General features: G+C 47.0%; 1 protein-coding gene across 1 annotated transcript; it reads right to left on the bottom strand.

Moving 5' to 3' along the window:
• Nucleotides 1–86,488: 86,488 nt before the first annotated feature.
• On the bottom strand, nucleotides 86,489–204,122 carry SLC31A1 (solute carrier family 31 member 1). Its single transcript, XM_069609814.1, has 5 exons — nucleotides 204,083–204,122; nucleotides 169,496–169,683; nucleotides 163,165–163,237; nucleotides 105,546–105,714; nucleotides 86,489–87,603 (listed from the first exon to the last, which is right to left on the bottom strand). Exons 2-5 carry the CDS (start codon nucleotides 169,634–169,636, stop codon nucleotides 87,402–87,404), a joined length of 585 nt encoding a protein of 194 aa, XP_069465915.1. The 5' UTR covers nucleotides 169,637–169,683; nucleotides 204,083–204,122; the 3' UTR covers nucleotides 86,489–87,401.
• Nucleotides 204,123–288,358: the final 84,236 nt, after the last annotated feature.

The following is a 288,358-nucleotide window of genomic DNA, read 5'->3' as shown; positions in this document are numbered from 1 at the left end:
TCCATTACTGCTCTGTGCTACTAAATTATGTGTGGGGGCCCTCCACAGGGCGTCCTAAAAAATGTGTTGTATGACTTCGCCCAGAGCGCACACCCATCAGACCCAGCCTCGGGGCAATTGTCTGGCACAGAACAGGCTCCACTCTACTGTGTAGAGCAGGTCAGCTTAGAACAATGACGGCCGCACAGCATGCCGCTCTAGTAGGGCCGAACACAGCAAACACCGGGTCAGAGCAGGCACGATTTGATGCAGCAGAGAAAGTTGCGCAGTTCATGCCGGGGTACGCCAAATCGACGGGCCCTTCGATGCCACCACCGAGACTGCAGGGTGCCGCACCAAACTGACAGTCGGTGCTGAAAAGTACAGCCGTTGGTGCAGAAGAACGTCCACCGGCATTAGACCATCCTCGAGGGCACAATGGATGAAATTACTCTGGTGTAGACCTGCCCCGGTCCAGGTCTGCTCCAGAGCTCAGCACAGCTCGGCCATCATGGTCGAGTGCCAACTAGCTCCTCCCTGAATGAGAATCATCAATGCAGATGATGCTTACCACTCACTTTAGTGAATCTATTGTGCATTATTTTGCTTTGCATTTTGGTTTAAAAACTTGGTTTTGCATGAATGAAATTTGGAAGTTTAATATTGTATTGTTTTGTTAAAATTCTACAACAAAGAGAAACATGTGGTGTGCATGTTACTTGTGAATTCAATGTATTTGTATTAGTAAATTGCTGCAATGAGTTACTCTGATTTTATGAATGTATGGCTTGTGTGATGAATCTGATGGTGTCATCACTCCTTTCCCAGCAGTGACCTCTCCCCATGAGACCAGGGGATGGCGGCTGCTACCTGATCCTGCCCCTGGGGGTGGCTATATGAGGGAGGATGACATGGGGGGAGGCTACCCTCGGGGGAATGACATCACCTGACGAGATATGGTATCCCCCTTTTTCTTTTGAGATGCCCCCTCCAGTCCCCATTCCTTAATGGCATATTGTCATACCTCCACCCTCACTCACCTAGGAAAAGTACTGAAAACACTTTCCCATGCTCTATATACAAGTCATCAAAACCTGACTTGCCTTTCAAGATTACTGAGAACACTTTCCCAGACTTTGCATGCAAGTCATCAAGAGCAGACTTCCCTTTTCCAAATTACAAAAATACTGTAACAAAGATAAGCCGACTAATGAAGATCAATGGAAGCCAGGAGCACACGCTGGGCTCTAGTTGTTACAGGAAAATGCCTGATGCAGAGAGATTTAAACGGTGAACCAACTGAGACGCTGGATGGAGAACTCCAGTCCTCTCAGTGTCGACTGAGGGAGCGTTGGGTTGGTGTGAGGTCAGTGGAGCCAACCAGCTCACCGTAAAGGCTGCGGAGAGCAGACTGCAGGGGATGGTACACTGCGAGGACGCCAGAAGAAGGAAAGCTTCAAAGCCTTTGCAGGTACCGAAAGGCAGTTTCCACACTGCCTGAGCCTGGAGGGTCTCAGAACAGACGGGCAGGAGCCGTGAGAGGCACAGAAGCTGTGAAAAGGAGAGAAGGAACAGAAAGCCAAGAGGCCGCAACAGGCTTGCCACGGAAGAACCTTTACACCTCACAAAGAGCTGGTGAGTCCACCCAAGGGGACACCAGGGCATATTGGCAACTGTGACAAAAGCAAATAACAGTAAACAAAGTAGATGCGAATGTCAGAGCAGCTGAATAGTTCTTAAAGAGACAGAATGGAATAAACAGATGAGACTGTCAGGTTTATAAGTGTGAAAGAAGGGGGGGGTCTGGGAATCCATCTACCAGCACGAACACAGCCCAATGACCTGTTCTTGTTTGTTCGTTTGTTTTAATCATTTATAATGCGCACCAGACCCGAAGGTAGCCGGGCGCAGCAGTACAGAAAATGCAAGGCTTAGGTTACAAAGGTACACAATGAAAATGCAGATACAAATACAATACATCGCCAGTATGTAGCAATAGCAAAATACACATAGGTACACGCAAAATGAATACAGGATGCAGTAAGGGTGGTGTATATATAAGGCACTCAGACGTTAACTCAGAGGCCAAATGGGCAATGTGAGAAGGTCCGTAGGATTCAAGATTAAAGGCCAGAATCGAGGTGTGTGATAAGTGGATGCCAAAGGGGTTAATCATTGGCAGACCTCAACAAATTAATGTAGTTACTTCTGAATTTCGGAAAGGGCTGCTCCTCCCGTAGAGGGTTTGACAGTGAGTTGCATAATTGGGCAGCTTGGACCTGGAAACTGCTGCCCCCCGCCTTGGTAAGTCTGAATCTTGGAATGATGAGGCTATTGGCATTTGAAGATCTGGCAGGGCGTGTGTGGCTTCTTTTAGTGAGTTTACTGCAGAGATAGCTTGGTGCGGCATTATTCAGGGCTTTGTGAACCAGGGATGCTACTTTTAAGTGGATTTTATTTTGGGTGGACAACCAATTATTTTGATGCCTAATCTTTGAGATATGTGATTTTTTAGAGACACCAAGGGCGGCTCGAAGGGCGTTATTTTGAAGTATTTGGATTCGGTGGGTGATGGATTTATTTGCTCCAATGTATAGGGCATTGCAATAGTCGAGCCTCGAAAGGATTAGTGCTCTCGCTAGGATAAGGCAGTTGTTGTCAGAGAGAAAGTGCTTGCCTGCTCTGATGAGCTTGCACGTGTAGGCGGTGGCCGAGGCCAATGACTTCACCTGTTTATCGAAAGAGAGGGTGGCATCCAGATAGAAGCTAAGTGTCTTCAAATCTTTAGATACCTTGATGATATTCCCATCAATTTCAAATGAGGAATAATCCAGGCTCAGTTTTTTCAGGTTAGAGTGTGTACCTAGGATGATCAACTCTGTTTTATCATCGTTCAGGGATAGACCGTGGGACGATGGACGATGATATACACCCTATTCACCAAGGCCAAATCCTCATTGTAATCCCCGAAAAGTGGGAGGAGAATCTGGGTATCATCTGCATAATTAGTATAGGTGATACCGAGATGGTCCAGATCGTCAAAGAGGGGCTTGGTAAATATGTTGGTTGAGTAAACCCTGGAAGAGACTCTACCAAGTCTTTAGCTCACTGTCCCTTTCACAGAGAAGAAATCTCCCTGCATATCAGTCTTTGTCCTGCCCAGGGGAAGTCCAGCACCGAAATACTAGGCAATTCTCCTCTGAACAAGAGTACCAACAGCAACCCCATACATGTGTTTCAGCCAAGGTTTATAAGTGTGCACAGTGCACAAATGAGAAAAGCCCTGGCAGAAGAGTTTAGCAGGCAGATTCAAGTCACAAGTGCATACATATGAGAAATCCCTGTCAGGAGAATATACCAGGCAAGATCAAGTTGGACAGTGTGTAAAGTACATCACATAAGGAAATCCTGATAAGGATACATCAGGACTAATCAAAAGGCTATGTTAAAATATATTAAATAGGAGAAAAAACCTGGCAGGAGAGTACACCAAGTATCTAACCGAGATACAGACTAACAGCCAAGTTGTTTTGTATACCAGCTGTATTGTTGAGTAAGAGAAACTTAAACTGATATTCTTAAAAGTATAAAACCGAATTGAGAGAAATCCAGGGGAAGAGAACCACCCTCCGGAACAAGGAACATTATCCTTCTGGAACATTTGTGTTGGAGTTACGCATTTGCTTTTTAAACATTTGTGCACTACTCAAGGCCAAAGGCATTTTCCCTTTTCACCTCAGAGTTGATTTTTAGAATGTCAGGGCCAGAATAGTACTTTTGGACACATAGGCCCTCATTACGACCTCGGCGGTAGCCATGCCGCTATTGGCGGCATGGCTGCCGCCGAAATCGCGTCCTGGTCCGGGTCCACGGAATGAGGAATTACCGGGCCATTCCGAGTTCGGAAGGCCCGGTAATTCCTCCTTCCAAGCACCCGGACCCGGTCCTTCCCAATTCCCATTTCAGCCCCTATAGGGCTGAATGGGAATGGGAGAGGGAGCAAACAACGGGCCATTACGAGTTGGCCCGTTGTTTGCTCCCTCTTCCCCTCGCGGGACCCGGTAAGCACGCCTAGTTTGACCAGGCGTTACTTACCGGGTCCCGCGAGGGGACCTCGTAATGAGGCGGTACGGGGTTAACGGCGCCGGCACCTTTTACGGCGCCGTTAACCCCATACCGCCAGGGTCATAATGAGGCCCATAATGTTTTGGCTTTGGACATCTTGACATTGGACACACCCTTAGTTTTGTTTTAGGTAGGGAAGCACCTCTAAGAACAGGGACAGAGAGGCATTCCCCAACCCCCTTTTTATTTTAATGAATGTGTTTGGCGAGAGCCATGAATTCCCTGTGTCCGCGTCTCATTCCTGGCTCCGCACATATGGTGGCATATGAGTGGGATCGGACTCAGTTGACACAATCTGGGGATCCCTCAAGTTTAGAAAGCTTAGCAACAGAGCTTCCGATCCCTCAGTAGCTACAGAACATTCTAATGGATTTGATTTGTTGTAGCAGGGGAGAGTTAATACAACCTGGAGACCGAGCATTGGTACCCACTGATCTGGTTTTGATACCACCCTCAGGCATTTACATCGGGCCTGCCTCTAGGTCGGGCCTGGCTTGGTGATATGGCCTAGACGTCTTAGCAGGTGACATAGGCCCGGACTATAGAGGTGACAAAGATCCCGATTCAGAACAGTGGTAAGGAGGCATATCAAGCAAAAGCAGGAGAGAACATAGCTCAGGGGATCCTTGAGAGAGCTTGGTTTCCCAAAACAGAGGAAGTTAATAAATCAGAAAAAATTATGAGGGGAGGCAAAGGCTTTGGAGAAGCAGATGAAGATTCCCAAATATCGGAGGCAGTACCACCTAAAGCCCTTGGGGAGGAAGCCAAGATTTTTCCAGACGTGGCTTTCGCCTAAAGGAATGACCCCTTGCTTGCAGAAGCTTTCCTTTGTGTTATCTGAAAAAGTCAGACAGAAAGGGGAGACCATTTTTTTTCTTCTAAAAACAGACTACTATATAGGGGTGATCTTAGTCCTGATGGTACTCCCATATCTCAGATAATGTTACCCAAAAGCCACAAAAGAATGGTATTAAAAATTGCTCACTCCCGATAGAAGGATTAAGACTCATATCTATCACAAAAATCTCAAGGGGTAGAGAGTTGATCCCGTTGACAACACTATAAGGATATTAACCAGTCTATTAACCAAAGAACCAGAGAAAAATATACTGATTCCTTCCCACCAACCTCAGAATCAGAGAGAAGATCTGCTAGAGTGTCATGGTGCATGCTCCCAAACCCCTGAAACTGGTGAGCCCATCCCTGACACTGGCATCCTTAAGGGCTTATCAAGCCCCAAATAGACTCTCCTGGAGCCAGGCTCATAGTAGGTGTTGACTTCATGGGACTATATTCTCAGCTTAGGGAGGCTGAGCCTTTCAGTGCAGGGTGTGGCTTGGGACTACTTTACCCGAAGAGGCAGGATACAGTTAAGAGGACTAATTGCCTGGAACTACTTGCAAGGCTATTTAAACCGCACCCTGCAAACAGAACACGCTTCGCGTTAGTCTGCACTCCTGCAGCGTAACGCTCACTGTGTCTGTTCAGCTCTTACACCTCTTCTGCCACGCCCGTCCAGAGTTTTCCGTCCATCGACGCCTGTGAAAAGAGAAGAGCAGGAGTTATTAAAGCGTTGAAGGCCTTACCTGCAGTCTAACATCCCGGCCTCGCCTTCCGCTTATTCATGGACCGCCGCATCTGCAGAAGAAGCAGAAAAGAAGATACCCACTCGGGTAGCTACACTCACCTGGGGTCGGCATCCTCTAGGAACTCCATTGAGCGGTTTTTCCATCATCCTGAATTGCGCCGCACCTCGACAGCATCCAGGAACTCCATTGAGCGGTTCTTCCATCTTCTTCCTGGAATTGCGCCGCACCTGCTGAACAGAAAATACTCAGCAGGTTAGTCACGCACAGCAAAGGAAAGCAATTCAAAAGAACATTCAGCGCGCCTCGCACAGCGCTATACTCACCTGCAGGAAACCTGTTCATCATTGTAAGGAGAGTCAGTCCATTATCCGAAAACCGCAAAACACTGCGCCTGAAAGAAAAGAACGAACATTAGTTAAACTTCAGCAAAAAAGACTTTCTGCAGCTATTCCAATAAGCTATTGGGAAAGAGACTTACCTGCTTACTCCGGTTCTTCCAAATCAGCAACCTCCATCGGATCAGTGAAGTAACTTGATCTTTGGAAAGACTGTACAAACTGCGCCCCTGCCAGAGTGTGCAGGACGGAGGGCTCACTTTTAAAAAACCCAAGGCAAAAGCCTCCTGAGGTGAGAACGAAGGGAAGACGCGGGCTAGCATCCTCATTTAAGCAGCACAATGCCAGTACAGACATCATCCTTCGGGCACGAGCTACGTCCCCGTGGAGACCAGGTGAGCGTGACAGTTTAGAACAGTTTCTCAGTGTCTTTAGATCTGAGCCAGGAAGAGTAAAAGGGGGTTTCCTCTATATCCATATGCCCCCAGGGAAGGTGGTCTATTAGATCCAGAAGCCAGAAAAGGAACAATCATAGACGAGGTGGAGAATATGCCCAGGTCTGATATCATTGAACCATCTCAGATTCCTTGGTCCCCTCCGATAGTACTTGCTGCCAAGCCAGATCAATCATGGAGGCTCGATGTTGATGTCAGAAAGGTAAACACTGTATCCCAATTTGACAGTTACCCTATGCCAAAGATAGACAATCTAATTGTTCAATTGGGGAACACTGTTTTCCTCTTTGGGATTGACCTGACGAAAGGCTACTGACTAGTACCCATTAATCCAGAGGACAAGGAGAAAAAAGCTTTCTCTCCCCATTGGGCTATTCCAGTTCAAAGTATTACCTTTTTCACTACACAGCGCCCCGGCCACCTTTCAAATGTTAATGGACCAAGTCCTCTTCCCCTACTCCTCTTTCTGCACGACGTATATCGATGATACAATCATTCATAGTATGACAAGGAAAGAACACCTACACCACCTATACCTAGTTAGCAGAGCCTTGAGGAAATCCAGGCTCAAAGCAAGCCCCAAAGAATGTCACTTGGCACAATCAGCAGTCAAGTGTCTTGGGTCTTTTGTGAGTAATGGCCTAGTTAAACCCCAAAACGGGAAAGGTGAAAGCTGTCCAGGAAACTCCAGTACTCAGAACCAAGAAACATCCAAAAGAGCTTTTGGGTCCAGTTGCGTATTATAGATGATTCATTCCCAGTTATTCTGCACGTCTTCCCTCACTGAAACTTAATGTAGAACCCCAAAAGATAAACTGGAGAGATGAAGCCCAACTGTGTTTTGATAAACTCAAGAATATTCTGTGCAGTGTACCCGTGTTAAAGGTGGCAGATTTTAACAAAGAGTTAATTCTACAGATAGAGCTTCACACATTGGGTTAGGGCTGTCCTTTCACAAGATTACTACAGCATTGAACACCCAATTCTTTACATCAGTAGGAAACTACACCGAGAAAATAATTATGCCATGAATGAGCTAGAGGCCCAAGCTATAAAGTGGGCAGTGTCATACCTTAAAAACAACCTCACCGGCAGGAAACTTAAATTGGTCACATATCACTCTTCATTAACATGGATGAGCCTCCACAAGGACACCAATACACAGGTCATGCACTGATTCTTTGACATACAGCCTTATTGTTTTATGGTAGAACACCAAAAAGGAAGAGAACGGGGAAATGTAGACTTCCTTTCCCATTCTCCAATAGGTACAGAGAGGCAGCAGCATTAGGGGAAGGGTATGTGATGAATCCGATGGTGTCATTACTCCTTTCCCAGCAGTTCTCTCCCCATGTGGCCAGGGCACGACTGTCACTACCTGACCCCAACCCTAGGGGTAGCTATATGAAGGAGGATCACATGGGGGAGGCAACCCTAGGGGGAGTGACATGACATCATCAGAGGAGACTTGCTATCCCCCTTTTTCTTTTGAGGATAACCCCTCCATTCCCCATGCCTTAATGGCATATTGTCATACCTACCCTCACTCATCTAAGAAAGGTACTGAAAACACTTTCCCATGCTCTATATACAAGTCATCAAAACCTGACTTGTCTTTCAAGACTCCTGAGAATGCTTTCCCAGACTCTGCATACAATCCATCAAGAACTGACTTCCCTTTTCCAAATTACAAAAATACTATAACAAACAAGATGAGCTGAGTAATGATGTTACAGGAAAATGCCTGATCCCGGGAGATTTAAACCGGTGAACCAGCTGAGAGACGCTGGTTGGAGCACTCCAGTCCTTTCAGTGTCGACTGAGGGAATGTTGGTCTGGTGCAAGGTCCGTGGAGCCAACCGGCTCAACGTGAATGCTGAGTACAGCTGATCACAGGGGATGATATGCTGTGAGGACGCCACAAGAGGGAAGGCTTCCGAGCCTTTGCAGGTACCAAAAAGCAGTTTCCACATCGCCTGAGCCCAGAGAGATGCAGAACAAACGATTGCGAACTATGAGAGGCTCAGAAGCTGCAAGGCGGACGCAGTGAGAGGCAACGGAATGCCAGGGAGCTACCACAGGCTTGCTGTGGGAGATCCTACACACGCCACCAAGAGCCAGTGAGTCCACCCAAGGGAAGCCTGGACACCAGGGCATATTAGCAATGCTGCCAAAAGCAAATAACAGTAAACAAGGTAAATGTGAAAGAAAGAGCAAGTGAATATGTCTTAAAGAGACAGAATGGAATAAACACAAGACTGTCAAATTTATAAGTGTGCGCAGTGCACATAGGAGGAAAGCCCTGGCAGTAGAGTATACCAGGCAGATTCAAGTCACAAGAGTTTACATATTAGAAAAAACCTGGCAGGAGAGTTTACCAGGCAGATACAAGTTGCAAGTGTGTTCATACAAGAAAACATACCATGCAAGGACAAGTTAGACAGTGCATAAAGTATATCACATTTTTACATCTTGGAGTGAAAGTATGTCCAACCGAAACCATCCGTTTACTGCTGTTTAAACGACACAGTTTAGAAACGCAATATATAGTGGGATAGCTACGTTTCCCATCAAACATAGCGCTTATATTGGAATACCAGGCGCACCAGTGCCGGCACACCAGTAACAAGCCAGTCTTCAGCAAAACTTGATGCCTGGACATCTGGCTGTCACTTCCCTGACCCAGGTACTGTTTCATTTTCGATGGTCAATAAGTATGTACTGGCAAAACTCAATGACACCAATACCATACCATTGGGCTCGGAGCCGTATCCTGCCCCATGTACTCGTCTGTTACTACTTTACAACCGGTGTCTGAGGCAAATTGCGTGCAGCAAGCGCCAAACACACCCCACCCGAACTCTTATCTCCCCCGGGACAGTTCTGAAGGTGCCCTCGGAATCGGTCAATCCCAAAACCCCAATTCAGGAGATGGTCAAACTAACTGTGAACCAACAGGCTCCTCCCGTCCTTTTGGTACAACCAACCTCAACCCTCACCAGTCGGATCAGGACAACAGTAGTGAGGCATATATGCCACTCACAGGCGTAACTCAGAAGGAAGTAGATAATACCGGCACCTTGTCAGAGAGCCCTGAAGAAATTAAAACGAGCCTCCTAAATACAAGATAATTGAACAAACATGCACGCAACATCCACATCTATTTAGAGACATCAACATAATGTGTCTCACTGAAACCTGAATTTTGGATTCTAGCGGCGCCAGGATTGAGATGGATGTCCCAGAAGGATACTCCATCTTCTGTGGAAATAGGGCATGGGGGAGGAGTGGCGTTTATCATCAAGAACAAGTATAATCACTCGAGAAGCCGAAGGCCCAATCTACTACAGGCCAGCCTACATCTGCAGATTGTGCAAGATGCTTTCAAAGCCAAAACCATGAAATCCAAGGATAAAATTAGGGAAACTAGTCCAATCCCAATTAACAGCAGGACCTCCGACTGACCATGTGAAGATCCTCGATCTGGACAAATTTATCTTTACACCAATCATGACCACAGACATGAGAGCCCTGCTGTCCACCATGCGACACTTCTTGCACTGAAAATATCCTTCCCCCTAGGATTATTCTGGAACATCAAGAGCTGTTCATTCGATTCTTTATTTGCATGGTTAATGCCTCTTTCAGAGATAATCGCATACCCGAATCAATTAAGGTCGTCTCAGTCACCCCATGTTAAAACCTGGTTTAGATCCAAAAGATCGAAGCAATCTTAGACTGAAAACTAACTGAAATTTCTTGTTAAAAGTTCTCGATAAGTGACGTTTTTTGGAGGCTAAGACCATCCTATACAAACAACAGTCAGGGTTCAGGCTAGTGCACAGCACCGAGATTGCTCTAATTAATTTGCAGACCCACATGCTGAAAATCATGGATCAGGGAAAGGCTGGGGTACTGGTCTTGCTCGACCTGTCCACAGCCTTCAACCTGCTGGATCATGACCAACTACTATGGTCACTCGAACATGCAGGAGCTGCTCCAAGGGGGTGGTCAAATTGATCCACTAATTCCTTTTCAATCGAAGATCTAAAATCCATTGGGGCAATGCTTTTCCCCCCGCTGGCCCCCATTACATTTGGAGTGCCACAGGGCACCAGCTTGTCGCCTGTGCCCTTTAATATATACCTTCGACCACTCTGCTCTCTGCTCAAAGATACCAGCATATTCTTTACAAATTAGGCCAATGATACTCAGCTGGCTCTAGAGGTGAGCAGCGATTACGCTCAAGATTCCATCAACCTCTCGGGTGCCTATGATATCATCTAGGTGTGGATGACTAGGAATCAAATGTGCCTAAATGGCATTAATATCAAACTACTCATGTTCAGATCCTGGCAGGCTTGTGCAAAGCTGAGTGTCGACTATAAAAGCTTTAGAAGAAAAGTAAGGTTGCATTACCTTACTAAAGGCTAGAGCTCTCAGTTGACCCTTGGCAGGGTTGCGAAATTTTATTCAAATATACAAAATATTGATTCAAAGATATGAAATAGTTGTAGTGAATTCTTCAACAAGAAATGTTTTATTCACATTTCTAGGTTTAATATCGCCAATTCGATTTTCATATAGTGAGGCAACTTCGAAAAACATAGGTTGTTTCATCAGTAAGCACATATGCCAATGCATTTCGGTCTAAGACCATCGTCAGGGCCATGCTTTAGTGAATATACCAATAACTAATCATTCATAGAACAATACAGTATTTCAACACAAAACATATATCAATGATTCAAGGATAATGCAAAAACAGATAAAGCACATACCCCCAGGTGGATCCGTGTGAGTGAACAAGGGAGAAAATAAATGGAAAGTCAGTCAATATTGTTAAACAACTAAGTGTTTCCAGTGTTTAACTATTCCCAACGTACGGCAGTCTGTACCTGCTTTAAATTGGTTGTCGTCTCGTATCGGTATTCTCAATAGTTGTCTCCAACATTCCTGTTGATTAACAGTAGGAGAGTCTGAGTACTTCTATCTATTCATTTACATATAACCAATATCTCTGCACTAAAGAGTATCTTACCTTTGTGCGCGGAGCTCGCACGCAGAACCGATCGCGTTGAAAGCGAAAGTGTAATGCGCGCGAACCCAGACGCTATCTAAGATCGCCATGGGAACGTGGGCAGGGCGACGCTGAGCAGCGCGACGCTGAGCAGCGCGAGCGCTGCTGCACGTACGCCTCGGGTCCCACCTCTCTGCAGAGCTGCAGAGGGGCGGGATTGTTGCCACAGCGATCCGTGTCATAGAGCGTTAAAGAAAAAGTGGATTTTACTGTGCGCAAATATCAGTGTTTATACGATCACTTCATTCTTTGATCCTGGATCCAGTACTAAAAAAGAAATAAGAAACAAGAATATTAATGTTTAAACCATATGCAAATGCTAATCCAAAAGGAACATCTTAATTAAGGAAAGAACGTATAGCCATATCCGGAATACATCTACTGTACGTTATTATAAAGTCCTTATGCTGTGTATGGAAGAAAATTTCTTTGCAAAAAATATGCGTCCACAATGTTCTGGTTCGCAGTGCTACAGTTGGGAGCTGCAGACATACACTTGTTATCTAAATTAGAGGAAACACATGTGATTAATACTTCTTCCCAGAATATCCGTCCCGAAGCAACATCTGGTTATGTTTATTACAGGAAACACATATAATTGATGTCTTCATTAATTCCTTTTGGGGTGAGAGAACTCAATCTATCAATCCAAAATGTCTCACGCTGATCCAGTCTTTTCTGTAAATCTTCATGTTCCTCTCTTCTTTCGACCCTCTCTAAGATCACGAATTTTATCTGTGCCAAATTGTGTTTTTTGTTCTGCCAATGTCTTGCCACCGGGCTTGCAGTATTGTTCCTAATACACGATCTGTGTTTGTTCCACCTTATTTTAGCAGTACGTTGCGTTTGTCCAACGTAATACAATCCGCATGGGCATTTGATCCCATATATGATTCCTGGAGTGTCACATGTTGCATAGCATTTTAATCTTATCTTCTCTCCAGTATAGGGATGATTGATGGTTTCTCCTTTCATGATATAACTGCAGTTGCTGCAGTTCAAACATGGGAAAGTACCTATTCGGTCTGTGTTCTTCTTCTTCTGTGGTGGTCTCGTGTGAACTAATCTGTCTTTGAGGTTGGAGCTTCTTTGGTAGGCAAACGTGGGAGTTTCTTTAAATAGATATTCAACCCTTTTATCGCATGTGACGGTGTTCCAATTTTTCTTTATAATTGCCTTAATGCGATTACTTTGGCGTGAATATTTGGAAACAAAGACTAGCGGAGGTGAAGTATCTTTCTTGGTTTCTCTTGGTTTGAGTAGATCTTCTCGATTCTGTGTAATTGTCCGTGCTTCTGCCGATGCAATTTCTTCCTGCGAGTAGCCTCGTGCAAGAAATTTGCTGCCCATTGCCTTAACTGCTACTTCGTATTCATTTTGGTTGCTGACAATTCTTTTAACTCTAAGCATTTGGCTATAGGGTAGATTTCTAATCAAACTTGGTTGGTGAAAGCTGAGCCGTTGTAACAGACTGTTCCTGTCTGTGCTCTTCCGATGGATTGTTGTCTGATATTCAGTTTGTGTGATGTTAATCTCCACATCTAGAAAGTGGATGGATTTCTGTGAGTATTCATATGTAAACTGTATCCGAGGGTCTATACTGTTGATATATCTGAAGAATTCTAAGAGGCGTGCTTCTGTGTTCCTCCAAATGCCAAAAATATTGTCGATATATCTGATCCAAATAATAAGATCTTGATTTCACAGATGATTTAGTAGGACATATTCTGTTTCGAATTTATGCATAAATGAGTTCGCATATGAAGGGGCCACGGTTGCCCCCATGGCCGTACCTGCGGCTTGTAGATAATATGAATTCTTGTATTGGAAGTATGAGTTATTACTGATGAATTCAAGAAGTCCCATGATAAATTCTTTTTGTGCAGCTAGATCTCCCTCTTTCAAAAGCATCCACTCCACTGCTTCTCTGCCGAGATCATGGGGAATTGAAGTATATAGGCTTTTCACATCCGCCGTGAAGCAGATGTTGTTGTCAAATGCAGTGCTACGTAAATACTGTAGGAAATGTGTAGAGTCTTTGATGTAAGTGCTCGTTTTCTGAATTAATGGCTGTAAAAAATAATCAATGTATTTGCCGAGTGGTTCAAGAATGCTGTTGATCCCCGCTACTATAGGTCTTCCTGGAGGTTTTTGCATATCTTTATGGATCTTTGGGAGAGTATAGAAGTGTGGAATCTTAGGATGTGTGTTCATCAAAAATTTCTTTGTGCTGTGATTAATCCATTCGAGTTCTTCAGCCCTTTCAAGGAATTTTTCCAAATTGCAACGGATTTCTTCTGTGGGATCTGATTCAAGTATGGCATAGGTGTTACTGTCACTGAGGTGCCTAAGGCACTCTTCTTCATAGTCACTTGTGTTCTGTAATACTAGGGCTCCTCCTTTATCTGCGGACCTTATTGTTATTTTATCATCTCCATACAGATCTTGATGAGTTTAAGTTCATGGGGTTTCATATTATGATTCCTTGATTGCTTAAATTTCACTTTCTCTAGGTCTCTTGTGACCTGTTTTTGAAAGATGTCCACGGAAGGGACAGATATTGGAGGTATAAAGTTACTCTTGCCTCTGAATTCTTTGAGATCTGAGTCCACTATATCTCTTGGATTGCTTTCTTCCAATTCACTGAAAAACACCTTCAAATTTCATTTTACGAACTAGTTTGTATAATTCGATTTTTGAATCAAACAGAGTGCTATCGTAAGTGGGAACAAAACTGAGTCCTTTTTGTAGCATTGTGATCTCACTTGAGGTCAAAGTTCTAGAGGATAGATTAATCACTATATTTTCCTCTGTTGCAATCTCGTGTTTGGTTTCCCTTTTTGTTTTTCTCTTGCCCCTTCGTGTTCTCTTCTTCCTTCTCCTAAAAAAGGCACTCTATCTCTGTTGGGTGTCTCTGTTGTACCTGATGTGTTTGAAGTTCCGGGGGTAGCTTCTTCCTGATTGGATGTTTCTCTTTCTGTGTCAGTACCAGAGCTGGAAGTTTCACTAGTGTGGTTCTGTTTTGGTTTTCTCAGCTGGGGACCATATTTCTCCATCCAAGTATAGACTTCGTCCTTTAAATAATCATAAGTGTCGCGTTTAAATTTTCGGATTTTCTTAGCCTCTAGTTCTGATTTGTATCCAGATAATTTTTTGTTAATATCTTCCAAAATAGAGTCTACCTCTTCTCGGTTCAGTGTCGCCACTAATTCTTTTTCAATTTCTTGAATTTCTTCTCCTAAGTTTTTCAGATCCTTAGCTAATTCTTGTATGGTTAGTAGAATGAGGTCTAAGGAACATTTATTTAATATAGCTTCCCATTTCTTTACAAAGGCTTTGCTTTCCTTGCATAAGGTTGGTCGTAGCTGTAGCCGTAGACCCCTAGGTATTCTATGTGCTTTAACTGTTTTTGCATTACCCTTGAATCATTGATATATGTTTTGTGTTGAAATACTGTATTGTTCTATGAATGATTAGTTGTTGGTATATTCACTAAAGCATGGCCCTGACGATGGTCTTAGACCGAAATGCATTGGCATATGTGCTTACTGATGAAACAACCTATGTTTTTCGAAGTTGCCTCACTATATGAAAATCGAATTGGCGATATTAAACCTAGAAATGTGAATAAAACATTTCTTGTTGAAGAATTCACTACAACTATTTCATATCTTTGAATCAATATTTTGTATATTTGAATAAAATTTCGCAACCCTGCCAAGGGTCAACTGAGAGCTCTAGCCTTTAGTAAGGTAATGCAACCTTACTTTTCTTCTAAACTGTTCATCGAGATCCGGATGCCATAGGATCTTTTTTCAGACTGGAAGCTCCAGGTTAAAACATCTATAAAAATCACGGAATAAGCAATATATTGTCATTATAGCAAAATACCCTGTGGTGCCCGCCGAAACTCTGTATGACTATAAAAGCTTTAACATATAAAGAGAAGTGTAATCCTGGTACTGGGCCAGGTTAAAACCCTAGATGATATGCTTGAATCCTCATTGAGCGCAGAGGCCCACGAGAATCAAATCAGCAGGAACTGCCAGTACCAACTCCGTCTGCTGAGTCACATCAGGCCTCTGGTCAATGAAAAGAACTTTGCCACCATCGCCCGAACAACCATTCTTTCGAGGCTTGACTATGGCAACACAGTGAGAGATCACGTCGCCTTCATATCTGACACATCGATGCCTTTTTGGAACGGCTCCAGCTTACCTGAAGTCACTTGTTTCTCCCTATGTACCAAGTAGGTCCCTGCACTCAGGAAATCTGCGTCAGATTAACTGCTTAAACCTCATACGCTCTAACGGCTTTGGGACATTTGTCCCGGTAAGATCTGCCAAGCTATGGAATGCTCTACCGACGGTTGTAAGATTGGAAAAAAATAACTTGACATTTTGCAGAGCCCTGAAGACTTCACTCTTTAAGTAACCATCGGTTGCAGCCCCTCCCTCCCTTCTTGTGCTCCGTTGTGCTGTTTTCCTGTATGTTGTCTTTGTCTAATTGTTGCGCCCTGATGCCTCTGGGCTGTGGCGCTTTATAAATAAATAAAAAATAAAATAAATAATCACTCTGAGAGGCAGACAATTGAATATGGCTCTGGTTAGCAAGAATTGATAATACAACATTTTAGGCCAGATTAAATATTACTGTATGGAGTTACACAATATGGCAATATTTCACTCGATTCCCTCTGGTCCTTTCAGTAGGACAGAAGCCGATTTCCTTCATGTAAAACTACGCCAGGTTCCTAAAATATTGCGCTACATTAATGCTTGTGGGGACGGTTTTAAACATGTCCTATCCAGGGGATCGGAACTGCACTGCTTTACGCGACCATTGCCTTGATTATAAACTACGTGAGATTTCTTTTAGGATTATTCCATATTCTCAGCTAGTGGATTACAGTTGCAGGAATAAATCATCATCAATAAACGTCAGCCCTCGTTCTTGGTGTGCTGCATAGTTGGATGCAGAGACTGGAAGACCAAGGATTTTCTTTACAAAGTGGTTTTCCATAGTCTGTAAAGATGTATATTTTATCTTGTTAACAGTTCTTTTTTGGGTATGAATGATCATGTTTTTGGAGGTCATTTTAAATTGTACATGTTACTGTGACATTTGTACAGAATTTATATCTTGCATCTGAGAATTCTATAAAATCGTTATTTGTTGGAATATTTTCATTGATGGTTAACACTTATTATAAATGGGTATAAAAAGGTACAAATGTATTTATATTTTATACTATGGTTACTTGTAGGCAGGAATATGTTAAAGCTATACGTTTAACAATATATTATGTTTAATTATAGGAGCTCCAGGGAGGTGCGCAATCATAGGTTATTTTAGGTTGGATGGACAGTTATTGGTGTGTACTGCCTAAAATTGCTAAATACACTACACTACAACACATCTGTGAGTCAAAGAAGTTCAATTTACATTCAAACACCTGTCAAAGGAAGACATTTTACTTGGCATACAGAAATGGCAAAATCCATCTGTGATGTCCGTCAGTTCAAATGTATTGTGGTTGTAAAACAACAACAAAACAAATCTAAATAACATTTATAAGAATAAAAACAAACAAATACAATAAATACATTAAGGTGGATATTTCATTGGCAAAAATATTTGTGATGTTTTTAGTACCATACTTTCTTATTGATGTTAACGCTTAACTGGACTTGATTAAAAATAACTAAGCCGTTCAACTTGATTCAAGGCTTCAAATTCTTTTTTGGAGGACTCCAACATATGTGTTAACACATGAAATATTGTTTTAGCATTTCCCTTCTTGAGGACAATGTATTTTTGGTACTGTAGACATTAAATGCCATGGTCTACATATTCTTTCTAATATCAATTTGGAGGGAGGGGGATAGCACAAATATACCATACCTGTAGATGGGCCCTTTGTTGTCTTCCTGTATCCTTTTTTTCTACTTGTGTGTGGTTTTCTTGTATGTTTTTTGGTGTGGAATGTGTATATTCAGGGTTAGTATTTGTGCTTCATCTGGGCCGGTTAGCTGTTGTGGTAATGGTGGCTGGGTGTAGTGGTTGTTTGAGTTTTGTGTTGTTGTTGGAAGGAGTTTGTTTTTCAGGTGTAGGATAGGCAACTAGTATTAAGACTGCACTTCATGGGATTCCGCCTCTTTAATGTTTGACGGCAGATGATGCAGGTGATTTTATTGCTATTTTCAGAGGTTCCTTGTGTGACATGCCAAAAAAGTTTGACCCCCATGTGCACATTTGTGCCACTGGTAAATACCTGATAATAGTTATAGGGGTTCATTTTGGGTTCTGTGATGCAGTTGCAGAAGTGGAGTTGGTTGGTTTTAATGGTTATGGTTGACATCTTGGGGGGTGGGGGGGTGAGATGCATAGTGGGTTGCACAAATGGCCTTGCTGGTCATTGTAGTGGTAGTGGTGATCGTGGTCTGAATGCTGTTACTTGTCATAACGGTAGGAATGACAACCTTTTTATGCTATGTTACATAACTAGGATTTATACATGCATCAAGTGCTCTACTGATCCAAGAGGGAGTGGGTTAGGTTAGAGGAGAGAGAGGGAAAATGCAAGATAGCTTTGCTGCTGTGTGGATGCATGCAGTTTGGAAGTACCCGTGTACTATGTGCCAGTCTGTTTCTAAGTGCTCTGTCTCGAGGGAAAGCTGAGGCCTCCGGTTGCGCCGGCCTACATCTACCATGATCCTACACCATTGACTATGCTAGCCCTTTTTTCCTGTCTTTGCAAACTACTTTACAACTAAAGTTGTCTCTCTCCAGCTTCCTTCTCACCATGTAAACATGCTCTCGTTCTTCCCATCCTGAAAAAACACTCCCTTGATCCTTCTGACCCCGCTAATGTATTCCCTCTCTTTCTCTCTTTTCCCTTTCCTCTCCAAGCTCTGAGCATGCTCCTTACTCTCAGGTGTCCTCCTACCTCAATCTTCATTCACTCTTTTCCCCACTTCAATCTGGTTTTTGTCCAACTCACATGACCAAGACTGCTCTTCTGCATGTCTCCATCTCCCCTCCATTCTGTCATTTTCGTCAATGTTGACTACATGGTTCTTCTCTCTACTCTCACTTCTCTGGGTAGGTCCTCAAATGGTTTCATTCGTATCTATTTCACCTTTCCTACTCTGTCACATGGGCTGGCAAGACCTCTGCCCCTCTACCTCTATGCTACAGAGTTCCACCATTGTCTGTCCAAGGGCCTCTTATTCTCGCTCTACACCCTTCCCCTATCTGCTCTCCTTACTTCTTACAATCGGTCATTTAATCTCTATGCATACAACACCCGAATCTTTTTTTCCTTCTTCTTTTCAGATTCTCCACACTCCACAGTCTCTAGCTGTCTGTCTGCTGTCCATCTTTGCATGTATTCCCACTTTCTCCACCTTAAACCATCTAAGACTGAGGCCCCTTCTTCCCTGATAACTCCATTCCTCCACCCCTTTCTTTTCCTCCCTCTTGCCCTTTTCCTCATCTTACCTTGTGTGTCACCTTCGACCCCTCTCTTTCTTTCTCCTTTCAAATTTACAGCATGGCTCGTTCCTCCCGCTATGACCCATTTAACATCCGCCGTGCATAGCCTTGCCTTCTCTTTCACACTACCAAACGTATCATTTCTTGGATTGGATCTCATATATAATATTGCCCTGCCCTTTTACTTGTTCTTCCTGCCTCACATCTGGCCCCCCTCCATTCTGTCTTTAACTCATCTATCCGTCTCCTTTTTTCTCTCCCTCCTCCTTCTGTTTCCTCTCTGTGCTATCCATGTTTCTCCTTCTCTTTGAATCTCGCCTTCTATTTCACTTACTTTCTATCATTTTCAGATGTACCCATGGTCTCACCCCCTCTACCTTTCCTCACTCATATCGCTTTATTCTTCCAGTCACCTGCTTTCTGTTCCCAAACCCCCCTGTGCCTCCCCTCCTTTCCGTTCCTTTGCCCCACTTACCCCAAGCACTGGAACTTTCTTCCTCTCCCTACCCGTTCTGTTTCCTCCCTACGTATTTTTCAAAACAACCTCAAATCTCATCTCTTATATGCTCTTTCTAATAACTGAGCTCCATCTCTTCTTTACTTCAGTTCATTGCCTGGAATGTACTGCTTCAATTGATTGTACTTTGTACCTTAAACTGTTGAGCGCTTTGATGAAAGTGTTCTATAAATGGAATTAAATCCAATTAATGGACTTAAACTGCACACTGCTGGCCGTTTGCATGGCATGTGCCAATGTGGATATGGACAGTTGTACATGCTTCATTATTTTGGGATTATAGTTTGACTAGCCTAAGTACCCGGCTTCTCCCGGGATGGCCATTCTCAGATTTCTTTTAATATTCCACCAAAAAAAAGATAAAGAAATATTGTTGTTTGCCACAAAGGTAAAACACATTCTCACATGAATATCATATTTGCATGCTTACTCTGATTATTTGCAGTGTTGTGAGCAGTGGTGGCCATTGTCGCTGCTAAACACACACTGCAAATAATCAGAGTAAGCATACACATATGATATTCCTCTGCGAATGTAATTCAGAGGTAAATTAAAATTTGGTGTTCAATTAATTAGTGAAATTAACATGTATCAAGTTTATTGCAAAAGAAATCAATGAAAAGAAAGATTCACTCACTTTGAAAACAAAATCGCACCAGTTCAGCACAGACAGTGCAATGATGAGCACTTTCTACAAATGACCTGTGGATGGCGCACGGAAAACCACAAAACTTAATAAAAAAAAAAAATCAAGTTAATTATCTCAGGAAAGGGATGACCTATCGAGCTAGAAATAGTTGCAATCATTCGGCAATGAAATAAAAAATATTCCATGCAAATTCCTGCCGCCAGATCTCACAGTTCATGAGGAGTTAAGTCCCGAAGATCAACGCCACATACAAGCACGACTTTTGGGGGATCTGTGCCATTTGCTGTTATTTTTATTTTTTGTTTTTTATTGTTAAACATCTTTTAACATGTTTCTTTTATATCAGATACAGAATCATAACATCATAAAAAGAACAATTATAACACATTAAAGTGTAAGATCACCCAATCACACATTACTTTTCTTTTGTAAAATTCATTGAAAAGGATGTACATATGCTAAAATAGCCACCACAACAACAACAAATGCAATTCATTACAATACAATTCAAAAGAACATATTCAAGCATCCTCTAAAATGGTCTAAATCACATTCCAAATTTCATAAACGAAAACATTAAAACAGTGCATAACTAAGAGAAGGCAGCGAGGATTAAGCAACTTTAACCAATCAATTACTTTTCTTTCATACAGTACAAATACGCAAATACTAAAATGACCATCAAAACAAAAAAAAGCAATTCAGTACAATTCCTAAAAACATCCTATAAAATTACCCAAATAAAATTCCTAATTTCATAACAAAAATGTATCATACCACTCTTACATTTCTCCCTAAAGAAACATTGGGGGCACAGTACATTTCTGAAAAACGTAGCGAGAATTAGGCCATTGCCACCACTTCCAACTGCTCCAATGCTAGCGACTTTAAAAATCCCATAATCGCAAGAACAGAAGAGGTTGTCCTACCCACCAGGCATTGGTCCCACACCAACTCATTCTCACCCAAGAGTAGTGAGTTACAAAATCTTTTCAGAAAACTCATACACTTCCCATGAAATGCCAGAAAGTCGCTGAATAGATGTTTCAAGTCTCTAATTGATCCACTTCACAGAAGAATCTACAATCAGCTTGGGCTAATGGCACAAGACCATACCTCGCCCAGACTGCTTTCATCAGAACCAAGTTCCATTTAAATCTTAAGGAAGACCTCCTTGCAAGTCTGTCAGGATAAATTACTAGATAGGGAGCTAAACTAAATCCCCCGGACTCTAATAGTCCCTGGCGAGATGCTTCAAGGAATTAAGCCGTGCAGTTCATCTATAGTATTTGCCCAATTGATTTGATAAAGGACAGCGTATTCATGGATTTCAACATCCATTACCAGCCGTGGCGCAGAGTGGCGCAGCGACCCTGCAGCAGCGCCAGTTACGCCCCCAACCCCTCCCCGTGCGCCATGTACAGCGAACAAATCCCATACATGGCGCACAGGCCAGTGGACCAGCATACAGGCCCCCCAACCACGAAAACACCTGTAAAACTCCTTGCGCACCCCTCCGAATACACGTACCCTGCTGCGCGAGAAGAATCACACGCGATTGGCCCTGTGCGAGCGGGGTATGTGTATTTCGGGGGTGTGTGGGAAGTTTCAAACGCGATTGGCCCTGTGCGAGCGGGGTACGTGTATTACTGGGGTTCGCGGGCAGTTTCACACGCGATTTCGCTGTCAGAGCGGGGTACGTGTATATCAGGGGTGCGCGGGAAGTTTCACAAGAGATTGGCCCTGTGCGAGCGGGGTACGTGTATTACTGGGGTTTGCGGGGAGTTTCACATGCGATTGGCCCTGTGCGAGCAGGGTAGATGTATTTCAGGGGTTCGCGGGGAGTTTCACATGCGATTGGCCCTGTGCGAGCGGGGTACATGTATTTCGGGGGTGCGTGGGAAGTTTCACACGCGATTGGCCCTGTGTGAGCGGGGTACGTGTATTACCGGGGTTCGCGAGGAGTTTCACACGCGATTGGCCCTGTGCGAGCGGGGTACGTGTATTTCGGGGGTTCGCAGGAAGTTCCACACGCGATTGGCCCTGTGCGAGCGGGGTACATGTATTTCAGGGGTGCGCGGGAAGTTTCACACGCAATTGGCCCTGTGCGAGCGGGGTACGCGTATTACTGGGGTTCACGGGCAGTTTCACATGCGATTTCGCTGTCAGAGCGGGGTACGTGTATCCAGTGGGGTGCGCAGGGAGTCCCACACGTGAATTGGCAGTGTGGGTCCTCCCAGGTGTGCCCTCTACCCCCTCCACGGCCCCTGCAGGCAGCCCACACCACAGGGGACTACCCAGCACCCCTGGTCATGTCCCGCAGGCAGCCCATCCACCATGGGCATGCCCCCCAGCCAGCCCACATGTCACCTTGCACTAGTGATCACAAACTCATGTCCCCCTGCACCCCTACCCACCCAGCATTGATGGGCACCTGCCAGCAGGCCCCGACTCATGTCCCCCAGCATCCCCACCCACCCAGCATTGACGGGCACCTGCCAGCAGGCCCCGACTCATGTCCCCTAGCACCCCCACCCACCCGGCAGTGAGCCTCAGGCCCCGACTCATGTCCCCCAGCACCCCCACCCACCCAGCATTGACAGGCACCTGCCAGCAGGCCCCAACCCATGTCCCCCAGCACCCCCACCCACCCAGCAGTGAGGGGCACCTGCCAGCAGGCCTCGACTCATGTCCCCCAGCACCCCCACCCACCCAGCATTGACGGGCACCTGCCAGCGGGCCCCGACTCATGTCCCCCCCCTACATGACATAAAGATGCACAATCATGGTCCACATCTCCACCAAAATACCACAGCACGCCACCCCAGTCTTGAGACGCAATGATTGCCAAATCCACCCCACACTGACATGCCTATCTCAAGACACAAACCAAAAGTCAACTATTATGTCCGTCTCACACACACACACACTGGTTGGCATTGATTGTGTAAACCCACATTTTCACATGCATGAACTCAATGAGCGAATTACACACATGGAAGTAAAATATCAAAATGTATTATGGACAAAAATAAAGCAATGAAATGAAAGCATAAAAAAATTGCAAACATGAAATGAAAAGCATGTCCAAAAGATGAGTACATGAAAAGAATAACCAATCCAAAGAAATCCAAAAGAAAAATAGTCCAAACTCTCCCTCCACCAAAGCAAATCCAAAGGAAACGTAAAAAGTAAAATCCATTAATTCATGGTGAAATCCAAAGAAAAAGTTCCAATAAATCCATTGTCCAACTATGTAAAATCAATTGTCAGGGGTCCATGAGCCCAACGAAAGAACAGAAACCTATGAAAAAAACTACCTAATAAAAAACTATATACAAATGTGTGGGGCAAAGTCCAAACCCCCCCAAAATAAAGGAAAACGAAAACAAAACCTAACACTAAAAACTATATACAATGGCGGCGGGCTAGTCCGATGGCTCACTTTCCGATTTCCCGGGCCAGGGCATCATCGAACTCCTGCTCAATGTCCTGGAGGCGGTCCTCTTCCATGGCCCCGACCGTTCACAGGGACGATGCCATGTTGACCTCCAACTCCCTGCGAATTGCCTCGAGGCACTCGGCCCGCCTCAGTGCCCTCCGCATGGAGTTCTCCGTCCTGACCATTGTGAGCCGTGCCTCTTCCGCCCGCCACCGCTCCGCATCTATGGCCTGGCCCAACCGCTGCCACATGGAAAACACTTCCAATCCTGGGTCTTCCTGCCCTCTGGCTGATGCCTGCCCCTCGGATGTTGAAGGCTCCGAGCCATCATGGCTCCCACCTTGTTGCTGCTGCTGCTGCTGTGCATGTGCATGTGCCTTGGCTCTTGCTGCCTGCAAGTCCTCCTCCGGCTGAGGTGCAGTTGTTGAGGTGGCCACCCCTGCTGGATGTCCGACTCCCGACTGTGGCAGGGATGTGTCCTCCACCAGCCTGGCCACAGGGTCAGAGGCAGCTCCACAGGGTACCCAGGTGATACATGGGTGGGAAGATGGCATGGAGGACGACTGGCGCATAGGGGGTTCAGGTGAGGAGGGGGTTGGAATAAGTTCCAGCATACAGAGGAATCCATCCCTGGTGACCCGTCCCAGTAGGTCAACGCGGTCAACGAGGCATCCGAGATGACGTGCAGTGTCTTCACGAAAACACTGCAGGTCACCTCGCATGCCCGGTTGACGCAAAGCCATCCCAGACAGGACAGGCTCAACCCGGTCCCAGATTGCCACGTCCGCAGGGAGAGGAAGGCCAGTTGTTGTGCGCTCATCCCCTCTCTGAAAACGGGTCTGGACGTAGGCATCCCTGCTGGTGCAGGATGATGCAGTCACAGGATCGGGGACAGGATTACACACAGGCACCTCCTGTGCTGCCTCCTGTCCCTGCCCCTGCACTGCACCACTAGCACCAGTGGAATCCCCACCTCCAGACCCCGTGTGTGTCCCTTCCACGGCCTCCTCCTCCACCACACCCCCCACCAACCTGGATGACTCCATGCCATCTTCCTCCGTTGGACCCGGTGGGGTCTCAGCTGCCCCTTCTGCTGCTGAGGAGTCCACCTCCGACCGCCACCTCGTGGACATACCCTCGGCAGCTGTGGCCTGGGACGCGGCACCAGACTCCTCACTCCCCGACGAGATGACAACCTGGGAGGGGAGCCGGGCCTTGGGTCTCCGGCTGGTGGTGCGATCCCTGCCGCTTTGCTCCACAGCACCCTCCCCGCCCTCTTCATCAGTGGACGCTGCAGACAGGGAGAGATAGAACACAGGCATCAGGGCACTGTACAATGACAGTTGCACATGAGTGGCAGTGTAAAACTACAGACATGGCGCACACTCCCCAACACACATGTCATTTCAACTCACACACATGAGCAAATCAACAGGAATCTTGCACCAGGCAGCACCGTCCATACACAAACAGCACGAGCAGCCGAAGGTGAGCCTGACGTCACATGAAACACAGGGAGTGCACAACACATGCACACGCGCCACAAGACTGACATGCATCTGTACATCTCCACCACTGCAATGATAATGTCACCATCCATGTCACATCTGGCAATCAGCCTCCTACATGTCAGTGTCACATGCATCCATGTTGCATCACAGTTGCACACTTGTCACATACACACACATGCACATGTACACAGTGCATATAAATGCAGCAGGAACCCCCATCCATGTGTGACACCACAACCATGCCACAGTACATACACATCATTTTCACATGTGAGCACCCACACATGCATTTGGACAGCATGCTTGCCAACACATACACCATCGATGTGTCACACATGAGAGGAATCATATGTGGCTAGTTCACATCCCTGTACATACGCATCCATACATGGCCCTACAAAGACATATGTTGAACCTGCACACTCCTGGCACACCACAACACGCACAGCGTCCAATCAGTAGGCATGTACACTTACCGCTCGACTTCAGACGGGTCTGCCTCTCAAGGACCTGGACGTAGAGCGATGGGCGTATGCATTCCAGGACCCTCATTTGGTGGTCGGACAGGTGGCCCCGGCACCCCTTGGCATCCGCTGCCTTCAAGAGGCGCCGGGCCTTGTCGAGGGTCCTGGACCTGAAGTCCTCCCAGCGCTTCCAGACATGTTTGATGTCGCGGACTGCCACCCCCTCCTCGTTGATAGCAGTCACGATGTCCATCCAGATCCTCGTTCGTCCTTCATTGTCGGCGCACAAACTTCCAAAGAGGGCATCATACTGCCCCAGGACTTGCTCCACCAGGACACCAACTTCCCTGGCACTGAAGCTGGTGGCCCTCTGCTTCTCTGGCTGGGGGTTTCCAGTGGTGCCAGATGGTGGTGTGCCCGACATGGCAACCCCAGAGGCAGGTGTGGGTGGGCAACTGGGTCCTGGGGCTGGGCTGTGGAGCGATGTTATCCCAGTCGGGAGTCTTCTGTTCGAGCAGGGGTGGTCACAGCAACTGCACCCCTGGCTGACGTGCAGGCAGAAAATAGCAGGGCACGTGGGCAGCAGGCAGCAGCAGATGGCAGGTGGGAGCGTGCTCGGGGCTCTGGGGGGCAGTAATTCGGCCTTCTGGGCAGGAGCATGGTCTTCGGTGTGTTGTTGCGTGGCCAGCTTGATACGAAGTGATTTGGCACGTGAAAAAATTGCACATCAGTGTCAAATCCGAGGAAAGGCCCTTAGCGTGTAAGCGCGTAAGTGACGTTACGCGCTTGCGTTCCCCACTATATGGTTGCATAGTGAATCAGCACGTGAGAAAACTGCACGTCACTGTGCTATTGGAGGAAAGGGCCTTAGCGCGTAAGTGACGTTGCACGTGTGGGCTGGCTTAAAAGGTACGAGTATCACGCTATTTTCTTATATGTGCTTTTTGTGGAGAGCGAGTGGGTGAATCTTGTACTTCTTGTCGGTTCCTTCACAACGTTTCCAGTTCAGACTCGGTTTCCTCAGACTGCGTTCTTTTCTTCTTTGGGCGGGGGTGTTGCCAATGCGCACACGCCAGTCTTTTTCACGTTCTTTTTCAAGGCAGACGGTGAGTCGCGCACGTATTTTCCAACTGTGGTTGCCCCGTGTGTCGCATACCCCTTCAGAGGTCATTGTAGGCTGCGTGTAACATGCGTACGCTTATTTTTGTGTTTCTGGGTGCCGCAGCGTAGTGTGGGTTCATTTTTCCACGCACGTGGTCTACCAGGGGTTGCGTGCACGTGTACTTTTGTTTTTGGGGTGCCTGTGCATTGCGTGACCCGTCATCATCCCCCAGGGGTCACAGGCAGCCTTGCTAGAGCACTAGGGTACGAATTCCATCTAGTACCCTACCCCTTTCACCCCAATTGCCCAGGACAATTGTTTACTGCAACTCCCATACGCACAACAACATCAGTGCCATGGTTGGGAGGCGACCAAGCAGTAAGGGAGGCAAAGGTGGCCGATCTCAAAGAGGTGGGTGTGGTGGGCGCGGTAGGGGACGTGGCCCGGATTTGCAGGGAGCCCCTAGAGCCCCGTGTGTGGAGGACCAATCGGGGCCACCTATGCCCCCTCTACTCCCAATGGTTGTGGGAAACGTAGCCGACACCATCCCAGCTCAGCCCTTGTTGGACGGGCCCATTTTGTCAACTGAACCCACCCAGGATGACTCCCAGGCTGACTTCCAGGTCACCAAGTCTAAGCCACGTGTGGCGGTGAAAGTTGCCGTTACCAGGCCACGTGGATCTGGGGCAGCAATGTCATCTGCTGCCCCAAGTAGCTAGGGTGGGGAGGCTGCAGGGGCAGCTGCAGCTCAATCCACCCCAGCTCTGAGCCTCCCAGCCGGGACAGTGTCGGTCCAGGTCCATCACACCGACGTTGGCCCTGCCACCATCACCCTGCAGCCCATGCCTGCACCAAGACCTTTGGGTCATTGTGCCTTTAAAGGCATCAAGTACCCAGTCCACCTCCGCTTCTGATCCTACTGTCCAGAGCGGCGTAAGCCACTCAGGATCCGCACCACCTTCCAAGAAGAAGAAGGGTGCTCTAGCACTACAGGCTGAGACCCCAGACACGGCTACACACTCCGGCAAGTCAAGGAAGCCTAGCTTTAATAACGCCGAACTTGATGCACTTGTGGCCTATGTGTCGGCACATAGCCACGAAATGTTGGTGACTGTAGGGTGCAAGACTACACCTGGTCAACGTAGGGCCCACTGGCAGACCATCGCGGACCACATTAGTGCCCTTGGATTTGTGAGGTGCACAGCTGATGATTGCTACAAGCGGTGGAATGACCTGAAACGCAGAGCAAAGAACAAGCTGGCTTCAAATCATGCCTCTACTCTGGTGACTGGCGGTGGGTCTCCACCAGAGACGACTAACTCCCTGAACATGAGTCTGTTGCTGGAACCTTCGTCACAGAGGAACAGATCCAAGGCGTGGGAGACCTACCAGATTACGAAGCATTGTCCGGTGAGTGCCCATGCGTGTGTGTAATCCATGTGTATGTTGCTTGGGTGACGTGTTCTGATTGAGTGCCAGGTGAGGGTGTGTAGTACTGAGTGGTATGGGTCACCCATGCGCTTCCTCCAAACCATTCACCGCCCTTGGATTTGGGTATGACAGTATCTCTTCTGACCACAGTAGCCAATTAGCACCACATTACTGCAGTTGCCCTTGAACTGTCATCTTGCACCAACATTGTTCAGAATGTTCAGTGTTCATTCAGCCTGATTGTTTCAATCCTCTCATTTTTGCAACGCATTTTTCAGCCCCAATGCCACATATGTGACATGCTTCTGTCATATATTACACCCCACAATGGGCGACATTTATTACCTTGTTATGGAAATGATTTGACCATTCAGGCTGATTGAGCAAGGGCCTGCTCACATTGATTTTTGGGGCCTGTTTGAATGTGGAACATGATTGTCGTTTCCTGTGATGTTGAAGTGACCAGCCATTGATGTATCCATCTGCCTGCCATCACTGTATAATTGTACACTGGATGTGTTGCAGTGTGTGGCACATGCGTATTTTGTCACACAATTTTGCTTTTTTCATCTCATCATGTCCATCTCACATGGCTGGGTGACAGTACTCATTCAGTAACATATGGCTGTACTTGTCAAATGTACCATGGCTATGCTACGTGCCATCTGTGTGCTGGCATGTGTCATGTATGTGGATTGCCCATGCCACTCACAGGCTAATGTGTGCTGCCAGTGCTATCCAGCATGCAGCACATGTGTTGCTTTTCCATCTTGGAGTCCTCAGTGTCTGCTTTTTGCCTCCCCTTCCAACTCATTGACAGTGCATGCATGCCAGGGTTATAGTCATGTTGGACATGTGTAATTCATGTACTGGATCTCTGGCTTGTCAGGCCTATGTGTGTGCCATGGTGCTCTCACCTGTTTCCATTTGTTGTCTTTCATGTTTTTGCATGTGATGACCACTTGATGCTGTTGAGGTGGAGGAGATGGTGCAGACCCAGGAGGAATCTCCGCCACGACCAGGCACCAGTGGAGGAAGCGGGGTGTTGGAAGGTGAAAACCCAATCCTCCTGCAGACCATACTGTCCAGGGGTGTCTCTGGGTGCACCTCCCAAGACCTCTATGATTCAGATGCTGAATCGGACGATGAGACTTATGTGCTGTCGCAGGTGAGTGTTTCTGGTAGGGATGCTGGTCTGTCCAACCCACCTGCACCGGGGGTAGAACCCTCTATGGGGATGTCAGTGTTGGTAGGTCCGCCTTTGGAGGTTACGGATGCAGGGTCACACTCCACAACATCTGATCCTGTTCCTGGGCCAGCAGATCAGAGGGGGAATGCAGTCCTGCAGCCTCAGGCAGTGCCAGCACAGCAAGGTGCAGAACGCCTTGCCCCAAACAGGTGTGGTGCTCACCAGGCAATACTGTATGGGAAAACTCCATGTACAGTATAGCAGCACAACAGGGAGCATCGGTTGAAATGATGGCTCAGGCAATGGATAGGGTGGCCACTTCCATTCTCCCCCCTGAAAGGCAGATGGAGCTTCAACAGCAGGCAACAGAGTCCATTTGCCAATCACACAGGGAGGACATGTTGGCGTCCAACAGAGACCGAGGGGCGGCACTGGAGACTCTGCGCAAAGCCATATCTGTAGAGTCCCAGGGCCACAGGGAAGACCTGAGGTTAGAACTCCATTTCCTCAGGCAGAATCTGGTTGAACTTGAGGCGTCCAGAAATTTTAGAGCAGAACAGCAGCTGGAGCAGCTCACACGTTTGCTCTCAGCTGAGCTCCAGGCAACACGTGAGGAGATCCTGGCATCACGCAAGGCCATGCATGCAGAAATGCAGGCAACCTGTGAGGTGCTGCATGGGGATCTCTGTACTATCATCCTCCAGAACCAGACCTTCCACACCCGCATCCTTGCTGCTATGGAGGACCATACCAGGGCTTTGCGTGGGCTGCCTTGCCTCCCATAGCACCGGCACCGCCTGATGTAGCAGCAGAGGGTGAAGAGAGCGACATCAGTTCTCCCACATTAGCGTAGCCGTGCAGGCCATGAGCCCATGGAGGTATTTTTTTTTTCGCAACATCCACGCAGGTGGGTGTTGGGGTGCACCCTGTCCTCGAACCTCCTGGGTGGCCTCTCCCCCACCCCCGCTTGTCCACACATGGCCATTTTTGATTTTTGTATTTTTTTTTACAGTGTGTTGCCTTGTGTGGCTTCCGTGGGGCATCCACTGTGTATTCCAGCTGGGCACATGCAGGCTTGTCCTGTCTTTGGGTTAGATGCTTGGGTTCCGACACACACACCCCTCCTGCTTCCCCTTTCCATGGGCTTGCAAAGGGTGTGACCAAGTGACAGTAACTTACACAGTGACATTGGGCTCCCATGAGCTGTGTGGACAGTCTGTAGTCAAAACTGTGTGTACATCCCTAGTTGGGATTGTTGTTGGATTGAACACTGCATGGTGTATTGAAATGTGCTTGTGCATCCATGTCTTTCTCCTTATTCACATGTACCTCCTTCATGTCTTTACAAGGCCGTCTCCTTTGCAGATGCAGTTCATGTTGTATGCAGTACAGTGACACATTTGCCGGACAGCAACACTCTGCAGTTGGAAGGGGTCGATGTGCTGGCTTAGTCAGGTTGTGAGACTTGCACTACTTTGATTTTGTACTGCCGTATTTTGACACTGTTTCATCCTGTGTTGCTGGTAAGTATTTGTTCATGTGTGCTGTTTCTTATTGATTACTGGGAGCATATTGTCTGTGGCCTGTTTACATTTGGAACAGTGCACTTTGTGACACTTGTGTCATGTGTTATGCATTCATTTTGTAGCTTTCACATTGCATGACATGCCATGGTGTGTTGGGTAGCTGAGATGGGGAGGGGTTGGGTGACATGGCACTATTTTCATGGTGTATTTTTCAAGGGGGTAGTAATTCATGCAGCATGAATGTGTGTTTTTTTCACACGGCATTGGTTGTATTTAAGTAGGTAGGGATGCACACAATGTAACACTGCCAGGTGAGCAATCTCAGGCTGGTATGGTTGTGACAGTTGACTGTCCCTTATGTCATCATCATTGATTGTCAGCTGGTATGTGCCAGGGCTGTGTGCACACTCCACAGGGGTAGTATTTTAGATGAAGTAATTAGCCACCGGCTGTTTACGGCCTGCCTCACCACGTGCCCTTTCACCTCCCATGCGCAGTGGCCGTTCATGTGGTTGGAGATGTGGGGGCACCACCATGTCCACCCGCATGCCCCGGCTGTCATGATGCCTACCCCCGGGGACCCAGACCAAGTCCGGCAACCCCGGAAGCAGGCATCAATTTACCCCAAGCAAGCCCAACAACCCCTGCTAGGGGCTATTTGGGTGCAGTCCTGGCACCTATGGCGCCAGGCTCATATGGAGAGTCAGTCCTAGCGCCATAGGCGCCAGGCTCATAGATCAAAACTTACCTGATGCAGACCATGCTGCAAACTTACCTGATGCAGACCATGCTGCAAGAGCTCCAAGCCAAAAGAGGCTTGGAAGGGACTGTTTTACCTAGGGACTATTTTTTACTCGGGTGGGGCTGGGGAGGAATACTTCCCTGGGACTACTTTGGGGGCTATTTAAACCACGCCCGAAGAGCAGCACACGCTTCGTGGTATTCTGCATCCAGCAGCGTAAAGCTCATCGTGCCTGTAAGTCTGCATCCAGTTTTCTGTCACGCCCGCCTTGAGTTTGGAGCTCCTAGAAAAAGGGAGAAAGAAGGAGAAAAGGTTAGAACAAGAGCAATACCTTTGATCCTTACCTGAATTCCCGATCCATCGCGCCTTCGAGCTGGAAGAAAGAAGTTATTTTATGCGTGTCGCCTCGCCTGCTGCAACACCGTGCTGAACTCACCGGCCTTCGCAGCATCTTCACATTACACTGCATCCTCCTGCATGTTCCCGCCGCACTCCGGCACCTAAGGAAAAGACAAGAACAGCAAGGTGAGCCAAGGGAATACACAGAGGAATACCTCCCCTTAGACTTACCTGATTTTACCACTGGGGGTACTATTCCACTTCACGGGTCGGCGCAGCTTCCACTGCATCCTAGCCGAACCCCCAGCCCCTAAGGGGAAACAAAAGGACAGCAAGGTGAAACAAAGGGACTAACAAGGGGAACCCTCCTCACCACAAAAGACTTACCTGATTTTACCACCAGAGGCATTATTCCGCCGAGACTTCATACTTTCTCTCAGCGCCTGAATAAGGGAGAAAGCAACAGGTTACATATGGACATTATTTTATCGAACTGTGTTGGTTAATACAAATCCTTACCAGAATCTTACCGGTTGCCATGAGGAACTCTTCAGTAGGGTCAAGCTGCAACCTGCAAGGAATCGGACAAGAGTGAAAGTCAGGCATTTGAACTCTTACAAACTACATACTTACGGCGTCTTGCCGGGAATATCGGAGTCAATATTGTTCTGGAACTCATCAATTCCTTCGAGCCAGTGAAGCAACTGGTTATCTATGCGCCCCTGCGCTCAATGCAGGATCGAGAGCTCATCTTTTCAAACCATCAGAAGAATATTCCAACGGGCCAAGCAAACGAAGCTAGGTGGGCCAGTCCAGTCCGTCATCTCGGCCCTACACGTCACATTGGTGGAGACCGCAGCTGTCCAGTCCAGATCGACGCCTCTGTGGGAGCCAGGTGAGCGTAACACCGGGGGTTTGCAACGTTGTGCAGGACACATGCTGCCACTATGATCCTGCACACTACTGGGGGCGCGTATAGCAGCTGCCCACCAGAGCGGTCAAGGGAGCTAAAGCGTGACTTGAGCACTCCGAATGTGCGCTCCACTATGCCCCGGGTTGCAATTTGGGCTGTGTTGTATCTTAGCTGAGGTGCTGTGGTGGGGTTCCGAATTAGCGTCATCATGTGGGTGCACAGAGGGTAGGCACTGTCCCCTGGGGAGGTGATGATGGGTATCATTAGTGGGGTTGTGACATTACTCAGTATCTGACATGCATGCATGTGCAGAGGCAATTATACTCACCAAGCAGCCATGTATCGCCATGCTGCCCAGCTTCTAGGTCCCGGTTTAGGGGTGACATTCTGAAAATGAAACTATCATGGGTGGAGCCTGGATAGTTGGCATATACTGAGGTGACGACTCCCTTGGCATCACATAATACCTGCACGTTGATGGAATGCCAGTGCTTGCGGTTTCTATAGATGTGCTCAGTTGCCCTGGGTGGACGTAGAGCCACATGGGTGCAATCAATGGCACCTAGCACTTTGGGGAAGTGTGCCACTACGTATAGGTCCTGGACGGCAGCCTGCCTTTCTGCAGGTGTTCTGGGAATGTATATGTGCCTGCGGACTGAGGGGCGTGCAGTCATGATGGCCAACACCTGGTGTAGGCAGCGTGACTGCTTGGCCTGTGAGACCCCCCCCCCACTATGGCACTTATCCGCTGAAAGAAGTGCAGTACATTGAGCACCTTTTCCAAGGGGCTCCGTGCTTGGGAGCACAGGGTGGGTGATGTGAGGTCATCCTCCCACTCACTCATCAGGTCGAGTATTATGTGTGGTGGAAACCTGTACCTCCCATACACCTGGTCATCAGGCGTCCCAAAAAGGCTGGTCCTGGGTGTAAAAATGCGGGGCCTGGCTATCCTCCTCCTCCTGCGGTGTCCCACGACCACTGCTGCGAGGAACAGTATATTCATCGTAGCGTCTGAGCTGGTTTGTTGTTTGCGTGCACTTTTATGCTGCGTGGGGCCGCGTACGCCTGCTTCCTGCTGGGGTCCGTGTTTCCGGATTAGCGCGTCTTTTTTGGCACACACGTTTCCCCTGTTCGATTCCATGAATACGTGCTGTAGGCATGCGTGTGGGCGTTCTGCGCATTTGCCTCCTGTACTTCCCCCGTAACGCCCACATTTTCACTCGTTGTTCCCCATTCCACGTGTTACGCCCCGTGTTCCGCCCACTTTTGTTGTGTGCGCCGCGCTATGTGCGCTTTCGCTGTGTGCCTAGCGCATGGCGTTTGATGACGTGTGCGCCCGCGTGCGCCACGCACGATTTTTGCGCACATCCCAGGATTTACACGCGCACGGACTTCCATGAATCGATGTGCGTGGCTTTCACACGCTTGCGCTGCGATTTTCGCACTTGCGCTGCGATTCAGACGCTTTCGCACGTTTGTGCTGCGATTTTCGGCGCACATTAATTCCATGAATCGGCCTGTAAGTCCCATATGGCTCTGGGTACTGGGATGAGGAAGAGGGGCTCCGAGGCGCAGAACTATGGTGTGCAATTTAATTGTTCTAATGACCCACACCTGAGTGGGACCTTTGAATATTTAAGGCCCCCTCAGGTGCAGGCCATTAGAAGGAAGCTGTGGGAGAAGCAGTGGAAGAAGCAGTTGAAAGAACAGCTGAAACAGGTTGAAAAGGACAGAGCTGCCGCGAGAGAGTGGGTTGCCGCCTCGTTGAGCTAGCAGAAGTCGGAGGCCCTGTGTGGCATTCACTGGAGTGCAGTAGGAGCAGAGAAAGCTCCCACTATAGGTGGCGCGAGCGAGGGAAATTCAACTAGAGGAGTCAGTCGCTGATGCAAGTCCGACAAAGGGAGAAGAGGGAGCAGGTCATTAGGAGGCATGTGAAAAGGCTGGTTAGTTTGCCTCGGTCAGGGAACCCGGGGGTGCTTCAAAATAGACCTCTGACTCCCGCTAAGAGTTTTGAATACCGAACTAATGACTGGAAGCCAACTAAGGATGATTCATGTGTTAAAAGAGACGGAATTGAGGAACAGTGTACCCACCATTGTCCAAGCCAAAAGGGGTTACTATTTAACTCAGGAGTAAGATAATATTGTAACCACCTTTGCCAAAGCCAAAAGTGATGGGAGAGCACAAACCTTGCTTGTAACCAATATCAAGGGGGAGAGGAATTTAATCTATGTTGCCCAGGGCAAATGAATCAAAGTGTGAAACATTGCCAGTGTGTTGTGAACTATTAAACAGTTGTTGGATTTGCACCTATCCACGTAAAGGATTGAAGTGTGTTAAAGCTTAAAGCAGCAACACCGCAGAGTACTTGTAGTAGTGGTAGGAGGTTTATCCTGGCAGGAGAGTACACAAGGAAAAGGACTGTTAGTGGTTAGTCCTGGCAGGTTAGTGGACCACGAAGAAGACCATTGAAGTACTGCTAAGTGCTATAAGGTTGTGCTGGCAAGAAAGTCGTAAGGACACTAAGATGTTGTAATGAACTGTGGAAAAAACTTCCTCAAAAAACATTAATGTTTAAAAAGAAGACATATACAAGTAGTTGTGTTTTGCAAGAAAGAAATTGTATTGACAACTCACTGGAAGGGCAAAGATAAAGTCTTTTGGTTTATCAAACAAGAACTGAGGAATCGTGACAAGCATTTTGAACAGCAATATCTTTTGTTGAACAATCAAATGGTTCATGCGCCAAGTGAAAGACTTGTGAAGTAACAAAAACTTTGTATTATATTTGGAACAGAACTTGGCTATTGAAAGGAACTGTTCTGACTTCAACTTTGGTTTAGAAAATCCTGAATTAATCTTGGGGAAGAGGACCCGACCCTGGTTACAAGGATACATGTTTACAGAATTTATGTTTGAACATTATTATGTTATTGAGTTTAACCAGCCACATGATACCTGTATGATTTGTTGTATGTAGAAGTGTGGGAGACAGCTATCTTTTTAGAGTGTTTTCCTATAGTCTTAGTTGGATAGCCAGGGAAATCCTTGTTAGGATAAGGAAAGTGAGGCATTTATCCCACCTTTATTATTTAATAAAATGGCTGCTTGTGGAAAAACAATCTACTTGTCCGCCTGATGTTTGTGTGTATCTTACTACAGTTGATGTTTACCTTATTACTGGAATCGCTCTACTCTTTATACTTACAGTACTTTTTTGAATTGAGCAACATATGGCCATGTTGCTTTTCCTGCCTGTTTTGATTTGCCAGGTTTTCCTGGTTTGGCCTGTATAGAAAAACCTGTTAATTATTTCCATTACTTACTTGAGCAGCAGTTGTGTTCATGTTTCCTGTGGAGTTTCCATGTCTGACTTTTCACTCTGGTGCTTTTGGCAGTTTTCTTTTCTGAAAAGCAGTCAAATATTTGATGTATTTTAATAACGTATGTGTCTATAGGTGACATCTATTTTAGTTATTTATAACAAGCATATACCAAAGGTTACCCGGCAGACATTGTCTGCATCTGGGAGCAGCTGGAAAGAAATAGTACGAAACACCCATTGTCCATAGGGTATGAACCAGATAAACAAATTATAGAAAAAGGTGAGATCAGCAGGGAATTCAACATGCGAAGCTGTAGTGGAAGATTATTCCAGAGAAGAGGGCCCAAGACAGAAAGGCGTCTATCGCCTCTGGTAGACTAATGTGCTTGCGGATATGTAGAAAATGTTGTCTGGTGGAAAGGAGAGAGAGATCTGTGAAATATGGTTGATTTTGGAGCACAGTTCCTCTGTTGCTAAGCCAAGGAAACACTTGAAAACCAAGCATAATATTTTAAATATTTTACAGATGATCTGTTGGAAGGCCATCACGTTGTTTTGTCAAAGTAAATTACACTGTGGTATACATTTCAACAAAATAACTTTAATTGGGCGGGTGGGCACATATGTATTTTTAGGGTAAGAGGTATAGATGGGTGGTTGACGGTGTGGGTGATGTGTTGGGGAACATGGGGAATGGAGGGTGACCTCCCATTAAAAATAAATAAATAAAATGGGTAAGTAATTCGAAGTAATTTTGTCGAAGTACATTACCACATTGTAATTTACTTCAGCAAACTGTTGAGAGATAGGCAACCAATGTAAACAATGCCAGGAAAGAGGAGAGAACTCGGGTAAATTTCAGACAAGTCAGATTGTCATATTTGAATTGTTTGCAGGCAGCTCAGCAGGTAACTTGGCAAACCAGCGTGCATAGCATTGGCATACTAGATTTGAGAATTCACTAATGCATAGTTAGCATGTGGCACGAATGGAGGAGTATGCCTTAGCATCTGGAAGCTTTAAAAGGAAGCTATGGTGACCTCAATAACTTGCAGTGTAAGTTTCATTTACGGTTCCCAAGTAAATCCTAGGGTAAATCTAGTAGGCGGGTCGAACATAACTGGCGGTAAAGGGCATTGCAAAGCATCTTTTAACAGATGGAGGGGGCTTAACAGCAGAGGCTCTAGCTTAGATGGGATAAGGAACAAGTTACCTATCAGTAACTATTGTTCTCCAGCATGGCTCTGGCATGGATTGACATGCTCATGAATATTCCCTGTTGTCAGGCTGGGAATCCTCGGTAAAAGAAAAAACAGTTTCACTTTCACGTACAAACTGGTTTAAAGGAGAAATACAATCACTGTTCTCTGGGTCATACTGCCCCATCCAATGACAGCCCTCTCCCTAAGCTCTTCCTCTGGCAGCCATCTTCAAATTTGGTAAGCACGTAAAGTGGCAGTATGACCAAGAAGAGCCGCAGAGGGAATGGCGGGAGGGTTGGCATGTGAATCCATGCCAGACCCATGCTGGATAACAATAGTTACAGGTAAGTAACTTGTTGCTTTTCCAGCATGGGGTCTGGCATGGATTCACATGCTCATGAATAACGAATACATAGCAGTACAACATTACACAAACACAGGAGGTGGCAAGGCTCAATAGAAGCAATCAACTTTTACCTCTGAAACAGACTCACCTCAAGCTAACAGGTTGCGTAGCACTGCTTGGCCAACTCTGGACTCCTCCCTGGAATCCCTGTCGATGCAGTAGAATCTCGTGAAGGTGTGCGTGGACCTCCATGTAGCTGCCCTGCAGATGTCCAGCAGGGGCACACCAGACAGGAACGCCATCGTCGCAGCAATCGCTCTGGTGTAGTGGGCTCTCGGACGGCCGGGCAGCGGTCGGATCACCAACCGATGACAGTGCGTGATGCAGCCGGAGAGCCACCTTGAGTTGGAAGCCTTAGTGGAGAAGGCCTTCCCATGGTTCACAGGACCAAAGTTCACAAACAGTTGAGAAGTCTTCTCAAAACTCTTTGTGCGGGTCACATAGAACTTCAGGGCACGCTCAAAGTCCAGCGAGTGCAAGGGCCTTTGAGCCAGTGACGAAGGCTTGGAGACAAAAAAAACAGGTAACACCAAAGACTTGTTAAGGTGGAATTCCGATGGAAACTTCGGCATGAAAGAGGGTGCGTCCGCAGCACCACCCTCAATTTGTGGAAAGTCAGGTATGGCTGTTTGCAAGATAGGGCCTGGATCTCACCTACCCTCCTGGCAGAGGTGATGGCCACAAGGAAAACAGTTTTCCACAAGAGGACCTAGAGAGGGGCCTGATGCATAGACTCGAAGGGCGACCCCCATGAGCCTCGCCAGCACCACTTTGAGTTCCTACACCGGGGCAGGGGCCTTAACCGGCGGGAAAGACTGAAACAGTCCTTTAAGAAACTTCTTGACAAGTCGGTGAGACCAAAGTGAAGATCCTCCTAGAGACCTGGTGTAGCGGGAGATAGCTGCCAGATGTTCCTTGATAGAGGCGTGCACCAGTCCAGCTTTGGCCAAGGATAGCAAGTATGGAAGAACCTGCAGGACCCTCAGAGGGGTAATCTTCTGAGACCAGCACCACATAGCGAAGCGCTTCCACTTGTGACCATAGCACTTCAAAGTCGACAACGCCCTGGCCTTAGCGAGGACCTCCCTACAGTCCACAGGCAACTCATATCCTCAAAACTCTAGGGCTGCAGGAGCCAAGCCCTCAGGCTCAGCGATCCTGGGTCATGGTGAAGGATTGCGCCTCCTTTTCTGGTGAGAAGATCCGGAACCACTGGCAGGTTGACCGGAGGTGACGCAAACAGGCTGAGAAAGTCTGGGTACCAATCTGCCTCGGCCACGCCCAGGCGAGAAGTATCATCTTGCATTGGCACTGTCTGAGTGGGTTGATGACTCGTAGCAGGAGAGGCAACACGTACAGAAACCGGCCTTCCCACAGGAAGAAGAACACATTACCCAAGGCTCCTCAGCTGGTGGAATCTGCTGGCAAACATCTGGCATTTGGAGTTCACCACCTTCGCAAACAGATCAATCTGGGGCCTGCCCCACTTGACAAAGATGCAGTCCACCTGGTCCTGCCGAAATTTCCACTAGTGGCAGGAGCGCAATTCCGTGCTCAGGGAGTCTGCAATGGTGTTCTTGACTCCCGCTAGGTGAAGAGGAATGAGGAACATCTCTTGTCTGACGGCCCAGAGCCACAAGTCCTGCGCTTCCTTGTAGAGCGCTGGGGTTCGAGTGACCCCTGTTTCCTGATGTAGAACATTGTGGTGGTGTGGTCTGTGAAGATCCTCACCATCTTGCCCTTCAGAGATGGAATGAATGACTTGAGGGCCCAGAACACTGCCTGTACCGTCAGGATGTTGATATGGTGATCCTTCTCCTCCAACAGCCACAGGCCTCTGGCGTGCAGATGCCCTGTGTGGGCTCCCCATCCTTTCAGGGAAGCATCTGTGGTGACCGTCTCCTGGTATGGGGGGGTTTTGAAACCCTGTGCCCCCAGTGATTTTGGAGCGGATGCCCCACCACCTTATCGCCTGACGGAACTCCTCATCAAGCAGGATCTTGTCTGCGAAGCTTCCAGACACCTGTATCCAGGGAGCATCTAGGAACTCCTGAAGAGGTTGCATCTTTAACCTGCATTACCGGATAAGGTAGATGCAAGATGACATCATGCCGAGCAACGACTTGATAGTTTGCACCCTGGCGGTCTTCATCGACAACAGCCACTGCAACTTCCCTTGAATGGCCACTACCCTCTCTTCCGAGGGTGACGCCAGGCAGGATACTGTATTGAGAACAGTGCATTGTGAGATGGGGTCAAGCAGGACTTTGGATAGTTGATGGAGAATCCCAGATCTGTCAGAAGTTGGTTGGTCACCTCCGTGAGTCTGACAGCCAACACCCACGAGCGGGCCCGGATGAGCCAGTCGTCGAGGTATGGGTATACTTGTTACCGCGTAGCTGCAGATGGGCCGCCACCGGTGACAGGCACTTCGTGAACTCTCTGGGGGCCCGACTTCAAGCCGAAAGGTATGGCCTTGAACTGGTAGTGCTGTCCCTGCACTACAAAGCGTAGAAACTTTCGGTGTTTCCTGTGAATGGGCCCAGCAACGTCAAGAAGTCTCCTTTTCCCAGTTGGCCGAGCATGTGTTGCAACGTAACCATTCTGAATTTTTAGGACTTGAGGTATTTGTTCAGACGTCGCAGGTCTAGAATGGGCCACCAGCCCCTGGTCTTCTTTCTGACCAAGAAGTATCTGGAATAGACTCGGAGCCCGCAATCGCTGGGGGACTAGCTCCATCGCCCCTTTTCACAGCATTGCCCGTAACTCTTCCAAGAGCTGGGGGATGTGTTGCTCCGGAGGGACCACGACCACAGGAAGGATCTGCAGACACCTGCGCTAAAACTAAAGGGTATGTCGGTGGTGATCTTTTCCCACTCGCTGACAATCCTCGTCAGCCGGCCTCCTACTGGGGTGCACGGGTGGGGGCCCGACATCCTGGCCAGTTCAGGCTTGCTTCGGCACTGGTGTCTTGCCTTGCGGGCCGACAGCAACGCTGTCCTTCTCCACCATAGGTCTGGGAGCAGCCTCTGTAGGCTTCATGCGTCGTGGATCTGGATGGCTGATGGTATGATGAGGAGAAACCTTTTGAAGACCTGCTCAACTTTCCTCAGGAGGAGCAAAAAGAAGAGCAATGCTGCTGGAGGGTGCCCAGGGAACGGCCATCTACGTATCCGCCTTGATGGTTTGTAGGGACTCGTCGACGACCTTCCCGAAAAGGTTATCTCTGTCGAAAGGCATGCCCAGTACCTCCTGGTGGAAATTCGTGGCCTTCATCCAGCCTTGGCCACAAAGGTAGATCCCGTCCCCCATCTGCCACTGATGGCGTGATCCAATGCTACCTCCCTTTCCCGGAAGAGAGCGATTGCCTCCATCTTCTTGTCAGGGAGGAACTCCAAAATCAGCCCCAGCTTGTACCACAGCTCCCTGTCGTACCCGTCTAGGATCGCCAGTGTGACGGACGCCTTGATGGTGGTGTCATGGCCACAGGTCCCAGAACACAAAAACCACACTATCTAGTGATGGGGGCAATGGGTCACTTGACTCACTTATGTCCCTCTGGGACCCAAAAACACAGTGGCCTTGTCTGGACTCAGTCCTGGCGCCTTTGGTGCCAGGCTTATATAGAGATGTGAGCAGGAACACTTTATTTCAGTGCAGGAGTGCTTTTACTTTATTTCAGTGCAGGAGTGCTTTTATTTTACAACAATTTTCCAGGAGCTGAAAGCCTTTATTCCAGAGAACATCCTCATGTGCTGACTCATAGGTTGTAGCTCCCTAGGACAAGTCTTCATGTGCTGACTCATCCGGTGTGGCAGGCAGGCTGAACCTGGTGGGCGTGGCTTTAGAAGCTCAGCTATATAAGCTGCTGCATCCTTAAGGCCGGTAGCTTCGCGTTACTGTGCACTCGCATGCAACGTGACGCTCACAGCCGTTTGGACCAGTTTACTTACCTTTGAAACCAGCTGTTCTCCTGCATACTCACCTCCAGAAAACCGGTGCTTCATCGCTTCATCTGCAGACTCATCTCCTGACATCCAGTGATCTTGATCCCGACGCCGTAGCACCGCACTCCGCATCCACGAACTCGGACCCTGTAAAGAAGAAGAAAGACAAGGTTAGAACATCTGTCCTAGGGCCGCGCCACATTTGAACCCTGTGCGCCCCTTGTTAACAATTTACCAGCTACTGTACCGCTGCAGCTTCGTTCCTCATTCCCTCTGGCTGCCGCCTCGAGCTCCGCAGCTTCCGCCGGGCCTGCAACATCACCTGCAAGGGAAGAAAGCAAAAGAGCAAACATCAAAAGTGGAACGGACAGCAATACAAGACAACAAACTTTACAATGCAACAAAAATAGATGAGGAAAGACCGAGGCAAACAGCAACACTTACCTGAAGTATTTTGGCTTAGTCGCAACAGGACTGGACTACCACGTGGAAGGGACCAGTGAAGGAACTCGGTCCAGATCATACAAGCGCCCCTGCCAGAAGCAGCAGGACGGAGTGCTCGCCAACACTAATCAACAGGTGAGCTTTCCAGGGACAGCACATCCCACGGGTACCACGGTTTGGGAGAAGGGGTCTGGAAGGGGATCAGATGCACAAGCTGGCATACTCACGCCCCCTATTCTCCATGCAGGAGCAGTCCCGAGCAGCATTACTTATTACCACCGTCACCACATAAGCGCAGAGGGCGAAGTTGGACCCGAGTGACCTCACCCCCGGGAGGGCTGCAACCGTGCCCCAACGCCTCTGCAGAGACCAGGTGAGCATAACAGGTGGACGCCGTGGTGCAAATCACCTTTCTTACCATGGTGTCCATCTTCTTCCCCTCACTGTCAGGAGGGACTGAAAACAACGAGGATGGATTAGCTGACCGTTTCATTGCAGCCGCTGAAACCACTGAATCCGGCGATGGTTGCAACCTCAGGCACTTGGGTGCGGATTATGGCACCTGGTACTATCCCGTTTGGCAGAGTCGTGCAAGGGTTCTTCAAGAGGGCCAGGCCCTCCTCCCACATGTCGTCCAGAAGGGGCACCGCCATGATTGTCTTCATCTTGGCCTTGCGCCTCTGGTACAATAAACCCTCCTTCCTGGTTTCTTTAGGGACAAGCTGGAATAGCTCGGAGGCACTGATGTTCATGGAATGGAAAAACACCACCTCATGCGGTGGGGGCGCCCTAGGCTGCTGCGATGATGTTGTTCATGGTCATGGCCGTATTCGCCCCTGTGTCTGGGACTGCTGGGGGAGAGGGGGCCCAACGTGAATGCGAAGGCTGAAATGGGGGCATCGGATGATGTTCCTCTTCTATGCTGGTGGCTGATCAGGGGACTGGGGGACCATTGGAATTGGGCCCTGTGGTATCTTCTTCTGTATCTCCGATACCAAGGTGTGCAGGGCCGACAGGATGTCCAGAGACATATCCCTTGGCTGAGCTGGCATGATCGGAACACTAGGCACGCGCCTTCACCGTCGTCCTCCTCTTCAACGTCCTCGTGGACTGTGTGTAAGGACGTCTAACCTGAGTCAGGTAAGTTCCCGCTTTTTTGATTTTGGAGGATCAGAAGTTAAAGGGAACTAAATCTAAACAAGGAAAAATATAGAGTAAGTCTGATTACACCCCTTTCCAATGCCCGAAGATTCGGGGTTCACAAATGTTTACAAACTAAACAAATACAGTTTGCTGTTGTACATCATAGAACCCAATACACAACGAAGAAACAAAAAATACGATTTATTATATATTGTATATGACTAAAAAAGAGGAGGCACAATGTGCCACAACAAACAGAGACAATCATGTTCCAACATGTTTTTTTAAAAAACCTTTTTACAAATAGGATACATTCCACATAATGAACCTAATCAAAAGGGTATGGGCAAAAATATACATTCGTGACCACTTTGTTTGCATTAATTATTTGTGCTCAGGCCGCCATTCCAAATAGAGCACAGCACTGCCAAAGGTCCCTCACTAGTGCTTTTTCTATGACAGTGTCAGCTCTGCAGGGTCACTGCAGCAGGAGCATGGCTGTCCACACTTGCTCCTCCACCCCAGCTGAGCAATGTATTATCAGGGGTTTCAGCCCCTCATCGGCAGCTTGCCGACCAAAGATGCCACCCTGCGGTGCCTACCCCCACTTCTGAGTCGGTACATGTCCCAAGCCCAGCACGGTCTGTGGGCCAAAGTGACCCTAGAATAGTACTTTACTTTAATACCAGAGTCAACCGACTGCAACCTCCTGCCAGGTGTCCAACAAACAAAAGTAGTGTGGCACAGCCATTGCCGTGTGCAGCTGGGGGGGCCTTGTGTGTACGAGAATGAGTCTGGGGGCCGCCACCACACTCCTTCCACCTGCCCACTCCTCACCTGAGCTTTGACCAGCAGCAAAGGCACGTGAAACAGGACCCACCTGGCCAGTTAGTCCAGAGTGTGCAAGGGTCCGGTTCCTGCACACAGCTGCCTCCCGCTCACACCTCTGCAGCTCCATCTTGCTGTACTGCTGCCAATGTCTTGCATACCCTCCCGTATAATGAAGATTGTCCAGGCTTAACAGCTCAGGCAGTCTTGATTCTATTAAAGACAAGGAGGCGAGCATTATGCTTTAACTTCTTTAATTACTGCTCCCACAGCAATTCAACAAAACACTTTTTTTATTTTTTTATTCTTGGTAACACTCTTTTACGCTTCCATGCTCTGGAAGCTTCTGTAAACATAAGGGTAACATAGTTTTAAAAAAATAGCATAAAAAATGATATCAAATCGTTTTGAACTACTAATGTCCACCATCCTCTATGCCTCTGTAGTCCTGCACCAGTCCCTTTGCCCAATGAGGGCTCACCCCTGTCCATAAGAAGGGCTCCGACTGCTCTCCAATCCTCTTTCTTTGGCTAGCGACCAATGTTCTTAACTCAAAAAACCACAGTCAACATAACTAACAACTATGGGAATGCAGTCTTTACTCCCGCCGAACTTTGGCGTAAGCTGTTGCAGTAGAACTCCCCCCCCCCCCGCCCAAGAACTCCAAAATGCGGGAACACTGAAGACTTATTCATGTCTGCTTCTGGTCTTCCCCTGCAATTAATGGAAGACGAGAACGTAAGGGTGGGTCTTTGCTCAACACAATACAACAGTACAGTTCATGCTTTGTCATGACCCACGAGGGTGGGATATAATGCTCGCCTCCTTGTCTTTAATAGAATCAAGACTGCCTGAGCTGTTAAGCCTGGACAATCTTCATTCGATGACATGACGGAGGCGAGCATTATGCTTGTTCAAAGTCATTAATAACTCTATTAGCAATCTGTGAGACAGGTTTAAAATAGAAAGTCTTAAAGGTACGTTCATTAGACCAATCAGCTGACTTCATAATGTCTTGCAAGGATACTCCCGACGCGAATGCGCTAGATGCCATTGCGCCTCTCGCGGGGTGCGCCCCAAACCGTGACAAGACTATTCCTGCCCACTGCATCACTTCTCTAACCCATCTCGCTATGGTGGCTGTTGCTACTGCGTGAAAGGGCTTCCTACGCGCAATGAGTAACTGCGTCACACCTCTGGGCCTCAACGCTGACGTAGCAGCTTCATAGTCCTTGATGCACTGCGCTACGCAAAGCTTAGTATTATCTGGGAAATAAGGATATGAAATAACTGCAGAGTCCGACTTCGTTCTATTCGCTATGGAGAAGGCCACGCCATCTGGGTAAAATATTTTTCTGTTTATTTCTAATGCCTTCACATCCGATACCCGTCTACATGCTATGAGACATAGGAGCATGTGTAACGCTCACCTGATTCCCGCAGAGGCGCCGGTCTTGACTGGGTGAATACCGTATCTTCAAAGGTGATGTGTAACACACGGTTGGCTCTTTGGGCTGGACCTCTGTGCACTGTATGTCTGACTCGAAGAGTAAGATGTCTGCAGATAGAAAATATGGGATTAATGAACTGGGGTTATTGGGTGCCTCTCTCCTCTTCCCTTTCTCTTCTCCTGTAGAACCCCAAAGGTTAACACCCTGACCTTAGGTAAGTGAACGCCGAGCTCTCTATCTGCCTCGGGGAAGGGTGCCGTAACCAGTTTCTTCACTGGATAAGGGTGCAGGCCTCTTGACCTCAGAGGACTGCTGTCCGTCGTTAACTGCACGAACGGTAAGTTCTGGGCACTTCAAATGTCTTAAAAGTCTTTTGTAATGATATCTCTTCTTTTGCAGGGTTCCGGCGATGGCGGATGGCGGGCTGATGAGAGTTGAGGATCGAACCCGCGTGAGGAATAGAAGCGCCTGGAAGCACGTAAGTAAGCGCTTGTAGCCTGCTTCACGATGCGCACTAACTGTCCCTTTTAACTTGCAGGTACAAGTTCGGAGCTTTAGAGAAGCTGAAGGGTGCTGGAATACCCACTGGATTCGGCGTGGGAAGGAGTAATGGCACGTGAGTAATAAAGTTGCCCAATGTCTTTAAACGCACCTTCTTTTGTCTTTCAGATGCGGGATGCAGCGCCGAAGGCCTCCGGAGCGTGCGAAGAGCTGGTAAGCTTTTGTCTTTCAGATGCCGGAATGCAGTGCGAAGACCTCCGGAGCATGCGAAGAGTAGGTAAGCCTTTGTCTTTCAGATGCCGGAATGCAGCGCGAGGCGTTGGTGACAGCTGATGGACCAGGTAAGAGATGCGCTGCCACTGAAGACCGTAGTGGTAACCTGTTCTTTCTTTGTCTTTACAGGTGCTGCTGAAGACTGGATTCCAGGATGGTAAGCCTTTGTTCCCTTAGGCCCAGGATCAGAAGCAGAAGACACGATGAGCGTTCTGCTGCAGAGAATGCAGAATAACGCAAAGCAAGATTCATCCAACGGGTGTGGTTTAAATAGCCTCCTGTAGTGCTTAAGCGTCTCCTTCCACAGCCACGCCTAGGTAAGAAAAGAGTTCCTGCTTTCCAGAAGAGTTCCAGTGTTCTGAACCTAGGGAGTGGCTCCTGCCCCACCCAACAGGAAAAGTAGTCCCAAACAGAAGAGGATCAGGGGTTCAACTGGCAGGTAAGAAAGCAGCATGGTCTGCTGCAGGTAAGTCCACCCAAGCATTATGAGCCCGGCGCTTCCAGCGCTGGGACTGGGCATCTTTATGAGCCTGGTGCCACTGGCGCCAGGACAGGGTCCAAAAGGTCCAAATTGGGATTGGCTGGCACTCGGAACCGGGGTTATGGGTCTGCTTCCAAGGGAGTCGGGCAAGTCCTGATCTTTTGGAAGCAGAGATCATGACAGCACCCCCCTCAAGGCCCCTCCCAAACTGGGCTTCTCCGGGGGTTTGGGCTTGTTAGGAAATGTTCGATGAAATCTTTTGATTAGACGAGGCGCGTGGACATATTCTGCAGGTTCCCAGGATCTTGGAGTGGATCCAACTCCGAGGTTCGAGGGTGACTACCGTATAAAAGAAAAAACGGGGTCTTCCCAGTTCCCGAGTGGACAGAGTTATTGTAGGCATATTCGGCTATCCAAAGGATATCTTTCCAAGTTTTTTCAGTTTGTTGTAGCATGCAGCGCAAATACTGTTCCAGAGTTTGATTGGTCCTCTCAGTTTGTCCGTCGGTTTGAGGGTGGTGGCTGGTCGAAAGTCTCACATCAATTTGAGCCGACCGACAGCAACTTCGCCAAAAATGAGAAATAAATTGACTACCTCGATCCGAAATTAGAACTGAAGGAAAACCGTGCAGTCGGACGATGTTTTCGAGAAATTCTCGGGCCAGAGTTGCTGCTGTTGGTAAGCCTTTGAGTGGAATGAAATGCGCCATCTTGGAGAATAGGTCCACGATTACTAGGATCGTATTGTATCCGGAGCATGGAGGTAGATCGGTGATGAAGTCCATAGAAAGCGTATGCCAAGGGCGAGGCGGGATGTCAATAGGGCGTAAGAGGCCGGCTGGTTTTTCCTTTTGACTCTTGTTTTGGGCGCATACTCCACAGGACATTATAAAGTCTCTGATATCTTTTTTCCAAGACGGCCACCAGAAGTAGCGCTTGATCTTTTCCGAGGTCTTGGTCATACCGGGATGTCCTTCCATTAAAGAATCGTGATAACAAGAGATTACCTTTTTCTGTAAATCTGTGCTGGGCAGGTGAAATATAATAGGTTGTCCTTCACCGTAAAGTACTTTCCCTGCAGATGCCAATTCTGTATGTCTGCTGGAGTTACCAGTAGCCTGGCTTTATCCTTAACTTCCTCTATGGATTGTGTGGCGATTACACCTAGAATTCTTTGTTCGGGAATGATAGGTACAGGTTTAGGATTGATCAAATGTTCTTCCACTCCCATCCGAGAAAGGGCATCAGCTTTACCGTTTTTTGTACCAGGTCGATAGGTAATTATGAAGTCAAACTCGGCAAAGAATAGTGCCCAACGGAGTTGCCTAGAGGATTGAGCTTTTGCGGTTTTCAAATATTGCAGGTTTCGGTGATCTGTAATCACAGTAACGGTGTGTCGGGCCCCCAGAAGATAATGCCGCCAAGCCTTAAAGGCAGACTTGATAGCTAGAAGTTCCTTATCAGTAATAGTGTAATTGATTTCTGGAGGCGAGAATTTGCGGGACCAAAATGCCACGGGATGCAACTGATTGGTTACTGGGTCCTTTTGTGATAGAACTGCCCCCATGGCAAGGCTCGAAGCATCAGTTTCAACGATGTAGGGGAGTTCTGGGCGAGGATGTTTTAAGATCGGTGCAGAGATAAATCTAGTCTTCAAATTCTGGAAAGCTTGTTCCGCCTCGGTAGACCATTCAAAACGTTTGTTTTTCTTTAACAAGGCGGTGATGGGCTGGACTATTCGAGAGAATTCGGGGATAAACCTGCGGTAAAAGTTAGCGAAGCCTAACATGCTTTGAACACCTTTTACGGAGGATGGCGATGGCCATTTGAGAATTGCATCGACCTTCTTTGAATCCATACGCACTCCGCTAGGTGATAATATGAATCCCAAGAATTCAACTTCAGTCACGTTGAAAACACATTTTTCCAACTTAGCGAAAAGTTTGTGTTGACGCAATCTCTCGAGGACCATTTTCACGTGTTTCCGATGTTCAGTTTCCGATGAAGAATAAACGAGGATGTCATCAATGTAAACAACAACACACACATCTATGAGCTCTCTGAGGACATCGTTCATAAAATATTGAAAGGCGGCCGGGGCATTGCAAAGTCCGAAGGGCATGACCGGATATTCAAATAGCCCATACTTGGTGCGGAAGGCCGTCTTCCATTCATCGCCCTCTTTTACTCGTACCAAGTGGTAGGCTCCTCTAAGATCCAGCTTTGTATATATGCATGCTTTTCTGACTTGGTCCAGGAGTTCAGGGATCAAAGGTAACGGATATCTATTCTTAACGGTGATCTGGTTCAGGGCGCGATAATCTATACAAGTTCTAAGGTCCCCTTCTTTTTTTGGAACGAAGAACAAAGCTGAGGAAGCAGGGGACTTGGAAGGACGAATAAACCCATTCGCTGGGTATTGATCCAGGTATTGTCGGAGGTGAAGATTCTCAGGCTCGGTGAGGGCATAAATTCTACTACAAGGAGGAGTAGATCCAGGTATCAGGTCTATCTGGCAGTCATAAGACCTATGAGGAGGTAGAGAGTTAGCCTGATCCTTCCGGAAAACATCTTGGAATTCTAGGTATTCAGGAGGTAACTGGGGAGCCTCCGAGGAAATTGCTGCCAGTGCAACACCAGGTCGAGGGTGACAAGTAGAGACACATTCTGGAAACTGAACCGTTCTTGCTCGCCAATCGATCTGAGGATTGTGCTTCTCTAACCAAGGAATTCCTAGAATAATCTGGAACTGAGGGGCCTTGATCACATCGAACACGATCTTCTCATGGTGTCCATCTTGACTTACTAGCGTCACTTCTTGGGTGGTATGCGTTACTGGTCCGGAGGCTATCTCCGTACCATCCACCGTAGTAATGACGTCCTTTACAGCCTTTGGACAAAGAGTCAGATTCATCCTCAAAACCATTTCATGATCCACCTAATTGCCGATGGCACCGCTGTCGACGTAAGCTTCAATCGCATGTAATCAATCCGGATGTTCAGGGCTAATGAGGACCATAGGTATCACGAAATGCGAGGTCACGGAACTGGTTTTAACGCTCGGCAAGAGGACCTCTATTCTTGTCGGGCGAGGTCGTTTCCCTGCTCAGAGTTTGTGACCCTGGTAACTGCAGCTCCTACTGCCTTCTTGGCTGGTTTCACCGGACAGTCTCGAAGAAAGTGCCCCGAGTTTCCGCAATAGAGGCATAATTGCAGCTGTTTTCTCCTTTCCCGCTCCTTTTGTGTTAGTGGTCCTTTCAGGCCCCCTATTTGCATGGGTTCCCCGGAGTCTACTCCTTTGGTAGGAGTTGGTGGTTTGGAAAATACTCGAGCATCAAACTTGGAACGATCGGCCTTCCTGTTCTGCAGTCTGTGGTCAATTTGAACGACTAAGTCAATATAGTCCGAACAGTCTTGCGGGGGATTCATTACTTGGGCTAACACATCTTTGAGCTCTCCACGTAGACCTCTATAAAACAGCGTAATCCTTTTGTCCTCAGGCATTCGAGTTTCCACTATCAGTCTGTTGAAAGACGCAATATAAGCCAAAAGGTCTTGATTACCCTGTCGCAATGAAAGGAGCTCATTGTCCAAGGCCTGCCCCTGTGAATGTCTTGCAAACAGTTTTTCCATACTGAGCTGAAAAGCTTAAAAATCATGGAGAACCGGATCATCTTGATTAACTAGAGGGATCGACCAGTCTGCCGCATTGCCACTAAGGTACGAAAGCACGAAAGCTACCTTAGCTTGATCAGTTGGAAAGGCTGCTGGCCGGCATAAGAAGTGCAACCGGCACTGATTAATAAATACTGCAAACCTCTTTGGGTCACCAGAAAATCGTTCGGGCGGAGCCAGAGGTACATTCCCAGGTAGGTTGATCTGCACTGGGTTCGTAGAGGATGTTGAAGGAAGATTTGCCCCTGATGCGGGCAACAGAGTTTGTCCGGCTTGTGACTGTAGCAATTGTCTAGCGAGATCGTCTGTTCGCTCCTTGGAAATAATCAGTTCCCTTCTTAGAGCATTCGTTTCCTGACGGGCTGCATGCACTTCTGCTCTTAGTTCCCCAAGTAACTGGGCTAGCTGGTCGGTATCCGAGGTTTCCATAGCGCCTGGGTGGGAGTTTTGTGATAGGCTTTGCGTTCTGTAACGCTCACCTGATTCCCGCAGAGGCGCCGGTCTTGACTGGGTGAATGCCGTATCTTCAAAAGTGATGTGTAACACACGGTTGGCTCTTTGGGCTGGACCTCTGTGCACTGTATGTCTGACTCGAAGAGTAAGATGTCTGCAGATAGAAAATATGGGATTAATGAACTGGGGTTATTGGGTGCCTCTCTCCTCTTCCCTTTCTCTTCTCCTGTAGAACCCCAAAGGTTAACACCCTCACCTTAGGTAAGTGAACGCCGAGCTCTCCATCTGCCTCGGGGCAGGGTGCCGTAACCAGTTTCTTCACTGGATAAGGGTGCAGGCCTCTTGACCTCAGAGGACTGCTGTCCGTCGTTAACTACACGAACGGTAAGTTCTGGGCACTTCAAATGTCTTAAGTCTTTTGTAATGATATCTCTTGTTTTGCAGGGTTCTGGCGATGGCGGATGGCGGGCTGATGAGAGTTGAGGATCGAACCCGCGTGAGGAATAGAAGGGCCTGGAAGCACGTAAGTAAGCGCTTGTAGCCTGCTTCAGGATGCGCACTAACTGTCCCTTTTATCTTGCAGGTACAAGTTCTGAGCTTTAGAGAAGCTGAAGGGTGCTGGAATACCCACTGGATTCGGCGTGGGAAGGAGTAATGGCACGTGAGTAATAAAGTTGCCCAATGTCTTTAAACGCACCTTCTTTTGTCTTTCAGATGCGGGATGCAGCGCCGAAGGCCTCCGGAGCATTGCGAAGAGCTGGTAAGCTTTTGTCTTTCAGATGCCGGAATGCAGTGCGAAGACCTCCGGAGCATGCGAAGAGTAGGTAAGCCTTTGTCTTTCAGATGCCGGAATGCAGCGCGAGGCGTTGGTGACAGCCGATGGACCAGGTAAGAGATGCGCTGCCACTGAAGACCGTAGTGCTAACCTGTTCTTTCTTTGTCTTTACAGGTGCTGCTGAAGACTGGATTCCAGGATGGTAAGCCTTTGTTCCCTTAGGCCCAGGATCAGAAGCAGAGGACACAATGAGCGTTCTGCTGCAGAGAATGCAGAATAACGCAAAGCAAGTTTCATCCATCGGGTGTGGTTTAAATAGCCTCCTGTAGTGCTTAGGTGTCTCCTTCCACAGCCACGCCTAGGTAAGAAAAGAGTTCCTGCTTTCCAGAAGAGTTCCAGTGTTCTGAACCTAGGGAGTGGCTCCTGCCCCACCCAACAGGAAAAGTAGTCCCAAACAGAAGAGGATCAGGGGTTCAACTGGCAGGTAAGTAAGAAGCATGGTCTGCTGCAGGTAAGTCCACCCAAGCATTATGAGCCCGGCGCTTCCAGCGCTGGGACTGGGCATCTTTATGAGCCTGGTGCCACTGGCGCCAGGACAGGGTCCAAAAGGTCCCAATTGGGACTGGCTGGCACTCGGAACCGGGGTTATGGGTCTGCTTCCAAGGGAGTCGGGCAAGTCCTGATCTTTTGGAAGCAGAGATCATGACAGCATGGCTAGCTTCCCAGACAGTTGAGAGCGAGAAAGGTCTTTATTATCTGGCCAGGACACGAACAACTGAAACACTGAGCGTACGTCCCATAGTACCGAGTATTTAGGTTCCAGTGGTTTCTTTAGCTTCACTCCTTTCAAGAGTCTAATCACTGCTGGGTGCTCCCCTATCGGGTGCCCCTTTACCTTGTCGTGACCTGCTGATATGGCTGATCTGTAAACTCCTAAAGTTCTGTTAGCGCAGCCTTCGCTAAACCTCAGTGCTAGAAAGTTCAACATGTGAACTAGAGGGGCTAAAACGGGATCCACACCGACAGTTGTGCAGTACGACGACCATCGATCCCAAGCGGAACCGTAGCTCCTAATGGTGGAAGGCGCCCATGAACTTCTAATACAGTCAGCAGCGAGCTGCGAAATGCCTGGCAACTCCCAGCGTCGCCCGAAACCCTGCACGCTAGCAAGGTCAGTGTACCCTCTGTTATGAGCGGGTGAGCGTGCCCGACTGGGCTCAGCAGGAGATCCGCTTCGTGGGGAATCACTCTTGGGAAATCCGTAGAAAGTTCCATCACTACTGGAAACCACGGTTGGGACTTCCACAATGGGACTACGAGAACCAGCTCTGCTCGGTCTCTCCTCGTCTGTGCTAACACTCGCATCAACATGATAAATGGCGGGAAGGCATATAGCACTCCTTCCGTCCACTTCTGGAGAAAGGCGTCTGTCCCTGCTGCTTCCGGGTCTATCCTCCAGCTGTAAAACTTGGGCAACTGTGCGTTGAGCCTGGAGGCGAACAGGTCCAGGTTCAATGGGCCCCATAGATGCTGGAGCTTGTTGAAAATGGAAGGGAGAAGCCTCCAATCGCTGGAGTCTACCAGATATCGAGAATTCCAGTCTGCTATCTCGTTCTGAGTGCCTGGTAAGTATTCTGCTGATACTGATATGTGCTGGCGCAGGCAATTATGCCAGAAATCCTTTGCTAACTCTGCTAACATTCTGGAAGATGTTCCCCCTAACTTGTTTATATAACAGACTGCCGAAATATTGTCCATCTTGAGAAGGACACAGCAGTTCACTCGGTCCTTGGTGAATGCTTTCACTGCAAAAGAACCCGCTAACAACTCTAGGCAATTTTAGTGGAGCTTGAGCTCTTCTTGGGACCACTTTCCTCCTGTTTGGAGACTTCCGCAGCGTGCCCCCCAGCCTGCTCTGCTGGCGTCTGATTCTACTACCAACTCTGGGGAGTCCCCGAAAAATCGCTCTGCCGTTCCAGGCTTCCATATTCTGTAACCACCAATGTAGCTCTGTCATGGCTTCCTGTTCTAGCGAAACTAGCTGGTGGTAATTCAGCCCTTCCCGGAGGTGTTTGATCTTCAACCGCTGAAGGGCCCTGTAGTGCAAAGGGCCCGGAAAGATTGCCTGAATGGAAGCTGCAAGTAGACCCACTATACGGGCTAGATTGCGAAGCAAAATAACTTTCCTCGCTATAATCCCTCTGAGCTCCTTCCGAATCGCTCGCACTTTATGAGCTGGTAATTCTAGGACTGCCTTCATGGTATCTATCACAAATCCTAAGAACTCTATCCTCTGCGCGGGGTGAAGATCGGACTTATCAGAATTGATGATGAAACCGAGAGATGTCACTAGCGTGGATACCCATTCTGCTTGGACCCGCAGTTATCTGCGCTCTGACCTAGAATCAATAGATCGTTTAGGTAGATGATAATCCTTATCCCTCGCTCGCGGATAGCTGCTGCTACTGGGCGCATGAGCTTGGTGAAGGCCCACGGAGCGGAGGCCAGACCGAAGGGTAGGCAAGTGAACCTCCACACCTCGGTGCCCCACAGGAAACGCAGATATCTCTGATACTGAACTGCTATCGGAACTGTGAGGTAGGCGTCCTTGTGATCCAGGCGGACTAGCCAATCCCCTTTCCTGAGAAGATCTCGAAGAAGATGGATACCCTCCATCTTGAAATGCCTGTAAACTACCCATTCGTTCAGGCTCTTCAAATTTATTACGGGCCTCACTTTCTCTCCCCCGCGCACTAGGAACATGTTGCTGATAAAGCCTGAATCCTGCAGTAGCTCTCTTTCTATTGTCCCTTTGGCGGCTAGGATCTGTAGCTCGCTGAAGAGCTGGGCCTTTTCGCTCTGCGATTTGAACATCGGAACAGGGGTACGCGCTTGGATGGGAGTACCTATGAACTCTAGATGCATACCAGATATTGTCTGTAGAACCCACGCATCGCTGGAGAGCTCGCGCCAAGCCTGCCCAAAGTCTGCCGTCCTGCCCCCTATTTTGTAGGGAATTGGCGTAGTACTCACCGATAGGAGCACCTGGCTGCCTGAAAGCTCCTCTCCCCCTTCTGTTCTTAGGGAAACGGCTCCTTGTTGGGAAAGAATTGTCCTGCTGCCGAGATTCCCAGTATTGGGATCTTTGATTCTGAGGTCTTCTGTTGGAGTAGGAGCGACCGGAAGCTCGACCTCTCTGGCGCCCCCGGTCCGGAAAAGACACGGCTGGGGAAGATCCTTCTGATGGAGCTCTGTGCCTTCTCTAGGGTAGAGTAGGTCCCCACAAACTGATTCATTTCTTTCGCGAATGCGTCCCCGAACAACATTCCCTTCGCTCCTTCGCCTGCCTCATACGAAGCGAGATCACTCCGCTTACTGTCAATTTTCAGTAGTACTCCGCGCCTTCTCTCTGAAGAGTGCGCAGTTTGCATTTCCTAGCAAGCAGACAGCACGTTGGGCCCGGTTTGCTAGAACCTGGGGGTCAACCGGTGATCCTGTGGCAATGGCTCTCTCGGCCAAGTCCATGATCTTCGCGAGGGGTCCAGCGAGATCTAGTACCTTATCCTGGCAACCTCGCCAAGCCCCATCTACTCCTTTCCTAACATCCTTGGTGGTTTTCGTCACAAAGGTGACCATTTTTGGATCTAAGTCCGGAGCGTCTGTGACCTTGCCTGGCAGCTCTGATCTGGGACATTCTGCTTGCATTTTTGACCTTACTTCTCGGTCGAGAGGCTTTCTCATGTGGCGAGTCATATACTGGGCGACTCTGGGTGAAGGCACCCAGTCTGTTGATCTAGGATGCCTGATCGCCTCTGGATCAAACATATCTCCCAATGGTTCCTCTTCCGGGAGTTGATCCTGTGCTCCAGGCTGACAAGGGGAGACCTCCTCGTCGCCGCTCTTGTCGTCTGGTGTATACCCGGCATCCTCCTTTTCCCCTAAATTGTACACCCCTGGGGCAGGGGGTCGAGAGCCTGGCACTGTTGCCCTTTTCAGAAATGCTTCTTTTAGTCTGCTGACCGGGTCAACTGGCTCTTGAGGTGTTAATTCAACCTCTTCTGGTCTGCTCGGGGGCGTCAGAGCGTCCGCTCTGCCGAGCCTTCTTACAGCCCTTCTGCTCAACCCCCGGATTGGGGTGTCTCCCTGAGGTCCCCTCGCCAGGGCTAAGCGCCCTCCTCTTCCTGGACTGGTCCTGTTCTGCTTTCTGTTTATTAAACAGAGCTTCCAAATGATCGAGTCTTTGGGTGAGGGGGAGGACGCCTTCGGATACTGCTTGGGATAATGAATCCCCTAGGGCCCTTTTGAAACTCAAGCCGAGGTTTTGGTCCTCCTCGATAGTCTCCTCTACCCACTCATCTGAAGTCCACTCAGGAGATGTGGATCTGGGTTCCTTGTACTGTGCCATACTGGAATGGGACCTCAGAGTACACTATATTTTCCTGTATAGTGTAAAGGAACACAATCTCCCTTTTTTTTTTTTTTTTTAAACCAAACCCAGCTGAATGTAGAACACTCCAAATAGCCCAGACGACTCTCCTAGAACCTATCGTTCTACCGTTAGAACTCTTAAGTGGAGCTCCGTATCGCACGTCGCTTTGTTCGCCCTCTCCTTCGTACTACGCAGTTTGAGCTGCGCGCGAAGGCTGATGGGCGTGCCCGCCCTCTCGCCGGGTCCTAAAGCCCGCGGGGGAAGGCCGCTCGACACATTCGCAAGAGTCGAGCTGAGGAGGCGGGGCCGGGGGCCTAGTGCGAGCGCGATCGCCCGCGGCTCTGGCCCCGGCTCCTCGAGAATGTGGAAACCGAAAACAACCGTCGGTGACACGAAAGAGAAAAGAGAAACGCAGGGTTTAATTATATCTTTGACACCAATAATGGCTAAACGCTAGCACTACTAATATTAAAGTCGGTCAGGAAAGCGTGCCGCGCCTTAAAATAAATCACAGTACGATCACACAATGAAGAGCAGCTCTCATGAGGTACTTATCTTATGGGGACAGCAACAAAGAAAGAGGATTGGAGAGCAGTCGGAGCCCTTCTTATGGACAGGGGTGAGCCCTCATTGGGCAAAGGGACTGGTGCAGGACTACAGAGGCACAGAGGCTTGTGGACATTAGTAGTTCAAAACGATTTGATATCATTTTTATGCTATTTTTTGAAAACTACGTTACCCCTATGTTTACAGAACCTTCCAGAGCATGGAAGCGTAAAACAGTGTTACCAAGTTTTTAAAAAAAAAAATGTGTTTTGTTGAATTGCTGTGGGAGCAGTAATTAAAGAACTTAAAGCATAATGCTCACCTCCGTCTTGTCATAGAATCGCTGTTGCTTCAAGGCAAGAGTCCTTATAAAAGCAGCCCACAGTCGACAATGTACGATGAAGCATTGTATGACCCTTCCCCCACACAGGCTTCCGCCAACGCAGCTCTCAGTTGTGGCGCACTCAGGGCTTGCTTATACACTCTCAGGTCTCAATCTGCATGGTTCCCCGCAGCTGGCTGTGCAGTGGGTCGCGCCTCATTCAACGGTGTCTGATCCAGGAATTATAGTTTGCGGCACCCATACGCACACACCTTCCTCTGCTCGCCTTTGCTGTTTGCTGGGTTAGTGTTGTGAAGGATATTAAAGATACGAGGATCAAGCCAAGATCTTCTTTGCTGTTGAGCAGTGTCCCCCGGGCTACGGGCTCACCCGCTCCCCCGCCATCTCCAAGGCAGTGCATTGTATTCACATGCAGCTCCGGCTCCTTGATTTGCCACACTGACACTCCCCACCAGCAACTGTACTGCTAGCAGTCCCAATGCCTGTGCCTCTCTCTCTCTCTGCTCACACCACATCAGCCTCTGCAGCTCTGATCCCTTGTGGGGTCATGCCGGGCATTCCAACAGGACTCGATGTGCTCACAGCGTGAACAACATGGCGGCCGCAGCTTTGCAACCTCGGTCGAGCTATGCAGAGGTCGTCACCTTTATCAGCTTCCCGGCCCTCAACTGCTGCCAAATTACACCAGGTGGCGCCGGCACCTTCCCCTGCACAGTGTAACGGCTGGAGTTATCAAGCAACTTTGCGCAGGATAATTTACAGGATTTGTTTAGCCTCAAAGAGCGCAGAGAATCGACATCCTCATCTGATACTGCACCGCAGAACCCACCCCCCCTTCCCCGAAGTGTCTCTTTAGTTGTGAATTCAGGAAATGTGTGTTGAATGGATGGGTATGTATCTATAGTGCAGATTAACAATAGTCATGTTACACTGATGGGGCTGTGCGTATTGCGACAGAATGCTTTGAGGTCCGATTTCTTTCATTTTTTATATCAAATGATGGGGATAAAGCAGTCCCTCTGAGTGAGATCTACCAATCAGATACCACTTCAGATACAATGCTCCATGCTGAAAAGTATAGCGCAAACATGTAACTCTGCGGAGCCTGTCCACTGACACCTCTCAACAGTTGTCTTGCAGTTTTGCATCATGGCAGTTACAAAATGACATGTGCATTCCTGCCAACAAACTGATGGAGCTGTTCACCACAGGCAGTCATTAAGCCACAGTCTTTAAATGTGTGCTCCAGTGCCTAGTGGCAGCTTAGACTCTAAATGTTCTGATACAGTGGCCTCTGGAAATGTACAATTATACTTGCAAAAAGCCACAAGTGTCATATTATTGTCGGCTTGGTTGCTAGTGACTTATTCACTAACTATGCCCTATGTGCATCAGTATCTTGGGCCCAGCCCACCAAAAGCTCGACACCTACTCCAGAAGGCAGGAACTCTCCCCATGGATTTAGCTGGGAACCACTGCTTCAAATATTAGCATTGACAGGACAATGGACAGGGTGGTAATTAACAGATATTCTTTAATGCAGTGCATAGAGGAGAGAGGGACAAGCTAGAGTACTCAGGCGAGAGGTGCCAGTCTACAGAAAGACCCCATCCATCTTGAATTATTTCAGGACTCCGATGCTTCCTCTGCCCCCTCACCACTGTCTGCAGACAAGGCACTCCAGATATGACATCACCAGACAAGGGACCAAAATCACAACCATGTTTGGACCCATTGCAGAAGGCTAGAAGGGGACGATCCGCTGTCACAGATTCTCTATTTAAGGGGGCTGTCGTGGAAATATTCAAGTTCAAATGAGGAAACTTGAGCATGGTAGGATACTGAAGAAAATAGAAGACTAGGCTGTATAGTCTGGCACTGGCCTGGTTTAGTTAGCAGAATCCATCTTAAAAATTATGCTCGTTTGCTTGCAAGATGGGCTTCAGTCTTGGCATGCAGAAGCTAGCATATTATCATTTGCTTGTTAGCCATTGCCTTAAGCTTTGTTTATGTAACCGAACCTGCTCACACTGCTTATTTTATAGTCCAGCACAGGCTGACTCCACTTCATACAAAGTCCTAACAAAGGCTGTAAATTCAATGATAGTGATCGTACATGGCTGCACTGATAATCGTAGTATCAGGAGGAACATGGAATTGGAGACATTATGAAGATAAATGGAGAACCAGAGAAACAGCCTTACATTCTTTAACATTAACAGAGTCCAATGTATTAGGAAACCTATACCAGCTAAGATGGGGGTATACAAGAGATTAGGACGTTTGCCTGAAGCTGTTGTGTTAAGTTTATGTTCCTGTGTCGCATTCTAATATGTTCCTATGAAGGTTTTAATTGGCCTATCCCTACCTAAATCTAAGTCCAGTGAGTTTTTCCTGGTTAGGGCGAGACTAGCCACTCTGGTGAATCATCTTTGGACTACTGAAGGATTTAATCTTCAACCTTGTTGGGTACAGTCTGCTCCAGTGCCCTATTAGGTAGAGGTGACAACCAAGACTTCCAAGAAAAGGGCAAACATTTTCTCTCATCCATCCCTGAGAAGCAATGATATGATATGGCATTTATAACGCGCCTATACACAAGTGTTTCAATTGGGGTGACCTGCTGGCTGGACAAGGTCTGCTGTACACAGAGATTCCTGTAGATGAGAGATCTTGCAAGTGCTCTCTTTAAAATGTCCTGCAGGGAAGTTTGTTCATTTGTTTATTGTTTTTGTATGGCGCACCAAACCTGAAAGTAACTGGGCGCAAGCAGTACAAAGAGGCTTTAGGCTTGACGATACATAGAATTACAGTCATAGTATTACCGGTATATAGATGGCGATACTTACAGTTCCCAAATTATGGTTCACAAGTTGCAGATGAACAATTAAAGAGATATACAGTTACATTACAATATATATAGAATTACATTACAGAGAGGAATATAAGGTGTATTTTCAGTTGCAAACTTATATGATGGCAGATACTGGCTTAGTATGTTGTTTAACACTAGGTTGTGGAGTGAGCGTCATTGGTTCTGATCCATTTCTGTATGTTACGTCTGAAACTGGGGTAAATTTGATCAGCTGGAGTGAGTAGGGGAGTGAGTTCCATGTTTGGGCTGCTATGACTGGGAAGATTCTGCCGCCAGATTTGGCTAGGTTGAAATGTGGTACGCTGAGGCAGCACAAGTTGGAAGAACTAGTCAGGCGATTGGTAGTTTTCTTGGCTATCCGGTCGGAAAGGTACAGTGGGGCAGCATTATTGAGGCATTTGTAGGTCAAGGAGGTCGTTTTAGCAGGATTCTGTCTTTAATTGACAGCCAGTGGTTTTGTATTCTAATCACAGATATGTGATCTTTATTTGGGATATTTAGTGCCGTAACATTTGGATTTTGTTTAAGATGTACTTGTTAGCCCCCAAGTAGAGAGCATTACAAAAGTCCAATCTTGAAAGTATGAGGGCATTTGCTAGGGTAATGCAGCTAGTTTGGGATAGATGAGGTGTGCAGGCCCTGATTAATTTGCATGTATATGCTGATGTGGATGCTAAGGAGTTAACTTGTTTGCTCATGGTTAAGGTGGAGTCAAGGTAGAATCCAAGCGTTTTTACTTCCTTTAAAACCTTGATAGAGTTGCCATCAATGTTGAAGGAGGAGTATTCGTTATTAAGTTTAAGGTTGGCCGAGGTACCTAGTATTAGAAGTACAGTCCTGTCGTCATTCAGGCAGAGGCCATGTGTGGCCATCCATGCCTGAATGAGGAGGTAGATTTTGGTCACAAGAGCCGTATCGGTGATGTAATTGTCCGAAAGGGATATGAGGATCTGAGTGTCATCTGCATAGTTAGTGTAGGTGACACCCAGATTGTCCAATTTGTCAAACAATGCCTTCGTAAGGATATTGTACATGGTGGGTGAAACACATGAACCTTGTGGAACGCCGCAAGTTATGGGGATAGGATCTGCTGAATCGGAGGGGGAAAAGACTCGCATAGTTCTATTGTTAAGGAATGATTGTACCCATGCTACTGCGTTCTTAGTGAAGTGAGCCGCTGAGGCAAGGTGTTTGCAAAGGACTTCGTGATCCGCCAAGTGAAAAGCGGCTGACAAGTCAAGGAGGAGCAGCATGGCAGTTTTTCCTTTGTGAGTGCCTCAATTTGTGTTTTTAAGTCAATCGGTGCAGTTTTGGTGGCATGTTGTGGCCTGAAACCTGATTGGCGGGTGCCGAGGAGGTGATTTTTTTCCAGATATTGTTGTATCTGAAGGTACGCTCCTCTGTCAAGTATCTTCAGGAGGAAAGGCACTGTCATCATGGGCCTGTAGTTGGTTGGAATGGTTGGATCTAAAGTTTGTTTTTTCAGCACAAGTAAGAGCCAGTATTCTTTCAGGTTGCTTGGGACGATATTAGTTGAAAAAGATGCATTGATGAGTTTGGTGATAAATGGTGACAAGTCTCTCGCTCCATCTTTAATTAATTGTGCTGGGCAGTTGTCGTCCTGGCATCTAGATGGCTTCAGGGAGGAGATCGTTTTCGCCACTTCAAGGATGGAGATTTTTGAGATTTTAAATTGGTCTGGTTTGTTGGTTAGTGTTTTAGGGGTCTGAGAGTGAGCATCATGTTTGGTAAGAGAGGATTTCTTATTCGCAATCTTTCCTTGAAGGAGTACAATTTTATTGGCTAAAGCATTCTGAATGTTGGAGCACCAGACTTTGTCTTTAGTTATATTGTCAGCTGGAGGGATGAGGGCCTCCATTTCTCGTAATATGGTGAAGAGCTCCTTTGTGTTAGAGCTGGCTTTAGCAATCCTGTCGTTGTAAAGGTCTTTCTTAGTGTTAAATATTTCTTTTTTGTGGTGGTCAGCAAATTTAGCAAGTTCATTTTACTTTCTGCTGTTGGGGTGTGACGCCATAGGGCTTCCAATTTTCTTTTTTTTTGTTGCTTAAATTCTTTTAAATGTGGGGTGAACCAAGCGTTTTGATGTTGAATATATTGGGGTCAGTAGATGATGCTAGAAGGCTGAATGAAGGCAGGATAAGTGGTAGGAGCCTGTCAATTGTGATATCTTTTTTGTTCATACTAGGTGGAAGAGGGGCTATAGTCATGTTTGTTCGTGTCTGTCTATTGCCGTAGTGAAGTTAAACAGGTGGTGGTGGTCTGTCCACGGTAGAGAAGTGGAGAAGTGGAATTAATGGAGCGGTTACAATTTAGGTCGGCAACCCAGTCGAGTGTTCTGCCTTTTTCAATGTGTTGGTTGGTTTACTTTTTGGGTAAATCCTTGTTCTAGGAGCATATTAGTGATAGTTTTGGTGTCATTGTATGTTTGGTCATGAAAACCAAGGTTGAAGTCCCCTAGGATAAGTACCCAAGAGGTTTGCTTTGTATTGTTGGAGAGGATACTTGAAATGTTATCCTCGAAAATCAGTCCTGGAGGCCTGTACACTAGGTAGATTGTTAGTGTCTTAGAGTTAGATATTGGTATTTTTGCTGTGAGCATGTCGCAGGAAGTATTTGGAGGTGATGGTATAAGTCTAATTGCTAGTTGTGTTTTAGCTATAATGGCGATACCTCCTCCTCTAGCTTTCGTTCTGTCTGCTCTGGGGATTTGGTAGTTTTCAGGGACCGCTAAGGCAAGGGCTGGGCCTGCTGCGTAATGTAACCATGACTCAGTGACTGCTAAGAAGTCGAAATTATTTAAGGTGATCAGGTCGGCTATGTCTGTAGCGTGTGCTACCAGAGATCTGGCATTTATTAAGGCCATGTTAAGGTTGACAGGGTTGATAATGGTGGCAGTTTTAGTGGATTTGCGAAGGCTAGATTTAGTTTGATCTAGTTTCTGCAATGTAGTTGAGGCTAGTTTATCAGGATAGTGGGGTAGTTTAGATTTGGAGCGGTTATTGTTTGGATAGTAGTCCTGTTTGGATAGGACACTTGCTCGTGGTTCGTGGAGGTGAGGTAGCCTGGTTTGAAGTTGTTTGTTCCTTTCTATGACTGGACATGGTCATTCGAAGGTGGCTTACTGCGAGGCAGTTAGTAAAGGTAGTCTGGTGGATAATTATTATAATGGTAACAGCTAAAAGAGGTTTGAGCAGAGTTTCTCATAATCATATTTGCATTAAGGTGCAAACAGCTATAGTCCAGTTTAGTTGGCAGGATTGTACTACGGCAGGAGGCACTGTAGGTTAGATTCGAGTTTTAACTGATGTACAGTGAGTATTTTATAAAGTAGTACAGTTGAAACAGTATTTCTAGGGATAATGCACAGTGAGTGGTATTGGACAGTATAGTTGAGGTACATTAAGCTGAAAGTTGCGTTTCAGTTCAGGGCACAATGAGCAGGAGGTTTAAAACATCTAGGCATTGTAGGTTGGTTTCAGTTTCTGATGGTCAAGTACAAAGGAGGTAGTGCACAGTGGTCTAGATGTAATTTTTAAGACTAATGCAGTACAAGATACTATAAGCAACAGTGTCTAGGCAGTTGAGGCACAGTAGGCTAGTTTTAGTATCTCAGAATGGAGCACAACAAGCATAGCGTATAAGGCAGCTAGGCGCTGTCGACACCATTGTTTCTAGAGTTAGTGCACAGTGAGTAGTACAATATGAAGCAATTAAAGCATAATAGTCTAGATACAGTTTATAGACACGATGTGGAGTTAATGGGTTAGGTATAGGTCACAAGATTGGCATATAAATCGTAGGGCGAGTGCAGTGGTTCAAAGATAGCTGACTATGTAGTGCGCCAGGCCAATTGTTGGCATGTATGCATGCAGTTTGCACATGTGAGAGTAAGTTAGTATAATTACAGTAGTGGTGAGTTCTGTAGACAAACCATTATTTACTGTTCTGGTTTTATGACTAGGTAGGCAGTACATTTATTTGAGCATCTTAATATGATTTGCTTGGTGATTCAGAACCTTAGGCAAAGCTTTCTCGACTCTGCATATTGTGATTGGCCTTGTTGTAAAGCACGTGATCGGGTAAGTAATCGTACAAAGTTAGGTTTCGTATTAAGGTGTGACAGTGGTTAACAATAAAGCAGATATAGGCATGAGTGAACACAGTGTTTACTTGTGGGGTGTTGAAGATGTATGGAGACAATCGTAGGGGGGCTGCATGTGCGCCGTAAGGTTGTAAAAGCCAGGCACTTACCTTAGTTTTAGGGTTTAGTGTGAACAGGTTGCATATCTCGGTGCAGGTGAAAGGGTTGTGTTCCGCTCCTCCGCAGTCCGCAGCGGACAGTAGCAGACAGGTCCTTATAACGAGGTCCTTTTAGTTAGACGTCCACAGTTGGCTCACGCCTTCCGGCAATGCTAGCTGTGTGTTCAAGGGAGCAGCAGCCAATCTGCAGGCAGTTTGGCAGCGCTGATGTGGATTATTTTTGCTTAACAGGATAGAAACATACGGGTGGCCATTTTGAAGTGGCGGCTCGGTACTTTCTTGGAAGTGCAGAACAAAGGACCCACCTTGCCCCTGGAGACGCTGTACGGGGTTCCCAATCAACCATAAGTCAAGCTCCACATTGGTCGGCTTTTGAGCTGGCTCAACCACTTTGAAGCTTTTGCAAGCCACAACAAGCACCTCAGGCTGCTTTTCACTCACTGCTTTTTGATCCACTGACTGAACCCATCCCATACTTGTGCTCCAGCCGTTATTGAGCCAACTTACTGAAGGACTGTCTTGTATAGTTGAACTTCTATGAAGAGACAAGCCAACAGACAGCAGACACCAACTTCACCCATCACTTGCCTGATATTTACCAGATTCAGGCTGATCATACCCACCGGACCAAATTGCACCCTTGGACCGTATCAAGCCGACTCTCTCTCAACAACCACAATCAATTAGGAATAACAGACTAAATTCACCTTGATGCCGACTTGACTCATTACAAAGCACCTAGAAGTCTGTTGCAAGGCTGTCAAGCCCCGAGAACAAGCATTACAGGTATCTGAAGTGCTTCTTTCCCTGTGGCCTGCCGTAAAGGTCCCTAGTGATTATTAGGAGTATGCCTCTACATTTTTAAAAGACATCTTTAGATGACTTTGCTGCTAAATGCACCCCATCTTCAGACCTAGAGGGCTCCCTTTCATTACAAAGTCTACATATTCTGTGTCTTCTCTTACAGGGGCGGGTAATTATTTTTTTAATGTGCCTGTAATTTTTGTTTAAAGCATACAACCTTTATAGAACCTTGTTTGGATATTCTTTTATTGGAATGCTTCTGTGCAAGCTCACATCTCTCCTGAAGTGTATAGCTTGCCCCTGGTCCACATTACCACAAGAGGTGAAGTAAATTCGTAGAGCTGTACTATTATCACCTTTTTGATTGGGATCACTGTTGGTTTAGCAGTAGTCATTTTGTCACAGTGTACATATACATTTTGTACATCCTTGGTTACTAAACGAGGAGGACATAATTAGGTACTGAAATAAGGAGTGAGTCTTTGCTGTTTGAGGATATCCGTGGGCATGCCAATTGGAGATATCTTTTTTTTAATGTTTGTGGTTTACACAAAGACCAAAATATAGTACAACTGACAGCACCAGACCATGATGAATAGGGCGCATTAAATCACTTTCTAGCCATCCCCCACGTCCCTCTTTACATATCTCATGGTGTACATCCATCCCCACCCCACCTTTACCTCCGCTCGCTTTCGAAAGAGGTTGACGAGCCTTATGTTTTGACTCATCTCTTTCCTCCCATCTCAAGAGGGTTTTCAGTCTGTAGACTAGTATAAATCATTCAGCAGCTGGCCCCAGTCCACTATCACCCCTTCCTCCAGCTCTGGATCCCGGGTTCTCTGTAAAATATCCAACTCCACCATCCCCCATCTGCGGACATCTTCTATCCAGTGGGTCATGGACAGGCTCTGAGGCCTCTTCCAGGCAATGGCAACCTGTCTCTTCGCCAATATCAACATAAACCTAGCCATGCAGTTTTTCATCTTGCGCGGTTTCCCTCCTGGGATAATATACCACAAACACATCTTCGGGCTACATTCCAGGCTAGACTACAGAAATCCATTAATGCTCGACATCACTGCCTGGCAATAACGTGGCACCACAGAGCATCCCCACAGCATGTGCCATATACCAATTGGCCCTATCCCACAGCGAGGGTAATCCTGACAAGTTTCAGTTCATAGTGTGTAGTTTAACCGGGGTCACATAAACCCTATGCAAAATTTTAAATTGGACAAGTTGGAACCTTGCATTCCTCGAAACCTTCTGTACTTGTTCCCAGATCTTGATCCATTCCCCCTCCAAGATCTAACTCCCCATATCCCTCTCCCTCTTACTCTTACTCTTGACCACCAGCTCCCTCACAGGGAATTGACTCTGCATTGCCTGGCAAATTTGAGAAATCTCGGCCCTACCGTTTTCCTGTGTAAGCAACACCTGCATCACCAAGCTTGTACTTGGCTCCTCTGGGATCTCTTGCCACATGGCAGCCAGTCATCTGGTCACCGTCCCATAAGTTAGAAACTGCTCCTTACAGACCCCATATCGAGTACTCCACTCCCCAAACGTCATCAGCTTCCCTTTTTCAAACAAGTCTCCCACCGACCGACACCCCCTACCCCTCAGGGCAGGGCGCTCCATCCTCCCCATTGCCGACCGAAGACTCAGAGTCCACACTCCATGGCAGCTCTCCATTGTATAATCCCATCACGTGCAGCTTCCCCAGAGGCTTCTTCCAGAGCGCCCTCACCACCTGAAAGACCTTGGTGGTTCCCCTCCCTCCCACTGTGCCCCACTACAAACCTATTCCCCCGCTGATGACCAGGAAAGGCCCCCACCAGCCCCGTCAACATTTGCCCGTTGCATCTGCCCACACAAGTATCACATGCCGTTTGTGCTGCCACGAAATATCGCTCAATCTGGCAGATTGAGCCCCCCCACGCTTGACGCAGATGTCGCAGTGTCGCAAGAGCGCCACCCTCCCCATCAATATTAGCAACTTTTTCCAAAATATAATTGAGTCCCCTATCCCCGACAGTGCCCTGCATGTATTGTACACGTATGTCTCTTCCATGTCATGGAAGAGCTGGATTCCCATGTACCAAAACGATCCCCTTTCCCATCTTATTCCCCAATCCGGAAGGGCAGCTAGTTTGTGACAGAGACCCCCCCCCCCTCTCCAACGGAAACAGTAGGGACTTATCTTTATTGATGCAAAAGTCTGGACAGCATCTGGAATTTGCCCAGTATCTCCAGAAGCATGGCATATTATAACACCTATGCCCCAAATACAGCCATAGGCCATCAACATATAGAGAGACAATATGTCTCACACACCCCACTCCACTTTGCACCCCCGTAAGCATCCCTACCTCACTCATCTCTTTGCAGAGAAACCTTGCCAACGGTTCCAGTGCCATGGAAAACAGGATTGGCGAAACCAGACACCCTTGTCACATCCCCCTACCCAGCGTCCACTGCTGCAACACCCACTCGTTCTTCACCCACGCCACCGGTCCAGTGTATAAAAGCTGTAGCCACCAGCAGATGTTAAACCCAACCTGAATGCTTCCAGTACCTTAAAAAGCTATTCCCATTCCAATTAGTCAAAGACCTTCATTGCATCAAAGGCTGCCCGTGCCATTTCCCCTTCAGTGTCTTTCACCAGATCATCACAGGTGGCATAGGTTCATTGTTGTATTCTGTCCCCCTTTAAATCCGCACTGGTCGGGTGCAACAGTATTGGGGCCAACCCTGACAATCTAGTGGCTAAGATTTTCCCAGGATCTTGGCATCAACATTTAGCAATGAAATGGGATGGTAAGATGCATTGTCCAAGGGGTCCTTCCGCTCTTTTAGTAAAAATTGTATGCCCACCTCCCGCGTTGAAGCAGGTAGCATACCTGTCTCGAAGGCCTCGTCATGTACTTTAAGGTGAGAAACCAGGAGGTGCGCATATAGCACAGCATAACACAGGGGGAATTAAGATCACGCAGGGCAACAGATCCGTGCTAAGAAACCGAATTCAGGTATAAAAAAATACCAATCAAATTAAATAAATGTACAGTAGAGCTCCACAGGGAAACCATCACTTCCAGGGGGATCTACTCTTCTGCATCGCTTGCGGCACACAGCCTATGTGTTGATTCCTCGATGCATCCCTCTAACCCCCCCTCCTTGAGGTCCCCGGCTAGGACCGGTAACTGAATAAAGTTCCGAAGTTCGGCCGCCTCTGCTGCAGTGTATGTCTCCTCACTTGTATACAAAACTTGATAAAAACTCCAGAACGCTTCATTAATCCCCTTCTGGGTGCGTGCCAAATCTCCAGATTCCCGCCTCATCTGCGTGACAACGTGCCAAGGTCATTCCCAGTGGATCACCCTGGCCAGCAGCCTCCTGCCTGGTTCCCTTCGCCCATGAATCTGCACATCCCGCCTACCCCCATACAATTTCGATAACTAGGCCAGCGCCTTCTGGTCAGAAGCTAGTACCTTCGCCAATCCTTTCCCTACCCGCCGTCCCTTCTGCCAGTTCCCCTTCCAGATGCAACACCTCCCCTTCTATCTTCCGCACAGCGTCCTTTAATGTCTGCAGCACCCCAGTAACCTTGGAAATGCAAACACCCCTAATCGTGGCCTTTAAAGCTTCCCACAGGTTCCAACCGCCTCCACCGACCCCTCATTAATCTCGAAGAACTGCACTATGTCATCACGTAGCGTTTCCTTGAACGCCACATCCTCCATGGCCGCAGCTTGTAGGCACCATAACCATACTGGTGTCCTCTGCCGCAGTCCCTGCACTCTCGACACCAAGGAGGAGTGATCCGAGAGGACACTCCACAAATATTCAGTGCCATCAAAGGAGTGAAAATCTTCAGCCCCCACAAAAAGATAGTCCAGATGGGAGTAAGAACTGTGTGCATCCGAAAAATAAGAATAACCCCTCTCTCACCATGTGACTCTGCATCAATTCACCAGATCCAAGTCCCCACTACCCTCTGCAGTGATGCCGCTGCCTGCTGCTTTAGTTGGCCGGTCTTCCCTGTACAGTCCAAATCTAAGTCATGAAGAGTTAAAGCCCTCCCCCATGTGAACAACCCTTCCATCACCCCCCACCAGATCAAGTACAGAGGGGAAGTAGGCTGAATCATCCACGTTGGGCGCATAGGAACTGACCACCGTCCTCCCAATCTCATCGGTCAAAACCTTGTCCCCGCGACCAAACAAATCAAGACCCCTCTAGCGTATGATGAGTAGGACATCTCCATCAAAGTCGTTTTAGTGAGTCCAAAACTTTACGCACCATATGTTTCCTGGAGCACAGCCAGTTGTATCCCATGCCGTTTCCGAAATCCCCCAACTTGCTGACAAATGTTTTTTACCCAAGCCTCGGACATGCCAGGTCCCAATTTTCAGATCATCTCCCCCATAGTAGCCCTGTTCTACTAGTCCTACCCTATTTCGCACCCATACTGCACCATACTTTTCACCGTGATCTGTACCGTCCACTCGATCATGAACCACCCCCCAACAAAACACTTTTATTGTAACTGCTTGTGCGCCTCCCTCTAGACTAACCCTGAACCCCTGTAAACAGTTTGTGACCTCCACAACTGCCCCCCCCCTTTTCCCCATTTCCCACACCTCCCTCCTCTGCCCCATCCCTTTCCCATTTGAAACAACCCCCAATACCCTGCTCCACATCCACACCCTCCCTCCCACTCTTTCATGCCCTTAGCCCCCACCCCCAACTATGTGACCCCACAGCCATTCCATCCACCTTACTCCCTTATTCACGGTCCGCAAAGACCGCTGCACCAGTTCCATCTCCTAGTGCATGCTCAGCCTGCCCCAAAACGTTCTCCATCCTCAGAACATGGCACTGCCTCTCCCTCCCCCCCCCCCCGTTGTCCTTGGCGTCGTGTTGGTGACTTTTGCCAGCCAAGCCAAAACCTCTTGCGGGGACGTGAAGAACCAGGATTTGCCCTCAGCAATAATATTCAATCTAGCTGGGTAAAACTTTTCAGTTCCCGAACGCATCGTCGTACTGCATCAAAAGTTGTACACGGTTGCTGCACCTCCAGGGTGAAGTCCAGGAAGATATGTATCTTTGCACTACCTACGAGACTCCTGCAGGATAGCATCACTCTCTGAAGTTGAGTATTTTTGCGAATATCACCTGTGGCAGGCCCCCTGGTGGAGGTGCCCTACCAGGCACCCTGTGTGATCGCTGCACAGTGAATAGCTTCAAGAGGTCCTTCACTTGCAGCTTCTCCGGGATAAATCGCTCTATGAACACCTCCACGCTGTGCCCTTCCTCTCTTTCTGGGATCCCGGCTACACGTATGTTGCAGAGCCGGGAGTGACCTTCCGCATCTTCTGCCCTCGACTCCAGAGTCCTTGTCGCTCCTATCAGGCCTGCCACCTGATTATTGAGGTGCAGCAAGTCATCTACTGCGCTGACTCTTTGCTCCACCTGTTATCCTCTCGCATACCTTTGCAGAGGTCTGTTTGCACCAAAGACATGTCCACTCCCACCTCATTGATACTCCCCTCCAGAGATGTCCTAGTCACTTGGGTAGCCTCCATCAGTGTGGTCCAAAGTGACTTCTCCAACTCCCTTTGGGTGCTCAGTCTCACCCATGCTGCACCCCCTCTGGTTTGAGTTATCTAGGTTTGGGATCTTTGTATTTCTCCATCTTCTGCTGACCCTTCACCATGTTCTCTCCAAGACTAGCCTCTGCCGCCACGTACCCCACGCTCCTTCCAGGTAAGCTATCCCAGAGGGTACCACTGCACTTTCCACCACTTAAATACCTTAGATAAGGAGCCAGTCCCAGTGCCAATAACTTTGGATCCTCAATCCAACTTCACCAGGCTGGAGCTCCGATCTAAAGTCTTCCATAATTGAAACTCCCACTTTCAGCAGATCTACAGAGGTTCCCAATGTATCCCCCTCTTGTGTTCAAGAACAGACCTGCAAGCAGAGCCAATGAAATGGGGATGAAGTCTTATCTCTTCATATCATTCAGCATTGGAAGCTCTTCCCTCCAAAGCTTGTACCTCAATAGGCTTGCTCTCTCCCAAGGCACAGCGTCGCGTTAGCACTGTGCGCCTCCAGTCATGCTGCACTGCAACTCCCCCAGCCTGGCCGCCGTCCACGTCTCCAAACGTTTCTCCCCGTCCGGCCACCTTGGTCTAACAAGCAGATTGGTAGAGGGACCCCTCTGCAATTGGAGAGATGTTGAGGCTAGCGCATGGGTCAGTATATCCGAGATATACTGAGGCTTGAGGCTAGCATATGGGTTAATATTCAAGAGATACTTGTGTGGGGTGGGAGGACAATAGCTGCATAGCTTTCTGTTGCTTCCAAGCTAGGTTTGCACTTTATAAATCTCATACATATTGTGGCTGCATGGTGAAAACGCCCACGTTACATGGATGGATATGCATATTGAGAATACCCACGAGTGTATTGGGAGAAAACGTGACAAAGTAATGGCATGCATGTGGGTACTTTCAGATGGGGCGGATTGAAGTTGAGGTTTAAGGATATCCAGGGGTATGCATATTCTTGCACATTCTGAATATGGTGAGCTCTGGTATGGTTGAAACTGAGAATATCTAGGAGTGTCTTCAAGGGACATTGATTGGGATTGTGGATAACCATATGGTGTAAAGGTATTGGTGTAGGACTGTGGGCGTGCTTCATGCAATGGGTATCTGAACTTACCTGCAGGATGGATTTCTTTGGGTACTATCGCCTATTCTGGGGTATCCTCCTACCCACCACTGTCTGTATGTTTACCTTGATATTTCTCATGACTGACGAATAAGATCTTTTTAAAAAAGCTCTGTGTTTTTACCCTGCTTTAGTCTCCAATGTAGCCCAAAGTGACTAGTAGTATCAAATGTCTGCTCTCCAACATGTTCATGAGCTTACAAAAACAAATGGCTTGGTTAAGAAAGCAGCTTTTGCTCTTCTCGGGGTGTACATACATTTCTCCAAACTGACCAAATGTGTTGGGACTCCCCTGCCTAGCCTTGCCAAAATACAAGGCACTGCACCAGAAATAAACCTTTTACATCATGACCTACTCTGGCATTCCCCAGACCCTTGCCTTGTCTCAAAAGCATTGTTGCCCTATTTTGCACGTGGCCAAAGGGGTGCCGTCAAAAGAAATCGTATCCACTAGATTTTAAATCTGTAGAACAACAATATATTATACAGCATAATATATGTCAGGTAACACATTGTTGGAAAGCAGTAAAAAACAAACACGGAAACACGTCCCCCTCTGTGGGGACGTTGTGTAATTATTCACATTGGCTTCGTCCAAAAGCTAAAATGTTGTGTTGTGGTTTTGAGACTGTATTAGATCCTCCAGATTTTTTTTCAGAATGGGTAGAAGATTAACTTTGTAGGAAGGCAGATACAAAGATATGGGCAAAACGCTCGTCAAAGCCTTTGTTTCAAGATTTGGTGTGCCACTGAGCATAAATAGTGATAGGGGTATACACATCACTTTACAGGACAAACTATTAAAGAACTGTGTACATCTTTATAGTTCACCCACAATCAGCAGGGGCAGTGGAAGGACAAAAAGGGTTACTGAAAAATAAACTGGCCAACATATGTACTGTAGCGATGGCCAGATGTGTTTCCATTAGTTAATGAGCATGTGTTATGTGTGGACAAACACACGAAAGACACTGCGGCAGCTTCAGAGGCCAATATATATGTGAGCGAGAAGGGCCCCCAGCAAGAGCAGCACAACCGTCCTCCTGCCTTCTCCACAAATCTCACTCTCCTCACTCTAGAACCCAGAACCTCTAGCAGTGTGTAACATCTAGGTTCTGCTGTAACCATGGGCTATGAGATGTACTGTTAAGCTGCATGCAAAGAAGTGATAACTTGGATATATTATTCAATGAATGTGTACAGTGGTTGGTATAATATGTTACACTTCCTAACAGCATGCAAAGGACCTTTGACAGGGAAACCAGTCTTCGCACACATGCAATACTCATGGGGAGTTCAATGCACCTTCCTTAATCACCACTCCTAGCATTAGCACATATGAAGATTTACCCAACTGATGACACAATGTTACATTATTGGCAGGCAAGGATACAATGTGTCAGATCTATCCATTCACAGGTTAAAGAAGCACTACCGAAGGGTCTTGAACAACAAGTATGGTACCCATTTCAATCTGGACAGGGGATCTATGTAAAAGTACATCAGTGAAAGACTGCCATTCAACTACGCTACCAGGTTCTACTGACTACAAACACTGCTGTAAAGTGCCAAGGACTAGCCACCTGGATAACTGTGTCCCTGAAAGAGGGCAGAAGACCCCAAGTATTTTCTACCTTTTACTGACAGCTAATGTTCGGTTTGCATTATTGTTCATTAAAAGACCAGGTGTGGGCCCTAAACATGAAAGTGAAAATTGTTTTAAACCCATGGTTCAAGGAGCAAGAACTCACCATAAAGGAAATTGCTCGACTGTCAATACAATAGACATGTAAACATCAACAGATGTAAAAGTTTGCCCGGGTGGAAGAAAGAGTTGTTTGTCAAGAGGATAACTGTGGGACTGCAATGTGGTATGGTGGAGTACAGTATTTGTTTTTTTCCCCTCAGTGTGCTTATGCACAAGCTCCGGTAGGATACTATGCCCTCACTAATTGGGTTTCCAATGAAGATTAATAAAAATGGTTTCTTAAATTATTGCTAATCTACATAAGTCTTCCCCATGTACAACACCTACCACTACCACCCTTTACACTGTTGTGGCATACACAGATGAAATCAAGTAACCGGATCACATGAGCAACTTGATGTTATATTGTGCGAACACTATTTTTTGCAAACCAAGGAAAAAGCACTAGAGGCCGATCCAATGGCACACAAACTGACTAATCTTTCCACTCTACTCTTTCAAGACATAGATATGGTAGCTGCCCCAGGTTACTGCAAAACTGAGGATGAAATAGGGCCCTAATATCAATCTTAATATGCAATGACATGTTTACTGAAAGGATATGTTCCAACAAGCTTGTAATTTCATGCATTGAAATGATCCCAGTTTCTGATGTGACTTGCAAAATGTTTCAATATTCCGTTGCCCATGCTCTGAGTGCAATTTATTTCCTGGGTCTCACTGCGCTAGCAACCCAAGAACTGTGGCAGGTCACACTGCTCAATGAATCTACAAAGGGATATAAATGACCATACCATGTGCTACCCTAGGGATGGTTACGTTGCCACTACTACCCATGTCAAGATTCCAGATAACCTAATTTTCCAAATGTTTAAAAGATGCCACTATTTATCCAGCTCAAAAAAAGCATTGTTTTTCACAATAGGGAGAAGGATTTTGAAGGGCATGTGTAGGATGGTGCCAACTTTGTTGTTGCAATGTGGATTGTATACAAAGACCAATTACATAATGGGAAATTAGGAGAATTAGAAAAGACAATCAGCCTTATTATTAGGACACAAATGACTCATTTTAAATTGAGTCTCGGCATACTACCTTTTATCTCTGATCGGAGTACAAGGACTGAAGACCTATTAAATGTTTATTAGGGGCAGAATGTCCTATAAAAGTCACATGCAATACATACAGTACATGAAGTAAGATGTAATTAGAATTCATGGTGTCAACACATTTAGGAAGCAGGACTTAAGAACTAGACACAGAGGAAGAATAAATAGCATGGCTCTATCTCAATTCTTCATGTGTGATCTCATTTAACCTGAGCAAGCAGAGAGCCATCTGTAATAAATTGTACAAACAGGACCAACACTCAGGTTGTACATATGATCTTTCATTCCTAGGTCATAGTAAATTCTCAATTTAAACAAGAAAGGAGCTTGGATTTTAGTCACAAGTGTTAAACCTATCTAATGTTTAAAAAATGATGCATATATAAAATCTCATATCAAAATATCTAAACGTCAAGCCTAAGTATGTTTGCCCCAAGTGACCGACATCTGAATATCACCTCTGCAGGTGAATAGATCAAATGGGAGATGGCAGGCTCAGAGGTGAAGGGCTTTCTGAATGATCAGCTGCTAACTAACCTATGATATCGAGTAACAAGCCTCACCAAATGTTCTCACAAATTACTTTGGAATATCGTCTATCTGATCATGGCGCTTCATTTAGAGTTTCGCTGGATGGCAGTCCACATGCTCACAATGCTCATTTCAAGCATACTGACCCGTTCATCTAGTGCTGGCCCCAACTTGGAAAATCTTGCCTGCCCCTGGGAAGGATGCCTACAGGAATCAGTTATTCACCATGATGTTTGGGAAGTAAAGGCTACTGAAGAAGCAAGCCGGTGTGTCATAAGGGCCCTAAGAACAACTCCTGGTATCTGGTTAGGAATAGGGAACCAATGGGAGTTCTGGGCAATGGCTCCTCCACAGATGCAATGCATGGATACATTTAGACCTGTTCAGATAGAAATGGTTGTTGAAAAGGTGTGCTGGGAAGGAGTAGGCAGTAGTTTCTCCCTAGATGGAAGGAGATTATTCAGTGCAAAATATTGAACAGGGGTAAATGGCACCATTAGACTCAAAATTCACTTAAAATTGAACACGAGAATGAACACTAGAACTTTGAGTCTTGCAGGAGGCAGATGTCGTGCGAGCTACTCTTAACAGAACCGATCCTGCTCAGCCTACTCAAAACTGTCATCCTTGTTATTGCACCTCATGTCACGACAGCTGTCAATCTGTCTTTTTCTAATTCTCACATCCCTGCTTCAGTGAAACACATGCTGATTATTCTTCTTCTAAGAATACCTACCTTGGATCCACCTGTTCTTTTCCATTTCTGGCCTATCTCCTACCCTATGAAACTTTTGTAAGCTTTGGTCATCCCTCTCCTCTATTCTTTCTCAGCAAATTCTAGTTTTCTTGACCATTTGCAGTCCGGCTTTCGCGCTGGCCAGGGGACAGAATCGGTCCTGGTGTCGGCAGTTGATGACCTGGCCCAGATTGGGGATCCCGGTGGTGCTGGCGCCCTGATCCTGCTGGACCTCACTGCTGCTTTTGACACTGTGGACCATGGCATCCTCGTGGAGAGGCTGACATTAGCTGGGGTTTCTGGCCCGGCTCTTCACTGATTTGAGTCCTTCCATCTTGGTCGTTCAGGCCCCCGCCCCTTTTTTCATATGTAAGCCCCTCACATCAGTCCTTTCTCCTCTTCTCTTCAATCTCTACATCCAGTCTCTTGTTAAGTTGATACACTCTTTTGGGTTCCAGTGTTTTTCAAAAGGTAGAATACTCAGATTCTGGTGCGGCTTGACCTCTCCCTTCTTACGACAGCTGAGAGGTGTCACAAATGTCTGTCTGCCGTCCATCTTTGGATGGGTAGAAACTGGCTTCGTCTCAATGAAGACAAAACGGAGGTCCTTATGGCTGGCTTCACCCCCAAGACCTAATGTTGGTCCTCGGCTTTCTGGCCGGCAGAACTTGACCCTTTGCCATCCCCATCCATAGTGGTTAAAATCTGGGTGTGAAGCTCTCTGCCTCATTGTCCAGGCAGGCTCAGGTCAGCGCTGTGTGCCAGTCTGTTCATTTTAAACTTTGTAATGTGCGTACATTTTTTGACCTACCTTCCTTATTCTCTTCGTCCCTTGGTATTATCCTCACTTGCATCTGGTTCTATGGATTATTGTAATTCTCTTTTTCTGGGCAAACCCGTTTTTCTGCTCCAGCAATTACAAATCTTTCAAAACTCTGCAGCCAGGCTGGCCACTGGAGCTGTCTGTTTTTCCTCTGCGTCTCTCATATTGCACACTCTGCACTGGCTTCCCGTGTCTAAACTGATATATAGTTTTGAGGCCCTCTGCCTTGTTCACAGGGCCTTCTATTAAACAGGAAGAGAATATCTGCAAGAGAAATTTACACCATATGTTACCTCTCGCTCCTTAAATTCTTCCACTGCCCTGTGGATTCAGGGTCCCTTGTGTAGACTTTGTCGTGCGGGAGGGTGTTCCTTTTCCGGGGTAGCAGCGCAATTATGGAATTACTCCCATTGTCACTACGGGCAATTGTGGACCACTTGTCTTTTCGACTTGCCTTGAAGAACTTTCTGTTCTCAGCCTGAGCTTTTTTTTAATACTCCAAGCCCTTCTTTTGGCTCCTGCATTGTTCTATGCCATGATGCCCCAGCTGGTGAATGTAGTGTTTTACAAATGCAGATAACATAAGAATTAAAACCACACCATTTATTGGCTAGCTGACAGACAAGTAAGCATCAACTCAGATATTCCAATTAATTGGACAACTCTATTACCCCAGAATTTACAACATTTGCTGGTCAGGAATCATGGGTGCCGCAGCCGCCTGGCACAGAATTCCTGCAGCCTGTATGTCAAAGAGTGGAGACTGACATGGCAATTAAGACTGCGAGCCACAAACAACCTTGCAAGAGACGCGTCCACCAGCACGTCAGTGGACGTGTCAGTGGTTGAAAAGACCGGCCGTTTTGAAGAGTGGCGCAAGACAAACCTTCAGAAAGTCCTGCATCTACTTCTGCCTCAGTCTTGCTTCTGTTCTATCCTTACCTTCCTCTACCTGCCTTAGGATCCCTCCTTGCTCCGATTGTCCTGTGGAGTTACTTTTTTTTGGCATTGCATGGCTGTTGATTTCCCTGCTGCTGATGCCTTCTTTTCTTTGGATATATGCTGACCGGCCTGGCATGTTTTCTACCTGAATTGGGACTACCCTGTACCTGCTGTTCTGAACTATGTTTTCCTGATGTCCTGCTACCAGTCTTTATGGACTTTGTTTGCTGCTCGCTGGATCCTATTCTTTGTGGGTTGTTGTTCTGCTCTTAGTTTCGTCCTGTTCAGGAGTCCTTTGCGTTGTCATCTTTTGTGTCCTTGTGCCGTCCTGGGGGGGTTATCACTGTTCTCCTGCCACTGAACTTCCTTTCTGCATTTGGTACATGGTCACATACCTAAGGTGAGATTGTCTTTATTCTCTGGTACATTTCAGTTGTCCTGGTTGTAAGGTGTCGGAAATGCGAGACAGATACACAGATATAGTTCTCACATTTTGCCATCTTATTAAATAAAAAGGGGTAAGGAAAACGCCTAGCTTTCACTAACCTAACAAGGAGATCCCTGCCTAACAAACTAAGGCTAAAGAAAAATGACCTAGTGTCTAAAAAGTATTTGACCCTCACACTTATATACACAACAAAATTAACAGGAATTGTTTGGCTGTTTTAAACTTCACAAAATGATATATAAATTCAAATTCAAAAGTTAAACACATTAATCCTTGTGATAGGGTTGGATTCCCTTCCCCTCGACCAATTCAGGTTTATCTAAAACAAAGTTCAGTTTCAGAAAGTTCATAGCAATAACAAAGTTCCATTCAATATATCCTTTCACTTGGCAAAGTGACTATCTTGCTTCTCAAAAACTTTGTTGCAATTCAAAGTAATTGTTAATATTTCCATAACCTCTTGCATGATAAACCACAATCTTTTTCTTGAAAAATAACATACAAGTGTTCTTTTCTCCACAGGTCCATCACTTGTTAAGTCCTCATAAAAACCACATTTGTGAGAATGGCTCATTCAAAGGAAACACTTTAGCCAGGATGGTTTCTGAAGCGCAGCAGTTCATCAATAAACAATGATGGAACCAACACTTCCTTTCCACAACCTTTTACCACAATCGCAGTATTTCGAATCACTTTTTCCTGGTCCACTCGCCTGCCAGGACTAACTACTATTGTTCCATTTCCTGGTTTACTTACCTGCCAGGATAAAACTCCAACTACTACAATTAGTACTCTGTGGCAAGGTCTGTTCCAAACGCTTCACACCAGATCCATCAATGAAGAGAGTTGAACCAACAACTGCTACTCCGGTTAGTCTTTTGACTTCTAACACACTTAGCTTACATCTTCCAAATGGATTTTTCACAAAAAGGACAATTCTCTTGTTGGTATTTTTGCCCTAGATATTGCAAGTTACAGTCCTCTCCCCCTTGATCCTTTCTACAAGGAAGACAGTCCTCCTGCAACCTTTGGTTTTTAGCATTGGCAACCTTTTGGCTGCTGGAAATGTGAGTTATGCTGCTTTCCCCTGGGACATCCTTTCATAGGAGAGTTGCACTCGGTTTTTCTGCATTTCTTTTTTCTTGGACTTTTGCAATGTGGATTACAATGTCCCTCTATTTGAAATCTTTCCTTAGGAGAGTTGTGTCCACTTTGCTTGATTATCACCTTCTTCTGGATTTTGCAATGCGGGTTACAATGTTCCCCTATTGGAGGAGTTGTGCCCAGTTTGCCTGCTTTCAATTGTTCGGTATTCAAAAAAGTTATTACCTGGCGGTCTCCTTTCGGAGGGCCCCGGGTCACCTGTTGCAGGCCAATTTACCGTATGCCTTGGCATCTCCTGACTCGTCAGTAGTACTGCTTTGCTCATCAGGACCTACCAGGCTTCTGACAGCTCATGTGGGCCGGCCGCCACATGCGCTGACCTTCTGTGGAGCTTCCGCAGCTCTGCATACCCTCCGGTGCACATCCGAAACCAGAGCGGCTCACGGCGTGTAGAGAGCTTCTCTCTCTTTCACAGTGTGACTTACTTCAATGCTGCTTCCCGCTGCGCATCCTCTTCATAGCCAAGGAGTCCCGAGCTCTGCCTCTTCTGCACAGCTCGTTGCCACCATTACAGAAACCTCATTTTATGCTTTGCACTGCTGCTTCTCTTTCCCTCACACCCGAGAGGACTTTAAATATTTAAAGGCCGTGCTCAGGTGTGGGTCATTAGAACTAGACTGCTCAAAACAGTTTACTAACTCTGGACCCCTCTTCCTCATCTCAGTAATTACAGCATTATGGGACTTGAAGTCCATAATATTCCTGTTGCGTCTTCCACTATTTAATTCAATCTGATTGGGTGATTGAGAGGATTTATGCTTAAGCGAGGGTTTTAAAGGAGTTGATGTTTTTTCTTGGGTCTTAGTTCTAGACATAAGGTAGAATCATAACTATGGGAGGTTGAAATCTTACTTCCCAACGCCCCCGGTCTTAATACTTGGCAATTTGGGTAATCATGAGAGAAAGGCCCTTACATTGACAACATGCGATTAGATTTAGGTAATAGGGAACTCTCATCCTCAAAGGAGGATGAATACTGTGTCTCTCCTAACGGAGTCACCACTTTCCCCCGCTAGCTGTCTCCTATGTGATCCTTCCTCATATTACCACCCTCAGGGTTCGGATCAGGTAGCAGCTGTATTCCCCTGGCCACATGGGAGGAGACTTTAGGCTGGGATTTCGTGTTGACGCCACAGTATTCATCACATAGTGCTCTGTGAACACCATCGGTAACAGTGTACCTGCCACAAATAGAATTGCAGGTCTAGTAAAACAGTGACCTGTGCTACAGACCACATATGACACTGAAAAACATGTTTCTACGATAAAGAGATCGTCACTAAATATTGAAGATAAATACCGTCAATAATGAATTTAAGTGGTGGAGATATTAGCAAAACTATGTTTAAGCAGGGTCAGAAAAAAAATGTTAGTCTTCATTCGACCCAGTGAGGGATGGAAGGGCAATGAAAATAAAGAAATGTAACTTCTATTATGGTTGATTGGTGTTTTCAAAGCATAAAAGGGGTGATTGTGAAAGCATCGTTTTATAAATAATCATTTTTAATATGTTTTGAGGGAAGCAGCAAGGCCTACAAGGAATTTCGATTAGAAGCAGCAGGGCCAATAAGGCACTGCAGAGAGATGGAGTAGAGTGATTTATAGCATACAACCAGATGGAGAGCGTGTGTGTAAACAAAGGTTTATACACATAACCAAATGAAGCAATGATGTGTAAGAAGATGGACAGTCCTATGCCCAGATTAGACAAAAATGTGTAGGGTCATGAGAACAGACACCTACCTGCCTGATGTAGTACTGTTCCTTGCTCGTTGGGACTACTTCAAAAGGTACTAAAGGCATAAAAGGAGACTGCTTCAATTACTCTGAGGCTCACTTTTACTGAGGGGGATACTCAGTCAGATCGTTTCCTTAAATTGCAATGAAAATAAATGGACTCTTACCTGTTGCAAAACCTAAAAAACAGAGTGGAGTTTGTTTGCTTTGACACCATTATGACTACTAGCGGGGTGGAACAAAATGTGTATGTTTTATTTCTGAAGGAGAACAGTGCAGCAAGACCCCAACACATTCAAGGACATTGGACATGTTCAACTTGAAAGCAAAGCATAGAGCCGGCGCTGGTTTTGGCCACTTTACAGGTAAAGTACTTCATGCACACTCACATTTGCAGTATTAATTGTCATAACTAGACAAAACACCTCAGATGAGTCCTACAAAGATGTTTGCAGCAATTATCACAACCTACGCTTTGTACTGGTTATATAGTCCTCCTGCCTGCCCTAGGACTGCCACTTCCCCGCCATGTGGTAACAGTTAATCTCATGAACGCTGTACCTGTTAGATTATTTCTGAAACATCACCTCACATTTTATGCTCCTGAGAAATTCTGTGTTCCAATGACAATATCTTGGTCTTAGCTGCATTTAACCTAAACTTCCACCTTTCTATGCTAGATTTGTAGCTTATCAAAATAAATCCTAATTTTGTAGACTCCCTAGGATCTCCGCTTCATGGCAACATATCACATCAACAACCAAGCATACATTGCTGCCAAGCACACGAGTTACTTCGGAACTGATCATTGTGGTTACTACTGGTCTCCTTTTAGTTAGAACAGTCTTCATGTATTTTCAACACGCTAGTTTCTAACGCAATTTGCTGCCAACAGGATATACTAAAGACTAAGTAGATCACATTCAGCGTGTTACTGATCTATTTGTTTGTGTAGCTCTTTGCCCCAGTCCATCCCATTTCCAGATATAATAGCACAGTGGACTGGTTTACTTGTAGGCATGCAAAATTAATAGTCACTCAATGGGGCATGATCGCCAGAAAGGCTAAGTCCTGCCCAAAGGCATAGCTTTGCCTGAACTCGTGCCAAACTGTTTACATAGATTAACATAAATATTGGGCACAGTGTCTTGCTAGAATTGAAGCTCTGCCAGAGGGCATCATTTACTTGTGTCAATGCTATTAAACCATTGCTTTACTTTTAGCCCTATATCTGTGGATTACTTTACTCGAAATGTTGTCCCTGTACTTTCTTCAAATTCTAGACATGTATTGTAACCTGGTGCAGGCATTCACATGCAGTCCTGTTTCAGTGCATTGCATTATGAGCAATGCTGCCCAATGAACAACATTTATAATCCACCTGTAAGGAACCCAAGGTGGCTACAGTAAAGACAGACAAGTGATCACAGTTCAGGAGTGTTTATTGAACAATGAATGCAGGGTGGAAAAACGCCTAACCAAAACCCAAAACTAAGACGGGAGCAAGCGTCAAATGACAAATAAGGCAGTCCTAGTGGCGTTGTTTCAAAATAAAAGGGCCTATACTAAAGAAAAACCTATTGCCAATTCCTTACAACTAATTATAGAAAGAGCATGGGATAGGGTTTCAATAAAGAAAAGGAGTGTTCCAAATAATAAGCCAGGATGCGATTGCCAGAGGTCTCCCTTCCTCACATTTTCAGCACGGGACAAGGTGGGACATTCGAGCACAGCACACTCTTGAGCTTTCTCAGCATGAGCCGACAGTTCAGTTCCAGCTATCAGGTTCTTCGATGGTAAAGTCTAATTTCACAATAAAGTCTCTTGCCTTCGAGGCCTGATGTATCCAACAAACAACCAAACAAAACCGTATTTTCCAAAGTTCACGTTGGGTGATGGCTTCACCCCTGGGGTCCCCCTCTTCCGGGCGCTGACCCCTCACGTATCGTATTCAACCAATCAATTGAACAGTTCCTTTCTCAATGAGCTTTGGGTGATGACTTTTCACCCCTGGATCTCCCTCGACCGGGCTCAGACCCACTTGACAAGGGCACAATTCACTTGCCCTGGTCTTCCAATACCTCTTACTTTCACGAGTCTTAATGTCTTTTTAAACAGTACCTCAGGCATAGTCTCCGATTGTTGGCTTCCCTCTTCCTGGTTAACTTTTTCCAACTTCTCCAAACAGTTCACGGTACTTCAGGAGTTTGGACTTCGCCCCTTTCTGTTAGCATCCCTCCGCTTGGTTCACTCTTGCCAAACTTTTACCAAACAGTTCACTATGGGACTTTAGACTTTGTTCCATCTCATTAGCATCCCTCTGCCGGGTTCACTCTTGCTAACTTCTGCAACACTCTGTTCCAAGTGCTCAATTCACCAAGCGGGATTTATTTCCCTTTCTTTCACAATAATCTGTCAAAGACTCAACGGTACAGAGGATTTTACAAGACCCTGGTATGACCACTTTGACCTCTTTTCACCTCTTCCTAAGAGATTCAGGTTCCAGTAGTTTCTACCATCGGGTAATCGCCCATAGTTTCCTGCCGGAGAACCAATGTGGTGCCGTCCTCCTCTGTTGCTGGTTTTCTCCTTTGTGCCTAAATAGTATCTTTTTACCTTTCAAAGTTCAATTTAGCCGTTGACTACTTTTCGTTCAACACAGTAGGGTTTCTTATAGATTCTCCCCTCAACTCACCGGCTGTGATGAATTGCTTGCCTTTCTTTATCCACGGAGTCAAGGTTAGTGCCACTGAGACAAGTGCCTTTCCCCAGCTTGGTTATCAGCAGAGGATGGTCTGGCATACCATAGACATCTGCTGCCACACATGCTGCTATAATTTGAGGTCTTGTGTCCATCTGCTGAGGTTTCACGGGCCTTGATCGAAAAAGGGCAAGGTTACTTCTCTCCTTGCCACCCTCTCTGTAATCACAGTCTTTCGCCTCCTCTTGAACTGCTGTGCCGAGTTAGCTCTCATATTGTGTGGTCTGCCTTGCTCGTTGTGTGCTTTCGTGCTCCACCTTTCATCCCTGTGGAGAAGGGAAAAGGCCAGAAGGTCAGTGTGATTCTGGTCAATTTGCTGACTTTGCCTGACCCCTGTATTGGGAGATGTTAGGTAAATGGCACTGGTGTTAGTCTGTTGTCTTCCGTGTTGTGCGAAAGTGTTTATGTCGGGAAGGGGGCAGGGGAGTTGGTGGGGGGCAGTGTTTTGGAATGGAATATCCTGTGTTAGGATGGGGAAAAGGTGTCAAAAGAAGGGGGAAACCGCGTCTCACCTGTCGGTGTCCCACTTCTACTCCCCTAGAACCCCTCATCCAGGTGATCCTCCCTCACTAGTCAACCCCCAGGAACTGGATCCAATAGCATGGGCGTGTCCTGGCCACCTAGATGACTGATCTCCGGGGACTAGCCAGGGAGACACCTTCAGGTTTCTCACACATCTCAAATACATACCTTTATATGCAGCGCGACCCCAATTTATATGCATACTTGTATATCTGTCCTTATGCTAAGCTTTGGTTATAATCTGAACTAAGTGTTTTGTTTCACTTATCTCAGGTACGTAGTTTACTTATGGCCATGTCCCAATGCATGTATTTATCTGTAACTCTATCCTAGTGCAATCCTTTGCTTAGTCCTTGTAACAGACACAGACCATACCTGCTTTTTTACTACTTGAACTGGGACACTTGCAACGCCATTTCTGTAAACTTTCACATGTTAACATCTTTCTCCATTGGTTAAAATTCGTCCCCAGGTCGATTCTTAGTAGCAAAGTCCAAGGAAGATACCAACTCTGTTTGGCCATTCAATTCATCCTTATACTACATAGGGGTTTTGGCATGTCTTAGTCACACAGGGAAGGCTACTTATTTTGGTCAGAAGGTAATTGTTAGCTAATATATGTGTGTTTGAAAACCTGACATGCATTAGGAAGAGGGCTAGCACCACCCCTACATGGTACCCTTTCTTCTCATGGTCTCCAGGTTTATCTTTGCATTCATGATGGATACCGTACCACTACGCAACAGAATTTTAAGTGGCCCCAATTTGAATGCCATTGTGGTGGATAACGGGTGAAACATAAAGGCCATTTTTACTTTACTGAATGTGCTGCACTGCCAGGCCAAGCTGTGCATGTCACCGTGAGACCCTAAGGTTGAGGAGGGGCTTTTAGATGGCAATCCACGCATAACATGGTCCCCTTCTATAACATAGCTCTCAACTATTTGTCTCGCAAAGGCGGGTGAAATCACCGGATTTTGTTTTTGACGGGTGAGACGCCCATTGGAATGAATGGGCGTGCATGAGGCTTGGTGGGTGAGTCAGCCCATTGCAAGGCGGGTGACACCCGCCAAAAGCGGGTGAGTTGAGAGCTATGCTATAATAGATGGGGGGCTATAGTTTGTGGGTGGATAACCTACTTTTCAAACTAAGAAAATCAGTGAAGTGGTTAGCACACTCCAGAAATACTTGTCCATAGATCAACCTCTCTGCAACACAACTCAGGGCAGTGTATTTTCAGTCACATTGTTCCTAATTGCATGCAGAGAAAAAAAGACTGCCTCAGCATTTAGTGACACTTACTGAGGTTAATGGCAAACAGAGCCATGAAAAGGGACATGACTCGCTCTATGAAAGCACTACATCAATTGAGAAAGAGTTTAAAGTAGCATATGTAATTGTATATATTCTCTCCATAGCTCGCCTTAAATTACAGGTTTAACGCATGTAGTGTAATCTGAGACAAGGTTACAGATTAGTTGTGTGGCTGACCTGCACTTGTAAGTAGTTCTGCTTCTAGTCCTGCCCAAATGCATGGCTTTATTTTCAATCCTTCCACTGTACATAGTTTAAAACGCAATCTGGTGCCACGCATTACTGTATTTGTAGTTACTTTTCATAGCTTAACATGTAGTCTGGCCAATCTGCATGGTTTAACTGTAGTCGCTAATCAGCACATGGTTTTATTTGTAGCCTTACTGAAGTCTCTCTGACGTTCACATTGTTAAGCATGTTTTCCGGACCAACATAGTATGTGCATGAGTCGTTTCCATTCACACACGCGCATCCAAACATTAGAACATTTAAAAGATTGGGGCATGGAATTAGAAAGGGGCAAGAAGGATTTGCATTCCCCATTGAAATGTATTAAATTAATGTATTGAGAGAATGAATTAAGAAGTGCAAAGAGCAAAAAGCATTAATGTCCATTATAGGCGTCACCCTCAGGAATGTCACTCTGTGAGGCGTGTAGCTTGGAGATTTGCCATAATTGCACAAAATAATTGGGTAAAGGCCCTAATGTGTAGGTGGACATTCACAGTAGAATTGCCATCTCCTAGGGGTTTCTGGTAATGTATAGGCGCTCCCCATAGAACTAGTAAGAGCAGGTCCTTTGCACCAGAGCTCTTCTGGCAAACACCACTCACTCTATGATAACATCGGCAGACTAGTGGTAGACAAAGAATTATGGGCAAGTCTCTGCAGCATACATTTATTACAAAGGTCAAGTCTTCACAAATCTCTGACCAGTACACTTCATCTTTAAATTGTACCATACATAAAAGCTGATAACTCATTTTTTAAAATAATGATAAAAAACAAATCTTAAATAAAAAGTAGATGAAATCTGAAACAAACAGAATAAAGAAATCGTAACCTGTGCACTGGAATTGGGCAACAGTACATGGGTGAATTGGAGCTCTTGGCCTCCGTAACATGAAACATTTTACTTTGGCAGAGAACCTAGATTTTTATTTTGCACCCTCCTTGAGTTCTGTCTGCCCTTCCCCAGGGATACCTCTAAATCATCCCATATTTGAAAGAAACCGCATTAGTCTGATACGTATTTAACACATTAAACCCAAACACATGGATCACTTCAATGGGATGAGTCCGAAGACTAGGACAGCAAACTGGTGGCTGCTAAAGCTGGGCTTACTTCAGTTAATGAGTACCCACTAATCGCGTAGCATATACAACGCAAATGCAGAGAATATGTGTACATAGTCATTTGGTCAGTGGCTGTAAGAACTATATAAAAAAGAAAAAAGTAAAAACTGATTTCACATGAATGTAAAACTTCGACTTCTCGGCCACTGACCTGTGGCATTTAATTTGTTTTCTCAAGGGTTCATTAGACTAAATTTGATCAGAGTAGAATTGCTAAGTTGAAAGTAATCATGGTTGGTGACTGCAGAAATCTCTTTGGCCCCTAGAAACTTCAGACCAAGGCTCCTGCTGGCAACACAGAAGCCGCATTAGTGATGACAAAGCAGTTAAAAAAAACAGACTGCAAAGGCGGGGAAAGAGCCTTCGTGTCTCATTGGTCACGGTCTAGGTGTTGATACAGAGGCACGTACAAGGCCAGGGTGGTGCCTGCAGTCCATCATCAATGACAATGTTCTGTGATGTCCACCACAACAGCCTTTTTCCAACTGAAGAAGAAGTAGCCAGTGCCGGCTCCAGCTGCGACAGCGATGCACAGATAGGCATTGTAGGTCATAAAGATAAGCATCAGGAAGTAACTGGTCACCACTTGGAGAATATGGAGCAGCGTCTGGGCCATGTGGGGGAGGCTCAGCATCTGTTGTCTGAGGAGAGAGGGATGCAAGTTAGATGGAAACACTCAAGGTCATTTACAATTTCCTCTCAATCGTAAAGGGGCAGATAGACTTCACAAATTGATTCAGGTGCAGCAATGATTTTCTTGTGATGGGTGTCACAGAGAAGAACAAGTTACTTCTTACCTTGTAACGTTGTTTCGATGGGATGTTCCTCCGACATATTCCTTATCTTAGATATCTCTTTCCAGCTTTGCTGGCCTCGGAAAAATGTTTCTCTCTAGAGGGCGCTGCGCGTCGACGTCCGCCGAGTCGATGTCCCTCGACAGCCGCCGTATCGACGTCGTCATCCTGCCTATAAAGGCCGCGCGCAGCGTCCGTTGCTCAGTTCCGTTTTGTAGCCCACAATAATTCTTTCTGGACTAGACTAATCACCCTGAAGGAGTGTAAGCTGCAACAACAAGGGAAGTAGTACTGCGGGGATGGATGGGAGGGTCGATAAGGAATACGTCGGAGGAACATCCCATCGAAAGAACGTTACAAGGTAAGAAGTAACTTGTTCTTCGAAGGGATTGTGTCCTCCGACGTATTCCTTATCTTAGATAGGCTCCCATAGCAGTATTCTGTTATTGGAGGTGGGAGTACTGACTTCATGCTTCCTCTTATTGATGAATAGAGTGCAATACTGCCCTTCCAAACCTAGTCTCTTGACTGGAGGAGGAATCCAAGTTGTAAAACCGTGTAAAGGTATGGACGGACGCCCATGTGGCAGCTGCACATATGTCTCTAACCGGCACTCCTCTTTTGAGGGCCGATGAAGCTGCGATATCTCTGGTCGAATGAGCCCTAAGATTTTGAGGGGGCTCTTTTCCTGCCAGTTTATAACATTCCAAAATGGCTAAAATGATCCATCTGGAAATGGTCAGCTTAGTTATTGGTAACTCCAGCTTGTGACCTGCGTAGCCTACAAACAGCTGGTCTGTTTGTCTTATCCTAGCCAGTCTACTGATGTAAAAACCTAAAGCCCTTCTTGGGTCCAGCCTGTGTAACCTCTCTTCCTCTTTCCCCTGATGAGGAGGAGGATAGAAAGATGGAAGGGTACTCTTCTGAGTGATATGAAATTCAGGACCCACCTTTGGGAGGAAATTAGGCTTCACTTGCAGAACAACTTTGTCTTTGTGAAAGATTGTATGAGGGGGTTTACAAGAAAGAGCTTGTAACTCGCTCACCCTTCTAGCAGATGTAAGTGCTATTAATAAAACAGTCTTAAGGGTAAGAAATCTTAACGAACAAGAGTGGAGTGGTTCGAAAGGTGTGCCCATCAGGAAAGTTAGGACTAAGTTTAAATCCCATAGGGGAACCTGGAATGGTCTTGGAGGATAAACGTTAGTTAACCCCTTTAGAAACTGTATTACCAAGGGTAACTTGAAATAGGATGGTTCTTCCGCAGTGCGCTTAAAGATGGATAGCGCTGCGAGATAGCCCTTGATGGTGCCAACTTGAAGGCCTGAATTCGCTAAATAGAGTAGGAAGGACAAAACCATTGGTGTACCACATGAAAAGGGGTCGATATTTTTTTCTCTACACCAGCTGCAAAATCTGTTCCAACGGCAGCGGTATAAAGATTTTGTTGCTGGCCTTCTTGCCGAAAGCAACACCTCCATAACATCATCAGGGAGGTCCCAATCCTTGTACCTCAGCCTTTCAGAAGCCAAGCGTGAAGGTTGAGGGTTTTGATGTCTGGATGGAGAACCTGACCTCCCTTCTGTGAGAGCAGATTCTCTCTGAGTGGAAGTCGAATTGGAGGGCAGATGGACAAGTCTAGAAGGTCCGGGTACCGCGTTCTCCTGGCCCAATCCGGGGCAATTAGGATCATGGTTTTCCGGAATCTTCTCAACCTCCTGATCATTTGTGGAATGACAGGGACCGGTGGAAACGCGTACAGAAGCGGAAACTCCCAGTCCACTATGAACGCGTCTCCCAGAGCTCCTCTCGGGGGAAATTCCCTTGAACAGAACAGATCGCACTTCCTGTTGACACTGGTGGCGAACAGATCCACCTGAGGGGTTCCCCAAAGGGCGAAGATCTCTTGAAGGACTTCCTGAGCTAGTTCCCACTCGTGGGAGACTGTGCTCTGCCTGCTCAGAGCGTCCGCTGTCAAGTTCTTCTCTCCGGCTAGGTGAACTGCCGATAGAGAGATTCCTTCTTGGATTGCCCAAAACCAGAGCTGCATCGCCTCTCTGCACAGAGGTAGTGATCCTACGCCTCCTCTTTTGTTGAGGTAATGCATGGCCACTGTGTTGTCCGTCATTATCAGGACATTCTTTCCTTGTACAGATGGCAGAAAAGCCTTCAGCGCGAGTCTGATGGCCCTTAGCTCTAACAGGTTGATATGTAGTCTGGACTCCGATGGAGACCAACGACCGCTGATGGTCAAGTCGTTAGCCTGGGCTCCCCACCCCGTGAGTGAGGCATCCGTGACTACTGTTATCTCCGGCCAGGGTTGCCAAAACTGTTCTCCTTTCAGAATGTTCTCCTGACAGGCCCACCACTGAAGGTCTCGAGCCACTCTGTGGGGAACCTGAAGAAGATCTGTCATTCTCCCTGAGAATTGTGACCACTGAGTTCTCAGTGTCCACTGGAGGGATCTCATTCTCAGGCGAGCCTCTGGCACTAGGAAAATGCAGGATGCCATGAGGCCTAGCAACCTCAAAAAGTCGAAGGCTGGGAAACGTTGGGCATTTTGAAACTTGGTAACCATCTGTAGAATATCTTGAGCCCTCACCTCTGGTGGCGAGGCTTTTCCCAGAGAAGTGTCCAGGATCGCTCCGATGAACTGGAGTCTCTGCGATGGTATCATTTGTGACTTCTTTAAATTGAGGGAGAAGCCCAGTCTGTGCAGGGAGTGGCAAACGTGAGTTAGCTGGATCTGAGCTTGTTCCGAAGATACATCCCTGATCAACCAATCGTCCAGGTAGGGGTAGACGTGAATCCCTTCCCTCTTTAGACTTGCAGCCACTACCGACATTAACTTGGTGAAGACCCTCGCGGCGGAGGTCAGCCCAAATGGCAGCACTCGAAATTGATAATGAGAGTTGCCAATTGCGAACCTCAGGTATTTCCTGTGTTTGAGATGGATTGGCACATGGAAATAAGCGTCCTGAAGGTCCAGAGATACCAACCAGTCCTGGAACTGAAGGGCCTGAAGGATCTGAGAAAGTTACCATCTTGAATTTGTCTTTCCTGAGGAATTTGTTCAATTCTAGTCCAGGATGGGTCTCAGTCCTCCGTCTTTCTTTGGAATGAGAAAGTAAGGGGAGTACCAGCCCCTGTTCCTCTCCGCTACAGGCACCGGTTCTATGGCACCTTTCTCTAGCAGGTCTAAAATTTCCTGCAAGAGGAGCGGATGTGGAGCTTTTTGAGAGCTGATCCCCGGTGGATGACTCTGAGGTATGCGTAGGAGAGGCAGGCAGTAACCTTGTGGAACTGTCTCCAATGCCCAAGCATCTGACGTGATAGCCTGCCATTCCGCCAGATGTTGAGTTAACCTGCCTCCTACAGGTGTCTTGTGAGGGAAGTCCTCAGAGTGGTTTTGGGGCGGCTGATGCAGATGCCGATGGTAAAGAGGCACCTGCTGTTGCTGCGGCTTTTGAATATCTACCCCGTCCACCTCGGGTAGTTCTTCTTTGTCCCCTTTGAGCCGGTCGTCCTCTACCTCTTCCGAATGCGGAGTAGAAGCGAAAGGACTTGCCTCTCGCAGAGGATCCTGTGGAACGAAAAGGTGTCTGACGGATTGCAGCGCCTAGGGATTTTGCTGCTGCCTTTGATGTTTGCAGTTTTTCTAAACTGTCATCCGCCTTTTTCCCCAAACAAAGAAGAGCCATCGAATGGCATGTTCAAGAGCCTGGCTTGCACATCTGGGGCAAAACCAGACTTTCTCAACCAAGCGAATCTCCTGGTTGTTGTACTTGCCGCCATTGCTCTGCTGATACTGTCAGCCGAATCAATGCCCGTCTGGAGGGATTCGCACATAGCGTCTTTACCGTCCTGTATGATATTTAGGAACGCCTCCCTTTCTTCTTCCTCCGGGATGCAGTCAGCCGCTGTAGAAGCACACTCCCAAAGTGTATGCTGAATCTAGCAAGGGTGCAAGTAGCATTAATAGATTTTAACGCCATGCTACATGCCGAAAAAACTTTCTTAGCCATAGCATCATATTTTTTGTCGTCCCTGTCCTGTGGGACGGTAGGGTAAGCAGTCTTGATGTCAGTAGAAGATGCTGCCTGTACCACCAGACTTTCTGGGGATGGGTGTTTGGACAAAAACTCCGGGTCTGCAGAAGATACCCTGTATTGTAGTTTTTTTATTTACTGCCGGGACGACATCTGGGGTTTCCCAGTTCGTCATGATTTTCCTTTGAAGAGCCTTATGAAAAGGTACTACAGGATCCTCCTGTGGACCTTTATCAAGAATATCCGTGAGGTCATCTTGTTGGAAAGCCTGTGAAGGGGTTGACCACCCCATAAATTCTGTGATCCTGGCCATTAAGGCTCTATAGGGGGTTTCAGCATGCTCCCCCGGGTCTGGCCTAGCGAACTCCACCTCAAGGGAAGTGTCTAAACCACTTGCCTCATGTAAGGAATCATGGAGTTCCTTTAATCTGCGTTCCTCTGAGGATAACTCCTCTTGAACTCGGGTTGCAGATCCCTGCAACTCAAATGTCTCTTCTTGGTCAGATAGTTTTCCCTCTTCCATAATTGAGGACATTGTTCTCAATTGGTCTGAACTCACAAAGGGTGTGAAACCCATCTCCAAGGCAGAGGGTGCCAAACTTGTAATCGGCCTCGAAAACGTCGATGTCGTCGACGCCGACGTAGAATGCTACGAACGTGGCGTTGAAAACAAAGGTGGAGGCCTTGAGGTCCTCGATAGAATTGGCATTCTACATGAGGATGTCGACAATCTCGACGACATCGTCATAGAAGACCTGGGGATAGCCACTGGGTGCGCCGCAACCGTGACTTTCCTTGGCGTCGACGCCGGTGTCGAAGATGGCGTCGAGTCGACAGACCCATGTGTCGAAGGTCCCTTCGACAACGGCGTCGAAGACACTGACCTCGGCGTTGACGGAACCTTCGTCGACGGCGAAGACACCGACCTCGGCATCGACGGAACCTTCGAAGAAGGATTCAAGGTCTTAACTTTACTCGAGAGTTCATGACGCGCTCGAGAAGCTTCCTTCGTCGGGTACTGCGACTGGCGGCGTTTTGGACCTTCGGGTCTTTCGACCAGAGCATCGCTCTCGGCAGTCTTCGAGGGGGTCGAGGCCGCTTTCTCGAAGACGCTCATCATATTTTTGTGGAATTCCTCCCATTCAGCCCGGGAACTATGTTTCGTGGGGAAAGGGATTCTCTTTGGTGAAACAGAGGAAGAGGAGGACGAAGAAGGGGATCTTCGACGTCTCCTCTTCGAGTGCTTCGATCTCGAGGAGTGATGGGATCCGCTTCGAGACCTGGAGTGCAAATGGTGACGAGGAGACTAATGTCTCGACTTCGTCGAGGAAGAAGAAGCTTTAGAAGTCCTACCTTTTTCCAGCTTCCCCCTACGCTCCTTCAGGGCCTTAGCTGTCATGGAAATACAGTCCTCACACTCCCAACAATGGTGTTCAGCTCCCAAACACCACAGACAAACTCTGTGAGGGTCAGTCAGCGACATCTTTTTCCCACAGTCTCTGCATTTTTTAAAGCCGGACCGAGGGGCCGTCGGTTCCGACGAGGAAGCCATCGAGTATGGATCGAATATCTCGAGGGAATTGGATTAATTCTCTACGAAACTGAGCAACGATATTCCGAGGCACTGAGTAAGCGTGGAAAAACGGAACTGAGCAACGGACGCTGCGCGCAGCCTTTATAGGCAGGATGACGTCGACGTCGATACGGCGGCTGTCGAGGGACATCGACTCGGCGGACGTTGACGCGCAGCGCCCTCTAGAGAGAAATTTTTTTCCGAGGCCAGCAAAGCTGGAAAGAGATATCTAAGATAAGGAATACGTCGGAGGACACAATCCCTTCCAAAGGAAGAACACCCAGATACCAGAATATGGCGCTCTGGTGGAGTTTTATTTACAAACACAAGCAGGTGACACCTATGGAAATTATAAAATGGAAAGCCCTATTGGAAAAAGTGTATTAAAAGACAAAGGATTCAGTCCACCCCACTCAACCATTCCCAGGGTCCCTCTACTGAAAGCCTCTAGACCCGGCACCCAAACATAAGGATCTCAGGTATGGGTTTTGAAAATACCTATGGGACCTAGGAGTTTGCATTTACAACAGAAGAAGGGAGATTTCCATAAATCTACAAAGGTGTTGTGATGGGGCAGGGAATACATTGTATCCGCCCCTAGTCCAAACGTTCAGGCCCTAATCTAGAAGGTAAGCCCAGAGTGCTCCCACACAAGATGCATTCAAACAAAGTATCTCGAGGAGTTATACTGTCCTAAGACCAAACTTTCATCTCAGTGGGACCCGGTCCTCGCAGACGCTGGTTGTTGCTTGGTCTGTGTATCTTGGCCATGTCCCCACGTAGGACAGTGGGATGGCTGCCATGGTTGTTAGAGCCCTCAACCTCATGGGTCTGCAGTGGGCAACTGCAGAGATTCCCCTCCTGCCCGAGGGGCCTCCTAAGCTTGGCTCTCCTGCTTGAACAATTCAGGTAGTTATCCCAACCCCTACATGGTACTTCCAAATAGGAAGTTCTATTGGGGCAGGCCTGAAGTCCTACTTGTTGGCACCCTACTTTGAACTCCCAACTATCATTCTGGTGTTGCTCTTCTGGACCCGGGGATTTAGTGCCTCACCTGCTCTCCCAACCTCAGGGGATGCAGCACCCCTGTCTGGCTCGCATCAGCACCCGTCAATCACTTCAGCAATGTTTGTACCCACCCTTTTGTGGCCCGTCTTCCACCTTAGCTTAGATTCTCCACGGAGTACTGGATTAGTGGTTTCCTAGTACCTGGCTCTCTCCCTGTGCAAATGTTCCTGATGCCCCACCTTTTCTTACTCCTGCCCTGGCACCTAATCCTCCACCTCCTCCTGCTCTCACTTTGGCTCTTCCACCTTCTCTCGCAGTCTCACCATACTGGAATGCCATCCTCTCTCCCCACAAAGCTAGAAGATTACAACTGCCATTTTCAAGTGTGAATAATATGGTGATTGGGGTAATAAAGCTATGATTGACTGTCCTGTTTGTTCCTGAGTTTCCCCATTTCTGATTGGCCATTGGGCCCATGCAACCACCTCCCCCCCCTTGTGGGTAGATCTATCCCCTCCTCATCTCCAGGTGAGGATAGATCTGGAGTGTTGAAGAGGGTCCAATGCGCACGTCTGCTAGGTTAGAATCAGACAGGAGGATTATGGTGGCATCCTGTGCCAAGCCCAAGCACCCGCTTCCAGTCTCTGAAATATGTTTTGCTGTTAAGACTGGGTTTACGTTCTATGCCAGGCTTTGACACTAGTGCACACAGCATGTGTGTGTCTGAGATTTGCAACTTGGCTACTGAGTCCCTGTTGGATACCTGCTCGAGGTACATAATTGTTTTCCTGAAGGATGCTTCATTTACAGTCTCCAGGCATCATGTCACGGAGAAGGTGGCTTCCCCTGGACTCCAGAGTTCTTGAGTATCCCTATTTTCTGCATTACCGCCTCACATTCTATCCAGTCACAATGCTTACGAAATAAAGGATTGTCAGAAGGAAGACCATGACTCTGAGAAATATGTTAAGTAATCTGGCCATTAACCTTTATATGGGATACATTACTCACTGTAATCGTATTTCTGGTGCTTGTATCTGCTTAGATTCACATGTTCTGCACAGTCCGACATCTAGTGGAAGTCGCAGAGTATTACAAGATTTGTTTTCAAAATTCGAAAAACGGACGTCGACAGGGCGTGTTTAGCAACAACATCCCTAGTGTGATATGTGAAGTATCGGGAGTACAGAAGATGTGATAAAGCAGAAACAGTGATAACCCAGAAAACATCTATGCGCTTTCTACTCCAGTAGGTTAGGAATGGTGGTCGCATGTGAATCTAAACAGATACAATCCCCAGAAATACGATTACAGTCAGTAATGTATCCCTTCTGGAGCTTGTAGATCTGTTTAGATCACATGCTCTGCATAGATTAGCGAGCAGTATCTGGAGAAAGAGGTGGGAAGTTAGAAGGTACAGCGTCAAAGACATGATTTAGGACTGCTTGTCCCACATTTGAATCTGCTTTAGAGTGTGTAAATGCAATAATGCTGTGTGAACATATGGACGGAGCTCCATGTAGCAGCTTTGTAGATGGCTTCCAGAGGGATGTTTGCAATGAAAGCCAAGGTAGCTCCTGTACCTCTGGTAGAGTGTGCTCTAGGTGTGAAAGGTAGAGCTCTTTTGGATAGGGAATAGCAGAGTTGTATGCATTTGACTATCTATCTGAGATGGCGCTTTTGATATGTGACCACCTTCTCGACCAGGCGCTATGGAAACAAAGAGTGGGTCTGTTTTCCTTAGGGGTTTTGTTTTGTTCACATAGTACAAGACCGCCCTCCGTACATCAAGTGTATGGAGGCTTCTTTCTACTGAGTTTGAAGGATTTTGAAAGAAGGTGGGAAGTTTTATGGATTGGTTTACATGGAACTTTGAAATGAACTTAGTTCATAGGACAACTTTGTTCTTGTGTATAATGAAAAAAGGGTCTTGTACATATAAAGCCTGTAGCTCACGGGCTAGTCTTATGGAGGTGACAGCTACCAGGAATGCAGTTTTATAGGTAAGATGCTTTAGTCTGGCATAGGAAAGGGTGGCCCTATGAGCTTGGAGAGCACAACATTGATATCCCAACCGGGGGGAGGGTTGGAAATTGGGGGGGTATAGCCTCTTTACCCCTTCCATGAATGCCTTAATGACAGGGACTTTCCACCAGGGCACCTTGTTCTGTGAAGTGCTGTAAGTTGATAGGGCCACCAGATGTACCTTTAGGGAATTAAATACTAGGCCGGAGTCTGATAAGTAAAGCATGTAGTGTAGACTGTAAGCTGGAGAACATTCTAAAGGGCTCAGTGATTGTGATGTGCACCATATCACAAATCTTTTCCACTTATTAAAGTAGCAGTGTCTGGTGTTGGGTTTTCGTGCCTTCTTGAAGATATCCATACATCTTTTGGAAGGTTCAAGTGACCAAACTATGACTACAGGAGCCAAAATTCTAAGTTCATTAATTGTGGGTGTGAGTGGAGGGATGCCCCTTTGTGTTGTGTCAACATGTTGTATGGGCACGGGAGCTTGATTGGGTCGCACATCGACAGCTTGTGCAGATGTGGAAACCAAGGCCGTCTCGCCCACAAAGGAGCAACCAGGATCAGAGTTAATTGTTCCTGGTGCAACTTGTGCACTATTTTGCTCAGGAGTATTGTCAGGGGTGTGGGGAGAGCGTAAGCAAATTTCCCTGACCAGTTCATCCACAAGGCGTTCCCCTTGGACCCTGGTTGGGGAAAACTGGACGCAAAGTCTGGGCATTGAGAGTTTAGGTTTGTGGCGAACAAGTCTATTGGGGGGTGACCCCATAGGGAGAATATTTTGACTAGGATTTCTGTCAAGTTACCACTCATGTTCTTCTGGTTGAGGGTATCTGCTTAGAGCGTCTGCCAGTGAATTGAGTTCCCCTGGAACATGTTGAAATATTAGGGACATGTTACGCTTGAGTGACCACTTCCATATTTTTTGGGATAGCTTGGACAGACTTTGAGAGTGTGTGCCTCCTTGCTTTTTCAGATCGAACATGGCCGTGGTGCTGTCTGTAAGGACCTGCACTGTTTGACCCTTGAGATGTTGCTGAAAGGCCTGAAAAGCTTTGAGGACTGCTAAGAGTTCTGGGAAGTTGATGTCTTTGGGCAGTAGCAGGAGTCCACAGGCCGTGGGCCATGTGGTGGAGGAAGTGGGCCCCCCATCCGGCGGGTGAGGCGTCTGTAGTTAGGATTGCTTGTGCTGGTGGAGCGCAAAAAGGTTTTCCTTTTAACAGGTTGTCCTTGGACCACCAGCAAAGAGCCTAAACCACGGTTCGCGAAACAACCACTAGATCGTCCCACTGTCTGCTTGCCTGAGACCACTGTTTCGCTAACCATTCCTGCATTGGACGCATGCGTAGGTGTGCGTGTGGAGCCAAGTGAATGCATGAAGCCATCATCCCGAGCAAGTGCATTGCTTTGTGTACAGTTATCTGGCGACCAACCTTGTAGTGAGGTATCTGCAAAAGCATGTTCTGTACTGTCTCGTTAGAGGGGAAAGCTAGCTCCTCTATTGTGTTTAGGATAGCCCCAAAAATAGTTTTATTTGGATGGGGACTAGACTCTGTTGCTTCTTGTCTATGGAGAAATCCAGATTGAAGAGAAGGTTCGTCTTCTGCGTGTTTAATTTGCAAACTTGAGAGTTTCCCCGGTAATTAGTCAGTCATCCAGATAAGGGTATACTAGGATGGACTTTCTGCGCAGGTGTGCTGCCACTACTCCAAGCACCTTTGTGAATACTCTTGGTGCCGAGGCGGTGCCGAATGGCAGTACTTTGAACTGGTAGTGTACTCCTGCCATCCTGAAACGCAGGTATTTTCTGTGCGCAGGGTGTATTGAAATATGAAAGTATGCATCTTTCATGTCCAATGTCGCCATGTAATCGCCCCGTTTCAGGAGTGGAATCACCTCCTGGAGTGTGGTCATGTAAAATTTCTGTGGTTTGACATATTTGTTCGCAGGGCGCAGATCTAGTACTCGGAGCATGGTAAGGTCTTTCTTTGGCACAAGGAAGTACGTTGAATAAATACCTTAGCTTAGCTCATTTGCCGGGACGATCTCTATGCTGTCCTTGTCGAGTAGCGCCTTTATTTCCTCCAGCAGTATTGTTTGTTCTTCTGCCGTCATCTTCTTCTGTCTCGGCAGGCGGTAGGGTGGTCTTTGTACCAGCTCAATACAATAGCCACCTGCCATGGTGGACAACACCCACTTGTCCAATGTTATCCCCTCCCATGCGTAGGTGAATTGAGTGATTCGGCCTCCTACTTGAGTGGCATGGGAGGGGATCTGAAACAGCGTGTTCTTGTTTGGGAGGGGCTGAGCCTCTCCTTGGTAAGGATCTAGCTTTACATCTGCCTCTTTGAAAGTTGAACGAGGAACCTTGGCCTTGTGACTGGCCCCAGGACGAAGACTGTCCACCCTGAGAATAGCCTGCGGAATGTTGCGCGCCCTGGCCCGACATCTCGTAGAGTTTGGAGAACCCAGTTGGGAATAAAGTCTGTTAGTTAACTGCCCAAGGGATTTAAGAGTACTCGTCCTTGGCACCCTTTAGGGCGTTCTCTACAGCCTTCCCAAATAATACATTTGTCTCTATTGGCATGTTAAAGAGGGTTGCTTGAGTCTCTAGCTTAAACCCCGACTGTCTAAGCCAGGCATGCAGCTAAATGAGCGTTACCTCCGCTATGATGCGTCCTGCGTTATCCGCTGCATCAAGGTTGTTCTTCAGGATCCAGTTCGAGATTTGTTTGCCCTCTGAGACAGTCTTAAGCAGGTGATCTTTTAGAGGTTCTGGGACAGTTTCTATTTGTTGTTCCAGCTCATCCCATTTGTGGCAGCCGTAACTAGCTAACAGTGTAGTATTGTTAGCAATCCTTGTTTGGTACGCTGCAGAGGAGGCAACCTTTCTCCCAAACGTATTCATCTTTTTGCTCTCCTTTTCTGGCGTGGCTTCTGCCGACACCAGTGAAGTGCCTGCCCTTTTTCTAGTGGTAGTGACCACTAGGGAATCTGCTCTAAACTGGCCCCTAATATACAAGGGGTCAGTGGGCACGGGTCTGAATAGCTTTTCTATCCAAGGGTTAACTGCCCTCGTAAGATTAGGCGTTTGTAGGGAAGGTTGGATAAGTCTCTGGACTGACTGCAGGAGAGGTGTAAACTGGGTGGCAGACTTCTTGTCCCCCAGGATATCTTCCACAAAGTTCTTGTCGACCTGCGTCTCCCGAGTGTCGATATTGAAATGTTGCACCGCCTATCATCATCATCGTCGTAAAACTGGTCTTGGCATAGAGGTCCCCCTGACACCCTGGGTCTGCTTGGTCATCATAATATGAGTCCTGAGAGGGGTCTTGGTATTGATAGGTGTCTTGGGCTGCTGAGGCCATAGTGCCTAAAGCAGAGGTGCTTGGTTGTGGCTCAAGACGAGACTTCTTGGCAAAGAGTGGCTCTGCTGATGCCCCTGGCTGTCAGGCATCTCCTTGAGCTGTCAGTTGGTCGGGGTGTCTATCCACAAAGTCCATGAAACGGGACATTCGGCCTAATGTTTGATTAAATTGTTCTGGAGTAAAATGGCATGAGGTTGGGAAGCCCAAAATGACAGGGGTCTGGGAGGGAGTGACATCCTTAACAGGCGAGGCTGGGAGGGAGTGGTATCTTTATGGCACATAGCCCCAGAGAGGGATTCTATGGGGGTAGAAAACTGTTTGGGTGTCCTTTGGGGTTAAGGGCGTCGAAACTCTGTTTATTCGGCGACCTAGCCTTAAGTAGTGGAGCACTGATGTGTTTAATTATTGCTTGTATTTTCATCGTTTTCCTAGGGGACGCTCAAATGCCTTTCGTCGCCTGTTCTTCAGCGTGTGAAAGGAGGGCCTTTTTATATGCAGTGTCCGAACCGACTTGTGCTTTTGGTCTTCAGGAACTGCCATGAGGCGAAAGCATGCGCAATGGCCCAGAGGACAGTGAGGAACCTGAGGCTTTATCCTCGGTCAGCGCATGGGCCTCCGCGCTCGACGGTGTCGCCAAAAGTCAGCTGTGAGTTATGTCCTTAGTGTGTTTGCATTTGTGTGAATCCTGGCCGCCGGGGGTCTTCTCAATCACATGACCGCCGGCCAACTTCTCAGAGTCGGGGGCCCACACTTGGGAAACCGATGGACCCCGTTTGCCCCCGGTGTCACTCATGACCCCGATACTGCCCTCACTGGAGTCTTCAGTCACGTCTATGGAGGCCTCTGCCTACATGGCGTGAGCGGCACAGCGTTTTGTCCGCCGAGCCTTTAGGGTTTTCGGCCAGAAAAGCGGACAGGATTTACAATGCTTTTTGGCGTGATCCCTCGGGATACAGTGATTGCACACTCTGTGCGTGTCCTTCCACGGGAATTTACGGTGGCAGGAGGGACAAAATTTAAATGGGGTTTTGTCCATTATATATTTTAAAGGGCAGAATGGTGAAAATAGAAGAAATGGGGATGATCGAATAAACATTCTCTAAAAGAGGTCAGTAGAACGAACCTCGACGTGTGAAAGACCATGGGTACACACTACACGTCGCACTAGGAATAGTATTACAAAACACGCCCTGTCGACGTCCGTTTGAGTTTCGAAAAACAAATCTTGTAATACTCTGCGACTTCCACTAGATGTCAGACTATGCAGAGCATGTGATCTAAGCAGATCCACAAGCTCCAGAAATACTTCATATAGTCTTAATACAATGTGTTGTCCATTAAACATTAATTTGAATGAAACTGCACTTATCTACATACAAGGTGAACTCTTGATACCCTCAAGCATGACTGCTATTGCCAGCTCATTACTAAAATCAGATTTAGAATGTTAACATTGGAGGTGCGGGGGAGCAGGGGTCTTTGTTGGTAATGGGGCTTCCAAGTGCAAGCCCACTGTGTAAGAAAATAGATTTTACACACTATCTTAGGAAAATCCAAGTCTGGAGTAGTATGCTAAAGGTCAGAAGTTCTTTATAGCACGCAGCTTCAGTGACAAAGAGACAAGTGCACAAAACTGATATTGCTCTGCCTCTGTCTCTCAATTTTTACTTCATCAACTGTTACTGAATTCTGATGCGTACATATCTTTAAACAAAACATCACCTAAAAAGCAATCATTTATTTTACAATGGAAAGCAAATCAAATCTATGCCTTCTTGTTATTTCCACTGCAAGGTAGATGATTCCTCTTCTAATAGGTTGGGTGGCTGAGCTGACGCATTTAGGGGAGAAAATAAAATTCACTTTATTGAGCAGCAGATTTACACAATGTGATTGCAGTGGCTGGAACGATGTAGCCCACCTAATTAACAATTTATTAGCATATGGGAAAGATGCACTAGCCGATGAGAAGGCCCAGTATGCAGGTGGAACCCGGCACTGAATGTCCACATTCCATGACTCTTTCCTGCACCTCTTCACCTGGCTGACCTGACCTGTTTGCTTCACTCAACCAGTATCCCGAGCTGCGTCCCCCCTCTTGCTCTACCCTCTCAACCCCCCACTGGAATCCTGCCCTAACCCACTGATTTCCCGCACCACACCCAATACCCCCTCCAAACAAGCAAGGACGGTTACTGGTTAAAACAGCTGATCACTTGCCTCTCTAACGTTTGCTGTGCTCCCTCCCTCCGCCTCTGGCACCAAAGGCTTTTAATATATATGAAATAGATAATGGTGCCGGAAACAAGAGAGCAACTGAAGAACTAGGCAAAAGGTATTCCATCAAATCATCATTTTCTTTTATTGTAAATTGTGATAAAAAATCATCTTAAACATCTTTAATTAATGCATTTTTATAAAAAAAACATCCTATATAGCAGACATTCATACATTCATTCAACTAATGCAACTCTAAAACTAGTACATTTTAAAAAAATGTGTGGAAATGTGAGACAAATGCAACAACAGTTCCATTATTTAGATAAAAGTTATACTTTCAAAAAGACAATTAATATTGTCAAAAGAGCATTCGATTACACAAGTACAATTTCTATATAAAGAGAATGTAAAAAACACTTCCAGTGCTTTTGAGAATTAATGGTTCACTCCAGACAAAAAATATCAACTATTAGTGCCCAGACTGTTAATACCAATACAAATACGTCGTCTTAATCACACAGGCTTCTTGGTAAATAGTTTCGACTTAGATGGTTATCTATGTCTTCATCAGGATAGGGATGAACCTAAACAACATTTCTGAAGACCATTAACGGAATGGTTGAATGGTCTTTGTTTAGCCCGCTTCTCGTCTATATTAGAGATGCTGGGTCAGACACAAGTTAGCGTCATTGAGTGACACACTCCAGGGATATCATGGACATGAATAATCCCTCAGTGTCAAATGGGTGAATCTCCTTGGCTTTGTTTAAATGGATTGCAGGCGCCGTCTATCTCTTCAGTCTGCTGGGACTCATTGCGGGCTACGGTCGTTTGTGCGAGATATAGATTTTGCTTCTTTTCCTATTTCAATGAAGTCGGCTATAAAAAGAGATAGACGGCGCCTGCAATCCATTTAAACAAAGCCAAGGAGATTCACCCATTTGACACTGAGGGATTATTCATGTCCATGATATCCCTGGAGTGTGTCACTCAATGATGCTAACTTGTGTCTGACCCAGCATCTCTAATATAGACGAGAAGCGGGCCAAGCAAAGACCATTAAACCATTCCGTTAATGGTCTTCAGAAATGTTGTTTAGGTTCATCCCTATCCTGATGAAGACATAGATAACCATCTAAGTCGAAACTATTTACCAAGAAGCCTGTGTGATTAAGACGATGTATTTGTATTGGCATTAACAGTCTGGGCACTAATAGTTGATATTTTTTGTCTGGAGTGAACCATTAATTCTCAAAAGCACTGGAAGTGTTTTTTTACATTCTCTTTATATAGAAATTGTACTTGTGTAATCGAATGCTCTTTTGACAATATTAATTGTCTTTTTGAAAGTATAACTTTTATCTAAATAATGGAACTGTTGTTGCATTTGTCTCACATTTCCGCGAAAAAATGTAAAATGTACTAGTTTTAGAGTTGCATTAGCTGAATGAATGTCTGCTATATAGGATGTATTTTATAAAAATGCATTAAAGATGTTTAAGATGATTTTTTATCACAATTTACAATAAAAGAAAATGATGATTTGATGTAATACCTTTTGCCTAGTTCTTCAGTTGCTCTCTTGTTTCCGGCACCATTATCTGTTTCATATGTATTGCCTTACCTCGAGGTGTCGGATTTCTGAGGTTCCCACCCCCGTTTGTTGGTTTACAAAAGGCTTTTAAACCAGTCCATGCTCAAAGTTAGTAAAATCGTACTTTGCATCTCTTGTCCTATGTCATTGAGCTTCTAAGAGCCCTTTGGTGTTATGGAAATGTAGTGATATTGGGGCCCTACACTCGTTCACTTCCAAATTAAATTGGAGAACGGGCAATGCTCATGGTATGGGTGAATGGCATCTACAATGATATCAGGGGTAAAGGTTTCAAGTTACTACATTCTAGCCACTCACAAAAAGTCACTTGCCCCCTCAATTCTTCACATGCGGAGAGCGCACCATGTCTTACTCGGCAAGAGTGAATTATCGCTTGCCAAGGGCTAGCGGCGCAAATGTTGAGGCCTGTTGATATGCAATGTTGATTTAGGGGTTTAGTGACATCCGCCAATGCTTTTCTAGTTTGTTAAATACCACAATCACATCTTTGACTAACCAGTGTGACAGTCAAGGGACTGATCCTGTTGGGGAGACCTGAGACCACTCGAGATCTAGAACAGGGGGGTACCTGGGCATAAACCATAGGCAGCCCTGTCCCAGAGGCAGGGAGGTTTAGGGCGAGTTGGGGTTTAACACCCTTCGTGTGCATACCTGTTAAACCGAGTACCACCCTCTCACAATACCTCCCACTAGTGTTTCTGGTGAATGATCTCTAGTTTCTTTTTTAGAACCAAAACCTCCTTGGTAGACCTGCGAGTGACCAGGAACACCCAGAGTGGAACCAAAGGGAAGGGGGAAAACAAAAATATTGCAACTAATACAAACTATGAACCTTCACCACAACCAAACAGCGTCCAGTACCTCAGAAAAGCAAAACGCTCACCACAACAACAGAAAAAACATCCGGACCCATAGCATGAAAAAGAAAAAGCAGGTAAACCATCAGAAAATGCCAACGAAATCAAGCTGGAAAAGGGAGAGATGACGAGGTTTAAATAAAAAGCTTTTCTCCTGTGCAACTCAGCCACTGCATAAATGACAGGCATAGATTGGCCTTAAGAGTCAGGTCAGCGTTGGAACCAATGGAGTGTGAAGGAGCAGGACCTGGAACAACACAGTATATAAGGGGGGTGAATGGCAGACAGGATGGCAATTTGGGAGAGGTCAGGAAGCGTGAAGGTGGACCGAGAGACTAGAGGGAGGATGGGCAGTGAAGCAGAGTGCTGAGGAGATGGTGCAAAGTACAGGTGACGTATTAGTAGTGAAAGAGTGTTTTACCAGTTTGGGAGAGTGAGCGAGAACATGAAGAGAAGGGGAGAAGAAGATAGGCAGAGAGCGGAAAGTAAGAAGACGGGAGGGAGTAGGAAGAGAGAGGGGATCACGGGAGAATGAAAAAGGGGAGAAGACCAGGGACACCAGCAAGCAGGAGCAACTAGGGAGCAAAGGAAAAGGGCATCTGTTTTGACACAAACCTTTAAGACCTAGGAAAGACCTTTGCAGGGGTGCGGTACCCCAAGGGAATCTCCAAGGGAGTATGACAGATAATGCTGCAGTCTTTAGGCCCTCACATTAGCCAGATTCTCAGATGGTAGGGGTTACTGAACGCTAGCAAAGCTAACCTGGGATTTAGGGATGGCCTGGGCTAGGGAGATGGAAGGCCATGGGAGACGAGAGAGGGACATCCAACAGTGTGCCCGCCACGTCTCCATTCCAGTGCGCTACACTGAATAATCTGCACATAATAATATTGAGCAATCTGAATATGTTAACATTAAATAACATGCACCTTTTTTTGTGCTTTAAAAATAAAAACACTTGAACTTTCGTGGAGGCTGTGAATTATTAGTTCCATCTGTGACACCAAGTAGTTTAAATCAAGGTCATTTTAACTACACCAAATGCTTGATCTTTTTAAAAACAAGACTTACCCAACTGTCTTATGTGTCTCCATCAGTGTGGTTCCATTAGGCCCAGGAACAGGCATAGAATTGTAGCGAATGCTGACCTGCGACTTTCTGAGCATACCCTCACGCGCAATCTTAAGGAACTCGTAGAAGATTGCTATTAAGAAGACGGCTACAAACGCACCAGCCATTTCTGAGAGAAAATAATTAAGAAAGGAAATTAGATTAAGTCCGTCTCGCCAGTCTGATGCCCCCTGCCTCCCAGCCAGTAGTGTTGCCTGCCTTTCTACTAAAGGCACATTATGGTAAGCAAACATGGCATGCACTTTGTTGTTTCAGATTGCTATTAAATCTGGGAGGAGTAATCGCTGATATAACGCTTCAAATTTTGGAGTTGCTGTAGCTTCCCTCCAGTGAATTGTGCTACTACTAGACTGATACATTACACGAGCAGCCACTCAACAAGCTCTTGAATATCCCAGTGGAGATTAGGTTTAGAAAATATACTGTCAACATCTTGTACATATTTTGTATTCTGTATATATGTTGTAAATACTTCTGAATGTTTTGTTGATATTTGTTGCATACTATGTCACTGTAACCTCAAGATATGCGCCCAGATTATTCTGGGCCAGGCGCGCAATACAAATACATAAAATACAAATACCAAAGAGGGAAAGTTACCAGACGTATTGTGCCAAGCCAAATGTCACCTTGTCCTATTATAAACTTTGGCTTAGAACTGCAGGGGTGTACAAGTCTTCTATTTCACAGTACTCAAACAAAAGTGAACATAAACAGTGACTGGCTTGCATTACCTGCTGGCAGACCACTTCTGCTAGTCATATTGCTCAGTGGTCTAATGCATTATTGCATCGATGTGTGTTACTTGAAAAATATATTGCTCGGCTCCAATCAGCTGGTCATCCTTTTGAGAGTGTTCAATTAAATACAATTATTTTGGTAATGGTTTTGTGTTTCAACACTTTGAGGTCTAAGTAATAAAGTGATGTACATACAATTAGTATTATTACTTTAAGGTTTCTCTACATGAACACATCCTTTCAGCAATACAGGGGGTGAACCAAAGCAAGACTTGTAAAGTGCAGCAAAATAGACACAGAATTAGAGCAGCCACTAAGGCATGAGCCAAGCACCATGACGACTGAAATAGAGCATGGAAGTTCGGTTATTGTTGTGTCTCACTAACTAGCATATGAAGAGTAACAGCAAGCAAAATCCCCTCCCCCCTGCACCTGTGCTACATCACTGACATTTGCTGTTCACAAAAATCCAAATACATTGTCAGTACTATCCTAGAAACTAGACTGCAACACTGAAGCAATTCACCACCACATCAGCAGCCATTTTGAAAGTAGAAAATAACCAAACATCAATACCTAGCAAAAATATTTCAATCAAAGCTATACAAATGGTCTGCAAGCCTCATGATCTCACAAGTAGCCTTCTCAAAACAAATCCACATTGCAGGCACGCAAGCAACAACTAGTGGCGTTAAATCGCCAAACCAACAACGCAGCTATGTCACTCAAAACTCTGCTTCTTCATATTTGTTTTTCTGCACAACTTTCAAAGCCCCTTAACCTCTTGTTTTGTCCAGCGTGTTCTTTCAAAGTCCTCTGATATTACTACTAAATTTGCCACCAGTTAGGAAGGACCTTTGCAAGCTTATCCCAATAGGAAATACTTTTTATATCTCAGACTTTCGCATCAAATGTACCGGCCCAAGAAGAATCACTAGCAAAAAACCCTGGTGATCCAGCAATATCATGACCTCAACCACTTAACAATCTAACATTGCCAAAGGGGCATATCCCAAAAACCTCATTATCTTCTCAAGTTTTCTGCACAAAAACCCATACTACACAATGGCATATTCGCCAATGCACACCAACTATACTGTGTGTCTATTTCAAAAACTGAATCAGATACTTAACAGAATTAGAGTAGTGAGGCATTACACATCACAGTGGATTTAATAGTTTTGGAAGTAATCTTAATTTTCTGAAACAAAAGAGGTAGAACCAGAGATGGGGTGTCATGACCTTGAATACATTTAAACACAATATCCAACTCACAATTGTAATCTCTTATTTCAAATGTCTGCTGCTGACATTCAAATCCATTCCCCTAAATTAAACCTTTCAATACCTGGAATACTTAACAAGGCACTTTTGGACTCCTACAATAGCCGTTTCCTACAGGACTTTAATCTAGATCAAGATAATCCTAACTATAATTTATACATTCCTGCCATCTTTATCCTTCAAACTAATCTCTCACAATTTTGTTCTTGCTGATTAGGGAGATTTTTAAAATATCTGGTGAGGTCTTAGAAAATACTTTAGTGTTAAGCAGGGGTTTCCACCAAGTTTCCTCTAACGCTCAAAGCGGTAGTGTGACAGAGGAGCCAGGCTTCACTCTTTGGAGGGGTGTGTGGGGATCATAAAATACAGCCATCAACCCATAAGCACACAATAAAGGAATGTCTGCATATTTAGATGGAAGTACTTTAAAACGAGGCAACTGAATTATAAAAGAGTTTGTGGGTTATGCAAGATCCATACCACATTTAAAACTCTTAGCAAACAACTTCCGTTTCAACCAATACGCAAACGATATATAAATGTAGTTCCAAATGTCATCCCCTTCGCAACTCCACACACTTAAAACCTATCTCTCTATCATCACCAACATGATGGCCACCCACTTCCTCAAGCTCAACCCTTCCAAAACAGAATATCTCCTCATATGTCCCCCCACCCCCAGGCACTAAGCCGATCACACCCCATGGATCAAAGAACTTGCCACAGACAACCTTCATATATCCCTCCCCACGACGGTCAAATGCCATGGTTTCAGCATCAACCCCCCACCTTGCCTTCACACACCACATAGCCGCTGTAACCAAAACATGCAAACTACAACTACACCTCTTATGCAAAATCAGACATATCCTTACTCCTGACGATTTCTGCACCGCAGTCCAAGCAGTCGTTCTCTCCAAGTAGGACTATGGCAATGCTCTCCTCACTGGACTTCCCAATAGCACCCTTGCCCCCATGTAAGTAATACAAAACGCAGCAGTCAGACTCAGCCTCCACCCAACCAAATGGGTGCCACAATGGGTCTCAATCCTTTTTGGGGATCAAAAGGCAAGAGGAGTACAACCCCCTGTTCCTTTCCGTCACAGGCACGTGCTCTATAACAACGTTCTCTAGCAGACTGGAGATCTCCTGCAAGAGGAAAACATCCTGAATTTTGCAGGAGTGGCTCTCCGGTGGATGATCCAGAGGCCTTCTTAAAAAGGGGAGGTAGTAACCCTGGGCCACTGTTTGCAAATCGCAAGCATCGGAAGTAATGTCCCGCCATTCTTCCAAATACTGACTGAGCCTGCCCCCCACGGCAGTCCTGTGGACTAAGGCCTCAGAATAATGTTGAGGCAGCTGAAGCAGTAGCTGAAGGTAAGGCAGCCGCTGCCTGGGCGGTTTTAGCACCTCTTCCTCCTCAACCAAGAGGAAATGTTCTTTGGCCTCTGACTGGCCTGGACTCTTGCGCTTCCAAATGAGGAATAGTAGCGAAAGGACCAACCCATCCATGCCTGTGTAGTAGTGTGAGAAGGTTGATGAAGCTGTCACATAACGGCCTGAGAGACTTTGCCGCTGCCTGTGAGGTCTGTAATTGTTCAAGACTTTCATCAGCCTTGTTGCCAAAAAGGTGTGTGCCATCAAAGGCCATGTTAGGAAGTCTGGACTGCACATCCGGTGCGAACCCAGACTTTCGTAACCACGCAAATCTGCACGTTACTGCGCTAGGTGCCAGGGCTCTGCTAACTATCAGCGGAGTCTAACCCTGATTGGAGCAATTTGCAGATTGCGTCCTTTCCATCTTTTATGATAATAAGGAAACCCTCCCTTTCTTCTCCCTCAGACATATGTTCAGCAGCCATTGCAATACACTACCAGAGTGTGTGGATGAATTTAGCCAGAGCGCAAGTGGTGTTGATAGACTTAAGGGACATACTACTGCAAAAAAAACTTTTCGCTAGGGTGTCAAATCGCTTGTCGTCCCTATCTGGAGGGAAGGTGGGCAGCCTGCACAACAAGACTCTCTGGGGTAGGATATCTTCAAAGTAAATCAGGGTCAATGCTGGATGGATTATAGTTTTTAGTCAAAGTTTAACTGACAGCTGGGTTGGTGTCAGGGGCCTCGCAGCTCGTCATCGCCCTTTTTCGGAATGCTGAATGAAATGGTAAAATAAGCTCTTTTTGTGGACCAGAGTCTAGTATGTCCGTTAGGTCATCCTGCTCATAGGCAGTAGCTGGTCTCTCCCAACCCAGGTATTCAGTGACCCTAAAATTTAATTGTCTGTTTGAGGCCTCAGTGTGCTCAGACGGGTCCGGTGTGGCAAAGTCAATCTCAGGGGGAAGTGTCCAGGACACTTGCACTATTTAAGCTCTCATACATTTTCAATCCTGGACTCAGCAGACCCTAGTGCCTTTAGACCATTAGGTGTTCTATAATCCAAGCCAAAAGGTGGATTATCTTGGTCTGAGAGTTCTGTTTTCTCAAAAATAGAGGAAAGAGTCTTGAAAAGGTCCTTCTTGGGCAAGCGCTTAAAGCTTTTCTCTACCTCCTTCGAAGGCGTTGATGGCTTTGACGCCGAAGGTAATGCACTCGACGGGCTCAACCCACGACTCAAAGGAGTCTTTGAAGGTAGAGGATCGAGCCTCTCTTCGTCTCGAGGCCTCTCGAGAGGTCGACAGCTTTTGGCCCAGGCTCAAGGGCATGCAAGCTTAAGCCTGTGTGGACTCCTTATGAGCCTTGGTAGACGCGACGGGGTCATGACCCATCACCAGCTCTTTCTAAGGGGCAGGAGCCGCCTTTTTGAAGATTTTCAACATCTGGAGACGGAACGTCTCCCATTCAGCTTTTGAGGCTGACCTACCTGGGCAGACTACCCTGCAGTTGGCAGAGGAGTCAGAGAATGGAGATCAATATTTCCTCTTTTTTTTACCTTTTCCTTGACGAAGAGGAGTGTCGAGAGCCGCTTTGAGGCTGAGAACATTTTTTTGTACGTTTTCTGGGTGGCGACTCACCCTTCGAACTTAGTTTGTCCGACGAACTGTGGGCGTTGTGGAAGGGGATTGTTGTCAGAACTCTTCCACTCAAGACTCTTGCTCACGTAGCGTGGACAAAGTTCTTCTGACCAATCTACCCCTCTGAGTGATAGAACACGCAGAGGAGTCAATTAGCAGGAAGAAAGGAACACCAGACAATGGCCGGAACAACTTCTTGAGTGTCACACCAATACGGTCTGCAGAATGTTGTCCAGGTGCTGAGGCCCAAGCGTTTACTGCAACAGGGAGCAAAACCATAAGAGGAACCCCAGTGAATGCTATGCCAGAACACTCAAAGAACAGAAGAACTGATGTAACACAATTCCAAGGACTCAACAAAAGGGTTTTGTATTTGTATACTGTCCCCCTGCGAACAGGAATGGAAAGATAAACTCAGATGAAATAAACAGTAAACAAGACCTACCAGTCCTCCACAGAATAAAAGAAATCCAAATACTGCCCGACTGTTGGTAGTAATCACAAAACCTATCCCGACAGCACGAGGATGCCTGGTGCTAGGGTGATCCAGTAACAAGTCCCAGAAGGGGATCACCAGACCAGACGGCACGAGGATGCCTATCAGGAAGCCACACACTATTGGCAGTCTCTAGTCACTGTGTGGTTAGTACTTGAAGGACTACCAACAGATCAGGCAGGCGGGCGGGGACTAAATCCAAGAACAAGACCAGAACACCATCCAATATCAATCTGGGCAGCAGATCCAGGTGAGCAATAAGCAGGCGAAGAACAAAGACAAAACGTAATCCAAAAGATGGTCCATGTGAAAATCCGGGCCAAACATGTTCCGAGCAGAAAGCAGCAAAAACACTAGACAAGGCAGTCCTTTAACAAGCAGAGTCGGCAGCGTGATATCAGGAGATCAAGGGGCAATCCAAAAACCGTCAGGAATACACAAAGGCAAGGTCGGCAACAGGAATCGAGGAAAGAACAGCAAGAACAAAACGAAACCAGGCTAAGGCAAGGAGCTTCCTTATTGGCCAGCGGCATCACATGATCGGGAAGCGATGCGTGAGCATAACGAGGAAGCCAATCTCCATGGCAACCTCCAACGCTCCAGCAGTCAGGAATGCCCCGTCACAAAGACCTGTGATCGGGAGTTCCCTACTGCGGAATTGATGCACCCCTTTGTGCTACGGTTATCATTTCTGGAATGAACAGGAGGTCCTCTGCTACCATCATTGGAGCGGCCCATTCTGTGAGCGGAGCGAGCGGAGCATTTCATAACAATTGTTGAGGGAACCAACCTGCAGCAAGTTTCCGCTTTCTCTCCTTGAGTGCCTTCCCTGTCATAGATATGATATGAGCTATGACAGGCACCGCAGTTTGCAGTTTTATGGTCGAAATCGAGGCACCATAGACAAATGCGGCAAGGGTCGGTGAACACCATCTTTGACCAGCACTCAACACATTTCTTAAACCCGGTCTTAGGGGTCGACATTTTCAGCAAAAACCATTGTGTACTCAACAGACAAACCACACTGTATCCGAAGTGAAACCTAGTGGAAAAACGGAACTGAAGCAACAGGCACGCTCCATGCTATATAAATTGTCGATGACATCAGCCTCGAGGTGATACGGAAGCCGTCGAGGGACATCGAGTTGACGCACAGCGCCCTCTACAGCAACAATATTTTTCCGAGGTAGCTGACGCTGGAAGGAGGCATCATAAAATGAGCAATCCGTGGGAGCACACAGGATTTCCTGCTTGCTGCTCTTTTCACCACTTAAGGAGCCCTCCAGCCTATTTTCCTTTGCAGATGGAAAGCAGGTGCAAGTGGATCTAGGTCACCTGGCCTAAGCACCACCCACCTTCTTAGCCCTGCCTCTTCCTTCCTGCTCTGAACTATTAGATCAAGGGCGTCTCTCACCCAGGCATCCTAAGTGAAAGGCAGACAAAGAAAAGGGCATTTCCTGTCTGGACCTGTTCGGACCAGGAGAACCCAGGGCCCGACCCCCTGTTCAGACAGCAGGTAAGCATGCACCAACATGCGTTCCTTCCTCTGTCCACACAGGCCATCCCCACCCCCTCTAGTCCCCCTGTAATGTTCTCTTGTGCCCCCCCCCCCCATTCTCGCACAGGTGTTGCCTGTTTTGCTTGATTCTACCCTGCTCCCCTCTAGTCCCCCTCAAGCCTACATCAGCAGGAGTCTGTCCTGATAAATTCTGCGTTTTCACCATCACCGTCTTGTGGCCAATGCTGGATTTGACTTTTATGGACTTCATTCATTCACGGTGCGTCACCCTTTCTCAACTCTCATTCTGGACTTCCTTTGCATCTTGTACTCATGGTGGCCCTGAATCATGCTGTTCCCATCTTCATCTTGTATCCTGGCTTGCAACATTATGTGTTACTACTGACTTCTGCAATTGTATTCACTCTCCCCTCTTGCTTCTCCACTCTTTTGACTGCTAATTCTCGGTTCTCTCCTCCTTTCCCTTCTCCCTTTTCCCATCTCCTCCCCTTACTTTCCTCTAGGCACTTACTCATCAGAATTGTCCCTGGACCTAGTATGATAGCAACCTCGTCTGTCTCCTCGCCCCTCCCCTTACTGTTTTTTTCCTCCCCACCCCCCCCTCCAGCACTATCTGAAATGTTGTCAGGCCTAGTATGATAGTCACTTGTTTTGTTCCTCCCCTACCTTTCTGCACCCCTCTCCCTCACCTTTTGTTTTTCTCCGACTCTACCAGAAACGTCGTCAATCCTAGTACGGTAGTCGCCTGTCTGTTTCCATTTCCTTCCCACTCTCCCCCTCCCTTCCTTATCTATGTCTTAGCTCTTGCACTATCTGAAATGTTGTCAGGAAGAGTACAATAGTTAATTTCACATCCTTAGTGTTCATGGCCCGTAAGAATGTCATTGTATTTTCCCTTGTTTTCTCCCTTGCCTTGAAGCGCTTTGAAACGCATTGTGTATAGGCGCTATATAAATAAACTATCCTATCATATATCAATCCATTCGAAATGTAGATAAAGGTGCCTAGTTCTTTGTAAGTCCAGCCTTGTTAGGAAATGTGGCCTAGTGCCCAAAGGTCACCAGTTCCACAATATGTACTGTATAGGAGATTTTCTATGGAATTTGCAAACAAGATATTCCAAAGCCAAAGGTTGCAGGGAAACGTTCCAGAATTTGAATAAAAGGGTAAGTAAAGTCTTTGCAAGTTTCTTTACCAAACACAATGGGAAGTCCAGGGTGGAATCATTGACCAGACCACCACTGATGTTAGTCAAAGGAGAGACAGGGTTAGGAGTGGACGCCATTATAAGCCTATGGTAGGGGGGGATTTGGGGGTAGAAATAGGTATGCAATCTCACCCCCTTACTCAGATTTCTTCAGTAAACACTTCAGGGGTTCCTGAATCTGCTGGGCCCACTTAATTCTAGGCTTTGTCCGGTCAAGGGAGGTCCAGGGGCTGCTGGTGCAGATGTCACTTTCTGCATTTGGAATGGGCGTGGCTAGTCAGCCACTCCGGATTCTGGCAAAACAGTTGTGGAGACTGGACAGCTGGACAATACAAGATGAATATCTCCACAGAGCAGGCATGCGCAGGAGACCTCTGGACTATGAAGGAGGCTGGTTGCATCAGTGGTCACCACAATCAAGCAGCAACAAGTGATGCTGATGGCGAGAACAAAGGAGCAGGTCCTAGGCTGCTTCTCTTCTGTAACGAAGGCGGACACTGCAGGGACATGGGTCTTGTTCCATACGTTGAAGATCTGCAGAGTTCCAAGGCTAAACATGAAATGGTGACTGGTGCAGCAAAGTAGCCAAGGAGAGAAATGGTCAGTCCACCAGGTGGACACTTACGAAAGCTTAAAAGGCACAGATCATCGAGCAGGGGTCGGGACAGGTTGTTCCCACCAGTCCAAGAATCGAAGCACTAGAGAGGGCGCTAGAGGGCCAACCAAGATGGTCGCATCCTAGTGAGACCCCGCACGGCCTGTTTTTAATCCTGCATCATCCTCCTTAAATCGGAACACTATCGCCCTGACCGAAAAAACATTCCTGCTGGCCGGACACTGCTCCACTGTCCCGTGAAGTTTGGGGCCAGAACTGAGAACCGACGACCCTAAACGCTATCCCCCAGGCCCGACGCCCAGGATAAGCGGGTAGGCCCATCGGAAGCTGGGACGTGAGGTGACGGCCCGGGCCTGAACAGAGATCGGGTAGGAGAGAGCCACCTACCCCCACCACATCCTCAAGAGGTGCAGCCGTGCCGAACACCCGCGGGCCGCGGACAGACGCTGGGGAGGGAGGCTCCCACCCGGGTCCCACCCTCCCCCCACATCAGCAACCCCTATATCGAGGCATCCGTGGCCCTGTATGGTGTGGACAACCGGAAGCCGTGGCTCGAGCAGTAGACCGCGAGAAGACTGAGCGGATGCCCTATCACCCACACGGAAGGAGCGTTGGGCAGAGTGTGGGTCCGCGCCGCCTCCCAGCTTCCCCCTCGTCTCGCGACCGGACCCGGCACAGTGCGCAGAGTCCCCTGCCCGCCGCACAAGACAGGGAGGCCAGGCTGGTGGCCGTGATCTGAGGGCGGCGCTGCACGGAGTTGGAGAGACAGGTGGCGACCAGAAACGTACGCCTAGCAGCAAACTACCTTCCTCAGGTATGGAGCCACTGGGGGGGGGGAGAACACCGATCCAGCTGCTGGCGGTCCCGCTCGGGCCCCCCTCCTGCGCGCTCAAACTGTGCGCCAGGTCTTCTTCCCCAGGCAAGACAGAATGGGGAAATAGCCACTACTACCCCGCAATACGGGAAGGAGTGCATTATACAAAAATACCACCGAGTGGATAACCCTTCTCATCGTCCACCCACTACTGGACTTCCAGGCCCCCCAGAGACCTACAAAATTAAAATTTAACACCAGAACTAGGTGCTACATCCGTGCTCATCATGCCCAAGGGAACACTTTGCTATCTCTAATGACCGCTGTATAGCACGCGCCACACCCCATTCCAGGAAGACAACCAGGCTTTGAAACCACACACAAGCGCCAAATTTAACACAGAATCGCCCCCAGCTGCGCAGGTCCGATGGGGAGGACAGACAAGTCGCAGAGAAAACTAACTTTCGAGTCTGGATCAGTGCCCAAAACCCCTAGACTACAGGAGGAACCAGAGACCCCTACTGCCAGCGGACACCAAATGGATGAGGGAACCGCCTCTACTGACATTAAGGGACTCCTATTGGACCTGAAAGCAGGCATAGGGAGTCTGATCAACAAGATGGATGGCCTTGCCTCCAAAGTAGATCTCCTTCAGCACCGAATGGACACTCACACTGAGCGTCTCAACGAGGTTGAACACCATGTGTCCAATCTGGACGACGGCGCAGTGACCCTCGGAGCAAGAGTCACCCAGCTTGAGTCCCAAATGAAGGCAACCACTGCCAGGTGTGAAGATTTAGAGGGTTGCTCCTGAAGAAATAATGTCAGAATCATCGGGGTGAGGGAACACCAACCTGGAGCGAAGATGCAAGGCTTTGTCGAAGCGCTATGCACCACCCTCTTCGGTCGGGAAGCCCTCTCCCACCTGTTTGTAGTAGAAAGAGCACACAGGATCCCATCCTCCAAACCCATCCCAGGTGCTCCCGCCAGGCCAATAATTGCAAAATTGCTCAATTACAATGACCATGATACTATCCTCCGACTAGCCAGGGAGAGAGGTGAAATCCATCACGACAGAGACAGAATACACTTTTATCCAGATTTCTCCCCGGCAGTCCAGTCCCAGAGGAGATCATTTACTTCCACCAGGCAAAGACTCAAAGACAACCAAATCACATACTCAATGCTTTTCCCAGCACGTCTCAGAATCCAACATTGGGGAAAAGTCAATTTGTTTCCAGACGCCGGAAGAGGCAAACAAATTCTTAGATCGAGCAGGATGTTCTGGCCTAAACATCAACCAGCCATGAGCACAAAGAGAAAGAAGCAACAGAAACCCAACATAACTGAACACAAGGTCATCGGCACCAACACTGACATACAAAACTCAGCAACTGTCCCAAAAACAACACTGGAGTTAAACACTCTGAGGCCGTGCAACTTGGGAAGCCCCTAGGGCCCCTTGCACAGCAAAGTTAATTCATTTGTTCATTATCAAAGGGTGGGAAAGCAGGGGACGGATTCACACCATTGCGGAAAGTCCCCCGACCAAAGGAGCAAACAAGCACAGCATTGCTAATGTTTTTGTTCCTGTTTATAAGGGAGGGATCAATGTGGGCTAGTTGGGAGTTGACCACACGAGGGAGGGATAATAGTTCTAAAAAGTCGCCGCCTACAGCCCGCCTGTCTTCCACCATGGCTCAATCTCAGGCCCCCACCGCATCACCCAGAGGACTAACAGCTCCCTAAAAACCAGATGGGCTCCACAGCTCCCCGCAGCCCACCGAATGGCCACACCCCAACAGCCATCACTCACCCACCAGAACTGTTTAAGGTAGCTACCTGGAATATCCGGGGGGGGGCGGGGCAACCAACCAGTGAAAACCAGAAGAGTCTTCCAATACCTCAAGAGGCACAAAATCGACATAGTCATGTTGCAGGAGACCCATCTCCTTCCCAAATCGGGACGCCACTGGGCTAGATCATGGGGCTGCCACAGGCACTTCTCGTCATATTCATCGTACGCGAGAGCGGTGGCCATCCTGATCGACAGAAAAACAGGCTTCAGCCTAATAGAATCCAAGAGAGACTGAGGGACGAACATTATTGGTGAGAGGGATCCTTGCAGGGAACAAGATAACCTTAGTAAATTCTTATGCCCCAAATACAGACGGCCCAAACAACTTCAATTGGATCATGTCACACATGGGATCAACCCAGGTACAGTCATCTGGGGAGCAGATTTCAATACAACGCTGGACCCTCAAATGGATAAGCCACACAACACAACTGCTCGCCCCTCCAAAGCCAATCTTCAGATCAAAGAAATCTGCCAAGCATGTGACTTGATTGATGCATGGAGACAAGCCAACCGGAAACCTGAGAGACTACACGTTCCACTCCGCTGTTCACAACACCAGCTCACGCATCGATTACCTTATGATATCAGCACAGAGCCCATTCCAGTGGGGACCCAGTCATATCCTCCCCAGAACCCTCTCCGACCACTAAATGGTAACACTTGAGTACACCCTACCTAACAGTAAGCCGGTCACGCTTCACTGGAGATTTAAACCAGGCTCACTGTCAGACCCAGTGTTTCCAACCGAACTGCAGCAAGAAATCATATCTTTCCTGGAGGTAAACCAAAATTCCGTCGAATCCGCAGGCATACTGTGGGAAATGTTGAAATGCTACGTACGAGGCGTCTGTATGACAAAAGAGAACGGCATTTTGAAATTGATTAGACGTGAACTAGCAAACAGCGAAGATCGACTAAAGGAGCTTGAACGCAAGCGCACCACGTCTGATGATCCACAATACCAAGCTGATTTAAAAGAAGAGTTGCTAAAATGTATTGAAACACCCCTGCGTGAACTTAAGTTCCTCGGCCGCAGACACCTAGTCCGGCAATATGGTGAGGGCCAAAAACAAGGGCCCTACTAGCATGTCTGATGGCGCTCGACAGAACACCCACTCAAGTAGAACAGATCTGCAAGTCACAAGGAACCCCGGTATACACTGAAGAAAATATCGTAAAGGTGTTTCACACATTCTACCAGAACCTATATAGGTTATATAGCTATCCATATATATGGAGCTATATAGCTCCAAGCACAGTCCACACCACGAGGCACTACAAAACTACTTAAACGACACAGAACTCTAATGGGTGATCAGTGAACTCAGGGAACCACTAAACATACCCATATCAGAGGAAGAGATCACCTCAGCCATTAAAAACCTCCCAAACACCAAAGCCCCAAGCCCAGATGGCCTTACAGGCGAATTTTACAAAGTCTTTGCAACCACCATCGCCCCGCTCCCATTACGTGTCTACGAAGAGGCCTTAGAATGCGGAACACTCCCATCGACGATACGCGAGGCTAATGTCATCCTATTGCACAAGACAGGTAAACCCCCAGACGACTGCGCCTCCTATAGACCAATCTCCCTGATCAACCTAGACAATAAAATACTGGCCAAAATTCTAACACGACTACTCCCCCCTCATGCCCGCATTGGTGTTGGGCGATCAGGCAGGGTTCATCCCGGGCCGTAGCACAACGTACGGCATCAGAAGGCTGTTCAGTGTCATATAGGCACTGGACCCATCACAACAAGCAATAGCGGTCCTACTCGACGCAGAAAAAGCATTCGACTCTGTCGAATGGCCTTTCATGTTTGCAGTTCTGAAACGGATGAGACTGGGGAATTTCTTTATTAAGCTAGTCTTGATGCTCTACAATGACCCTCGTTCCTTCATCACCCACGAAATCTACTAGCATAAAACTTGAACGTGGCACTAGACAAGACTGTCCCCTGTCAGCAGTTATCTTAGCCCTATTAATGGAAACCCTAGCCTCCAACTGCGTGCCCAACAACTTCACAGAGGCCTTACCTTTGGACCCCACAAATGAGTCGTCTCACTCTACGCTGACGATGTGGTCCTATTTGTACAAGATCCCAAAATCAATCTTAACCCAATAATGCGCGAAGTGATCAAATTCAGTAATGTCTCCGGCCTCAAGACCAACCACTCCAAATCAGTGATTTTCCCCCTAACACGACAGACCACTAAATTCGTAGATGACCATGGGTTCAAGTGGGAAGACTCCCAGGTCCGCTACCTGGGCATCCACATGTCCCTCAATCATAACAAAATTTATGACAACTACGGGTCGATGCTGAAATCACTCCAAGAGCGCATACAGAGATGGAAAACACTTCCACTAACACTCTGGGGTAGAGCCTCCTTGATTAAAATGACTATTCTCACCAAGCTTCTCTACCTATTTACAAATACACTGCTGCTTCTCCCACAGGCCTTCTTTAAAAAAGTTAAGAGCCTTATTCTAGAGCTGCTATGGGGGGGGGGGGAACCGGCAAGAGTAGCCTACACAACCTTAATATTACCAACATCCCACGGTGGCCTCGCACTCCCTGATATGGAGAGATACTTCTGGGCAGCCCAGGCACAATTCCTGAGCCACTGGTATACCACACACTTTATCCGTCCGCATGTACAGATAGAAAGAGCCCTAGCTTCACCTAACTTACTAAGGGCAGTTATCATCGGCCACATGCCAATACCCCAAAACACAATGAATACCGTCCCCTCCACCTATGCAATCTGGAAAAAACTAGCACGAAAATATAATGTACAAATCAGATTCTCCCCTCTGCTGCCAATCCGGTTCATCCCAGGTGTCCCCCTAACACCTGAAATGCGTTCCACCAGTGGCTCAATACAATTTATTTCCAATCCATTGGCAACCTATTCCCCGAAGGCACATTCATAACTCCCCAGACAGCCAGAGAAAGGGGAGGCGACTCGTTGCTCGACATATTCATGTACTTCAGGCTACGTTACACCCTGCAGTCACTATTCCCATCATTCCCCCAACAACCAGAGACATCCATGGATTGGGGATTTACACCGGCTACAGCCACTCGTAATCCGGTGGACATTCCAAAAACCAAGTGGCGGTATTGGAAATACAGTTTGCTGGTATTTTGGCGATAAATCTGCCAGAATACCAGCAAACTTGTAATGAGCCCCCACTGTGTCTACAACACCAATGTTGCAAAAAGAAAAGGTGATAAGGACACAAACTGTCCCACCCACATTTCACGGTAAGGTAATGTGTGCAGTTTGACAAAAAAAAGAATTCTGCTAAGGGAGAGAGTATCTCCAAATACTGGTGGTCATAGCAGGTTCACCCCATAACAATAAAAAGTCAGCAAAAGCAAGGGAAGTAAATATGAGGGCTTTGCTTTCTTCCACAAAGTCAGGTAAAGATGCAGGCAAAAATATAGGACGTTCCATTGAAGTCTATGGGAGGAAAGCAACAAAAAGAACAGCTTTCCTAATACTTGCCCTGACCCAGAGTAGGGACAGGAGGATCTAATCCTCCTCTGGATGGAGTCCTTTTCCAGTCAGTAAAACATTCTGCACAGATCATCAGCATTGCTATGTTGGGTTCCTGGCCTATGCTCAATGGTGAAGTCAAAGCCTTGAAGGCTTATCGAACAACTGAGCCGTTTTGGATTTGCTCTCTTCATCAGTCATTTTAATGTCATTTGGTAAAGTTAGTCCCAAAGACACAATGACAAAATACTTTTCCACAGTGGCCCACCATAACGCACTTTCCTAAAGCTGACGGCTGATAAAACTTTTTTTTTATTTGTTCATGGTTTATTACAAAATTAAAAAACCTTTTACAAAAACATCCATGTAATCCCAATACATTCATTAGTTGCTTTAAAAAAGTAAAAAGACAAATCATTTTCAGCCTTTAAAATGTAACCAATACAATTTCGTTAAAAACATTATTTCCCCTATCCCCCCATTATTTGCTAATGGCAGGCCAGTTTTGGGGACATTTCTTTCAGCGTTCCCTCACCCATCTATTTATTTTTTGAGAATAAATTCCACAAAGGACATAGTCGCTAAAACTAGGCTGGTCTTTTCGCCTAAGAGGAACCAGTCTCACCATTCCTTGGCTGAGAACGATTCTGCCCGTTTGGTGAAATTTCCCAGAAATCGAGTGCGAACTTTAGTCAGTGCCTTGCATCTAGTTACCAAGTGGAAGGTGGATTCTATTTCCTGCTGTATACCATAATATCTGCAGTGTGTGTCACTTCTCGCAATCCGTTTCCTTAATAGGAGCATCTCTCTAGACAGGAGGATGTTTAGGCGACACTGCATAAACAGATCCCTCACATGGGTAGATGGAAATTTTTGCAGGTATCCTGATACTTGGTTTATCCCTCTCGGTTCTTCCATCAGGGTCAAGGATAGCGTATACATGGATCTAGAATGCATCATTTGGATCCAGTCAAGGTCTTGCCTTTTTCTCTTGACCTTCAATGGGTTGGTTATTAGGGTATCTTGCATTATGTTATGCTCCTTTAGAAAGTTGTTACACTGTTCCTTCCATTTAGAGAACCATTTCCCTGACCTGTTCAACTCTTTGTTTTAGAATTTCAAAGGCTGGGATATTATCTGAAGTAAGGCATTTCCTATAGAGGGAGATAACTTTCCATGCCACCATTGAGGCCATCGATTGCAGTCCCAATTCAAACCTAATACAAGCCATTAGAAGGGAGCCTGGAAGATGGAGTACCTTTCTCCAGAATACTCCTTTTAGGCTTCCCCACTCTTTCCATGCCAAATTAAGGATGGCTTCAGCCCCATATGTAGGCATCTGGACAACTTTCGGCTTGTAAAACATCAATACGAGAAGCACTGATAATGCCTCAAATTTCTTATGCAAGACACTTGCCTGAATCGCATGTCTTCCAGCCTTTCCCTGCAGCATGTGCTCTCTCATCCAGATTTGTATTAATTATCGTCCCTAGATGTCATTGTGTCTACCTTTCCTAAAGGTTCTTGGTCTACTCTCCAAGTCGGTGCTCCCCTAATTTTTCTCCTAGCGGAGGCCATAATGAGGATTTTCAACTTATTAGCATTGACCTTAATGTTGTTTGCTTTTAGATAGGAAACAAAGCCATTTAGTCTATGCTGGAGTCCAATTCGCGTCGGGTCAATGAAGACTAGATCGTCCGGGTAGAGGGCCCAGGGTAGCTCTAATTCGCTGCATTTGGGAGGGAAGGCTCTGATCCCAAGTTACGACTCTTAGATCAGACAGAGAGAGGTTGAAGAGGATCAGTGCCAATGAGCAGCCTTGCTTCAGCCCTCTAAATGTAAGGACATTTTCTGAGAGCACCCCCTCCGATGAGAGCCTGACCTGGACTGAGGTGTCTGAATACAAGAGTCTGATGGCCTCTACCAAATCTGGAGGACAGTTCCACATTAAAGGTTTGTGCCAAAGTCGTTCCCTGTTAACACAGTCTAATGCTTGTTCGAGGTCCATAAAGGCTACATACCCATTCCTATTAGTTTCAATAGCCTTATGTTTTATTAAATTGAGGAACAGATTTAGTCAATGCTCCAGTTAAGATTTTGAGGAGGGAGTATTTTACTCCCTATTTTTAAACTTTGAGAGTAAATGTGATTTTAAGAGAGTAAAAATGACTTTTCTCTTTTGCAAGAGTCAAATGTACGTGACATCCATACAGTTTTTGCACACGTCGGCTGGAAATCATTACTATGCAGCAGCTTTCTGCATTGTGACAGAATACACCTTTCATTATTTCTGTAAAATCTTGCCATTTGATCTTAGTTTCTAGCTCCTTGAATCTAACCTCCTCCTTTTTCAATTTACCTATGGCATCAGCTTCAGAGGGATTGGCAGTAAATTGGAAAGCGCTCATCAGAATCACTTGTACCCTTGGTGGTTGCAACAAACACAGGACCATTACTACCCGTAGGCGCTGCCCCAGCAATAACTATACCACTTCTAGCAGGTAAAGTACTCTTAAGACCTCTGATGCTCCATCAATCTCTGCACTAGTTCACTTTTCATACCAGAAGTTGTAAGGCCCTTTTCTGAACACAATTGCTTTTAACTAATCAATTGTGTGCGCTAAATGGTTCTCACTAGTTCTAAAAGTGAAAGTAACTTTTACAGTCCTACACATTTTAAAGCTTAGAGTTCTCTATAGCAGGAACTATCTGATCACTCCAGGAAGTCTATACTGAGTGCCAAAAACCATATCACACAGCTGAGGACCAATTATTAGGATTGCCTCTGTGAATCCACTGAGCTTGTAAAATCAAAAGTGACCAAAATAGCTGTTGATCGAAAAGCGAAACAAACAAGGAACAGCTACAAACAGCTAGTTCACGGGAGCTAAAATAAAAACAGTAGTGGGGTTGAGTTTTCCTGAACCCCCCATTCTCACAATCGGGGGAAGCTTCCTACCAGGGGGTGGGCTGATCCAGCCACTAGCCCATGTGCTTTCCAGAGGGTGAATGACATGCGATCCCCCAGAGACGCAGCAATACTGTGCACCACACTGTAGGCTACGGGTCTGCAGAACTACATCTCCTGAGCGCCATGCTAACCACTAACAAAAAACCTGTGGCACGAGGGCTGAAGATTATTGGCTGCCTGACAAGGAATCTGATGAGAGAGAATACCCCTTACCAGTTGTTAAACCAAGTTTCAGTATGGACCGATTGTGAAGACAAGGTCTCTCCTGTACCTGTTATGAAGCAAGGGTCCCAACAGTACCTGTTGGGAAAGCATTGTGAAGTCACGATCCAGGAGGGCCCCTTTGTGGAACCAATTGTAAAAGCCACATCCAGCAGGGACCATGTGTGAAAGGGAGTTCCAAAAGTGACCCATTGTGAAACCAGTGTGAAGCCAAAGTGAGGGAAGAACCCATTTTGAAACCCAGGTCCATGCTGGGTCTACCGAGAATTGAAAAGGAAGCAACAGTGAAAAGGATGAAGTAAGCCTAGTGAGGGAGAAAGAGGGAAGTGTGAAAGCCCAAAAGCATGTGTGAAGACTCCCTGGAAGCCAAGAGGCCAGAGTGAGAAGGGGTCTGAATGTGGGTAATGGCTGAGGCCTTCTGAGAATACTTCTGGCTTTTGTTGTTTATAGTGAATGAAACACTTTCCTTTGGCCTAGCACTTAAAACTGTAGTATTAACCAACCCAGGTGGTACAGGACTCAATAAGATTATAAGCTGAATCTTTGGTTGGCCATCTCGTTTGAAGCCTTCTGTGGTAGTGTATTTCATTATAAGGGAGAAAAGGACTTATTTAGTTTAGGAACTAGGTGTTAGAAACCAGAAGAAAAGAACCCACATTTCTGTTGATCGTACACTGTTTTGTTTCAGACATAACCATTTAATTATAACACCTTCAGGTGTTTAGACAAGCCCGAAAGCTGTTGCCAAAACAAATAAGTTTTGTTATCCTGATGAATTACATCAAGTGTATCATTTACTTAGCCTCACTGCATTAGTTATTTTGTTCCTTTTCAAGGAGCACATGGCTGCCCATGCAGTAAAACGTCTACACTACTGTTCAGCCAATTGCAAAGTTTAAAGCGGATATCAGCCTGAAACATTAACAGGGGGAGTGGCCTTACCCTGGGAGAACATAGGACACTCAATAGTACCCAACATAGGACACTCAATAGTACCCAGGCCGTGGTAGGCATATGGTCTAGATGGGGCGGCACACCAAAGCACAGTTGTAGCCTCTAGTAGATGTTTCCCAGGGATCAAAATAGAGATTTGATGAGCAAAAGCTAAAAGCAGCTCCTGGGTATCAGGCATCCCCCAGAAAGCATCCCTACCCCTGGGGAGTGAGGAGCTTGTACGTAGCAAGTTGCAAATCTAATGCTCACATGAGATGTATGGTATTACATTTCATCCATTATATAAAATGCATTATGTTTAAAATATCTTCTACAAGTGTCCTAATGCTCTTTTATACACATTCCCAGACACCGAGTTAATATCACATACATATGGTGTGAGCTGGTTTGGGGAGTCAAAGGTAGCTCCTCTTGGTGTCAAGCTAACCAGCCTCTCTTAGTCCTTGAGCAGGAGATAAATATCTCCCAGCAATTTCAAAAACTATTACCGGGCATCAAAAAGAAATCATTATTCCAAAATGTCCAGAGTACTAACAGTTGTCATAAGGGGGCAAAAAACTGGGCAAGGGTAACCTGTGTCCTAGTTCGCTGGGGTGATGACAGTACGTTGTACCAGCTGCGTGGTGAGTGTATGTTGTAGACCCTTATACCACTCCTTATACCACTAAAGAATATTATTAAAGTAAAGAACCCCTCACGCTTCACATGTTGCCAATATAGTTATATAATGGGTCTCATTAAAAGTTAGCCGGTCCGGATACAACGGTGTCGGTAAAACCGTACCAGCACTGTTTTCTGGACCGGCTAACTACGAGTTCTCTGGCCGTGTGGTGGTATACCCGCCGGGTCTGACCTGGCAGGCATAACGCCACACAGCTACAGACGGACGTGGAAACACCGGCACCATTACGACATGGTGCTGGTGTTTCCACTTCCCACATTCCCGTGGAGTCCCATGGGGATTTACAGAATGCCGGCTCGGAATTGCCGGATCACCGGGGCTGTAATGCCCTAGTAATTCTGGCAAGTCTGGAGCCGGTAAATCCCCACGAGTCCGGCAGCAGCCTGCTGATTTTACCGGCACAGCTTCCGCCAGACTAGTAATGAGGCCCAATGTCTTTTTGTAAAGGTGGTCCATAAAATTAGTATCCCATAGTCTTGAGTTGGTTGGCTGGTTCAATTTATTTTCTGGTATTAACTAGTGTAAAAAACAGCCACTACGTGTTTACGACTGGATGTCTTTCTCAAGGTCAATAGGTTCTTATTTTTGAATTGTCAGAAATATCAGTTGAAGCCTTCTTTTAGGAATCCGCTCCGGTAAGCTAAATTCAGGAAATTCCATTTGTCCCTGTAACAGTCAAGAGGGTCAGTTATACCACGGAGGGGCCCGCGACCCAGAGACCCACTTGGTTAGGGAATAATCCAGGCGACGCACAGACTGGGAAAGGTAATATGGAACTCCAGGACGGACACAAAAGAGTCGGAACGTAACCTTTCTGCGAAGTAGCAGAGACGCCGACGTTCGACTCTGGCGGCAGTCTAAAAGACATGGAACCTATGGGTGGACACACGAGAGTCAGAACGCAGCACTCATGCGAATTAGAAGAGAAGCCGACGTTTGACTGACAGCCGACAGAGAAGTCAAGGAACCGCGAGCAGGGAGAGGCGGGGCTGCTGTGGCATGAGGAACCTGTGGGTACTCGGCAGTTGTAACCCACATGAGAACCGCGGCGCCGCGGATTATGAAAGTCAGCGTTGTGACAACATAATAGGGCAGGACAAAAACACGAGACTCCCAGAGACCCACAAAAACCCTTCCAGGAATAAACTAAGAACTTACCTGGTCAGAGATGACTGGGACAGGGAGCGGGTGGAGGTCGAGGTCGAAGACAGCTTGCAATGCCTCAAGGGAAAAAGGGGCGGGGCTTGGGAGAGTTTATATAGACTGGAGGAGGAAGTGAACACTGATTGGCCTGTTAAACTCCACCTATATAAAGACAACGCTGGAAGGCGAGAGTGTGTTCATGCTTGGTTTTGTTGCAGATCGAACCAGACAGGACATCAGGAGCTGCTGAAGGCTGGTGGGCGTATGAGGACTAGGAGGAGACGTCTTGCCAGAAGTCCTTACCACATTCCCTGCAAGGACCAGAGAAGAAGCCTAAGCACAGAGAAAGGACATTACAGCAAATTTTGATTAAAGCTTATTTTTCTTTTTATTCTTTTTGAAATAGTCTGAATAAAGACCCATTTTTAATTTCCATCAAGCCGCCTGGCTGTCTCATTGTCACAGTCTCCCTTGTTGGAAATAAAATAGAAGAATAGGTGTGTCCTGTATGGATTCACCTTGGATCTGGAGCAGATCCAAGGCAAATCCATACAAAACACCTATTCTTATATTTTATTTCTGGCTTGAATTTCCTGAATTTAAATTCAACTGATATTTCTGATAGTTCAAAAATAAGAACCTATTTGCCTTGAGAAAGACATGGAATCGAAACACGTGTTGGCTGTTTTTGCACTAGTTAATACCAGAAAATAAATTGACCCAGCAAACCAACTCAAGACTATGGGATACTAATTTTATGGACCGAAAAAAAACTGTGGGAACCACACAGTTAGCCAGTCGCTCACAAAATGTACTCCTTGTGGAGTTACTAATAGGTTAAAAAAAGGTGATTACAGTTGATATCCTCTCTGTGTGGTTCTAAAGAATAAGTGCTTAAATTGAAGGTGAAGTTTCAAACAAACGATCCTATGATTTATTTAGTTCATAAAAATAGCAATTTCATGTCCAACAGTGAGGGAAACCAGCTGTTGCCTCATCTAGGGTAGAGCTCTAAAGCCAATGCATTTCAGAGTCCAGGCAGCTTCATCAGGGCAGAACCCTACAGATTGTTAAACAGAGCAAATGCAGAAAATTACACAAATTGATAAGTATGTGGTAATACATGTTCGTAATAATGTCATTACGAATACATCGTATATAAAAGGAAAGATACATACCGAATGTAAAAAATGATGTAGAATATGAGACAAGAGACAGAAGAACAAGTTACTTCTTACCTTGTAACGTTCTTTCGACGGGATGTTCCTCCGACGTATTCCTCATCTTAGATATCTCCTTCCAGCTCTGCTGGCCTCGGAAAATTTTTTCTCTCTAGAGGGCGCTGCGCGTCGACGTCCTCCGAGTCGATGTCCCTCGACAGCCGCCGTATCGACGTCGACATCATCCTGCCTATAAAGGCCGCGCGCAGCGTCCGTTGCTCAGTTCCGTTTTGTAGCCCACAATAATACTTTCTGGACTAACTAATCACCCTGAAGGAGCGTAAGCTGCAACAACAAGGGAAGTAGAACTGCGGGGATGGATGGGAGGGTTGATGAGGAATACGTCAGAGGAACATCCCGTCGAAAGAACGTTACAAGGTAAGAAGTAACTTGTTCTTCGAAGGGATTGTGTCCTCCGACGTATTCCTCATCTTAGATAGGCTCCCATAGCAGTATTCTATTATCGGAGGAGGGAGTGCTGACTTCACGCCGTCTTCTATTGATGAATAGAATGCAGTACAGCCCTTCCAAACCTAGTCTCTTGACTGGAGGAGGAGTCCAAATTGTAAAAACGTGTAAAGGTATGGACAGACGACCATGTAGCGGCCGCACAGATGTCTTTAACCGGCACGCCTCTTTTGAGGGCCGATGAAGCTGCAATACCTCTGGTCGAATGAGCCCTAAGGTTTTGAGGGGGCTCTTTCCCTGCCAGTTTATAACATTCCAGAATGGCTAGAATGATCCATCTGGAAATGGTCTGCTTAGTTATTGGTAACCCCAGCTTGTGACCTGCATAACCTACAAACAGCTGGTCTGCCTGTCTTATCCTGGCTAGTCTACTGATGTAAAAACTTAAAGCCCTCCTAGGGTCTAGCCTGTGTAACCTCTCTTCCTCTTTCCCCGGGTGAGGAGGAGGATAGAAAGATGGTAGAGTAATCTTCTGAGTGATATGGAATTCAGAAACCACCTTTGGGAGGAAATTAGGCTTCACTTGCAGGACAACTTTGTCTTTGTGAAATATTGTGTGAGGAGGTTTACAAGAAAGAGCTTGTAATTCGCTCACCCTTCTAGCAGATGTAAGTGCTATTAATAAAACAGTTTTAAGAGTAAGGAATCTTAACGAACAAGAATGGAGAGGTTCGAAAGGTGTGCCCATCAGGAAAGTTAGTACTAAGTTTAAATCCCATAGGGGAACTTGGAATGGTCTTGGGGGATAAACATTGGTTAACCCCTTTAGAAACTGTATTACCAAGGGTAATTTGAAATAGGATGGTTCTTCCGCAGTACGCTTAAAGATGGATAGCGCTGCGAGATAGCCCTTAATGGTGCCAACTTGAAGGCCTGAATTTGCCAAATATAGTAGGAAGGACAAAACCATTGGTGTACCACATGAAAAAGGGTCGATATTCTGTTCTCTACACCAGCTGCAAAATCTGTTCCAACGGCAGCGGTATAAAGACTTTGTTGCTGGCCTCCTTGCCGAAAGCAACACCTCCATAACATCATCAGTGAGGTACCAATCCTTGTACCTCAGCCTTTCAGAAGCCAAGCGTGAAGGTTGAGGGTTTTGATGTCTGGATGGAGAACCTGACCTCCCTTCTGTGAGAGTAGGTTCTCTCTGAGTGGAAGTCGAATTGGAGGGCAGATGGACAAGTCTAGAAGGTCAGGGTACCACTTTCTCCTGGCCCAATCCGGGGCAATTAGGATCATGGTTCTCCGGAATCTTCTCAACCTCCTGATCATTTGAGGAATGACAGGGACCGGTGGGAACGCGTACAGAAGCGGAAACTCCCAGTCCACTATGAACGCGTCTCCCAGAGCTCCTCTCGGGGGAAATTCCCTTGAGCAGAACAGGTCGCATTTCCTGTTTAGGCTGGTGGCGAACAGATCTACCTGAGGGGTTACCCAAAGGGCGAAGATCTCTTGAAGGACTTCCTGAGCTAGCTCCCACTTGTGGGAGACTGTGTTCTGCCTGCTCAGAGCGTCCGCTGTCAAGTTCTTCTCTCTGGCAAGGTGAACTGCCGATAGAGAGATTCCTTCTTGGATTGCCCAAAACCAGAGCTGCATCGCCTCTCTGCACAGGGGTAGTGATCCTACGCCTCCTCTTTTGTTGAGGTAATGCATGGCCACCGTGTTGTCCGTCATTATCAGGACATTCTTCCCTTGTACAGCTGGCAGGAACGCCTTCAGCGCAAGTCTGATGGCTCTCAGCTCTAACAGGTTGATATGTAGTCTGGACTCCGATGGAGACCAACGACCGCTGATGGTCAAGTCGTTGGCGTGGGCTCCCCACCCCGTGAGTGAGGCATCCGTGACTACTGTTATCTCCGGCCAGGGTTGCCAAAACTGTTCTCCTTTCAGAATGTTCTCCTGACAGGCCCACCACTGAAGGTCTCGAGCCACCCTGCCGGGAACCTGAAGAAGATCTGTCATTCTCCCTGAGAATTGTGACCACTGAGTCCTCAGTGCCCACTGGAGGGATCTCATTCTCAGGCGAGCCTCTGGCACTAGGAAAATGCAGGATGCCATGAGGCCTAGCAACCTCAAAAAGTCGAAGGCTGGGAGACGTTGGGCATGTTGGAACTTGGTAACCATCTGTAGAATATCTTGAGCCCTCACCTCTGGTGGCGAGGCTTTTCCCAGGGAAGTGTCCAGGATCGCTCCTATGAACTGGAGTCTCTGGGATGGTATCATTTGTGACTTCTTTAAATTGAGGGAGAAGCCCAGTCTGTGAAGGGAGTGGCACACGTGATTTAGCTGGATCTGAGCTTGTTCCGAAGAAACAGCCCTGATCAACCAATCGTCCAGGTAGGGGTAGACGTGAATCCCTTCCCTCCTTAGACTTGCAGCCACTACCGACATTAACTTGGTGAAGACCCTCCGGGCGGAGGTCAGCCCAAATGGCAGCACTCGAAATTGATAGTGAGAGTTGCCAATTGCGAACCTCAGGTATTTCCTGTGTTTGAGATGGATAGGCACGTGGAAATAAGCGTCCTGAAGGTCCAGAGATACCAACCAGTCCTGGAACTGAAGGGCCTGGAGGATCTGAGAAAGAGTGACCATCTTGAATTTGTCTTTTCTGAGGAATGTGTTCAATTCTCGCAAGTCCAAGATGGGTCTCAGTCCTCCGTCTTTCTTTGGAATGAGAAAGTAAGGGGAGTACCAGCCCTTGTTCCTCTCCGCTACAGGTACCGGTTCTATGGCACCTTTCTCTAGCAGGTCCAAGATTTCCTGCAAGAGGAGCGGATCTGGAGCTTTCTGAGAGCTGATCCCCGGTGGATGACTCTGAGGTATACGTAGGAAAGGCAGGCAGTAACCTTGGGCAACTGTTTCCAATGCCCAAGCATCTGACGTGATAGCCTGCCATACTGCCAGATGTTGAGTCAACCTGCCTCCTACAGGTGTCCTGTGAGGGAAGTCCTCAGAGTGGTTTTGGGGTGGCTGATGCAGATGCCGATGGTAAAGAGGCACCTGCTATTGCTGCGGCTTTTGAATATCTACCCCGTCCACCTCGGGTAGATCTTCTTTGTCCCCTTTGAGCCGGTCGTCCTCTACCTCTTCCGAATGCGGAGTAGAAGCGAAAGGACTTGCCCCTCGCAGAGGTTCCTGTGGGACGAAAGGGAGTCTGACGGATTGCAGCTCCTAGGGATTTTGCTGCTGCTTTTGAAGTTTCTCTAAACTGTCATCCGCCTTTTTCCCGAACAAAGAAGAGCCATCGAATGGCATGTTCAAGAGCCTGGCTTGCACATCTGGGGCAAAACCAGACTCTCTCAACCAAGCGAATCTCCTGGTTGATGTACTTGCCGCCATTGCTCTGCTGATACTGTCAGCCGAATCAATGCCCGTCTGGAGGGATTCGCACATAGCGTCTTTACCGTCCTGTATAATATTCAGGAACGCATCCCTTTCTTCTCCCTCCGGGATGCAGTCAGCCGCTGTAGAAGCACACTCCCAAAGTGTATGGCTGAACCTAGCAAGGGTGCAAGTAGTATTAACAGATTTTAACGCCATGCTACATGCTGAAAAGACTTTCTTTGCCATAGCATCATATTTTTTATCGTCCCTGTCCTGTGGGACGGTAGGATAAGCCGTCTTGACATCGGTAGAGGATGCTGCCTGTACCACCAGACTTTCTGGGGATGGGTGTTTAGACAAAAACTCTGGGTCTGTAGAAGATACCCTGTACTTTGTAGACAGTTTTTTATTTACTGAAGGTACGACATCTGGGGTTTCCCAGTTTGTCATGATCTTCCTCTGAAGAGCTTTATGAAAAGGCACCACAGGATCCTCCTGTGGGCCTTTGTCAAGAATATCCGTGAGGTCATCTTGTTGGAAAGATTGTGAAGGTGCAGACCATCCCATGAACTCTGTGATCCTGGCCATTAAGGCTCTATAGGGGGTTTCAGCATGCTCCCCCGGGTCTGGCCTAGCAAACTCCACCTCAGGGGAAGTGTCTAACCCATTTGCCTCATGTAAGGAATCATGAAGATCCTTTAACCTGCGTTCTTCAGAGGAAAATTCCTCTCTAATTGGGGTTACAGGTCCCTGCAACTCAAATGTGTCTTCCTGTTCAGACAATTCACCCTCTTCCAAAATTGAGGACATAGTTCTCAATTGTTCTGAACTCATAAAGGGAGTAAATCCCATTTCCAAGGCAGAGGGTGCCGAACTTGTCATTATCGGCCTCGAAAACGTCGATGTCGTCGACGTCGAAGGCTTCGAACGTGGCGTCGAAAACAAATGCGGAGGCCTCGAAGACCTCGACAGAATTGGAATTCTACTCGACAATCTCGAAGCCATCGACGTCGAGGACCTGGGGATAGTCACTGGGTGTGTCGTAACCGTGACTTTTCTTGGCGTCGACGCCGGTGTCGAAGCTGGCGTCGAGTCGACAGACCAGTGTGTCGAAGGTCCCTTCGACAACAGGTCGAAGACACCGACCTCGGCGTCGACGGAACCCTCGTCGACGGAACCTTCGAGGAAGGTTTGGAGGTCATAGTCCTACTCGAGGGTTCGAGACGCGCTCGAGAGGTTTCCTTCGCCGGGTACTGCGACTCGCGGCGTTTTTGACCTTTGGTTCTTTCGACCAGAGCATCGCTCTCGGCAGTCTTCGAGGGGGTCAAGGCCGCTTTCTTGAAGACGCTCATCATATTTTTGCGGAATTCCTCCCGTTCAGCCCGGGAACTATGTTTCGTGGGGCAAGGGATTCTTTTTGGCGAAACAGAGGAAGAGGAAGACGGAGAAGGGGATCTTCGACGTCTCCTCTTCGAGTGCTTCGATCTCGAGTGATGGGACCCACTCCGAGACCTGGAGCGCGAATGGTGACGAGGAGACGAGTGTCTCGACTTTGTCGACGAAGAAGAAGCTTTAAAAGTCTTACCTTTCTCCAGCTTCCCCCTACGCTCCTTCAGGGCCTTAGCTGTCATGGACATACAGTCCTCGCATTCTGAACAATGGTGTTCAGCTCCCAAACACCACAGACAAACTCTGTGAGGGTCAGTCAACGACATCTTTTTCCCACAATCTCGGCATTTTTTGAAGCCGGATCGAGGAGTTGTCGGTTCCGACGAGGAAGCCATCGAGTACGGATCGAATGACTCGAGGTAAATAGGATTAATCTGAGCAACGGTATTCCGAGGCACTGAGTAAGCGCGGAAAAACGGAACTGAGCAACGGACGCTGCGCGCGGCCTTTATAGGCAAGATGACGTCGACGTCGATACGGCGGCTGTCGAGGGACATCGACTCGGAGGACGTCGACGCGCAGCGCCCTCTAGAGAGAAAAAATTTTCCGAGGCCAGCAGAGCTGGAAGGAGATATCTAAGATGAGGAATACGTCGGAGGACACAATCCCTTCGAAATAGAATCTTATGTCAGTATATAACAATACAAACGTATTTTACTGAAGACATGTGAAAGAAAATAAAGAATACCTAAATGGTTGAGCATCGATCAATTCCAATTCTTTTCTCAAATGAAAAAATGATGCGTGTTGAGGCACACGGTTCCACGAGCTGAAACCAAACCAAAGTAGGGGTGGAGTAAACATGTGTATAATGTATAAGAAGAGGGAGTTCCAAGTCACGGCGTGCAGGACAGCTACTTACCTGCTGCAGCCAGAGGTGTAACCAGTCAATGGAGATCGCGCCCGGGCGAGCGCCTCCAATGATTATATCTGGTAGTGATCGAGACTGCTAGGATGCCGCTGGGCGGCCCACCGGGGGGTGTGGCCTCGCCTGCGGTGCCTCACGTCCCGTTCCCTCCAAGGTTGGAGAGATCGGGATGCGTCAGCCTCGCAAATGCATGTAAATGAAAATAGAAATGCAAAATTGCTTTCAATAGGGTGAATAGGGGTACGATAAACCTCCCAGGACGGGAGCTTAATTGAATAGCACAGTGCAACATGCATGACAGCAGGACATGCCCACACTGTGAAGTGAACTACTCTCTCCATGGTAATGGAGAGATCACTTTCACATAACGGTGTGGATGAAAGTAGGTTGGTATAGCGGTAAATAATGCAAAAATAAAACTTGTTAGCCCAATGCCAAGTGCATGTCGGTGTGGCCAGAACCACACCGTGAAGTGCACTGGTCTCTCAATTGAGACAGGGAGATTAGTAGTATAAATCTGTGGCCAAAAGCGCATCCTTAAAAAAGGCTAACGAGGTAAATCTACAATAATAGGTACAAATGCTAAGAAAGTACCAATGGGTACTGTGTGGAACAAAGTGATGCTGTGTGCTCAAAGGAAAGCTAGTGATCCAAATGTTTGCCTGCATGTCAGCAAGTGCCAGTGGGAATTATGTGCAAATACTATAGTCGCAAGGTTGGGAAACCTATAATGACTGTAGGGCATAACTGTTAGTTCTACGACCCCAGCTAAACTGCGAATGGTGACAGTATCTGCAGAGAAGAGAACGGAAAAATGAACAAGATAACATTGTGGGTGACTAGATTAGAGAACATCCTGGTATTAAAATACAATCAATGTCCCCTATTACTGTGTCATTCATAAGTACACAAGAACTGTCCACTGTTAAAGAATTGTGAGATGTAACATACAAAATTAGGGGCGAGGGAACCAAGACGGTGTATCCAGAAGGTCTCTCTTCTATCCAGTTTAATGTTCATATTCTCATGGGGATTATATTTTTGAACAACTTCAACAATCTGAAACCTAATGTGTGACAAGTTGTGTCCTTTTCTCCTGCCAGTGCCTAGCCACTGCCGGGTTGGGGTTGCAGTTCCTAATGCACGACCTGTGCTCATTACACCTTATTTTGGCAGTGCGTTTGGATTTCCCAATGTAGTACAGGCCGCATGGGCATTTGATGTCATAGATGATAGGGTTGCTATTGCAAAACTTTTCAGCTTTATTTTTTCACCTGTGCGTGGATGATTTATGGTATTACTTTTGGTGATAAAACCACAATTAGAACAGTTAAGGCAGGGAAAGGTGCCAAGCTTTTTTGTCATTGGTTCTTTGATCGATGATTTGGTAGAGACAAGTTCATCCCTAAGATTTTTGCGCCTCTGGTATGCAAATACCAGTGGTGTCTTTAACAAGTGATGCACTCTTATGTCGCATGTGAGAATCTCCCAGTTCTTCTTAATAATGTTGTTAATACAATTGCTTTGTATTGAAAACTTAAGACACGTGTGCTAATGGAGGTGCGCTTTTACCTTCCTGGTTCTGAGTCAGCAAGGTATCCCGGTTTTTAGACCAAATCCTAGTGGTGGCAGCTTCTATATCTGTGTTTTTGTATCCTCGTGCCATGAATTTCTTACCCTTCTCTGAATGTTCTCTGATATGGTCTTCAGGGTAGCTCACTATTCGCTTGATGCGTAGCATTTGACTATAGGGTAGATTTTGTATTAGACTTGGTTGATGGAAGCTTAGGCGATGGGCGAGATTGTTCCCATCTGTGTCTTTGTGGTATAGGCAGGTGCTGTATCCATTGGTGGTTGTTCCGAGGTTGACGGATGTTTGGGTTAGAGGTCTCATGGGTAAACTGAATCCTCTGATCTATTTCGTTAAGGTAGATGAAAAAAATCCCTTAGTTCTGATTCTGTGCCAGACCAAATGCCAAAAATGTCATCGATGTACCTGATCCAGAGGTGGATGTGCCTGTTCCAAGTAGAGTATGGTAGTGCATGATCTGTTTCAAGCTTAAACATAAAACTATTTGTGTAAGTGGGGACCATGGTCGACCCCATGGATGTTCCCAGAAACCTGTAAATAAAAGTTATTTTTATATTGAAAATATGATTTTTCGGCAAAGCAAGGATGAATTATTTCTGTACTTTTATGTCCGACTCTCTCAGAAGCATCCACTCGATAGCTTCAACTCCGAGATCGTGCGATATAGACGTACAAAGACTTAACATCCACTCTAAACAGGATATTCTTGGGATCGTATGTGGTAGCTTTCAATAATTGTAGAAAGTGAGTGGTATCCCTTATGTATGTATGGGTTTGTTGTATAAGAGGCTGGAGCAACAGGTCCACATTTTCCTAAGGGCTGTAGTATGCTGTCCATGCCAGCTGCGATGGGTCTACCTGGTGGTTTAACAGGATCTTTGTTAATTTTGGGCAAAGTGCAAAAGTTTGGGATCATGGGGAGGGTATTCATGATAAATGTATGTGTATGATGATTGATCCACTCAAGATCTTCTGCTTTGGTAAGTAATTCTTCCAGAATCTGTTTTAAATTAACTGTGGGATCCCCATCAAGGGGGGAATAGGTGTTGGTGTCCCTTAATTGTCTCATGCATTCCTCATCGTAATCATCTGTGTTAAGGATGACTAAAGGCCCTCCTTTATCCGCAGGGTGGATTGTGATCTCTTTGTGCCAGACAGGTTCTTGATCAGTCATCTCATGAGGTTTAAGGTTGCGATGTTTAGGGCATTTGTAGCTGATCTGCTCCAAATCTTTCATGACTCGTCTGTGTAACATTTCAACATGAAGGTGCTCTTTGCTCTGAAAAACACATTTTATGGACCACCTTTCCAAAAAGATATTGTACAACTATATTCGCAAAGCATGAGTTGTGAGGGGTTCTTAACTTTAATCAGGTTGTCATAACGAGAGTCAAATATGAATATCTGACCTAACAGTCCCCTACCAAGCAAGCCAAGCAAACATTTCCAGCATACAAAGTTCTGAGCAAAAATCACTTTAGTTCAATAAAGCCTTCAGGATCACTTTTTCAGCATGCAGCATGCTACACACTACTTGCCAATGCCATTCTGGATTCCACATGATCCAGGAGCTTCAGGTATTTCTATGTAGCCTCACTACGGTGCTTTCCCTTTGGCCTTCGTCAATTGTTTTTGTCTCCTTGGCTCTTCAGGCCTTGTCACAATCTTCTCTGACTTCATGTTCACATTAGCAGACGTCTGGCTTTTTGAAGTGTCTGATTAGCCGCACCAGGCATGAGTGGATTATGATCAGTGAAAAAAGACTTTCAATGTTTCTTTCGTCACTCCTGCCAAGTGGTTGATTTGACACACCTAGGCACTTCATTGGTTGAGGAGTGAAGGAGCTAAAATAAGGTTTTATGAAGGGCTCATTTTCTTCCGCTTTTATTGCTGTTGTATTTATATACCAAGAATTCCCAGCGTGATGACGTCAAGTATTCAAAGGTGAATTTATGAATGGTACCAACACTGGAGAACTACAGTTACAGGCAAGTTATTCCATGTAAATCTCAATTAAAATCATGAATGATCATGGAATATGTCTTACAAGTGATTTGGCTGTTAATTGTGTCTTCTCTTCTTTTGTCCTACTGCCTTTTCTATGCCCAGTTACCATTGCTGCCTTTTACCACCCACACCATCTTATGGCAACTCTAGTGAAAAAACCCTCAGCGATGTAAATGGGACACCAACATTCCTAAACTGTATTCTGGCGGGAGGCGCCACACATTTTGCTTTTCCCCGACGTTTCTACCAGTCATTCTTATGGCCCAGCCTTTTCCTCCATAGTTATGGAATGTTCCTCAGACTGGGGACAGACCCAGTGCCTACTGGAGAGCATAACTCTCCAAAATAATGTGTAGCCTGTGTGCAATCGTGCAGGGAACTGTCAGGGGCAAACAGGCAAAGGGACAGGCTGTCAGGGGAAAACAAACAACAAACGGCAAAATACCCAACACTAAGCCTAGAAATGCTTTAATGGGCATAAAGCCTTATAGAAGACTACTTTGCCCTTTGTGCAGGGAAAATGCCCATTGAAACTACATTTCCCAGCATGCCTTAGGCATCCAGGAACCAAAGAGGCCGGGGGCTTGTGCTTGAGACTTCATCCGTAGAGGAAGTACATCAGGCAGCTCCCGCAAAATCACAAGCGAGGAGCAGCAGCCCCACCGGAGCAGCAGCCCGGCCCCTCGCTACACTCAGATAACTTCTGCAGCATCTCTGCATGCAAAGGGGACCCGGGTAAATGCGCAGGGGGCTACTCCCAGCCCCTGCGCTCTACTAGAAGCTAAGTTACCACACAGATCGTTTAACCCTTACTCACCTGCTACCAATACTTACCGTACTTGAAAGAGTACATTGCAGCGAATTATAGTTTGCATTGAAAACTAATGTGGTCGAGCATTTCCATCTCATGCAGCAGACATAAAAGCGAATGAGTCGTAAAACAAAACGTGCACAGTTTTAAAACCCAAAACGAAAGCCACGTGAGGCAACGCACGCATTGAGGACAGAATTGTTTTGCACGGGCCAAATGACAGAAAGCCACATGTGGCGTCCAAGTTGTAGGTCATAAGTACCGCTACCTGTTTATATTATTGGGAATAAGCCACGTACGGTGTGGGACACTAATGGTGCATTGTGTGATGAATGTTGTGTGCAGAGTGAATGACACGGATCCCATAGAGTTCAGCACACACTAATGCTGTTGCTCTTTCCACAGCATGAACCTGCTCCTGTAAGCAACTGATGTATCACACGGCTTGACAGACCATTCAAGGAGACAACAGGGACCACTCCTCAGGGACCATATTCCCTAAAAGCTAAGTGTGCATGCTTATGTAACCACAATAGTGGTATTGACTGGTTCTTTTGTACCAAACCCTGTCAACTGTTTACTGTGTGGGTGTGTGAAAATTATTGCATTGAGAGGGTATTGTGGCACTGTAGAAGGATGAGTGCAACACTCTGCAGAAGCTGAAGAAACGTGGGCAAGGATCTGAGCCTTTCCTAAAATCCCCCAGTCCTATCCATAACCTCTCCCTAAACCTCTACCCAGTTTTCCTAAAAAAAAAAACGAAGAAAAAAAAAAAAAAAAAGCATACCGGTCAAACCACAAGACCCTAACCCTCCTTCCCTGCACTGGTCACAGAAACCTGTGTAAGTTGTGTCTTGCAGGTCCCGAGACCATAGCTGGGGTGGTTGGTTTGTGCAACTCCAGGGCCTTGAAGACGAGAACCTCGACAGGGACAGCCCATCCATTGGCTTCACCTGCATTGGCATGCGTTTCCCCAACTGGAGTTACTGGACAGCTTTTTCGCCATCATTTAGCTATTATTTTTTTGTTCTCTGCTGCCACTTCCCAGTCTGGCTGTTCTTTCCTCTGTCAATGGGATATAGACTCTTTCTTCTTCCTTATCATTTGAGGGTTGCTCTATTTAGACAACTGACTTGTGCAGGCCTCAAATCTTCAGAGTAGGAGAATCCCTACACGTGCGTCTTGATCTGTTTTCCCTTGCAAATCTTTCAATAAGTAGTATTTCACAGATCTTAAAGGTCTGCTTTCTGCCACTAAGCATGGGAACCTGTTGCCTGCCGACACCTACCCATGTTGGCATTTACAAAAGGGTTAAGAGGGAGAGGGGGGTCTTCAGTTCTGCTTTTAGGGATTTTGCTGGCAGTGTTGCACTCTTGACCTTTATGTGCTTTGATAACTTCCTCATCCCTCCACTATTAGTTCTCTGCAGCCTGGTGAACATTTTTTGGATTCCTGCTGTGAGAAACCTGAAGGTATTCTCACATCTACTCCCGGGGGATCTTCTGTTCAGGTGGACAGGGAAAGGCCATTGCTCTTGAATCCTGACCCTGGGGTTGGACAAGCGAGGGAGGATCACCTGGGTAAAGGATTTGTGGGCAATGAGAGTGGGTTGCCCGATAGCGAGACATGATATTCCCCCCCCACTTCCTAATACAGACTCACCCTTCCTTCCCTCAGCCTTCATGAGCTTTGTCCACTCATGCCCCATCTCTCCTTGTAAATGGCCACCAAATACAGAGAAGAGGAAGAGTCCTCTAGGAACAATGCACACTTCTCATGACCAACACCACTCTAGTACTGATACAAAGAGCAGAGGTGTAAAAGCATGCAGTACTGAAGGTTAAGCATGCCCCATTAATTGGGCTCATTATAGCCAGGCAATTCAGGTCAACAACACACACCTGAGGCCCCTTAATAGGGCTCAGATGCATAAAGGAAGGAGAGGCAACTATGTGGATGGAGAATGAGAACCGCCAAGTTGGAGCGAGACTAGGCAGTCTGAAAACCGGCAACGATCCCGGAAGACCTGCAGAAGCTGAGGAGAACGGGTAGCGTGGCGGTCGCAGACCAGGAACCTTCAAAGTTGAGGGCGGGCAGATGGAGCTTCCCAACAGCTGGCCTGCTGCAGAAAGGAGCTGGGAGCAGATAGAATGTGGTCTGTGTTTGTCGCGAGGAACTGGGGAGCTGGCGTGTGCGAGGACATGCCAGGCGAGTGAGCAGACCCAACGCAGTCTGCTTCCAGACTACGGAAGAGGTGAGCGGGAGCAGTTTGGACAGCTGCTGGGGATACACAAAGAGCCGGTGAGCGTTAGAGGACACATGAAGACCTGAGCGTTCCCATGGGACCGCAGGCAAGTAACGTCCATATGTACAAGTGAATGTGAATTATATTGAATGCGGAACTGAATGGAAATTGCTATATGAGTGAAAGCACATATTTAATACCAAACTAAATGTAGACTTCTATTTGATTAAAAACAAGTGATATTGAATATCAAACAAACATTTGGAAGTTAAATCATATTGTGAACAGAACTACAGCAAGTGGCAAATTGAATAAATACTTCATTGTTCCAATTACAGATGTGAGGAAGATTTATGAACTTGTGGCAAAGCAAAGTAATGTGCAGAAAAGGGTTGCACTAGCCAAACGGAGAACCAAGTGCGTAAAATCCGAAGTCCAAGGTAGAAGAGCCTTGAGGGGGCCAAACAAACTTAAAAGGGGAGACTTATATTTGTGTGACCTGTAATGGGTGGACCGTGCGGACTGACAACTGTGCCTAGACCAAGGAGCTCTACTGTGAAGATCAGTCATCCTGAATCAAGCCAAGCAGAAGCATAGGGTTCATGGTTGTGTGACCTGTGATGGGTGGATTGTGTTGTTTGATAAGTGCGCCTAGATCAGCCACTAAAAACAGTGAACTAATTGATAAAGCAAGCCAGAAGGCAGATCAAGTGAACCGGTTTTCTTGCATTGAACAATGAACAGGTTAGAATAAGTAAAATAAGCAGTATTGGAATCTTGGGCAAGGGTACCCTGTGCATCGAAGGAACAGAGTAGCGTTGTCTTTGGGAAGGGAACCTGAGGATCTTCTTTTTGTTTGAACTGTACCATACTGAACTTGGGGAAGGGGACCTCAAGGCCTGGTTGAACATTAGTTAAACCAAAGCTATTGGAACTGTATTGAGCCTGAAACATAAAGCCCAAGAAGGACTAAAGCAGAGAGCAGCTGAGACTTTACTTTTGAACATTATCTTGGTTAAGACGAACCCCACACTTTGTTTATTTCTAGATGTGAGGGCAAGCATAGGTTTTGGACAGACAGAAATTTGATTTGGACTTACAAATGCAGACTTCCCTTAGTTTTCTTTAGGCAGGATAAATTCATAATTTAATTAGAGGGCAAGTTGGGCCTTTCACCATCCTGACCTTTTTACAGCAACAATCCACGATTAGTCTGTTGTATTACACATAACATTGGTATATTCATCTTCGTCAGTTACACCTTATTGTTCCATACAGGGGTCAGTTTACAGTACCATTGTATTATCTACATTTTGGCGATTAGTTCCAGACATTTTCTCTATGTGTGCTCTGTAATGGGCCTAGATGTCCTTGACCATGACGTTCTTGTTATAGTTTGTATGTATCTCTCCTCATTGTCATTTACATTAGTCATTTCAGTAAACCATTGCCTTAAAGTTGGAGCTTCTCTTGCCTTCCATTTTAGCAATATAAATTGTTTAGCTATTATACAGCTGAGATTGAAAAGTTTACGAGTTTTGGTATCAGTTTTGCCCATATCACCCAATAGGTATTTCAGTGGTAGGGGCGTTGAGGATATGCCAACCATTTCATGCAGTGTACATGCGATGTGGTGCCTATAATCTGCAATTGGGGGGGTGGGAGGGGAGCTTCAGAGCATGTGTATAGTGTCTGCTATGTCAGAGTTGCATTTCGGGCATAGCTGTATTTGTTGTGGTGGAACCTGGTGATATGTATGGGTGTGTAGTGGAGTCGGTTCAGGACTTTATATTGTATTAATCGTAGTCGTGCGTTGAGTGGGAGTTTTGGTCAAACTGCACATTTTCTCCCATTTGTATTCATCTGTTGGCGACCCAGTGTCTCCTTCCCATTTTTTCCTCAATATGTTGGACAGGGGCATTCCTTGTACCTTGGAGTATAGTTTTTGCAAGTAGTCTCCTCTTATTACCAGATAGTGTTAACACTTCCATATATTCGTTGGAGGCAGGCTCCACCGTATATGATGGCCAGTTTTGTTTCACCGCTGCTCTCATGCGCTAGTATTGTAATATTGTCACTGGGTTATTGCCTAGTTTGTTGTTGAATTCTTCCAGTGTAACAAATCTCCCCTCGGGAAAGAGGTCCCCTAGCTTCATTACTTTGTCTGGGTCCCACTTCTTTTGAATATCTGTGTCCATTGTGGGGGGGAAGTCAGGATTGTGCCATAAAGGGATGTGTTTGCTATATGTGTTGGTGATTTGTAATTTGGTCCTTATGCGCTTCCATGCATCTAGTGTGGTGCTCAATGGGTCGAAGGGGCAGGGGTCAGTGTCACACTCACTTATGCGGACGGTCCTTATGTCGACTGGAGTTGCCGACTGCCTCTCAAGGTCTGTATGAGAAAATGTGGTATCTGGGTTGTACCATAGGCCTGCATAATGGGCTTGAGCAGAAAGGAACTATAATTCAAAATCGGGGGCTGCAAGTCCCCCTCTGAAGTATGGCTCTGTAAGAGATTCCCCATTTCGCTCAAGCGGTCTTCCCTCCCCACATGAACCCCACAGTTTCCAGAGTGTGTTAAAGAACTGTCATCCAGGCCATATCGGTATAGTGTTGAAGTAATATAGGAGCTTAGGGACTACAACCATCTTCAAGATGGCTATTCGGCCCATCAATTTTTTTTTTTTAATTTTAACAACATAACCACAAAAAACAACCAAACAGTAAACTTCAGTCATAGGTAAAAATTGTAATATAGCATGTACACCACATTTCTTAGCTCCCTCCACCCTCCCGAACTTCCTCCATTACCACATCAACAATCGTATCTCCTAAGGGTGTTCTCCATCCTGTGCTCGTCGAGGAGTAATCTCCCCCGAAGCCGGTCCGAGCCGGCTCAAACATAGTGGAGACCAAGTGCCTCCGTGCCTCCAGGCCATCAATGTCTGTCCCGGGTCATCCCCCCTTTCCCAACAGCCTCGCTCCACACCACTGTCTCCGCTTTCGCCCATTTATGGAGGTCGCGCCACCATACCTCCACCCTTGGTCTATTGACCGCTTTCCAGCCCATGGCAATTCTGCATTTGGCTGTTACGTAGGCCAAATCCTTCAATTTACACACGTTTTAATTTGCGTGGCTAGGGAAATGCTCCCACCATGCATCCCCCATACTGAACCCACATCCAATTTCACCCCTCTGTCATCTAAGCTTTGGGCCAACTCACACCAAAATCTCCTTATTTCAGGGCATGCCCAAAACATATGCATCATTCCCGCATTCACCTCCCCACATTTTGGGCAGGTTTGAGTCCCAGCATTCTTAAATTCTGCAATCCTCTGGGGGGTCATATACGCCCTACGTGCAATATACAACTGGATTTGCTGCAATCTCGCATTCCTAGACACTTTATAATACCGGTGGACTCTAACCCACAACCTGTCATTCATAGGCTCCCCAGCCTCTTCTTCCCAGTCCCTTCTCAGCTGGAGCACTTCTTTACCTACCCTGGACATGAGGAGTTTGTAAATCCGGGAGACCTCATGGCCTCCATTCGATACGTCGTAAATTGTTTCAATGGTTGCATCGGGCTGACCTGCCAGTGCCGCCTGCGCTCATTTGTCTTTAACTATCCACACCAACCTGGAATAAGTGATATATTGTCCCTGGTGCAGCCCAGTGTCCTACACTAGCGTATCAAATGCCACTGCCTTCCCCTCCTGTCATGTCTCCCAGCGTCACGATGCCCACTGGTTCCCAATGTCTCCTGAGCATCTTACATAGTTGGGCGTCCACCCCATTCAGAGCAACCAGCGTTATCTGTGGGGAGCACGGTGCAGGGCACCCAATAGCCCTGCACGCTCGATGCTATATCTTACCAAACACCCAAGTCTAATATCCCTGTGCACCCTTTCTGCTGTGACCTTGGCAGCCAAATCCACTCTTTCAAATAGAACGGGATACACTCTGCCTTCAGTCGCCTAGATTCCGGTGTTGGGTCATCCGATAACCATTTAGCCACATACTGTAGTTGGCTCGCTAAAAAGTACATCTCAAAGTTCGGCAACTTAATGCCTCCCCTGTCATATGTGTTTTGCAGTTTCTATAGTGCTACCCTGTTTCTAGTATCACACCATATGAACCCCCTGCACAGGCTTTGGAGCTCGACATGCGCAACCTAGGCAACACCACCATCTTCAGCAATGCCTCTCTCCCCACCATGGTTAGGGGGAGCTTGGCCCAAAACTTCATACCGAGTTCATTATTAGCCACTGCCTTCTCTGTATTATGTTTATATTCCACCTCGGCCGTATGGTATACATCAATCCTCAAATATCTAAAGGTCACTGTCTCCCATTGTATTTGGAGTACCGGCAGTTCCCCCGTGGTATGTCACTGTACCTACCCAGAGGAAATCTACATGATTTCATGGGATTAACTGTTATTCCAGAAAATGAGGCATATCTGTCCATTACTTCTAAAATAAACTGTAGGTTCTATTCCGGGTGTCTTAGATACAACAGCATATCGTCCGCGTGCATGGATATCAAATGCAGTCCACCTTTAGTAGGAATACCTGCATCACTAAATTGTTGCCTCAGGTATATCGCCAGGGGCTCGCGTGCCAGGATGAACAACATCGGGGACCACGGGCATCCCTGTCTAGTGCCCCAACCGAGGAGCCATCGGTCAGAGATGACCACACCCGTCGGAACTCGGGCTAGTGGTGCGCTACACAACAGGTGCACCCACCTCAAATACATTGGCCCCACCCTGTATCTTCTCAGGGCCGCCATTAGCCAGGGCCACCTGACAGAGTTAAAGGCCTTTACTGCATCTAATATTATTGCCGCTTCTTGTGGGTCCTCTGCTGTATATTCAATGATGTGGTGGAGCCTCCTTAGCTTGTCCGACATATGCCTGTGCGGGACAAACCCGGTCTGATCGGGATGCACAAGTTTATTATTGAGCATTCTAAGCCTATTGGCCAGTACCGAGGTCAGTATTTTACTATCTTGATTAAACATGGATAGCGGTATGTACGACCCGCAATCCATACTCAGCTTATTTGGCTTGAGGAGCGGGATAATCGTTTCCCTTAGAGATTTTGGTAATGCCCCTTTCTCCAATGCCTCATTCAATATAGCCAGTAGAGGGGGTAGCAGTTCCGCCCTATATATCTTATAGAACTCACTGGGGAGTCCGTCTGCCGCAGAGGCCTTACTAGTGGGCAAGAGTTTAATCACCGCCTCCAACTTTTCTAAGGTGACCGGGGCCCGCAAGTTCTCCCTGTCTGATGCCTCCAGTTTGGGAAGGCCAATGTCTTCCAGTGTGTCTGCTTTATCCTTCTCCGTCTTGCCATCCGTGTCTGCGTAAAGCCGCTGATAAAACTCTGCGAAACCCTTGTTCACTCCCTCTTGGGTATTGTGTGTTTATCCATCCCCCCCCCATATTGCCCTTATTGGCTGCCTGGGCGTTTCACTTTTGTACAGCCATGCCAACAGCCTGCCCGGTTTGTCTCCCCCAGCATGCGGTCTCTCTATATGTTTTATAATTCAAATCACACAACCTCCCCCAGTGCTCATTACACTCCCGCTGCAGCCGCACAATAGCCTCGTATTCCTCCGGGGTACGCTCTCCCTTTCGTGTAAGCTCTTCTAATTTCTTCTCCGCTTCATGCAACCCCTTAGTGATCTCACCCAGTAGCCCTGTAGACTTAGATATTGCTGCTCGCTTCACCACAACCTTAAATACTTGCCACAATGTACCAGCCGACTCCACACTCCCAGTATTGTGTTCAAAGTATTCCACCATCTCCCTTTTCAGGTCTTCTCGAAACATTGTGTCTTTCAACGCCTCTGCTCTAAGCCTCCATGTCGGGATACGTGCTCTGGGTGGCGAATACTGCCATTCCACAATCAGTGGTGAGTGGTCGTATAGGATCCTAGCTTCATATTCTGAACGCACCATCTCTCCCGTTAGCCCCATCGTAGTAAACCTGTAATCCAGCCCTGTGTATCGATCATATGGGGAATATTGTCTGTCTTGTGGGTGGTGCATCCTCCATATGTCTATCAGGTTAAAGTCCCCCAACAGGGTTTGTAGCGCCTTGGCTGCTGGGGCAGGCTTCGATCCCTTCATATCTGATCTGTCTAAGGTGGGGTCTAACATGCAATTAAAGTCCCCCCCCATATAAAGGACCCTGCCATGTATGGACATATCTTGCTATATAATTGCTTGAAGTAACCTGCTGTGTCCTGGTTCGGGGCATACATATTGATGATGCTCAGCTCTCCGTTTTCCACAAGACCCTATTAGTATCGCTTTCCCATCCGCTTCTATTGTGGACTGTACTAACTTGAACGGGACGTGCAGAGCAATCAAAGTAATCACCCCCCTGGCGTACGCGGAGTATGACGCTCCAATAGTGGTGCCTCTCCATTTCCTACACACAATTTCCTGTTACTCCTTCGTTAAGTGGGTTTCCTGCAACAGAGCGATGTCAATTCTCTGGCGTTTCAGACATAGCATGACCTTATTCCTTTTCAAATAACTATTAAGTCCCATGACATTCCAGGTAACTATCGTCAGGTCCCCAACCTTATCCATATTCTGTCTCGCTCTTCCCTTCCCTAGTCATCCTCTCCTCGCGCAGTGGTGTGCAATTATAAGCTCGTACCTTGACCGTTAACGTCACAACAAACCCTCCAACTCCCTTCCCACCCCCCCAACCTTTCCCAAACCAAAACCCCCATCCAAGCTCCCCACCTCCCCCAAACCCACCACTCCCCAACTGATGCCCAGCTCCATCCCTGGATCTCAGGCTTTCCCACATCTGACCCTTTCCTGGTAACCCGTTCCAGAGCTCAGCAGGGGGATACCAATCCAACAGTATCATAACAGACCTAACCGTGGGGGTAAGAGTGTACCTACTTACGCTGGTAGTCTCTAACACCTTCCCTGCATTGAATACGCCTTGTTACCTTCGCTTCATATGTGACCGCCTTATCTCGTCTGTACTCTGCACCATTACTTGCCGTTCTATATTCTAGTCCCAAGGTCAAACGTCAAACACGTGTCAGAGTAATCTGGATCACTTATCTGCTTGGTCGTCCATCTGGTCATCTGCCGTCGCTGGACAGTTCTGAGTGTCCAACCACTCCATGGCCTCCTCTGGGAATTCGAAGAACAAAGCCCTGTTTCTGTGGAACACCTTCAGTTTCACAGGGTACATCAACATGTACCTGTATCCTGTGTCACTGAGCCTAATCTCGACAGTTCCAAATTGTAGCCGCCGTCTCTGGACCACAAAGGTGTAGTCAGGGTACGCCATGACGGACGCTGACACACTATCGTCCCACCCTACCGGAAATGCTCCAGGATCCTCGCTCCGTCTCTATAATTTAAGATCTTGGCGATGATCGGCCTCGGAGGGAGTGGAGGGGGGTCCCGTAGGTGGTTTACGAACTTGTGCTCTATGTGCTCTCTCCACGTCAGATCCCTGGGTGAGCACCCCATCTTTAATTTCTTGTAGTAGCATGGTCTCAATATAGTTGGTCGGACCTGACCCCTCCTCATCCTCTGGCAGTCCTATGATCCGCACGTTCTTTGTGTGCACACCCTTCCGCCTCTACAGCCCTGCTCTCCAAATTCCTCACTTGTTGTATTAAGGTCTTGACTTCCACAGCATTCTCTGTGCAGGTGACGTATTGGCTTTTACCTCGGTCTCCAGTTCGGTCATGCGCTCTGCCTGCGCTCTCACATCTTGACGCAGCAGGTTAACATCTATCTGCACTGCATCCATCTTAAGTTCCAGTGCGGTCTTTAGCTCTGCAACCGCAGCATCCAACTTATTCTCCCCAGACACCTTCAGGTTGGCAATAGCGTCCAGAATTTGCTGGTCCATGCGTGCTGGGGTGTTTCGCCCCGTGTGGCTTGCTCTTCAAGTTTAACCCCTGCCGTCACTAGAGGGGATTTAGTGAATTCTTCCATGGTCTGCTGCTTCCCCTTCTGTTTTAGTTGTTTATTGGCCATGTTTTGTTGGACGTGGCCTCCTCTGCCAACCTGCTGGGGCGTTGACTCAGATCTCAACCTCAGTACACTGCTACCCCAATGTGCCGGGTAGGTATGTGGACCTTCGCTGCAAGCCAATGGTCTGTGTGCTGCCGTGATGTGCAGATTGCCTTCCTGAGCCACTTGCAATTATCACTCCCTCGAGCAGTCTTTGTACACTGCACGCTCAATGTAGTTTCCGTGTGTATGTCCCTAGGAGGGCCCTACGTAGACCTCACCTCAGGCGTATGTCCGCTTGCTGTAGTTCATGGGGACAAGCTTCCAGTAATCCCTTGTCTGGCAGGGCGCCTATGGGGCTCCTGGTTGGGCCACAGAGGCCGCTGGTCGCTGCTTTTCTCAGTCAAATTTTCGTTTCACTCATATGTTCTCCATTCCCACTTCCACACTTATTGTTTTGTTTCCTACTTCAATAGCCCCCAAGCCTCCAGGGAGTTGCTCTTATCGTTTGTGTGGAAGCGTGTCCTTTCAGTGTTGCCCCAGCAGCCTGTGGTTGTTGTCCTCTGCGGGCGGGGAGGTGCCCTAGGCTTATGATGTAATTGCACTCAGCCGTGGTCGCCTGCCACTGCGTTGGTTCTCAGTAGCCGGGCCTTTTCCAGCACCCGGGATCCGGGTTACAATGTAACTCGTGCAAAGCGCTCAACTGTTGTCCCATATTCAATCCGGGACCTCCATCAGCTGGTCTGCTTCCCGTGTCGGGCAAGTGAGCCCTTACCCGGCCAGCAGGTTGCACGCGGGGCGGGCACCTTTCACTTCCATGCCATCTGCACTGTCTCCACAACGCCCCTTGAGCCCTCGCGAGGGGAGCTCCCAATTCTTGAAGCCCTTGCAGGCTGCTCCCTTCCGTCACTTGCCGAATCACAGCTAAGCCCCTTTTTCGTGCAGCGCAGGGTGCAACATTGTATCCATTTCTGTTTGGATACTCTCAATGATCCTCACAGCGTTGGATGCCTTGTGCCTGTAATAACTTGCAACGCGCACCCCGACAACAACACTTCGTTTTGGTTCTCGGTACTCTCATAATCCTTTGTTCATGCAGTCGGCCATTTTGTCTCGAGACTCGCCTCAGGGTTCCTGAGTGTCACTAGTCCTACAGAGCCCATCCACGTCTCTGCCTCCACCAGTTTGTGCCCACTGTATTCACATGCACCGTGGTGTGTTCACGAGGTCCTTCCCAGTCATGTGGTGCATATCAATGAAGGATCATTGCGGATCGTACGGAGTAGCAAGGAAGACTCGTCTCACTCCATGGCTCTCAAGCCACGCCCCCCAAAGGCTATTCGGCCCATCAATGATAGTGGGAACTTTTCCCATAGATTAAGTTTGTTCTCAAGTGTGTTGAGGTATTTGGTATAGTTTCTTTCGAAAAGGAGCCTATGCGTCCATGACATTGCGACTCCTAGGTACTTCACCGCCACATCTGCTCATTTTATCCCATAGTGGTGCGTTGGCCTAGAGGTTTTGTCGTTGCGTGGGAACAGTTCTGATTTCAATTTATTGATCTTATAATATGAGTGTGCGGCGAAGTTGCCAACTTCTGTAACTATTGGTTCTATGTTTGTTTCAGGGTGTTTTAGCTATGTTAACGTATCATCCGCATATAGTGATATTATCTGCGGGGATCCTCGTATGCGTATTCCCCTATGCCCATGGGATTCCTGTAGTCTGCTAGCAAACGGTTCTTTTGTTAATGCAAAGAGCAGGGGGAGAATGGACACCCCTGTCAGGTCCCTCTGGCTAATTTTATCTCCTTTTGAGTAGTTCCCGTTCGTTCGTATCTTGACTTTGGGGTCACTGTATAGTAATTTAACCAATTGAGGCCCGAGGACGCCAAATAGGAAGCTCCACGCTTTTTTGGCATCACATGGCAGCTGCCGGGACGAGTTGGCCCTACGGAGCAATGAAGATAAAACATGTGAACGAGACAGAGGACTTATACAATGTGCCAAGACACGGCTATCTACATTGTATAAAAATAGACAATGGACTAATCGCTATGTCTCGGGCAGCTGCGGATGATGGCAAGTGTGCTGCGCACCAAACGCGGGAGAAACAAACCTGCGTCATTGATCCGGAGAGGGTGAACTCGCACAGCTGATGATCGAGAGGTCTGCAGGCACAGACTGGTGTCCAGCAGCATCGAGAAGAGGAGAAAGGGAAGCAGGAGTCCGCAAATGCTGTCACACAGACATAGGGAAGGCAAGATGCTGGAGAAGCCGAACAGAAGGCTGCCAGGAAGCCCTGGCGACATGTCGAAGCCCTCAACAAGCTAAAGGGCTGCACGGAAGACCCTGGATGGGAACTCACGGTGGCTCTCCCAGAGGGCGCATGCTGTTGTTCCAAGATCCCTTCGCAACCATAACACTTGGGTGGCCTACGTACCTTCTCCTAGTTTCAAGAGTGAAATCAAGCCTGTTGATCACCAGGCAAGGGTCGAGGATCCCAAGGTACCAAAAAGAGAACTTGAGAGAGAGAGTTCCTCACAACAGTGGTAGGGATAAACCCTCCAAGAGAGAAATGAGGGTCGAGAACCCGAACCAAGAGTGTTTTATGAGTCATCTTTCACGTGGAGGTACTTGGCAGGCAAGTGAAACAAGGAGGCCCAATCAAATAATAAGAGAAACTCGGGTCTGGGACCCAAACCAAGAGAGTCATACGAGTCATCTTCCTCATGGCAGTAGTTGGCAGGAAAGTGAAGCAACTGGGCCCAATCAAAGAAGAAGAGAAGCCAGGGTTGCAGACCCTCCTAACACTCAGAGCTGGGTGCTGTAGGTGTGAAACATAATGAAGAGAAGGCCAGGGAGAGGGAGCCATTCCCCCTGGTTGTAAGAAACTGTTGAGTACCAGGAGAAGGGAATCATTCTCCTGGTAAAAGGGCTATTTTGAGACTGAACACCAGGTGAAGGGAGGTATTCCCCTGGCCCATGAAGTAAACACTGTTTGGAACTTTGTGACCTGGGGAAGGGAGTCATTCCCCTAGGCTGAGATTGGATGCCAGGAGAAGGGAGGCTTTCTCCTGGCCCATCCAGGAAACGTGTGGCACTTTCACTATAACCAAGGAGATGGGAGGCATTCTCGTAGGACCAGAACAGTGCTGGTGTATTCTTTAGTTTAGATTGTAAGGGACAGAAGTAAGGTTTTCTTGACACAGGACGGTGGCCAATTTCACTTTAACAGACATCCTGACAGACACTGTAGATCTTCAGTTGAGGCAGGGGAACTCCTTAGAAAAAGGGAAGTACAATATACTTACCCATGGTAATGTTCTTTCGACTGGATGTTCCGTCCACATATTCCTTCCTGCAGCTTCAGAGGGTGCTGTGCGTCGAGGCCTGTCGGCTCGAAGTCACTCTGAGGCCTCTGTCTCGATGTCATCGATGGTATAAAGCGCATGCAGCGACCATTGGCTTCAGTTCCGTTTTTACGTGTATAGGATAACCTACACCCAACTGTTACTCTTCCTGAAAGAGCAAAGATTGCAATCACATGGAAAATTCTACTGCAGGGCAGGTTGGGAGGGTCGATGAGGAATATGTTGGAGGAACATTCAGTCGAAAGAACATTACCATGGGAAAGTAACTTGTTGTTCGAATGGATTGTGTCCTCCCACGTACTCCTCATCTTATGTTAAAACTCCCAAAGCAGTGTATGTATTCCTTTAGGAGTTCCTTTATAGGTCTGTGTGCACAGAATGTTGCACTGCCTTTCCAAATAAACCTTCCCAGCTTGAGGAAGAGTCCATATTATAGTGTTGGTAAAAGTATGTACGGACGACCATGTGGCTGCCGCAAAAATATCTTTAATTGGACACCGCTCTGTAAGGCAGAGGAGATGGCCATGCCACTGCTCGAATGAACTCTAAGACCCTCCGGAGGATCCTTTCCAGCTGATCTGTAGCATTCAGATATTCCTAAAATGATCCATCTTGATTGTTTTGAGATTGCCATACCCAACTTGTGGCCTGTGTTGCCTACAGAACGTTGGTAATCCTGGCTTAGTTTAGACATCCTGGAGATGTAGAAACTAAGTGCATGCCTTGAATCACACCTGTGTAACCTCTCCTCTTCCTTTCGAGGATGAGGAGGAGGATAACATGAAGTTAGAATTAAATGAAATGCCGACACAATCTTAAGTAAGAAGGAAGGTTTAACCTTAAGAGCCACTCTGTCCTTATAGAAGATTGTGCAAGGAGGCTTGCAGGACAAGGTCTGAAGTTCACTCACGCTTCGGGCTGATGGCCACTAAAAGGATGGTCTTTAAAGTTACTAACGTTAAAGGACAGGAATTGATATGCTCGAAAGAAGCACACATTAGAAATTTCAACATCAAGTTCAGGTCCCAAATTGGGACTTGAAAAGGGAATGGAGGAAATGTATTTGTCAGTCCTTTTACGAATTGTAGAACTAGTGGTATAACTATATATCACAAAGAGCTTATAAATAGAGAGTGCTGCCACATACCCCTTAATTGTACCAACCTGGAGCCCTAGATTGGCCTAGTGTAATAAGAATGATTACACCATAGGTGTACTGCATGTAAAAGCATCCACATTCTTATCCCTGCACCAGCTGCAGAATTTGTTCCAACGGCAGCGGTACAAGGAGCATCAGAAAGTCCCAATCCTTGTATCTCAACCTCTCAGAAAACATGCAGGAAGGCTGAGAGAGTCTCTTATTTATTTTATTTTTTTCTTCTTTCTCTCCCTCCCTCCCTCCCTCTCCCTCTTCTTTTCCGTCTCCCTCTCCCCTTGAGGGGTACCCCAAAGGGTGAAGATCTCTTGAAGGACTTCCTGAGCTAGCTCACACTCGTATCAGACCGTGCTCTGCCTGCTCGGAGAGTCTGCTGCCATATTCTCCACTCCGGCTAGGTGAACCGCTGATAGGGAGATTCCTTCTCGAATTGCCAGGAGCTGCATTGCCTCTCTGCACGGTGGTAGTGACCCCACGCCTCTTCTCTTGTTGAGGTAGTACATGGCCACTGTGTTGTCCGTCATTATCAGGACATTTGTCTCCCGCACAGAGGGCAGAAAGTCCTTCAGCGCCAGTATGATTGACCTCAGCTTCAAAAGGTTGATATGTAGTTTGGACTCTGATGGAGACCAACGACCGTTGATTGTCAGATCGTTGGCATGAGCTCCTCACCCTGGGAGTGAGGCGTCTTACTACCGGTCTCTCCGGCCATGGCTGCCAAAAGGGTTCTCCCTTCAGAATGTTGTCCTCGCAGGTGCACCACAGGAGATCCGGTGCAAACCTGCTTGGAACCTAAAAGGAGATCTGACATCCTGCCTGAGAATTGAGACCACTGAGCCCCGAGAGCCCACTGGAGAGATCTCATTTTCAGGCACGCCTCTAGCACCAGAAAAATTCAGGATGCCATGAGGCCGAGCAACCTCACAAAGTTGAAGGCTGGGAGACGCTGGGCACTTTGGAATCTGATGACCATCTGCAGAATGTCTTCAGCCCTCACTTCTGGTGGCAATGCTTTTCCCAGGGATGCATCCAGGACAGATCCAATGAGGTGGAGCCTTTGAGATGGTATCACGTGGGATTTCGTGAAGTTGTGGGAGAAGCCCAGCCCGTGGAGAGTGTGACAGGTGTAGCCGAGATGTTGCACGGCCTGTTTTGTGGAACTGGCTCTGATCAGCCAAACGTCCAGGTGGGGGTAGACATGAATTTCCCCCTCTCCTGAGACTCGCTGCCACCACCAGCATCAACTTGTTGAAAACCCTCACGGTGGAGGTCAGCCCAAATGACAGAACTCAAAACGGATCATGAGAGCCGCCAACAGCAAACCTCAGGTACGGTCTGTGCTTGTAATGGATTGGCACATGAAAGTCAGCATCCTGAATGTCCAATGATACCATCCAGTCCTGAAGCTGGAGGGCCTGAAGGATCTGAGAAAGGGTAACCATCTTGAACCTGTCTTTCCTGAGGAATTTGTTTAATTCTCGCAAGTCCAAGATGGGTCTCAATCCTCTGTCCTTTTTGGAAATTAAGAAATACAGGGAGTAAAAATCCTTGTTCCTCTCCGCTACAGGTACTGGTTCTATAGCACCTTTCTCTAGGAGGGGTAAGATTTCCTGCATAAGGAGCGGGTCTGGAACTTTGAAAGAGCTATTCCCCGGTGGAGGACTCAGCGGCTTTTTTTTTTAGAAAGGGAAGGCAGTAATCATGGGCAACTGTTTCTAATTCTCATGCATTTGAAGTAATGCCTCACCATTCTTTCAGATACAGTGAGAGTCTACCTCCCACCGGGGTCTTGTGAGCTAAGGCCTCAGAGAGGTTTTGAAGTGGCGGAAGCAGTGGCTGATGGTAAAGTAGCCGCTGCCTGGGCGGTCTTAGTGCCTCTTCCCCTGTCCACCACAGGGAAATCTCTGTTTACGTCTTTGATTCGACAGTCCTTGCCCCCTTCCAACTGAGGAGTAAAAGCGAAAGGACCTACCCCTCCAAGGTGTCCCGGTGGGGTGGTTTTGTGGCTGTCTAATAGAAGCACCAAGGGATTTGGCTACTGCTTTGGAGGTCTGCAGTTTCTCCAGGGTCTCGTCAGCCTTGCTACCAAATAAATGTGTGCCGTCAAAAGGCATGTTAAGAAGTCTGGACTACACATCTGGAGCAAAACCGGACTTTCTTAACCAAGCAAATCTGCGAGTTACTGTGCTAGCCGCTATTGACCTGCTGATACGGTCAGCAGTGTCAAGACCTGTCTGGCGGGATTAACACATTGCGTTTTTCCCATCCTTGACTAGATTTAAAAATCCATCTCTTTCCTCCCCTTCGGTGATATGTTCAGCCGCCATTGCTATACATTCCCGAAGTGTAAAAGTGAAACTGGCGAATGCGCACGTAGCATTCACTGACTTTAGGGCCATACTCCCTGCAGAGAAAAACTTTCTTGGCCAAAGCCTTGTAACGCTTGTCATCTCTGTCTGGGGGAATAGTTGGGTATGCATTTTGTTTTGAGGTGGAAGTGGCAGCCTGCACTACCAAACGTTCAGGAGTTGGGTGTTTCGTCAGATAACCAGGGTCACTACTGGATGCCCTGTATTTAGATGTTGGTTTTTTATTTACTTCCGGAATTAACTCTGGCGTCTCCCAATTGCCATTTATCTGCCTTTGCAGTGCCACATGAAAGGGAAGAATAGGATCCTCCTGGGGTCCTTTATCAAGGATATCTGTAAGATCATCCTGCTCATATATTGGTGTGGGTCTTTTTCACCTTATGTATTCAACCACTCTGGACATTAAATGTCTGCAAGACCCCTCTGCATGGTCAGTAGGATCAGGTCGCCCAAATTCTAATTCTGGGGATGCATCTAGTCTACTTGCATTTTGCAGGGACTCCGGTAGCTTTTTGATCCTTGATTCGTCTGAGGTCAAGGGTTCGGGGACCCCAGGTGTTCAATATTGTAGGCCAAAGGGACGTGAATCATCAAAGGAATGCTCAACATCCTGATAAATAGAAGAAATGGATTTTAAAAAATCTTTTCTTGGTAGTGGAGTGTATGATTTTTCAATAATCCTCGATGGCGGCGCCGAGATTTCTGACCCTGTCGATGTTGGGGGTTTCGATACTTGTGGCATTGAGGACTTTTTAGGGCCTGACAATGAGTCTTTTGTCACCAATGGCGTTGATCACTTCTTCCTTGAAGGAGATTGGTCTCGACTCAAGGGATCCTTCGGCTCTCAAGGAGTTTTTCCTTGCCTCCCGGGGTTTTTCCCTCATCTTTTTTCTTGTCGAGTTTTTCGAACTGGGCATGGCTTTCACGAGTCTTCGAGGGGTTCAAGGCCGTATTCTTGAATACGTTCATCATTTTTACTCTGAAATTTTGCCACTCTGCCGGAGACGCCGATTTTGTCGGGCACTTCACCCGTTCTGGGGAGAAACTCGACGACGACAAAGACCTATGGTGTCTTTTCTTTGAACGCCACGATGACGAGTGGTGAAAGCCACTGAGTGATCTTTTTGTCTTCTTTTGAAGAGGAGAAATATTTCTCGACTCCTCTGAAGATCGTTTTTTTCAACAGTCGATAGGGATTTAGACCTACCTGCCGCTAATGTTCCTCTTCGCTCTTTCAGGGCTTTTACCGTTATCGATAGGCAGGCCTTCCAGTCAAAGGTAGCGCAAGAGGAACCCAGGCACCACAGACATACTGGTTGGGGATCCGTAAGGGACATCTTCACCCCACAGTCCTGGCACTTCTTAAACCCCGATCTCAGAGTTGATGAAGCCAATGAGGACGCCATGTGTAAGGATTTTATCGAATATTCTCATAGGGAACCGAAGCACACTGTATCCGAAGCAATAGCTTTCGCAGAAAAACTGAACTGAAGCCAAGCGCTTAATGCCATCGATGACATCGACATTGAGATGGAGGCCTCCAAGGGACATTGAGTTAACAGGCATCGACACAGGGCCCTCTGCTGGAAAAAATGTATGAAGCAGCTGAAGCTGGATATGGAAATATAAGATGAGGAATACGTGGGAGGACACAATACATTGAAAAGTATTTAGCCCCAAACCCGTCACCTTTTTGTCAGTCGTCCTTCTGAACCCTTACACCACTTAGCCAATTTAATTTAAATTTAAGTCAAATTTAACATTTTCTCATACATTTTCATGAACCCCGAATCCTCTCAAAACCTATTGGAAGAAGTGATTATCGCTCACTTGCTCATGCAATTCACATCTCCATCTCTTCACAAGTTCAATAGACGTCACTGCTCTTGCTGTATTAATAATGGATTTTAAACTCCCTCCTGCCAATAGAGTGGTATAAAGCAAAGGCGATCAAAGAAAATGCAGAGTCCTGGCACTTGTGTTTTTACAAATTAAGCACTGCCTGTGTCTTGTCAATGGTCTGAGTTCAGTTTCAGAAGCATATCACTTGTCACTCTGTCACTGACTATGAGATAATCTCCTTTGGTGGATAGAGTAAACAAAGTGTATTTACCTTTTCAAGATCCCAATCCACAGATGATGATCACAACAAATTACACAATGTCCGGAACACTGAGCATATAGGCTAGTTGTGATTACAAGAAACCCTTAAACTATCCGGATCTCAAACTAATCATTTTAGAAACTGAGACTTTTCTGCCCGTCATCAAAGGGAAAGAAAAATTAATATGAACACAATACCATGGTTGTGCTCTGTGTGAACAAGCAGGGAGCCACAAACTCACACCATGCCTTTTCTCTAGCCATTCGGTTATGGGAATGGTCTATTCACCCAAGCAAAACTCCTCTTGTATATCACTAGGCAGCAGAATTTATATCGCGCTCGTACACATGTGTTTCATAGACGCAGATTCCCTCAGTAGACTGCCAGAAACTTTCTTTGTCTTAAACCACTGCATGACGGGAAAGGGGTCTAATGCCCAGTGTGTACAGATTCCTACATGGTCCAAAAAACTGCAAGCTAGGAAAATCAAAGGTCAGAACCAACATTGGTTTAAAATCACTGGTCACTGGGAAAGAGGGTCGAAAAATACAGTGAGCCAAATGGGCAGTGGTCCAAAATGCTACATGCTGTAAAAAAGCCCAGACCTCCAAGAGGGAAAACAACATCGTGAAGCCCAGAAGATTCCTTTGTCTAAATGGTTGCGTGCAGGCAAAGAGACTTACACCTGAGAGCAAGTAGACCTTATTTACCTACCTTACTGCAATCTAGAAAAGAGTCTTACATCCCAAAATAACCAGAACTGTCTACTGGTGGAACCTGTTGCCTCCCGGGAAAGTCTTAAAACACAGACTGGACTGAAAACCTGTCTAAAGAATAGAAGCGCAGACTAAAGTCAAAGACAACCCTGGCACCCAAAGGATCATCCATCAGCAAAACTACATTTAGTTTAAACTTTCATTTGGATAATCAGTCTTTTGTCTTGTTGGGCCTCTCACATAGGTGAAGCTCCTCCCAGGAGCATTCTTCAGATTTCTTTCAAGCAGTCATGCAGCGCTATTATTATAACCACCCTGCTTTGTTGGGAAGGAGGGTGTGCCATGCGTGAATCTATGAAAGATGCCAATGCTGGAGAACAATAATTATAAGTAACTAACAATAATTATAAGCAACTAATTACATGTTCAACACCGAGCTATTTCAAAGATGTACATAGATGCCAAAGTAGTACAAACATGACCGATCGGGTGAGAGAGGCACAACAGATAGACAACACCAAATCTCTAGTGGAACATATGCTGCAGCACTGCTTGGCCCATTGCCGTTTCAGCACTTGCATCAGCATCCACACAGCAATGCAAGAGAAGGTAAGCAACGTTCTCTTGGTCGAAAGATGGTGATCTGTGGAGCAGAATCCCAGCATTAAACACTACAGAAGTGGATTTGGAACTAGTGCAATGTGCCAATTGTTCCTGGAGCGGCTTGTTGGCCTAATTGTGACAATCCACCTTGAGGTCTGCTGCTTAGAAAGGGGCTTCCAAAAGCTACAAACATGGAGTCAGATTTTCTGAACATTGCAGTTCTTTTGCTGTAATAATGAAAGTTTTTTCAACTATCTACTGTATGGAAAGCCTGGTCCACTGGAGAGGAAGGGTTTAAAAAAATAAAAAGTAGGTTTAAACCCGTTCGAATCAATTGAACTGCAACACAATGTTGAAGAGGAAGCACAGATATGTTCTCAAGACTACAACGTCTTCATGAAATATGGTCTGATTCCTTCGCTGAGAACACTTGGATACTTGCATGTTGAACTGAAGTCACAGTAATTTCGGTCCGATATATGGATAGGTTCAAGAGGATTTTTCATTAACCGAAGGAACACTGTTTGGAGCTTCCACATAAGTAATGTTATAGAAATTGGTGAAAACAGTTGCATCAGACTTTTTAATAATTGTTAAAATAGAGGTTGAGAATAAAAGGGTGCTCCTCTTCACATAATTGGCAATCACTGAGAACTGGGCTTTAATCAATGCCGGTTTAAGCCTTGACCTGGAGACTGCTAGGTTTCATAGCAATGGATGTGCCTCCACAGGCAGAGGCGCTAGACCTTTGGGGCAATACCAGACACAGAAAAGCTTCCATATCTTGGATAAATGCATCTTAAAAAAAGAGTATAGAAAAGGCTTTAGTATGCCAATATCTGCTGGTAAAGATTCAGCATTTCGAATTTGCAGCCAGTACAACACTGCTGTTCCCCCAGTGCCTATGTGCCTTGAGCTTATGGTCATCCAGTTGCCACTCAAGTGAGATCGGAGGATTCCTGCTTAGTGCATTGGCCAATGGGTTGTTCATCCATGGTAGAGGTTCTACCAGAATGTGAAATGTCGCATATGGCCCAAGCCCAGAGAAGATTAGCTTCTGATGAACGTTTCTGAGATCTTGTCCCACTATCCTTATTGACATAGAAAATGGATGTTATCCATCTGAACTTTTACTGTAGTTCCCCTCAACATGGTGGGGAGGGACTTGAGCGTTAGGCATATCACTCTTAGCTTTAGGGTACAAACATGAAGTAAACACTCCTGAGGTAATCGCTCTTTACTTGGTGCTCCCCTTTTTGCATGCCCCATCCAAAGGGAGAAGAGTCTGTTAGGGCAATAAAGATTGGACTGTGATCTTGGAGCGGAGTTGGGAGATGCCTTTTGATGATGTGTGTTGTTTCAACCACCAGCGAAGTCCCACACGAAAGCCGCCGTAAAAGTATTTAGTCTTCCTCAGCTTGAATCCATTGAGCATCAAGAAGTTCTTGCTGCAGTCTCTCGAGAGTCCTGCTATAAGGGCTCAAGCCTATGCAGGATGTCATCATTCCTAGCAGTGCCTTGTATATTCTCACTGTGCTTGTAGACATTTGAATGAACTTCCAGGTCATTGACAAAAGTGTGTTTCGGCTCTTTGGACCACCAAGCCAAAAGGATTGAATAGTCCTCAATTGCACTCAGAAAATGAGCCTACGTGGACAGTTGGAGGGCAATCTTGGCTCGGTTTACTTACAAGCCCAATGACTTAAGCAACTGAAGAGAGACCTGCATGAACTCCCCAAGTCAGCCAGCACTGCTTGCTCTTATCAGCCAATCAACCAAGTACAGATAGTCACAGATGCTCCATCTGCTAAGAAAACCCGCAACTTGAGCCAGGCATTTTGTGAAAGCTCACGAGGATGATCTGAGCTTAAATTAAAGGAATCATATAATGTTGTTGCTTGATAATAAAACTGACTAAATCATCAAAGGCTGAGATGAATTGAGATAAAGTATGCATTTTCCAGATCTAAAGCAGCCAGGAAAGTTTCCCCTCCTGAGGCATTGAATTACTCGCTGCAGTTTGGACATGAACTGCTTTATGATAATCTCTTTGAATGTCATAGATCCATAATGGTGATCTATTACAAATTTCTCTCCCCCACCAAGAAGTAAGACAAGTAGAACTCCCATCCCCCTCCTACCCCATTGATGAAGGGGGACCATAACTATCCCACGTTTACCTAGGAGTGTCTTTACTTCCTTCACGGAGTAGCATGAGGTCTTACATATGATCTTGCTGGTCGCATTGTAGGAAGTGCTTTTATCAACTCCAGTGTGTGCTTGTTGGTAATTAGCTGCAACACCCACTTACAGACTTTATTGCTCATCACCGATTTTGCTGCCCCTGACTGCAGTGTTGAAGTTGGGCGGGGTGTCAAACTTGCAGAAATAATTGGGGCATCGCCTGCCCTGAACCTTTCTGTTTTCCATCTCTGGATCTATTGGTAGTTAGCCCCTTTTCGGAACCTGTGTAGGAGGTTCAAAGCTTTATGAGCAGGCCTTCATCAGGACGTGTGATGGAATGGATGGTAGTCACAGGGTCTCCATCTATGAACAACAAATGGGAAGGGCTAAGTGGAGCAATGACCTCAGGTAAAACAATAATTCACAAAGCTCCCATAGGATGCTGCATTAAAAACAGGCGACTCCCTGGTAGAGGAGCCTAGATCTTACTTGTAAGTGTAAGTAAGATAATCCATCATGGGTATAGATATCTTTGGGGCATTCAATGAGTGAGAGAAAAATGGGTAAAATCTTCCCTCAAATGGTAACGATTCATAGTGGGTGTCTCCACCATTTTGAACCAAGAAGACACATCTTACCATTTGAGGTAAGATTTTACCCATTTTTCTCTCACTCATATATGACACCACGATCTGTATAGAACTCTTACAGATCTTTATATGTCGTTACAGGTAAACATTTGTTCCCTCTACGACGCATTGAATGCCCCAAAGATATCTATACCCATGATGGATTATCTTACTTACCCTTACACTGGATACATTTTTGGTAAGATCTAGGCTCCTCTACCAGGGAGTCACCTGTTTTTAATGAAGCATCCTATGGGAGCTTTGTGAATTATCATTTTACCTGAGGTCATTGCTCCACTTACCCCTTCCCATTTGTTTGACAGCCTCAGATACAGTGGTCTGATGCCTTAGTGCTTTCCTTGCAGAGAACTTTCTTTCTTGTGGCTGGATCCCAATTCACTAGCTTTTTTCTGTTGACGCGACAGCAGACTTGGGTTTTTCGATACAGGGTCGCGGCCAGTCATGATGTGGCCTCCTTTGCTTAATCACTAACAAGTCTGTCGTAAACTTAATCAGGGATGGAGTGCTTGTTGACAATTTACTTTTGGATGTGTTGGAAGAAGCCTGCACACGCTTGGGTGGTGTATTCATGGATGGTCGTTCAGTGTGTTGATCTGTGTTCGGGAACTTAAATTGGAAGAGTCTCATGGGGAACTAACCTTGAAAGATACTTAATCATTAATTTCTCTGACTCGGACATGACAGGAGAGGAGAGGAGTGAAGTTGTGAGGGGTGCAAAAACTTTTTTTTGCTGGACAAGGGCATTTACATGCAAGGAAAGGCAGCAGTGTATTCCCTCTAACGAACTTGAAATGTAGCCCCAAAACACTTGATAAAGAACTGCTCAACAACGTTATTTCTGACCTCAGAAGAAACAGGCGAGAACTCCTAGAACAGGACATGCTGTTTCAAACCTTTGTATGGCCTTCATGGGAGGGGATTTGTCTACCCACCTCAATGGTCAGGGAGTAGATGACCAAAAAATGAGTTGAAAAGGCTGAGTAATTTACTATGTTTTATTGCTATTGTCCTGGTTTATGGACGAATCAAAATGTGAAATCTGCTAAAGATTCAAAACATGAGAATGTAGGAAAGTTCCAATTCTGGAGAATTACTTGGAATAGCAGCTCAGGGTGCTTGGCTACTGCCAGGATACAGAATCCTAATGAAATATAGTTACAACATGAGTAAGAAAGGTTGGTTTAAATAATCAAGAGTCTTCGATAAATAGTAATTCCAATTTAAGACTCACCCATCAGCACCACAAGGATGAGCAAATAGCAGAAATGCGCTGTCAAAACCCACGTAACAAACATGCAGCAGCACTTTAAATCGCACAAACTTCATCTCTTTTTAAAAATCTACTTCTAGAAAAAAATCGGTTTCAGGAATTCACCAACCTCCTGGGGTGTTGATCACAACGCCAGAGAACAGCAGCTCCACATTCTTGTATCCGAAGTAGAAGGTCATGTGCTGCCAACAAGAATAACGTGCAAAGTCAGCAATGTTGTAAAATAAAGGTGGAGAACTGAGTTGGAAGAGAACCACTTGGTGATTCATTCCCTTACAGATTAGGCAATTGGTAAGATTAGAATGCCTGTATACAAATGGGCCATGCTATAAATATATCGGAGACACACAAGGCCTGATTCATGGAAGTGTTTTATAATGGTGCAATCCCATAGGAAAACGTTCCATGAATCAGGCCCACGGTGTCTACACTAGTGAGAACACATCAATAGTGCTCAAGTATGGAAGATCCACTTTTGACACCAAAAAAGACTGCATAACTTTCACCAAGGGTATTTTCACTATTGAACGAGCGCCCTGCACATGTACGTCTAATAGCCTCAGTCAGCGCGAGTTGTGAGAGATGGATAGCACTGTTGGGTTGCAGTGAAGCCATTTCCTCTACTCCTATTGGGTTGTGGCAGGAAGTTCAAGGTTTCCTCTGGCTTCCATTAAAAACCTGGCTTCTTTATAACTACCCCATACCATATTCTGTGTCTATACCCCAAGGATGTACTCTGATGGCTAGGCTAATGTGTTAGGAGAATTGGATGCACTCATCCAGCTTACACCCTCTACTCCAATAGTCTAAAAATATGAAATATTGGGTCGCTTTTGTTCTCTAAAATGATAAATGCTTATATGTTATACTTATTCTAAATTATTTGGGAAACCTGTGCATTCTAATATGAAACGGCTGTATTATAATAAGGTTCATTCCACTGAATCAAATGCTTTTGAGTTCAGAGCGGCTACTATTGCTGGCTCAATGTTATGCATCAATACGAACAATCTTCGCAGATTATTTGAGAAGAGCGCCCTGGGATGATGGAGGCCTGATCGAGCAATATAAGAAGAGGCATTTAAGGGAGTAAACTAACTCTTTTCCAAGATGTTAGCTACTATTTTATTATCAGCATTTATCAATGAAAGCGCATGATATGAGCATTAGGTCTGTTTTATTTGGCTTCAAGCGTAATGGGATTACTGCAGTGCTTTTGGTATGTGAGAGTTTACCCTATTGTAGTACTTTGGATTACATTTCTAACAGGTATGGAGCTAATAAATCAGAATATTACTTATAAAACGGTGCTAAGCCATCTGTACCTGGAGCCTTATTATTGGGTAGTGACTTGATCACCATTTTGATCTCATCAGTGTAAATTGGGATATTGAGAAGTTCTCCCATATCCGTATCTAGCCAACATAGCATCACCTGATCCAGAAAGGCTGCTATTCTATCATGTGTTCTATTTATTTAGGACTTGTAGACTTTAGCATACAATTTGGCAAAGATGTCATTAATGCCCTGATCATCTCTGATCAGTGTGTTAACATTGCCGTCTATTCCAAGTATGCCACAGTCTTCCATCTCCATGCAGATTGCCCATGCTAAGGTCCTGATCAAACGATCGCCATCACCATACTGTCTGGTCTGTTGGGGGAAGCTCAAAAATGTGACTTCCCTGGCTGCCAGCTCTGAAAAGTTATTCCTTGCTTCTTGCAGTTTCAGATGAATTCCATGGACTCGTCAGTTATGTATGCATTTTCTAATGATGTAATGTCCAACTCTATGCGTGTAAGCGATTTGCGGATAGATTCCGTATGTGTTGTTCTTTAGCTAGAAATATTACTCTTATATAACTTTGAAACTTTCCCAAGCTATACCAAAATCCTCCACCAAACTCCCATTTCTTTCAAAAAAATGTTTAGTCTACTGTGCAATCTCAGACCCAAAAATTAAATCTGAGAGTGAGTCACCCTTGGACCTTCAGGGGATTTGTTTATTCATCTTGGAGGGTATATTAGTGCATATGAGCACGGGGAGTGGTCTGGCAAATGCCCAAGTAGTATTTTACACTCCAATGTGTATTTAAGGATATTACCAGAGACCATGATATAATCCATCCTATGCATGTTCTTGTGAGTAGTATGTCAGTGTCCTCTGTGTAGTGTTTGGTCTGTCCAACTCAAAGTTCAGTGTGCAATTAAAGCTCCCTTCCCATATAATTTATATCGATCAAACTCATGTATGTATTCGGAGCATTCCTCAAAGAATTGTGGGGAGTCTGTATTTGGGGTATATATATATATATATAAAATACAGAAATACAGACTCCCCACAATTCTTTGAGGAATGCTCCGAATATATACACGAGTTTGATGGATATATATATATATATATATCTATATCTATATCTATATGGCCCTAGTTATGTGTGTGTGTGTGTGTGTGTGTGTGTGTGTGTGTGTGTGTGTATATATATATACACACACACACACACACACACACACATACACACACACACACAACTAGGGCCACCATAACCTGCCCACCCATAACCAGGGCCACCTGGCCGAGCACCTACCCCCTATAGTTAGAACTCCTACTGTGCATTGTTTCAGAAAACGACCGGACATCAGATCCTCACATAACAGCCACAACTAACCTGGACGACCAACCAGGAACACACTAAGTACAACCACCATCCTACCACCATAACCCACAGGGAGGTCAGCCCTGACCTAGAAAGGAGGCAAGATGGGCCGATGAACCGCAGCCGAGAATGGTGGTAGGTACCTTTAAGCAGCAACCAGAGAGTCACAACAGAGGCACCACCAAATCGACCGACTTACTAACCCATCTCCCCTTCCTGCTCCTCCAACATAACCAATGCCACTACACTAGACTATGGGCTAACCACACTACACAAACACACCAAGAATCAAACTAATGTTCACGCCGTACAACTTTACAGAGATACTGCAAGCACACCCGACAGTCCATAAATCCATCACTACACAATTACACACCAACACAATAGTCGTGCACCAACAGCTATCGGCAACTCTGGACTCTTATGGATACAACTACCTAGTGCACACAACCACAATCCACCCAACATCACACGGCACACCCAAGGCACAGAGTCTTACCCATACGGTTACATCACACAGGCCTCCTGAACCAGCTCCGACATGCAAAACACTAACAGACACCAGTTCCTCCTGGTTCTGAACCTATCCTTTCATCCTATTTCCACTAACACTCCCAGCCTCTGTTTCTTGCCGAGCCACATGAGCGCCTGGAGACTGCTCTTGGGTGGTAGCTGTGCGCAGTATAAATCAACATAACATATTCATAAGGACCATCTTGGGCCTCAATACTTCACAGCAAGCAAGAAGAATCTACCCTGTTGGCCTGATATTTTATAGTGTAGTTTGAATTGTAGGGTACAGCGCATCTACATCGCTACTCCTCTGGAGATGGTTGGGAAGGGAGCTCTGTATCTATGTATCCCCATCCGCAGCTATTGGTATTTGGCTGTCAGTTGCTACATGCGTTTCCTGAAGCATTAAGGTGCAGACATGATGTAGAGTTCCGTACTGTATTATCTGCTTGAATTTAGTGGCATTCCTCATGCGTCTGATATTCCAAGATAATACATTAAGACAAGGCATTACATTCTTTTTATCCATACATGTCTAATTAATGCGTCCCATTTGTTAGGTTGGAAGTATTTCAGCAAAGTGAGTGAGATCTCATAGTGCATCAAAATTTGTGACCCATGTTGTCACATTTGTGTACCGATTGAAGTCTGTAACAATAACAATAATTATACTCCCTTTTACCCCCCCCCCATCCTTTGCCAGAAACCCCAACATGGTGTTTCAATTAACATTATCATGGTGGTATACTGTAGGGGGGATACCATGAACACCCAAGCACCTTCATGCAACTCAACCATCATTGTAACATTTAGAAGTTACAATTCTGTCTAAAAAGGTAGCAAGCGATAGTAGGTCTCACCTGGATGTGACTTTTTGCAGCATGAAAAGGTTATTTCTGTGACGTGGAAAACAAAGTCTTCAGCAAATTTCAAGGCCATTTTTGCGGTTCCGTGCAAAATTGGGTTTTGCCATTATACACGATTTTTAATTTTGGTGGGCACAGCATCAAATACTGTAATCCGGTGTAGCATTTTCTTTGTTTCTTGGAAGCCTTTTCTAAATTCCTAAACCAGTGGGCTGAAATCTGGGAAAACTTTGATAGTAGACAGCCCATATTTTAGATCATCTTTGTGTCTGGCTACTTCAAGTAGAATGTCCCAATCTTTAAAATTAAAAATCTGTGACATTCCTCGTCTCGCTGGAGCACCTGGTGGACATCTTGAGTGAAGAGTTTGCTGGGAACGCTCTATTATGAAATATGTTCAACCAGAGGTTTATCTAGGAGACTTTTTCAACAAATTGTTCCATCTCCTCTATTGCAGTTAATTTCTGATAAACTAATAATCCTGATGTTGCGACAGGATCTTTATTCCAGGTCCTTGTTTTTGGATACTACCTTCTTCATGTATTTCTGAAGTTTCGAAACCTCTGTACGCAAGTTAACCAGCTTATCCTTGAATTCACTTATCCTATTCTCTGCTTCTATAATGCGGTCACACAACTTTGCAATTTGTGCTGGGGATAGGTCAACTTTCCCAGTGAGTGTCAATCTTGTGACTCATTGTGCCTATGCTATCTTTCAATGCCCCTAGGGTTTGGCTCAGCATCTGTTGATCTGAGGATTGAGAAGGTAAGTCTTTTGTGGAGGGTAGTGTGGATGGGGGCATATGCTTTCTCGCAGTGGAGTTGCTGGGTGTTTGTAGGGAGTATCAGTCCATTTTGCTTTGTTTTTTGTGGTTCCCCCATCTGGGTATCTAAAGGGAATATTGCTAGATTCCATATTGCTATGGATGTCGTATAGGAATTCCCCAATGGCACCGGTCATGTGCAGAGATCCATACTGCTGTTTCGCAACACAGGGCTGATCCTTCTAAACTTTCTTTAATGGTGGTAATCCTTTGGTTAGAGCTCACTGCTGCATAGCAATCTCCGGATACAATTATGTAAGTTACTCAGTGGTTATAAAGATTTTTAAAATGGCAACCGGCTCACCCACTAGCGAAGAGGACCAATCTTCCTGGGTTCCCGGTCCACACTATGCGTAGCAGCCTTGGGTGTCTGTCTCTCTGCTCTCCAATTACTGCTGCAGTTCCTTTAATAAGGGGTCTTATCAGAATGGGTACGAAGAGCAGTTCCACAGAACTGACCGCAAATTAACAGACCTACGGTGCACTATGTTGTAGAGCAGGAGTGTCAGTCTTTCCTGGCTTTATAAATAGCAATCAATGAGGTGCAAGCAAAAGGCATGTGACTGGCGACGGAGGTGTCCTTGATGCTGCAGGTCTTTTCAGATCTGTAAGCAGCCCGCTTCGCTACTGTCGCATGAGCGCAGCAATCCCCCCCCCCCATGTGGATGTGATCGCCTCTACACCACCAATATCCTATTAGACCACCAGCCCATGTTCTTAAAAGATTCCAGCACTCTACCCTCTCCACTGACAGGATCTGCCTACTGCTGTGCTTGTGTTTTATGTAACCTCTAGGATCTAGAATTTGCAAACATGGTGGTTGTTGCCGAGAGCTGCTTCACAGAGCAGCCACCTTGCTGAGCACATAACAGCACCACCCCTGCCAGTATTATTTCTAAGCATTCTGCTGAGAACGAATGACTGCAGCTGTAAATTTGCAACTGGTGTAACAGAAATGTATTAACCATGTGTGCCTTCAGCCATTTAATTTATATCAGTTGCTTGCACTGATTTCCTGTTAAAAACAAGCATTGACAAAGCTAATTTCCAGGCACTGCCATCACATGCACATGTAGTCACAAAATGTTCCAGCTGCTACCATCTTATGGCTGGGTAGTACCATTATGGCAATGCTTGTCAACTGTCTATCCCATGCCTACACAAATGCAAAATAGTTGGTTTTGTCAATGTTCGTTTCAATCATTTTATATCCTGCTCACAGTAAACCATTACTTTGCTCCTTCAACGTTTACTCAAATATGTTTGTGCTAGTTGATTTCACTCACACTGCCCATCATTCAGCCCATTCCTCTCTGAACCGGTCTTATTTGAGCAAACTCGCATTACTGATTTTTTTGAGCCTTCAAATTGCACCTAGCCACATTGTCCTTTTTACATGGTGCCCCTCTGAATGAAAATTGGTACTTCTTCATCCACTCCATCTCAATGTTTTGTTCTCCATCCTCGGGTGGAGCTGCTCATGTTTAGTATGAATGGCCACATGTCCTTAGTGACTCCTATGCGCTTTCTCAATGGGGCTACTCCTATAATCCCACATTAAACCGTGTTGACATGTACTCACCATCATGCCCATACTGCCATGGTCATGCCCAGCTGAGGCAGTTGTATGGTGCTGGTGTGGATCGTCTGTAGCAGCCATCATTAGGTCCATTCCGGTATCTGGGGTGGCGTGATCCATCGAATGCCCATGGTCATGAGCCATCTTTAAAACCAGAGCAGGGAGTGAAAAACAGACCGTACTTCGAATAGCTGCAAACACAGATAAAAATACAGCATCACCTTTCGCAACTAACCAATATATAACATAGCAATTGATCTTTTATTACAAATTATGAATGTAGAAATATGTGGTCCTGCAGAGTCGCACAGATTCAAATCGAAAAACACTGGACATGGCCTAACAATTCACCACTGAAGCATTGGGCGACCAAGCTAAACTTTCAATTTTGTTTACTTAAGTGTAGAATCAAAATGTGTATAATATTAACAGATGACTATGTCCCTCTATTTAGCATATCCGAGGCAGGTGAGACAGCTACAGGCTCTTGACTTTCCATTGTATAACGTATGACACCTTTCAAATGAATAAAGAAGACATGGAGCCGGCAAAGCACTCGTGTTTTTTTTCATGCTTCTTTGGGGGCATCATACTACACAACACTCACTGTTGGTAAAGTGCTAAACCTCGATTTTAAGGAGCCAGATCAAGGACCAAGGAAGGGCATGCGTGTAACCTTCGACGTGAAGTATTAGTTTACTCATTTCTATGAAATTGCATCTTTCCCCTCTACCAAAATGTAGGAACTCCTGAGAAGTGCGTGATCAAGGACGCTAGAGATTTCCCCATACAGTGATGTGGCAGGCGCTGGACTGCACACACGGCTTGAGGAGACAGAGAAACAGATGAAGGTTTCTATGTACTCTTCCACTGAAAAAAGCCTGAAATGCATATGGAAATTCAACATCTTTTGAAGAAGAGGAAGCAGGTGTGTGGGTCGCCTTGCAAAGAGGTCTGTTAAGAAGGATTTCTGAACTCTGACCAGAAGGGGCAGAGGTTCAGAAGGCCAACCTAGTTTCTTCGAACAGGGTAACCTCTGGGCAAGGCAGACCTATCAAGGTAGTTATGACAGGCGGTCAAGACTAAGTCTCAGGAGGGGTGAGGGTGACTGAAGGACCTCAATGAGCACACAGAGTAAGGACACTTACAAATTACTCTAGACAGGTATTATATTAAAAATATAGAGAAGAAGGTTGAGTTCTAGGTAATGAACACTCCTGTGCTGAGCTCAGTGAGTAGTTTGCTTGGACTCCATCAGGTTTTGCAAGATCACAGGTTGGAAGAGGTAAACCCAATACCTCTTGAGAAAGGAGTTAATTGAGACGTCCTGGTTATCTTGCAAGAAGAGTATCAGGATCCTTTGAGATAAAAGTCATAGTCTAGACACATTGCCTGCAAAGAGAAGGTCAGCCGACCTTCTCTTTGCAGGCAATGTGTCTAGACTATGTTTCAATGTAAACAAAAACACACATGTAAAAACCACAGCTTAAAACCGTAAAGATCCTTTTTATCTCAAAGGGTCCTAATACTCTACTTGCAAGGTAACCAGGACGTCTCGATATATTAAAAATATAGACACATTTATTACAAGGCCCTTGTAACAGACCATAGCAAAGAATCACAGTAACACTTATTAAACCAATACATCACACTCAATTCAATATATATATACACAAGACCAGGGGGGTCTAAAAGGGTGACTGCACGAAATATGTCGACAACCTAGATGGGAAGGAAACGGGCAGTGCAGTTAATCTTTAGGCCCAGTTCAACATCAGTTATTCACCTAAGAGGCAGTCCAAGCCCTAAGACGAGGGGAGCCTTGTGCTCAATAGTACAAGTAATGCAAATGCATGCGGTTGTTCTAATGGGCAAAACAGGGTCTCTTCAGGGGTCTCTAGCAGCTCGGGAAGGTGGATGAGGCGATGAAGAATATGTTCCCACTATTCAAGAAGGACCTCCACTTGAAGGCAGAGGCTGTTCGAGAGTTCGGGATGGAGTTGCTATTGCACAATAGCGGTGTACAGGAGAGGGTGCCCCCATGGGCCACTCATGCGTAAAAATGGGCTCTTGCGCCAGGAGCCACCGGTTGGGGTATTGATTACTCACCGGTCCCTGATGCAAGGAGACCCAAACTTCGGCAGGTTAATCCAATTCGGTTGCAGGTTCGAATGCGGCAAAAAGGACGTCTTGGCACCTTTTAGTTCCTGAGATCCAGCGATGATTTCCAGATGGGACAGTGGCGATTTCTCCGCTCGGGGTGGATGAATCGCCCCAGTTTCACTGCAGCAGGCTTCAGGGGCAAGAGGGTGACAAATTCAGAGGACTTACAAAGGACGTTGCCGCAGCAGGGCAACACGGTAACCGCGTTTACTTCAGTCCGGGCGCACTCGTCTCACTTCAGACATGGGAATGCCAAGTGTACGAAATTCAGTGTGAGGGTGCCATGGACACAGAGCTAGCAATATACCAACTTTTGAGGGCCTCCTCGAAACGACGGAGGAGACAGAGCAATGGTCCTGCGTAAGCTGGTCAGCCCACTGGTTGGCCCAGGGACACTTCCGAGAAAGCTTACTTGCAGGGTTTGGTGACGTGCCGAGAATAGTTGGTCCCACTATTCCAATGGGTCGAAGCGTATTCGCAGACCTTCTAGGACGACCAGATGCAGAGGGGTCCCACGGGACGACAGCAGTCTCAGGGTGCCAAACCTTCCAGCGGGTCACCAGCGGTTCCTCGACTCAGCTTCGTAGTTGCAGGATACTTGGATCCTATCCTTTGTTCAGTGAGAACTCAGGAGATCGGCCTGGTAGTGGTGTTTCCAGCCTCCTCTTATCCAAAGGTCCCTTTGCGCCAAAATGGAGAGGACCCAATGGGAGATCTGCTCACAAACACACAAACTCCATATGTGGACCAATCACAGACCACGGTGGTCTCAGGCATTCAGGACACTCCAGACTCTCTGGCACCCAGGATGTGTATTGGGACCAGACATCCCAGCCCATATCCTGGAGGCACATACACAAAGCATGCAGAATGCCGCGAAAGCATTGGGATTCGCGCGAAAGTGCATGACCAAATAAGGACTGGCCCAGGTCGACTCGACCTGAGGAAGGTGAAGGGGCAAGATGGCCAAATGACAGGACAAAGAACCTCTGGCCATTTTGGAGCCAGGCCACCTATTCGTGCCAAACGCGGTTAACCTGGCAGGAAAGGGTTAACAATAATTCAAACCAATAGCTGCCACCAGTCCTGTTATGGCACATCTGCACAGTTCATAAAAAGTCCAGCGAGAGTATCTAGGGCCTTTGGAAATGACTATAGACCCAAGTGTGCTGTATGGTAAGATAAATTGCACACTGGTTACAAGTTGCACAAAAGTTGCAACAGGAGAAAAGGACAAAGGGAAACAAAGTCTCCCAGTACTGACTGTCTTAAGGGCATGTCAGTTTCCCCATGTAAAGTGAGCGAAAGCCCAGAAGAGTGCAGCTGAAGGCTGTGCTTCTCTGGCAAAGTCAGTCAATGGTGTCTAAACAGCAGCAAAATGTTTGGGGTTGACACATGGAGGGAAAATTGCATACAACTATGAAATCTTTCCTAACAAGGACTATCCCACTTAATCATCAGGTGCTCTACTTAATATACTATAACTGCTAAACTACACCAGCTGGGTGGCTGATAAGTAATCAGAAGCACACAGCGTAAAATATGTCCATGTGTTAATATGGGACACATATGTTGCCAGTCTTCTGTATTGGACAAATAAAAGTAAAAAGAATGAGTTAGTGAATGATTTCTCAACAGCATTGAGGGGTCAGATAAGGCAGATCATGAAATGAATCGTCCGATCTCAATCTCGCCCTACATCCTTTACGAATCCCTCAGCAAGTGGCGTCTCACTAGCAAGTCTTGGAACTTGCCTCAGACACTTAGGAGTTCCAAGTCTAGTTTTAGGTAACATATGATTGATCACGGACCCCTCTCTTATTCACCTGAGCCGTTTCATTATGTACTGTGGCCCACCTTCGAGCACGGGGAAACCTCAAGCAAGAGATACAGAGATCCAGATCGAAAGATTGCCACAAAAGAATATCCCCAGTCCACATACATTTCTTTAATGTTAAGATTTCAGGTCCGTTTCATTCAAATGCAGTGTGCTGAATGCGCAAGTGTTTAAAAAGGAACGTTGTGTGACTGAAGGAACCAGATCTCATGTGGAAACACGGATCTTTTCACTGGCCGGGACAACAACAGTTTCCTCTACATTGTGCCCCACGTTCACCTGTTTCATACTGTTTGAAGTTTTCATTCTTTGAAACCAATATATTAAAAGAGAAACGTGTTAAAGCCAGAAAACGAATGTGTTGCATACTGTGATACCCAGTCAGTTTCAAATTCACATGAAGTTAAATTGAGTGGCCAGCTAAAAGGCAACAGACTACGGTATCGCGTGTTACCAATGGAGAGCTTTTCATAGACCACTCCATTGCAGACAATATGAAGCACTGTGTTTGAAACCCGGCCTGCGGAAGGAGGAGCTAGCTGGGAAAAAGGAAATCTAGGAAAAGTTACATAGGGCTAGGGGTTATCCATCCAATAAAGCGCCAAACCTTTCAGGGTACATCAAAATATATACTTCTATAGACATTTACCTAATAAGAGCGTTTGACCAAACCCGTCTGCTTTCAAACATTTTGGGCAACGTGGACGTTACACATCCAATTGCGCTCATCCTCCTCCACCGTCAGAGGACAAAGGCTGTCTGTTCTCGACATCCTTCCAATGCCAAACTTAATTTAAGCCAATGTCCCGCAGGGGTCCTCTTCTAATTCTTAATTGGCAGCCATGTTTCATACTGGGGTATTTATCTTCGCCTAATCTCACTGAAAGGATTAGGCAATCGCCCGAGAAGGCCAACGAGTGCCTTGGGCCAGCCATTTGCAGAGGAGCGTCGTGAAGGGCCTCACGTGCTTGGTAATAAGAGCAGCTCTGGGAGAGGAAGCACGTACAGACCGAAGGTCTGCTGCCACCTAATCTGCTTATTTCAAAAGCTGGCTGTTACCTGTCCATTATTGTAACATTAGAAAAACGAATAAGGCTCTAATCTATCCACCTAGACAGGCCTTAGGTCACTGCCTTCGTAGGCCCCTATAGAATTGTTTGCTGATGGGGAAGGCCCTCTGAAACAGCGACGTTTGAAAAGGGCTCAGATCACAAAGCTGGTAATCACGCCCCAGCCTATGTACTCGTGGCTCTTGCAGTGAGAAAGCAAGGAAGGGCTCTGTGCGCTGAAGAGAAGGGATTGCTTTTATCAGCAACAGCCCACACTTACCCTATCGGTAACACAAAATAAGTTAACCATACCCATCTGTTAACTCCTTCATGTACCTCTACCCCAGCCAACTCCCAACGCCCCCCCCAACCCCACCAGAGAAATTACCACGAACACAACATATTCAATTGGTTAAAACCTGCCCCACAGCTGCTTTATTAGGCAGGAGTTATCTGATCCGTAACTTCAACGTCACAGCTTCAGGAGTCTGCACTGAGCTGGCGTTCTAACTGCACCCCAAGTCAGGAAATATGTAATATTCCTCACAAGGGATCCGTCTGATCGAATGCTCCCTAACCACCAGCATCACATTTTCATTTTTGACTTTTTCATTTTACTAACATACTTCTCACATGCTTATTTTCTTTGGCATTTCGGCTTACTTTCCCACCCATACCAGGCCCACCTACGACCCCCCCGCCCCCACCTCACCCAAACATCCTGTGGCATCTCTGAGGTCTTGTACCCCGCGAGTGCCGTTGTCCCAGCTGACGGCTGCGCAACATCCCTGTGGCTCCTGACAGTACTTTCACATTGGATGCTTCCTGTAACTCCGCCATGACACTTTGGTGGATAACGACACCCAAGTGTTCCCGCTCCTACCCAAGTCACACCTGCCCCGGGTGCGGCCTTATAACACCTTCACACACAAGGAAAAGAAACAGACACTACATGAAGCCTAGTTACTCCAGTTGTGCAATACTTTTATTGCCCCAAATGACCCCTCCTGTTGAAATAAGGCAGTAACCCTAACTCACATTATTATGGTATTTATTGAACGCGGACCTAGCTTCGAGAAGCAACGAAGCGCTTTACAGAGGTATGCAACAGTACAGAGGCAGAACAGAGCTTTTTTCAGAGGTAACAGAACAGATATACAGCGGGAATAGGATACAGAGGAGGGGTACAGCTGTACAGGGTGGCGGGGAAGAGAGGGGCAGACAGCGTTTAGCGAGTCAGGTGGCGCAGGACGATGTGATGGCCTAGGTGTTCAGGTGGAGAGACTCCTTAAAGAGGAGACTCTTGAGTTCTTTGCTGAATTGGAGGAGTGTGGGGGCCCAGTATGATATTAACGAGGAGGAGGTTCCGTAGTCTAGGCGCATAGGCAGAGAAGGCTTGTTTTCTGGTCCTTTCGTTTTTACAGTGGTGGATTTCAAGTCTGTATGTGTCCTGGCTTCTGGTGGGGCGCTGTATGCCAGAGATGCAGAGTTTCTCAGTGAGGTAGGTGGGTGACTTGAGGGCAGCTGTTTTATAGATGATGCAGCAAGACTTGAAGGTGATTTGTGCATGCACTAGGAGCCAGTGAAGGTCAATGAGGGCCGGGGTAATGTGGTGGTACCTGCATAGACCCTTGATGAGGTGTTCAGCCGTGTGAAGGACACTTGCCAGGGCCACAAGGGAGGATGAAGGGAGGCCTTCGAGGAGGGCATTGCCCCTATCCAGGTGGAATAGGATCAGTGCTTCGACAGAGGATCTAAAGCTGTCTGGGGGATGGGCTTTCCACAGGAGGGAAGGCTGATACCAAGCTGCCAGAATGTTCTTAGCTATGTTTGTCTTGAAGGAGAGGCGTTGGAATCCGAGGGACTTCACGCAGGAGGGGAGCTTGGGTTTTAAGCCCGGTATGGTTCATGGTTGATAGCCATCTCTGTATGTCTGGGTGTTCAGTGATATTGGTGAGATGTACGAATTCTATCTTGGAGGGGGTGAGCCTAAAGTAAACACTGGGCAATCCAAAACTGGATCAGCAAGAGGCAGGTTTTGAGCCTGTGGATGTCCTTGGAGTCAATCACGAGGTTTAGCTGTGTGTCGCAAGCATATTGGTGGATGTGGTGGTTGTGTGTGGCTAGGAGGGCTTCGAGTGGCTGTGTATAGATTGAAGATCACTAGGGAGAGGATGGAACACTGCGGAACTCCACAGGTGACGGGTAACATTGGCGACCTAGAGGAGTCCATCTGAACAAACTGCTGGTGGTTGGCGAGATAGGACTTGAACGAGCATAGGACAAAGTCACTGATCCTCATGCGACGATGTAGTGTGTTCCTGAGTGTCTGGAGTTCTACTGTGTCGAGAACGTCTGAGAGGTATGATGGCCCAATACAAATTCTCCTGTTCACTGTGACCAAAGAAATTACCTGCGCTATTCTTAACATTTTATTACAAGATTTAACAGCCATATGGTATGTGACTAAGATGGTCCAGGGATTAATGCACAGCGAAACAGACAAAGCTCCCATTTTGTCAGAACACAAGAGTTTCCCGAGAGGGTGGAATGGGCGAGGTCTGGCCAGAGAAGGTATTGATCACTGAGAAGATTGGCAATCATACAACAAAACAAAGTTGATATGCCTAGGAAGAGTAAGGCAGTGCAGCCCTCGATCGACACATTCACACTACCACGAGTCGTCAACGTTGTGGTAGAACATAGCAGCAAAAACCAGCCACAGGCAAGATTCCCCGTTAAGACAGACGGCCGCACCTAAAGGGCTGCACACCCAAACTTTCCAAACTGTGCTGCCATAATAAGCTGAGCAGCAAAAGTGGATGGCGTCTGCAGAGTCCAAAAAAGAACTACAGACAACCCTGCATTCTTTCTACAGATGAGCCATATGGAAGGATTGTGCATTAGCACTCAGACTATACCCAACATGGAACGTATTAAAAAGACTTGCATTCTTATAGAAGACATGACCAAGTAAAATGACATCAAGTCTGCACCTCTGCAATGTATCTTTGCAAGTGCAGCAGACAGTGCATGCTACTTCATTTAGTGACTTCTGCACTCCTAGTTAATCAGCCTCGTCTTTCATTGAAACACTAGCAGAAGTACCAGTTATCCAAACGGGTTCTGTAGACGGACATGATAACAAGGATCCTGTAGGTCAATGTTCCAATTCGCTTATCGCTTGATGTGCTTTGCACCATAAATTAAACTGCATTGAGTGTGGTTGGCCGACATACCCTGTACCAGATGTTTGGGGGAGGCGAGATTTGGTGTGCTCCTGCATACTGAGACCTTCTGTGTTCTATCCCCACCTGTCGCCTCACCCCGGCATGGTGCATTTCGTTGTGGTGCATTGCGGTGCAAATATCTCAGAAACCGTGCATCCTACGGCCTTAAAACGTGGTTATCTGGGACCTTGAGTTTTGTTCCTCGTGTCGGGACTGGTCCTACTACCACATTGGATGTATCGCTGACTTCAGGCAACCGCCTTATGTGTGAAGGTGCTGAAATCCAGGGAAAGGGGTGGGGTGTCCACATGTCATGTAGCCAGTGTTGTCCAGAATATGATATGATAGGTTATTTATAACGCGCTTAATACCCAGAGGTTTCTAAGCGCGGACCCAGGGATCGAACCTGTGTTGCTCCGTGTCGTCTTGCATCCAAGTTGAGCACGCTGCCGCTGAGCTATCCTCCTGGGACTAACAGGTAACTATGCACAATTTGGTGCAGATTGGTGAAATGGTGTGGAATTCTATAAGGAACAACGCTTTGCCACAAACCCACACACTATTGACTTTTATATATAGATGGAATGTATATCTAATAAGGGAAGGATCAAAACACCTGCAAAAGCAGTAAAAGGCAACCAAAGTGGCAGACCAGCACAGCCTTGCATCCAGTCTCCAGTCCTCTACCTTGCCTCAGAAAGGCCCTTTACTTTTCCCTCCGACTGACCTAGTAGCAGCACCCTTTCATTAAGGGGTAGAAATTGAATATTTATTAAACTACAGCAAACCAGACTGGGCTCTGAAATGGCCCACATCAGATTACGCCTTCTTCATAATCCTGGTCCGGCCAGACAGATAGCAAAGATAGTTTCACCTACATAAAGGCATCTATTTATAAATTAGATCTATGCTACAATGTGGACAACCCACCATTATTTGCCCCAAAACACATGGCCCCAGAGTTACGTATCTGCACGTGAGTGAATGCATTTATAGAGCACAGTGTTTGCCGTCTCGAAGGGGTGCATCAATGTAGGTGCTGAAATGCCTTACAGCCAAGTCTAAGCTAGATAAAACGCAGCACATACATACCTAAATTCAAGGACACTACAAAACTTTCCATCGTTTCTCAAATGAATGAGGTCATGCGTGGTTATCCCCCCGTCCCCCACCCTTTCTTGCATGTTGCTGGACAGATATAAGCAGATTTCAACGCGATATTTGATTATGGTAGCCCTTAATTTCTGGGTCTGCTAACATTTCTCCGGCATCAGCTCCGGAAAGTACAAAATGCTGCCATGAGAATTTTCTCTAGAAGGGGACATATAGACCATATTTCGACAGGGTTAACTGGCATCCAGTACGGAAACACACGTTAAGGTCCTTCCTATCACTCAAAGTCCTCTATTGGACCAACTCTGCTCGAACAGTGATATTTTCAACCACACCAATCTCCGAAAGACGAACCTGCTTTAGTATCACTCAGGATGTATTCTTCACTTTATGCTGAAATGTAGGTTTTGCTGGTGGCATCACTGAAGCATGAATAACTAATTCCAATAAAGTTTTCCTTGTTTTCCTTACAGAGCCTCATTGGTACCATGGTGGTTAGAACAAGTGATATTTTAAATATCACTTGTTTTTAAAATACCTTCCTAATTACGAGTTGGTTTGCAATGAAATATGTAATGCATGGGATAGATGCAAGGTACTACATCGGTAAGGGCAAGGTATTTACCACCATACTCAGTGCTGGTCATTGGGCCGTCTCTCGGCGGATACGACATCCGGCACCAGAAATGGAGCTGATCTCGGCATCCGGCCAGAGTTAGCCGCCCAAGACCATGAACCGCGCTGCAATACTTTAAAAATAATAATAATAAAACGCCCGCGATGGCAGCATTGCCCTTTACCGTGGCTTTGCCACTGGCGTGTAATGCACATGATTCCTTTCAGTTGTACATGCAGCGAGCATTGAGCATTACACGTCAGTGGCAAAGCCACGGTAAACGGCAATGCTGCCGTCGGGAGTGATTTACTTATTTATTTTAGGTATTGCAGCATTGCTGGATGCACACTACGAGCCCCGCCACCTTCAGACCACGCCCCATCGGGCACCGCCCCCCCACCCGAACTCCTCCCGCACCCAGCCCTTGTGTTGTGGAATCCCCACCACATTTTTCCATTTCCTCCACTGACCATACTCATAATGAGGCCTTTAAGTTAGCAGCTCCCTCTTCCTTCTGGGCTGAGATCTGGAGACATATTTTCCCAGAGTGTCCCAACTCTACCCCCAAATGTTTTGGTGGACCTTCTCTTTGCCTTCACTCGTTGTTCAGCGTTCGAAGCTATTTTACAGGGTTTAATCCATATGTTCGGAACTCCCAATGTCTAGGCAATATTGCGTGCAGCTGCGAGAAATATGGTATCTTATGTGCCTGGAAGTGCGATTTATGGGCCAAAGTAAAGAGTGCGTAAAAGGAGGCCCGGGGGACCACAGAGGCCGTCGGATTGCCCTCGCTGCATGAAATAAGGCTAAAATCACTCAGCCGCGGGCAGGGTGCCAGGCGGCTGCAGTAAAATGAGAAACAAAACAAGATAAACCCCTTTCAGTAAGGCCAACAAGGAAAAGCGCACGGCCTGAGGGGAGGGGAGAACCCCATCTCCCATTTCCTTGTCGCCCAGGCGGGCGCGTCAATATGTTTTCTATTTCCACCCATGGAGCAGTGGCCTGAGGAGAAGGGTGGAGAGCAGGAGCAGAGCAACAAGCTTTAGCAGGACCAAAAGAAGGAGAGGACGACAGACCAAGTGGGTCGGGAGTATCAGGAGGAAGGCTGGACAAATACTGAACTCCAGACAGGCATCAGGCTCCATGGCTAAACCCGCGAATATTGCCGGGAAGCCCTGCATCATGATTGGCCATTAGGATTGAAACTATTCTAACTATTCTCATCTGTTTTCAGTTCTGCAGTTCCTACTCTGTTCCAGATTTCCTTCATCTGAACTGCTCCACTGCGATTCTTAAGACTCTGAAATGCACCTTCAAATGACTCAACTGCAGTTTTCTAGTCTATTTTTAATGCATCGGTTCCATCAAAACCTATAATGAAATAGTGGGTAAACTTTGAGCACGTCACTACTTTGCAAATAGCCATACAACATTGCATGCATAACAGCATGTCAAAGTGACAGAATATTGTAGATTACTCCTTGTTGATACACGTTAGCATGTTAATGCTGCCTGCAGCTGGGATGTGCAAGGTTACAATATGATTTGGTTGGCTAAGTCAGTTGCTGGTGCGTGGCGAGTGTCCAGCAACATTGTTTGGTTACCCCATATGAGGCTAAGTGGAAATGCAGTTGTAAAGAAAATCTGAAGCATCAGACCGCTAGAAATGGGGCCCCGTCAATTGAAAACAAATTGCGGGCCCAGAGTTTGTGCTAGTGAATTGCTTAACCTCACCTGGCGTGATGTTGCATAACATAGCCTAAAATGGCGTGACAAGGAATAAAAAGGAAAAATAAGATACATGTGAGTAGTACAGGCCATGGTGCTACAGGCCTTCTGCATGCCCTACCTTTCCAGGTTTGCTCCTTGAGTGGAGTTATGGGCAACTGTGAGATTATTGATTGCTGCCGTTAGCGATTATTGGCCTGAGGAAGGGTGGCATCGTCCAAGATTGTGTGGCATTTGAGCTAGCTGTGCAGTCATGGCAGCAAGGTAGGGCACCAGAGGCCCTCCCTACCACACACCTGCTTGTCCATGGAGGTGAAGTAAAAGTGCCCACATGATATTAGTGCCCCAGAAAGGATGCAGATCTGGCATGTGGAGGAAATGATATGGTTTTTAAAAAAAATTTTTTAAATGGTTTGTTACAAACTTTTAAAAAGAAGAAAACAACATATGGCCACAATTAGCAGACAAGTTTGACAATGAAAATAAGTTCCGCCAAGAATGTACAAATGGGAAGGATCAAAGCATAATCTTGGAATTTAGGCAGAAGCAAAGGACTAGCTTAGGCAAAAGTAACTATTACTGCCAGTGCCCAAACTATATCGAGACGCTTTCATTATTAGAGTTCAGACTTTGCTTCTGCATTTAACAATTTTTTCTCCAATGAATCCAAGAAGAACGTTAGCTCAATTGTAAAACTACGGTCTGAGTCTTGAAAGGATTGTCTCCACCATTCATCCACGGTCAATGATGGTTTTGCTAATATGAACCTTCCTAAATGTTTTGTGCGTTCTTGCCTCAAGTTGGGATATAGTAATGTTAAATGTTTCAAGGTTTCAGTATCTTCTCCACAGAGTCTGCATGACAAGGATCTTGTACCTGTTATTTCCCGTATGCTCAAATGTTCCCAAGTGAGAAATTGGTTTAGGTGACATTTCATAAAGATCTCTCTACGCTTTGTATCTGGAAATTTTTGTAGGTATGGCTGAATCTCGTTCAATTTTCTCTCTTCAATGGGTATCAGCTTCATGATTCTATGTTTTTTGCACGAGTCACCAGTGTCTATCCAGTTTTGAGCCCAAAGCATTGATTTGACCTTGTTTGGGTTTTCTTGTAGCAGGCTTCTCTCTGCTCCTATGTCATTTAAGAGTTTTTCGCAACATTGAGCCCACAAGGATTGTACAGTATCACAAGGCCCCTTGGCAAGATCTTTTAGGATGTTATATTGGGGTTGAGGTTTCTCTGCAGTTGCTTTGCAGTATTCATGTAGCGTGTTCCACGCAATCCTTCCATTAATGGATAGAAGACGGAGTTCATGTCTTATACAGTCAGTAGGAAGGCCTAATAGTAATCGCAGCACTTTGGCCAGAATGAATGTTCCAGTGAGGCCCACACTTCTGCAGGGCATTCAAAAGCACAATTGGCTCCATGAATTAAAGCCGGAATGACTTTCGTTTTATAGAAGGTCAGGACAGGTATTAGTGAATGTTTACCATATTTTGTATTCACAATACAGGCTTGCGCTGTCAGTTGCTTGCATTTGCCCTTTACTTTTTCAACCCATGGGGCGTCATTGATACTTGAACTCAGCAACATGCCCAAATACATCGATTTTTTTGTTAGCTCAACCTTTCCTTCGCCCAGTTTCCAAGTAAACTTTTTTTTCCCTAATAAGTTCTTTGTTCTTCTGCAGGTCTTGAAGAATTAATATTTCTGATTTTTGTGTGTTGACATTCAGACCATTTTGTTGGATGTAATGATCTAGGATGCAGAGTTTGCGTTGTAGACCTTTTGGGGTGAGGTCCAAAAGGACTAGATCAACCGCATACAGTATCCAGTTGATGTCTTTTCTGTTTACTTTTGGAGGGAATATGTTTGCATTTTCGTATGCGTCACCTAAGTCTGAGATAAATAAGAGAACATTTATTTTCCAAGTCTGAGAAAATAATCGAGGCAAGAGGGCAGCCTTGTTTTACTCCTCTAAGTTTTTATTGGATTGGATAAGGGAGCCCCTTTTATCCATCCTTATTTTTTATCTCAGTATCAGTGTGCAAAGGTTTTATTGCCAATAGTAGACTAATTGGGCAGTTCCAGTCGGACATTTTCTTCCAAAGCAGTTCCCCATCAATGATATGGTCTAAATGTCTGGTACCTGCGAGGTGTCAAGTCTTTCCTCTCCACACAAACTTCTCAGTTATGTGCGGATTTGAGACTGGATACCAAGATCTCCGACAGGCCACGGGCATACTTAAAGATTGTTTAAATGAAGTGATGGCCGGAAGGAAGGTGGAGTATAACTCATCAAAACAAAGAAAGTTTTAGACATTTTAAAATGCCCAGTGGTGTAGGTGGAACCAAGATTGTTTTCTCCTATCACCGTTTCTCCCACCCTCAGCTGCTTGAACGTTTTGGCTTGAGAGTAAGAGTGCCTTAATATGAAAACCATAGGGCTCCATGTCTACTTTTTTAGTATGCAGTGGGTGGAGGGAACAGGGCAGTCTCAGTACGGCATCGCCATACTTTACACAGGTGTTGTGACTTGTAGGTCTTCTGCTCATCGGGCAAAGAACAGCGTTTGCAAGACAAATCAGGGCTCTGCCTGAGCACCTAACCATTTGCCCCAGTGACAAAAACCTCACTCAGCAGACACACCCAAGGACATGGACACTGGGCCCTTTCCTCCCACCATTCCGCCCCCACTCAGCAGGTACTGGGGCCACTCCTTGATGGTCAAACTTCATGGACCGGTATTCAGTTTTTGAGAAACGGCTACAAAATCATGGACGCACAGAGCTACACAACTCTAATTTGCAAATTAATCAACAAAGTTCGGACCTAGAGTTCACAGGGCAGACCTATATAATGCAGGGGAGTCAACATGGTTCAGGTTTCCTTGTTACCAGAGGACAGACTGTGGGCCATTCAGTAGTAGCAAAGTGGCTCGGGAGTGCTGCCAGAGCCTGAGGTTTGTAGGATTCATATTATTTATTTTTTAAAATCGCATCACATGCCTGTGGGCCTCAAGGCGCACAATTAACAATCAAAACACACACAATACAGAGATATACAGAGTCAGTAGGTCAGGGCTTGGGGGAGAGGAGATGCTGTAGAGTAGCTTTCTCCTCAACCTGTTTTGAGGTTAAACAAATTAGTTTTAACTGCTCTCTTGAATTCTATCAAGGATCGAGAAGCTCTCAACACAAGAGGACGAGCGTTCCAAAGCTGGTTCCTCCAAATTTAGTCAGCTTAAAACGTGATTGCATTCGATTGTGGCTGTCGTTGGAGTGCAAATGCCGGCTTGGGTGATTTAGGGTCAGGCGGTCCGCAAGATATTGGGGCGGTGGAAGTCTATCAATTGTAGGCGAGTGCTAGAAGCTTGTAAGTAATCCTGCGTCTGACAGGAAGCCAATGTAAAGCCCTTCTAGAGTTTGTTGTATGTTCTCGTTTAGACTGCGCATACAGCGCTGTTCCGAGTGGTTTGACGGGAGTGAAGGCTGGCTTGGAAAGTCACAATGAAAAGGCTGTTGCAATAAGTGAGCCTGGTGTTTACTAAGGCAGTGGCCAGAATTGATCTATTGCTGATGGAAAGATAAGGCTTAATTTGGTTCAAGAACTTAATGACATAGCCACATGAATATCGTACGTGAGCCACCCGAGATGTCAGACAGTTCGGCATCCAGATGGACACCCAGGGTCTTTACACATCTGGTCACAGTGATCTTACTGCCGGCGATGTTAGACATTCATAATTGAAGTCCAATTTCTTAAGCCAAGGACCAGTTTCCACAATGAGAAGCTCAGCTTCCCAATTATTGAGCGCCAGGGAGTTTAAGACCATCCAGGACTGGATGGCAGCATACACCCTAATCAAGGTCTCGGAATCTTGTGTGTAATCATCTGACAATTGGAGGACCACCTGATTGTCATCAGGGTAGTTGGTATAACAGACACCCACGCAGTTCAAGAGGTCAAGCAGAGGCCTGATATAGATGTTTAATAGGGTTGCGCTATGCATGATACCTGCGCCAATCCAGCGGTGATGGTAGTTGGTGTAGATTGGGAATTCTCTAGTGCCACTCTGGAGGTGTGGGGGCCCAGAAAATAGGCAATCCAACCTGTGGCTCTGTCAGAGCAGCAAGCCAGACCTTTTAATCTGTCGACAAGTATGGTATGATCGACAAGATCAAATACTGCTGAAAGGTCTAACATTAGCAGAGTAGGTTGACCTCTTTCGTACCATGTCTTGTTCTCAAGCCAGATTGTCGGGTGCCTAAAAGGCCATTATTCTCTGTAAAATCTTGTAGTTGTAAATATGGAACAAGTTACTTACCTGTAACTGTTCTCCAGCATGGGTCTGGCATGGATTCACATGCTCATGAATATTCTCCGTCGTCAGGCTGGGAATCCTCGGTAAAGAAAAAAATCAGTATCAGTTTCGTTTCTGATCTGTCTTTCTTAGTAGTAACCAATCATTGGTCGCTGGGTCATACTGCCCCCAGCCAATGACTGCCCTCTCCCTAAGCCCCGCCCCTGGCAGCCATCCTCAGATTTGGTAGCACGTAAAGTGGCAGTATGACCAAGTGAAGAGCCGCAGAGGGGTAGGAGGGAGGGTTCACATGTGAATCAATGCCAGACCCATGCTGGAGAACAACAGTTACAGGTAAGTAACTTGTTCCTTCTCCAGCATGGGGTCTGGCATGGATTCACATGCTCATGAATATAAGAATACATAGCAGTACACACATGCACAACCACGGGAGGTCGCAAGGCTCAACATTAAGCATTACATAAAACTCAACAGTAAGCGTCTCTTACCTCCTCACCAGGCTCACCTTAACCGAACCGGTTGCGCAGCACTGCCTGGCCGACTCTGGACTCCTCCATGGAATCCCGGTCGACGCAGTAGAATCTCATGAAGGTGTGCGTTGACCTCCACGTAGCAGCCCTGCAGATGTCCAGCAGGGGCACACCAGACAAGAATGCCGTGGTAGCAGCGATCGCTCTGGTCGAATGTGCTCTCGGACGGCCGGGCAACGGTCGGTTTGCCAACCGATGACAGTGCATGATGCAGCCGGAGAGCCATCTGGAAATTGAAGCTTTCGAGAGAGCCTTCCCTTGATTCACAGGTCCAAAGTTCTCAAACAGCTGTGATGTCTTCCGAACACTCTTCATTCGGTTCACGTAGAACTTCAGCACTCTAGCTACATCCAGTGAGTGCAAAGTCCTCTCGTCCGGAGACGAAGGCGACGGGAAAACGACTGGTAACACCAAGGGCTCGTTGAAATGGAGGTCCTACGGCACCTTGGGCATGAAGGAGGGGTGCGTCCTCAGCAGCACCATAGTCTCGTGGAAAGTCAAGTATGGAGGCTTGCAAGAAAAGGCCTGAATCTCTCCCACGCGTCGTGCAGAGGTGATGGCCACAAGGAACGCTGTCTTCCACGACAGAAACTTCAACGGAGCCGAATGCAAGGGCTCGAATGGTGGGCCCATGAGCCTTGTCAGCACCACGTTGAGTTCCCACGCCCGGGCTGGAGCCTTTACCGGCGGGAACGATCGGAACAGTCCTTTCATAAACTCCTTCACCAGGAGATGAGACCACAAGGACGACCGTCCTGCAGTTCTGGTGTATCGGGAAATCGCTGCCCGATGTATCTTGATGGAAGTGTGAGCTAGTCCAGCTTTGGCCAGCGACAGTAAGTACGGTAGCACTTGAGGGGCTGTAATCCGTAGAGGGTTAATCTACTGCGCACGGCACCAGACAGAGAACCTCTTCCACTTGTGTCCGTAGCACTTGAGAATTGAGGACGCCCTGGCCTTTGCAAGAACCTCTCTGCAGTCAGCCGGGATATCGAACCCTCCAAACTCTAGTGTTTCAGGAGCCAGGCATGCAAGCTCAGGGTTGTGATGAAGAATGGCGCCTCCTTCTCTGGAGAGAAGATCTGCGTCCGTCGACGGTTTGACTGGTGGGGGACGCTGACAAATCCAGAAGGTCCGGGAACCAAATCTGTCTCAGCCACCTCGGTGCGACGAGGATCACCCTGCACCGGGACCTCTTGAGTTGGTTGATGAGCCTGAGCAGCAACAGCAGGAACGCATACAGGAGCAGGCCGTCCCAGGGGAACAAGAAAGCATCGCACATGTTCCTCGGCTGGGGGAACCTGCTGGTGAACCTCTGGCACTTGGAGTTCATCGTCGTCGCGAACAGGACGATTTGGGGTTTGCCCCATCGCCGTAAGAGTTGATCCACTTGATCCTGGCGTAGTTCCGACTCGTGGCAAGAGCGCAGCTCCCTGCTGAGCGAGTCGGCGATGGTGTTTTTTATCCCTGCTAGATGAAAAGGCACCAGAAACATCCCCTGGGCAACAACCCAGTGCCACAGATCCTGGGCTTCCTTGGATAGGGCTGGGGATCTGGTTCCTCCCTGCTTCCGGATGTAGAACATCGTGGTGGTGTTGTCGGTGAAGATCCTCACCACCTTGCCCTTGAGAGACGGGAGGAATGACTTGAGGGCCCAGAACACTGCTCGGAGCTCCAGTATGTTGATGTGGAGCGGCCTCTCCTCCGGGAGCCACAGGCCTTTCGCGTGAAGATCTCTGGTGTGCGCTCCCCACCCCTCCAGGGAGGCATCCGTCGTCACCGTCACTTGGCATGCTGGGGTCTGAAAGTCCGTGCCCGCGGCGAGATGCGCGCGGGTGCCCGACCATCGAATTGCCCTGCGGAATACTTTGTTGAGCGAGATCTTGTCCTCGAAGCGGATCGTCGCTCGTGTCCAACGGGCGTCGAGGAACTCCTGCAGAGGACGCATCCGAAGCCTGCACAGGCGCACCAGGTACATGCAAGAGGACATCATCCCGGGAAGGGACTTGATGGACCTCACTTGGACCACGTCCGTGGCCAGCAGACGCTGTACCTTGCCCAGGATGGCCTGCGTTCTTTCCTCCGATGGTGAGGCCAACTGTGCTACTGTATCGAGCTTGGTTCCCAGAAACAGCGCAACCTGCGACGGAACCAGGTGGGATTTAGGGAAGTTGATGGAGAATCCCAGGTCCGTGAGCAGCCGGACGGTCTTATCCGTGTGTTCGACGGCGGGTTCCCTTGTCCCTGCTCGGATGATCCAGTCGTCCAGGTAGGAGTAGACGTGGATCCCCTGCAGGCGCAGCCCCGCCACCACTGGTGCCAGGCACTTGGTGAACACCCTGGGCGCCTACTTCAATCCGAAATGGAGGGCCTTGAACTGGTAGTGCCGCCCTTGGACTACGAACCTGAGAAACTTTCGGTGTCCTTTTAAGATGGGGATGTGAAAGTACGCATCCTCCAGATCCAGCGATGCTAGGAAGTCGCCTTCCTCCAGCTATCCCAGCACGTGCTGGAGGGTGACCATCCGGGACTTCTGTGCCTTGATGTATTAGTTTAGCTGACGCAAGTCCAGGATGGGACGCCAACCTCCTGTCTTTTTTCTGACGAGGAAGTATCTTGATTATACTCCGGAGCCCCGGAGCCTCTTTGGGACGAGCTCGATGGCTCCTTTCTTGAGCATCGCCCTCACCTCTAACAGCAGTTGAGGGACGTGGTTTTCCTTCCTGGCCACTGGAGGAATTCGGGGGCACTTCTTTAGGAATTCCAGAGCGTGCCCGTGGGCCAGGGCATCCAGCACCTAACGGTCGGTGGAGATAGTCTCCCACACACTAACAAACTTCTCCAGCCGGCCTCCCACCGGGGTGCTTCGGTGGGGGCCCGACGCCACGGCCAGTTCAGTTTTGTTTGGAAGCAGCCTTGCCTCCTTGGCCTCCCTGGCAACGGAGATTCAACGGACTTGCCTCGTCCCCGGCAGGCTTCTTGCGACAAGGAACGGGCCGCTTGACGGTAGGTCGAGGAGCCGCTGCCAAATCCTTTGGAGGCACCTTGCTTGCCTCCAGAGTTCCGAAAGGGCGGCCGCCGTTGCTGCAGAACTCCCAAGGCACGAGCCGTCTCTGTGTCGGTCTTGATGGCCTGCAGCAACTCATCCACAGTCTTTCCAAACAGATTTGTTCCCATAGAAGGGCATGTCCAAATCCTTGGCTTGCACGTCCTGGCGGAAATCCGTTGCCTTGAGCCACCCTCGCCGTCGAAGGCAAACGCTGTTGCCCAACTGGCGGAAACCGGAGTCGGCAATGTCCGTGGCCACAGTTATGGCGTGGTCCGATACCACCTCACCCTCCTGTAGGATCCCCAGGGCCTCTGCCCTCTTGTCGTCCGGGAGGAAGTCCAACAGGGGGGCGATCTTGTACCACAATTCCCTGTCGTAGCGGGCCACAATCGCTAGGGCGTTGGCCGTCTTAATCTTCGTCGCTGCCGACGAGATGACTCGTCGTCCCACGGTGTCCAGCTGCTTTCCCTCGCCGTCCGGTAGGGAAGTTGAGGATGAAGCCGATGCCCCCCCCCCCAACTTTCTTCTTGGCCGCCGCTGAGACGACCGAATCCGGGGTCGGCTGCGCCCTAAGGCACAACGGGGTGGCATCGGGGACCCGGTACTTCTTGTCGTACCGGTCCCTCTTGGCAGGTGTCATCGACGGGTTCTTGAGGAGGGCAAGACCCTCGTCCCAGATGTCATCCAGCAACGGCACCGCGAGGACCGTCTTCCTTTTGGCCTCGCGCCGTTGGCAGAGGAAGCTTTCCTTCTCCTCAGGGCAGAGTTGAAAGAGCTTGGATGCCCTGGCAATCATGACGTGAAAGGAGCCAATCTCGTCGGGCGGGGACGCCCGAGGAATCGGAGACGGGAGGCCAGTCCCGTCGTCACTGCCATCGTCACCCGTCCCCGTCGTGGCCGTGTCCGTTCCCGTGTCCCCTCGGGATCGGGGAAGGCGACAAAGGCTGAGAAGGCCGTGAGGGCTGAAGGGGCACTGGATGAAGTCTCCTCCTCTTGTTCAGAGGGCTTCCCGACGGACCTGGTACAGCTGGGTCGTCCGTCGGGGGTAGGAGCAGTCTCGTCCTTATCTCTGTGCATAAGGCTTGGATTGCTGTCAAAATGGCTGCCGAGTTGTCCTGAGGCTCGGGTTGCGACGGGCGTGCCGGGAGCAACGGTTGTTGCTCCACGGGAACCTCGTCGTCGTTGCGGCCCTCGCTCTCGTCGTCCATCTCCTCGGGATTCCTCCCGTTGGGCTGGGCCTCCTCCAAATTTTCGGTCAGTTCCTCCTCAGAGGTTGTGTCTGTGTTGTCACCGCCCCCTCCCTTTTTCCACCAGGGTCTTCACGGGGGTCTTCTCGATGGGCTTAAAAGAGGATTCCCTCCACTGAGGCAGGGAAACTCTGGGCCCCGAGGTCACCTCCACTGGGATAGCCTCCACAGGCTTCGCCAGGGCCGCAGCGACTCCCTCGATACAGGCCTTAGCCTGGTGAATCAAGGCCTTCACCACCTTGGGCGCGCTTGAGGCCTTCACCTCAGGGGGAGGGTCACCGCCTCGCTCCCCCTCGGCCGGTTCCTCTGAGATCGACCGGGGCATCTACAGAAGCTTAGCCGGGTTCTCAGATTTTCTCTTCCCCGAGCCAGAGCGTTGGCTCGCGGCTGATGGCGTTGGTGAAGGTGCGCCCTGCCTGGCAGCCGAGGAGCCCGACCGTTCGGCGCTCCCGGTGCCCGCGGACTTGCAATGCTTTGCCTTCTGTTGGGCCCCCGTCGCCGGGGCGCCCTCACAGGACTTAGAAGACCGCTCGGACTTCTTCTTCTCACCTGCTGGGCTCTTGCCTTCCAGCCAGTTGGAGAGACGGGTCCGGCGATCCCGGATCATCCGATCCGACATGTTAAAGCAAAATGCACAGTCCTTCTCCACATGTGTTTTGTCCTCGTGGAGGCAGTAAAGGCATTTCAAATGCTCGTCCCCCTTGAACACATTTTGTAGGTTGAATCCAGGGCAGATCCTGAACAGTTTGCCGGGAGTCGAGCTTCCCTTCTCCTGGGCCATGTTCTTCTGGTCCACAAGGTAGGCCTCAGAAACTTCTGGAATCCTCCAAGGAGCTCAACTCGACAAAAACTTCACCCTTGAGGGGCGTAGATAAATCGGAAACGGGTCCCCGTTGATCGGAAGTAGAAACGGTGGAGCTTGAAGCTCGATTAAACCGAAAAATTAGATGAATCTCTTTGAAAAAAGCGCAAAACGCAGTAAAAGCTCGAGAGCTATAGCACGAGGACTCCCAACATTTGAGCGTGCAGTAAAATCTGAGGATGGCTGCCAGGGGCGGGGCTTAGGGAGAGGGCAGTCATTGGCTGGGGGCAGTATGACCCAGAGACCAGTGATTGGTTACTATTAAGAAAGACAGATCAGAAACGAAACCGATACTGATTTTTTCTTTACCGAGGATTCCCAGCCTGACGACGGGGAATATTCATGAGCATGTGAATCCATGCCAGACCCCATGCTGGTGAAGCCACTGTATCGAGGATTTAAAGCAGAAATGGGACATTAGTTATGGGCCGGTAGTTTTTAGTCAGAGTAGGGTCAAGTGTGCTCTTTTTCAGTAGAGGTGTGAGCCAAGCCTCTAAGTGATGGTGGCACTATGCCCTCCCTAAATGATAAGTTGACCATTCCAGTGATCCATCGGATCAGCAGGTTTAGGGACCCTTTGAAGATGTTGGCTGGGCAAATGTCTCCCTGACACGACGTGGGTTTCAGGTAGGAGACTACCTTAAGTATTTCAGTTTCAGTACATTGTTTGAAATCAAACTTCGGTATCAGAGGGTTAGTGATTGAACTAGCAGGAATAGTTGTAGTGGTGTGCAGACCATTATTCATAACATTAAGACTGGTTTGCCGTGTGCGTGTATAGCTTTTTGGTGACCAAGAATTGTATCTGAAAATTCTGTAATAGGTAGAACTTGTTGGCCCATTGGTTTTAGCATATTGTCAATTATCAGTGACATGGTTTCCAGCTGTGAAATCATAGCCCACAGTCTGAAGAGGGGCGTTGTTAATCACAGGACTTTGCAGGAAAGGCAATGAAATCCTGTTGACAAAAGTATTTGTAACCACATTTTTTGAAAGGAAGAAGTGCTACAAAGCAATTAAATCTGAATTCCTAAAAATTAGGTTATGGCTAATATCTCAAATTAAGTAAACGAAAAATAAATACTGTGTGCATGCTAACATCATAGCATATTCAAGCTCAAGTTGGGATTTTTTTAAATAGGGAATACATTGTATAGAATATAAGAAAACTAAAATCACCAAAGAACTTAATCAAGGATCGCTTACCATGGGAAGTTAGACCATAAAAAGGAAAAAACGTAGAAACCGTCTACACAGACCAAATAAGAACTGTGCATGGCACAACCATCCTCGGATGAGAAATGGCTAGAAATAGGAGCCAAGGGTGACCACCTCAATGCAGAGACGAATCTCCCACTGAATAACTTTAATACCACCATGAGGACTACATTAACGATTGCCACTCAAAACAGTAGAAAACAGATTCACAGTAACTAATTCAAACTTTGTAAGGTTGGTGTGAACACCAGTCATACTGTGCTGAGCCCAACGTTCTTTATTTAGAATTTAAGTGTCATTACAGTTTTCCAGTGCTCCCAAAATCATGGGGTGTCATGACTAAGTCAACACGAGTTTCGGCCAGAAGGTTTTTTCAAGGGTAATTGGTATCTTGTTAAAGCGTCAGGTATGTTTGAGCTGTCCAAAATAAGCTCAGTTTGGATGTTAATTTATTTATTGGATATTTGTAAGGCGCATGTACAACAAATGGTGTTTCAAGGTGACAAGACAAAAAAGGGTTGGGAACAAGGGCAAAAGATCACAATAACGATCCTACTAAGCCTTGTGACATTCAGATCGAGCAAGTGCAGTAACAAGAAGTGCGAGGGGGTGGGGGAAGTGCCAGTCTGCACGAATTCAAAGTGCTAGGGTGGGAAGGCAAGTGCAGGGTAAAGTGCAGGTGAAAGGGGGTGAGGGAAAGTGCAACAGGGGCTGGGCGAGTGCGAAGGGGAGGCCACATGGGCAAGTGCCAGGGAATTGCATGCGGTGCAGGTCCACATGATAAGTGCGAAGACGGGGGTGGGCTGGAAGGGGGGCCTGGTGCCATGTAGAACTCAGAGGGAACCAACTGCGGCAAACGGGGGTGCTAGCAGGGGAGGGGTAGAGGGAAGAAGAAAAAAGGAGGGTCTTGAGCTTCTGGACCCCATGGAGATCCAGCTCAAGCCTGAGAGGGCCAGGGATACCATTCCAGAGGGAGGCTTCTGCAGAAAAGAGTGATCTACCGCCCACTCTCTGCAGATCAGATGCTTCGCTAAGCAGAGAGTTGGAGTTAGAAGGTCTCTAGCATGGAGGTATTTATGGAGAAAGGATTGGATGTAGTGGTGTCCCAGGCCCCAGAAAACAAACCTTGTGGATGATGAAGAGGGACTTGAACCTGATCCTAGCAGCAACTGGGAGCCAGTGGAGAGATATTCGGGCTGGAGAGATGTGGTCCCTGGGCTTGAGGCCAAGGATAAGTCTTGCAGTCCTATTGTGGATTAGTTGAAGGGGGCAAAGGGAGGATAAAGGACGATTGAGGAAGAGGCTGTTGCAGTAGTCCAGCCTAGAGAGAACCAGAGTTCTGGAAACATTTAGTTTCTGGGGGAAGGTGAGGAAAGGGAGAATATGCCTCTGATGAGCAGCTGATAGTGGGCTTCTTGGCAAGGTCCGCAATGTGAGGAGAGAGAGGAGTCAAAGATTACATGGTTTTTTTGCCTCACAAGAGGGCGAGGAGAGGGGACCCACAGAGGGCAGGTAGAGGGTAGGAGGGAAGGAGGGAGCAGGGGTCCCAATGAGAAGGATCCCAGTCTTACTGGCATTAAGGCAGAGATCATTGGCAGCACACCAGGCCTGAATAGCGGTCAGACAGTCAGGGATGAGCGAGAAGGAAGACGAGGCAGTAGAGGGAAGCTTGAAGGACAGCTGCGTGCTGTCTGCATAACACTAAAAGTGAGGAGAGAAGGAGGAAATCAGATGGGCCAGATGGGGGAGGCAGATGTTGAAGAGCCACTGCGAAAGAGGGCTGTCCGGTCATTTGGTCGACAGACAAATGGTCGACGCAATTTGGTCGAAAGACAAATGATCGAATTTCTTTTTTATTTTTATATATATTTTTCAGGTTTTCATTTAGGAAAAAACAGGTTTTTAAGCAAAAAAAGGGGGTTGGGGGCCCCACCCCACCCCACCCCACCCAAAAAAAAAAAAAAAGAAAAGTGAAAATACTAAACTAAAAAATTCCACCATTTGTCTTTCGACCACATTGCGTCGACCATTTGTCCTGTCGACCTTTTTTTTTTTACCAAATGACCTGTAACCCGAAAGAAGATAGAGCCTTGAGGGGCTTGCAGTGGAGAGTGTGATGGGGGAAGAGAAAAGGACCCAGTTGAACCTGGGAAGGACGGTCGAAGAGGAATGAGGTCAACCAGTCAAGTGCCAGGCCTGTGATGCCAAAGGTGTCATGGAGCAGATTAGTCAGGGTGGCATGATTGACCGTGTTGAAGGCAGAGGAAAGATCCAGAAGGATAAGAACAGATGGAGAGTTGGCATCGAGAATTGAGAGCAAGTCTTCACGGGTGTTCAGTATAGCAGTTTACGTGTCTCTGGGTGCTCTGAAGCCAGACTGGTGGTTGTGGAGACAACCAACAGATTCAGTGTGTTGGATCAGTTGGGAGATGACCAGCTTCTCCAGGAATTTGTCCAGGAAGGGGATAATGGTGATAGGGTGGTAGTTAGCAAGGCGGATTGTGTCGGCTGAGGGCTGTTTGAGGTTAGGATGCACAAGGAAGTGCTCGCGGGATAGCGGGAAGGAGCCATTGGCAAAGGAGGGATAACAGAAATCGTCCAAGGCTGGTGCAAGGGAGGCAATGTTGTCCTTGATGAGCAGGGGAGCACCTGCTTGGAGGAGGCTTTCATGGAAAGGACGTGTCTAGAGACCTCATCCAATGCTATGGGTAAGAAAGAGGAGAGTAGTAGGGAAGGGGAGAGGGGGACCAAGGGAGGCCTGAGAGCAGGGCAGGGTGGAGAGTAGAGTTGAGGACAGGATGTCCTGAGTTTTGGTTAAGAAGTAGTAGGTCAATGAAGTAGAGATGGTCAGGGATGGCAGGGGAGAAATGGAGACTGCAGTAGTTTTGGCATGTTCCTTGCAGATTTTAAACAATTTGCCCGTGTTGATGGCGGCCCGAGAAATACAGGCTTGGATGTGGGCCCTCTTCTTCGAGCGGATGGAGAGTCTGTATTGCCTTTGGAGCAGGCGGCAGGCCAGACTGTCAGAGGATGTGCCTGATGCCCACTACTTCCGCTCAGCAACTCTGCACTTGTGTTGCAGAGAGGCTAGGTCGTAGTCATAACAAGTGTTGCGCTTGGAGGCAGCCTTCATGCGGATCCTCATGACAGGGGCAAGGATGTCAAGGGTGTTGGTGATAGAGAGATGAAGATTAGCAAGGGCAGAGTCAGTGTGCAGGTCTGTGGTAGGAGTGGGAGAGGGAATGAAGGTGGTGGCAAAAGCATCAGCTAACACTCGCTTCATCAGTCGTATGATGGAGGAGACTGGCAGTGCAGGCAGAGGCTTAGCCGACGGACCTAAGAGATCCAGGCGAGAGGACAGGAGAGCATGGTCAGACCTGTGGAGTGGTGTAGTGAGAGGGTTGAGATGGGGCTGTCTGGTGAGAGGAGAGCATCCAAGATATGTCCGGCTCAGTGCATCGGACCGGAGGGATGAATGGTGAGGGAAACAAAGTCACAGAGGCTGTGGAAGTGTCCGGTGGTCGAATCAGGAGAGTCAAGGTGAATATTGAAGTCTCTGAGGAGAAGTTTGGAGGTGGAAGCAAGAAGAGACGTGGAGAGGTCAGACCATTCCGAGGGGGAGACCGGTCCAGGGGTCCTGTAGATGGTGGCGAGAGTCAACGAGAGGGTTGGAGAGACACCAAGCCTGCAGACGAGGCAGTCAAAGGAAGAATAGGTCTGCGTGTGAATGATGGTAGCAAGGGCCCATTCAGGGAAGATCAAGGTCACTCCGCCACCAGACCGGTTAGGCATGGGCTTAGAGAGGATCGTGTAGCCCTCAGTGAAGAGTGCGTCAAAAGAGGTGACAGAGCTGGCAGTGAAGCACGTCTCAGTAAGAGAGAACGTCAAGGTCAAAATCTTCAAGAAGGAGGCAGATATCAGAGGAGTGTTTAACAGCAGAGCAATAGTTGCGGGTAGCTAGGTGAAGCTTGTTGCCACCTCTGAAGGTCTTCCGTGGAGGGGAACAGGGATGTGGTACGCCCATCGGTGAAGGGGCAAGGGGGGTGGCAGACAGAGGAGAGGCAGGAGAAGGGAGGAAGTTGATGAGACGGAAGACGCCTATCAAGAAGGAGGAGGTTGGGCTGAGATCCCTGGGCCAGGACTGTGCCATTCTTATAGACCTTATTGATGCACCTAAAAGATGAGAAGGGTGCCACGAGTACTTCCCACCTGGTGCCATCATTAATGGGCGACAAAGACAGAGAAAGGGGAGAGGATAGAGACCATGTGGGGAGTCCATAGGAGAGGGAGCGACAAAGAGGGTGTCTGTGACAGTTTGCCTGGAAGAAGCATTGACGTAGGTGTCAGCGATGGGCAGGCCTGCGCTACAGACCAGGAGATTTTCCTTGAACTTTTCCAGGCCTTGAAAGAGAGGTAGGATAGGTGATAGAGTAACAGTTAGAGTAAATAGGGGAAATGCAGAGCACCATGGAGGGAGAGGGGAGGGAGAGGGCAGGGGGAGAGAGAAGGAGATTGTGCAAAGCACAATTAACTCTCCAGGTGGCCGAGGTTCTGGATGCAAGACGCAGGAGGGCCCGTCAGATCCTGTGGGGGCAGGATGTGATAATAGGCCCCTGCACAGAACCAGTTCTCCCCAGTCAATTCAATCACCTGCAACAAGACAGCCAAGGCGCTTCCCAATCACCACACCAACCTTGAAAATCGGCACAGACCCGCTGCAGACAGCAGGTGCTCAATTCGACTCACAGCCAGACCCCTGCAAGAGCGGGGCACAGAGCCACAGTAATGCAGCCAGTGCAGTAGTAGATGCAGTCCCTCGCCGTGAGATCTCAGGATTGGCGACAATGCGTTTAGTGCCAAGTATTTGTTTTGCAGAATATAATTTAAAGTAGTATTCAGGATGTACTCGTTTTCCAATGATTGTGGCAAGTTTTTAGTATCGGGGTGCCCTGTGTGGTACCTCCGGCCGCGTTATGTGACTCTCAGTGATCGCCACTGAAATCAACAGTAGAAAACAGATTCACAGTAACTAATTCAAACTTGTCCACAGAATCCATGACAAATCCAACTCCTAAAAGAAATCCACAGAATAATCCTGCCTCATACTCTACATGCAGACCCCAGTGTGACAGCCTACTAAATGCAAGACAAATCCTCAGCTTAAGCAAACATAAATGTCATGAATTTAGATGGAACAGACCGGCTGAGGAGATTTGGAGGCAATAGACAGACTGTTCCTTGTCCTTTGTGATGCTAAAGCAGAAGATACTGAAACAAGGACACCCAGAATCCAAATTACGTTAAATATGCATCTCAAGCGAAAACAACCCCATTCACCCCTAATAGACAGCACGAAAGATAGAGGTCCCCCTGCGAACACCTAGCCTCGCATTACAGACAACTGAGGAACAGAGTCAAGGGTATGAACCTTGTATGGATCAAGAGCCACGACCTCCCGGTAGCTTTGTATAGATTTGAGCTCACTCATAAGCGCAACATGCATGATAACCTAATGTAACGACAACATGAGCATACATGTTGGCAGCATCATAGTGGACCATCATAAAACGGCAGAAAAGATAAAGTTGAATGGGCATATGCACAGCAAAAGTACTGTGAATATTATAGCTTGTTTCTGCACAAGGTATAGGTGCAGGGGGCGTGGGGGGGGGGGGGGGTAAGGAGACCCCCTGGTACCAGAGTCAGAAGAGAAACTCAAAAATACAAATGCATTTGTCTCCGGCATTTCTATTTTTGAATCATAAAATGCTGCAAATATATAATTTATTAAATACTAATATAGGAACGATCTGATTAAATTAAACCTGGTTCAGCAGCCATGCTACCCCCTTGCATGAATGCTTACAGAAGATTTCATGTTAAAAAATCATATGGCAAGAAAGTGTACTCTGACGCCCAGGTTACAGGTTCGGGCAATTAACTTTTAAAAAGTGATCGTATCAATTCTTTCATCTTTGGTATCACATGCCGGGCAACAGGCTAAGATGCAATCTTGTCAAATGATCCATGGCTCAATATGAGCATAGCTTGCTACTAATTACCCAAATAAATAGCAGTTGGGTGTTCGGAACCTCTGGGTTGAGGAAACAGCCAATAGAAATGCTCAAAACCACACAACATGCATAACTTAGTTCTTCCAACTAGTTTCTGACCACAAACACACAGCAAGGTCCTATTCTAGGCGTTCTATTCATATGTGCCCAAAAGAAGGGGGCTTTGAGATATTCCTACAAGCCTGTTTGGACCACTTCTCAAACACTTGCAAAATGTCCAATATACGGTAGTCTCAAATCAAGGAATATCAGTTGCCTACTACAAGAACTATGCAAAGAACAGACCAATAAATATCATGCCAAAGAAGCAACTACAATGTCACAGAAGCAAATACCATGTCCGAGGAGCATTTCGCCTCTTACCACACTCCAGAACAGAAGCTGGTTCCTCACAATTAGCTGATGGACAAATGTCATGATGGTTCTGAGAGCACTGGAATGTCGCTCTGCTCAATCACTTGCAAAATTCCCTATATATTGTAGCATCAAACCAAGGACCATTAGCTGCTCACTACCAGATATACTTAAGAACAGACCATTAAATACCCAATCTAAGTGAAAATATATTTTTTATTTAAAGGAAATAAAAAAGGATCGATTTAGAAAGACCACTCGGAGACTGCCCAGAGTGCTCTTTCTAAATCAAACTATTACGCCCCTCGATGCACACGATTGCGCACAGGGGCTGACAGGCACGGCGGGGCCATAAGATGGAAGTCACAGGTAAGTGTGTGCGTGTGCGTGTGTGTGTGTGTGTGCTTGCATGTCGTGTCTGCGGTGGGGGTTGCAGGGAACGCTTTGGGCAAGGAAGGGAGGCAGAGGAGAAGGGAAGGGAAGGTGTCAGGTGGGCGGGTCCAGCTTTCTAGTAAATCCCACAAGTACCGTATAGCGTGGGGGGAAGCGGGTGTTGTATTCCTGGAGGTTGGGGACGAAATCCCTCCCCCCTCAAACTTTCAGAGATGCGATATTTCAGGATTTGAAGGCAGCACAAAATCAGTAGGGGATTTCTTTTTTTTTTTAATCTGTCTTTTTTTCTATGCGTAATGCAAAATGTCAAATAGAACCATAATACCATGTCACAAATGCAAATACCATGTCAGAGAAGCATTAACCGCTCTTACCACGACTCAGAACAGATGCTGGCCCCGCACAATGAACTGCTGGACAAATGTCATGCTGAATCTGGGAGCACTGGGCAGTCGTGCCATTCAAGGGGGGGGAAGAAAAGTCAATGACAAGAACAGGAAAAGGTATTTCTCTTAAAAAAAGGACTACAAGGATTACCAGGAAAAAGTAGTGCGACAAAATAAAACCTACTAGTCATTAATAGTGGAGGCCAGGGCAAAAAAGGAGTGGATGTTGAGCTACGGTAACAGTTCCACACACTGCACCTCTGGAACCTCTGAATGCATTTTGGAAATGTGGCTTGCTTCTATGGTGGTAATGGTGCCAAATCTGTGGTAGCCAAGGAAATAATCCTCCAAAAAAGTTTTCAAAATATCTAGATCAAAGTTACCTGCACAAAGATCTTGCAAGAGGTTATGCCTGAAAGAATAGCAGGTATGGAACCAGACAGCAAAAACAAATTAGTAGACTGGAGGCGAAAGATTATAGATGTGTTCCTCCTAAGAACTCTTCTGAAAATTCCAGGAATGCTAGTGGAATTCATCGCATTGTTACATAGGCAAGCCAAACAGCTGGAAAACATCCTTAGAGCAGCCAATCTCAAGATCTTGAGAGAAAGACCTAAGCGAAAATACAGTTCATTTTAAAACGTTGATGTATTCCCATCTTCAAGTGTGTAATAGTTGAAGAAATAAAAACATCGATGCCCCACAAGAGGAGAAGGAGGCAATCAGACTGGAGAAGGCACGTACATCACAGAGATGAGCAATGTCAGAGGAATAGCTGGTCCTCTTGTCCAAATACAGCAGAGTACTTGAATGGGAAACCAGGTCACAAAGACAATAGTTACATGTCATATGGAAAGAGCTACATATTGAATCATCCGTCTGGCTTCCTGCTCAGCTTCGATGACAGACGCAGACACCGTCACATAGTTGGAAAGTGCTCATCGATTCCTTGAGTGTCTTCCGTGGAGAGGTCTTCTGCAGAAGATGTGCACTCAATGTCCTAGAACCCGTTCTTCGCGTCAGGTATCTTGGGTTCTCATGAAACCCAACTGTATCTGGCTGTGGAGGCGAAAATGGACATGTAGAATGGCATATGAAGTTTTTTAAGAAACAGATTTAAAGAATCCGATTGATTGAGGAGTTATTTTTCTGAAAGTAATCAACACTTGTGTGAAAAGATTCTCTCATAGGAGTGCAGGATTTTCACTTAATCTATTCAAGCTAATAATCTTAGGGTTATGGCAAGATGGTTTTTGAACAAACCGTCGGAAAGCATCAAGTGCCTGGGATCAGCATTAATCGTGATAGCAGACCTTTGTCTGCTTATATTTAAGAGGCCACAGACAAGATCAATGTATGCCCTAAGCAGTGAGGGAAGCATAACCTAACTGTGGCAGAAGATCAACGCTATCAAGAGGTGCTGCTTTATATTTTACAGGCATTCCCTTGCCACTACTAAAAAAAAGATATTCATAAAACTAAGATGCGGTTGGGAAATTCTTGCGGGGGCTGGGAGGACTAGAAGAGGCCACTTTTGTCCTGATGGGCGTTGTACAAATCCGTTCATAAGGTTGGCTTTGCATTCCACCGATTGACTGAAATATCACTGGTCTTATGTACTGCGAGAGTCGGGTCATTGGTTTAGCGAAGCTGGTCACTGCTCTATGCCATCACTGCCAAATGAAAAATACAAGATGGCTTCCTTCCATCTAGAGTCCGATTCCTACACTGGTCACGTAACTGCCGACGTCTCGTAACACAAGGAGTGGAGGCTATGTCTGAAGAAGATGGACTCCAACATCTTTCTCCATGTAGACCTCAATATGGGGTAGCACCCTGCTGTGAAAATGGTGGTGCAAGTCTTGTCTGGCTAAGTTGGTCAAGAGCGGAGATTCTGAAAATTGGGGCTGCGTCAGTTCACCACCAAATGCTACACTTTAAAACTCCTGATGTTTAAATACAGGTGGAGAAACAGAGAGCGAGTTATCAGAAGCTCTTTCCCCTTTCGGAGAACACTGTGTTGATGATGTTCCTGAGTGTTGTGGATCCCCTCTCACTGGTTGCATTTCTATCTCTGACTAAGCCCTCGGAAGCTATCAAGAGATTTATGAAAAGTGCGGTTAGGAGGAAACTAGGAAAAGATTGCCAGATTTTTAAATAATAAACCAATATTTTTGTTTTCTCTATTATTTAATTCACTATTTTTTGATTCGTTATAATCACATGTAAGCAACCAAGCCCTGTGCAAGCCAAGAGGACCAAGAAATAGAGAAGTGGTCAGGAGGTGAAAGGCAGCACCAGTAGGGCTTGAGTTGGCGGAGGGTCAGCGTGTCTGGGCTGAAGCAGATAGGAGCCTTACTGACCTGGCGGCAACAGCTGCTGGGGTGCAAACCTAAATGCTCCTGAACAAGCAGACCAAAGCGAAGATCGCCAGCAGTCCTGGTCCTGGACGCGATCTGGTGGAACTGGCAAGTCCAAAGACAACACTAAAGAGTACTTCCCCATCCATGAGACTGAACCCACGAGACGACCAGGGAAGTAACAAACGGTCAACTGACAATCATCTTCATCATTCTCTACAACAAGGAACTGCCTGGTGCAGAGAACTATGAAAACAGCTGAGTGACTGTTTTGTGGACCCTTTTCTCTATGAATGTTCATTCCACTTTATCCCACGGCGAAGACACAGACCTGTCACCGTTCCCTGCACTTATCAGTATGCAACCCTCCCTGCGCATATGCCGACAAAATACAATACACAAAATAACCACAGCCCCCAATGTGCACGCACGTGCACGCCCTCCTCTACACACAACATGCAGGAGGAGCCGAGGGACAACACAAAATGAAAATATATTGTGCGGTGCACAAGATAAACAGACACACACACCTTACACTCATTAGAGCCGGAGACAAAACATACAATGAATAATATCCCACAACACATCAAATATACTGAACACCCAAAATAATCTACTGCCCCCAGACACACACGAAACTCACAGCAGGCAGTGGGGCACAGGAACACCACAAAATGAAAACTATATACCGTACAAACGAATCCTGTTCCCAACACAAACGGATTCCTCCAGCACACAGAATAATACAGCCCGACTAACGTGCGGAATCCAATCCAGCTTTTAGATAATAAGAGGAGGCCACATGTGCAGTTATCTTCTTCATGGTTCCCGCCCACCTCCTCCTAACCACACTCCCACATAAATGTGATGGAGAGGGCAAGTCACATGACAAAGTTGGACATATTGGGTAGGATATGGTTGCGAAAACATTACTGTTTTAATGCTTGAATGTAAATGCCTATACATGTTGAATGAGACCGGGGGAGGCAAGGTTTAAGCGAGAAGCGTCTGAGGACGTCGCCCTAGAACGGCACTGTCGCTATTAGCATCTGGGGCCTCCCTCCGGGGCGTTTTTTTTTTTTTTTTATAGAGTTAATGGGCACTGCGCGTATCACGAGTCCCCAATTTCCTTAATTAAAAAAAAACACGATACAAGGACAGAAGATCAAAAAGGATGGAAGTTATTTTTGTACTAACTCCTAGAGATGTGGCTGCGAAGCAGAAAAGATGCAGGGGAGAGGACAGGCAGGGGGGCGGGCGGGAGGGAGGGAGGGGGCGACTGGGAACAGATGTGGGCAGGAGGAGTTGATATTTCAACTGCAAAGTGGGATGCGGGCGGCCCACAAACATGGCGGCTTGGGAAAGTGGTGCAGGAGAGGGAATGGAATGCGGTTATTACCCCCACCAGCAGTGCTGTTCATTGGGCCGGCTCTCGGCGGATCTCGGGATCCGGCCAGAGTCAGCCGCCCAAGCCCATGAACCGTGCTGGAAAATAAACAAAAAAATAAAACTGCCCGTGACGGCAGCATTGCCTTTTACCGCGGCTTTGGCACTGGTGTGTAATGCACATTGCTAACTGTAGTGAGCATTGCGCATTACACACCAGTGCCAAAGCCGCGGTAAAAGGCAATGTTGCAACAGTTGTACATGTAATGAGCATTGTGCATTACACACCAGTGCCAAAGCCGCGGTAAAAGGCAATGCTGCCGTCGCGGGCATTTTTTTTGTTTTGTTTTAAAGTATACCACAATACCAGCATTGCTGGATATCCACTGCGAGCACCCCCCCCCTCTAGACCATGCCCCTCGGGTACCGCCCATCCCCCCCCCCCCCCCCCCCCGCCCAACTCCTCCCCCACCCGGCCCTTGTGTTGTGGGATCCCCCACCACATTTTTTCCATTTCCATTACTGCCCACCAGATACAGCTCGCGTTGTGCGCCTCCTGGCTGATCAGCGCCTCTTCAGCCAGGTGCTAATAAATGAAAGCTTCGGAAGAACTGCCACTTCTAGCATAGCTGCACATACGAAAAGGCCGTCATGAACACCTCAATGAGTACCTGGTCTCCAGCAAATGCTGCTGCTGTTTTTGGGCAGACTGTTTCCCGCAGGGGAGCCGATTTATGAATTTCCAGGGGGGGGGGGGAGGGGACCAAATACAGGAAGTGCCATCACTGGCAGTTATAGGACCGCAAATTTTCATGTAGTCGCCAACTTGGTGCAACGGCACGTGCATTGGCTAGCATGTACTGCATATACTAAAGTCAAGTAAGAGAGATTTAATCCTTCGAGTTGCATTCCAGAAGGCCATCACTGCCCCTACTCCACCCCTCTATAATCATCCAGGTTGTAGTAGCCCTCAAACGTCAGAGCAACACTACTAGGATGGGAGAACGAAATGCTGTCCCATCCTGTGAGTTTGTCAAACGTCAGAGCAAAGACTGTGTGTGTGTGTGTGGGGGGGGGTGTGTGTGTGTGTGGGGGGGGGGGGGTGTGTGTGTGTGTGTGTGGTGGTGTGTGTGTGTGTGTGTGTGTGTGTGTGTGTGTGTGTGGGGGTGTGTGTGTGTGTGGGGGGGGGGTGTGTGTGTGTGTGTGTGTGTGTGTGTGGGGGTGTGTGTGTGTGTGGGGGGGGGGTGTGTGTGTGTGTGTGTGTGGTGGTGTGTGTGGTGGTGTGTGGGGGGGGGGGTGTGTGTGTGTGTGTGTGTGTGTGTGTGTGTGTGTGTGTGTGTGTGTGTGTGTGTGTGTGTGTGTGTGTGTGTGTGTGTGTGTGTGTGTGTGTGTGTGTGTGTGTGTGTGTGTGTGTGTGTGTGTGTGTGTGTGTGTGTGTGTGTGTGTGTGTGTGTGTGTGTGTGTGTGTGTGTGTGTGTGTGTGTGTGTGTGTGTGTGTGTGTGTGTGTGTGTGTGTGTGTGTGTGTGTGTGTGTGTGTGTGTGTGTGTGTGTGTGTGTGTGTTTTCAGCAGACCCCGGATCACATGCTCACTTCTTCAGTGTTAAACTCTGGCCAAGGCTCTTTGGGCAAGCATTCTGGATGGGTCTCACACATATAAACAGTGTGATATATTGAGTGGGCACCTCACTCCTTGGAGCACAGTATCAACCGTTGCTGGTAATCTCACAACTGAATGTACAGTTTCACTCTTGGTCATCTCAGTGACCCCATGTATATTAATGGAGTCGGTCTCCCATCTGGGAAGACAATTATATTTCTGTTAAAACACTCTGAATCTCCAGATTTTACACTTTATGACTATGTTACGCTACCTAATCAGCTCACTCCTTTTTAACATGTAACTATCTCGAACTTATCTTTCCCTTATTTTTTCTTAATGGCTGGCCAAGAATAACTAGTCCCTCTTAACATTTCCTCATTTTAATTTGCCTTTCCAGCTCTTCATACATTTATCCTTATCTATATTTATCCTTATTCATTAGTTATTTTACTTAGGCATTCATTTCGCTGTTTTTAACAAACTATTTAAATCGTTTTTTACCTCTAGCGCATCTACATTTGCGCTCCTTCTTTTACTGATTATCTCTTTCTTATGAACCACCGTTTTGTTGTTATCAGGCCCCCTTCCTTAGGGGCTAGTAGTCTGATTCTTTATCCCATCCAATCGAATAATTAGCGCTACGCGCATGCGCGCAATGACATCACAGTGTTTACATCGTGACGTCATACGTCTTAGGACACACACACATACGTCTTATGACACACACATACGTCTGACGTTGGGCGGCCATCTTAAAAGTATTTGAGGACCGCTAACGCCAGTATTTGCTAGCGAGTCCAGAAGGGAGAACACGCTCTTTACAACTATCAGACAACATTTATTGTAAGTACTTGAGGGGGTTCTTTTCGCTACTTTAAGCTCCACTATATTTCCCTGCTTGCTAAGTCCACACTTGGATTTATTTTCAGACACTTCGGAAAGACGCCCACCTTGGGCTTTCACATCTGTTTCCACATGACAAGATGGAGTGATTCTTTACTCAACTCACTATCTTCTTACCAACTTCTGACATAAGGTGGTAAGTTTTTACTTTTATCTCAACCTTTTTGATAGCTAGATTCAGGTTTCCTTATTCCTGACTCCTTTCCTACTTTTTCTTTTTAATAACTTAGGGACTAAGGCTACACTAGAAGTACAGGAGACTCACAGCTCTCCCCATATGAAGGACAGCCAACATTTATCAACAAGGGAATCTTTTTCCTTAGGTAATTTTCGCACAACATGTCAATATATTTATCTTTGATGAATATGTGGTTACTACTGATTACTTCTATATGATCTGTCTTAAATTCAAACTTCAATCAATGTAATGAGATGTTGGACAATAGGAAATATATGGATCGTCCAAAAAAGTTCTTTTTTGCCCATTGGAAATTTCACTATCTTTTGTAACTATTGGGACTAATATGCATGTACTTTAATATTATGTCTTCCAGATTACTTCAAGAAAGAAAAATAAATCAAACTGCCCCTGAAGAAGTGAATTGTTTCACGAAACGCGTTGGGCTTCTAATAAATCAATGGATTTTTTCTAAATATACCTAACTGTGTCAATGTGTTTTGATATGTGTATTCATATATGTCACTAAGTAAATTACCTACAGTTTAGTACAAATCAAACTATTGAATCAATTACCTAGCAAATAATCAAATATATAAGGACTCCTCACAGAGCCACCCATAGAATGCAGAGGACGGGAGTTCCCACATTTGGGAACTTGTTCTATTTTGTACATTTTTGCAACCCATATGCCAGGGTTGTTATTCATCTCCTCCGCACCTTAAAAGCAGTAATTCTTAGGATACATCTTTAAACAGACTATTGTGAAAATTAGGAGTGCATACTGATCAGTTCTCGCTTGGAAAAACACTCTGAATTGTCACTCCAGTTTTCTCAATCTATAGATCCATACCATATTCATTCAATGTGTGTGCAGGGGTGATAACTTGTGTCTGAGAGAGCTTATTCTTTCATTCAGGAGAGATAAAGGGGTAACAACCCCCTGTATGTGGGATCAGTCTCATTTTGCCCCATGGCCCCTCCAGAAGGAGTGAGCAGGGTTTAAGACCCTGCTGATTCTGCTATCCGACAGGCTCGAGCCTTCTATCCCTTGCCCCATCACGGCTCCCAACATCCTGAGCGGCAGCTTATGGACAGCAGGCAGCTCCGTACATGCCTCTTGCCAATTGAATGTAGACAGATCTACTATTTAGACACTGGGAGAGAGCCATTAATCCACATTGGTGGTGAAGAAGCACTCAACATACAGAACCCAATGGTATAGTGTTGCAGTCCTGCTGAGAAATGACAATTTTGAGCATGTGAGCAGTAGGCTGGATCAGTGCTGCCCCATAAAAGGTGTAGAAGCCTCTGTGAGAAGGGGCAGTACTGTCCCAACTGTGAGAAGTGTAGTATTTTCACATTAACTATTCTTAAGAACTTTGGGTTATTGAATAGTGCTGCTACACTCTTAGTAATTCCATCCCTTTAAATATATGAGCTCTTGTATAACCACGACAATGTTGAGTTATTCTGATGACAAACTTGCTCAATAATTCTGGTTCTGTATCATTAAATGTACCTCAGATCTTTAGAGTATCAGAAGGATCGCTCAGGGGCAACGTGCTCGCCTTGGAAGCAAGACGACACAGAGCAACACAGGTTCGATCACTCGCTCCGCGCAACACAGGTCCACTCCCTCGGGCCCTGCAACACAGGTTTGCTCCCTCGGTCCGCGCAACACAGGTTTGCTCCCTCGGTACGCGCTTAGAAACCTCTGGGTAGTACACGCATTATAAATAACCAATTAAAATAAAAAGAAATACATCTGTTGACAAGTGCTGAGGCCTTGTCAATAAGAGTGTAGCAGCTCAACTGAGAAGTGCTGATGTTGTCCCATCAAAAGTATAGCAGCCTCACTAAGATGAACTAGCATTGCCTCAACAAAAGCATAGTATTATCGCTGAGAAGATTCAACAATTATAGAAGCCCTGTTACAGCAGTACTATCCCATCAAGAGCGAGCTAACTGAGGAGTACCAGCATTGCCCCATTTCAAATATGGCAGCTCTACTAGAAAGTGCTGGCCCATACGCCTCCGCTCCCATAGCATTCACCCTCACCACGTGCACACTCAGAGACATGCAGTCTCATTTGCCCTCTCCCTGCCCCCTGCCCCCTCCATTACTTTGCATCTGTACCTCCATTTCTAAAAAATCCTTCTGGGTTGGGTGTACCTCTACATCTGTTCACCCCTCTTGCCAAGAGGTGTGCACAGATGTACAAATACACCAAACCCAAAACGATTTTAAGAAATTGAGGGACAGATGCAAAGCAAGAGCCTCTTGCTTTGCATCTGTCCCACAATTTCTAAACGTCGTTTTTACCCGGCCGCGAGAGAGAGAGAGAGAGAGAGAGAGACAGTATGGATGGAACAAAGGGTCATCCATACTGTGTCTCTAATCTCCAGTGGGGGGGCTCAGTCACGACTTCATTCTGCGGGGGGGAGGCCCGGGTCCCGCAGCCCCCTCGTACTCAATGGCGCCGACCTGTCCAAATGTATTCCATTCCCCCTCATTGTGAAATTCATCTCATCCAGAAGTCCTCTGTGTGGTTATCTATGGCTCAGCATGTTGTAGTGAGTGTGTAAGGTTGACTTCACTATCAGCGTGCAACTTCGCAGTGAGATGAAGTCCTCACTGTCGCCCAGTGTGCAACATTGCAGTGCGATTAAACCTTCACTGCCGCCACAAGCAGAGGGTGCCTGGGACGCAGGAGAAGACGTGCTTTGCACTTTTGCTCCAAACGGAAACCGTATACGAGTACAGACAGCAGGAGAGAGTGCAGGGGTGGACCAGGAACCAAAAAAGGCCCAGGAAATAATTCTCAAAGTGGCCCAATAATCACACTTACTCAACAAGCCCAACCCTTTTCCTATGAGAACATGTGGAAATACCAAACCAAAGAGGCCCAGTGTGCAGAGGCCTCCTGGACAATTTCCAGAGATCCCTACAGACCAGTCCACCGCTGAGAGGGAGCTGGCTCTCAGATGGGGTCACATCAATTCGGATTAAACAACATGCGATGACTGCAGGCAATGCATCTCCCCTCCCCTGCTTTGCACAGGCAATCTGATCCACAAAGCTTTGTTAAGAGGGGCGCGGGAGATACAAATACTGTGTCGCAGAGGAGACCATGCAAAAAGTTTCATGCGTGAAAACGGCAGGCACCATATTAATTTTGCAGTTGCGGGTGAGAAGCTGAGGCTCGGCTCGAGTGTTCAGGGACGAGTGGCTCGAAACTAGAGTCGAGCTGAAGTCAGCACGTTAGCGGAGACAGTGCGAGGCTTTCCTGGCTCACCCACCTCCAAGTTCAAAGGAGTTTTGCCAAGTGCTGGAATATTGAGAGTGAAGATTTAATGATGGAGTTTGCTCCTATTGGGGAACTACCGTAATGTTGACATTTGACAACGTTTGTAGAGTTTTGGAAAACGTGTGGTAATAGTGATTATCGACTCTGGATCTTAAATGATCCATTTAGTTTGAACATAGCATGGGTGAAGACTTATCACCAATAAGGAGTCTCTCGTGTTAATAAGACACAGGGAACATGCTGCTGCATTGTAGGATATTGGTAGAAAATGATTTAAGAAAGGGTACTCCGAACGAAACTCGAGTGAAAGCTCAAAATTTCCCGGCGCCCCTCATCTGAGGGATGCATTTAAGGTACCATGCATTCTGCACATTTGCACTCAAGGAAAACATTGATGGTACAGAAAAGGCGGCTTTGACCCAGAACAGCCCAGGTCTCTGCCAAATAGGCAGGGCCACAGCACTGCACAAGAAAACTCCCCGTTTAATCCTTATAGAAATGTGGGAAACCAGGACATCTCGGATAGGTTTTGCTAACACCTGTCCGGTATGGGGGGGGGGTGGGGGGTCTATGAAGAGCCTGGCTCTGACATATATTATGTGTTGGTCTCACTATAAACGCCGATCCATTGCACATTTCATGTGGCACAGGTGCAACTGAAACTATGCTAAAAGCATTTGGACTACAAGTTCCAGGACTCGTGTCAGCTTTACCGGGAAGCATGGGAGTGTCAAGCTGACTGCTAGCTATCCGACCACTCAATGGGAGTACATAGTCCACGAGTACTGAGGCACCTCCAGAACAGCCCGTGTGCCGGCACATGGGAAATAATGAACTGCGAACCTATAGAAGAGCCATGGTTCTGCGTCCTTGCCATGCCCCCCCCCCATCTGCTCTATCCTTGTGCGTCTGTCTAGTCCATTTATCCGATCCATCATTTGGTACGGGGTCTGTAGTGCCGCATTTAAGTTATGATCAGTCTCCGATTCATGATCCCATCTGTACATTTGAATCCAATCCGTGCTACTGTCCCTATAGTGCAATGGGAATTGGTATCGGATGTACGGTTCTTTTGCGCACCCAGTGCAGTTTATTTCTGCGCTTGTCTGTGTAAAATCGAGGACTTTTCACCATCACCAGTGCTGTTGTCGACACAGTAATAAATAACCAATGTCCTCTGCAAACGGCGCACTAGGACCTGAACATATCACAGCACGTGCACTATTCTTTTCGTGCCTCGTAGTTGTGCGAACGCTCCCGGGTTTTCGTTTTTTAGTGAGAAGCGGCGGCAGAGGAGGGAACCAGCCCCTCTGCCTCGGTCCTTCCCAAGCGGCCACGGTGGGTTTCGCAGAACTACTGAAGCACCGCCGCCCCCGATCGACTTTGCGCATTTATGCCTCAGGTTGTGAAGATAGAAAGTTTCCGCCCGGTCCTTAAAATCAAAACCCCACATTTGTAAACCCGTAGCTCGGCAGGGAGAGTTTTACTTACTTCGCAGCTGCTGATGAAATCTGAAAACGCTGAAGGTCCCCGGGCCCCAGACTGTGTGCAATGCCGGCTATCCCACGGGAAATTTAGGACACGGGGTACAGTCAGCGCGAGCAGCAGCCTCCCATCATGTGATCCCGACACCGCCTCTAATTTATTCCACCTCCCGAGACACGTCCCGTTGGCTTGAACTACTTGCTCTCCACGAAGATCTCGACACCTCTCCAGAAGGAAGCGAAACTCACGAGGGGACTCGGTGATCTGGCACTCTTCCCTCGCCTCAAGCCCTGTCGCTCAGGCAGGTTTGGCCAGTGTTACGAAAATCAAGGAAGGCCAGCCAGCTTTCTTAATTCTCAGGAGGCTCGTGACGTCATGTGACATGGAAACGTGTAAACAAGGAAAAAGGGTACGCCAGGTACACCAAGCCTGCCCACTCTTGACATACAAAAGCCACGCTGTCTCCAGCCTTTTGCCGTGGCTTCCCGTGTCTGCCTCAATCTCTTCGGAACAGATGTTCCCTTCCTGTATAGGTATCTGCACCACTTCAGTTATTCACTATACTATCCTCTACACTGTTGGGGGTTGGTCTGCGCCCCCTCGCGATGCCCGTGAGCCCCCCCCAGCATACCCACAGACTCAGCCGTCAGTAGTGTTCAGGCTCCCCGATTGCACCGATGCGGCCGGGTACAACCCTATTATTTATAGTGCACGCGGCAGAGTGTAACGTCACTCCACCACGTGCTACATCCCTTAATGGGGCAGCACCACACTCCTCCTTTTTCATGAGGACAACAAAATGTACTTTATAAAATCACAAAACAAACGAACATGTCAACCAATGTAACCATAACACATCACCAACAGTACACCTTTAATAACAGCCACCCTGGGTCCTCATCTGACTACCACGCCCCGCCGGGTCATTCATGATACCTGTCCTAACCAGTAGTCACTGAGGCGAACAGGTTTCCCTCGCCCTGTCCTCAGGGGGTACCTCCTGCTCTCCTCCGGCATGAGAGTTCCATCAGCAGTCGTCCCCTCGGCTGGAGACAGAGGGAAGGGTTCAGCACCCCCGCCCTCGTCGGGTACCTCCACATTGTCCTGGTCCGGGGGTATGTCAGTTCTCGTTTCCCCCAGTCTCTTGAAAAAGCTCACGTTCCGTGTGACTGATGATCTGCCATCGGAGGCTGTCACCATCAAGCCTTTTATGGCCACGACGTCCAGCAGCTCTGGTTCTTAGGGGAGGGACATCTTCCCGTGGCGGTGCCAGTTTCGGATCAGCACCTCGTCCCCAGGCACCAGGTGTTTGGGCCGGAGTCCTCTCCTGGCGTTCGCCTGCTCAGTCCTCAGCCGGCGATCTCGCTCCACTTGCTGGTCGTCAATGACCCCTGGTTCTTTCTCCCCGACCTCTGGCAGCAGCCCCCTTGGGCACCGCTTGAACAGCGCTTCCGCCAGGGCCACTCCTGTGGATGTGTGTGGAGTGGACCGGTAGACCCGCAGGAATTGGTAGAGTGTTCTTCTCAGGCACCGGCGTAGGCCCTGCGCTATGCGGAATGTCTTGTTCAGAGTCTGCATCAGTCTTTCCGCCTCTCCATTGGCTCTTGGCCAGAGCGGGGTGATCTTCCAATGTTGGACCCTATAGCCGTCCATCAGCTCAGCGAACCGCTCACCCGGGAATGGAGCCCCATTGTCCGAGCACAGGGGATGGGGGAAACTGTAAGAGGCAAAGACTTTCTCCAGGGCCACCACCACATGCTCAAATGCCACCGACTCAACAAATTCAACCTGCGGATATCTGGAGTACTCGTCTACCACCACCAGGAAGTGGGTGCCCTGCATGGTGGATCCAAAATCTGCATGTACGACCTCCCACGGGCACATGCCTCTGGGCATCACCTCGATGGCGGGCTCTCGTTGTGCAGGGGACACCGCCTCGTACCAGACGCATGCGGCCACATGCTCATCCACCCGCCGCTCCAGTTCGGGGAACCACACCTTGAGGCGTAGTCGGGCCTTGGTTTATGCAGCCCCTGGATGTCCCCGATGGGCCAGACTTATGACTTCTGGAATCTTGGCCTGAGGGACAACGATCCGGTCACCACTCAGCAGGAGACCGGTGGCAGAGAATGATAGTTCTGCCCGCACCTTCCACAGCTGTTCGAGCATCTCTTTTGCCTCTTGCGTGCGCCCCGCCAAGGATTCGAGCACACTCTTCAACGACCCCTGTTGCATGGCAGTCTTTAGGATGCGAAAGCACTCATTTGGGCCGCTGCAGCCTCCAGCTCCTCTAGTGGTAAGGCATTCAGGGTTGCTGCCTCCACCATCATCTGCACATGGTCGTCCGCTTACTCGGCACATGCTTCCATTGCGTCTCCACTGCCACTCCCCGCATGGCGGGACAGGTAGTCCTCGCATTGTTGGAGCCGGGTCAGTACACTAGCGAGACCCCCGTACTCCAGCAGGGCGAGCATACATCTTTCAATTCTCGCTGGTGGTTTTGAGGATGACCCAGCCAGAATGGGGAGCAGAGGCTTATGATCTGTCACAACAGTCACTGGTCTGCCCAGCACGTACAACCGGAAGTGCCTACACCCCAACAGAACAGCGAGGGCCTCCCGCTCGATCTGGGAATAGCGCTGCTCGGTCTCTGACAGCGCCTTGCTGGCGTACGCCACTGGGCGGACGCTGTCATCAGGGCCAATCTGCGTCAACACGGCCCCCAGGCCGAACGGACTGGCATCCACAATTATCTCCAACTGGAGGGCGGGATTAAAGAAGGCCATTGTGTCCTCCGCCGTGAGGGCGCCTTTGATGTCTTCAATCGTCGCCTGCTCGAGCGGACCCCACTGCCACACTCTTTCTTGGTGAAGGCCCTCAGGGGCTCTTACCTGGACGGCAAGTTCTTAATGAAGCGGCCGCAGTATGTCACCATTCCTAAGAAACTCCTCACCTTGGACACATTCCCCGGGGGGACGGGCGTCTTTGATGTCCTTCACTTTCCTTGGATCTGGGGACACACCACCCTCCTGAACTTGAACTCATAGAATTTGATGGTTGGCCTTAGAAATTCACATTTCTCCCGATGGGTCAGGCCCAGCGACTGCAGCCGCTCAAAAGTCTTGGTCAGCTTGAATAGATGGTCTACCTCCGTTTTTGCAAATACGAGGATATCATCGCTGATATTCAGTATGCCATCAAGATCTGCCAAGGCACCTCTGATCATATTTTGGAATACCTCGGCCGCCGAAGACACCCTGAAATGGAGTCTTTTGTGCCTGTACAGGCCTCTGTGGGTCGTGAATGTCGTGATGTATCTGGACTCGGGGTGTAAGACGACCTGGTGGTATCCGGCCCTGAGGTCGAGCTTCGAGAAGAAGCAAGCTCAGTGATAATGTCATCAATGGTCGGTGTTAGGTGTCGCTCCCTCCGTATGGCCTTGTTGGGGAGCCTCATGTCGACGCAGATTCTCACTGAGTTAGTTTGTTTGGGCTTTCTTGCAACCACGATAGGGGTCACCCATGGTATGGGATCTTCCACCTTCTCGATGATGTCCAGGTTGACTAAGTTGTCCAATTGCTTGTCCACTAGGTCTCTCAGGTGAAAGGCACTCTGCAGTGTTTCAGAGCGATGGGCTGCACTGACTCATCGATGTGCAACCTCACCGGATCGCCAGCCATCTGTCCAATCCCCTGGAATAGACGAGAGTACTTGTCTAGCAGGTCATGAATGTCCTCCAGGTACACAGAACAAGCAAAGCTTACAATGCCCAGGGCCTCTGCTGCCGCGCAGCTCAGCAGCGTGTTGATGCTGACCGGTGTCACGTAGAACCATGCTGTAATTCTTGACCCAGCATGCTCTACCTTGGCCACAAACGCCCCATCCAGAGGAATTGGCTGGGACCCTCCAAATGTAAATATACAAGCTCTGTGGGTAGCCAGCTTTGGTGGGCTGTACATGGCGTCATAATGTCCTCGGGCCATCACGTTGACAGACACACCCGTGGCCACCAGCACAGGGAAGGGAGACCTATTCACTGCAACAATGCATTGTGGTTGTCGCCTACTTCTCAATTTGAGAGCCTCCACACGAAGAAGATGTTCTCTTCCTCTTCTTCCTCTTCCAGCTGTGCACCTTCCTTCCCTTGGTCAACCTGGGCAACATTGGGCGGGCGAGACTGCCAAAGGAAACCAGATTGCACCGGGCCTCTGGGCACCACTACCGGCAGAGAAGCTTTGCACACCCGTGCATATTGGTCAGAAAGGCCGCACCGCCCACAGGTTTTTCCTACCGCTGGACACTCCGCAGGGTGGGGCAGGTCATAGCCACACTTCTGACACGCCTCTCCGGCTCTACCGCCCCTCTTGAGGAAGTTGCCGCTGGGTCTCCTGGGACCTCTGCTGCTACACCCCAACGCACATACCTCCTCCGCCTTCACTGGACGTGTGCCCGCCTCCATCCTGGACGCACGTGCCTCCGAGACCTCCTGCCAGCGACACAGCTCCAAGATGCAAGCTAGGATCGTCCCGGGTTCCCTCAGCACCTGTCTTCGCAGCTTCCCCGATGAGCAGGCCTGGATCAGCAGGGTCCTGATCCTGTCATCGGGGTCTCCCCATGCACACGCCATTGACAGGCACCTGAGACGACCATAGAACGTGCCCAGCGTCTCATCCTCCTTCTGGCGAGCAGATAGCATCAGAAAGCGTTCATAATCTGCATTGGCTAAGGGAATGAAGCGATTGCGGAGAGCCGTCCTGGCTGCATCATAGGAGGCATCAACAGTCTGGAGGGATTCAAATATTTCTTGCACAGCCGGCCCAGCGGCATATAACAGTGTCACTAACTTAACTGTCCTCGTTGGTCTCCATAGTTGCCCTGAAATACACGTCGAGGCTATCAACCCACCGTTTCCATCTAGGCCCCAGACTGGACGGAGGGCCCGAGACATCAAATTCAGGGATTGGGTGGAGCGCCGCTGGGACCCGCAATTGTGCCATGACTTGAGGAACAAGCTGAATACCTGGTCGGGCCACAGGTGGAGGGTAGCCTTGGGGTAGTTGCTGGTCACCAGGGGCACTCATGGGTCAAGCGCACGAGTACCCCAGCTAGAAGGAGCAAGGGCCGCAACTCACCCAGCCAGAACAGGCCTTCCAGGCCACAACATCCACCAGTCCAGAAACCTGGCCTGAGCTCAGCAGCTTGTTATGACAATGATGATGACAATGAACTCCAGCCAAAGTTCAGCAGGGCTGTCCCAAAAATTGAGCCAGGGAGGTACAGGGACAAAGCAGGAATCAGCAGTCTTCCCCAGCACCTCGCCTTCACTCGGTGTAGTTTGCCCAAAAATGGAAATAAATTCAAAATATCGGCATGTGTGGGCAGAGATAGCTGCCCGCTATTAATGTTTCCAAAAATTAGGTATGGATGGCATTCACGGGCCTCTCCGGAGCACCGTGATCATCCACTGCCTGAATGACAAAATGGCCGCCTGCCGCGTGGTAGACACCCAGCCCGCGGCATGGAACGGACGGAATCCTGTGTTCGTTCCGATTAAAATAATTGAATGTACAATCACTGCTGGTCCCGGGTGACATACCAAACTCGTCGCCACTGTTGAGGTTTGGTCTGCACCCCCTCACGATACCCGTGAGCCCCCCAGCACACCCAAAGACTCAGCCGTCAGACGTCTGTAGTGTTTGGGCTCCCCGGTCGCACTGATGCAGCCGGGCACGCCCCCTTTATAGTGCACGCGGCATCAGCACCACATACACTACACCCGGTATCTGATATGTTGGCTCTCCAGATGCTTTGGAAACTTCAAACTACAACTCCCATCCGCAAGCCCGGTTAATAGCCACAGATCAGCTTTAAAACACTAAATGCCCACGGAAGATCTATACATCCTTCTTTGTCAGCAAGTGGCTGATGGAGTAACCAGTGTTAAAACGCAACGAGGTGATAACTGTGACAAATCAACTTCCAGGGCACCAGTGGTCCAGGATGAATATCGGTTTCTAAACAACCAGCTGCACACCTCTAGTAAATTGGAAACACAAGCAAATTATAAACCTTGTCCAATTTTGGTAACGTGGATGCAACAGCAGGCTTATCTTCAAAAGGTCGCGGATCATTGGTTAGTTGCAACACAGCAAAAATACAATTATCCAATGATAAAAGGGAATGTCCAGTCAAGGTTGCATAAAAATATCTACTTTATTATTATCACGACAGGCCGTTCTAGCACACTACGAAATACTACCCCCACTCTATAAATTGAATGCAGAGGACAGAGTTTCAAAGAAGGAAAAGGGATGCACTCTGGATGCTGACTGGATGGTAGTCGGTATAGTAAATAATCCCAATAGTTCAAGGATACTTGGTTTCAGCACAAAGGGCGTAATGGGTCATACAATGTTACTAAGGGCCTTTGGAGAAGGACCAGGGAGACAGAACCACAATGCACCTTGTGCTGTAGGAGTTCTTGGTGCTCGACAGGGTCGAGTTGGTGTTAGGGCACTTTGCAGCTTCTAAAACAGGGCTCAAGACGGGAGACAGCTGCGGGCAGCAACCAGTTCAGTGAGCAAGGCTGGACAGACGGCTGCAGGCCAGCCTACAAGGCAGCTCAGGGTCAGGAATCATTGTCTCAATGCTGGTCGGAGGTTCTAAAGTACTGTACGAGGTGTCTCGGACGGCATTAGCGACTGCAGTTTAACAGTCAACCGGTGCAGTCGGTTGCAGCTCGAGGGGCTTGACTGGCTTGAAAATGTCCTTTAAGGCGAACGTCGGTAGATGCTCGTTGATGACCTTCTCCTTGCTTCTTTGCTAGGCTTGTGTCGTCCTTTAAAGGTGGACGGCCCAAATCACAGGAGAGTGTTGCAGGCAGCTGCCTTGTCCTTGGTTTGGTTTAGAGACTCTGACACTTCCCCACCTAGGAAGCTTGCTGCAGAGCCTAGCATGCCACGCCGTGTGCTGGTTAGGTACCAGTTTTGTAGCTGCACAAGGATCCTCTGGATTTGGTATCTCCCTCTGTTCCCTAGGAGATGTTATGGGGAGGGATCCTACTTCCCCCCCTTGCATGTCCTGGCCTTACTTCACTGGTGGAAGATATCAGGAAGACTGTACCTTCAGCCAGGGCCCAATGCTGAGTTCTTCTTGTTACTCCTTTGAAAGTCTTCAGATGATCTGCCAAAAGAGGGGCTCAGCCACCTTTTAAAGCCAAATGGACCACATAGATTGGTGTAGGCTAAGCCTACTTTAATTAATCAATCCTGGGTCCACACCAACAATCTCCTGTATGCATGAGGTCATAACCAGAATGCTTTACAACAAAAAAGGTAAAGGGGTGAAAACATGTAATACTAAGTCCCACCCATCTTCTTGTGGGTTGTGGATCAAAGGGTCCCTCTGGTTAATGGAGCTTTCTGTGGTTCCTGAATAAAGCGGCAGGTCTCCCATGAAGCTGCAGCGAGATCAGACTTTCTGGCTCCAACAAACTACATACTCATACCTTCTGAATGGGGTCCTGCAGGGATGACTACTGTAAACCTGCAGTCCCTGACATGACCTTTCACTGTCAATCGATACTGAGGGCGGAAGCTGGCAACAGGTTGACACAGTTGCATATGAAAGGTTGTTGGGGTTCCTGGTCTCCTTTGTAAGCCTCTGCAGCCAGGCCCCATGTGGGCCCGTTTGAATTACTCTGATCAGAATGTGAATTGCTGCAACCAGCTACATGGCTCAACAAAAGGAGCTTTAGTTAATTAGGCTGGCCATGGCAGGACGAAGGTTTGGCGCTCGCCCTTTTGGAGATGCATCGTGTACTTCACCTGTCGGATCCCAACTAAATATGACCGGGGGGACTTCACCTGAAGGCTGTGTCTACCCAGAGTACACGGGTCTATGCGCATGTCGTGCGGTGAGCATAGGAAAATGTGTGCAGATTATTTCTGCATTTTCCAGAGGTTGATCTACCATCATTCAATTTCATTTAAAACTTCAAAAAGAACCAGGTGAGCGCACACCTACTGTGAGGATGGTCGAATTCCTCCAAATAACACTTCCGTATACCCAGAGGTAAGTGATGGCCGGAAGGTCTCCAGCAAACACAGCTTGCAGGGCGAGCGCTGAAAAGCGCATATTTAAAGCCTCAGACAAAAGTAATATAAAAATGAATATATTGCTCCTGTATTATAAGACTGCTGACTGGCAACATGGGGGCACTTTCTGGGTGACCCCTGCGGCTACATACCATTCAAGGCTGTGCAGCCAGCAAATGAACCTCGCAATCACTGTTTAAAAGTGCTTTGTTACCTGCAGTGATTTTATGAGTAGATGTTTAGGCAATTGGCAATGTGGTGGGTCATTTACAATTGAAAGACCCCACACAGCTCCAATTGCTTAGCTTATCTGTGTCCGCTTACAAGACAATCACAGAGAGTAACACATTAAAAGTGTGTCTCTTAAAGGGCTAATGAGTACAGTGGTGTACAACGAGAGATTTTTCACTCTGAACCGAATTCTAGTTTTAAAGGCCACAATGGCCGTTGGTGCCTTCAACAAACCACACACGTTAAGGCAACATGGCCTTTCACTAGCGATTGAAATTCTGCCCCTCCACCCCATAGATGTCAGACCGCAGCCATCTCTCCACAGAACATACAATGCTACTACTACCTTTATTTAGACTTTTTAAAAATTGTATTTCAGATTTATTATCAATGTATTTACACATTAAAAAAGGTCAAGGGATTAAATGATTTGCCCATGATATCACATTTTGGTTAAGTGGCAAACCCGGGATTTTAACCGGCCTGATTTCTTCACACATACCTTCCCCAGCCCTAGCTCTGATTTGTACAAATGTGTGTGTTTTGCAAAATATTGAAACCCATGCTGTATGTGGCCACTCTTGTCTCAGATTGGGTTGGGCTCTTGGTGCCAAGTCATATTCCATGGCTCGACCCTACATTTGAATACCCAGGCTCCCCCAGCTTTACTTGTCATTGTGTTTATCCTGTTTGTTTTTCTGGAGTATTAACAAATCCAATTTAAGGTTTTTATGTCCTTTACAAACATGTATCAATATTTTTCAGCCTTTAAAAGGTCAAACATGAATATAACATCACTAAAGCCCTTTGCATTTATTTACAGATATTTATAAAGCACTTACAATGCCAGCAAAGCCGCTTCAAAGCGCTGCACATTTAAATATGGAGTAGAAGTCAATACAAATTAAGACCGATTCAGGATACAAACATTAATAAATCATGTAGCATGGAAAACGCATTCATACATGGCTATGTGTGAAGTTAAACTATGATTTCAGCAGTGGTAGTCAGATCCAAACACAAGCACCATATTTTGAAAATGACAACTTGTGGCACAATGAGTCCAGATCAGCTTTACATACATAAAGTACTAACACAATCTGTACTCCTAGAAAAGGGGAGAACTTGTTCTGGCTTTCCTCATTATGTAGCGTTTTAACAATGATGGATGGTACTTTTTGTGCGGCGGGTTTAGGCTTCCCACCGAAGTACCCCTACAATGTGGGTTTGCTGACGCTTTTCTTGCCAGCTCTGGTGTAGGTTGGTGGTGAATCAGCGTCTCCTTTGAAGGAGTTCTTTAGGTACAGAAACATACGCTTCACAAAAAGCCCTGTTAACAGTGAAACCGCGTGCTGGGAATTGTCCAATGGTCGCATTAACAAACGTTGAACCGACTCATGCACCCAAAGCGCTCCTCCACTCCCGCATGCCAAGAATATATCCTAGAAATATTAGCTGACATTATGCAATTCTTGAGAATCGGGAGACTCGGGCTCCACAATATTAATTCGCATGAAGGGCTTGTCTAGTAACTAGAGCCTAAATGCATTTTCAAATATACCTTACAACATTGAGCACACATTCGGTTAAACAACAGACAACATGCTCCGTTTCTTTATATTAGATGAGAAAAGAGGGGTAACACATAAGTAAAATGGAGAGTAAGGGCAAAACATTTGAAGGAATGGGGAATCGGCTATCGGAAACTGTGACCAATCTCGCAATGTCATCATTGGTTCTGTGTAGGGGACCTTCTCCTACGTGGCCAGGGAAATGCAGATGCTACCTGGCACTGACCCTGGGGGTGGTTATCTGTGGGAGGCCCACATAGAGGGAGACAAATTCCGGGGAGGCAAGAGAATATTAGATTTATACAACCGTTCAGTGGTAACTCCTAGTAATATCCAAGGATTTATACCACACTACTGTATGGCTTATTGTAATGTGGACACGGAATTCCCAGGCTTTCTTAGCGAACAACAGTATGCACCCCCCCCCCCCCCCAGACAAGGAAGAGGGATGGAGTAATAAGGATGACCACATAGAGCAAACCAATGCCCCGTTCTAGTCGTTGGAAATTACAAGACAGACCGGGGCATTTAAAATGCACACAGCTGAGCAACCAGAGAGTGACGGAGCTTGTCACTGCATCCAACTTGTTCTGATGCGGTTTGGGACACCAGGGGAGAGCAGAGTGCGGAAAGCAGCACAGGAGCGGAGAAAGACAGCGTGAAGTGAAGACAAGCCAGCAGAAGTTCGCCGCAACCCTGTCAGGGGACACTGAAGCTGCCAGACACACAGGGAAGTCAATCGGGAATGAAGCAACTTGTGGAAGGCATTGCCGGTAAACGGGCGAGAAAGGGAGAGGACGGAGGAGTGCGACGAAGCCGAAGACACTGAGTACAACAGGGAAGCGCAGGATTAGCACAAGGGTTACCGGGTGTTTCAGGTCAAATACTGCATGCTGGGCCAAACGCGAGAGAACCCAGAGGCCATCTAACTAATACAGAGACGAACATTGCGAAAAGCTTAAGGAAAAGCAAGATACAGATACAAACATTGCGAAATGCCTAAGTGAGGGAAATAGAGTTGTGATGAACATTCCAAAAAGAAGGCAATATAATTGATGCGGATATGAATATTGTGAAAAGCCTAAGTGAAGGCAGTAGAATTGATACAGAACCAAAAAGGGTTGAAAACCCAAGTAAAGACAGTATCATTGATGCAAAGCTTGAGAAGAAAAGGTCAGTAACCCAGTAGTGGAGAAGTGTTGTTTTTGGATACAAGAAAGAGCAAAAAGAAAACGAAAAAGCCCTGGCAGGATAGGCAACCAGGCAAACAGTGAGTCTGGGCCTCACACCTTAGGGGATAAAGACCCAGCGAGGGGTGTAACTCAACCCCTTTTGACCCCCCCCCCCCCAAGTACAAATATCCAAGGACAGTTTCACAATAACCAGATACACCCTTTATCAATGGTTGACTTGGCTTCTGACCCTGGGTATGCCTAATTCCCTGTGAAGAATTAAAAGAGGAGTTGACCAGCCGCCTGGAGGAGTGTCCCAGTGAGAACCAATCACGGAGGAACCTCATCAAGGCTCAGCTGAGTTTAACCGTGTCAAAAAGGCCAAAGGGGGCATGTCCAGCGAGGGAGAGAACACCAGTGCCAGCAGGTAGAACCGCGGCCTGCACCAGGAAAGTGCAGAGAGGCGCAGCTGCAGCCAATGGCTGGCCAGAGCAACCCCAAGTAGCTGTGAGAATGAGCGGACAGACCCTCGGAAGGGGACACACACACACACCGCAGACATTTTTTTCACAGTAGAGGGCACTGCGCGTCTACGTCCCTCGAGTCGGTGTCCCTCGAAGGCCTCTGTATCGGCGCCAACGTCACCATAGGTATAAATAGTCTTGCGCAGCGTCCGTTGCTCAGTTCCGTTTTGGAGGTGCAGTTTTTACCTTCTATGAGATGGTTAATACCCTTGAAGGAGCGTAGGCTGTAACTAAAAGGGAAGATTTACTGCGGGGAAGGATGGGAGGGGCGATGAGGAATACGCGGGAGGAACATCCAATCGAAAGAACATTACAGTCGGTAAGTAACTTGTTCTTCGAATGGATTGTGTCCTCCCACGTATTCCTTATCTTTGATCGACTCCCAAAGCAGTAATGTGTATAGGAGGCAGGAGTAAAACGAAATGTTTTTCTTTAAAGATGCACAGAGTGCAACACAGCTTTTCCAAATTTCGTCTCCTGGCTATAGGAGGAATCTAAACTGTAAAATTTAGTGAAAGTATGTGCGGACGACCATGTGGCAGCCGCACATATGTCTTTAATTGGAACTCCTCTTTGGAGAGCTGAAGAGTCTGAGATACCCCTGGTTGAATGAGCCCCGAGATGTTGAGGAGGCCCTTTTCCTGCCAATGTATAGCACTCTATAATAGTTAGTATAATTGATCTTGAGATGGTCTGTTTCGTAATGGGTACTGGGAAGACTATTTTAAGAGTGAGAAACCTTAATGAGCAGGAATGAAGGGGTTCGAATGGAGTACCCATTGGAAATTTTAAGACTAGGTTTCGGTCCAACAGTTTAAGTTGAAAAGGAGTTTGGGGAAAGACATTAGTCAACCCTTTCAGGAATTGAATGACTATGGGCAATTTGAAGTATGAAGGCTCCTCAGCCGTACACAAAGATAGTCAGCGCGGCGAGGTAACCCTTGATTGTGCCAACTTGAAGGCCTGAATTTGCCAAGTATAGTAAGAAAGATAACACCATAGGTGTACTACATGAAAAAGGGTCCATATTCTTATCTCTACACCAGCTGCATAATTTGTTCAAACGGCAGCAGTATAAAGATTTTGTTGCTGGCCTCCTGGCTAAAAGCAACACCTCCATTACATCATCCGGGAGGTCCCAATCCTTGTATCTCAACCTTTCAGAAACCAAGCGTGAAGGTTGAGGGTCCTGATATCCGGATGGAGAACCCGACCTCCTTCCTGCGAGAGAAGATCCTCTCTTTGTAGAAGACGAATCGGAGGATAGATGGACATGTCTAGAAGATCCAGGTACCACTTTCTCCTGGTCCAATCTGGTGCAATTAGGATCATGAGTTTCTGGAATCTCCTTAACCTCCTGATCATTTGAGGAATGACAGGGACTGGAGGAAAAACATACAGAAGTGGAAACTCCCAGTCCAGCACAAACACGTCCCCTAGAGCTCCTCTCAGGGGAAATTCCCTTGAGCAATACTGATTGCACTTCTGGATGATACTGGTGGTGAACAGAATCACTTCAGGGGTTTCCCAAAGGGCAAAGATCTCTAAAAGGACTTCCTGAGCTAGTTCCCATTCGTGGGAGACTGATCTGCCTGCTCAGAGCGTCCACCGTCAAATTCTTCTCTCTGGCTAGGTGAACTGCCGATAGAGAGATTCCTTCTTGAATTGCCCAGAACCAGAGCTGCATTGCCTCTCTGTACAGTGACAGTGACCCTATGCCTCCTCTTTTGTTGAGGTAGTGCATGGCCACTGTATTGTCCGTCATTATCATGACATTCTTTCCCTGTACTGATGGCAGGAAAGCCTTCAGCGCTAGTCTGATCGCTCTCAGCTCTAATAGGTTGATGTGTAGTGTGGACTTCGATGGAGACCAACAACCGCTGATGGTCATGTCGTTGACATGGGCTCCCCACCCCGTGAGTGAGGCATCCGTGACTACTGTGATCTCGGCCATGGTTTCCAAAACTGTTCTCCCTTCAAGATGTTCTCCCGACAGGCCCACCATGGAAGGTCTTGAGCTACTATGTCCGGGATTAGTAGGAGATCTGACATCCTTCCTGAGAATTGTGACCACTGGGTCCTTAGCGCCCACTGGAGAGATCTCATTCTCAGGCGACCCTCTGGCACTAGAAAAATGCAGGATGCCATGAGGCAGAGAAACCTTAAAAAGTCGAAGGCTGGTAGACGCTGGGCATTTTGAAACCTGGTGACCATCTGTAGAATATCTTGAGCCTTCACCTCTGGTGGCGAGGCTTTTCCCAGGGATGTGTCCAGGACTGCTCCAATGAACTGGAGTCTCTGTGATGTTATCATCTGTGACTTCTTTAAGTTGAGGGAGAAGCCCAGCTTGTGGAGGAAGTGGAAAACAATCTAGATGGATCTGAGCCTGTTCCGGGGACGCTGCTGTGATCAACCAGTCGTCCAGGTAGGCGGTAGACATGAATCCCTGCCCTCCTTAGACTTGCAGCCACAACCACCATTTGCTTGGTGAAGACCCTCCGGGTGGAGGTCTGCCCAAAAGGCAGAACTCGAAATTGATAATGAGAGTTGCCAATGGCGAACCTCAAGTACTTCCTGTGCTTATGATGGATTGGCACATGAAAGTAAGCATCCTGAAGGTCCAGAGATACCAACCAGTCCTGAAGCTGGAGGGCCTGAAGGATCTGAGAAAGGGTTACCACCTTGAACCTGTCTTTCCTGAGGAATTTGTTTAATTCTCGCAAGTCCAAGATGGGTCTCAATACTCCGTCCTTCTTCAGTATTAGAAAGTAGGGGGAATACCAACCCTTGTTGCTCTCCGCTACAGGTACCGGTTCTATGGCACCTTTCTCTAGCAGGTCTGAAATCTCCTGCATAAGGAGTGGGTCTGGAAGCTTCAAAGAAAATGTTCCTCGGTGGTTGACTGAGGAGTGTGTAGGAAAGGCAGGCAGTAACCTTGGGGAACTGTTTCCAATGCCCAAGCATCTGACGTAATTGCCTGCCATTCTGTCGGATGTTGAGTTAACCTGCCTCCTACTGGTGTTTTGTATGGGGAGACCTCAGAGTGGTTTAGAAGCGGCTGACGCAGATGCTGAGGGTAAAGCAGCGCCTGCTGATGCGGGCTTGGAACCTTTGACCAGTGAACCACGGATGAATCATTTCTGGCTGTACTCTGTTTTTTCCGAATGCAGAGTAAAAACAAAAGGGCTTCCCCTTCCAGGACATACCTGTGCGGCGATTTGGGGTTTGACGGATTGCAGCCCCAAGTGATTTTGCTGCCGCCTTTGAGGTTTGCAATTTCTCCAGGCTGTCATCAGCTTTCTTGCCAAATAGGGAGGTGCCTTGTACATTAGGCGCAAAACCAGACTTCCGCAACCACGCACATCTGCAGATTGTGGTACTCGCCGCCATGGCTCTGCTGATGCTATCAGCAGAGTCAAGACTTGTTTGGAGGGACTCGCATCGCATCCTTCCCATCCTTGATGATGTTCAAGAATGCGTTTCGTTCCTTCCCTTCTGGGAGACAGTCACCCGTCAAAGCGCAGTCCCAAAGGGTGTGGTTGAATCTTGCAAGCGTTCAAGTGGCATTAATAGACTTAAGTGGCATACTACTGAAAAGATCTTTTTATGTTATGTTATGGCATTTGTAATGCGCACCTAGTATCCGAGGGCTGATGGGCGCAAACTAAAACAAAAAACATGAAAATATGACACAACACAGAGTTTTAATAGGCAGAAGTGTCTACAAGCATTCCTCTAAGCGAAGAGCAAGACATGGCATCAAATCTTTTGTCGTCTCCGTCTTGTGGTATAGTGAGGTATGCCGACTTACTACTTGACGACGTCGCTGACTGCACTACTACACTCTCTGGAGTTGGGTGCTTAAATATTCAGGGTCTGAGGCGGCCACCCTGTACTTATCAGAGCTTTTTATTTACTGCAGGGATAACCTCTGGCGTTTCCCAATTTGCAGCTATTTTTCTCTGCAATGCCGCATGAAAAGGGACTATGGGGTCTTCTTGAGGCCCTTTATCTAAGATGTCCGTAAGATCATCTTGCTGGAAAGAGGGTGCAGGTGTTGTCCACCCCATAAATTGCATAATTCTTGCCATAAGGGCTCTGTAAGGCATTTCTGCATGTTCTCCAGGTTCTGGTCTGGCAAATTCCACCTCTGGAGAGGTATCTATGCCACTGGCATCTTGTAAAGATTCTGGTAGATCTCTCAATCTATTCTCCTCAGAAATTAGTTCTTCTGGAATAGGCACTCGTTTGTAAACCAAAAAGGTCTCTCATTGTCAGAGTACTCCCTTTCCTCATATATAGAGGATAAAGCTCTGAAATAGTCAGATCTTGGATAAGGAGTAAAACCCATTTCCAGATAAGAGGGAGCCAAATTGGTGGATACTGCTTGGGAAAAAGTTGTGGTTGTCGATACAGACGTTATAGGTCTCGACATATCCGCAAATGGCGTCGAAAAACTCTAAAAAGACCTTGATGTCTTCGAGAGAATGGGAATCCTACTCGGTGTCGTCAATTGTGTCGACGCCACTTTCGATGCATTGGGCGGGATTTTCGACACCTCTGGTGCCGGTGGCGCAGTTGGAGCTTGAGGCTTCGAGGGCCTATCTTTCATCGGGGTCGACGACGGCAGCGACGATGGTGTCGATGACACAGACTTGTGCGTCGAAGGTACCTTCGACGATGGCGTCGATGACGCAGTCTTATTCGATGAATGTTTGTCTTTATTCGAGTGTGGGTCACGCTCAAGGGTTTTTGTTCGCCGGGTTCGACGACTCACAGCGTTTTTATTTTTTGGGTCTTTCACCCGGGGTATCACCTCTAAGCATCTCCGAGGGGGTCAAGGCCATGTTCTCGAAGACCCTAAGCATTTTCTTGCAAAATTCCTCCCACTTAGCTGGAAAGCTGTGTTTAGTGGGGCAGGTGACCCTTTTTCTGGGGAATTTGAGGATGAAGAGGAGGGAGATCTATGACGCCTCTTCTTAGAGTGTCTCGATCTCGAGGAGTGGTGGGAACCGCTTTGAGATCTCGATCGGGAATGCTTCTTTTGATGGTGAGGAGACGAATGTCTCGACTCAGCCGAGGACACTTTCTAGCTTCCCCCTAGGCTCCTTCAAAGCTTTCGTCGTCATGGATATGCAGTACTCAGATTCTGAACACTGGTGCTCTGATCCCAGACACCACAAACTGATCCTGTGAGGATCAGTTACTGACATCTTTTTACCACATTCTCGACATTTTTTGAAGCCAGATCATGGCGTTGATGTTTCCGACGAAGATGACATCATAGGATTTATTAAGATTTTCGATGAGTAGAAGAACCGAGCGTTGCGTCTCCGAGGCTTACGAAGCACGGAAAAACGGAACTGAGCAACGGACGCTGCGCGAGACTATTTATACCTATGGTGACGTCGGCGCCGATTCAGAGGCCTTCGAGGGACACCGACTCGAGGGACGTCGACGCGCAGCGCCCTCTACTGTGAAATTATTTTCCAAGGCCAGCAAGCTGGATGTGAATTTATCAAAGATAAGGAATACGTGGGAGGACACAATCCATTCGAAATACAGTTACGGTGAGTAATTTATGCCTTCCGAGGCTTGTGGATCTGCTTAGAATCACATGCATTGCATAGACTAGCGAGCATTACCTGGTTTGAAGGTAGAGCATCAAATAAATGTTTTAATACTGCTTGTCCCACCCGTGAATCTTGTTTGGAATGAGTGGCCGGATAGTCATTATGTGTAAAGATATATATGGAATTACAAGTGGCTGCCTTGCAAATCGCATCTAAAGGGACATTTGCAATACAAGCTAAGGTAGCCCCTGTGCCACGTGAAGAGTGTTCTGTGTGTGTGAGAAAGGCAGAGTCTTGTAAGAAAGGGAGCAGCACATTTGAATGCACTGGACTATACACTTTGAGATATCAGACTTAGAGACAGGATCCACTTCTCTTCCAGTTGCAATGGACACAAATAAGTAATCAGTCTTCCTGATTGGCTTTGTTTTGTTAAGGTAATAATTACAGCTCTCTTAACATCCAACGTGTGGAGGCATCTTCCTGCCGAATTAGTTTTGGAAGAAAGTTGGAGGTTCTATGGACTGGTTAACATGGAACTTTGAAATAAATTGTGGTGACAAATGTTGGTGTGTTCTTAGCACCACTTTGTCTTTATGGATGGTAAGAAAAGGATCTTAAACAGTGTGCTTGAAATTCACGGACCCTTCTGATGGATGTAATGGCAACCAGAAAAGCAGTCTTGTAAGTGAGGTGTTGAAGACTGATTTTGCATTGTAAGTACAGCACTTAAATCCCATCTGGGGAGTTGGGTTTGAAATAGGTTGGTGTAACCTTTTAACGCCGTCCATGAATGCTTTAATTACTGTCACGTTCATCAAGAAACCTTTGTTTGCGAGGTGGTGTATGCAGACAGTGCAGCTTAGTGGACTACAATAGAGTTGAAACCTGACCTTTTGTCCAAAGGGTAAAGCAAATACAGAACAATGTGTGAAGGGTATCGGGTAATACAATTGCAGCAAAAATGTTGCTGGTAAAAGAAATTGCGGCAAAAATGCTGTGGTTTGATCCGGTAAAGGTGTACCCCATTATACCATTTAAGGGGAGCAGGGGTTGCGGAGGTGTCCCGCTGCTCCCCTTAAATGGTATAATGGTCCAGGGGTTGCGAGGATTGTGGCACGATTTTAAGACATGGAACCGTGTGAAGGAGAGCAATCAATTGGATTTATGCTTCAAGCTTTGCACCAGATAACAGTTTCCATTTATTGTAGTAGCAATGTCTGGTATTAGGTTTGCGTGCCTCCTTCTGGATGTCAATGCATCTTTGTGGTAAATCTAGATGACCAAACTCTATAACCTCTGGAGCCAAGCTGCCAGGTTCAGAGTTTGAGGGCACGGATGATCTACTGTCTCCTGTTGTTGGGACAGCATGTTTAATGGGCACAGAAGTTTTATTGGTGAGCAAAGGGACATTGTGAGCAGGTGAGTACCATGGTTGACGTGCCCACATTGGAGCTATTAGAATGAGGTCAACCTGTTCCTGGTGCATCTTGTGGATGACCCTGTTGAGAAGCGGTGTTGGGAGGAAAAGCGTAAGCAAATCTCCCTGACAGAGGGTTCCTCTTGGACCCCCCACTTGGGGGTACCTGGATGCGTAGTCTGGGCATTGTGCGTTGTGCTGGGTTGCAACCGGATCTATGTCTGGTTGACCACAGTTTATGAAGACGTCATATAGAATGTCTTTGCGCAACAGCCACTCGTGTTCTGGTGGAAGCTGCAAGTCTCTGCTTAAGACATCGGCTAAACAGTTGTGTTCCCCAGGAACATGTTGGGACAGGTGGGAACATGTTGCGTTTTAGCACCCAATTCTATATGTTCTGTGCTAGTTTGGACAGACTTGGAGAGTGTGTTCCCCCCGTTTATGTAAAACATGGCTGTTGTACTGTCTGTTAGGACTAGCACTCTTATCTTGAATGAGGTGCTGAAAAGCTTGGAGGGCTTTGAATACTGCTAACAATTCCAGAAAGTTGATACGTTTCTTTGTGAGTGTTTGAGTCCACTTGCCGTGCGCAGTGTGGTTTAGGAGATATGCTCCCCATCCAGATAGTGATGCATCTGTGGTAAGAGTGGTGTGTACTGCAGGGGTGGCGAGTGACTTCCTTTGCATAAGTTTCTCCATTGTCCACCACTGCAGAGATTGAAGTAAGTGCAGCGAAATTACCACTAGATCGTGCTACTGACCGTTGCTTGCAACCATTGTTTCTCCAACTACTCTTGCATCGGACATATGCCCAGCCGGGTGTCAGGTACTGTGTAAATCCAGGAGGCCATTATCCCTAGTAGGTGCATGGCCTTCTGTACGGTTATCTGTCTGACTGGCTACATGTTGTTGAATATGAAAAAGGAAATTATGTACCCTCTTGTTGGAAGGGAAGACTAAAGCATCTTTTGTCTGGATCTCTGCCCCAAAAAACTGTTTTGTTTGACTTGGAATGAGACTTGATTTCTTCTCGTTGATTTAGAAACCTAGTTTGAAAAGCAGGTTGATCGTTGCTTGGGTGTACTGATGACGGTCTTGAGGTGTCTTTCCTGTTATTAGCCAGTCATCGAGATAAGGGTACAGTGGAATCTACTGCCTGCACGGGTGGGCAGCTGCCACCTCGAGTACTTTGGTGAATACCCTTGGCGCTGAGGATATGCCGAAGGGAAGCACTTTGAACTAGTAATGAGTCATGCCGACTTTGAACACGAGATATTTTCTGTGAGCTGGCCACATTTAAACATAAAAGTATGTGTCTTTCATATCCAATGTTGCCATGTAATCCCCTCATTTTTAATAGCAGATAGCAGAATTACTTTCTAAAGTGTAGTCATTCAAAATGTTTGTGGTTTGGCATATGTGTTTGCTGGTCGAGTGTCTAACTTTTGGGAACAAGGAAGTAAGTTGAATACCCTAGTTTACCTCGTGAGGAGGGACCAGTTCAACCACACCTTTTTAAGAAGGGCTTGGATTTCTTCTTGAAGAATTTGTTGATTTTCTTGCAATGTCTTGCACAAATTTGGAGTATGATGGTGAGTTTTTGATAGGAACTCTATGGAGTACCCTTTTGTTACAGTGGAAAGCACTCACTTGTCCGAAGTGATCCACTCCCATGAGTGGGGGTAATGTGATATTCAACCCCCTACCAGGGGTACATGGGAGGGGACCTGAACTGGAGTGTCATTGTTTTTGGGCAGTGGCACCTTTATAGAGGCTGAAGCCCGAGATCTACCTCTACCTCGTCTAATCCCTCCTTGATGGGCAAGGCTGAAAGCGGGTGGATTGTGCTGCGTTTTGAGATTTGCTGAATGTAGACTGAGAGGCCGTTGGGCAACTTTGGCCTCAAAAACACATTTGTGTATTGAAGACAGCTCTCTGAACGTATGGATCATTTGAAATTTGATTTGCCCTAGAGGTTTTTAAGTCTTGTGTTCTTTCTTGGTTGTTTCAAGGACATCATCTACTGCCTTCCCAAAGAGCACATGGCTTTCAATGGGCATATTTAACAGCGTTGCTTGCGTTTCCAATTTAAATCCTGGCTGACGTAGCCAGGCATGGCGTTTTAGCAAGGTTGCCTCAGCAAAAATTCTGCCTGCATTATCTACTGCATCGAGGTTGCCTTTAATAATGTTATATTGCCACCAGTCTACCTGCATTGTGTGAGGGGTCAGTAAAGCGAGACGGACAACTGCTTGTAGATCTCAGAATTTGACATTTTAGTTCAAAGAAAAAGTGCAAAAAAAACCTAAGCCTACTCTACCAGGCAATTCCCTACCTAGTCTAGGATCGAAGGGAAAATCTTGTAGCATAAACAAAACTGACCATCACTTGAAATATAATAATCAAAACAAAGCATAAACAACATAAATAAGAGACTACCAAATAACCAGTGTCTAGCATGAATTCCAATTGTCCTGGGTAGATCTCGATGCCCAAGTATGTCCAAAGTCAATTTCATCCAAGGAAAAAAAGTTGTAAATCAAAAGAAACAAAAGTTCCCCAAATAGAAATCCACTGGTGACTGTTCTTTCTTCGTTTGCTGAAAAGATCCCTTTTCCAAGTTCCCCAAAGAACACAGTAACAATGGAAATCCTGGATAGCCTCTTTCAGGATAAAATGGATAGAAGTCGAAACAAAAGTTCCACTTCAACGTGAATGACAATTTGTCGAGAATACAATTTGTCAGGAAGCTTCTTCTAGGAGAGTTGCTTTTCCTGAGAAACTCCCTTCTAATTATGGCACTCTGAAAGCAGGCTACTTTGCCTCACAGTCTACAACTACTTAAACTACATTCAACTGCAAATGTAGTGACAAAATAATAGACAACCACAATTCTGCTGCAAGTTGCTTTAAATATGTAATGGGTAACTTTATACAATACTCTTCAATTTATACAGGTTGGCAAAGCACTCTTCTCTCTGTGTCATAAGAAAGGGCAGCCTCTTTGCCTTTACCTTCAGGTAAGGTATTTTAAGTGATTTGGAGGATGGAGCTTCACTTACCGGCTACTAAATCACAACGGTTGCAGGGAGCTTCCACTTCCCGACCTTCTAACTTCTGCTGTTACAGGCTCTCTTGGGACCCACACTGCTCCACAGTACGGATGTCTCCGATCCAGACTCGATCAGGGATAGTCTCCAGCTTCCCTTGGCTTGCTTATGCACACAGGCCTCGGGTAAACGCACGGCTTAAGCTCTGCATTCACAGCAATTAGGCGTACCTGGAAAGACTGCCAGTCTCTTCCAGTCTCTTCCAATGCAGCCACAGTCAAAAAGGGTTTGTGAGCACAGGACCAACCCTGAGCCTGCAAGTGAAATCTTCTCTTCCTTCGCTCCGGCATCCGTTCTGTGGTCACACTTCCTAGTGAACTGCCAGCCTTGTGCTCTACTTCTTCTGCTGCCGACCTTCCCACTCCAACTTCTTTCTGCTACTCCTTCCTGCTGCAGCCTTTTATGCCCCTCAGGTGGGTTAATTGGCTTCAGGTGTAGGCCCTTCATATTAATTATCTGACCCTGCCAAAGACTATTAGGCCTGTCTGACTGTTCCTCGCATCTACATGCCTCCTCAGCCCTCTTCTTCGTCACAGTCCCTGTGGGATTCTGGGACATGTAGTTTTTAGGGAAATTCGGTTTTCTTACTGTGTTAGGGTTGCAAAAGACCATCAGAAGCTCAGGGTTATGGGAAAAGTTAATAAGGTGTTCCTCTCAGTCTTCCTGGTCTGATCCTCCCCACGCCCATGTGATCCTCCCGCAGTACACCACCCCCAGGGTTGGGATCAGAGAGCGCCTGCCTTCCCCTAGCCACATGAGAAGGGTCCCAGACCAGGTTCCTGGGGGAATCCCATCTTATTCTCCACAATTGACAGTTTTTAAAATGACTGTATGAATAGGGTCTTGGCCATAATACAGTTGAGTTTATACCTTATCCCAAAGGGACCTACTGTAACGGGAGAGCAGGGTTGTGTTATTAGCAATTCGCACCTGGTATTCAGGTGATGTTGCTTCCTTACACCCCCCCCCCAAACGCAAAATGTTTTTTGCTTTTCTTCTCCGAGGGTGCCTCAGCAGAGGCTAATGGCATCCCTAATCTTTTGATGGTGGTAGTAACCACTGAGGAGTCTGGTTTGAGATGACCCTTGATATACAAAGGGCTAGAAGGCACAGGCCGAAAAGTCTTCTATTCTGGCGTTAACGGCCCTGGTAAGTGATGGTGTAACTAGCAAGGGTTTTACCCTCTTATTTATGGACTGTAGTAAAGGTAGGAATTGACCTATTGCAGATCTTTCCTTGAGCATTTCCGTCAAATCTAGAGCTTGGGGGTCTTGTATTTTAAAGTGATCCGCTGCCCTTTTTGAGTAGATCATTGTGTAAGACCTGATCATGCACAGGAGAATCAGCCATTGGCTGATCAACATATGGAGGAGAGGGGATCAAGAATGAATCGTCATCATCATAAGTATCGTCGATCATCTTAATAGCCAGTATTGTCCTGATCTACATTGTCCCGATTTACATCAATGAGCTGGTCTTGTGTAACATGGGGCTGTGACAGGGCATCCACCTGTAATCTGGAGGATTTAAAGGGAGGCTCTCCTTGTACTTTCTGTATCTGTTCCATTGTAAGTGGGGATTTTTCCAAAAAGTTTACAATAAAAGGAGACCTTGTCCATGGTTTGTCGGAATGTCTCCCTTGTCCAAGGATTAGAAAAATGTGGGTCTTGAAACCGAGACAAAGGAGAAGAAGCTTCTGTGTAATGTGAATTTTTCTGTGGCGTATGGGCTTTCGCCAACATTTTGGGAATTCTGGTGTTCTGATGGTTGTTAGTCTGTCGAAACACACTTGGTTGTGTGAGTAGTACTGGGAACAGACCGTTGTTGCGCGTACGAGGTGTGGGGGTAGAGTACTGTGTCAAGGAAGAACCACTAGAGGAGCATTTCTGTTCCACATGGTCATGGGAATGTTTTGTCGAAAGGCTTGGGGTTGCATGTTTATCTCTCAACAGTGAGACACCCACATGTTTTTATGACCATGTGTGCCACTGTCACCGGGTGTAGTCTCCATAGCGATACCGCCGGAATGCCTTTCGGAGAGGGGACTGGCACTTGGGAAGCTGCTGCTCCCATTTCATCTTCGGCGTCACTTTGTGCAGTAAATGCCTCCTCCTGTAACTTTTATAGCAGCCTCGGCCTGCATGGCATGGGCCACTCAATGTTTATTACGCCAGTCCTTGAGTGTCTTGGGCCGAAAAAGCTTGCAGGCGGCACATCGGTTTTCGGAGTGATCTCAAGGAAGGCACCGATTGCACACCTTATGGGTGCCATTTCAGGGATACTTTTTATGGCAAGCAAACATGTAGGTAGAAAAGAGGGGAAGTGAAGGGGTAGGCAGTCTCTAAGGGACACGTGGAATGTGACAACCCCCCTCTCTCCCTACTGTATGGGCCAAGGCCTGAGGTAGGGCAAAGCCGCAACGGCAGTCGACTAGGAGTCTCTCGCGATCATCTTCGTCCATCGAAAGCGGTGTTGAGAAGAAAGAGCTGCGTTAGTCGAACATGATATTAATTTTAAGTAAATACGATAGGTGATAAAAGCTACAAGCTACGAGCTCTGCAACTTGCGACTGTCCACTATGGTGGAAAAAATCTATGTCGGAAAAAACCAATCTGAGGGACTTGCACCAGGAACAAGTCTACCTCATTCCAATAGCTCCAATGTGGGAACGTCAACCATGGTACTCACACCTGCTCACAATGTCCCTTTGCTCACCAGTAAAACCTCTGTGCCCATTAAACATGCTGTCCCGACACCAGGAAACAGTATATGATCCGTGACCTCAAACTCTGAACCTGGCAGCTTGGCTCTTAAGGTCAGAGTTTGGTCATCTAAACTTACCACAAAGAAGTATGGACATTCTCAAGGAGGCACGCAAACCTAATACCAGACATTGATACTACAATAAATGAAAACTTATCTGGTGCAAAGCTCGAGGCATCAATCCAATTGATTGCTCTCCTTCACACATTGTTCTGTATGTGCATTACCTTTTGGACATAGGGTTAGTTTTCTAATCTCTTAAAGTCTACTTAGCTGCACTGTCTACATACACCACCTCTCAAACAAAGGTTTCTTGGTGGAAAGTACAAGTAAATAAAGCATTCATGTAAGGTGTTAAAAGGTTACATCCACCTACTTCAAACCCAACTCCTAGATGTGATTTAAATGTTGTACTTACAAAGCTAATGGGTCCCCCTTTTGAGGCAATGCATACAATCAGTCTTAAACACCTCACTTACAAGACTGCTTTTCTTGTTGCCATTAGATCCACCAGAAGGGTCAGTGAATTTCAAGCACTCTCAGTTCAAGATCCGTTTATTACCATCCATAAAGACAAAGTGGTGCTTAGAACACACCAACGTTTTTCACCACAATTTATTTTAAAGTTCCAAGTTAACCAGTCCATAAAACTTTCAACTTTCTTCCAAAACATAACCAATTCAGCAGAAAAGTGCCTCCATACTTTAGATGTTAGGAGAGCTGTAATGTATTACCTTAACAAAACAAAGCCAATCAGGAAGACTGATCAATTATTTGTGTCAATTTCAACTGGAAGAGAATGGGATCGTGTCTCTAAGTCTGCTATCTCAAAGTGTATAGACCAATGCATTCAAATGTCCTACTCCCTTTCTAACAAGACTGCACCTTTCACACATAGACCACACTCTACAGGTGGCACAGGAGCTACCTTAGCTTTTATTACAAATATCTGTTTAGATGCCATTTGTAAGGCAGCTACTTGGAATTCCATATATACACCTCTACACAGCATGACTTTCAGGATACTCATTCCAAATAAAATTCACAGGTGGGTCAAGCAGTATTAAACATTTATTTGCTGCTGTACCTTCAAACATCCCACCACCGTCTCCAAGTACTGCTCGCTATTGTATGCAAAGTATGTGATTCTAAGCAGATCCACAAGCTTCAGCAGGTATACTTTACTCACTGTAATCTTATTTCTGATACTTTATCTGCATAGATTCACATGCACCCACCCTTCCTCCCCTCTTGGAGTCGACGGTACATAGACATCAAATGTACTCGCACAAACACTTCATGCTCCCTCGTGTCAGAAGCAAAACAATCTGAGGGACTTAGACGCATAAAGGACCATGGGTACAACGGATGTCACACTAGGGATAGTATTACAGACACGCTCAGTCTACGCTCCCTTTCGACTTTTGAAAACAAGTCATGCAATACGCACTAGATGGCGGCCTACAAAAGCATTTGATTCCAAGCAGATCCACAAGTCTCAGGAATATATATATATATATATATATATATATATATATATATAGAGAGAGAGAGAGAAAGAAAATGAGCGCTTTAATCATACGTTGTACACAAGTATGGTACACAAGAATGAAAACGGGGCAGAGCATTACTTTTTCAGGGTGCTTTACTAAGCGACTAAGTGATTATTGAGCAGGTAATGATCCAGATGGTGGAGACGGAAGATCCGGGGGAGGGCATGGACTGAGGATGGCACAGACTAACATCATTTATGTACAGAACATACCGCTAGATGATATACAGTTCAATGAAGGAACTGCTAGACCCATTGGTCTCATCAACACCCACACTTAAACCACCAGGACAGTATGCCTTTACCTTAGATGCTCTGGAAGGGTTGATGGTCACCATACCCTAGCTGCTATGATGAAAATGTGGGAAGAATGCCAGCTACGCTGTCTCCCTGGCTGTAAAAAGAAGACAAAGCTATGGATGGTGAAGCAACCAATCAATAAGCAACCCTTCTTGTTAATGTGTTTGTTATGATCTATACAAACACCCACCTGAAATAAAGAGCGTCTCTGGTAAAGGTTGGCCTCCGACTGGGATGTCCTGATTGAGTCCATAGACCAGGACACTGCCCGAAGGATGTGGGTAGCTCTGGGTACAACCCACGCAACAAACCCCAAAAAACGACAGTACGCACTGTGTCTGACCCGACGACACAAGGATGTAGCTAATGTAATGGACACAGGAGGCGAGGCAATCCTTTGGACGTCGATTCCGCAGCGGATGGGCTTAGACTGTAGAACACAGGAGTGCAGGTCAAAGGGGAAAACCGGAGTAAACCCCGTAACAGAAAACCCAGGAGTGATCAGTCTTTGGAAGCCCCGCGGACAATAGTTCATGCAACAAAACAAAAAGGAAACAGTACATAATCCAACATGGGTGAACCAATCTCTGTTGCGAAGTTCCAGTAATCCAAGAGGTAGCAGTAGAGTATGCCCACACACATTCAGAAGCAGTCTGAGTAGGAAAAGCCAGGTCCGATACAAGGAAGTAAAAAAACTGCTAGGAATCAGGAGAACAGTAGCAGAAGCCGGGACATGCCCAAAAGCTGTTGAAAGAAAGTCTATTGAAAAGCAATTGTCAGAGTTTGTTGAACTCTATTATTTCCCGGTCTGGATTTGTCCAGGCATACAGCGTGTGAGCCATTTGTTGGTTGCATGCTGTCAGGAGGAAATCTGCACTTGTCCCGGATTTTGGAATCTACAGTTTCCACTCAGCGATCAGTGCCATTTCCCCAAAAACCAGCAATGTACATAAAGAATGTGTGTGCTGGTGTGGACACCATGCTTGGATGCAATGATGTGTGGCCCTGTCATGGTTCTTAACAGAAACAATACGTACAATGAGGAGAGAAGGTGGTGAACATGAGGTTTAAAGTCAGAGTCCTCTTCAAGAAGAGGAGATATAATTTAAAGGCAGATTGGAAAGTGCCATGTAAAGGGGCAGAAAAGGAATAGAGAGAAAGGCCTAAGAGGAGGCAAGGACAATAGTTGAGTCGAACAAGTACAAGAGAGTATAGATGAGGGTTTTAGTTAACTGGCATGCGAGAAGGTGGTGGATTATTCTGAAGTTTAATATGTTGACTCTTGCAGTGGTCTCTGTGGAAGTGGTGGAGTTTGAGATTGCTGGTAGTATTGAATCTTGATACAGTGGGGAGACACTTGGTGTCAGGACACATGGAGTTTAAAAGATTATGAACAAGGGGAGAGAAGGAGCGAAAGTGTGATGCAACTCAGGGGGCACAGAGAGCTTAAGGCTTGAGATCTAAGAGTGCAACGGGACAAGTAGTGTGAGATAAAATTAGCTGGATGGGCTTGGGGAAGGCCAGCGATCGATTTCTAGACAAAAATAAAGAATTTAAAGAACATGCAGAGTTAAGCTAGTTATGAATTCCCACAGCCACTGAATTTCAAGGGTTTTGTTGTGTTAAATCTGCTCAACTGCACCTTAACTAAAGTTCAATGAATTTCAAGGGTTTTGTTATACCATAGGTTTTTGACAGGCCACTAGCCATGGGCTTTGGCCATGGCCTTCTGACCGTGTCCACTGTACATGTTCCCCCAAAATGTTTCTTTTAGACCCACAGGGTGGCCACAGCCTTTGGCCGGGGTCACTATGCATGTCTTTCGGGCCCACTAGACAGGGCCATTGGCCCTGGCCAGTGAGCACGGCCTTGGCCGTGCACTCTATATATTTTAAAACACTACCGGGCCACTAGCCATGGCCAGGGCCACAGTCTTCAGCTGTGTCCACTGTACATGTTCCTCCAATATGTTTCTTCTGGACCCAGTAGGTGGCCACGGCCTTTGGCCGTGCCCTCTAAACATGTCTTTCAGGCCAACTAGCCAGGGCCTTTGGTTGTGGCCACTTTATATTTTAAAACACTGCCAGGCCACTTACTATGGCCCCCCACCTCACTGCAGCTGTAAAAAGAAAAAAAATTATAATAATTTATTATTCCAATTTGTTTACTCTTTTCAAATAACCGTGGCCATCTGTAGGCGGCCGCAAATAACTGCAGTTATCTGTAAAACCCAGGCAGAATTAAAAACTCTTCACTGCCCTCCGTGGGCACATTGTGATGTCATCTTTGATGTCCTGGGCGGCGTTAGCAGTACACAGGCTGGTGCCGCGAGTTATTGTTGCTTAGCTTCCCATGACTGGCAAATTCCTGGTGGTTTTCGGCTTTACTTGTAACCATAACGTCCCTTTGACAACGTTTTTTGCACTGAATCTCATAGGTTTTTCTTAGTGCAACTTATCCATTACATCCCTTTAACAAAGTTGTTTCACTGAATATATGATTTTATGATCCCTGTAAAGCTTAGAACACGTGCTGAAAAAATTGAAAATCCTAAAGTTTGTAGGTGTTGGGCTTCCATTAATGCATGGCATTGGAATGACAAGGATTGAAAAAGTTCAGGAAGTAATGAGTGGTGAAAGTGGGCGGGAACGGTGCTTTTTTAAATTAAGTTTCATTGTTCCTATAGTTTTATTTGAAAAACAAACTGTTCCGGAATGGTTTTGTTTTAATATAAAAGTGTAGGAAGCAGTTGAAACTTGCATTTCAGGGCACTGCACTGAACGTTTCCTTAAACAACCGGCACCTTTATTTGGGGGTTTGTATTGTGTGATGCAGAGGGCACGGCGACAGGGTTTTTGGGGAGGAGGCAGGCCAGCAGGGAACATAGTTCACTACTACTTTTCTTATACACTTCGACCACTGGAAGTAGTTATATAGGTAACTGAGTGATTTCCCTGCTCCTACCTCCTTACAAAATCCTTGCACTGCATGCCCCTGACGGGCAACTGTCCCAGCAGGCCACTGAGCACAGCACTGAGTCTGCTAGAGTGAGGTGTCTCAGCTTGCCATCCAACTTGTTAAGGAAGGTGAAAAGGATCCTCAAATGTCAAGCAGTCCTTTCTCAGAACCAAAAACCGTTCTTGCCTCCCATCACATTTTGTATGCAGCTCATGGTAATGAGTGTGGTTTCTAGACTGACCCTTTCCCTCATTTGCCAAATTGCAGATACTTGTTTTGTTGTGCATGGAGTACAATGTATCTATTTGAGACAGAGGCATGGAGGAGACAAACGCACAGAACAAGAGATAGACGGGCTTTGAGACTCGCAATGTGAGACAGTGAAATGGGACCGGTCTGCAAGAGGCCAGTGGCAGGAGTGCAGGGTTGCAGGGATTTGTAAGACCTACTCCCCTCTTCTCCAACTGACTCACTACCCTTTAAGATATCTGATCACCTTACAATACACAGGTCTAGCAGTTAGCACAACACTAATCGAGGCATGATTAAGCTCTTCCCTTTGGCCACAGTCGCCCATATCAGCGGCTAAGCAGACCCAAATGCTTTAGTTCATCACATATTGGGATCTTCCCTAGGGATAACATACTCCCAAGTATCTCCGCCAAACCCATAGAAAGAAGATTGGCACACAGGGAATGGGTACTTCAGATCTGCACCAATCAACACCACAGGTTTTGCATCTACCTCACACACTAGTGAACGTTCCACCCCCTCATTTTCTTACATGTGCAGCAAGGCCTCGAAAGTGGCAGAAGGGTGCTTATAAAAGATTGTGTACATTACAATTCTCAAAACCAATACTAGAATACCAAAAATTGAATGCCGGATAAATATTTGTTCATTGGGCCTCATGCCTTCCACATGAATGTATGGAAATGCGTGCCTTAGAGCAAGCTTTACTTCTTGAGAGCGAACAGCTTGGCAGAGATCTGAATGTAAAAGAACACCACAGTAAATATGAACGGACAATTCCATTAATACCTTGTGCCCCTAGAAATTGAGCAGGATTATTGCATGGAAAGCAGGAACAATCTGCCCAGACAACCCTGTCATGTATCTAGCGTTTGTGGATTTTAAGTTCGCTTTTGACCTTGTGAATAGGGACAGATTATGGAAAAAATAGAAGAGTGGGGGTGCCCTGGCTAGTTATTAGAAATTGTTGTAGCCTTGCATAAGAAAACCACTGCTAGACTACGTATGGGCAAGGGGAACTCCTTGTCGGAAGAAATCGGCATAGAGGGGTGAAAAAGGGATGCCTGTTAGCGCCCTTACTCTTGAATTTATACCTTGCTGATTTGATCCGACATATGGAAGCACTGGGTAGCTGGTCTCCAAAGATTGGAAAGGATCGTATTACTGCCATTTTGTAAGCCAATGACTTGGTGCTTTTGAGTCATACAGTTCAGGAAATAAAAGCTCTCTTGGAGGTTCTGGTCGACTATGCTAAAGAAAAGGAGCCAGTAATAAATCAGAACAAGACTAAGATAATGCTAATTACCAATAAAAAAGTCAATACGGTTAGTATCGACCTTAGTATTGTGCAGATCGACTATGCCCCCTACTACAAGTATTTGGGCTTAAACCGAACGGAGAACGGCAGTTACCAAAATATCAGAAATGTTAAGACTGTAAAGATTCGACAACTGATGTTTCTGATAAGCCAATTCTCAAGGGTTATGCAGGTTTCTTGTTGAGTGGGACGCTCACGCTTTATAAGCAGTGGTTTTGCCCTACCATTTTACACGGTCTAGATGGTTTGCAATTACAGAAGTGGGAATGTCTAAAACGAATTGAAGGTTTCTTTTGGCGCAAGATGCTATATCTCCCTCAAAGTACGCAGATTGAATACCTGCGATTAGAGTTAGGAGTACCACCCCTCAAAGCATTGGTGCTGAAATGTAGAGGAGAGCTGTATTTACGTACCCAGATTATAAAGGAGTCCTTGATGGCTAGAGTGGCAGGGTACAGTGTGGGGGCAAGTAAGCAAAAGGATAAATTCCTGGAATCTATAAATGACGTTTTCAGTTAAATAAACTGGTGGCCTGACTTTTCATGTGGTACCAAGTATAAACATTTTTTTTTTAAAGTCTTATCCAGGAAAATAATGCAATGGGATTGGATATGTAATTATGCCCACCTGGAAACGATCTGGTCAAGTCTCCAAGGTGACCCATAGCTTTATGCGCCCTCAGTCATACTTGTTCATCTGTCCGGATCCGAAGGTGAGACAACTTCGTCTCCTTACAAGGATTAACCAGCTGCCCATCCGTACATCCTTGTGGTGGGTGGGTGATTGAATTTAAATAAGGAGAGCCGCCTCTGCAGGATATGCAAAAGGCCTAGTAATACAGAAACTGCGAGGCATATCTTTACAGAATGCCCCAAGTTAGGCCACATATATATGGTTCATCTGGGTCATTTGGTCCATAGCTATGAATACATCCTGGGTGAAGATTTCTGGACCTTTCGTCTGAACACCGAATCCACATCCATGCATATCGCTTTATACAAAGTTTGGTTGAGTGTTAAGAGGTATCTTGAGCAAGAGAGTTAGGTTTTATGAATTTGATAGGAACATTATTTGTAACCCAGCACCTATGAGTAAGGGAATGATGCGGTTTGTACGTAGGTTAGGTTATTTTATCGTTTTTATGATTATTGGAGGCATTTCCATATTCCGTTTAGGAGACATGAATTTTGAATTTGGTACGTGCACCGAATCTCAAGTAGTGTAGGGCATCAAGGTGCATGGAAACGAAATGCTGAAATCGTATTATGTATGATACGTGTTTGTGTTATGTGATATGGATAGGTGAATGTTATGTGATTGGCATGTGAATGTTAAGTGTTTTTATACATAATGTGTTTAATGTTTTATGTGGAATAAGAAATGTAAAGATATATGCAAAATGTTCTATGAACTGAAACGTATAATAAATAATCAAATATCTATATCAGAGAATGGCCATGGTCATATGATCAAAGTGTAAGAAAACGTTATAAACTGTAGCAAAATCTAATGACGTGGAGAACAGAGTGCTCTTCCTCTGGGTTACCAATTACAGATACGTTGCCAGTGTACTCCCAATACAGAAGAGTCATGTAATGTTGCAACAAAACAAGAAAGACGGGCATTGCTGTCTGTCTAGTTTAATTGATCAAGTTCAAAACAAACGATGGCAAAGCCAGTCGATTTTGGCCACAATGTCAAAAATGCTGCCTCAAATGCCCCAATTATCAATACATCTCACGCATTACCTACAAAACTCAAAAATCCAGAACGACGCTTTCACAAAATTTTTGGTAAATGCACAGTAGCCAGCCTAGAGCCAGAAGCGTAGCCAGGATTGCCTATAATGTGGAGCCTGAAGCTAATGGAGTTGGGCCCATTGCAGAGACATGAACATCCGTAAAAGACCACCCATCACTGCTGAGTGAGTATTTGCAGATTTTGGGTGGACCTTGCCCGCTCAGGCCCTACGCTGTCTACGCGTCTGCCTAGAGCTGGAATATATTATTTAAACTGTGCCTATGACTTTCTTGTATCCAATGTGGATTGTGGTACACCTAGGTTTGTGGTATTCTTTCTCCTACAAGTCATCCCTTAGGGAATTCCTTTATGTTCAGGGGTTCACAACCTTTGACTCTCTAGATGTTTTGGACTATGACTCCCATGATCCATCACCATTGACTAGGCTGGCTAGGGATTATGAGAGTTGTAGTCCAAAACATCTGGAGAGCCAAATGATGCAGATCCCTGCTTTATGTGGAAGATGTGCTCCATATTGACGCATCTTTATGCAAGTCACCACGTTTGTTGTGTGATTAAGGGACCCAGGATGGTCCATCTTGGCCCCCTGTGCATCTGCCATTGCCCTATTCAAGACAGAGGTCCTTTTGTTACTGTGGCATGACCAAGTGGTAGTTTATTTCAGGAGAGCAGGTTCTGGACGGAGGGCAGAGATTCACCAAGTGCTCACTTAGACCCCATTGGAGTTACAGTACAGGGAAGTCAAGGTACCAAAAAAAGCGATCTAGGTCTATTAATCCAAAAGTGAAAATGTTTACTATTAAGTTTTCTTTGTGCACAGGTTTTATAAAAATGTTTCCTCAGGGTGACCCTGGTCACTTTTTATCATAGCAGGACCATCTAAAAAAAAGTTTGAGAACCTTTAGGTTAAGTATTTTTGCCACTATCTGCAAAGATCAAAAGTGTCCAAGAAGACCATTCACAAACAAAATACATCCAATATGAATTCTTTACTCTTGGAATAGTAACTGTAAATAGGAAAAAGATATTTGTGAAGCAGAAAGTCACACTTGCTTCAGTGATGGTTCTCGTCCCTATCACAGCAAGGAGGGGACATTTAAAAACTTTTTTAAAATACATGAAAAAAAGGGGGTGGAGGGTGAGAAGAAATCACTGCTACTCAGTCCTGGAATTTGGCCGGATTTTCCCGAATGCAGGATTCAGCAAAATCATTCTCCCTGGATCTGGAAAACCCCCAAAGGCCTTGGTCCCAGACAACACCACACTCTGCAGGGCTTAGTGTGTTCGGGACTGGAATTTGAACCCACGACATTGGGAAAAATTTACCCACAAGAGCACATGAAGGTATGACCACAAACACTTTGAAATTGCTCAGGAGGATTGTATCCGGCGGCAAATAATTTACTTTGCTAGTAACATTGATTTTAATTTTATTGTTCATTTATAACATGCTTAATACCAACGAGTGGTTTCTAAGCGTGGGATTGGGAATCAAACCTGTGTCACGCCGTATTGTCTTGCTTCCAAGACCAACGCGTTGCCTTTGAGCTATCCTTCCTCCCCTGTAGGAACTGCTCCTCTCCTAGGTTATTTTTCAGATGTTCATGATTAATCTTCTCAAAAGGCAAAAAGGTTCCTAGGAAGGGGGTGAGAAAAGCCCCCCATCCTCCCTGCAATGCTGGAGGGATACTCATAATTTCCCTCATTGGCTACTGTATTTCATTTTCGCAAAAGGAACTTTATGTCCTAAATGTATACCAGGATAGGATACCAGGCATATGAATAAAATGTATGTGCATGTGATTACGTTTTAAATGTGGGTCTACTTACGCATTGTCCCCGGCGACTGTTCCATTTACTCCCCTCCACGACCTGGTCAGAATATCTCTCAAACTCACCCCATTGCAAGAAGCTCACTGCTTCCCCTCAAATCGGATTTCGTATGTAAAGAGCATTGTTCCTCCTGAATATAAATAAATTACTCCTCCTCTGTGGTGCTTATGCAGGTGCTACGGATACCATCACACTTACATTGTTTTGGCCAAACGCAATCACAGTTTTCCCAATAGCTGTGACTGATTAACTTGTAGTATGTAGACCGTTGGGCAGGGTCTATTTTAGAAACTAACATTATCATTTCTAGAAGAACAAAGTAAACATACGGTTTGGATCTCTTCCTGTTCTCAATGAGACTTTAGCAGCGTACTTTAGAAGTACATTTGAATTAAGCGATATCCAAGTTAACAAACAAAAACCAAATAGAGGCAGGTTCAAATACCAGACCCGTCCTGACAAACAAAACGTGTTGGCATCAATCAACAGTAAATGGGTTGAATCCAAGCACAGCATCAGCACGAGTGCATGTGTGGTTAAGGATTAATGATTAACTGCTGAGGGCTTCCGGGTTTCAAACCTAGGCCCATCAACCACAAGGAATGATCCGCAGTTGTTTCAGGGTATGCAGAGGCTTACCACTGGCACAGTCGCACGGTATCGCCTTACTCTACCCACCCTGACAAGGATTTCCTTACCTTCGGTATCCCCCTCAACCAGTGACGCCTTGTAAACTGTTCTTGCTATCACTGTCCGAGTCTTTTCATTCACTTTTAACAGCGTGCATGTTCACGCCTGTATGAGAAATGGGCCTTATAAATAGTGCCGTGTGGGATTGCATATATGCAACCTGTGCCCTGCGTGGCTCAAGAGCTGGCTCTCTCTGTTCCCATCGTCCTCTCTCGTTCGCTGCGGGTGGGAATGGCGTTTGCTAGAGCCACGCCAGCGTTCTCTGGTTGAGCTGCTGTCAGCAAACACGTGCATCTTGAACAGGGGAAGGCAGAGGTGCTGCGTTTAAAAAAAAATTAAAAGCTATTGAAAAAGGACATTATTTAATTTTACCAGCATTGTAAACAAGGTCTGTTTGGCCCAGCTAAGCACATCACATTACTAATACCTACAATACCCTTATCAATTATGTTCCGAGAGGTTATAACTTCAAGATGGACAGTCTGATACACCCCTATTGTACTCTTTCAAAACATGCCTATAAAAAAGGAGAACCACAAACGAGGATCCTTTGCTGCTTTGATTAAATTCAAAGCGCATTTTTGGAACATACGAATAACCACAGCTATACCTTAGGCTTAGTGTTAATTGAATGTTTCAAAACACTCAGTGTAACAATAACATGTTTCCAGCCATGAACCATGCATACTTATTCCGACATTTTGGATTTGAGGTTAAAATGGCTGTGACATTGTAGTATCTGTGGTAGTTTAGGGTAAAGGAAATTGGAATGTTAAGGTTGGAATGGTGAGAGTGGAATGTAGAGTGAGTGGAGAAGGGTTCTAGAGTAGGCGGTTGGAAAGGAGAGAAAAAAGTAAGACGCTGTGTTGTTCGTGGGGCCTGTATCTATGTAAGAGCTATTGTACAAAAAGACTATCTAAACGGTCGCATGAACAAAGAGTTCTAAAAAATGCTACCACCAAAAAAGAAAAGGGGGCTGCAGGGGTGTCCCCCGCGCACTATATTTTACAGTATAGTGAGCGGGGTATACCCCTGCAGCCCCCATAAACAAAACAAAAAATAAGAAAAGGACCCTGCAGCGCCAGTTCCCGATCACAAAAGTGAAAGGGAACTGGCGCCGCAGGGACTCGGGGTGAAGAAAAAGGTAAGTGGGGTTTGTTTATGTTGTGGGTGTGGGTGGGGGGTGTGTCATGGGTGTGTTGTGGGTATGTACATGTGTTCGCATGAGAAAGGTGCAAACTTTTTGTGGTTTGCACCTTTCTCATGCAAACTTTCCGGCCGCAGCAAAATCAGCCGCTGTGGGATCACGTAGATCCTATGTAAGATACTATATCTTGTTCAATAAAAAAAACGTTCCTTACCGGATGTCTGCTGTCCATACTTCAGACATCTGTCACAATACTGGTGTCTTATGGCTTTTTCTCTCCCCAAGGTCTAAAAATCTGATTTCTCATTTTATTGGTTTCATAATTCCTTGATAGGAATTATGCACAGACTTGCATATCAAGTTGACATTGTGGACTTGCGTTCTGCACCGACGGCACAGATGTGCTCAGTAAACGGTAAGGACACGTTTTTCAGGTTTGTGCAAAATGTCCATGTGCAATGTAGATACACCAACAAAGAAACAAAAAAGCAGCACATTAGTATCCATTTTTGGATTCCAAGCAGACAGAAGTATGCCTCTGGCTCAGATTCTGAAGCTCTACGGTCAACAAGAGACACTAAGCTTGCAGAGCCCACCTGAATGATGGTAAAGGCGACCTGCAAGGGTCTAACTTTTCATTTGGCACTAGGACCCTGGTCTGCAATTTATTAAATTCCAGGAAGTAGCAATAGGTAAGACATGGTAACCTTACTCCAACGATTCTTGAAGACCGTTTGGTTGCCTCAGAAAGAAATGGCGGCCCCAACTTGGCAGGAACATCTGGATTTTGTAGATGATTTCTGGTCAGGGCACAAAACATTGAGCATTTTGCAAATGCATTCATTCTATATGTGAAAGTCTTATGTCGATTGTTTTTTTTTGTGGGTACAAGCTACTTGGGAAAATCAAATGATGGGTGCAGGTGGATTTGACAGAGGAAGCAGCTGAGGTACCCTGAGTTAGGGGCTGGAGCTTATTCTTATTCAAATTCTGTCAGCTTGTTTCTTAGCAAGGGTGGTTGGTGCTCTATTGAAGTGCATGGAGGAGTAGGTTGGGGGACACTGCATGAACGCGCATCACTCATTGAGGTAAGATAGGATTCTGGTTTTGGCTACCCTGTGTGGCTTTGATGCATGCTGCAGATCATTATTCTAGGAATGAAGGTGGGCATAAACGTTTGGCCAGAAACCCGACTTGGTGAGCAGCCTTTGTACAGAGGTTGCCGCGAATGAGCGCCATTGTTGCAGAATCTTCCTTCAGCCATAATGGGCTCTCATTCAGTATGTGAAAAGTAAGGCAAACTAATGCTGCCTTAGCAGTCTGTGGAAACCCTGCATTTGAGACAGTACCTCAGAGGGGGACTTGTAAAGAGGTGGAGGTCTATCCCGCCCTCCGGCCCCTTGTCAGTGATAGCACACACAAAGAGGGGCGGACGCAGGAGACTCGTTCAACACGTCTTTATGTTATATCATCTTCTCAGGAACTGCCTGAGCCTTCCCGTTGCCCAGTGTTCCTCTCCACGTGACAAGGGAGTTAGTGATGACACCACAGGACTGAAGGTCATCTATGTAAAAGACAATCGGCTGATGGGATGAACAAGAAAACCATCATATTAACGTGACCAATGATTTACATTACTCTCCAAATGTTGCCTGCATAAGTGAAATGCATCTTGCACCCATATTCATTAAGGCTGTTCCTCAACTGGTCCAAGTAGCGTTTGTCCCACGAACTATGTATCATGTATTTAATCAGTTTACATGAGGCTTTCTGGAGATCCACATTGCAGATAGATCCAGGCGGTAGAGACTCACGGTCAGTAGCACGCGCGTCGCACACAATCTGCTGCCTTTACCTGGAATCAAGCCGTCATGTTCTGCACAGCAGCAGAGAGACTGGGACTTGACACAGCCAGGAATGTCCCGATTACGAGTCCACCACCCCCAATAGAGCACACAAAAGCCATCTTATTGCAGTAAAGAAGACATAACGACAGTCTATACCGCCATCATAAGTATCGAGACTGCAACAGGATGTCCCTCACGATGACGGGTGGTGCAGTGTCAGCAGTACCCATACAAGGAGCTTAAAGACATCTCTGCTAAATCCCAGAGAAGATCCAAAAAAACGCATGCATGCAGTCCTATCTTGCTCCAGGCAGAGTGTGCACTTGGACCAGAGACTCCAGAGCGACCAAACTCTGAGCATTCATCCAACCCACTTTCACGCACAAATGGAATAACCATGGGAGGTTAAGAAAATAGCTCAGGGTGCAGGTATCAAAAATGCTGGGGGGGGGGGAAAGAGGGCTCATGCACGCTGCCTAGAAAAGCCTGGTTAATTTGATATAAACTGTTACCAGGAGCTACATTTGACTCCCCAGCCCAACTGGTGCGATAAAAATAACTGTACGACATGAACTGTGCGTGTTTAGGTATGTGTATAAATGAGCATTCGTTCGGTTGCATCTATTTTACACTTAAAGCATAATGTACCATACAAAATGGACACAAAATGATAGTTCACATTTAATATGCAAGTTATATTTGCAGGAAGCCAGCCATGTACTACTTGCTCCTAGTTGCCAGAGATATCTCCTCCTCACTGGGCGTCGTCTGATAGCAGGATCTGCTTTTAGCTCTGGCTTATCTCAAACACATAAGCGGATTGGGAAACGACTGTCTTGAAGATAACACAAAACTTGAAAATAGCTTCACAAATGAATAGCTCGTCTCTGCGACAGGTGTGCAATCTGCATTCAATGGTTCATATCTGGATAGTGCTGACTTAGCCCTTCATCGTACCAAGGTAGATAAATTGCATACCCTTGAATTAGGCAATAATATCACCTATATTTTCCTTCCGTGTCATATTCCTCACATATTTATGTTTATCAGATACAATGACATACCCCTATTAGACAGAAAACGGACTTTGCCCTTAGTCCCTACTCTTCCTTCTGGCCAACCCTTCGCCCCTATCTAGGACAGACTCAGGGCAAGGTCTTTTTTTGTGTAAAATTACAATCTAACATCGGATCTGAGAGAACTCCGTCTTGGAGTAATGTGACTAGGAAGTGAAGACACTAGAGCGGCCAGATACATTTGCAACTCCAGTGCTTTTTGTTTTGAGAGGAAAATGAAAATGTGGAAAATAATCAACAAGCGGGCATAGCAATAGCACGGGACTATGATTGTTGATGTATTCAGCACTGTAGCCGCCATGTTACAGTAGGAACAATCATACGGAACAAAAACAGAAGAGGAAATCAAGGTAAGGGGAAGTGGGAAGGATTTGCTGAATCAATGGCTGAATGTTGGTCACAAACGGGCATGCGAAATACAATGGGGTTAAAAAGCAATCAAAATGTCTACGTGATGCAGAGATAATCTGTATCAGAAACCTTAACAGTGATACCATTCAGAAAGGGAACTGATTGGCCCCTTCGAGCGCTTACCTGCCAATTCCAGACGCTCTTCAATTGCCACACATTCATAGTTCTAAACTATTATAAAATAAGATACACTGCTGTTGAAATAGAAGATGTCAACATTAGATTGCGAAGTATTTATTGAGAAAGACTAGCTCGACTCCCACCATGATAGGGAGGGCTGGGAGTGTAGCCCGTAGACTCCCACCATGATAGGGAGGGCTGGGAGTGTAGCCCGTAGTTAGACAAGATGCCCAGGCAAGATTGTTTTTAACTTTAGCAGCGTTGTATGTCTCTAAATCGGTTTGCAAAACAACAACAACAAAAAAAAAACGATGACTAAATGACCCCGAGACACCCACTGGTCACTCAGCATTAACAGCGTTCCTCATACAATTATATCTAAAAATGTATAAGAAGCATACACCTTCTTATACAAAGATCCATATAAACATGTTATATCTGCGCCAAAATAATTTAAACGGTTTTTACCATACAAATAGGATATTGCATCTCTGCATGCAGATGTGATAATGTGATAGTTCAGATTTTATTTTGAATATAGCCCCAATCTCCAAACCATACATGCCCGCCCACAAAACACGCACATCAGACCTCTGTAATTATAGTCAGCAAAATGTCATACACAGCCTCTCTAGAACAAATGGGAATAACACCCAACATGCGTCTCTCCTGAATGACAATTGCACAGGCATTCATCGAGGCTCAGTATTTCTAAAACAAAAGTTTATATTTGTGTGAACACTGTACACTCCTCACTGCTATGATGGGATGTCGCTGTATATGAAAGATCCTTACCATTTATGTCCACTGACGATTCACTAGATGTCGTCACTTCGCCCTGAGGGTGGAGCCCTTTCCCATGAGGCCAGGGAGGTGAGGCTGCTACCCAATGCCCCTGGGGGTGGTATAATGCAGGAGGATCTCATGGGGAGGGACTCCATCTAGGGATAAGGATGACCATCTAGGGTACAGCCCTTATGAGAACACCCCACATACTCTTGCCTCTCCTTCCTCTACTAACCTCTTTGTAGACAGTAGAACAATGTACTGTTATAAGGCAGAGTGCCTCAGGGTTCTTTAAAGTACTGAGATGAAAAAGATCAACAGGAACTTCGGTAATCCAAGAACGAGTTGGCACTGCAGCGCAATGAAGGTGAAACCAGTGAAAGAGATGAAGGACATACAATGGGCCTAGAAATCATTCCCCCGGGCTTCTGAGAATGGATGTCAGGAGAAGGGAGACATTCTCCTAGCCAATCAAGAAAGTATTGTTTAGAACTTTACTGTCAGGGGATGGGAACCATTCCTCCTGACCACATGTGAGACACAAGACTGTCCTAAGATTTGGAAACGTTCAACAAACCAGGAACTATAACCCAGGAGAAGGGAGTTGTTCTCCTGGGATCAGAACACTGCTGCCTTATTCTTTAGTTTCTAGTCTAAGGAACAGAAGATTTTGTTGACACAGGAATGTGGACACCTTTGCATTGACGTACATCCTGACAGTCACCTTATCCATTTAGTTGAGGCAGGGAAACCCCTTAGGAATAGGTACAGATAGGTATTCTCTGGTAGAGGGGGGGTGCTTGCATAGTGTGGTGTGTGCAGATTGTTTGGAGTAGGAGCAATGTTGCGAACAGTATGTGGGTACGTTTACAGTGACATTTTGTGAATGGAAGTGGGTACGTACGTGGGTACTATGTGAATGAAAGTGCACAGGGGTGCAGGAGACAGTGTCGTTTTTCTACATTGTGGTAAGTGTAGCAATTTTTCCTGTATAGCTGTACGGCGGTGTGCAGGTTTGGTAGGAGTGCTGGTGGCAGTGCTGTGCATGTGGATTGTCGTAGTTGGTAACATGATGAAAAGGATGGTGCCATTACGTAGCAGTGAGTGTTGAAGGCCTAGACTGTTGGGTGCATGGCCGTAGGCCATGCACTCAAGAGGCTAGGACTTTAGGACACACACACGGCAGTAATGCATTTTGGATTCTGCAGCAGTTAGAGGGTGGTGCCCTGATGCAATAGAGCAGGAGAAGTGAGGTGTCATGCGTGCATGTTTGGTTTTGCAGGTGAGGACCCTGTTACAACATGGTAAAGTTGTTGGTGTACATGGCGATGGTGGTGTGAAAAGGCATGCAGTGTGGGCACTGGGTGCTGGGTTTGCATACTGTCAGTATGAAAGAGGATATGGTAGAAGTGCGCCTTAAATGTTCTTGGTTACTATAATGTGTGCTGATTTGTTGAAGTTGGCCCAATGTTCTGAAAAGGTTGTGGGTAGGTTGGTAGTGACAATACTTTGTGAATGGCAGTGGGTATGTTTGTGGATGCTGCTAATTGCGACCAGTTTTCATGAATGGGTGCTTTATGGTGTGAGGGAGTTGGGTTGAAGTGCTCCTATGTATGTTACGTTTGTGCGCAATGTTAGCTGCCCACATGGTCGCATGCATGGATTTATTCCACTTTCCCATGTACTGCACTTCCCCGCTCCCTTCCCCCTGCGCACTTTTCCTTTCCCCGCTTCCCATGGCCTTGCGCGATCTGAATGACACCCGCCTAGTAGGATCGTTGTCTGTCCTCTCTTTGTCCCCCCCCCCTTGCCTCGTCGCGCCTTGAAACACTTGTGTATAGGTGCGTTATAAATGCCATATCATATAGCGTAGTGTTGTTCTGGGTGTGGGCAATGGTGGACTGTTGTGTGCATGGTGTGCTGGGTGCGCTACAGGATCATTGTGGATGCTGAAATAGGGCATCCTGTAGGAAACGTTTCTGGTGGAGGGGGCTTTGGAAGCAAAGGGAATGTGTTCTCAGAGTGTTTAACGGGAAATATGGAGTTGTGTACAGAAACGATAGTGTGCAATGCCGAGGTTCAGTAAGCGACTGGTGCAGGCGTTTTTTGAAAATGTCAGTCACCAATAGCCGCCAGTAAGGGAGTGTTGGAAAATTCAAGTGCAAAGGGAAGAAGCATTATTGTGTCTGCTTTACTGGGGCGTGGCCCTAGCTGTAGCTGGGAAAGCGCACATCATGGCCTTCTGAGCATGGAGTCTTCGCAAATGGAACTGTGGGGATTCTCTAATGAGGATTCGAGCGTGTGGTTCACCGGAATAGGCAGTGACATATTTACCCAAAGTTTGATGCAGTAAAGTTGGCAGAGATGGACAGATGGCGAGTGCTTATAGTCGGTGACACATTTGTGCATGATCTGCACATGTATGCCGTGGAAAGAGGCTTCGATACCGACTTCCAGTTGGGAGTGCAGGCTTTTTGGAGCACAGTTTATGAGTGGGGTTTCGGATGCACGGATCTCCTTTGCAAATGTGTGGCCTCTGTTGGTACTGTAGATGTGGTGGTTGTGCATTTTGGAGGACTATATTTGGGGCACTTGTTGTGCTCACGTTTGCTCGCTTACTTAAAAAAGTTGATGACAGCTGTGGTGCAGATATTTCCTACTGCAAAGGTGATTTTCTCAACGATGACACCAAGAGGACATTGGGAGCATGCCGGTGTAATTTGTCCACAGCTAGAGGTTGGGAGACACAGCTAGAAGTTTGGAGACGGATAAACAGAAGCATGTACGACTTTATGTCCAGTGCTGGAATGTTCTGCACCGACCATGAAAGCATTAATGACCAGCAAGTTTTCCAGTGGTTCCAAGGAAATGGCATTTGTTTTTTTTAACTTCTTTTGGAAATGCTGTTGTGTTTGCCATTCTGCACAAAGCTTTGCAGAGAATCCTGTAGCAATATAAGATAACCGTTCATCTTCAGTTGAGAAAAATGTCAGGAGGAGAAGCAAACAGACAGTGAGCAATATAGAGAAAAACAAGAAAAAAATGTATGTATGCACGGACATAAAAAACACACCAAAAACCCCAAAAAATATTTAAGTGTTTTTAGAGACAATCCTAAAGACACAATCCCCACCACTGTCTTACATTCCCCTCTCACCGCCCCCACCCCAAGATCCCTGGAAACCCCTCTCCCTACAGTTTCTAGCATGGTAATGCTGCAGATTCCACTGGACTTTGAGGATTAGACGTGGCAGATCTGACTGTTTTTAGGATGGCATCTATAGCATTGGCACTGTGGAGGCTAAGCCATTGGGCAATGTGGTTGCTGGTTGTGGTGTGTACACAAACACTGTGACAGAAGGTCTATTTGTACAGATAAATGTAGGAGGCTATATTGAAAGTGTGCAAGGTAAAGCTCATGCATCCCGTTTGTATGCATGCACTTGCTTAATGTTGCTAACAGACATTCCCTGCTGCTTTGGTGGGATCCCTTTTCCGACATTTGTAGTACATGCATTACAATGGGAAGACCATATTGTGAAGTGTACAAGGTACGTGGCAGGCATGTTGTTATGAGTGCAGTGTGTGTATCATATGATATGATGTGCTATGGTATTTTGTGCCATTTGTATCGCGCCACCATACAAGTGTGTGAAGGCCCGCCGAGGCAAGGGAGGCGGAACGGAGGCCACACAGATGCATTGATTCCTCTAGGCCAGCTGACATTGAGAGTGCGCAAGTGAATGGGAAGGGGGAGAGCAATGTGCAGTACATGGAACAATAAAAAAATATAAATACATTCAACTACGCCCGGTGCTGGCAAGTGCAAGGCTAAGTGTAGACATCAAGTGGTGGCTGGACCGTTAGGGTTCTAGAAAAAACAGTCCCCAAGTGCGGGGGTTGGCAGAAAGCCAGTCCAGGGGTGGAACTGTAGGGAGGGAGGCGGCCTGGGGCACAGATTATAGGGTAGGTAGGAAACCAGTGCAGAATACATTTTAGCCAGAAAGTGAGCAGAGGAGGGGAAAAAGAAGAAGCACATGCAAAGGTTTTCAGGTGCTTTCAGAGCCTACAATACTTCTCCTCAAGGTCCAGGGAGACAGAGCGCGTTTGACAGGGAGGCCCCATCAGAAGAAACACATCTACCACCATCTGGTTGCGTGTAGAAGCAACTGACCTGGGGGGAGTAGGAGGCGAATGAGGGAAGAGCTGGAGCAAGCAGATATTTAGGAAGTGAGAGTACAAGGTATTGAGGTCCCAGGGACTAGAAGGCCTTCTGCATGATGCACAGGGCTTTTATTTTATTGTTCACAGCCACTGGGAGCTATTGCAGCCATTTTAGTCGAGCAGGTCAAGGACAATTTGTGCACTCCTCTTATGGACGAGTTACTGAGGGCGCAGAGTGGAAGCTGGCAGATTTAAAAAGAGCCTGTGGCAACAGTGCAGTGTACAAAGCACCACACCCGTGCAGACACTGACCTTTTGGAAAGTGACTGTAGGTTGCTAAGATACATTCAGTGGTGGCTTTAGTGACTTCTTTTTACAAGTTATGTAATAGGTGGGTTAGTGGGGAACAATTTGCGTACCATTGTGGGAAGGAAAGAACAGAGTTCCTGTTTGGCTAATATAGTGTATGGTAAGGGTAAATGAAAACGTTGCAAGCACATACCAACACATTTCCACTTCATGGTAGGATATGGGAGGAACATCAGTATGCGTTTTAAACATGTAGTGGACACTTGGAGGCAGATATCGTGCACAGAGGCACTTCTAACAGAGTTCTGACCATACTGCCAAAAAAAATGTCATACCTTTGTTTTGTGGTAATGGGTGCTTATGTGGATGAATGTGCATGTATAACTCCTGGAATGTTTCACTGAACTTTCTACTGGACGTGCTTTCCAATAACAGCACACGTGCAGAGCGATTTTGTAACGGTACATATGAAGTCTTGTGGAGAACTGTCATTATAAGATGGTGAAGTGAGCTCTTACCAATATCTAATAAGGGCGTGGTGGGAAGAGGATAGTGGAAAGGGAAGGAGGACTGTTCACAATTTACTGGGGCGCGGCTCTCAGTACTTTGCGAGGCGCACGTGCTACATTCTGCACTTTTGAATATGCTGGCCAATGGAAATGCGATTGTTGCAATTTTACAAACCGTTGGTTAGTGTGTGCGTCACAGGAAAGGGCGGCCATATTTGGTTTCATTACTGTGTATAGTGAGGCTGGCAGAGATGGCGAGACAGACATTTTTCATAGTGGACGATCACTTTGTGCTAGATCTTCTCCAGTATGCCGTGGAAAGAGGCCTTAATGGCAATTTGAATTTAGACAAAGTGGACGTTTTGTGGTGCGGTGTCCCTGTCCATACTTTCGACCATTTGCTTGCAGAATGTTGACGAGTGGCCACTTTAGGTACTGTACAAGTAGTGGTAGTGCACTATGGAGCATTGCTTTTGGGTTCCACAGCTTGTGCAAGTGTGTACCGTCAACTCAAAAAGATGATGAAAGAAGTGCAGCACATTTTTGCCAGTGCCAAGGTGCTTTTCTCATGTATACCACCAAGTCCAGTATATAACTATTCCAATGAATGTTGTCGGCAGCCAGAGGTGGGAAGGTGTCTTATCAACAGAAGCATGTGTAACTTTTTGCGTGCTGCTGGAATGTACTATGAGAATAACAACATTGGTTATCAATATGGAACAAGTTAATTACCTTTAACTGTTGTTCTCCAGCATGGGTCTGGCATGGATTCACATGCTCATGAATATTCCCCGTCAGTCTTGGAATCCTCGGTACAGAAAAAAAATCAGTGTCAGTTTTGTTTCTGATCTGTCTTTCCTAGTAGTAACCAATCACTGATCTCTGGGTCATACTGCCCACAGCCAATGACTGCCCTCTCCCTAAGCCCCGCCTCCGGCAGCCATCCTCAGATTTGGCAGCACGTAAAGTGGCAGTATGACCAAGTGAAGAGCCGCAGAGGGGTAGGCGGCAGGGTTCGCATGTGAATCCATGCCAGACCCATGCTGGAGAACAACAGTTACAGGTAAGTAACTTGTTCTTTCTCCAGCATGGGGTCCGGCATGGATTCACATGCTCATGAATATAAGATTACATAGCAGTACACACATGCACAACCACGGGAGGTAGCAAAAGGCTCAACATTAAGCAATACATAAACTCAACATTAAGCAACTCTTACCTCCTCACCAGGCCCTTCAGGCGAACAGGTTACGCAGCACTGCTTGGCCGACCCTGGACTCCTCCCTGGAATCCCGATCGACGCAGTAGAATTTCGTGAAGGTGTGCGTCGACCTCCACGTAGCAGCCCTGCAGATGTCCAGCAGGGTCACACCAGACAAGAACGCCGTGGTAGCAGCGATCGTTCTGGTCGAATGGGTTCTCGGACGGCCGGGCAACGGTCGGTTTGCCAACCGGTGACAGTGCATGACACAGCCGGAGAGCCATCTGGAAATGGAAGCCTTCGAGAGAGCCTTCCCTTGATTCACAGGTCCAAAGTTCACAAAAAGCTGTGACGTCTTCCGAAAACTCTTCGTGCAGTCCACGTAGAACTTCAGCGCTCTAGCTACATCCAGCGAGTGCAAAGTCCTCTCGGCCGGCGACAAAGGCGACGGGAAGAAAACTGGTAACAGCAAGGGCTCGTTGAGGTGGAAGTCCGGCGGCACCTTGGGCATGAAAGAGGGATGCGTCCTGAGCATCACCCTTGTGTCGTGAAAAGTCAAGTACGGAGGCTTGCAAGATAGGGCCTGAATCTCTCCCACGCACCGTGCGGAGGTGATGGCCACAAGAAAAGCTGTTTTCCACGATAGGAACTTCAACGGTGCCGTATGCATAGGCTCGAACGAGGTCCCCATGAGCCTAGTCAGCACCACGTTGAGCTCCCACGCTGGGGCTGGGGCCTTCACCGGCGGGAACGAGCGGAATAGTCCCTTCATAAATTCCTTCACCAGGCGATGAGACCACAAGGACACCCGTCCTGTTGTCCCGGTGTATCTGGAGATGGCAGCCAGATGTATGATGGAGGCCAGCCTTGGCCAACGACAGTAGGTACGGCAGTACTTGAGGGGCCGTAATCCATAGAGGGTTAATCTTCTGTGCCCAGCACGAGACAGAGAACCTCTTCCATTTGTGCCCGTAACACTTGAGAGTTGAGGACGCCCTGGCCTTTGCAAGAACCTCTCTGCAGTCGGTCGGTATATCGTATCCCCCAAACTCTAGTGCTGCAGGAGCCAGGCCTGCAAGTTCAGAGACTTCGGGTCGTGATGAAGAATGGTGCCTCCTTCTCTGGAGAGAAGATCCGCGTCCACGGGCAGTTTGACTAGTGGGGACGCCGATAAGTCCAGAAGGTCCGGGAACCAGATCTGTCTCGACCACGCCAGTGCGACGAGGATCATCCTGCACAGGGACCTCTTGAGCTGGTTGACGAGCCGGAGTAGCAGTGGCAACGGCGGGAAAGCATAGAGGAACAGGTTGTCCCAGGGGAACGAGAAAGCATTGCCCATGCTCCTCGGTTGGGGGAACCTGCTGGCGAACCTCTGGCACTTGGAGTTTGTCGCCGTCGCGAAGAGATCGACCTGGGGTCTGCCCCACAGCCTGAAGAGTCGATCCACTTGATCCTGGCGTAGCTCTCACTCGTGGCACGAGCGCAGCTCCCTGCTGAGTAAGTCGGCGATTGTGTTCTTTATCCCTGCCAGATGAAAAGGTACCAGAAACATCCCCTGGTCGACAGCCCAGTGCCACAGATCCTGGGATTCCGTGGACAGGGCTGGGGCTCTGGTTCCACCCTGCTTCCTGATCTAGAACATCGTGGTGGTGTTGTTTGTGAAGATCCTCACCACCTTGCCCTTGAGGGACGGAACAAAGGACCTGAGGGCCCAAAACACTGCGCGGAGCTCCAGAATGTTGATATGAAGCTGTTTTTCCTCCGGGAGCCAAAGGCCTCTCGCGTGGAGATTTCCGGGAAAGCGCTCCCCACCCTTCCAGGGAGGCATCTGTCGTCACCGTTACCTGGTGAGCTGGGGTCTGAAAGTCTGCGCCCGCCGTCAGATGAGTGCGGGTGCCCCACCATCGGATCGCTCGTCGGAAGGTCTCGTTGAGCGGTATCCTGTCCTCGAAGCTGCCCGTCGCCTGGATCCAGCGTGCGTCGAGAAACTCTTGCAATGGACGCATTTGAAGTCTGCACAGACGTACCAGATAGATGCAGGAGGACATCATCCCGCGAAGGGATTTGATGGATCTTACACTGGCTACGTCCGTGGCTAGCAGGTGTTGCACCTTGCCCAGGATGGCTTTCGTCCTTTCGTCGGACGGCGAGGCCAGCTGTGCCACTGTGTCGAGCTTGGCTCCCAGAAACAGGGTGACCTGCGAAGGGGCCAGGTGGGATTTGGGGAAGTTGGAGAACCCCAGGTCCGTGAGTAGCTGGACGGTCTTTGCTGTGTGTTCTACGGCGAGCTCCCTTGTCCTTGCTCTGATGAGCCAGTCGTCCAGGTAGGGATAGACGTGGATCCCTTGCAGGCATAGCCACGCTGCCACCGGTGCTAGGCACTTGGTGAATACCCTGCGTGCCGACTTTAACCCGAACGGGAGGGGCTTGAACTGGTAGTGCCGTCCTTGGACCACGAACCTGAGGAACTTCCAGTGACCTTCTAGAATGGGGATGTGGAAGTAGGCATCCTCCAAGTCCAGCGACGACAGGAAATCGTCCTCCTCGAGCTGTCCCAGCACGTGCTGGAGGGTGACCATCCGGAACTTCTGAGCCTTGATGTACTTGTTCAGTCGCCGCAGGTCCAGGATGGGACACCAACCTCCTGTCTTCTTTACGAGAAAGTATCTTGAGTAGACCCTGGAGCCCCAAAGTCTCTTTGGGACGAGCTCGATGGCACCTTTCTTGAGCATTGCCGTTACCTCCAGCAGCAGCTGGGGTACGTGGTTTTCCTTCCTGGCCACGGGTGGCATGCAAGGGCACTTCTTTAGAAACTCGAGGGTGTGCCCCTGGGCCAGGGTATCCAGCACCCAACGGTCGGTGGAGATGGACTCCCACACGTTGACTAACTTCGCCAGCCGGCCTCCCACCGGGGTGCTTTGGTGGGGGCCCGACGCCACGGTCGGTTCAGTCCTGTTTTGAGGCCGCCTTGCCGCCTTGACCTCCCTGGCGACGACGGCGGGAACCTCCAGACTTGCCCCGTCCACTATAGGCCTCCTGCGACGAGGAACGGGCTGCTTGACGGGAGGTAGAGGAGCCGCTGCCGTAACCTTTGGAGGTCCCTTGCTTGCCTCTGGTGTTCCGAAAGGAAGGCCGTCGTTGCTGGAGAACTCCCAGGGCCCGGGCTGTCTCCGTGTCCGTTTTGATGGTTTGCAGGGACTCATCGACTGTCTTCCCAAACAGGTTGTTCCGTCCAAGGGCATGTCCAACACTTTGGCTTGTACGACCTGGAAGAAATCCGTCGCCTTAAGCCATCCACGCCGTCTGAGGCAAACACTGTTGCCCAACTGGTGGAAACCGGTGTCAGCGATGTCCGTCGCCACCGTTATGGCGTGGTCCGACGCAACCTCACCTTCTTGCAGGATTTCCAGGGCTTCTGCCCTCTTGTCGTCCGGCAGGAAGTCCAACAAGGGAGCGATTTTATACCAAAGTTCCCTGTCGTAACGGGCAACGATAGCCAGGGCGTTGGCCGCCTTAATCGTCGTCGCCGCCGACGTGATGACTCGCTGTCCGGCGGTGAAGTCGATGTCGATGCCCCCCCCCCCCCGCTTTCTTCCTGGCCGCCGCCGAGACGACTGAATCCGGGGGTCGGCTGTGCTCTAAGGCATAGAGGGGCCGCGTCGGGGGCCCGGTACTTCTTTTTGTATCGGTCCCTTTTTGCCGGCGTCGTGGACGGGTTCTTGAGGAGGGAGAGCCCCTCGTCCCAGATGTCATCCAGTAGAGGTACTGCGAGGACAGTCTTCCTCTTGGTTTCTCGACGTTGATAGAGGAACCCCTCCTTTTCTTCGGGGCAGAGCTGGAAAAGCTCAGATGCCCTGGAGAATCGCATGGAAGGATCCAATCTCATCGGGCGGGGAAGCCCAGGGAAGGGGGAGTGACGGGAGGTCCACCCCGCCGTCGCCGCCCTCGTCGTCCATGCCCGTCGTGGCCATGTCCGTGCCATTCCCGCGGACCATGGACGGGGAGGAGGGTTGGAAGGGTGCAGGAGGATGTGTTCTTCTCCTCTTGTCCGGTGGACTTACCGATGGCCCTGCCCCTGGCTCCTCCGTCGGGCCTGGTTCCGGCTCCTCCGTCGGGGGTAAAAGCAATCTAGTCCTTATTTCAGAGCATAAGGATTGAATTGCCATCAAAATAGCCGCTGAGTTGTCCTGCGGCACTGGCTGCTACGGGCGCAACGGTTAGTCTGGGGTCCCGTCGGCGCCACCGTCGCTTCCGTCGACCCCCTCGTCGGGCTGCCTCGACAGGCTGGTCCTCCTCCATGCCTGTGTCGTGGCTCTCAGGGGCTTCGACAAGTTCCTCCTCGGAGGTTGTGTCTGAATCCACGACGGCCACTGCCCCCCCCCTCTCTTTCTCTGCCAGGGGCTTCGTGGGGGTTCTTTAGATGGGCTTGAAAGATGCCTCCCTCCGAGGTGGCAGGGAGACTCTGGGCCCGAGGCCACTACCACAGGTGTAACCTCCGCAGGCTGCACCAGGGTTGCCGCAACCTCCTCGATAGAGGCCTTGGCTGGGTGAATCAAGGCCTTAGTCACCGACTGCGTGCTTGTGGCCTTCACCTTGGGGAAGGGCTCCCCGCCACGCTCCCCCTCAGCCGAAATCTTCGAGATCAACCGGGGCCTCTCCAGAAGCTTGGCCGGGTTCTCGGATTTCCTCTTACCCGAGCCAGAGCGTTGGCTCATGGTCGATGGCACCAGGGAGGATGCGCCCTGCCTGGCAGCCGAGGAGCCCGACCGTTCAGCGCTCCCGGTGCCCGCAGACTCGCGGTGCTTAGCCTTCTGTTGGGCCCCTATCGCCGGGGCACCCTCACAGGACTTAGAAGACCGCTCGGCTTTCTTCTTTTTCTTCTCACCTGACGGGCTCTTTCCCTCCAGCCAGTTGGCGAGACGAAGTTGGTGGTCCCTCATGGTGCGCTCCGACATGTTCCCGCAAAACGCACAGTCCTCCTCCACGTGCGTTCTATCCTCGTGAAGACAGTAGAGGCATGAGGAATGCTCGTCTTCCTTGAACACGTTCTGCAGCTGGCATCCAGGGCAGGCCCTAAACAGCTTCCCGGGCGTCGAGCTCCCTTTCTCCTGGGCCATGCCTGGGGTAGGCCTCAGAAACTTCTGGAAACAACCAAAAGCGTTGTTCGACGAAATCTTCACCCTTGAGGGGCGTAGAAACTTCCAAAATGGGTCCCCGTTGATCGGATGTAAAGACGGTGCAGCTTGAGGCTCAAATTAACCGAAAAATGAGAAATTCTCTCCTGGTAGGAGAGATTCTTGGAGAGTTATGAGGCGGTGAAAACTGCCTTCGAGGAGATCTTTTCATCGGTGTAGAAGAACGATGCCTCTGTCACTGACGCCTATTGAATTTGTCAATGATCCTCTGCATAGAAAGCATGAGTTCTGGATTATATGAGTCTGAGGGTTCCCCTGGAGTGGGATGCCAGGAAGGACTGTTCTCCTTGGGAGTGATGTCGGTTGCTCAGGAATGAGTTTGGAATCCGAGAAACCTTCTGTAGGATGATGTCAGGAAGTTCTGTCATTTCATTTAAAGGAGATAGTTGAGATCCTATTGGTAGAATGAGGTCTTCTGGTGTATGTAGGCCTGTGTCCATTGGTCCGAATGACTCGCTTTCCTTGGAGGGCGTTTCAGGGATATCCGTGGACAGTGCCTTGGACTTGTTTTTCTCGGTCGACGAGGGTTTGGAATTAGTCAACAAGGGTTTCGTGGTTGACAAGGTCTTTGTGGACGACGAGGGCGTCGTGGACGGATGGTGCTCCTTGACTGTCGAAGATAGCTTCGTTGACGAGTGGTGAGATTCTTTCGTCGACGATTGCTTGGAAGTGGCTGATTTCGACGACGATGACTTGGTCACGGACAACGAGGATTGAAAAGTCGTTGTTGACGTCTTGGGTTTCGCTGACAGTTTACTCGTCGATGGGCCTCTATCACCAGTGCCACTCGTAGACAGCGTTTTCGATGACGACTGCCCTACCCCCACCCCCCGGGAATTTTTGAAAACATCTCCTTACATTTGGAGGAGGTTTTCTCGTCAGGGTGCTTTTTCTTTTGGTCTCCAGATCTAAGGGGTGGAGATAGAGACGACAACTCCATCTTTTTCTTGCTCCTATGTGAGGGAGAGGAGCTTCTTTCCACAGAGGAGGCCCTTCTTTTTGAGGTTTGCCTCTCAGAAGGCTTCATAGACCGTACAAGGGCTGTCTTAGCTGATTCTTCATCAGAAGAATGTCCTATAGATTCCATATGTAGAAGGAGTCTTCTAGGTCTGTCCTGGAGAGTTTTGTTAGAAAAAGTCTTACAAATATCACATTTGTGAATGTCATGCGGATAGAGACAGTAAATGCACAGCTCATGAGGGTCTTTCATGTAGACCAGCTTCTTTTGCATCTAACGCAGTCCCTGAAAAGGAAAGGCTTCTTGTTAGTAGATTCCTCTGACATGGTGTGCAGAGAGGATTCACTCAACGAATTCTGAGTGAAAATAAGTGTTTTCTGGGCCCAGAAACACTGTACAGGAAGAGTGATCAGGAGATCAATGTAAAACTGTTTTTGAGAAAAAAATTAAGCTAACAGCAAAGAAAAATCAAAAAGCTCAGAGAGCTGAGGATTCCCTCCAGTCTGTTAGACTGCGGTGAAAAATCTGAAGATGGCTGCCGGGGGCAGAGCTTAAACCCTGCCATTTGCGGATTGTAAGCTACTTTGCCCTCCCTGCCTCATTGGTTAGGGCCATAAAGACCAAAGTGAGGTGGAGGGACTACGCAAGTAATGGCTCATAGGCAATAAGGGACAATCTACATTGTATTTCTATGGAAATGTATATATATTTATTTTTTTAATAATTATTTCAATCACCGAGGATTTCCAGTCTGACGACGGGAAATATTCAAGCATCTAAATCTATGAAAGATCCAATGCTGGAGAACTATACTTCGTAGATGCATGGTTCTGAATCAGTTTTTGACAGTGTTAGCTTTGTTATTCACATTAGACAGACTGCCGGTAAATAAGATCTTTAATTACCATTTTAAGAAAACTACATACCAACACTACTACATCAGCGGTCTATGAGGAAATTACCCCAATATTTGTACAGTTTATGTGGGGTATGTTTTATGCCCCCAGCCTCCATTTTAAGAATATATGTCAATGATCATGCTGCTCCGTTAATGGAGACACATCTTATACTCAATTGGGTCCACTCAGAGCTGCTGGCTAGGTCCTGTAACACTCTGCAGTTAGTCATCAATGGCTTTCGCAATTTATGGAGAGGCATGGGTTGCATTTGAACAGTAGCAAATTGAATGCAATGGCTCAGGGTCAGAGGGAGAGCTGGTTTGGCGAGGATGAACCCCCCGCCCCCACAGTGATTAACGAAGCACGTTCGGTAACAGTCAATGAGCTCACATGTATGGGAGTGTGATTTAGTGATGGCTATTTAGCGACCTCACCTTCGCAAAGAAAATCATCCCCTACATTGCAAAGAAATGTTGGTGTTGACCACAATGGGGTACGGATGGTGAGGCCACTTTTGAAAGTCCACAGAACAAGCGCCTTGAAGTGGTGTAAATGGGAATTGTAGGGTTGAACAAATAAAAACAAGCAAATTGAAGACGGTTGTCAGACATGGCAGTGAGTTGCCTGGATGTGATGACCCCAGTGTTCATAAATAGAAAATGGGTTATGTGGTGGAAGATTACCATCCCCCCCCCCCCACCTTTCATCCATTTTCAAACTCCATGGGGAAGATGGATACTTAATACTGCTCAGATTATTTCCAATTAAAGCCACTTTCATGTTGGGTTTCCTTTTGGTGCAAGAATAATGCACCTATTAGTCAGTCGATCAGCGACTACGTTCTTCAAAGCCCAACTGTCGCAAAGAGATGTGACTTACGTACATTGGGGCGAGTTCACCATTCCTTCTTTCCTTCTTTCTTTTCTTATCTGATGGATAAATTGGGGACAAATGTTTCATCATTCATCCCGGTAACTTGCGGGGTGACCCACCCATCTCTTCTCTTCTGTATAACACACCTACACAATCTTTGCTTCCCTATTGGATCACTTTGCCCTGCTAGTTCATTCTAACGCTGATGTCCAACTGTATTTAGAGGCGTCAGGGCCCCCAGAATGATTTTTAAGAGCTTAGCTCTTGTATGAAATCTGCTGATAGAAATGTGTCCGCCCCATCCTCCAAGCATCATAGTTCTTGTCCCCCGCCACAGTGCTTTTTGGCCTTCCTGGATCCTAGGTCAAGAAGGTAAAGACAGTAGGTTTCATTTAGGAATCAGTCAACAGCCAGGATCTTCATTTGGGGGTGCTTGGCAAGGTTGCCTACTTCAGTGTTTTCTTTGCAAGATTTTTACATTAGTGGGAGCATTATTACATGGCAACGTTGATTATGCTCATGTGCTGTATATGCTCGGAATGCAAAGACACAAACCAACAGTTTACAGAAAATTCAGAAAGCCGCTATTTTTAATCTTTCTAATAATTCATCCATTTCAGGTTTGCATGGTTCACTTTATTGGCATCTGGTAGGGGCAAGAACGCGGATTGTAAGCTACTTTGCCCTCCCTAAGAAACCATAACGATGGCAGGTCAGCGTCCTGTTGGCGGGAGCATGAGTACATTGCAAAACAAGGGACGATGGACCTTTCTCGGTTTGTAGAATTCCCATCCCTCTCACATTTGCCTGTGATTCTTTAATTTCCTTTTGCATGGCTTAAAAAAAACCCAGCAATTTTGGTAACTTCAGCCTCAATCTACGGGTTACCATCAGCTCCCAGATGCCGTTCAGTCCACAAGCAGCGCGTTACAGATAAATAATAAAAATAAAGATTGTTTTTGTTTCCGATATGGAGTCACAGTTGAACCTGGTCCTCTTTATCACGGTTATAGATTACGCTTTTGCTGTTTTGTATGTTGTAAATTTGTCCGTGTCTAGCGCCCGGGTGCCCAGGGGATTGTGCGCTATACACATGAACAAATAAATACGTGTTATTCTGCTTTCTTTAATGTACTGCTCTTTAATAATTTTTGTATTATTTGCTGTCCACTAATGAAGCGTGCTCAACCGCCTGATCATTGGGGAGGCACACTACAGACGTTGCAGCACTTTATGAGATTAGAACACAAGTGTTGCGGTGTTAAACTGTGCCAGTGTGACTATTTTTTGCCTGACCTTCTTAGAGGTACAATTTTAATTAGGAGATTTTTTTGGTCGACAGGAAAATCTGAATTGTGCGCTTTTGATTACTTCTAGGAAAAGCCTGCTGGAGTCCAGCAAACTTACATTATGTTTATATCGTCTTGCTTATGTAATTGCTGGCAGGTTAGTGGAATGTAGGAATAGTTCTAATTGGTTTTGCAATTTTGTTTTAGGGTTGATCAGAGTTACTTTTTTTTTTTTAACACCAGAGTATTTTCCTTAACTTTTAATAGAAGAAGAATAATCAAACACTAAAGGGCCATACAGAAAAGAGAACATTAAAACAAGGCATCAGAATGGTACATCAGAATAGATGACCCAAGTGAAAGCCTCCACCCTCAATCACTGCCCTGCCCCATCAGCAAACGCGCCACAGGAAGAAAATAAGACGCTAATGTTTGACAAACCTCCATTATATAGCCGATCTATGCCAGTTCAAAAGACAGAGCTTTAAGCCTGGGAACTAAGGAAAGTGCAGTCTTCGTTTACAGTAGTAATACATTCCAAAATACTATGACACACAGAAATTAGTTTTAAGGTGTCTCCATACACACATTTTCGCAAATCAGTCATCTACCACGGGAACGTAACTAGATTTCCAATAGGAAGCAATTGTAGTTGCGGCAACCAGCACTGCTTTTTTTTTTTTTTTTTTAAACAGGAACTCAAACCGCATGCCAAATTCTCTTAAAAATAAAAAAATAACAGGATAAACCCGGGGACCAGTGCAGCTCCTATAGTCCCCGATCTCTAATGAATTGCGACACAAAGATTTTCACCAAGGTTCTAGCCAACCGCTTGCTCCCCCTGATGTCATACCCGATACATCCTGACCCAGCCGGGTTCATTCGTGGGAGGTCTACATCGCTGAATATCAGGAGACTATTCAATGTTATGTCACGGCTTGATCCCCATACACAGGCAGTGGCGGTCACCATAGACGCATAAAAAGCCTTTGACATAGTGTCTTGGGAGTACATGTGGGTGGTTCTCTGGGAAATGGCCATTGGCCCAAACATGTTGCACTATATCCAATTGCTATACACCCAACCATCGGCCAGAGTAGAGGTTAACTCCCAACCATCCAACCAATTTCATCCGGGCAGGGGCACTCGCCAGGGTTGCCCCTTCTCTCCCATCTTATTCGCCCTAGCTATCGAGCCCATGGCTGACTACATAAGAGAACGACATGGACAACATGGGCTTCGCCTGTCTGGTCGACCAGAGATGGTGGTTATTGTACGCCGATGACGTACTGTTGTATGTCCGCGACCCAGCACATTAACGTACTGCAAGACGTGGTACATATTGGTCAGTTCTCCAGGTGCACAATCAAACTCTCCAAGTCCGAGATATTCCCGCTCACTGTTGCACCTCTGAATATCGGGGCCCCTTTCCCCTGCGCTGGGCTCCTGATCACATCAAATATTTGGGAGTCTGATATCCAGGACTAGCTCCTCATTGCTGAAAAATAACTATGAAAAAGCTGCCGAGATCGTTGAGTGCAAGATGCACAAATGGCAAACTCTCCCACTTTCTGCTCCGGCCAAACTATCATTAATAAAAATAACACTGCTGCCCAAATTGCTCCATGTCTTTGCTAATGTCCCCGTCTGGCTGGGCAAGGTCTACTTCACTAAACTGCACTCACTGTTTGCCCAATTCCCATGGAACTCTGGTGCGGTCCAAAAGAAATGGGCCGATTTATCTGCCGCCAACGAGAAGAACAAGTTACTTTCTTACCTGGTAACGTTCTTTCGATGGGATGGTCCGACGACGTATTCCATATCTATGACAGGTAATGTCCACAGCTGTGCTGCTTTGGAAAATCTTTGGCGTCTGCGTCCTGCATCGATGCGCCGTCCCCGAGGACCTCCTCCGACGGCCGACATCATCCGATGTGATAAGTAGGACGCACGACGCCCATAGCCTCAGTTATAGTTTTTTCCCAGAACGTGTGCCACCAGTTTTCTGCCAGTCAGACACACAAGGCCTTGCGGAACGCAAGCTGCAATCGCAAAAGAAATTCTGCAGCGGGGAAGGCAGGGAGGGAGAGATATGGAATATGTCGTCGGACCATCCCATCGAAGGAACGTTACCAGGTAAGAAAGTAACTTGTTCTTCGAGGGGATTGGGTCCTCCGACGTATTCCATATCTATGACAGACTCCCAAAGCAGTACCATGCAAGGAGGTGGGAAAGAATTTAGAATACAAATTTAGCATGCCCAATCAAATTGCGGAATACAGAACTGCCGTGCCAAAGGCCAGATCTTGCCCTCTGATGGAATCGAGGGAGTAGTGACGTACAAAAGTATGTACTGAAGCCCAGGTGGCTGCATCACAGATGTGACGAATAGGAACTCCCCTCTGCAGAGCAGTAGACGCAGCCACTCCCCTGGTAGAATGGGCCCGCAAGCCAGCCGGAGGATCCTTACCGGCCAAGCGTTAACACTCGGAGATAGCTAAAATAATCCAACGAGACAGTGTGTTTCGTCACAGCTTGTCCCAAACGCTTTCCAGCGTAACCAATGAAAAGTTGATTGTCCACTCTGACTCAGGACATGCGTGAAATATAAAAGCTCAACGCTCTCCTAGGATCAAGCCGATGGAGCCTCTACTCTTCCTTACCAGGATGTGGAGGAGGATAGAACGCCGGAAGAACAACCTTCTGGCTCAAATGAAAGTCCGAAACCACCTTCGGAAGAAAAGAAGGACGAACTCTAAGGACAACCCTGTCCTTATGAAACACAGTAAAGGGTGGCTTAACTGAAAGTGCCTGTAACTCACTCACTCTGCGAGCGGAAGTTACCACAGCCAAAAACACAGTTTTCAGAGTTAACAGCCTCAAAGGGCAAGAATGTAAAGTCTCAAACGGAACACCCATAAGAAACTTAAGAACAAGGTTCAAATCCCAACCTGGCACCAGAAAAGGTGACGGAGGGAACACATTAGGGAGCCCTTTCAAAAACTGCGAAATTAAGGGAATTTTAAAATAGGAACACTCTTCAGACGAGCACTTAAATATGGACAGCGCCGCCAGGTAACCTTTAATGGTCCCCACTTGCAAGCCCCTGTGGGCCAAAGAAAGCAAAAAAGACAGAACCTTGGGAATGTCACATTCAAAAGGATCCACATTCTGAACTCTGCACCAGTCGCAGAACTTTCTCCAACGGCAACGGTACAGAGACTTAGTTGCCGGCCTCCTGGCCGAGAGCAACACCTCCATCACGTCTTCAGGGAGGTCCCAATCCTTGTACCTCAACCTTTCAGAAGCCAAGCGTGAAGATTGAGGGAACTGACCTCTGGATGGAGAACCTGACCCCCCTCCCGTGAGAGCAGATCGTCTCGGTAGGGAAGACGACGTGGAGGGCAGATGGACAAGTGTAGAAGGTCCGGGTACCACGTCCTCCGGGCCCACGCCGGAGAAATGAGGCTCATCCGGGAACCGAACCTCCGCAGCACTTGCGGGATGACGGGGACTGGAGGAAACGCGGACAGCAGTGGGAATGACCACTCCACCACGAACGCGTCTCCTAAGGCTCCTTTTGGAGGAAATTCCCGCGATCAAAACTTTTCGCACTTCCGGTTGACACTGGAGGCGAAAAGATCCACTTGAGGGGTCCCCCAAAGGGCAAAGATCTCCAGGAGAATCTCCTGAGCCAGCTCCCACTCGTGAGAGATCGAGCTTTGCCTGCTCAGAGCGTCCGCCGTCTCGTTGTCGTCTCCAGCCAGATGAACAGCCGAGATCGAAACTTCCTGCTGAATGGCCCAGAATTCGAGCTGCATCGCCTCCCTGCACAGCGGAAGTGACCCTGCCCACCCCCTTTTTGTTGAGGTAGTGCATGGCCACTGTGTTGTCCGTTAGAATCAGGACACTCTTTCTGCGCACAGTCGGCAGAAAAGCCTTCAGGGCTAGCCTGACGGCCCTCAGCTCCAACAGATTGATATGGAGTCTGGACTCCGACGGAGACCAACAACCGCTGACTGTCAACTCGCTGGCATGAGCTCCCCATCCCGTGAGGGATGCGTCCGTCACGATCGTCACCTCCGGCCAGGGCAGCCAAAATGGGGCCCCCTTCATCAGATTGCCCGCGACGGCCCACCACAGAAGGTCCCGGGCTACCGAGGGCGGCACCTGAACAGGGTCCGACAGCCTGCCGGAGGACTGAGACCACTGGAGCTTGAGTGCCCACTGCAAAGATCTCATCCGCAGACGAGCCTCTGGCACCAGAAGAATGCAGGATGCCATGAGGCTGAGCAGTCTCAAGAACTCGGACGCTGGGAGATCCTGGGCAAAATGAAACTTGTGCACCATCTGCTGAATGTGAAGAGCCCTCAACTGAGGAGGAAAACACTGCCCCAGGGACGTGTCGAGCACTGCTCCGATGTACTGGAGCCGCTGCGTTGGTGTCAAATGGAACTTCTTTAAATTGAGGGAGAAGCCCAGCTTGTGAAGGGAGTGGCAGGTGACGGACAGATGATCCAGGACTTGCTCGCGAGAGCTCCCCCTGATCAACCAATCGTCCAGGTAGGGGTAGACGTGAATCCCCCGTTTCCTGAAATGCGCTGCCACCACCACCATGAGCTTGGTGAAAACCCTCGGGCAGAGGTCAATCCGAACGGCAGGACCCGAAACTGAAAGTGCGAGTCGCCAACCGCGAACCTCAGGTACTTCTTGTGCTTGGGATGGATCGGCACATGGAAGTAAGCATCCTTGAGGTCGAGAGACACCAACCAGCCCTGAAGTTGAAGGGCCTGGAGGACTTGAGAGAGAGTCACCATCTTGAACTTGTCCTTCCTGAGGAGTTTGTTCAAACCGCGCAAGTCCATGATGGGTCGCAATCCCCAGTCTTTCTTCGATATAAAAAAATAAGGGGAATACCATCCCTTGTTCCTCTCCGCTACAGGCACCAGTTCTATGGCACCTTTCCCCAGCAGGGCTTGAATTTCCTGCGCAAGGAGCGGATCCGGATTCTTCAAAGAGGCTCCCTGGTGGATTGTCGTGAGGCCTCTGCCGAAAAGGAAGATAGAAGCCGTGGGTTATGATCTCCAGAACCCACACATCCGAAGTAATGGCTTGCCACTCTACAAGATGCTGCGCCAGCCTTCCCCCAACCAGTGAACCATGGGACCTGGTCTCATGACTGAGTGGTAGTGGCTGCGGCGTTGCCCGAGGGCAAAGAGGCAACTGCCCGAGCGGCCTTGGCACCTAGAGTACCTTTATTTCCACCTCTGGCACTCTTACGATGGCCTCTTTGACTGCTAGCTCCCCTCGCTTTACTGAAGGATGAGTAATAGCGAAAGGAACCTCCCCTCCATTGCTGTCCCCTAGGACGAAAAGGCAGAGGTTGGCGAACTGCAGTGCCCAACAACTTCGCTGCAGCTTTGGAGTTCTGCAACCTCTCAAGGCTCTCGTCAGCCTTGCTGCCAAAAAGGTGTTCACCGTCAACGGGCATGTTGAGGAGCCGGGACTGCACATCAGGAGCGAACCCAGACTTCCGCAACCACGCAAACCTGCGCATTACGGTGCTCGCCGCCATGGATCGGCTGACACAATCCGCCAAATCCAAACCCGACTGAACGGCCTCACACATGGCATCCTTGCCATCCTGAACCATAGCAAGGAAACCATCCCGTTCGTCCCTTTCGGGAATATGTTCAGCCGCTAATGCAACACAGTTCCGCAGAGTGTGTGTGAAACGAGACAAGGCACACATGGAGTTGGCCGCCTGAAGCGCCATACCCCCCGAAGAAAACACTTTCTTCGCCCAGCCGTCAAAACGTTTGTCGTCCCTATCCGGAGGGATGGTAGGATACGACGCCTGCTTTGCCGGGGCCGTAGCCACCTGCACCACCAAACTCTCCGGAGTGGGGTGCCTAGACAAGTAGCAGGGGTCGCTACTGGCTGGACGGTATTTTCGCGACCAAGACTTGCCCACTGCCGGGAGACTCTCCGGAGCAGTCCAAGCCGCCGCCACCCTTCTCTGCAGAGCCATATGAAAAGGCAAAACCGGGTCAGTGGGGGGACCGAGATCAAGGATGTCCGTGAGATCATCCTGAACGAACTCCCCTGGGGGAGCTGACCAACCCAAGTACTCGGTGACCCGAGACATAAGGCGCCGATATGAAAAATCGGCATGAGTGCCAGGCTCCGGCCTACAAAACTCCACCTCCGGAGAGGTGTCCAGTCCACTGGCATCATGCAGCGACTGCCGCAGGTCATCAAACTGGCTATGGCCCGAGATAAGTTCATCGGGAACCGTAACCGGAACCAAGCCACCATCAGAGCCTTCATCACCCTCTGAAATGTACTCCAGGCGGGGAGAGGAAGACCTCTGGGGACCAAAGCAGTGCCTGACCTTAGCCAGAGCCTTTCTAGGGGCAAACCCCATGCCACGGGGCCCCTCCGACACCACCGCCTCGAAAGGCGTTCAGGGCGCCGAACGAGTCGGCGCCGACAGAAAAGGCGTCAATGTCAGCTGCAGCGCCGCCAGCATCGGCGGCGTCGACACAGGCCTCGAAGCCGGAGCTCCGAGCGTGTCTCTCGACGACCTAGGCGCCGACGGCGTCGACGACTCCCTCGGAGGCAGAGCCTCGAGAGAAATCGCCGACCTAGACGGCACAGGTTCACGCGGTCTCGAGCGCGTTGAGGACGGGTACCTGGAACGGGCATGGCGAGAACGGCTACCCTTGCCCGAGCGAGACCTCTCCCGCGAGCCATGCCGACCACCCGAGCCCGAAGGCGTATGAGCGGTGTCTCTCGACCGGTGCCGACCGACCCCACTCGGAGGCCCGGACGGACCGGTGCCCTGCGATTCAAGCCCATTCCTCCGGTGTCGCTTGCATGGAGGGATAAGCAACCCGCCGACGGGCGGAGTCCTCGGAAGAGGACGGGGAAGGCGACCTATGCAGGCGCTTCCGGGAATGCCTCGAAGAGGCGGAGGAGTGGCGAGACAGACTCCTGGAAGGAGACCCACTGGACTTCCGACGATGATGCAGAGTCGCCCCTCGAGTCATCCATCGAAAGCCCTGCAGACCTCGACTTCCGGGGCTTAGACACCTGGCCTACCGACAGCTTCTTCTTGCGTTCCCGCAAGGCCTTTGCCGTGAGCGACTGGCAGTCGACAGTCGTCCATATCGTGGGCCTCCCCGAGGCACCAGAGGCAGGCGTCGTGCAAGTCCGTGACCAACATCTTGGACCCACAGTCCCCGCATTTCTTGAAGCCCGGACGCGGGGTTGAAGACGAAGAAGACATTGTCCACGAACAGGTCTTCACAACAAACCGAACAGGTTCAACGAACCGAGAATTGAAAACAGCAAACTCCAACGAGTCGAGGCGTACCGAGATTCACAAAGCGAACACGTTCGCGGAAAAAACGGAACTGAGGCTATGGGCGTCGTGCGTCCTACTTATCACATCGGGTGACGTCGGCAGTCGGAGGAGGTCCTCGGGGACGGCGCATCGACACAGGACGCAGACGCCAAAGATTTTCCGAAGCAGCACAGCTGTGGACATTACCCATCATAGATCTGGAATACGTCGGAGGACCCAATCCCCTCGAAGGGGGGATTTTCTGCACCACACACAGAGCTATACTGGATGGCCTCCCAGGCACATTTCTCCTCATACTGGTACCTAATAGAACGCCCCCCTCTCATGTTAAACTTGAGTCACTTGCCGCGGGCCATACCAACCTCAAGACCCTAGTACTGGACAGGAAGTACAAAGATGACTCCCCCGCTGCATTCAGTTGCCTCCACACTAAAGGCTTGGCAACAGATCTTTGCTCACATAGGGACGGCACACCCATTCTACAAATGGCTCCCAATCTGGAACTTCCCGGGGCTGCTACCGCTGCGGGACAGGACGATCCAAACACGTTGGGAAGCGCTGGGGTACAGGGCATTGGCAGGCCTATTCCCAAATGACGAGTTCACCACACCAGAGACCTGGAAGGCGGGCCACGGAGAGGCCAGAGGGGATCTGTTCCAATACTACTGTGTCCATTCTGCGGTGGCGTCCAAATGGCCCAATTACCCGAGCGAACCGCCCGAAACTCAGATACTGGCCTACATAGCCAACTCAGGAGATAGACGGCACATACTATGCACACTTTATAAAATGCTACTGGAAAAGATAACCCCCCCCCCTTCAATCGAAAGCACGCTCCCGCTGGTCAGAAGAACTGGCTATTGAACTTACTGACACACAATGGGCTTGTATGTGCTCCCACACTAAGAAGGTCTCCTTCCGCTTCAAATGTATGCAATTTAAAATATTACATCGCCTGTACTATACCCCCGCTCGATTAGCCAAAATGTCTCCTTGTCACGGAATTCTGTTCACCCAGATGCAACAGCGACACAGCCGGCCACCTACACATGTTTTGGGACTGCCCGCAACTAGATCACTTTTGGGCTGCAATAATAAGTGTATTGTCAGACATAACGGATGTTCAGTTGGAGAAACACCCATCTGCGGTATGTGGTCTGAGACGCTTTGTAGAAGCGACAGGGCCTTTGTAAACATGGGCTGTATGATTGCTAAGAGGACAACACTTCTCCACTGGAAAGATAAATCTCTCCTCTCGGGGAAGGAATGGCTTAAAGCACTGACTTGGGTGCAGGAACTCTATGCCCAGACCCTCCCAGCCTCGCCCAGACCTAGGGATACATGGGGCGGCTTCCGCACCTACCTGGTCCATGACGACCTGAATGTTTGTATGTCTACTGCTCATAAGTCTATTTGTAACCTTCATAAAACTGCTGTTGAATGTAGAAATGGTGTTGATTCTATTGTGTATGAACATTGGTGGAATGATGGTATACTCCCTGTCGCACCTGTAAGTAGCCAACTTAAATAAAACTTTAAAAAATATAAACCCAATAAAAAAAGAAATGCCAAACTATAGAGATACTTGATGTTTTCTATGCCGTACTAGATGGTAGTAGAAGGTGAGTGTGAAATGGTGGGGCTGCAAGGTAAATAGAGAGATGGCAGCATAGTAAAGAAGAAGGCAGCTGTGGGAGAGGCGCGGGAGGTGGGCATGAAATGCGTGCTTTAACATATGGTAAAGCCTGTGTTTCTTGCCATCTGATTGACTTGTGCCTCTCCCTTAGGTGCTAACATTGAGTTACAGATAGCGAATAATTTAAATTAAGAGGCCCTTATCAAGTGCGTGAGCTGTTCCTCTCCAATATAAGCCCAAATGTTCTATTCTACTAGATAGCCTTAAATCAAATAGCACATTGAAGTTTTTAAAGTATTGGAAGTTTTCATTATAACAAATACATTTCTTCAATCCCACTTTTGCTGCATACGAGTACAGGAAAAAAAACAAGGATAATTATTCAGTTTTTGACCTGTCTAAAAGGTGTACTACGACACTTAATACAGGACGAAAAAAGAAAAGTCAACAAAATCTGTAATAAGAAGCCTTTCCGAATAAAGAGGCTGTGCTAGTGTCATAGCTTGAGAAGTACAAACCTTAAGGGTACTCTCCTTTTCCTGGATTGCTTCATGTTAGGGAGAATTCTCATTCTATGGCTAATTTCCCTTACCTATAGAGTCCCCAAGCAGCTCTGCTGGATTTGAAGGGTTTGTTTCTTTTTTCCTGCTAAGAGTGAGACTCTTTTTCCCACTCTTAGGCATTTTTGCTATGTGTGGTCTAGGCTATTTTTGTGTTTAATGTCTATGGGATTTTCTCAACCCCATAGGAACCATCTTTATTCACATGTGTTACACAGCACCCTAAGTGCAGTGACACAGGGGTGTTGTAGCGACCACCAAACATATACTCCATACCCTGGGACTGACTACCGTCTCCCAGGGCATGTAAAGTCCCAATTGACTTTACTAGTCAATTTCTATGAACTAAACCAGTACAACCCATCTTACTATGGAGGTACAGGAAAGGGTTAATAGTTTTTCCCTTATGTTCATTTTCGAGAGGGTACTGTACCGTCCCTCTCTCAAAAATGTCTGGCTGGTGGCAGTGGTTACTACCATAAATATTCGCCCGCGAAATTTTCCTATGGGATTTTCCCATTGTTCGAGGCTACCACTTTTTCTGACAGCCTCTAACATACCGCCGGTGCATTTTAATATTAACTTTACTCCGGTAGGTTTTATTTGCCAGAACTTTAATATAACTTCTTTCTCGTGTCTTTCTCTAAACGCCTAACTCAGGTCGGGAACCCTTTGTTCGTCCATTTGGCGGGCTTCTGCAAAGAAGCCCTCCTTTTGGCGCCACTGAGTCTGGGGTGGGTCCATTGTGTGGGAGGGGGAGTAGGACCCCTGGACAGGGTTGCCTCAGCAACCCATGTCGCACTCTATCCTGATAGGCTGGAGGGTCTCCATCCAAGATGACCACTCCACTATGTGAGTGACAGCTAGGCTGTATGAATGGGGATCTTTTTGCATAAAAGCCGGGTCCTGAGGACGGGAAGAGAAAAACGTCGCCACTGGAACTAAGAAGCCGAAGAGGAGAGAAGCCAAAGACATCTGCAAACGACTGAACCACCGGTGAAGTCCTGCTGCAGCGTCTCACCACTTTTCTCCACATGACGAGAGAAGATCAACTGCAAGAGCCTTCTTCCCTTGAGCTGGTGGGGCCAACCAGATTGCCAATCGTCTTCCCGGACCTGCCTTGGTCGAATCACCAGTACCCTGTACTTTGAGGCCGGATAGCCAGGCACCAGGACCGCGATTTAAAGGAACGTACCTTTTATTCGTCGGGCAGCACCGCGGCTGGTTTCATCTCTGGGTAGTGCAGTAACTCAAACCTTCCTCCACGACGAGAGCCTCTCTTCCTCCGCTGGATCCCCCGAACTGCAGGAACTACCAGGAACAACCGCCACTGCAGGAGCCACTTCTTCATTTTAAAGGTACATTGTTCCGCCAGGCCGCCCTTTCTTCGCGGTAGCACTAAAGGGGTTTTAAATCCTTTACCTACCTGTTGGGTTGGCCGCCCCTCTCTCTTAACATGGTCTTTCACCTTCTGCATCCACCTTTTCAAAATCGTTAACCGAAGACTTGACTGCAGCTACAAGAACATTTTGCTCCTGGGCCCTTGCTCTGTACCACTGACTCTGGCACAGGCCTACGGACTCAGACTACTTTTGTTAGAACTGCCTTCTTTAGATTGCTTATTGCTTCTCAACTAGAACTGTGTTGATGCACCTACTTCTTATAACTACCATTTTCTTCCCCTTTCTAAACCTTGTGAAATGCCATTTTGCTCAGTTTACATTTAAGTATTTCCTATACTGATGCACTGTCTTGCTTAAACTGGTTCACAAACTTATGGGAAGTGTTGCTAGGGTGTGTAAGAAGATATTGCTATATAACTTGTGCTTTCCCTCCCTTGTGAGAAATTGCTAAAGTATCCCTTGTGTGTGATTTTCACTGTGCCGTTTTGCTCAGTTTTCACTCTGGTTCAGTTGGTCTACAATTTAACTAGGGAGTGTGTATATTTCTCTGACTTATTTTAACTTGCTTGATGATTGTGATAAATGTGTTTTACTAGAAGTGTATAAAATAAATATATATCTACTTTTCAACACAAACCCTTCGTCAGTGTTTTCTTGTGCCATAGTACTGTAGGCCGATTGTGTAAACCCTGAATACTGCTCATCTCCCTCTTGAGATAAGTCTGACTGCTCAGCCACAGCTACCAACTAAATCTTTGTGGTACAGAGGGATACCAAAGGGGATTTATTGCTCTCACCTGTAGTCTTAATCTTCTGTAGTACTCCCTAAGGGAACTGCACAGGATTCTGCCTAACACTTCATTGCAATATGATTTTTAGGTTGGCAAAACGGATGCGACTATCTAGCACTACAATGCAGTCTTTGTACCTTCAGGGGCACTATTCCTTTACCTGTGTCCTGTGCAAAATGTGTAGATACTTTGGTCTAACGATCCTTGGCCCACCTGGTTATGAAGGCAGGATAGCACTTTATTCGTTAGCGCTTCCCTTGGTTCTTATTCAGTTGGTTTCTCTGCACTGCCAATTATAAAAGTTAATTTTTCAGGAACCAGTACCTTTTCCGTTTTTTCAAGGTATGGCTTTCAACTTTTCAGTCTCCAAATATTCTCTTGTATATTTTCCCAAAACTCTTTGTGGTACTTGTGTGAAGGTCATGGGTCTGATCCAGTCAAGGGGGTCCCAGGACCCCTCTGAACCTCGGGGGGGCTGGCCAACCAGGGCAATGCCAGAGCCAGACCTACCGATGAGGCAGCGTGAGGGAGTGAAGGAGGAAGCCCATCCCACCTCCCACTATCTGCATGGAGCACTGCATTTATGTGCCTCTTTCCCTGATCTGATGCCCATCAGCCTCTGTTCTGGTGAGGTCCCACTTTTCAAAAGATTTCCCGGAGGCCTGGAAAAAAATAAATAATCTAGCATCTTGATGCAAGGGACTACTGCTATTCATTTGAGTTGAAGCAATATATTTGCAGACTATATAAAAGGAAATGATTTGCACAAATAAGACCTCTCCTTTTCACAGCATTTGGTGCGAAGATCTGGATTTATGGTCTACTTCAAATTCACATAATTCTTTTAGAAGAGCCCTCTCCACAAACCTAAAAGGCCTTCATTCAGCAGACTGGTGATTAAATCTCCCCAGAGATATGCTTTAAAACATTGCAATTTGTTGGCTTATTCATGTCTGAGCAGAGATTTAATGTAAAGTAAACTTTAATCTTTTTCCCAATTCAATGTTCAAAGTAGGATCTTTCAAAATATAATCCGGAAAACCTCCATTTAGCCCTGTTTCCCTATGGGCTAAGCAAATCAATGGTTAATCAGATTGGGGCAATAACCGATATTGCTATCTGGCCTATATCGAAGGCCATGGACATCCTTAGCCCATTCTACACAAATAAAGGTACTAGCATAAAAAGACTATGCAAGGAAGAATAGGACAAACATCGGAAAAAAGAAATAGTCAATAGATTGTGGATGCAATTTCCTCCATATATCTAATAATCCTATCTCAACAAATGTTTCTTTATAGCTTTGGAGGCACATTTGAACGCAGATGAGAGTGAAGATATCTATCCAAAGAGGAATTCCACACCAGATTCAGGTCCCCAAACATAATGATTTCTCCCACTGCAAAAGCTGCAAGCCTATTAAGAACGTCAATTAAAAAGGATCCTTGATCTGTACTGCGGGCAGCAGAGCTCTCAAGTTTCTGTAAGGAAGGCATGGGGTCACTATACTCCTCTCTAGATTCCAGTAATAGTTAAGCATTCAACCCATTGTCTCTGTGCAAATCAACTAATTAGGAAACCAAATGAGATGGGGAACGCTGAATACGGGAAAGATTAAAAAGGAACGCAAAACACATGGTGGGGAGATCGACTGGGGAGCTAAGGTCAATTAGGCAACATTCAGAAAATAAGAGAATGACCTAGCCAATTCAATCGATTATTAGACACATTAAGACTGGACTGTGAGAGTGATAAGGGAGGTTGAGAGAGTAGGGGGTGGAAAAGCAGAGGTGTAAGCAAGGCAGCAGAACCTACTAGGTGCTAAATGTCAGAACCTGAGAGGAACCAGACAACATTGTAATACTATTGCAGCAAGTCTGCTGGTTGCTACAGCCCAAGGCCAGAGACAATCTAGAACAGGAAAATCACAATTTGCCTGATGTAGCCTTTAGCCCCAGGAATGGAAATGGCATGTGATTTCCAGGAGGAGAGTGGCGTTGATAAGCAGCAGGGGGGCTATAATCCATACCCTGGTGGAAGTCACAAATCGACAGCATAGGAGACTATAATGGGTTCTTCTGTCTTAGCACACAAATAGGGGTGGGGGAAGAGGGACGAGATGTCTGCTAGTTCGTCTTGAATGTCCTCCAAGGCAAGGGAAAGAACATTTCCGATAGGTGTTTGGTACACCAAACCTCTAAAGCCTGTGAAGGCAACATGAGGAAACCCAAAAGCAACCACTAAAGAGAGAAAGGAGTTCTGACTCTTTCGAACTCCGATCTAAAATCCAACTAAGACTACAGACATTGGGACTTCTTGAACCATAGTAAACAGAACATAGGCATTAGGACTTGTATAGGAAACCTGGGGCACATATTCGGTTAATACTCCATACCATCACCTGTGCCGTAGAGCCAATCATACGTAAGCTACAAGGAGATATCCTAGAACTTGTAGGAATTCATGCAGTCCCAAACCTGTCGAGTAACCCCCTTGAGGCGCAGAGAGAAGGTCTAGAAGCCCTACCTGTGAGAATAGTCACAGAATTAATAAAGTTCACCAGAGACAAGTCTTTAAACTCAAATGTTATGTTCACCCCTTTCGCATCCTAGACTAAGTTAAGCTAAGCCAAAGAGGCCATCCCCATTCCTTTTGGGTCTCCATACAACTCCTTGTGTGAAATAAAAAAATAAATATTTGCACCTGTAAAATCGGATTCATAATTATTCTGTTATTCCCAACCAATCACAACACATACTGCCACAACAGCGCGCTAACCACCACCCTCACCGCCTTCATTCCAACCTTCCAAATATGAAATACTAACTGCAGCTTGTTCACCATCCACCCAGTAGTAAACACCCTCTTTTTCCCACTTCTCACCTGTATTCGTTTTTCTCCATATCTGCCCCCCACCTTTGTATCCAACCCATATAATTTCCAGTTTGTACATGTCTCTAACTAGCACACAGGTCTTCCAATATGGACATTTACTCAAGCCTGTACAATTTTAAAGGGGCTGAACACCCTGTGGAAAAGAGGGGAAGAATGGCAAAATATAAAACACAGAACTGTGGTCTCCAACGTGGGCAACTGGGACTGCTCTAGATTTGGCAGCCGACAAGATGATGTTTCGTGCTTTATTCCTTAACAATTTGTGATGAAAACATTGTTTTGCATGTAAAGTTCAATAAATATAGAATCGTAAACATAGGAGTAGGACAGTCACGTTGGTTCTTTGGGATAACCATCTAATCAAGAGGCCGGTATTGAATGTTGAAGGTGTATCAGCCAACACCAACAGTGAAAGTAGCTCTACGCACCAGAGTACTGCTGTGGCCTTTCATTGCTTACAAAGCCGTTGACCTTTCCCACAAAACCCTGCTTGCCCAACTTTTGCATCGTTTATATTCACCTCGTGACAAACACTACTGGGCTGCTGGCACCCGTTCGATGTGCAAGCTTAATTCGTGTGCTACAACAAAAATGGCATGCGTGGCACCGTAATATATACTAGAGCATCCCACCCAGCCCTTGTTACCTTAATTGTTGTTAATCATTACTATTATCCTGAAGGATCATGCAATCAGAATTCAAAAGCTAATGCTTGTGTTGTATGTGGACTGAACAATGTGGGAAAAACAGATCAATTACTTTCTCCGAGTACCTTATGTAATTATAGCTCACCATTTGCCATAGAGTAACATAGTATGCAAGTTGCGTGGGAAATGTTTGTAAACCATGATACATTGAAGTCTGGTCAATGAAAATAGTTTGGGCATCCATTTATACATTCAAGAAATATCATATCCATAAAAAAAAGAATTAGATGTGAGAGGGGCTGGACTTGTCCACCAGGAAAAGGTGTCCACTTGTTAGTAGCCAAGTTCCACAAAGAGGCCAGGTCTACTTAGCCTCTTTTGGAAATTAACACAAGGTATTTGCTTGGGGAAAGCAGCTACCGACTGAGAAAGTGAAGGAGCAAACAGTGAATTCCTAGGTTATTCCCCAGATGACCGGTTCGCATTTAGAATAAATGCTCCACGCAGCCTATAGAAGTATCAGTTCAGTAAAACCGGACCGGTTTGACCTCACCCCCAATCACTGGTTCCTGGCTCCCTGATGAGGTCGGGACCAACAATTGGATTAAGACCACAAATCCAGCTGAAGTTATACAGGTTCAAACAGAAAGATGAGAGTGAGAATTCATCCGCTTGCAAGATGGTGACACCAGCAGTGACCCCCCAGAATACTACTAGAGCACAGAGTAAGAATGGGAGGCACAAGATCTTCCCGCATTGCAAAAACTACCTGCATCCTTGGTGAGTGTGGTAAAGGGGGTGACTTTGTGCCTGGCAGGAACATCCAAAGCGAGGATGCTCAGCAACCATCCAGACCACAGGCCAGGGATCTATACCATATGGTTCGCAGAATGTTGTGTGCTACAATTCCCAGCATACCTAGCCAGGATAATCAATAGCAGAGGGATTCCTGGGAGTCGTAGTAGAAAGCATCCACACAGACCCATGCCTTAGGCAAACAGCAATACACTGGCTTTTCTCTCTCTCTCTACTTAGACTCGACAAAGGAGTAAACAGGAGTCACGTTAGTCACACTGAAAATGTGCACGATCCATCCTGTAAGCATAAAAGGCCATAACTAACAATAGTGCTCGTATTGCAATATGCCATGCAAAATGAAAGACCACAAATTAGATCCTGCAGCGTTAAGAACGAAAACAAAAAAAATGAACTACTTTGAAAGGTAGTGCCTATATTTTTCTCCCCGGTATTAGTGCAAAGGCAAATGCATAAAAATAATTCACAACTCTGAGTACAAATGCAAGGATGCTACTTTTGGTAAAACTAAATCACCTCCATCTAGCACATCCTGACAAGTATGTAAACTATGCTGGCAGGATATTTACCCTGTCTATCTAGAATGTATAAATGTATATGTCTAACCTGCACTTCCATGTCCCATGTAACTAAATTCCTCACAAGTAACAGCGCCTCGATGCCCCTAGGGCTGTTTGTGCGTTATACAAATGTAAAAATAAATTAAGTGTTCCTGAAAGGCAAACAATATACGCTGAGACCAAGAATAAACTAACAATTACTTGACTCCTTGAAAGACAACCCAAACAAAAAGAAAAATAACATAAGAGGGGCAGTAGGCAGATAAAGGATTCAATAACTTAACTTCAAACCCTGAAGGTAGCACAATGTGATCCACTGGAAACCCTGATCATGTAGAAAGAAAAGGGTAGATTGGTGTGTATGGCTGCTCTTAAACTTACATATAGGTCAGCACAAGTTATCAACCCTGCCAACCTAACTTCCCCACCACTCTTTTCAAAGAAACGGTAACTCTCCTTGCAGGGAAATGTATAGTGCAGTTTATGCTTTTAACCATAATCGTTATCTGGGGAACACAACGTATGCAATCAAGAAACAATTAGCAGTTTTGGTGCCAGTAATATTGTAAGGTAAAAAGTAAAAAAACCAAAGCAGAACAAAAATAAAATATTGAAATAGTTATGTTATGCAAAATATGGAATCATTTTAAGTGAGAAAGTTAGGCCTTCAGTGTTTAATAGACAAAGGAAGAAGCGACATGGAATGGATTTCTCCAAGAGGCAATCTTTTTTGGTCCACTTCGTGGAATATAATGTATTACAGATTTTAAATAAATCAGATTAAGCAGAAAGTATGTTTGAAGGCACCGACTTTTTTTTACTTACATACACGTTACACGTGGACGTTCGTCCTGAGACTTCCTCTTCACAGCTTCCTTCGAACCCCCCTGTTGATCCCTAACCAAGCAACTGAGCTTATTATATGCCCACTGCCTCCAAAGGGCAACTCCACAGAGTGCTGACTAGCACATCCTCTTATCTGCTCCAGGGGCCAATCATTAACAGCACAGCGCGCCACGGGGCTCAGCTGAAGGAGAAAGTGCATCTTTGTATACAATTAGACGTTGCGCAATTGGCACACCAATCAAAATGCTTGAATGTGTTGTAATTACACTCTGATCAAACTGCTCTGCACCTAAGGTCCATAGAGTGAAGGAGGCGGTCTGAAGTATGGAATGTTTGCTAACCAGCAGGGAGGCTATCCTTGTTCTGCCCACCTATTACAACAACTTCTCCCAAATCCAGAACTCTGGCACTCTACCGTGAAGGTCTCTTTCTAAGGAAGAGACACAATACTATGGCCTATCTACTTCCACAGCAACTGTGAAATGTAAAAGAAATGCACCATTTTCTACAAAACCTTTCAACATGTTGTTTTTATTAAAATATTTTCAAATTACCAAACTAACAAGCTATCTGGCCCTGGTTCAGTTCCCTCTAATTTTGGCTAGGGTAACATTATTGTGAAAGGCGCTTCCATACCTAAGCACCTCATGAATTCCCAAATGCAAAAATTACAATGGTGGTAAAATAAAAGCTTAGGCTCATATGAACAGTAACCAATTTTAAGAGAAGTGTTGCAAAAGGCAAATGAAAAGAAAGCCGATAATGTGTTAAAATTAAATATATAAAAATCAAAGCCAGATTCCTAATAAGCGCCGACACATGTATTGTGCCAATTCATAAAAGGGCACATCTGTATATCAATGGGCAGATATGCACCAATAATTACACCAATCTGGTCGCATGCACACATCAGAAAAAGCCATTTCTGTAGTTGTTGTCTGCCTCAAAGTTGGCGCAAGATTAGTTAACGAAGGAATAAACTGCTAGCTTCAAACCCCACAAGGTAATTTCACCTCTGCGAGGTCGACATGGCGCAGATGGAGAAACAAGACAGTTTATAATCCCTACTTGGCTTGTTGCTCCAAACTACATCCGTCCTATGGTGCATTCAATAATATATATTGTAGAGGGAGTAAACATGAATATTCCCTCAACCGAGAACCTTTGCAGGAGAGACTTATGAGAGGCTGACTCCTACTGTCACCCGTAAGCCTCCAGGGCACGCTCAGTCTATTGGTTTGCAGCCCCTTGAACGACCTAAATAAAGCATTGACTCAGGCAGTGTGCCTGAGCGAAGACTGGCTGACTTACCTTCCATGCAGAAATAAAGTACTGAAGGAGTTTGTAGATAAAGTTTAGGCAAGAATACCTACCACCCTTGGAGCTCCATCTGAAGGGAGAGATTCAAAAGCGAGTCAGAACAGTGCCAGGTGCGATTACTGGACAGACATCAACACAGAGTGTAGGTTCACGGTGACAAAGGATTGGTAGCACAAGGAAAATCTTTTGAAACCCCTCTGATGGGATAAAGGATTGGCAAACAAGTTACAAATTACATAAGGGACGCAACTTGAGCTCCAGTCCCTTCTACATAGAGAGAAAGACTGACCGCTTGAGATGGGGAGAACATGGAAGTAGTTCCCAGGTGTCCAGCCTATTTATTCTGATTAAAAATGCTGTTGCACAAGCAGCACAACGTGTTCCAGTACCATGTCCTTCCCAGGGATGACATTGTCCAAGTACAGCGCAAAGAATATGGGACAAAGGAATACCTGACTTCGATTAAATTATAGTGAGAGTGCATGCTTTGTCCTCCTAGAAAAATAAATTGTGTATCCGCAGAAGTACCCAAATGGCACTGCATGTGTATTCAGATGAGGCAACATGATCAGGATCTCAGATTTTGGGGTCAAGAAAGAATCGAATATTTGTCCGTCCCGCTTATTACTGTGAATGGAATTTAAATGCCAAGTGCCTCTTTATCAAGCTTTGAGTACTCACTGAACACAAGAGTGTTACAACATGATGTAGCATGAGTAATCACCTCAGATAATTAGAAACCTCTCGAAGGAAACAATCCTGTCCATGTGAGAGGGCCATGGCATGGTCCCAATTAATGGGAGGGTCATAATGAAAGAGGTTTTTGCCACATTTACTGAGTGCTTTTGCAATGTAAACCAACCAACCACAGGTCGTGTTAGATGTGTATTCCTCAATAACTCAAAACGTGCCACCACTTCCATGCTGCTGACAAGAACTGGAGGGGGAGGCTTAATCAAAGGAGGGCATTTAGTAATCTAGGTCTACCCAGCACAAACCTACTTATTTGTATGAGAAGTTGCCTAGTCGAGTCTAGGGTGCAAAGCTAATCCCCCAATTGAAGATCGACTATTATTTGGGCCTGTGTCAGAATCTTCAAGCACTCTTCAGTAAAGAACATTATAAAAGAGATAAGAATACCATATTTTTAAATTACTGGCAAAAATGCAGACGTAGAAGCCAGCTATGCATCTCCACTGTTAGCACAGACTATTTATCCCATGATCCTCAAGCTTCTGAGTATTAAGGTGTTTGGGGTTTTAAGGGTAAGACACCATGGAAGAGGATTTATGAGCTCCCGCAGTACAGTGAGCACTTTAAGACATGCCATTAAGCTCCTGCAGGTGCCCACCAAATTCTGATGGCAGTCCACACAGTTTCCGATGATGTGCCATTGGGACCATTCAAGTACTTACTAAGCATCTGCAGGATCCACAGATAGTTCATGCAGGGAGCTGCATGGAAATCATACATACAGCCTATGGTTTACATCAAGTGTTCAAGCCCATCATGCTCCCCTGTGCCGATCAGCCTTCTGTGTAAATTTGTGAATACCTTGTTCCGTGAAGGTCGTGTTCCTGTGGCTAAGAATACTTGGATCTCGCCCCTGCTTAAAAAGCCAGGGCTCTGCCCGTTAAATCCCCTGAACTACAGGCCAATCTCCAACTCTCCTTTTCGACCAGAGTGAGTCAACACCCACGTGGTGCCAGTTTTCCTCTGCAGCTGGTCTTTCCCCCTAACACTTTACAGTTCTTTCCCAGTTCCTTGAACTTGGTTCAAAACTTGACACTCTGAGATTATCAATGAACACAGCTCGATTCTTATCGGCTCTCCCCTCGACTCACCGGCTGTGATGAATCGCTTGGCTATCCTCTTCATTTAAGTCAAGGCCGGTACCACAGTCGCGGGAGCTTCCCTCGCTCCTGCTTTTTGACGGAGGCTTGACCTGTGTACCGTTGACATCTGCTGCAAGACACTTGTGCTATTGTTTGCGGTCTTGGGCTCTTTTCGACGAAGGTTCTGTGGGTCTGGGAAGGTCACTTCTCTCTCTGCCTCCCTCTCGATTCCTGCCGTCTTTCTCCTTCGTTTGAACTGCCTCACCTGATTAGCCATCTCATTGTGCTGTCTGCCATGCTCGCCTTTCTCACCTTCCTCGTACTGTGCTCTCTGGCTCCACCTTTTATCCCTGTGGGGAAAGGAAAGGGCCGTCAGGTGTGTGTGATTCTGATCAATTGCCTGACTTTGCCTGACTTTGCCTGACCCTTGTATTGGGACATGTCAGGTAGACGGCACTGGTGTTAGTCCGTTGTCCTTTATGTTGTGCGAAGGTGTTCGTGTTGGAAAAGGGGGGGGGGGGCAGAGGTTTGGAATGTCTTACGCGAGAGGATGAGGAAAAGGTGCCAATGGAAGGGGCATATCGCGCCTCACCCATCGGTGTCCCGCTCCTATTCCCAGAGGACCCCTCACCCAGGTGAGCCTCCCTCACTGGTCCACCCCCAGGAACTGGATCCAATAGCGATGTCCGTATCCTGGCTACCTGGATGACAGATCCCCAGAGACCAGCTAGGGAAGACACCTTTAGGTTTCCCACAGAAAGCATAACCCAATTATACACTTTAAGAAAGACACAATGTATTTCAAGGTAAGTAAGGACCCCATTATACTTTTTAGAATGGCAGTCAGCAATTCACATATACTTTTTAGAGGGGCTTCAAGCAA

The sequence above is a fragment of the Ambystoma mexicanum genome, chromosome 8, assembly GCF_040938575.1.
Source record: "Ambystoma mexicanum isolate Mex_15411 chromosome 8, UKY_AmexF1_1, whole genome shotgun sequence".
Lineage (NCBI taxonomy): Eukaryota > Metazoa > Chordata > Amphibia > Caudata > Ambystomatidae > Ambystoma > Ambystoma mexicanum.
This window is presented reverse-complemented; position numbering and strand designations above follow the sequence as displayed.

What these genes read in the sequence shown, in the direction of transcription:
- SLC31A1 (XM_069609814.1), bottom strand. Translation starts at nt 169,636, where the DNA reads ATGGCTCATGACCATGGGCATTCGATGGATCACGCCACCCCAGATACC. An exon ending in TGTGATCAACACCCCAGGAG is followed by an intron (nt 105,715 to 163,164) that starts GTTGGTGAATTC and finishes ATTTTCTCTCAG; the next exon opens with AAATGGCTGGTGCGTTTGTA. An exon ending in GAGACACATAAGACAGTTGG is followed by an intron (nt 87,604 to 105,545) that starts GTAAGTCTTGTT and finishes CTCTCTCCTCAG; the next exon opens with ACAACAGATGCTGAGCCTCC.